This window comes from Schistocerca nitens, chromosome 4, assembly GCF_023898315.1.
Source record: "Schistocerca nitens isolate TAMUIC-IGC-003100 chromosome 4, iqSchNite1.1, whole genome shotgun sequence".
Lineage (NCBI taxonomy): Eukaryota > Metazoa > Arthropoda > Insecta > Orthoptera > Acrididae > Schistocerca > Schistocerca nitens.
Genome location: NC_064617.1, coordinates 982751603 through 983039960, shown reverse-complemented (window position 1 = coordinate 983039960; position 288358 = coordinate 982751603). Strand labels below are relative to the sequence as shown.

The 288358-nt window shown below is 42.8% G+C and overlaps 1 pseudogene; it reads right to left on the bottom strand.

The window, feature by feature from the left end:
* Positions 1 to 62111: 62111 nt before the first annotated feature.
* Positions 62112 to 62229, bottom strand: LOC126254052 (5S ribosomal RNA; annotated as a pseudogene).
* Between the last annotated feature and the right edge of the window lie 226129 nt (positions 62230 to 288358).

Sequence of the window (288358 nt, the reverse complement as noted above, 5' to 3'; positions counted from 1 at the left end):
AGCGCTGTTGGCAAGCGGGTAGCACTCAGCCCTTGTGAGGCAAACTGACGAGCTACTTGACTGAGAAGTAGCGGCTCCGGGAGAGCGGTGTGCTGACATGACCGTCCATATTCTCATCCAGTGACGCCTGTAGGCTGAGGGTGATGCGGCGGCCGGTCGGTACCGTTGGGGCTTCACGGCCTGTTCGGGTGGCGTTTAGTTTAGTTTAGATTCAGCTGATGTAAAACTTCCATAGAAAGAGAGGCGTAAGGTCTCTACATATTCGAGTTCGTAGTTCACTCGTGGAAAAAATAATAAACTACCACGAGTATCTCTCCTTTACGAGGGTATGTGTTTTATAATTTGGGAAATATGGTTTCAGTTGCATCGGAAGCTCATGGAAAACTTCGTTGACTGAGAGACTGTATCAAAATAGTAATGGGAAACACAGCAATGTCGGTACGAGATAAGCACTAGAAAACTGATACTAGCCGTCATTTCAGTCACCAACGGAGCTTTTAACACGGCAGTTATTTGGTTAGGAACGAAATCACTTTGCAAATCTGCATTCATTATGGCTCTCTAACAACATAGCCACTCTCTGTGTCACCAAATTGGATTTAAAATTGTCACATTTTGTGGAATAAATTGTCATTCTCTGTGACACATCAAAGCTCTTCTTTGCCATGACTATGAGCAAAACACTCGAGGCCATGCTCATCACGTGCAGAGAGCTATTGTGAGAAGTCACCAAGGCTGACGGCAGTCACAGGGGAGATGTCCATCACGTTGCAGAAGAAGCAAACATTCCACTGTCCCACGGCCCCTTTTCCGACAATCTAAGAGACGAATGAAGCAGCAGTTTCTGTGGTGGTGGGTAGCAGTTCATTCACAAAGCTGAATTATGTTTTGCAAAATTCCGTGAAACATTTCATTTCTAAAACGCAGTGATAATCCATAATTCATCTGCTTAATGATATTCTTATCGTTGTCGCCCGGAAGTTAGTTCCCAGAGTCTAAATAAATCATTTTGCAGAGCCTTAACTTGTTGTAGAAAATGTTGCATTTAGTATTCGTTCCTTGATTTTCTGCAGGATTACCCTAAAATCAGTAAAAGATCTGTGTATACTCCCGGATGAGCTTCTAAACTGGTAAGAACAAACTGTTATACGATTCGTGATCCAAAGCTTCCCCCCCCCTCCCCCCAACAGCTGCGTCTGTATCTGAGATGGCTGTCAGTGCCGTGTTTGCAGCTGTGTGGTCCCGCCTAAAATGTGAATTAAATTAGCCCTGCCACTGATAACCTGCAATCGGGAATAACATGCGGATTCGTTTCCCAAGATGTGACAATGCTCCACTTTAACTTAATTAGGATAGGTACTTGGAATCTAATCGCACGAAAAGTAAAACAGCTGGGTGCTAATATTTCTTATAAAAACAACTCTCAAAGGAACATACGCAAATTGAACAGGTGCAGACATAGAACGCTAACTTCTGCTCGTTAATCTAATATGAGACTGGCAAAAACATGTACGACTTGACTCAAAGTTTATACGATGGAACCACAAAGTGGTTGATACCGATTAGCACTGAAGTTAAGAATGTGTCCACCGTGACTATCGCCGACAGTAAAGAGCTGTGAGATCAAACAAGTGGAACTTGACACGTTTATTGTTACAGATTCAGTATCTACCGAGCCATGATGCGTATATCACCGAATTCACTACTGACAAGAGGAATTCTGCAGCGTTGGTCTGCTCGATGCTGCCTGAAATGTGCAAAGGAAGTGTATTGCTCAGCTAAAATTCCGAACTACAGAGATACGCTAAACAGCGACCGAAAACTCCCAGAGTCGAAGCTAGATCCATACAATGCCGGACATAAATCAAGAATTCTACTTGCTTGTAAGCCAGAAATTGAGATTTGACTCAACTGTGCTGTCATAAAGAAGCATGTCTCCACAGAGAGACAGAGGTTAGTTTCTCTGCTCACAGATGATGTCATTTCTAGTTGCGAAATCAGCACTTTCGAACCTATTGGTGGGACTGTGTCAGCAATGTCTCGAAACGCTTTCCAGCGAGGTGTGTCCTACCGACAGCTACCAGGGAGTCCCCTCTCTGCGAAGAGCCCAATTTAGAGCAAACCTCACCTCTTTAGCGTGAACTCTCCTCACGGCCAATCACCGCCTCCGTCACAAACGGAATAGCTCCCACACTACGAGCCATGAAGCTGTCAGCCAACCGTCTTCTGCTCACACCCAGTTCACACTTCTAGAACAAACTGCGACTCCTCCTCCGTCTACAGTTCAGCCAACCAGATTACGCTCCTGTGACTTTTGGGAGGAATACGCCTTGGCCTCTGGCTTGAGAAATTCTGCGTCCTTGATCTCGTATATGCTGCAGGCATTTCTCGTACATTCCTCCGCGCTAAAAAAAAAAAAAAAAAACCTGGTGGCGGCGCTTCCAAGATTCTATCTCTACGATCTTATTCCTTCAGCATTGTCTCGCCCTCGCCTCCTTAGCAAACGCACGGTCACCACCAGAAGTCCCTTTCCACGTGCTTTTCGACAGGTGATAGACCGACGGCTGTAAACACCCGGCATTCAGAACCGTTAATGGCCCTACCTGCAGTTCTTGTTCCCTATTGCTTTTGGAGACCGCGAAGGCCCACGTTTGCCCTGCTGTCAGAGCCAGTGTGAAATTAAGCTCGAAGCATGCACCCCTACAGAAATGTCAGTACGAGGCTACCCAGTATCAACCAATAAATGATTAATAATTCGATAACCCCACCTAAAATGCGATCCCATTCTAAGTAAATGAAATAGGAATCATAAAAATTATTCATGTATGGTGACAAAATCTTGCTGCCTTATAGGGATCTCTCTCACCTTGTTACGTGCAGTCCAAATAATTGGAAACATACTTGCACCTCAAATGAAACAAAAATTTGTTAAGTTTTCTGTCCCACCAAATGTTTACCACTGTGCTGTCTTCCAGTACAACACAAGTAGTGACAACTCAACACAGTTTGAAGTAGCTGTGTAACATTCGGTTGTTTGATGACTGAGCTAACTTATGGTGGATGCGACTTGATAGCTGGCGTGATTTATGTTCTCAGTACCTCAACGAACATGTTAAACAACTAGCACCATTCCATAAATGATGGTATGTGTCGAATATATCTGCTGTAATTCTGATTTTTCCTATCTCCCTCTCAATATCAACTGTACGACTCTGGACCATACTACCCTGCAATCTGGGTGCACTTTGTATAGGAGATCAGATATTTATCAGCTGTCATCAGCATACCATACGTCTTGGCATGTCCTAGCTGTTTTTTGTCCGTCTAATAGTGAACAAGTACCTCCTTCACATTGTAAACTATTCATGCATTTCCCATCCTCATCTATTTCTTTTTTCTTCTTTTTGTCTCTTATGTAATCTTATTCTATTACTTCTCACTTTCCTCTGATCAGTCAACTTAGTATTTGATTCCGTCTGTACTGCTGACATAGACATACTTAGATGTCATTACGTTCCACAGGAAAATAATGAGGAAATTGCTTACCACAATGTTTATAATACATTTTTTTTGTCATCAGTCTACTGACTGGTTTGATGCGGCCCGCCACGAAGTCCTCTCCTTTGCTAACCACTTCATCTCAGAGTAGTACTTGCAACCTACATCCTCAATTATTTGCTGCATGTATTCCAGTCTCTGCCTTCCTCTACAGTTTTTGCCCTCTACAGCTCCCTCTAGTACCATGGTAGTCATTCCCTCATGTCTTAACAGATGTCCTATCATCCTGTCCCTTCTCCTTATCAGTGTTTTCCACATATTCCTTTCCTCTCCGATTCTGCGTAGAACCTCCTCATTCCTTACCTTATCAGTCCACCTAATTTTCAACATTCGTCTATAGCACCACATCTCAAATGCTTCGATTCTCTTCTGTTCCGGTTTTCCCACAGTCCATGTTTCACTCCCACACAATTCTCTACTCCAGACGTAAATTCTCAGAAATTTTTTCCTCAAATTAAGGCCGATATTTGATATTAGTAGACTTCTCTTGGCCAGGAATGTCTTTTTTGTCATAGCTAGTCTTCTTTTGATGTCCTCCTTGTTCCGTCCGTCACTCGTTATTTTGCTGTCTGGTTATCAGAATTCCTTAACTTCATCTACTGCGTGACTATCAATCCTGATGTTACGTTTCTCGCTGTTCTCATTTCTACTACTTCTCATTAAATTCGTCTTCCTTCTATTTACTCTCAGACTATACTGTGTACTCATTAGACTGTTCATTCCGTTCAGCAGATCATTTAATTCTTCTTCACTTTCACTCAGGATAGCAATGTCATCAGCGTATCATTGATATCCTTTCACCTTGTATTTTAATTCCACTCCTGAACCTATCTTTTATTTCCATCATTGTTTCCTCGATGTACAGATTGAACAGTAGGGGTGAAAGGCTACATCCTTGTCTTACACCATTTTTATACGAGCACTTCGTCCTTGGTCGTCCACTCTTATTATTCCCTCTTGGCTGTAGTACATATTCTATATGACCCGTCTCTCCCTATAGCTTACCCCTACTTTTTTCAGAATTTAGAACAGCTTGCACCATTTTATATTGTCGAACGCTTTTTCCAGGTCGACAAATCCTATGAACGTGTCTTGATTTTTCTTTAGTGTTACTCCCATTATTAGCCGCAACGTCAGAATTGCCTCACTCGTGCCTTTACGTTTCAGAAAGCCAAACTGATCGTCATCTACCGCGTCCTCAATTTTCTTTTCCATTCTTCTGTATATCATTCTTCTAAGCAACTTGGATGCATGTACTGTTAAGCTGATTCTGCGGTAATTCTCGCACTTGTCAGCTCTTGCCGTCTTCGGAATTGTGTCGATGATGTTTTTCCGAAAGTCAGATGGTATGTCGCCAGACTCATACATTCTACACACCAACGTGAGTAGTCGTTTTGTTGCCACTTCCCCAAATGATTTCAGAAATTCTGATGGAATGTTATCTATCCCTTCTGCCTTATTTGACCTTAAGCCCTCCAAAGCTCTTTTAACTTCTGATTCTAATACTGGATCCCATATCTCGTCTAAATCGACTCCTGTTTCTTCTTCTGTCACATCAGACAAATCTTCCCCCTCATAGAGGCTTTCAGTGTATTCTTTCCACCTATCCGGCTTCTCCTCTGCATTTAGCAGTGTACTCTTAATATTAATACCCCTGCTTTTAATGTCGCCGAAGGTTTTCTTGACTTGCCCCATGCTGGGTCTCTCTTTCTGACAATCATTTCCTTTTTTGTGTCTTCACATTTTTCCTGCAGCCATTTCGTCTTAGCTTTCCTGCACTTCGTATTTATTTCATTCCTCAGCGACTTGTATTTCTATATTCCTGAGTTTCCCGTAACATGTTTGTACTTCCTCCTTTCATCACTCATCTGAAATATTTCTTCTGTTACCCATGGTTTCTTCGCAGCTACCTTCTTTGTACCTATGTTTTACCTCCCAACTTCTGTGATAGCCCTTTTTAGAGATGTCAATTCCTCTTCAACTGTACTGCCTACTGCGCTGTTCCTTATTGCTGTATCTATAGCCTTAGAGAACTTAAACCGTATCTCGTCATTCCTTAATACTTCCGTGTCCCACATTTTTGCTTATTGATCCTTCCTGACTAATGTCTTAAACTTCAGCCTACTCTTCATCACTACTATATTGTAATCGTAGTCTATGTCTGCTCCTGCATACGCCTTACAATCCAGTATATGATTTCGTAATCTCTGTCTGACCATGATGTAATCAAAGTAAAATCTTCGCGTATCACCCTGCCTTTTCCAAGTATACCTCCTCCTCTTGTGATTTTTGAACAGGGTATCTGCTATTACTACCTGTAACTTGTTACATAACTCAATTAGTATTTCTCCTCTCTCATTCCTTGTCCCAAGCCCATATTCTAGTGTAACCTTTTCTTCTACTCCTTCCCCTAAAACTGCATTCCAGTCCCCCATGACTATTAGATTTTCATATCCCTTTACATACTGTATTACCCTTTCAATATCCTCATACACTTTCTCTATCTCTTCGGCTTGCTACGTCGGCATGTGTACCTGAATTATCGATGTCGGTATTTGTTTGCTGTCGATTCTGATAAGAACGACCCTGTCACTGAACTGTTCACAGAGACACACTCCCTGTCCTATGTTATTCATAAAGAATCCTACTCCTGTTAGACCATTGTCTGCTGCTGTTGATATTACCCTATACTCATCTGACCAGAAATCCTTGTCTTCTTTCCACTTCACTTCACTTCACTGACCCCTACTATATCTAGATTGAGCCTTTGCATTTCTCTTTTCATATTTTCTAGTTTTCCTACCACGTTCAAGCTTCTGACATTCGACGCCGCGACTTGCAGAACGTTATCCTTCCGTTGATTGTTCCCCCTTGGCAGTCCCCTCCCGGAATATTTTTGCCATTGGAGAGTTCTTCATGACTCTTCTCCAATTACAGGCCGCATGTCCTGTGGATACACGTTACGTGTCTTTAATGCAGTGGTTTCCATTGCCTTCTGCATCCTCATGCCGTTGATCATTGCTGATTCTTCCGCCTTTAGGGACAGTTTCCCACCCCTAGAACAAGAGAGTGCCCTGATCTGTCAGCTCCTCAGCCCTCTTTGACAAGGCCGTTGGCAGAATGAGGGGTGACTTCTTATGCCGCAAGTCTTCGGCCGCCAATGCTGAATAATCAAAATTTCAGCAGCAGCAGGATTCGAACCAGGGACTGAAGACGTTTTGAGTAGGAATCCCTAGACCACGTGTTCTTCCTTAATGATATATACAGGGTGTTTCAAAAATGACCGGTATATTTGAAACGGCAATAAAAACTAAACGAGCAGCGATAGAAATACACCGTTTGTTGCAGTATGCTTAGGACAACAGTACCTTTTCAGGCAGACAAACTTTCGAAATTACAGTAGTTTCAATTTTCAACAACAGATGGCGCTGCGGTCTGGGAAACTCTATAGTACGATATTTTCCACATATCCACCATGCGTAGCAATAATATGGCGTAGTCTCTGAATGAAATTACCCGAAACCTTTGACAACGTGTCTGGCGGAATGGCTTCACATGCAGATGAGATGTACTGCTTCAGCTGTTCAATTGTTTCTGGATTCTGGCGGTACACCTGGTCTTTCAAGTGTCCCCACAGAAAGAAGTCACAGGGGTTCATGTCTGGCGAATAGGGAGGCCAATCCACGCCGCCTCCTGTATGTTTCGGATAGCCCAAAGCAATCACACGATCATCGAAATATTCATTCAGGAAATTAAAGACGTCGGCCGTGCGATGTGGCCGGGCACCATCTTGCATAAACCACGAGGTGTTCGCAGTGTCGTCTAAGGCAGTTTGTACCGCCACAAATTCACGAAGAATGTCCAGATAGCGTGATGCAGTAATCGTTTCGGATCTGAAAAATGGGCCAATGATTCCTTTGGAAGACATGGCGGCCCAGACCAGTACTTTTTGAGGATGCAGGGACGATGGGACTGCAACATGGGGCTTTTCGGTTCCCCATATGCGCCAGTTCTGTTTATTGACGAAGCCGTCCAGGTAAAAATAAGCTTCGTCAGTAAACCAAATGCTGCCCACATGCATATCGCCGTCATCAATCCTGTGCACTATATCGTTAGCGAATGTCTCTCGTGCAGCAATGGTAGCGGCGCTGAGGGGTTGCCGCGTTTGAATTTTGTACGGATAGAGGTGTAAACTCTGGCGCATGAGACGATACGTGGACGTTGGCGTCATTTGGACCGCAGCTGCAACACGGCGAACGGAAACCCGAGGCCGCTGTTGGATCACCTGCTGCACTAGCTGCGCGTTGCCCTCTGTGGTTGCCGTACGCGGTCGCCCTACCTTTCCAGCACGTTCATCCGTCACGTTCCCAGTCCGTTGAAATTTTTCAAACAGATCCTTTATTATATCGCTGTTCGGTCCTTTGGTTACATTAAACCTCCGTTGAAAACTTCGTCTTGTTGCAACAACACTGTGTTCTAGGCGGTGGAATTCCAACAGCAGAAAAATCCTCTGTTCTAAGGAATAAACCATGTTGTCTACAGCACACTTGCACGTTGTGAACAGCACACGCTTACAGCAGAAAGACGACGTACAGAATGGCGCACCCACAGACTGCGTTGTCATCTATATCTTTCACATCACTTGCAGCGCCATCTGTTGTTGAAAATTGTAACTACTGTAATTTCGAAAGTTTGTCCGCCTGAAAATGTACTGTTGACCCAAGCATGTTGCAACAAACGGTGTATTTCTATCGCTGCTCGTTTAGTTTTTATTGCCGTTTCAAATATACCGGTCATTTTTGAAACACCCTGTACATTGTTCAATTATACATGTTCAGTACTATACTTATTGCTATTATTATTATTGTTGTTGCTGTTACCACTGTTAGTATCATTACGCATTCATCCTGTAATGTTCACCACATACTGTTCTGATTAGATATAAGACGGGGAAGTCAGACACTGAGCTTGCCAGACGAAGTGAATAAGTGAATAACGAAACCTGGGATTCCTGTGGTACACAGTTGAAAATACTGCTTTAAACTCTGCAGGACAGAGGGAAATAGGGACAAAGGAAACATGCATGACTGCCTGGAAACATTTGCCTTCGTGTGTACGCAGTAAATGAAGCTACCCTGTTTATCTACTCATAACTGACTGTCGTGGAGATCATTCACTTAGAGCTAAAGTGTTTTGAGACATTTAACATCGATAAAAATTAAAGTTTGCGAAATGATTTTGGTACCTGACATTATGTGTGCCCGTCTGTTCAAGAAACCTTTATCTGAACACACTCTTCATCCGTGAGCAAACACAAGCATTACTGCATAATATATAAAAAACCAACTCCAGCATAACCATGTGACTGAAAAAGAACATGAAGTTTCGAGTCACGAACATAAACATATTGCCTCCTTGATAACTGCTTCATCTACAGATCTCGTTCAGAAGAACTGCTGTAGCTCCGAAAGTCGTTCCCCAATTTCTTATTGAAATAATGTGTAATACGACGAGGAGACATTAGTGACTTTTGAAAACAAAGTCGTGTCTTCCTACATAGCAGTGACTGCTTTAAATAACGTGATTATATAACTCTACTGTCATTGTGTGAACAAGTGAAACGGCAAACTACAGTTACGACACACTGTAGAAAGTGCTGACGGTAATTAGCTCTCTGGGAGCCAACTCAAACAGCTTCCAGCGACGTGTTATAAGAGCTTGACAAACAGCGCTTCTCGGAAGCAGGTGCTTGAGCCCCGAAGTTCTTCCCTTACGCACGTGTCGAGTAACCTCCGTGGACGAAACGATGGACGCATATTTCACAGACAGACGGGAATCACATACACATCTGGTCACACCGACACAGTTTTTCTGTGGTTCCTCAAATAGAAGTCCTTATTACAAACAAACATCGGTCTCGTAGCACATTGTACAAAAAATTATGTTTCCTTAATTCCCTCTATCCGATTGCAGTGTACAAAAAAGTATATATCGTTACTCCCTCCAAGAACCTCTACAACCATTATCTGCAAACCCCTGTGAAGTGAGTGGCACAGGGTACGTCCCACTCTATCAGTTATTAGGGCTTTTACTGTTCCATTGTTCCATTCACGTATGGGGGTGGGTAGGGGGGGGGAAGGGGAAAATGAATGTTTAAATGCCTCTGTACATGTTGTAGTTAGCCTAATCGTGTCTTCTCGACCCGTATGGCAACGACGTGTAGGGGATGTAGTATATTCCTAAACCCAGCACTTAAAGCTGACTCTTGAAAATTTGTAAGCATGCTTTCTTGGGATACTTTACGTCTATGTCTCCCATTACAGTTTGTTTTGCATCTCTTTGACACTCTCCCGCGGATCAAACAAACCAGTGACTATTTGTCCTGCCCTTCTCTGTATGCGTTCAATATCCCCTGTTAGACCTACTTGGTGCGCGTCCCACACACTTAAGCAACATTCTAGAATGTGTCGCACGAGTGGTTTGCAGACAATCTTCTTTGTAAACTGATTATATTTCCGTAGTATTCTTCCAGTAAACCGAAGTCTGCTACCTGGTTTACCACGATGTGATCGCTCCTGTTCACGTCCCTACAAAGTGTTACACCCAGGAATTTGTAGGAGTTTATCTTTTCCAACAGTGACTCACTGATATTATCGTCATAATGTACTATATCTTTTTTTTAATGCACAATTTTTCATTTCTGAACATCGTACAATATGCGTTAGATGAGTATGTGCAAAGCAAGATCGTAAGAGATGGTAAAGAGCCACCGTGGTACAACAACCGAGTTAGAAAACTGCTGCGGAAGCAAAGGGAACTTCACAGCAAACATAAACATAGCCAAAGCCTTGCAGACAAACAAAAACTACGCAAAGTGAAATTTAATGTGACTTGGAAGAAAATCCTAAGAAATTTTGGTCTTATGTCAAAGCGATAGGTGGATCAAAACAAAATGTCCAGACACTCTGTGACCAAATTGGTACTGAAACAGAGGATGACAGACTAAAGGCCGAAATACTAAATATCTTTTTCCAAAGCTGTTTCACTGACTGCACTGTAGTTCCTTCTCTTGATTGTCGCACAGATGACAAAATGGTAGATATCAAAATATACGACAGGGGGATAGAGAAACAATTAAAATCGCTCAAAAGAGGAGCGGCCGCTGGACCTGATGGGATTCCAGTTCGATTTTACACAGAGTACGCGAAGGAACTTGTCCCCCTTCTTGCAGCGGTGTACCATAGGTCTCTAGAAGAGCGTAGCGTTCCAAAGGATTGGAAAAGGGCATAGGTCATCCCCGTTTTCAACAAGGGACGTCGAACAGATGTGCAGAACTATAGACCTATATCTCTAACGTCTATCAGTTGCAGAACTTTGAAACACGTACTATGTTCGAGTATAATGACTTTTCTGGAGACTAGAAATATACTCTATAGGAATCAGCATGGGTTTCGAAAAAGACGATCGTGTGAAACCCAGCTCGCGCTATTCGTCCACGAGACTCAGAGGGCCATAGACACGGGTTCCCAGACAGATGCCGTGTTTCTTGACTTCCGCAAGGCGTTGGATACAGTTCCCCACAGTCGTTTAATGAACAAAGTAAGAGCATGTGGATTATCAGACCAATTGTGTGATTGGATTGAAGAGTTCCTACATAACACAACGCAGCATGTCATTCTCAATGGAGGGAAGTCTTCCGAAGTAAGAGTGATTTCAGGTGTGCCGCAGGGGAGTGTCGTAGGACCGTTGCTATTCACAATATATATAAATAATCTTGTGGATGAGATCGGAACTTCACTGAGGCTTTTTGCGGATGATGCTGTGGTATATCGACAGGTTGTAACAATGGAAAATTGTACTTAAATGCAGGAGGATCTGCAGCGAATTGACGCATGGTGCAGGGAATGGCAATTGAATCTCAATGTAGACAAGGGTAATGTGCTGCGAATACATAGAAAGAAAGATTCCTTATTATTTAGTTACAATATAGCAAGTCAGCAACTGGAAGCAGTTAATGCCATAAATTATCTGGGAGTACGCATTAGGAGTGATTTAAAGTGGAATGATCGTATAAAGTTGATCGTCGCTAAAGCAAATGCCAGACTGAGATTCATTGGAAGAATCCTAAGGAAATGCAATCCGAAAACAAAGGAAGTAGGTTACAGTATACTTGTTCGCCCACTGCTTGAATACTGCTCAGCAATGTGGGATCCGTACCAGATAGGGTTGATAGAAGAGATAGAGAATATCCAACGGAGAGCAGCGCGCTTCGTTACAGGATCATTTAGTAATCGCGAAAGCGTTACGGAGATGGTAGATAAACTCCAGCGGAAGACTCTGCAAGAGAGACGCTCAGTAGGTCGGTACGGGCTTTTGTTGAAGTTTCGAGAACATACCTTCACCGAGGAGTCAAGCAGTATATTGCTCCCTCCTACATATAATTCGCGAAGAGACCATGAGGATAAAATCAGAGAGATTAGAGCCCACCCAGAGGCATACCGACAATCCTTCTTTCCACGAACAATACGAGACTGGAACAGAAGGGAGAAACGATAGAGGTACTCAGAGTACCCTTCGCCACACACCGTCAGGTGGCTTGCGGAGTATGGATGTAGATGTAGATGTAGATTTAAATTAAGTTTCCAATCTTTGCACCACGTTGAAATCTTATCGACAATTGACCAAGTATTTGTGCAGCTTCTTTCAGACGGTACTTCATTATCGACAACATCCTCTGCCGAAGACTGAGGATACTATTAATATAATGCAAGGTCCTTAATATACAATATTAACTGCAAGGGACCAACACACTACCTTTGGGGTACTCCCGAAGCTACTTCCACATCTGTCGATGAGTCTACTTTCAAGATAACTTGCTGCGTTCTCGCTGCTTAACTGAGTTAAAACTTTCGTTTGATATCCCATACGATAGTACTTTTGATAATAACCGAAGGTACGGTACTGAATCAAATGCTTTTCAAAAGTCGATGAATGTTGCATGTACCCGAGTTCCTTGATCCATGGCTTTCAGTGTCTCGTGTGGAAAAAGTGCAAATAGGGTTTCGCATGATTGGTGTTTTTTACATCCGTGATCGGTGACATGGAGGACGTCTTCATGTTCATATTCAGAGAAACCAGAACAACTTGAACGACTAGAGATAGAACGTTGATATTCACACGACATCTACAGTATTTGAAGTATCCGGACACCTGGCTGAAAATGATTTACAAGTTCGTGGCGCCCACCATCGGTAATGCTGGAATTCAATATCGTGTTGGCCCACCCTTAGCCTTGATGACAGCTTCCATTCTCACAGGCATACGTTCAATAAGGTGCTGGAAGGTTTCTTGGGGATTGGCCCTCACGGCGTGCTGCAGTGAGGAGAGGTATCGATGTCGGTCGGTGAGGCCTGGCACGAAGTCGGCGTTCCAAAACATCCCAAAAGTGTTCTATAGGATTCAGGTCAGAGCTCTGTGCAGGCCAGTCCATTACATGGATGTTATTGTCGTGTAACCAGTCCGCCACAGGCGGTGCCTTATGAACAGGTGCTCGATCGTGTTGAAAGATGTAATCGCCACCCCCAAATTGCTCTTCAACAGTGGGAAGCAAGAAGGTGCTTAAAACATCAATGTTGGCCTGTGCTGTGATAGTGCCACTCAAAACAGTGAGGGCTGCAAGCCCCCTCAATGAAAAACACGACCGAATTTTACTATTGCCATTACACACGCCAGTAGATGATGTGCACCGGGAATTCGCCATACCCACACCCTGCCATCGGATCGCCACACTGTGTACCGTGATTCGTCACTCAACACAACGTTTCTCCACTGTTCAATCGTCCCATGTTTACGCTCCTTACACCAAGCGAGGCGTCGTTTGGCATTTACCGGCGTGATGTGTGGCTTATGAGCAGCAGCTCGACCGTGAAATCCACGTTTTCGCACCTCCTGCCTAACTGGCACAGTACTTGCAGTGGATCCTGATGTTGTTTGGAATTCCGGTCTCGATAGGTGTTACACATTGCGACCCTCTACAACTGTCGGCGGTCGCTGTCAGTCAACAGACGAGGTCGGCCTGTACGCTTTTGTGGTGTACGTGTCCCTTCACGTTTTCACCTGCCTACCATATCGGAAATGGTTGACCTGGGGATGTTTAGAAGTGTGGAAATCTAGCGCATAAACGTATGACACAAGTGACACCCAATCAACTAACCATGTTCGAAGTCCGTGAGTTCCGCGGAGTGCCCCATTCTGCTCTCTGAGTGTATCTGATGACTACTGACAAGGGAACCTCCCCATCGCACCCCCCTGAGATTTAGTTATAAGTTGGCACAGTGGATAGGCCTTGAAAAACTGAACACAGATCTATCGAGAAAACAGGAAGAAGTTGTGTGGAACTATGAAAAAATAAGCAAAATATACCATCTGAGTAGTCCATACATATGATATGCAACAACAAGGCTGACGTGAGCCCAGGAGCGCCGTGGTCCCGTGGCTAGCGTGAGCAGCTGCGGACCGAGAGGTCCTTGGTTCAAACCTACCCTCGGGTGTAAAGTTTAACTTATTATTTTCAGTTTATGTAACAAACGCTTATATTTTCATCAATTTTTGGGAGTGATTATCAAATCCACAAGAAAATCTAAATCGGGCAAGGTAGAAGAATCTTTTTAGCCATTCGCCAAGTGTACAAGTTAGGTGGGTAGACAACATATTCCTGTCATGTGACACACATGCCGTCACCAGTGTCGTATAGAATATATCAGACGTGTTTTCCTGTGGAGGAATCGCTTGACCTATAACCTTGCGATCAAATCTTTTCGGTTCCCATTGGAGAGGCACGTCCTTTCGTCTACTAATCGCACGGTTTTGCGGTACGGTCGCAAAACACAGACACTAAATTTATTACAGTGAACAGAGACATCAATGAACGAACGGACAGATCATAACTTTGCGAAAATAAAGATACTAAAATTTTCAGTTGAGGGAAGACTTGAACCTACGACCTCTCATTTCGCAGCTACTCACGCTAACCACGGGACCACGGCGGTCCTTGAGTCCTATAGTCATTGATGTTGCATATCTTCGCATGGACTACTCAGTTTGTATATTTTACTAATTTTTTCATAGTTCCACACAACTTCTTCCTGTTTTCTCGATTGATCTGTGTTTAGTTTTTCAAGGCCTATCCACTGTGCCAACTTATAACTAAATCTGAGGGGGGTGCGATAGGGAGGTTCCCTTGTGAGGTCACCGGTATGGGGTACTTGGCATTAGGTGGCAGAAGCATGCACCTAATATGAGATACGTATGCTTTTGGAGGTGTCCGGATACTTCTGATCACATAGTTTACGTTAGTATTTTCGGCAAGACTGATTAGCATTTGAGCCACCTCGGTTCAGCACGTGTCCTGTTGCCTAGTAGACACAGGGTCCGACATGGGCCCTGACGACTTGTTCCATGCGTGATGGATCGACGCATATGAGGTGCAAATGGGATCCAGTGGTGCAGCCGTCTATGATGCATTCACCTGGTTCCAAAGTTCATCTGTGGTGGTCGGCACTGTGTCACAACGCTGCACCCGCCGTTTTACCATATCCAACACATTTTCGACTGGTGACAAGTCTGAAGATCAGGCAGGTCAGGGCAGAAGACACATCCTGTGACACCAATAAGGCACGAGTTCGTTCAGCAGCGTGTGGTCGTCCATTGTCTTCCCCAAAAATGCCTTCTGGGGTGTTGTGCAGAATGGGTATGGCTACGGGTCGCTGGATGCGATTTCATTCACGTAGCACCCAATAACACCCCACACGATGGCGCCTCGAGTTGGCGCTGTGTGTCTCGTGCGAACGCAGTCCCTGTGATGCCAGTCCCCCTGTATGCAGCGTACACAGATGCAGCCATCATTTGCAAACAAGCATAACATGGATACGTCCGGAAACACTATCTGATGTCATTTCTGTCTCGAATGACATCGTTCCATACATCATGGCGCCCAGCAAGTTTCTGCGCATTCGTGACACGTAGGCGGAGAATTGCCTGCACCATAATAAACGGCTATGGATTGTCGTGCCTGATAATGTACGATGTGCTACACTGTCCCACTGTTGCGCCAGAGCTGAGGAGGACGCGGATCGGTCTTGCAGTGCCATTCGGATGAGGTGTCAATCTCCTCGGTGGCTGGTCTGGGAGGTGCGACCTGACCCATGTCTACGGCCCGTGAGTCATTCTGCACATACCCGTTGCATTGCAGAAACATTTCGTCCCACATGAGCAGCAGTTTCCCGGATGGATGCATCACATTCTCTCATGCCAATAATGTGCCGTCTTCCAAACTCACTGATTTGACGCTACTGTTCGCTCATAGGTCTGCGAGACATCCTACACGTCTGCACAAATCACACTGATGCATTACCTTCGGTTTATAGCCTTGTGCACATTTTACTAGTACCTAGTATTGCGCCACGACATCGATGTTGAGTCTGAACCCGCGGGCGGACATGATTCAAATATTAATCTTTTATGCGTGTAACCTCCCCTTCACTTATCGACCTTAATGACAGTGAAAAATTAAACCGCGTGTACCTAATGGAAATTTGGGAAATGCAATCGTCACCAAAGTTAATCTGTCGGTAAAGAGGGAGGAAATGGTTACATCTCAATGAAAGGAAAAATGCAAATGAAACTGGTGGAAATTAATTTTGAAAAGGGGTAAAGTTAATAAAGAAAGTAAATGTGCGGCCGTTACGTTAACAATTAACTAGCGGTAATTAGATATTTGAGATTTGGGGGGAATTACGGTCGCCAGTCCTAAGGACAATTACTATAGTAACTGAAAAAGAAAGGTTATTACACATATAATTAGCACTAGAAGCGTGGCAACTGCAGGTTGACACGTGTAGTGTGAAAACTGAAAGTTTGTCAGAAGTAATAAATTTTGCTACACTCTGACTTAATTTAGCGAAAGAATTAATAAAACCGGAAAATCGAAAGTTAATTTAGTGACTGAAGTTAATAGTGAGCTTTCTTTCTGAAGCACATCGAAATTCAGTAAAATACGGTTAGTCTTGGACTACCTCAACAATTATTTCAAAAGCTACTTGAATCTACGCAATTTAGAAATAAGAGATTTAACTTTGAACTTGAATTAAATGATTCTGAACAATTAACAATAGTAAAATTTAGTACGTACCAAGCTGAGCTGTAGTCACAGGTAAGCTAAAATATGCTAACAAAACTCGCACTCTTCATTTCTGCTTGTGTAATCTAAATATTGTAGCCATCTATGAATACTTTAACTGAACTTTGAAATTAAAGTAGTGAAATAGAATAATATTGCTTTAATGCTGGCGTTTGAATTTCAACGACACTCGGGTTCTTTCCGGAAAAGGAAGGGACCCTGCTTGGTAATGCAATTGGGACAATGAGCAACAAAGGTTCATGCTAAGTTGCTGTATTTTTGTGATGCAACAATTTTAAAAGCTGAGGTCTGCCATACAGTTCTAAAACTTTACGTGCTTACAGTAATCCTTGTTGGTTGATTGAAGGTTTGAAGCCGTCGATCGAGGAGGTGGCGACAGTCACTCATTGTCGGCCGTCGCTGTCGCAGAAGCTGGATGTTGGCGCGCCTTCTTCTCAACACGGTCACCAGGCGAAACGGGCTCTTGATGTGCGCCAGCTAACGCTTCCCGTCCGCGGCACCGTGTCAGAAACTATCATAGCAAGTCGAGCCCAACTACATGCTCCCAAACCCCGAAAGCGCGGCAACTCGCGGGAGCGTCACACAACACACCTGCTCCACTGCACTACCCCAGCCAGACCCCCTCTCTGCCCGCGCTCCACGCGACTGACCTACCAAAGATCCTAAACACTCTCGTTCTCCACACGACCTATCGATGTATTCGTTCGATAGCATAGTTTTCCCTAGGCAAGACCCAGCGTAAAATACAAATAATATTTACAAAACAAACCAATTATACATCGACATAAATGCATATATATACAAATAGTAAAACAATTACAATATACAAAGACACAGAAATGTTATATCTTCAGGTAACAAAATAAGGAAAAAAATTGCAGTGCAATAGATGGAAATTGAAGGATATGCATTTCCGGCGTTACATGCGAACATACTAATGTACATGTGCTGTGAATATGAACGTCCTATATCTAGTCGTTCACGGTGTTCTATTTTCTGCGAACATAAGTGTATGTGCCAAAATCATACAACAAATTGATGTTAAGAATACTGGGGATTTGTTCAGTTTTAACGATATCACGGGTTACTCAACTGTCACTAATATACACACATTAAATAAAGTTCTGCCTCATCTCGATTCCGAGGGTTCCGGAACCTGTACAGAAAATTGGAATAGAGATCAACATAAACATCTTTTTCGCCATTTTTATTGCTCATCAAAACCGCACATTGGATGTTGTACCACCATACAGTGAGACCTTCACAAATGGTGGTCCAGATTGCTGTACACACCGGTACCTTTAATACCCAGCAGAACGTTCCTGCATGCTTGTATTCGTCGTGGTATGCTATTCACAACTTCATCAAGGCATTGTTCGTCCGCATTGTACCACTCCCCAACGGCGATTCGGCGTAGATCCCTCAGAGAGGTTGCTGGGTCACGGCGTCCATTAAAAAGGCCTTTACAGTCTTCCAGGCATGTTCGATAAAGTTCATGTCTGCAGAACATACTGGTCACTCTAGTCGAGCGATGTCGTTATCCTGAAGGAAGTCATTTACAAGATTTGCACGATGGGGGCGCGAGCTGTCGTCCATGAAGACGAATGCCTCGCCAATATGCTACCGATTTGGTTGCACTATCAGTCGGCGGATGGCATTCAGGTATCGTACAGCCGTTACGGTGCCTTCCATGACCGCCAGCGGCGTACGTCGGTCCCACATAATGCCACAACAAAACAGCAGGGAAACTCCACCTTGTTGCATTCGCTGGACAGTGTGTCTAAGGCGTTCAGCCTGACTGGTTGCCTCGAAACACGTCTCGGACGATTGTCTGGTTGAAGGCATATGCGATACTCATCGGTGAAGAGAACGTGATGCCAATCCTGAACGGTCCATTCGGAACGTTTTTGGTCCCATCTGTAACGCACCGCGCTGCATCGTGTCGTGGTTGCAAAGATGGACCTCGCCATGGACTTCGGAAGTGAAGTTGCGCTTCATGCAGCCCATTGCGCACAGTTTGAGTCGTAACAGAACGTCCTGTGCCTGCACGAAAAGCATTATTCAACATGGTGGCGTAGCTGTCAGGCTTCCTCCGAGCCATAATCCGTAGGTAGCGGTCATCCACTGCAATAGTAGCCCTTGGGCGGCCTGAGCGAGGCATTTCATCGACAGTTCCTGTCTCTCTGTATCTCCTCCATATCCAAACAACATCGCTTTGGTTCACTCCGAGACGCCTGGAGACTTCCCTTGATGAGAGCCGCTCCTGGCACAAAGTAACAATGTGGACGCGGTCGAACCGTCTAGGCATGGTTGAACTATATACAACACGAGCCGGGTACCTCCTTCCTGGTGGAATGACTGGAACTGATCCGCTGTTGGACTCCCACCGTCTAATAGGCGCTGCTCATCCATTGTTGTCAACATCTTTCGGCACGTTTACTGACATCTCTGAACAGTCAAAGGGACTGTGTCTGTGATACAATATCCACAGTCAATGTCTATCTTCAGTACTTCTGTGAACCGGGCCAGCCGGGGTGGCCGAGCGGTTCTAGACGCTACAGTCTGGAACCGCGCGACCGCTACGGTCGCAGGTTCGAATCCTGCCTCGGGCATGGATGTGTGTGCTGTCCGTAGGTTAGTTAGGTTTAAGTAGTTCTAAGTTCTAGGGGACTGATGACCTTAGAAGTTAAGTCCCATAGTGCTCAGAGCCATTTGAACCATTTTTTTCTGGGAACCGGGGTGACGCAAAACTTTTTTTTTATGTGTGTATATTCGACTCATCTTTTCAGTCACATGATAATTAAATTCAGGCAATACTCCTAGGTTGTCCTTTCTAATGAACGACTGAAAACGGAATTAAGCTTTTGTGCTTTTATTTTGCTGCTCTCAGTTTCAGGTCGCGTCTCATCCTCGTGTGACTGGACACTAAATTTGGTGCCACTAACAGCCTCTACATACGACCACAATTTCTTTGGGTTCTGTGAAAGATGTCTCTTGTATCTCGGGTGGTCACAACAGTAATTCGTAGACCAGGAAACAGCACATAGACCATGGTAACTGCGCACACTACAGAATATCTGTAGACAGTGCTATAATCGGATAATCATTCACATTTACTTATCTTTTGAGAAACAGTCATGTAGAACATAAGACCTTCCAATCTCTGAATAAAGTCTTTCGTCAGGTGAGCATTAAATTACCGTTCTAGCTGCGGTGGTTCTCGCAGACATAACAAAATTACGGTGTCGGCATCCGCTGTCTTCTGGAGGCTATCCAACAGTACGTAAGTGAAACAAAGTTGGTGCTTTTGTGTATGAACAGAAGTGTAACATTTTGAATAACATGCCAGCACCAATTGCAGTTTTATTTTCAAAATAGTCGTGCTGCGTAGCTGGTGCTGGCATTTTATTCAAAACCAATACTAGAGTTGTGGAACCTGTATAAACAGGATCCATAAGCTTGAAAGACAGTATGCAAGTGTTACAACCAATCTGTCAATCAGCTGGTACCAGAAGAAATCGTCTCTGCAAATGGAGGCTCCTTTAGAATCGAAAAAAAATTAGTACATTCCGTACAGCAAGTGTTGTAACATAAGTAATGGTACATGGACAGGAGTACATGACTATGGTAACACGTTTAAAATTATTGGGAGTGTAGAAATATGAATGTTTCGTCTGTCTAAACGTATCATTGATTATTTCGACGTCTTAAAATACGTTTTTAATCCATAAACTAAAAGGAATGTATTTATTCTACTGAAGGGAGCAGAGATAATATGTTGCGATTAGTCGTCTTGTACGTGCCTCTTCACGGGTGACAAACTGTAATCTCAAATCTCAATACCTATATTCAGTAATTAAATTACTAGTAAATAATTCATAATAATTTAAGAATAAACGGAATATCGACATCAGTAACACTACAAGAAGAAACATATTTGGTACTCACAGCTAAAGACGAAAGTTGTTCAGAAAAGTTGTAAAGTGTGTATGTGGACACTAAAATCGGTGATCTGTCACTGAATTCCATGAAATTTCTGACATGAAGCAAATATGAGCAGACATCGTTTCGTGCTTACAACTTCTATTCTTTAGACGAATTATTGATGGAAATGCAGTAGTGTGGCCTGAAATAGAAAAAAAGTTAATATTTTCGTCACTAGAATTACTTATGTTTATGAAGAGTGTGAGTAGTATCAAACACCACTGTGGAGTTGGTAATTTAAAGATGCATGTAAGTATGTACACAAACATGTAATGTTTATGTAGTCATTAAAATGATTCGTTACATTCCATGTCGACAGGAATAGAACGAAAGACGTCTGAGGCAAGGAACTGATAGACTAATTAAATTGTTTAAATGAGCACATACTCCCGTATGAGCGAGTATTCATTGAATATGAAATAGTTCTGCAAGTTGACATGAAAAATCACCGTAAACTGATGACTAGTTATCTACCAGAAGCACCAATTATTAATCAAATTCCCTTTTTACGTTATGGTGTGATATGTTCTTCAGCTGGCGTTTTATAATATTTGAAATTAGTTGCAAGACATAAAGGAATTAAAATGCACGGATTTCGCAAATTTAATACAAATGGTTTCTTTAGTGTGTTATTTAAAGGTAAGAGACACAGTTTTGTTGATGGTATATTGTTGTTGTTGTAACCTACAGTCTGATGATTAATTTGATGACAGTCTCTACGCTAGTCGAACATGTGCAGGTGTGTTCAGCTTTACATAGCTACCTCAACCTACATCTATTTGAATGTGCTCACTGTATTCAAATCTTCCCTCCATCAACTATTCCCTAATGCCTCTAGATGTACTCTATATACCCATCCATTCTGTCACTCAAATAGAGCAAGGAAGCTCTTTTCTCCCCGATTCTATTCAATAGCACTTCTCAAGTTGTCTTATCAATGTTCAGTGCCCGTCTCTAACGCCGTATTTCAAAAGCTTTTCTTTTTTATCTCTACTGTTCACAGTCTATGCTTCACTTAAAGACAAGTACTTTCAGAAAATAATTCCTGTCACTCAAGTGTATTAATATGTTTATCTTTTTATGAAAAACCTTTCCGTGTTGTGACCAGTATGTGCTTTACATCTTCTTCACCTCTGCTGCACTCGGTTATTTCGTTGCCTAAAATGCAAAACTCCTCGGGTTCTTCTAATACGAAATTTCCTAATCCAATTCTCCCGGCATCATCTTACTTAATTTGTCTACACACTATTACACTTGTTTTACTTTAATTGATGTTTGCTGTAGAATTATTTTTCAATACTCAAACGATTCCGCCCAGTAGATGTTCCTGCCCCTCTACCATCAAGGACAAAAGTACTGTGCTGTGGTAAATCTGAAAGTTTTCGTTTCATTTATGTAAACTTCATTTTTTTTTGTTATCATCCTTAGTTTTGCTTACTACAACGTTCATTCAAAAAGTTCCGAGACAGATTTTATTCCTGGCATGAAAGAGACACCATCAGAATAAGTAATGTGACAGCTTGAACTGATTACTGTAAGCAACAGATGGTCATTCGAGCAATAGATTGTGAGCAGGCAGTGAAAAGTTGGAGGACGTACGGCCGTAGTCACTGTAGTTGTGTCACAAATCGTAGAAGAGCTACACCTCTGAATCAAGTGTTCAAGACATTCTTGAGAATGATTCGAAAAAGACAAAACTGTGTGCAAAGTTTGGGCCGCACACCTTGGCTCCCGAACGGAAACAACAGAGTGTGGACGTCTGCCACGACTTAATTTAAATGAAAAAAGCTGACAGTCGTTTTCTGGAAAAAATCGTCGGGTGTGACGAAATGTTGCGTTATCAATGCGAACCTACCAACAAACGACACAGTGCAGAAATTAATATGGAGGGTCAACGCTCTGATGACATCTGTGACATTCAAGCAAATGCGATGCGCGACTAACAGCATCCCAAAGACGGACTTCTCTGACACGTTGACATGGTTGTAAGATCGTTTTGTGCGTTGTACGCAAGTGGACGAGATCATGAAGAACATTTGAATGATTAAAGCCACCACCTTAACGTTCATCTACTCTTTATTAATCCGGTCTCGATATCTTTTGGACTGACAAGATAATTATTGCAATGGCATATTAAAATATAAAAATTACTGAGATCTATTAAGCTGTTTTTAGCATTGCTGGTGATAAGTGTCATTTTTATAATGGCCTTGTTGTGAAGTGTCGCAGGTTGTGAATAGAACGTGTCAGATTGTGAGGTTTTAGCTACAATTCATGCATGCGGGATTTATAAACGTTTCGACCTGTAATATTGCCTGGCTTGGTTTATTTTAAATAGCCACAGGTTGCATTAGGAAGAAAATTCGTTGACAGAGAGTTAACCAGATGGACAGAATTTCTGGAAAGTAGGTACGATGCCTACGGGTCTGGAAAAGATGAATTGGATACGATGATTAAGGAACTCAGATAGTTTAAGGAAAATATAGGAGCGGAGAGGGGATTATAGCCTGTGTGCACAAATGCAGTAGGATGGAGGTACGGAAGTTTGTGTTTATCGTGATGTAGCGTGGGCGATTGGCTACAAATTATGGCATGTGACGGACAGCATTCACAGCAATTCAGAAAGAGCATAAAACGTTACAAAAAGTCGCAGGCTTTTTCAAGAGCGTCACCTCTGCTAACTATACATTTTATTTCAAAACAGCAAAATACCATGCGGATATAGCTTGTGAACATGCGAAGCTTTAAAAATGTAGCGCATGATAGTTCAGGTCATTCGAAAAGGAAGCCTCACACAAAGAAAACACGTTTTGATCCATTATAAATGGTCTTTGAAAGCCCGCGACTGTAGATACAATAGGTTTGTTTATAAATAAATAAATCTTCTGCTACCAGTCACGATATTTTCTTGTATTTTACTATTCGCACGACGTGTTTCGAGAAATAATTCCCATTTTCAAGTGCATTTTTTGGTGTGTATTAAGCCATTTCTTTTGATGTTGTCGGTGTGTGTGAGTCTGCTTCATTTTGTTAACATTTACTGTAATACATAAGAAACACGCGACTCTTACTTGGGTATCAATTCTCTTTGTGAGGTTAGTGGCTAAAATTTAGAAGAATTTGTACTTACAGTTTTCTGATGGTCCATTTGCGTAGAGTCTCACACACACTTAACATCACAGACAACTTGTTGTACACTTTACACATCAAATTTATCTTATATAAACAAAACAGTTACAAAGATCTTCTTACAGGTAGTCCACAGAGATAACATTATAGGTCTTCTACAGATTATGATATGCTTTTGTACAGAGGTTATTTATCTTAACAATTTGGCTCATGAATTACTTATATTGATTTTACAATTGTGCTTATTTCTATGTTTTATTATTTTTATTTAAGTATATTATCGAAAAATCTGAAGAAATTCACTGATTCACTTTCAAGTTTTTCATTTAATATTTTATCTTCATATTTTCTGTAATGTGAATATATCTCTAGTTCTTCAAGTAAATCCATTTTATGTCCTTTATTTAGTCGGTGGAGTACTTTGACATTTTGCTCTAGTTTTACAAATGGGTGTCCTGTATTATGTATGTGTGTTGCTATTGCTGATGTGGTGTGTTTGTTGTGTGTGTATGATCTAATCTGCTCTGTGTACTTGGTGTTGATATTTCGACCTGTTTGTCCTACGTAGAACTTGGAACATTCGTGACATGTTACCTTGTATACATGATTACACATTATATTATGTTTTAGTTTTTGGCGTAGTTTATTAGATATAGAAAACCCAATTTTTACTCTGTGATTTTTGAAAATATTTGCAATCTTCTGTGATACATTGCCTATGTATGGAATGCTAGATATAAATTAGTTTTTCTCTTTTTCTTCTGTGGTGCAGTTTGCACCTGGGTTTTTCTTCACTTTGTCTAAGATTGTGTCAACCATGGAAGCATTGTAACCAATGGCAATTGCATTCTTTTTCACTGTGTTTATTTCTTGTTGCATATTTTCTTGGTTCAATGGTATTTTTGTTGCCCTATGCAGCACTGACCTGTATGCAGACATTCTTAATCATTTCAATAATCTAAATGAGAAAATCAAATTTACAGTGGAACATGAGCAAAATAAAAGTATCAACTTTCTGGACCCAAATATTACAAGACACAACAACACATGCATATTCAAAATTTATAGGAAAAACACAATGACTGACACCACAATCCCTGCAACCTCATGACACCCAAATATCCATAAACAGGCAGCATACAGGTCAATGCTGCATAATACAAGACATGCTTCTGTGCCTTTGGGACGAGTTTGTCTACTGCTTAGATGTTTGCTGTGCACCTAAGGTTCGGCACACTGAACATTCATAACAAGGGTGCAAAAAGAATGAGTTTGAAGCTGCTCCTTTCATTGTTCATGCAGAATTTACACGTCATGAAATATAAATGCATTAAATTGGGTCCATCGGTTTGAACAACCCTGTATAAGACAATGTACAATTCGTGTAACTTTCCTTTCTAGTGATGGACTGCCACAGAATGTCGGCTACAGATTTCCTGATCATAACGGACATAATGAAATTTCCAAAATTTCCACCCAGTCGTGCGGCTTGCCTGGACTTTTCACTGGTAATCGAAAACACTATCATCACTCCTTACTGCTACGTCAGATACCTCCTAGTGGCGTTGTGGAAACGCGGCGCGGTAACAAAAGTGGAGCAGACACGGACAGGATAACGTCCTACCGAAGATATGGGCTGCAAATGGTGAAATCCACAGAGGTAAGCGACCTTGACAAAGGGTAAATTATTAGTCCTAGCGAAGATATGGGCTGCAAGTGGGGAAATCCACAGAGATAAGCGACCTTGACAAAGGGTAGATTATTAGTCCTAGCGAAGATATGGGCTGCAAGTGGGGAAATCCACAGAGATAAGCGACCTTGTCAAAGAGTAGATTATTAGTCCTAGCGAAGATATGGGCTGCAAGTGGGGAAATCCACAGAGATAAGCGACCTTATCAAAGAGTAGATTATTAGTCCTAGCGAAGATATGGGCTGCAAGTGGGGAAATCCACAGAGATAAGCGACCTTGACAAAGGGTAGATTATTAGTCCTAGCGAAGATATGGGATGCAAGTGGGGAAATCCACAGAGATAAGCGACCTTGTCAAAGAGTAGATTATTAGTCCTAGCGAAGATATGGGCTGCAAGTGGGGAAATCCACAGAGATAAGCGACCTTGGCAAAGGGCAGATTATTATTAAATGGAGCCTGTGAACGATTATCTTGGAAACGGCGAAGCTGGTCGAATGTTCCATTGCATCTGTTGTGAGCATGTACAGAAAGACCTAGAAGGACAATGGAGCTACTACTAGGCGCTAAATCGTTGGACGTCCACAAGTCTCCATAGCACGTGGGGTTCGGAGACTTGTCTGCTCGTTAGTGGGATAAATGGTGATGTGTGCCATCTCTGCCAAAAGAGTCAATGTTGGTGCACGCGCAAGTGTTTCGGAGCACACCGTTCGTAATATGTTCTTGAACTTGGAGCTCCGCAGCTGACCACCCCTGTGTGTTCACATGTTGACCCAAGTACATCGTCAGTTATGATTGCAGTGGGTACGGGACCATTGGGATTCGATCGGCGATCAATGAAAACATGTCGGCTCTTCAGGTGAACCACATTTTTGCAACAATATGTCACTGGTAGTCTTCACAAGTGCTATCCTCGAGGTGAACGGCGGATCGAAAGGTGCAATGCAGTGCGCCACGTATGCTGGTTCGTGGAATCAGTATTATGGGAGACGTTCCCCTGCACTTGCACTGGACCTGTGATAGCTGCGAGCCACTTGCATCCCTTCATACTTGATGTCTTCCCCTATGGTGATGTGATCTTTCAGCAATACAGTTGTCCGCAGCTAGGAACCACAACTGTGCTACACTGATTTGAGGAGCATTATAGAGTGAACTCATGCTGATGTCTCGGCGACCAAATTCACCTGACGTTAGTCCTATAGAACCCATCTGGGTCGCTATCGAGCGCCATCACGGCATACCCAAGTCAGCGGACCGTTATTTACACAAATAACATGACATGTGTGTAGACAGGGTGTAATCCCACATACCTCCATAAACCTGCCAAAAAACTGCCGCCTCCCTGGTACGCAGAATCAGTCATGTATTTCGTTCCAAAGACGGAGAGACATTCTATTAGGCAGTTGGTGATAATGTTTTGGTTTATCAGTGTACACACAGTGTTCGTATTAAAAAGAGACTTACTTTCCGTCTGTCGATCCATGTCTTTATCATTTTAAACCGATCGGTTTCGGGGAGTGCTCGCCATCCTCACATATGTTAACCAATACAAAAATCAGTAGCAACTGGGTTTCAATAGTACAGAGGTAAAGGAATTTTCTCTGTACGACAATAAGAACATAGTACTAACGTACTGTTTCCAGTAGTTGCAAAGTAACTGATCATAACGGAAAAGCAGTTTCACTGTCATATACGAAAGCCAAAACTATAATCAGTGGCTTCATTTTAAATCAGAGTTTTAAATCACATCTGACTGGTGTAAAAAGCCTGTAGTGTAAATTAATGCCCTCTACACACATGAATACACTAAGCAGATTCAGAAGGATGTAGGTTGCAGTAAGTACTGGGAGATGAAGAAGCTTGCACAGGACACAGTAGCATGGAGAGCTGCATCAGACCAGTGTGAGGACTGAAGACAACAACAACAACACGTACTGAAGGATTTAAAAATACAATCTTGAAGTAATTTATACATAAAACATAACACATTACAGAGAATTTCATAGATTGACAAAAATGTTTTAGTAAAGGAAAATTGGTAAAAAAGACTTCTGAGCATGTGAACTCTAAAGCTTTGCACAAAAAACTGCACAGTGAACCGCGGCAAGCAGCAGACAAAAAGAGCGCCGTGCTGAGGTTCGTCTCTAGAGACGTCAAACTCGACGTCACGTGGGAAACCACCCCGTCCCCTCACAACACGGTGCACTAATAGTGGTTAAAACACGTCTTTAAAAAATTTGTAATAATTACTATTCGTAAAATCAGTTTGTTCGTTCAACAGTTCTCCTAGTTCTTTTTTTTTTTTAGCCAGTCGGCGTAAACCTCATGTTATAGCGCGTTGACCTTACACATTTGTACTGTAATTCGACAGAAAATTCTTTTATCACTTTGAAAAGATATGACCGCATTAGGTGTAAGTCTCTTATTTATAGCCACAAGCGGTTTCGTAGCATCTTAGCTGCATCATCAGGTGAAATAAAATAAAACCACGTTCCGATTGAGAAAAGAGAACGAGATGACACAGCGTTCATCGTCAGTAATTTTTCAATAAGCGGCGGACGTCAAACATAAACTAACGTAGAACGCTCCCGTGATACCAGCAGTAACAGTATCTGGTGAGCTAGCGCGGCCCCCATGTACCGAAATAGCGATCAAGGCACAAACCATTCATGACCATCTACGGGATAATGTGAAATTTGAGCAGGCAATGGTCCCTCATTTGCCCACAGCAAGGGCCCGCACTGGACTGTTTACTAACAGGCGGCGTATCCAGACCTAACATCCCTTAGGTAGCATACATGGTCTTGTACGCACTGAGCCTTGCTCACATATGTCGATGTGTGGGACTCCGCTATCTCACTAGGTCACTAGGTACTGTTACTCATGCTTATGTTTGACGTCCGCCACTAAGAGAAAAACGCTGCGTCTCCCCGTTCTCTTTTCTCTATCGGAACATAAATTCATTTTATTTCAGCTGATGATGAAGCCAGAATGCCGCAAAACCGGTCGGGCCTATAAATAAAAGACTTACAGCTAAAGCGGTCATATATTTTCAGAGCGATATGTCCAGGCAGTGCCTGCTCTGACTACAATGTCTGCTGCGTAATTTCTTTCATATCTGTAATATTGAAACACTGGATTAGAACCGGATTATCGTTTATTTTTAAATTGTCTGATAGACCTGGAGATGGGCGATGCTTCCAGAAACCGGTCAGTTTGAAACAGCAAAGACTGCGTTCGGCAGACGGAAAAGAAGTCTACTTTCTACAAACAAGGATCCAGTTTTGATAATGATTTGTATGACGTTTTTCATAAGTTGGTTGCATGTGTTTGTAAAGTTGTCTCCAAATGGTTCCTGCCTGGGACATCTGTGGTGTGAATTGTCCACTAATGAGCAAAAGACAACGTTAATTAATGACCATCAAACGAGTAAGAACCATGGAGTGAATTTTTAGCTTGCAGGTAGGTATGAACAGCCCAACCGCCCACTGAAGAATAGGAAATATTCTTTATGAATACCAAGGAAGGGACCTTTCAGAAATGGTAGGAGTGGCTGACGCCGCATCTAGAAACGAAGAAGCGAGAAAGTTTAGGATTTAATGTCGCGTCAACGAGGTGGTCTTTAGAGACGAACTTTAAACTCGGATTAGAGTAGGGGGACATAATAAACGCGTAACTTTCGAGGAAACGATCCTGGTAGTAATTTTCAAGTCATTTAGGGAAACAACGGAAATCCCAAAACTGTAGCGCGTAGCTGATTCGTCGTCCAAAAGGCGGGTACAGTGGCTCGTCCGCTGAGCTGGATCGTGCGATAGTGGATGTTGGAGACACTTTTTATGACGCTGAGATCCCAGCTGGCATTATTAAAGATGACAAATTTTTTCGCAGAGTGTATGCCACATCTAGTCTTCTCTGCGTACATTTAAATGATGCATTATTGGCGTCAGGTTCTCTCCAGTGATGCACTCTACATCTACATCTACATCCACACTCCATAAGCCACCTGACAGTGTGTGGCGGAGGGTACTTTGCGTACCTCTATCGGTTCTCCCTTCTATTCCAGTCTCGTATTGTTCGTGGAAAGAAAAATTGTCGGTGTGCCTCTGTATGGGCTCTAATCTCTCTGATATTATCCCCATGGTCTGTTCGCGAGATATACGTAGGAGGGAGCAAGGGAGCAATATACTGCTTGACTCCTCGGTGAAGGTATGTTCTCGAAACTTCAAGAGAAGCCCATACCGAGCTATTGAGCGTCTCTCTTGCAGAGTCTTCCACTGGAGTTTATCTATCATCTCCGTAACGCTTTCGCGATTACTAAATGATCCTGTAACGAAGGGCGCTGCTCTCCGTTGGATCTTCTCTTTCTCTTCTATCAACCCTATCTGGTACGGATCCCACACTGGTGAGCAATATTCAAGCAGTGGGCGAACAAGTGTACTGTAACCTACTTCCTTTGTTTTCGGATTGAATTTCCTTAGGATTCTTCCAGTGAATCTCAGCCTGGCACCTGCTTTACCGTCGATCAACTTTATATGATCATTCCATTTTAAATCACCCCTAATGCCTATTCCCAGATAATTTATGGAATTAATTGGTTCCAGTTGCTGACCTGCTATATTGTAGCTAAATGAAAAAGGATCTTTCTTTCTATGTACTCCGTGGACTTTCTGGCCGTGGAGTTTCCAGGCCTTTTGTTGATGCCGTAGGTACCGTGACACTTGCGATCGACAAAATTTGAACCATGAAGTTCCCTATCAGAGCCATCTCCACAGTTGCGGCTTCCTTTGCCACGTCAGTAGGGATGTGTACTGTAACTGCTGTTCCTTTACTCACGACAATTCAAGCTGTGCTCTTAGCTTCTTACCTCGCCACACCTTTGGAAATCGCGACATATTCGGAAATAAAGAGCCAGTTACTTGTAACAAGCATGAAAAAACAAACGTCATTGCTCCTCGTTTTGCTCGCAATAATTTTTTTCGTTTTAGGAGATTAAAACTAAAATGAAATAGATACCGGGTAGACGATACAAGGCCAGTCAAATGAAAACGAGACACTTGGAAAAAATTGGCCGCGGGGAAGTAGGACTTGCGCTCTAAGGATTCCTTACAAACATAATTATACACTCCTGGAAATTGAAATAAGAACACCGTGAATTCATTGTCCCAGGAAGGGGAAACTTTATTGACACATTCCTGGGGTCAGATACATCACATGATCACACTGACAGAACCACAGGCACATAGACACAGGCAACAGAGCATGCACAATGTCGGCACTAGTACAGTGTAAATCCACCTTTCGCAGCAATGCAGGCTGCTATTCTCCCATGGAGACGATCGTAGAGATGCTGGATGTAGTCCTGTGGAACGGCTTGCCATGCCATTTCCACCTGGCGCCTCAGTTGGACCAGCGTTCGTGCTGGACATGCAGACCGCGTGAGACGACGCTTCACCCAGTCCCAAACATGGTCAATGGGGGACAGATCCGGAGATCTTGCTGGCCAGGGTAGTTGACTTACACCTTCTAGAGCACGTTGGGTGGCACGGGATACATGCGGACGTGCATTGTCCTGTTGGAACAGCAGGTTCCCTTGCCGGTCTAGGAATGGTAGAACGATGGGTTCGATGACGGTTTGGATGTACCGTGCACTATTCAGTGTCCCCTCGACGATCACCAGTGGTGTACGGCCAGTGTAGGAGATCGCTCCCCACACCATGATGCCGGGTGTTGGCCCTGTGTGCCTCGGTCGTATGCAGTCCTGATTGTGGCGCTCACCTGCACGGCGCCAAACACGCATACGACCATCATTGGCACCAAGGCAGAAGCGACTCTCATCGCTGAACACGACACGTCTCCATTCGTCCCTCCATTCACGCCTGTCGCGACACCACTGGAGGCGGGCTGCACGATGTTGGGGCGTGAGCGGAAGACGGCCTAACGGTGTGCGGGACCGTAGCCCAGCTTCATGGAGACGGTTGCGAATGGTCCTCGCCGATACCCCAGGAGCAACAGTGTCCCTAATTTGCTGGGAAGTGGCGGTGCGGTCCCCTACGGCACTGCGTAGGATCCTACGGTCTTGGCGTGCATCCGTGCGTCGCTGCGGTCCGGTCCCAGGTCGACGGGCACGTGCACCTTCCGCCGACCACTGGTGACAACATCGATGTACTGTGGAGACCTCACGCCCCACGTGTTGAGCAATTCGGCGGTACGTCCACCCGGCCCCTCGCATGCCCACTATACGCCCTCGCTCAAAGTCCGTCAACTGCACATACGGTTCACGTCCACGCTGTCGCGGCATGCTACCAGTGTTAAAGACTGCGATGGAGCTCCGTATGCCACGGCAAACTGGCTGACACTGACGGCGGCGGTGCACAAATGCTGCGCAGCTAGCGCCATTCGACGGCCAACACCGCGGTTCCTGGTGTGTCCGCTGTGCCGTGCGTGTGATCATTGCTTGTACAGCCCTCTCGCAGTGTCCGGAGCAAGTATGGTGGGTCTGACACACCGGTCTGAATGTGTTCTTTTTTCCATTTCCAGGAGTGTATATACAAATGGAGGTATAACGATCCTACGAACCTTCGTCTGGAAATGCATCGTTGCCACGGTAGATGGCACAGACTAATGACAGTTCCTTTTATCACGTGACATGTGTTCCGTGTGTGTTGCAGGCTGTGTGAATGACGTAGCCGAAAGTTTTATGCGCATTGCCGTAAATAAAAGAAATTCATTCTGCACTTCCTGGATCACGGTTACAGTTCGCAACCAAATCGGAACTTCCGACAATTGGACATCTATGTGACAATAGCAGCCTTATGGCCAACTGTAGTGTTTTCCTCTCTGGAGACTTCCGTCAGATCTTACCAGTAATCGCAGCTGGGACGAGAGCAGACGAAGGCAGTGCATCTACGATTTCCAGTTACCATATCATGTGACTATAACTCCAAAATTAATGAAGTAAATGAAAAGCTACAACACTGAATTCGAAATTTCATAAAAAATTTAGACTTAGAGTTTAAAATTAAAACATTCTCGAATGTCATGGAATTCCCATGACTCACATCTTTTCAGTATCGATAACGGATAAAAATCGTTGACATTCTCGATTCGCGGTATCGATGAATTACCTAGGTACATAATAAAGTTTTACAGCACCAACAGACCTCCTCCAGCCTTAATCGTGATTGTCCGCTTTGTTTTGTTTAATGACGCTTTTTCAAAAAAAAAAAAAAAAGGAACGGTTCAAATGGCTCTGAGCACTATGGGACTTAACTTCTAAAGTTAAACTTAGAACTACTTAAACCTAACTAACCTAAAGACATCACACACATCCATGCCCGAGGCAGGATTCGAACCTGCGACCGTTGCGGTCGCGCGGTTCCAGACTGTAGCTCCTAGAACCGCTCGACCACCCCGGTCGGCTCAATGACGCTTTTTCTTTGACTTACAGCTCAACTGGAATTTACTGCTCACGCTAATTAGCAGATTTGCAGGTGGTTCGAAAAATTTTTGAAGAATTCATTCTACCAGCCATTACCCACAAAATAGATCAGTACTGAGAATTCTGCAACACAAGTCAAACTAATATGATGTGAGATAACTTAAAATTATTCAAACGTCCTGATACAGTAATGAAAGAGTATTTAAGTACAGCACACTTATGAATGAGCAAGTTATCTAAGAGCAAACGGCATGGTGTACTACCGCAGGGAATGTAGTTGCTACGGCCAGCCGCGGTGGTCGAGCGGTTCTAGGAGCTACAGTCTGGAACCACGCGACCACTACGGTCGCAGGTTCGAATCCTGCCACGGGCATGGATGTGTGTGATGTCCTTAGGTTAGTTAGGTTTAAGTAGTTCTACGTTCTAGGGCAGTGGTGACCTCAGAAGTTAAGCCCCATAGTGCTCAGAGCCATTTGAACCATTTTTTTTTTGTAGTTGCTATGGAAAAACGGTGGTGTGTTCATTACTGTGATAAATGCTAGAGAACTCTTCATGTAACCACGATCGTATTCCTAGGGTTTGGCGGTTGTACGATGAAGAGAAGAAACTGTATGATCATTATCGTTTGTCGGAATAAGGCGTACTGAAATTTATAAACTCTTGCCGGTTTAAGGTCACCTTAAAATATGTACTAAACACTGACAGTTATCTAATAACTGAGGAACCAATTATGTATTCTGTGTGTAAAGTCTTTTTCGAATTTATATCAGAACAAATGTATTTGTTTTCCTGCATAAAATATATGACTGTGTCACCGTCAATACTTAAAATTTCTATATAAATCCTAGAATCGGAGAATGTAGCATTTGCATCGTTTAGTGTGAGAACGCCTCACCAACTCTGATGATTAGACGTCTGTGACCGGCGGGATAGGAAAGCAGCGAATTCATGCCTTCCTACTGTCACATACTACATTGTCAGTAGATGATTTCGAAGGTGCGCACTCATTAAGAACAAAACTGATTTAATTTTTGCCCTCGTTACGTCGTACCAACATTGTATAGCGAATTAATATTTCATTCTTGACGTAGTACACAGATTAACAGCTATTAACGATGAAGTTTTTCAGGTTATCTTGGGCTGCGCTGTGGCTTATTATACTTCACCTCATGCATCAAAATCCACAATAAGTTGCCACCTGAACACTCCTTTTGTATATAAAGAATGTTGCTTACTGAATATTCCTTTGCCGTTAAGTATTATTAATCAGGATTATTCGGTGTCCCCTCTTCCTCCAGCTCGGCTCAGACCTCGCCTCCTTATAGGCTGCAGATAAAGCTGCTGAAAATTAACTTCTCGTTCTCATTCACTCCACCACATAAATAAGAAATGAGATTGAACGCCCCTGCTTATATTACCTTCAAAATTACAACTCAGTACACGATAAATGAGGACAGCTATCAACTCATATACTGCCTCTCTGTACGATGTACATGACAGATGTGATGTTTTACCTGATAATGAACATTTTACAATACATTTACTATCTTTGACATTTCGCGTTCTTAGATTTCATGGAGCTCTTCCTTCCGCACCCCCTGCTCCGTGGAATTCTTATCTCCACCTCAGCAGGTAGGGTAGACTGATTGCTACCCACTTCCGTACAGTCACTGTATTGTTAGCTCTGGTATCAGCACATACGACTTAACACACGTCCCAATAGTGGGGTGCTCACCTCTTATCGACTGCTCTCAGTCATGAACATATTTATCCTGACCTATGCATTCAAGGAACTGGATGTATCACTACAACCTTTAACGTTCTAAATCCCCCCAAAAAATATAGCACATTACAAGTTGCAGGATGGCGAATCTTTCTTGTAATTTAACGTCAGCAATCAACAGAACTGTTGAGACAAGGAAAGGCGTATTTGCTCCTGTGTCGTGTTACGCCTTTACTGAACTGTGTGGGGCCTCACGCTAAATGTGCTGACCTCTCTTACTGCCCACTGGAAACGGCACCAGCAGGTGGTGCTCGCATTGTTCACCGGATACAGCTGCCTGCGGACAATTGCCTCTGTCGCGTGCCGCTTTATTGCTCTGCAAAGGTTAATCAGCCGGGCGTGACTTGGGTTCGTGGAGGCTTGATACTAGAAGCATAGCGCTCACATTGTCATGACACTAGGCAAATGGAATGTGTCCCGTTGACAGAGCCCAACTGCAGCTGCAAAGAATGGCAGCCTACGTTAGCTATGGCTCTGGCCCACATCCAATGTCCGCATTAGTGCGCGCTGAAATACCTCAGTAGGTCCAACGAACAATTGTAACCACGGAGACAAAGGAGGGCAATCGGCTTAGAAGTGAATATTAAACAGAATAGAATATCAGTTCCTTCTGGAAGTAGGACTTAATTTCCATTCTCAGTTTATTTTCTGTTTTGTAAGAAACACACCTAGGCACGAAACCATTTCATTGATGGCCACTGATGCCTAGGCAATAGGGACAGCAAACTTTAGCGTAAACGATGAAGAGACTATGCTGTGACATCAAGAATGTCACTTGCTAAGCAGTAGCGTCAAATCTAGCTAAAAAATAGCTCCGAATTTGGCAAAGAATATATACGAATTTGGGAAAAAGTAACACCGAATTCGGCAAAAAATGGCAGCTAATTTGGCAAAAAATAGCGACGAAATTGGTAAAGAAACACTAAATTTGGCAAAAAAATAATACCTAAATTGACGAAAAATAGCACAAAATTGGCAAAAATGGTACCGAATCCGATAAAAAAACATATCGCCGAATTCAGCCAATAATAACGCGAAATCGGCAAACATAACATCGAATTCGGTTAAAAATATCAGTAACTGAGGCAAAAATAAAGTCGAACTTGACATAAAATAGCACCGGAATTGGATCAAAATTGGGGAAGGAAAACATAACAATGAAATTGTAAAAAAAAAAAAAAAGTTAACTGGCTAAAAACGGCACAAAATTTGTCAAAAAATTGCACTCAATTTCGAAATCAAATAGAAACGAATTGGACAATAAACAGCAGTGAATTTAGCAACAAAATAGCAAAGTAAATGACAAAAGATCACACAGAAATTGGCAAAGAACGACACAGAAATCAGTTAAAAATAGGGAAAAGGAAAAAGAATACCGAAACCGGCAACAAATAACAGCTAAATCGGCAATAAAAAATGGTAAGAAAGGAGCAGTGCATTTGGCAACAAAAGAGCACTGAATTTGGCAAAACATTGTGCCGAATTTGTCAACAAATAACATCGAATTTGAGAGTAAAATAAAAACATTTTTTCCTGTCCTTAATAATCAGAGATCAACGTTGCTTTCACTGCTAGAAATGTGAAATTTCCTCTAATGTGTTGGTACAGTCGTGAATGCTAATTATTAACTATTGAATGGGAAATTGTAAGTGATTTTACATACTAGCGCACACTTTCAAAACTATACTAACTCTATCATCATCTTTGAGTCTGTGTGGAAGAATGATCAGATATTCAGCGTACCTTGGGTATCCGAGCAAAACTGAAACTTGGTTGGTAAATATTAGAAAGTAAATGTGTATAGCCGTACACTTTTCACAATTTTCTAATTATTTACTACTTGCTGCAGTTCCTGGCGTTGGCTGGGATGTTTAATATGTGCCACAAAAAATTGATTGGCGGTGTACCTTGTTGACAGTCATAGCGTGTGTAAGTCTCATGGAAAACGGCAGTCGCCTTAAGTAGAAGGGCACATTTGAATCATTGAGTGTCAACAGTATGTGACGAATGAATACGTTTTCACCTGCGACATTCATAAAAATCAGATTCTAGGCTTACGGTTCTGACTTTTGCAAGTAAATACCAATTTCAAACCAAAAGTTTACTAATAACACTTACATCATGTATCATGCTTTGATTACTTTTTAAATTATAAAGTATATGTCTGTAGTGCATTGTGTACCTAAAATCTAACTGTAAAATACATACTATTATCATATCAATACACATCATTGTCTGCAAGAAATACTTTGACTCGAAAAATATGTGCATTTGATTAATGAGCATATATTTCACATATTTGTTGATATTTGTACAATTAAAACACATATTTACATTAAGTAGGTGTGAAAACCTCTAATTAATTAAAAAGTCATACCTATTAAGCAATTTATATATTGCAAGCTGCAAAATTTTCCATTCACGAAAACATAGTGACATTGTATTTACAGTCAGCAGAAGTATAATTTTAACAAGCTGGAATAAAACTGTAAAATGGAAATCCTATCTCAAAGCTTGATGGTACACAATATTCTTCGTTAATCCGTCTGGAGGGTAAACAAATTGTCCGGCTAGCCGACTCTTGACGAAGCCACGTATGACTGCTCATGCGAAAAACATGGCGTGCCCAAGTTTGTGCCTGCCACACAAAGTGATTGGTCCTGTGCCTCGTTGATAGTCATAGCAAAGGCAACTCGGATGGGAAACTGCAACCGCTTGAAATCAAAGAGCAAATTTAAATGACTGGGTACCAACGGAATGCCAAGGAATGAATACGTCATCACCTGCGGCATACCACGTAACGATGGTGGCCTCTACAACGTTCGGCTATAAGTTCTTCATGGCCGGCCTTGTTTCGTTACTCAGCAAAGGTGGGTAGATGTTGCGTAATTATGTGTTTGGGGAGCTCTTTTTTTTTAATTACTTTGTGTGGCGGTAATCCTGGGGCCTCAAGAGCAATTAAAAATTCTGTCGGGTAATGCACGGTTTGCTGTGTATCCATTACAAAATCAGTGGTCATAAAGGAGACAGGGTGCTGGGAAGCATTTACACATGAGCTGTTAATATTCTCTTCTGTTGTTTCAGATCAATTTGCACTGTTTCAAGTAGGGCTGTGTTTGAGGACGTCTCGAACCGTTCGAACAGTTTATGTCACAGTTTGGGAAATCTCGGGTTCTGTTCGATATTTTAATTGGCCCGCGAGCTAGTGATGTCTGAGGGCACTATCTCCAAAACGAATTTTATTCTGACGATAGCAATTACTGTCAGTTTACCACGATATATTTCATTTGATAGACATTTAACTTTTCATTAAATGTTTTTCATGAATTCGTCTGAATGTAGAAATTTGATTTAAATTGTCCAAGAACATCGAAGTCAACCGCTCAAGTACTTTTCAAGATGATTTTTTAACAATGTTGCCCGTCCAAATGTTGATTACAGGATCGTGTAGAAATTTGAAGTAATTCAGGCAAAAGCTTTTAGAGATTTTTGGTCATAACCTTTTCACTTTATGTGTTAGATACATGCATGTTTCAAGTCAGATTATGAAATCTTATGTAGACAGTGATCCACCTCATGTCCTGAAGGCACAATGTGCAAAATTTCATCGAGATCGAACTGAAACTGTAGTTGTTTATGACTTACAAACAAACAAACGGACTCTGTCTCTCTCTTTCTCTTTCTCTCTCTCTCTCTCTCTCTCTCTCTCTCTCTCTCTCTCTCGCTCTCTCTCTCCCATATACATGTATAATAAGACTTATGAACAGTACTGAACATACTAAAACATGGACCGATAGATGAACAGATGTACGAAACAACACTAACAAACTGTCAGTGGGTACGTTTACGTTTTGTGGTAGTTTTTCATAACCGTGTTATATTAATGACTGTATGGTACGTTATGAAAGGGGTTGAAAACAACACGAAGACTTACGAAAATGTTGTACTGAAATTTAGCACATGGCAATGTAATTCGCGGGTAGGCAATGGTAGTGCAAATGGTTCAAATGGCTCTGAGCACTATGGGACTTAACAACTGAGATCATCAGTCCCCTAGAACTTATAACTACTTAAACATAACTAACCTAAGGACATCACACACGTCCATGCTCGAGGCAGGATTCGAACCTGCGACCATAGCAGTCGTGCGGTTCCGGATTGAAGCGCCTAGAACCGCTCGGCCACCGTGGCCGGCTGTGGTAGTACAGCTAAATTGCCTGTCACTTGAAGTAATCATGTTTCAGTAGGATGTATTTAGAACCGATTATTGCCACTTGTATGATTTAAATGGCTCAACTGGGTTATGAACAGTACATTCGCGACTAAGAGGTAGTTCTACAGTGTCGAAGCTGAAGGACACAGCACAATTGGTCGGCTCCAATAAATAATATTTAAAGGATATCCCTCCATTATTTTCAAATGGCTTCATCAGAATCCACATATCAAGTGGTAGCTTAACCTAAAAACGTGTATTACCGCTATTGTTGGCATCTTGTACAAGAGAACACAAGAAGGAAACTAAGTGGTACTTATATAACAACCGCTAGACCGATGCCAGCATAGGATTCACCCAACGGTGTGGCGCCGCCTCAGAAATTCTACTGTGTCGTCACTGCAGACTGGGGGTAACGTTGCGGAGCATACTATTGACCAACAATGAAAGTGGCTAGCAAATTACAAGTACAGCGCATCTAAGCACACACATTTCATTCTGTGATTCGTGAAATCGTGTTAATCTTGAACGAGAGAACTATACCAGACTTTTTTAAAAATAAAATGTATCATCTCACTTCTCACGATGTATATGCCTTGAAATGCATCTCAAATTTGTTTGTGTGTACAACAGGTTTTTTTCTTTTTTGTGTTTTTGTTTTGTCCGTAGTAAATAAACTGCTGCCTTGAGATGCGTCATGACGGCTCATGGCACGTAAATGTAGGTTCATGTGTGTTGATTTACGATACACACTTTGAATTTAGTTACAAAATATTTTAATGAACTACAACTCTGTGTGGCTGGTCCTGGCGGAGGTTCGAGTCGTCCCTCGGGCATGAGTGTGTGTGTTTGTCCTTAGGATAATTTAGGTTGTATACATGGAAGAATCCAGGAGATACTAAAAGGTATCAGATAGATTATATAATGGTAAGACAGAGATTTAGGAACCAGGTTTTAAATTGTAAGACATTTCCAGGGGCAGATATGGATTCTGACCACAATCTATTGGTTATGATGTGCAGATTGAAACTGAAGAAACTGCAAAAAGGTGAGAATTTAAGGAGATGGGACCTGGATAAACTGAAAGAACCAGAGGTTGTAGAGAGTTTCAGGGAGAGCATAAGGGAACAATTGACAGGAATGGGGGAAAGAAATACAGTAGAAAAAGAATGGGTAGCTCTGAGGGATGAAGTAGTGAAGGCAGCAGAGGATCAAGTAGGTAAAAAGACGAGGGCTAATAGAAATCCTTGGGTAACAGAAGAAATATTGAATTTAATTGATGAAAGGAGAAAATATAAAAATGCAGTAAATGAAGCAGGCAAAAAGGAATACAAACGTCTCAAAAATGAAATCGACAGGAAGTGCAAAATGGCTAAGCAGGGATGGCTAGAGGACAAATGTAAGGATGTAGAGGCTTGTCTCACTAGGGGTAAGATAGATACTGCCTACAGGAAAATTAAAGGGACCTTTGGAGAGAAGAGAACCACTTGTATGAATATCAAGAGCTCAGATAGCAACCCAGTTCTAAGCAAAGAAGGGAAGGCAGAAAGGTGCAAGGAGTATATAGAGGGTTTATACAAGGGCGAAGTACTTGAGGACAATATTATGGAAATGGAAGAGGATGTCGATGAAGACGAAATGGGAGATAAGATACTGCGTGAAGAGTTTGACAGAGCACTGAAAGACCTGAGTCGAAACAAGGCCCCGGGAGTAGACAACATTCCATTAGAACTACTGATGGCCTTGGGAGAGCCAGTCATGACAAAACTCTACCATCTGGTGAGCAAGATGTATGAGACAGGTGAAATACCCTCAGACTTCAAGAAGAATATAATAATTCCAATCCCAAAGAAAGCAAGTGTTGACAGATGTGAAAATTACCGAACTATCAGTTTAATAAGTCACAGTTGCAAAATACTAACGCGAATTCTTTACAGACGAATGGAAAAACTGGTAGAAGCGGACCTCGGTGAAGATCAGTTTGGATTCCGTAGAAATGTTGGAACACGTGAGGCAATACTAACCTTACGACTTATCTTAGAAGACAGATTAAGAAAAGACAAACCTACATTTCTAGCATTTTGACAATGTTAACTGGAATACTCTCTTTCAAATTCTGAAGGTGGCAGGGGTAAAATACAGGGAGCGAAAGGCTATTTACAATTTGTACAGAAACCAGACGGCAGTTGTAAGAGTCGAGGGGCATGAAAGGGAAGCAGTGGTTGGGAAAGGAGTGACACAGCGTTGTAGGCTCTCCCCGATGTTATTCAATCTGTATATTGAGCAAGCAGTAAAGGAAACAAAAGAAAAATTCGGAGTAGGTATTAAAATCCATGGAGAAGAAATAAAAACTTTGAGGTTCGCCGATGACATAGTAATTCTGTCAGAGACAGCAAAGGACTTGGAAGAGCAGTTGAACGGAATGGATGGTGTCTTGAAGGGAGGATATAAGATGAACATCAACGAAAGCAAAACGAGGATAATGGAATGTAGTCGAATTAAGTCGGGTGATGTTGAGGGTATTAGATTAGGAAATGAGACACTTAAAGTAGTAAAGGAGTTTTGCTATTTGGGGAGCAAAGTAACTGATGATGGTCGAAGTAGAGAGGATATAAAATGTAGACTGGCAATGGCAAGGAAAGCGTTTCTGAAGAAGAGAAATTTGTTAATGTCGAGTATAGATTTAAGTGTCAGGAAGTCGTTTCTGAAAGTATTTGTATGGAGTGTAGCCATGTATGGAAGTGAAACATGGACGGTAAATAGTTTGGACAAGAAGAGAATAGAAGCTTTCGAAATGTGGTGCTACAGATGAATGCTGAAGATTAGATGGGTAGATCACATAACTAATGAGGAGGTACTGAATAGGATTGGGGAGAAGAGGAGTTTGTGGCACAACTTGACCAGAAGAAGGGATCGGTTGGTAGGACACGTTCTGAGGCATCAAGGGATCACCAATTTAGTATTGGAGGGCAGCGTGGAGGGTAAAAATCGTAGAGGGAGACCAAGGGATGAATACACTAAGCAGATTCAGAAGGATGTAGGTTGCAGTAGGTACTGGGAGCTGAAGAAGCTTGCACAGGATAGAGTAGCATGGAGAGCTGCATCAAACCAGTCTCAGGACTGAAGACCACAACAACAACAACAGTCTGCGCTTGACCGCGCGAGAGTTCAGTTGCGAGTTATACTCGGTCTGTAGTAGTAGAAGTCGGCAGCAGTTGTGGCGAGTGGACGGTTGTACTGAGCGGGCGTCGCCATGCGTCGACGGCGTGCTGTTCTTCCGAATCTGGTCGGGATTGTGGTGGACGATGTGTATTGTAGTAGAAGGTAATGAAGCAGCATTGCGCTCAGCTAATAACGTATGTTAACTGTAATTAATTTGTTCAAAAATGCCCTAATAATAATTTTTCTATAAAGTAAATGTTTTAAAGAAAAAGATTCATTTCAATTTAAAGAATATTTCCTATGCTTTCCTCCAAAAATCAAAATTAAATATACGCCAGCATTGCATAGAGCTGTGCCGAAAAATAAGAGCAGATATAGGTGCAGTGTTACTGAGGTAAGAATTTATCAGGTTTAATTATTTGACAGGGCCGAAGGTCAGCGCAGCTGCCCTTATAAAATTTATCAGGTTTAATTATTTGTGTTGAGATGTTACATTCAGTTCATGGTTCATTATTTAATTAATATTATTGTGGGTTTAATGAGTAATCTTCATTAGTTAATGTTTGTGGGGAGTTTACATATGATCATTATTATTCTTTAATTTTGCAAGGAGGTTACGCTTGGCTTCATTTCAATTTAACGATATATGGCCCCATTTTCATTTACATTATTATTGACATATTTTCACGGGGAGGTTACACTTGGCGACATCCGGACCAGGATCGTATTTCTTTGTGAGTCTTCTGATAAGTAATCAGATATCTGCTCTTATTTACTTCAATATAATTAGCACTTGGCACAACGCATTTACTAATTTTGTCACTTTCTTTCACAGATCATCGGCAATTCGTTGCTCTTTGTTGTATTTGTGTTTGTTGCATCTTGTATTGTCTTTGTTTCATTATTGAATAATTGTGATTTGTGTAAAAATGCCGCGAAAAACTGTTAATAGTACATCGCGATGTATAATGAGTGAAGTAACCGACTTAAACAACTCGACCGATAGTACTTCCGACACGCAGTGTAATGATGACAATCATCCATTTTCTGAGAATCAGTGTGTACCGACCACTAATGTTGATTTTGATCCTAGTGATGAACAGATGAATTCAATTGTGTCCTCTGTTAATTTAACGACAATTGATGACGCGGGGCGTTCTGTTGCAATGAACGCTGCCCAGCTTAACACAACCGGTTTGCAAAATTCACGTGACGAACAGATAAATTTTTCTAATGAAAATGAACAGGATACTCAAAGTAGGACAGATTTATTTGATTCCGAGGTAGTGACTAACAGTGCACGTCCGATTAGCAAACATTTTCAAGAATCACAGAATATCCAAATGGATACACGAAACGTGACAATTTTAGATACACCATCACACAGCACAGAGAATAGACTTGCTAATTTTGGGTCGGATCAAATTATGGCATTGTTGCTGCAAATGAATAAACAACTTAGTGAAAAACTAGACAACACTTCCAAACAGTTGAATGAAAAAATAGACAGCAATTCAAAACGGTCGGATGAAAGACAAGACAACAATTTCAAACAACTTAATGAAAATTTCAAACAACTTAATGAAAAACAAGACAACCTTAATGAAAATTTCAAACAACTTAATGAAAAACAAGACAACCTTAATGAAAATTTCAAACAACTTAATGAAAAACAAGACAACCTTAATGAAAATTTCAACTTAAGGAAAAACATGACAACCTTAATGAAAAATTAGAAAACAATTCCAGACAGCTTAGTGAACAGATGTCCGCCCCAGTAGCTGCGTGGTCAGCGTGTCGGATTGCCGACCTCTGGGCCCGGGTTCGATTCCCGGCTGGGTCGGAGATTTTCTCCGCTCAGGGACTGGGTGTTGTGTTGTGTTCATCCTCATTTCATCTCCATCCGGCGTGCAGGTCGCCCAATGTGGCGCCGACTGTAATAAGACCTGCGATATGGCGGCCGGACCTGCCCCGCGAGGGGCCTCCCGGCCAATGACGCCAAACGCTCATCATCATCATCATCAGTGAACAGATTAGAGCCATAGCCGCGCAGTGTCATGATACTAAGGAACAATTACGCGAGGAAATTGAGGCTTGTGCTAGGAAAAGTAGCGAAGAAATTAGATCTGTTACGCAAGAATTAAGAGATATCCAAACAACTACAACAGAATCACTTAGACACGAAATTAGTGCAGTCGGTAAACAATGCTCTGAAAAAGCAACACAGTTACGCGACGAGTTTAAATTGATGACAGCAGAACTTTCGCGCACAATGGATGCAAAGATAGACGCAAAATTTGAACAACAGAATAGTCAAATTGACGAACGTTTTAATCTTCACCTACAAAACAGTGATACGCGTTTCCGTAAATTTATACAGGAACAGAATAAAGTAAAACGCCAAGTCATGGAAACAATCACCACACAGAGACAAGAAGATAAACGTAAATTGTTCGCGAAAGCAAAAACATACGTAGACAACAATATTGCTACAGTGTCCGACGAAATTAATACCATCAAACAGTTGAACACAGAATTACGTAATGAAATTTCCGATCTTAAATCGAAAACAGACACACACACACAACAGACTTTCAGACAGTGACAGACAGACTCGAACAATTAGAACTAACACAGGATTCCGATGTCATTAAAGCAGACGTTAAAAAATTGAGCGAAACCACACGTAAAATACAAAAACAAATTAATGCTTCTGACACTAAAAACGATGATCAGGTAAAAATACTGACTGAAAAATGTGATGAATTGGCCAGCCGTATTGATATTATTGAAAGTAATAATGACAGCAAATCAGACGATACTGCGCCGATTTTGTTTAACCAAACACCTGAATTCCAAAGTTTACAGCAGACAATCAATGAGATCGATTCGTCTAATAACACATTGCGTAGAAAATCGTCAAGTTTACAGCAAGAAGTAACAGAGATAAAAAATATTTCAGTCATTAACACGTCACAGCATACGCCACGTTGCGAGTATTTGTCATACTCACACAGCCAGTGTAACTTAAGTAATTTACAGAGACTACGCAATTTAAAATCCGAAATGACACAGACAAACAAATTCTCACACAAACCTGAACGTGTTCTCAATTTCAGAGACGATAACGTTGATTATAAGCAATTTTTATCCGTAAGGAAATCTAAGGAATTTAATAATGACGGAGCACAGGTACACGCTTTGAACCGTATATGACAATTTGTTTTTGTGTTTTCAATAGCATTGCCTGTAATGCAGAAACTACAAGTAGCATGGATACAGCAATTTATTTTTGAATTTTCACCGGCATTGCCTGTAACGCAAAAGCTAAAATGTATTTGCAGCGCGTAATAAACCTCAGGGGATTCATTACGCTTTAATGAGTATATGCCGTAGCGTGCACAGGGCCCCGAGCTGTAGTAGTGCTGTTTCATCTTTAGTTTTCTGCACTGCTGCCTTCTCTTCTACTATCCTTTATATCTATCAAAACAGCTCTTTAACTATTGCTTTACCTAGGATTAAGAAATGAGTCAAGAAAACCCGATACGACAAGTTATACCGAAAGTGACAATTTTTCATTAGACGCTCCAGAAATGACAAACACGAGAACTTTAATAACAGAAAAAATTTTAATCATCAGTATGTGTTAAATTATCAGCAATAGCGAACGCATTTTGGTAACAATACAGGTTTTTCACCGCAATAGCAACAAAACCAACCGGTTAGCATACCTAACCAACAATGTAATGTACAAGGTCAACCTAGCTTTAATGTTTCGCCGCGTGCACGTATAGTCTCAGCTCCAACAAATAGTAACGCACAGCAACAAGGAAATCAGTACGTACAGAAGCCACACTAGTTCAATTCCTATCGCAATGCGCCGTATAGAAATGACTATCACGACAGACGTAAAAATAATCACAATTTTCAGCGTACATCTAATAACAGTAGGTCTTACCAACAGCAAAATCATCCGCAACAACATATTCTCATGAATGAACCAGATAGTAGATATCATCCAGAACGTAATACGTCTGGAAGAAATAACAGAACAGTTCAAATAGTGGAAATGCCACAGCATCTTGCCGAAAATAATAACACGTCAGATAGGATTTGACTAGATACAGTACAGGTCGCATCTTCCAGAAACACAAGCACTACTTTAGACACGCAGAATGTTCTTCACGAAAATGTTATTACTTTTGACGACATCAGAGACACTCTTTTGCAGGGAAGACCAATTGTTCAAAAAACCATTTCACACCCTGTCATCGAAATTAAAATTGGTTCATCTAAATTTTCAGCAGTAATTGATTCTGGATCACCTATGTCAGTAATAAATGAAGAAACTTTCAACGAGTGTAACAAAGAGAATACCTATCCTACATTACCATTAGGCAAAACGAAAGTGAAAGGAGCAGTATCGAGTAAAGGAGTAGATGTTAAATTACAGACGCATTTATCATTTTGTATTGCAGGTCACACATTTCACTAAAATTTTTGGATTGTTCCTTTATTGACAACAGACGTTATTTTAGGTACTAATTTTCTGGTACAACACGACGCAGTTATTGATTTTCAAAATTCCTATTTAATGTTAAAGGATGAAAATGTACAACTGGCTTTAGAATTTCAGCACTCTTTATCTGCAGAAGAACAAACAATTAATCGCACAGAGGTCATTTCCGTATCACGTAGCATAGACTGTAATTCCACATTGTTCACAGATACGTACGTACACAACTATAATACTCCAGACGAAGCCGACTATGACGTTATACAGATGATTTCTGATAAAGTTAAACAGAGCAGTGCAAATACAGACGACGAACGCACTAAACTACACAAAATTCTTTTACAGCAAGCTCCAGTTTTTGACAATGTTCCTGGTACTATGTCGGGTTTTATGTATGAATTTCAAGTCAGACAGCACGACACATTTAAAGCCAAGCATTATCCTATTCCATATATCCATAGAGAACAAGTTAAGAAGGAATTGCAAGATATGCTTGACCACGGAATTATTGAACCGGCAGTTAGTCCGTACATAAACCCGCTCCATATTGTTAAGAAAAAAGATGGCTCACTTCGCCTCGTGCTTGATTAACGTCACATCAATGACATAATTATTAATGAAACAGATCGACCACAGACACTAGAAGAACTTCTACAGAAATTTCACGGTACTGCTATTTATTCTACATTAGATCTTAAATCGGGATTTTGGGAAATTCAGCTCCATCCGAACTGCAGAAAGTACACAGCATTTCTCTGTTTTGGTGACTGTTATCAATTTTGTAAATTACCATTCGGTTTAACTATTTCTTCAGCAGCTTTTATTCGTGGTTTGAATACAATACTTCCGACAGAACTTAAAGACAGAATCACAACGTACGTAGACGACATTCTTATTGCAGAAGCTAATTGGTCTGAACACAATCTGATTCTAGAACAACTGTTGCAAACTTTTCGTGCATAAGGACTCACAGTTGATCTCAGTAAATCGCACTTTGGTAAAACTTCTATAAAATTTCTTGGACATATAATTTCAGCAGAAGGCATTACGCCTGACCCGGAAAATCTTCAAGCTCTACGTGACATTACTGTTCCTACGACGAAAAAACAACTACGCAGCTTTTTGGGTTTAATTAACCTTTTCCGTAAATTTATTCATTACTCTGCTTTAGATACCCCTAGATTATGTCAATTGACAGGTAAAAACACTATTTGGTCCTGGGATAAGCAAGCACATTCTGAATTAATGAACCTGAAACATGCTTTGTTGAATGCACCACTTTTATCACATCCGGATCTTACTAGAAATTTTTCCATTGGCACCGACAGTTCTAACACCGCTTTAGGCGTACACATTTTTCAGGAAATTGAAGAAGATGGCTCTACAGTAATTAAAAACATCGCATTTGCAAGTCGCATTCTGTCACCCGCTGAACGAAATTATTCTGTTACAGAACTGGAAACATTATGTGTTGTTTGGGCTTTTACGAGATTTAGGAATTTCCTTTATGTAAGATATACCACCGTTTACACAGACCATAGAGCTATACAGTTTTTACTTTCGGCTAAATTCACACACGACAGATTAAGCAGATGGAAACTTTACTTGCAGGAATTTAATTTTACAATTGTTCACATTCCCGGCATACAAAATGTTGTAGCAGACGCACTATCTCGTTCTCTCGGCAACAATCAGCAAGACATCGCAACCAACTTCTGCAAAGCAAATTTCAGCATCATGTACATTCAACAAGTTGCATTTGAAAATTTCATTTCGTCGTCATTACAGGACATAGCACAAGAGCAAAGTAAAGACAATGTGTGGAAAGAGATTAAACACCTCTGGCAAGATAGGAAAAATGTTACGATTAGAAATCCTTACACTGTACGCAATAATATTCTGTTTCGCCGCTCTCATCCTAACAGCAACAATTGGTTATTATGCATTCCTGACGAACTTGTTAACAAATTAATCTGGTATACTCATTTAAGTTACGCACATTACGGAGCCAGAAAATGTTTTCTTATACTGAGACAGAACTGTTATTTTGCCAACATGGAGAAACGTATACGACGAGTTTTAGCGTCATGTAAAATCTGTCAGAAAGATAAATCAGACACAACTTCACATATTCCTCCATTATATCCCATTGTACCTGTTACATTGAGACATATGGCCGCTGTAGACATTTTTGGTCCGATTCCCAGAACTAATACAGGTTTTTGCTACATCTTTGTCGCTGTTGAACTCACTTCAAAATTTGTTACCTTCACTCCGTTACGCAAAGCTACTGCTAAAACTGTTTCGAAAGCATTTGTAAAACATTTTCTATTTCATGTAGGGCATGTGTTGAAAGTAATTTCCGACAATGGATCACAGTTTCGATCTGCTATATGGACACGTATGTTACGAGCTAGAAACATTTCTCCGATATATATATCCAGGTACCATGCTTCTTCGAACCCTTGTGAACGAATAATGAAAGAAATTGGTAAACTGTGTAGAATATACTGCCATAAAAGACATATTGATTGGGACACACACATACTCTCATTCCAGGATGTAATTAATTCCATACCGAATGAATCTACTATGCTATCTCCGTCTGTTATACTGAAAAATGTTGAACCACCTACCAAAATTAAAGAATTTGTAACATTTTCTACATCTCGTCGACTACGACACCATGAAATAATTGACATTGCGCTGAACAACATCAAACGTGTCGCAGAGCGCCGGAGAAGACAGCAAAAACAGGTCTGTATACGCCGTGACTTTCATGTTGGACAGGAGATATTAGTACGTACGCACTATTTATCCAACAAAATAAAGGTAGGTGCAGATAATTTGAACTTCTATACGCAGGTCCATATCGGATTCGCAGTATTCCTCACCCCAATGTTTACACGTCGAAACTTTGAGAACCAGAAAATCGAAAGGAAACCACCACGTCTCCAACATCAAACCCTTTATTGAATGAACATACTTTATGATTTATCACACTGTAATGCCATTTCCTAATTTTTTTTATGACCACTTATGCAATTACCTGTATATTCACATGTACACTTACTGATGATTATTGCATTTTTTTTCTTGGCGAGTGCCTGGCAAGGTAAGGTTAACAGGTCGCTTTTCTTGTCGTTACACATCAGACCGTGCACATTTTCCATTTTTTATGGATGTATGATTGTTTTCCTGTTTGTTTGTATGCATTATGAAATAGTTAAGATATAGCAAACACCAAATGACTTTGACATTTTTGCCTTATGATATCTCAACATCGTGACTACTTTACACTTTTTTTTTGCTGCTACATTGTGATACTCTGTGTACATTTTTTGCACCTACACACTATGTTTTTGACATATTACGTTTTCTGTCATGCTATGCTGTATGCTTAATTATATCACTATAAACCAGTTTTTATCTAATGGGTATATGAATTAAATGCATGACATTAATCTTTGTTCGTCATTTTCAGAAAGAAATAACGTCTAAAGGAAATAAATTAAACAGAAATGGGAATTTCACCTACGGAATAAACGAAAGAAGATGCAAAAACCTTGTGAGGAAGAGTAAATGGATCAGAATTAACAAGCATTAACAAGAATATACTATACACATCGTAGAATAGCAGTCTTAACTAATTTTTTTCTTTCAGAATACGAAGCGATTGATGCAGGCTGTCAGACAGAACTTCACATCTTAGTTTTAGTGAGGAAATATGCTAGAAATAAGGAATAGTTGTCTAATGAATAATGAAGTGATTTTTTTTGCAGATGATAATGAATGGTGATGAATAATGATGAAGAATATGCAGCTATGAATAATGAAGTTTTTCTTTACAGGTGATGATAATAATGGAGTTATGATAATATGGATAATGAAGTGATGGATAATGAAGTTTTTTTCTTTACAGATGAGGATGATGTTGAAGTTTATGTATTTATGCTATGTAGTTATTTAAGGATTTGTTGCAGTTCGTTTTGACAGTATGTGTTGTATTGCATAGTATGATGACTGAAGGTTTTGGAAAGGACAGCTAGGGAACATTTTATACACATTTCACAATCTGTTAATTCGAAGTTCACTATTTTTCAGCATAAAATGCGTTTCTTCTTTCAGTCTAATAATCCATTTTTGGATATTTTGCAGGAGAAATTATTCGTGAAATTAATGTACTATAAGCAGTTGTTCATTAAACCCATGTCATTTATGAATGTGATTACATATACTCTACTTGTTTCATAATCTTGATACAGCTGACTCATGACGAATGACGTTACACATCTTCATTTGCAGCAATAACTCAAAAGCAAATATTGTTATTAATTATCGAACCCAACGCAATGCATTGCTAGCACAAAAAATGCTTTGTAACTGGAAAATGAATGCCACTGATTAATGTAATAAGATGAACTATGAGGACAATGTTTACTATAATTAGATTAATTATGCCATGTATTAACTCATTTTCAGTGATGACTTCTGATGGTTTGTAATTAGGCAATGAATGCCTGTAAATGACTTCTGATGGTTTGTAACTAGGCAATGAGTGACAATGTTCTCTGTAAATGACTTCTGATGTTTTGTAATTAGGCAATGAATGACAATGTTCTCTGTAAATGATTTCTGATGGTAATTAGGCAATGAGTGCCAATGTTCTCTGTAAATGATTTCTGATGGTTTGTAATTAGGCAATGAATGCCAATGTTCTCTGTAAATGACTTCTGATGGTTTTTAATTAGTCAATGAGTGCCAATGTTCTCTATAAATGACTTCTGAGGGTTTGTAATTAGTCAATGAATGCCAATGTTCTCTGTAAATGATTTCTGATGGTAATTAGGCAATGAGTGCCAATGTTCTCTGTAAATGACTTCTGATGGTTTGTAATTAGGCAATGAGTGCCAATGTTCTCTGTAAAGTTACTCATGAACATTATTCTGTAATACTACATACATGGTAGAGAAATGTTCAATGACTGGGCAATGAGTGCCACCCATTACTAGTGTAATTCTCAATGAAGACTAGTATGTGACTTAATGTCCTTCACCTTCTAACCTAATTACCTGGAATTACTGCAATATCCGTTTGTCCTGTATATCCTCATGATAAGGAGCACTATATTTGGTTTTTGCACTAATTCTACGTTGCTGTAACAGACAAGAACGTGGTGTTGACACGACATGCTGTCCACCACAATGAGCGATGAGATGCTATTATGGTCCCACTGTTTGGTGTACCTAATGTACTACCAAAAGGATAACATGGAACATTACTACGGCATTTCAGTGTCTTGGCTACGCTGATTAATACTTCTGGGAAAAGAACTTTAGATTGCCTCACTTGGTGTTGTGCTTCTGTAGAAAGATATGGACTTTCAGTGCAGCTGCGTGCAACCTAAAGTGCTACAACCATGACGCAATCCTTCCCTTTCCTATCCTAATTCTTGTAACATATTAAAAATCATTTTGTTATCATTATTTGTATTCATGGCCTATACATTTTGTGATTTGCTGATATGTTCTGAACTACAGCGCATGTGCACTTTTGTCATTTTGTTAACATGTTTTTTACTCATTGCATATACATTTTTTTGGTGATTTGCTGATATGTTCTGTACTACTGTGCGTGTGCACTTTTGCCATTTGTGAATATGTTTTGTACTCACTGTATATATTTTGTCTTTGCCTGATATGTTCTGTACTCAGTGCATGTGCACTATATTTACTTCATGTTCTACACCTATATACACTCCTGGAAATTGAAATAAGAACACCGTGAATTCATTGTCCCAGGAAGGGGAAACTTTATTGACACATTCCTGGGGTCAGATACATCACATGATCACACTGACAGAACCACAGGCACATAGACACAGGCAACAGAGCATGCACAATGTCGGCACTAGTACAGTGTATATCCACCTTTCGCAGCAATGCAGGCTGCTATTCTCCCATGGAGACGATCGTAGAGATGCTGGATGTAGTCCTGTGGAACGGCTTGCCATGCCATTTCCACCTGGCGCCTCAGTTGGACCAGCGTTCGTGCTGGACGTGCAGACCGCGTGAGACGACGCTTCATCCAGTCCCAAACATGCTCAATGGGGGACAGATCCGGAGATCTTGCTGGCCAGGGTAGTTGACTTACACCTTCTAGAGCACGTTGGGTGGCACGGGATACATGCGGACGTGCATTGTCCTGTTGGAACAGCAAGTTCCCTTGCCGGTCTAGGAATGGTAGAACGATGGGTTCGATGACGGTTTGGATGTACCGTGCACTATTCAGTGTCCCCTCGACGATCACCAGTGGTGTACGGCCAGTGTAGGAGATCGCTCCCCACACCATGATGCCTGGTGTAGGCCCTGTGTGCCTCGGTCGTATGCAGTCCTGATTGTGGCGCTCACCTGCACGGCGCCAAACACGCATACCACCATCATTGGCACCAAGGCAGAAGCGACTCTCATCGCTGAAGACGACACGTCTCCATTCGTCCCTCCATTCACGCCTGTCGCGACACCACTGGAGGCGGGCTGCACGATGTTGGGGCGTGAGCGGAAGACGGCCTAACGGTGTGCGGGACCGTAGCCCAGCTTCATGGAGACGGTTGCGAATGGTCCTCGCCGATACCCCAGGAGCAACAGTGTCCCTAATTTGCTGGGAAGTGGCGGTGCGGTCCCCTACGGCACTGCGTAGGATCCTACGGTCTTGGCGTGCATCCGTGCGTCGCTGCGGTCCGGTCCCAGGTCGACGGGCACGTGCACCTTCCGCCGACCACTGGCGACAACATCGATGTACTGTGGAGACCTCACGCCCCACGTGTTGAGCAATTCTGCGGTACGTCCACCCGGCCTCCCGCATGCCCACTATACGCCCTCGCTCAAAGTCCGTCAACTGCACATACGGTTCACGTCCACGCTGTCGCGGCATGCTACCAGTGTTAAAGACTGCGATGGAGCTCCGTATGCCACGGCAAACTGGCTGACACTGACGGCGGCGGTGCACAAATGCTGCGCAGCTAGCGCCATTCGACGGCCAACACCGCGGTTCCTGGTGTGTCCGCTGTGCCGTGCGTGTGATCATTGCTTGTACAGCCCTCTCGCAGTGTCCGGAGCAAGTATGGTGGGTCTGACACACCGGTGTCAATGTGTTCTTTTTTCCATTTCCAGGAGTGTATATCTGTATATATTCTGTAATTGTAAAGTTAATTAGTTAAGATAAAATTTGTTGCTCATGGCAAGTCCAAATGACTCACCATCGCTGCCAAAGTTTTGCCCCCCCCCCCCCCCCCCCAGTGGAGGGTTATGAAACGCGTACGTTTCATATGTATTCATTACCAGCGATGGCCTGGCATGACAGAATCTCTGACCAGAGAGTTATTTATCGTTGCTAGTCTGCGCTTGACCGCGCGAGTGTTCAGTTGCGAGTTGTACTCGGTCTGCAGGTATTCTTTAATTTTGCAAGGAGGTTACGCTTGGCTTCATTTCAATTTAACGATATATGGCTCCATTTTCATTTACATTATTATTGACATATTTTCACGGGGAGGTTACAATGTGTTTGTAAAGTTGTCTCCAAATGGTTCCTGCCTGGGAGATCTGTGGTGTAAATTGTCCACTAATGAGCAAAAGACAACGTTAATTAATGACCATCAAACGAGTAAGTATCATGGAGTGAATTGTTAGCTTGCAGGTAGGTATGAACAGCCCAACCGCCCACTGAAGAATAGAAAATATTCTTTATGAATACCAAGGAAGGGACCTTTCAGAAATGGTAGGAGTGGCTGACGCCGCATCTAGAAACGAAGAAGCGAGAAAGTTTAGGATTTAATGTCGCGTCAACGAGGTGGTCTTTAGAGACGAACTTTAAACTCGGATTAGAGTAGGGGGACATAATAAACTCGTAACTTTCGAGGAAACGATCCTGGTAGTAATTTTCAAGTCATTTAGGGAAACAACGGAAAACCCAAAACTGTAGCGCGTAGCTGATTCGTCGTCCAAAAGGCGGGTACGGTGGCTCGTCCGCTGAGCTGGATCGTGCGATAGTGGATGTTGGAGACACTTTTTATGACGCTGAGATCCCAGCTGGCATTATTGAAGATGACAAATTTTTTCGCAGAGTGTATGCCACATCTAGTCTTCTCTGCGTACATTTAAATGATGCATTATTGGCGTCAGGTTCTCTCCAGTGATGCACTCTACATCTACACCCACACTCCATAAGCCACCTGACAGTGTGTGGCGGAGGGTACTTTGAGTACCTCTATCGGTTCTCCCTTCTATTCCAGTCTCGTATTGTTCGTGGAAAGAAAAATTCTCGCTGTGCCTCTGTATGGGCTCTAATCTCTCTGATATTATCCCCATGGTCTGTTCGCGAGATATACGTAGGAGGGAGCAAGGAAGCAATATACTGCTTGACTCCTCGGTGAAGGTATGTTCTCGAAACTTCAAGAGAAGCCCATACCGAGCTACTGAGCGTCTCTCTTGCAGAGTCTTCCACTGGAGTTTATGTATCATCTCCGTAACGCTTTCGCGATTACTAAATGATCCTGTAACGAAGGGCGCTGCTCTCCGTTGGAACTTCTCTTCTATCAACCCTATCTGGTACGGATCCCACACTGGTGAGCAATATTCAAGCAGTGGGCGAACAAGTGTACTGTAACCTACTTCCTTTGTTTTCGGATTGAATTTCCTTAGGATTCTTCCAGTGAATCTCAGCCTGGTACCTGCTTTACCGACGATCAACTTTATATGATCATTCCATTTTAAATCACCCCTAATGCCTATTCCCAGATAATTTATGGAATTAATTGGTTCCAGTTGCTGACCTGCTATATTGTAGCTAAATGAAAACGGATCTCTCTTTCTATGTACTCCGTGGACTTTCGGGCCGTGGAGTTTCCAGACCTTTTGTTGATGCCGCAGGTACCGTGACACTTGCGATCGACCAATTTTGAACCATGAAGTTCCCTATCAGAGCCTTCTCTACAGTTGCGGCTTCCTTTGACACGTCAGTAGGGATGTGTACTGTAACTGCTGTTCCTTTACTCACGACAATTCAAGCTGTGCTCTTAGCTTCTTACCTCGCCACACCATTGAAAATCGCGACATATTCGGAAATAAAGAGCCAGTTATTTGTGACAAGCATGAAAAAACAAACGTCATTGCTCCTCGTTTTACTCGCAATAATTTTTTTTCGTTTTAGGAGACTAAAACTAAAATGAAATAGATACCGGGTAGACGATACAAGGCCAGTCAAATGAAAACGAGACACTTGGAAAAAATTGGCCGCGGGGAAGTAGGACTTGCGCTCTAAGGATTCCTTACAAACATAATTATATATTCAAATGGAGGTATAAAGATCCTACGAACCTTCGTTTGGAAATGCATCGTTGCCACTGTAGATGGCGCTGACAAATGACAGTTCCTTTTATCACGTGACATGTGTTCCGTGTGTGTATCAGGCTGTGTGAATGACGTAGCCGAAAGTTTTATGCGCATTGCCGTAAATAAAAGAAATTCATTCTGCACTTCCTGGATCACGGTTACAGTTCGCAACCACATCGGAACTTCCGACAATTGGACATCTATGTGACAATAGCAGCCTTATGGCCAACTGTAGCGTTTTCCTCTCTGGAGACTTCCGTCAGATCTTACCAGTAATCGCAGCAGGGACGAGAGCAGACGAAGGCAGTGCATCTACAGTTTCCAGTTACCATATCAAGTGACTATAACTCCAAAATTAATGAAGTAAATGAAAACCTACAACACTGAACGCGAAATTTCATAAAAAATTTAGACTTAGAGTTTAAAATTAAAACAACCTCGAATGTCATGGAATTCCCATGACTCACATCTTTTCAGTATCGATAACGGACAAAAATCGTTGAGATTCTCGATTCGCGGTATCGATAAATTACCTAGGTACATAATAAAGTTTTACAGCACCAACAGAGCTCCAGTCTTAATCGTGCTTGTCCGTTTTGTTTTGTTTAATGACGCTTTTAAAAAAAAAACCGGTTCAAATGGCTCTGAGCACTATGGGACTTAACTTCTAAGGTCATCAGTCCCCTAAAACTTAGAACTACTTAAACCTAACTAACCTAGAGACATCACACACATGCATGCCCGAGGCAGGATTCGAACCTGCGACCGTTGCGGTCGCGCGGTTCCAGACTGTAGCTCCTAGAACCGCTCGACCACCCCGGTCGCCTCAATGACGCTTTTTCTTTGACTTACAGCTCAACTTGAATTTTCTGCTCACGCTAATTAGCAGATTTGCAGGTGGTTCGAAAAATTTTTGAAGAATTCATTCAGTACCAGCCATTACCCACAAAACAGATCAGTACTGAGAATTCTGCAACACAGGTCCAACTAATCGTATGTGAGATAGCTTAAAATTATTCGAACGTCCTGATACAGTAATGAAAGAGTATTTAAGTACAGCACACTTATGAAGGGGCAAGTTAGCTAAGAGCAAACGGCATGGTGCACTACCGCAGGGAATGTAGTTGCTACGGCCGGCCGCGGTGGTCGAGCGGTTCTAGGAGGTACAGTCTGGAACCACGCGACCACTACGGTCGCAGGTTCGAATCCTGCCACGGGCATGGATGTGTGTGATGTCCTTAGGTTAGTTAGGTTTAAGTAGTTCTAAGTTCTAGGGCAGTGATGACCTCAGAAGTTAAGCCCCATAGTGCTCAGAGCCATTTGAACCATTTTTTTTTGTAGTTGCTATGGAAAAACGGTGGTGTGTTCATTGCTATGATAAATGCTAGAGAACTCTTCATGTAACCACGATCGTATTCCTAGGGTTTGGCGGTTGTACGATGAAGAGAAGAAACTGTATGATCATTATCGTATGTCGGAATAAGGCGTACTGAAATTTATAAACTGTTGCCGGTTTAAGGTCACCTTAAAATTTGTACTAAACACTGACAGTTATCTAATAACTGAGGAACCAATTATGTATTCTGTGTGTAAAGTCTTTTTCGAATTTATATCAGAACAAATGTATTTGCTTTCCTGCATAAAATATATGACTGTGTCACCGTCAATACTTAAAATTTCTGTATAAATCCTAGAATCGGAGAATGTAGCATTTCCATCGTTTAGTGTGAGAACGCCTCACCAACTCTGATGATTAGACGTCTGTGACCGGCGGGATAGGAAAGCAGCGAATTCATGCCTTCCTACTGTCACATACTAAATTGTCAGTAGATGATTTCGAAGGTGCGCACTCATTAAGAACAAAACTAGTTTAATTTTTGCCCTCGTTACGTCGTACCAATATTATATAGCGAATTAATATTTCATTCTTGACGTAGTACACAGATTAACAGCTATTAACGTTGAAGTTTCTCAGGTTATCTTGGGCTGCGCTGTGGCTTATTATACTTCACCTCATGCATCAAAATCTACAATAAGTTGTCACCTGAACACTCCTTTTGTATATAAAGAATGTTGCTTACTGAATATTCCTTTGCCGTTAAGTATTATTAATCAGGATTATTCGGTGTCCCCTCTTCCTCCAGCTCGGCTCAGACCTCGCCTCCTTATAGGCTGCAGATAAAGCTGCTGAAAATTAACTTCTCGTTCTCATTCACTCCACCACATAAATAAGAAATGAGATTCAACCCCCCAGATTATATTACCTTCAAAATTACAACTCAGTACACGATAAATGAGGACAGCTATCAACTCGTATACTGCCTCTCTGTACGACGTACATGACAGATGTGATGTTTTACCTGATAATGAACATTTTACAATACATTTACTATCTTTGACATTTCGCGTTCTTAGATTTCATGGAGCTCTTCCTTCCGCACCCCCTGCTCCGTGGAATTCTTATCTCCACCTCAGCAGGTAGGGTAGACTGATTGCTACCCACTTCCGTACAGTCACTGTATTGTTAGCTCTGGTATCAGCACATACGACTTAAAACACGTCCCAATAGTGGGGTGCTCACCTCTTATCGACTGCTCTCAGTCATGAACATATTTATCCTGACCTATGCATTCAAGGAACTGGATGTATCACTACAACCTTTAACGTTCTAAATCCCCCCAAAAAATATAGCACATTACAAGTTGCAGGATGGCGAATCTTTCTTGTAATTTAACGTCAGCAATCAACAGAACTGTTGAGACAAGGAAAGGCGTATTTGGTCCTGTGTCGTGTTACGCCTTTACTGAACTGTGTGGGGCCTCACACTAAATGTGCTGGCCTCTCTTACTGCCCACTGGAAACGGCGCCAGCAGGTGGTGCTCGCATTGTTCACCGGATACAGCGGCCTGCGGACAATTGCCTCTGTCACGTGCCGCTTTATTCCTCTGCAAAGGTTAATCAGCCGAGCGTGACTTGGGTTCGTGGAGGCTTGATACTAGAAGCATAGCGCTCACATTGTCATGACACTAGGCAAATGGAATGTGTCCCGTTGACAGAGCCCAACTGCAGCTGCAAAGAATGGCAGCCTACGTTAGCTATGGCTCTGGCCCACATCCAATGTCCGCATTAGTGCGCGCTGAAATACCTCAGTAGGTCCAACGAACAATTGTAACCACGGAGACAAAGGAGGGCAATCGGCTTAGAAGTGAATATTAAACAGAATAGAATATCAGTTCCTTCTGGAAGTAGGACTTAATTTCCATTCTCAGTTTATTTTCTGTTTTGTAAGAAACACACCTAGGCACGAAACCATTTCATTGAGGGCCGCTGATGCCTAGGCAACAGGGACAGGAAACTTTCGCGTAAACGATCCAGAGACTATGGTGTGGCATCAAAAGTAGCACTTGCTAAGCAGTAGCGTCAAATCCAGGTAAAAAATAGCTCCGAATTTGGCAAAAAATAACACCGAATTCGGCAAAAAAGCAGCTAATTTGGCAAAAAATAGCAAAGAAATTTCGAAATAAAATAGTAACGAATTGGACAATAAACAGCACTGAATTTAACAACAAAATAGCAAAGAAAGTGGCAAAAGATCGCACACAAATTGGCAAAAAACGACGGAAAAAGCGGTTAAAAATACGGAAAACGAAAAAAAATATCGAAACCGGCAACAAATGACAGCTAAATAGGCAATAAGAAGTGGTAAGAAAAGAGCACTGAATTTGGCAACAAAAGAGCAATGAATTTGGCAAAACATTCTGCCGAATTTGTCAAAAAATAACACCGAATTTGTCAACAAATAACATCGAATTTGACAATAAAATAAAACCATTTTTCCTGTCCTTAATAATCAGAGATTGACGTTGCTTTCGCTGCTAGAAATGTGAAATTTCCTCTAACGTGTTGGTACAGTCGTGAATGCTAATTATTAATTATTGAATGGGAAATTGTAGATGATTTTAGTTACTAGATCGCACTTTCAAAACTTATACTAACTCTGTCATCATCTTTGAGTCTGTGTGGAAGAATGATCAGATATTCAGCGTACCTTGGGTATCTCAGCAAAACTGAAACTTGCTTAGTAAATATTAGAAAATAAAAGTGTACAGCCGTAGACTTTTCATAATTTTCTAATTATTTACGACTAGCTGCAGTTCCCGCCGTTGGCTGGGATGTTTAATATCTGCCATAGAAATTGACTGGCCATGTACCTTGTTCATAGTCATAGCCTATGTAAGTCTAATGGGAAATTGCAGTCGCCTTAAGTAGAAGGGCGCATTTGAATAATTGAGTGTCCACAGAATGTGACGAATGAATACGTCTTCCCTTGCGACGTACATAAAAATCAGATTGTAGGCTTACGGTTCTGACTTTTGCAAGTAAACACCAATTTCAAACCAAAAGCTTACTAATAACAGTTACATCATGTATCATGCTTTGATTACTTTTTAAATTAGAAATTAAACCATATATCTGTAGTGCATAATGTACCTAAAATCTAACTGTAATATATATACTATTATTATATCAATACACATCATTGTCTGCAAGATATGTGAAAGTAGGCTATTTAGGTTTTTATGTTGGTAACGCCACGTAGCGCTCTGTATGAAAATCACTGACTGTGCTGTGTGCAGTCTGTGGCTGGTTGGCATTGTTGGAATATTTGATATTGTAGTTTTGGGCAGTTGGATGTGAACAGCGCGTATCGTTGCGCAGTTGGAGGTGAGCCGCCAGCAGTGGTGGATGTGGGGAGAGAGATGGCGGAGTTTTGAGAGGTTACTACAGTATAAGCGGACGATCTGGACGTGTCTCTTCCAGAAAAGGGAATGAACATAATAAAGGTAAATACATTGTTTGTTCTCTATCAAAATCTTTCATGTGATATCTATGCCTATCAGTAGTTAGTGCCTTCAGTAGTTAGAATCTTTTACTTAGCTGGCAGTATTGGCGCTCGCTGTATTGCAGTAGTTCGAGTAACGAAGATTTTTGTGAGGTAAGTGATTCATGAAAGTTGTAGGTTATTGTTAGTCAAGGCCATTCTTTTGTAGGGATTATTGAAAGTCAGATTGCGTTGCACTAAAAATATTGTGTGTCAGTTTGATGATGATCAGAATAAGCAAAGAGAGAAATGTCTGCGTAAGCTGAGTTGTGCTAAGCTCTATGAAAATCAAATATCTTAAGAGGTTTCCCGGCACAGTCATTTTTAATTTTTTCTAAAGGGGACGTTTCAAATGTTTTGACTCGAAAAATATGTGCATTTGCTTAATGAGCAAATATTTCACACATTTGTTAATATTTGTACAATTTAAATACATATTTACAGTAAGTAGATGTGAAGAAATTAATTACTTAAAAAGACATACACATTTAGCAATTTCTGTATTGGACGCTGCAAAATTTTCCATTAATGAAAACATAGTGAGATTGTATTTACACTCAGCAGAAGTGTAAAACTGTAAAATGGAAATCCTATCTCAAAGCTTGATGGTATACAGTATTCTTCATTTCTCCGTGTGGAGTGTAAACAAACTGTCCGGCGTGCCGACTCTTGACCAAGCCACGTATGATTGGCCATGTGAAAAATATGCCGTGTCCAAGTTTGTGCCTGCCACACAAAGTGACTGGTCCTGTACCTCGTTGATAGTCATAGCAAATGCAACTCGGATGGGAAACTGCAACCACTTGAAATCAAAGAGCAAATTTAAATGAGTGGGTATCAAGGAATGCCTAGGAATGAATACGTCGTCACCTGCGGCGTACCGTGTAATGGTGGTGGCCTCTACTACGTTCGGCTATAGGTTCTTCATGGCCGGCCTTGTTCCGTTACTCAGTGGAGGTGGGTCGATGTTGCGTAATTATATGATAGCACTCTGTCTTCAGGCCACAAGTGGCCCACTGGGACCATCCGACCGCCGTGTCATCCTCAGAGGAGAATGTGGATAGGAGGGGCGTCTCTCCCGGTCGTTATGATGGTATTCTCGACCGAAGACGCTACTGTGCGGTCGAGTAGCTCCTCAACTGGCATCACGAGGCTGAGTGCACCCCGAAAAATGGCAACAGCGCATGGCGGCCTGGGTGGTCACCCATCCAAGTGCCAGCCACGCCCGACAGCGCTTAACTTCGGTGATCTGACGGGAACCGGTGTATCCACTGCGGCAAGGACGTTACCAATTATATGATAGGGCATCCCCTTCTTTAAAAAATGAGCTTCTGTGGCGGTAATCCTGGGGCCTCAAGAGCAATTAAACATTCTGTCGGGTAATGCACGTTTTGCTGTGTACCCATTATTGAATCAGTCGTCATAAAGGTGACAGAGTCCTGGGAACAATTTACATATGAGCTGTTAATATTGTCTTCTGTTATTTCAGATCAATTTGCACTGTTCCAAGTAGGGCTGTGTTTGAGGAGTGCCCGAAGCGTTCGAACAGTTTACGTCACAGTTCGGGAAATCTTGGGTTCTGTTCGCTATTTTAATTAGTCCGCGAGCTAGTGGTGTCTGGGGGTACTATCTTCAAAACTAATTTTATTCTCGCTATAGCAATTACAGTCAGTTCACCACGATGTATTTCATTTTTTAGGCATTTAATTTTTTCATGATTTCATCTGAATGTAGAAATGTGAAATAAATTGTCCAAGAACATGGAAGTAAATCGGTCAAGTACTTTTCGAGATGTTTTTGTAACAATGTTTCTCCTTTGTATATGCCCGTCCAAATGTCGATTAGAGGATCGTGTAGAAATTTAAAGTAATTCAGGCAAAAGCTTTTAGAGATTTTGGTCATAACCTTTCCAGTTTGTGTGTTACATACATGCATGTTTCAAGTCTGATTACGAAATCTTATGTAGACAGTGATCCGCCTCTTCTCCTGAAGGCACAATGTGCAAAATTTAATCAAGATCTAACTAAAATTAAAGTTGTTTATGACTTACAAACAAACAAACGGACTCTCTCTCCCATATACATGTATAATAAGACTTATGAACAGTACTAAACATACTAAAACACGCACATATAGATGAACAGATATACGAAACAACACTAACAAATTGTCAGTGGGTACGTTTACGTTTTGTGGTAGTTTTTCATAACCGTTTTATATTAATGACTGTGTGGTACGTTATGAAAGGGGTTGAAAACAACACGAAGACTTACGAAAATGATGTATTGAAATTTAACACATCGCAAAGTAATTCGCGGGTAGGGTATGCTAGTGCAAATGGTTCAAATGGCTCTGAGCACTATGGGACTTAACATCTGAGGTCATCAGTCCCCTAGAACTTAGAACTAGTTAAACCTAACTAACCTAAGGACATCACACACATCCATGCCCGAGGCAGAATTCGAACCTGCGACCGTAGCAGACGTGCGGTTCCGGACTGAAGAGCCTAGAACCGCTCGGTCACAACGGCCGGTTGTGGTAGTGCAGCTAACATTGCCTGTCACTTGTAGTAATCATGTTTCAGTAGGATGTATTTAGAACCGATTATTGCCACTTGTTGGGTGATGGAAATGGCTCAACTGGATTATGAACAGTATATTCGCGACTGAGAGGTAGTTCTACAGTGTCGAAGCTGAAGGACACAGCACAATTGGTTGGCTCCAATAAATAATATTTAAACGAGATCCCACCATTATCTTCAAAGGGCTTCATCAGAACCCACATGCCAAATGGTATCTTAATGTAAAAACGTGTATTACCGCCATTGTTGGTCTCTTGTCCAAGAGAATACAAGAAGGAAACTAAGTGGTACTTACGTAACAACCGCTAGACCGATGCCAGTATAGGATTAACCCAAAGTACCTGCTTTGTCCACACAGCACCTGGAACGCTATGCAGAAATTCTACGGTGTCGTCACTACAGCCTGGGGGTAACGTTGCGGAGCATACTATTGACCAACAATGAAAGTGGTTAGCATATTACAAGTGCAGCGCATCTAAGCACCAACATTTAATTCGGTAATTCCTGAAATCGTGCTAATCTTGAACGATGCAGTATCCACATTAGATGAGAGAACTATCCCAAACTATAAAAAATATGTATCATCTCACTTCTCACGATGCATATGCCTTGAAATGCATCTCAAATTTGTTTCTGTGTACAACATTTTTGTTTTGTTTTCTCCGTAGTAAATAAACTGCTGCCTTGAGATGCGTGATGACGACTCATGGCACGTAAATACAGGTTCATGTGTGCTAATTTACGATACACACTTTGAATTTAGTTACAATATATTTTAATGAACTACAACATCCAGGAAACCAATCTAGTTCCTTAACAAAACAATTACTAGGGTCGAGACAGTTTGTGCGTTCTAGGATTGAATCCAATATGGTCGCCAGCGTGGCCATATCAAGAAATTATCGCCAACGTGCGTTCAAAAATATGTTATGTCCCGCAGCCATTGATCGAAACACATTGATGAAGACCTTAGCCAGTTTGGAAGGAAGAGGACGAGATTAGTGTTTAACATCCCGTCGACGGAGCATAAACGCGGATTACGGAAGGATGAGGAAGGAAATCGACCGTGCCCTTTCAAAGGAACCGACCCAGCATTTACCTTAAGCTAGTTAGGAAAATCACGAAAAACCTAACTCACGATGGCCGGACGCAGGTTTGAACCGTCGTATTCCCGAATGCGAGTCCATTGTGGTAGTCTCTGCGCCACTACGAGTGTGGGAAACATGGATCTACCCGTACAACACGTTCCTGTTTCATGGGAAATCAGACTTTCCCGCCGAATTGAGTCCTTGGAGTCTCCTCGGCTTATCAGCCGAGTGTAGGCGTCGGTCTGCGGCAACTTTTCAGTAAGTTTCCCACTCGTCCTGTCCAGGCATGTTTGCTCAAAATTTTGGCTGTCGATTAAAAATTATGTTTGCTTGAACATATGTAAAGGCTACCATGTAGCTTACTTCCTATGAACTGAACTGAATGCAACAAGAAACTCGTGTGAAGCGGGGGACTACGTGGGAAATGAGTATTATATCAATTCATTTGAGACTCGTGTTCCTTACTCGAATTATGAAGCCATCCAAATTAGGATATGGTGTCTACATTGTCTACCAAGGATATGAAAAGAGGTGCCAAATGTGTCTCTAGGTAGTATCTAAGGGCTCCAGTACTGTTAGCAGAGCCAAATGGAATCCTATTTCTACGTCTATTTGGTATTCCATAAGGCCTCAGTGGTGCTTGTACTGTTAGCATCACTATTAAAAGGTCAGGAAACTGGTTGAACTTCATGGCGAATGCCTTCATACATACATACATACATTAGTCCTTGTTCCATACACCACGAATACGACGTTTCGTAATGATAGGGAACGTGTCACTTTAACGTAAGTTTTCTTTACACACAATAATTTTTCTTCCTTTTTTCTTTTTTTTTTTATTACAGTTACTACTTCATATCTAAGAATTCATCTATTGAGTAGAAGGAGTTGTCATTCAGAAATTCTTTTAATTTGCTTTTAAATGTTGGTTGGCTATCTGACAGACTTAATACTATTTGGCAAATTTTTGTGGTAGCATAATTCACCCCTTCCTGTGCCAAAGTGATATTTCATCCAGAATAGTGAATGTCATCCTTTCTTCTAGTGTTGCAGCTATGCTCTTCGCTGTTATTTTTGATTTGGGATGGGTTATTAATGACAAATTTCATAAGTGAATATATGTACTGTCAATATCCCAAGTTGCTTAAATAAATGTCTGCAAAGTGATCTTGGGTGGGCTCCAGCTATTATTCTGTCTACATGCTTTTGTGCAATGAATACTTTCTCTCTTAATGACAAATTGCCCCAAAATATGATGCCATATGAAAGCAGTGAATGAAAATAGGCATAGTAGGCTAATTTACTGATATGTTTGTCACCAAAATTTATAATGACAGTTTCAGCAGATCATCGATCTGTTTCTTCCAATCCAATTTCTCATTAATGCACACACCCAGAAATTTTGAGTATTCTAGTACCTTAGCAACAAAATTCCGTTCATAGTCTATATTTATCAGTTGTGTTATGTCATTTACTGTACAGAATTCTTTAAACTGTGTTTTCTCAAAATTTTGTGAGAGTCCTTTTGCAGAGAACCACTTAATAATTTTATGAAAGACATTATTTGCAATTTCCTCAGCTGATTCTTGCTTCTTGAATGTCATTACTATACTTGTATCATCAGCTAAAAGAACTAGCTTTGCGTCTTCATGATTATAGTGGCAAGTCGTTAATATGTATTAAGAACAATAAGGGACCCTGGACTGAACTCTGTGCGACATCATTCTTGATACCTCCCCTATGCTGGTTTTTGCAGACTATGTGTACTGCTAATTTCAACCTTCTGCATTCTTCTGGTCGAATATGAATTAAACCATTTGTGCACTGTCCCACTCATACCACAATAATTAAACTTATCTAGAAGAAGTTCATCATTCACTCAGTCAAAAGCCTATGATGGATCACAAAATATCCTAATGGGTGATGTTCGGTTAGTCAATGCATTTAATATTTGATCAGTAAAAGCATATATAGCCTTTCTGAAAACCAAACTGAAATTTTGTTAGTACTTCATTTTTACAGATCTGTGATGCTACTCTTGAATACATTCATTTTTAAGAATTTTGGGTAAAGCTGACAGAAGTGAGATTGGGTGGTAGTTGTTAGCATCAGATGTATCCCCCTTTTTATGCAATGGTTCAACAATTGCGTATTTCAGTCTATCTGGAAAAAATGCCCTGTTTCAGTGACCTACTACATGTGTGGCTGAGTATCTCACTTATTTGTTGGGAACAAGCTGTTAGTATTTTGTTGAAAATGACATCAATTCCATGTCAGCTTTTAATTTTGAGTGAATTTATTATTTTGCTAATATCAGTAGGAGAGGTGGATTGAGTTTCAGTTTTATCAAATTGCACAGGTACTGCCTCTTCCATATACTGACTTGCACTTTCTAATGAATAGTCGGATCTTATTTTCTCTACAACACTTAAAAAATGATTATTAAAAATTTTTCCTACTTCTGACTTCTTGTTAATAAACTTTTCATTGAGTTTGATAGAAATACAGTATTACTGCTGTACTGAATCCGTAGGATCCTTGTGGAGACGACGACACGTCTACTTAGTAGAACATGTAATGTTACATCTGATGATTGTTTAAACAATTATTACGCCATTAAACCCCGAAAAAGTGAACACTAAATGTTGTAAATATTGTTAGAATTATTGTTATTGGTGTTTCCTCTACAAACTTATCAATTCATTTTTCTTTGTCACTTTCTCTTAATGCTTGTAACAGTTCTTATTTGTAGGGTTTGAACGACACCTTCCACACCGTAATGCTAAGCATATACAATTCTAAGCTGGCATGTCTCATTGATTTACTGGGACTATGAATGTAAGACTGCCGAACTTGTTGAATTGCTCCGTCAGAGACTGCTGGCCGACCCTGACATGGCCTTTTTTGGTGATATACACCCAATTCCCCTGAAACGATTATAACAATTAATAACAGTTTGTATTTGAGATGGTGGCTTTCAATATTTAGTCCAGAATCGTCTCCGAACTGTAGTAACGGATTTGGATTCATAAAACCATAAACAACACTGCACACGCTCTACACCGTTATACAACTCCATCATGGCTATTTTAATAGCTTATTCGTCTCATACAACCCAGTGGGAACGTCGGGAACTAACAGTGTTAGGCTGAAATAAAACTTGAAAGTATATAGCATTCAGTGTTGCATGAAACATTTCTGTAAATTATTTCCTCTTTCCAAACTAATTTCTACCAGTTTTGGCACGGTCAAAAGTCCGGTTCTGAAATGACTAAGATGTTAACAGTGCGCTCATCTGAACTGTGCCCCGGGACAACTTACTGTATATTGTAGAGCTTACACCTCGTGTCCTGAGGTTTGTGAGGTTTGCAGCTATTCACTTTTGGGAATGTTGTTAAAATGTACTGGCACTCGTGAAATACCTAAATCTGTGACACATACCCAGCCAGTAGTGACATTTTACAACACAGTACTTGATGTGATCGCACAAGGCAACTCTTCACACAATTGCTCAAAAGTCGAACCGATAAAGTCGTTAGGAGTTAACTGTACTCACGCGACTAGTACCATACAGTAAATGTGTGGATTGTGCGAGCAGCTGTTTTTATCCAAGGAGATCGATATGCTGTCTGGCTATCAATAAATTATGACCGTCAAAGAAGAAACTTTCGACATTATTATCCTATAATCACTATGCATTATTCGTGTTTAACTCAGCATCATAGATAGCGTGTTACGTTCTGCTTTGCTGACAATGTCACTGTTAGTATTGTCTATAACGTATTCCTTGTAGCGTGTTTTTTCCTTTTATTGTGGCCTTCGGACAATCTCCATTCAGCCAGCTTCCAGTACATGATTTGTTACAAATTAAAAGGTATATCCAATTACATTCATCACACATACACAAACATTCACCCAAGATTCACATAGAATATTTACGAGGGCAGTTCAATAAGTAATGCAACACATTTTTTTTCTGAAACAGGGGTTGTTTTATTCAGCATTGAAATACACCAGGTTATTCCCCAATCTTTTAGCTACACAACACTATTTTTCAACGTAATCTCCATTCAATGCTACGGCCTTACGCCACCTTGAAATGAGGGCCTGTATGCCTGCACGGTACCATTCCACTGGTCGATGTCGGAGCCAACGTCGTACTGCATCAATAACTTCTTCATCATCCGCGTAGTGCCTCCCACGGATTGCGTCCTTCATTGGGCCAAACATATGGAAATCCGACGGTGCGAGATCGGGGCTGTAGGGTGCATGAGGAAGAACAGTCCACTGAAGTTTTGTGAGCTCCTCTCGGGTGCGAAGACTTGTGTGAGGTCTTGCGTTGTCATGAAGAAGGAGAAGTTCGTTCAGATTTTTGTGCCTACGAACACGCTGAAGTCGTTTCTTCAATTTCTGAAGAGTAGCACAATACACTTCAGAGTTGATCGTTTGACCATGGGGAAGGACATCGAACAGAATAACCCCTTCAGCGTCCCAGAAGACTGTAACCGTGACTTTACCGGCTGAGGGTATGGCTTTAAACTTTTTCTTGGTAGGGGAGTGGGTGTGGCGCCACTCCATTGATTGCCGTTTTGTTTCAGGTTCGAAGTGATGAACCCATGTTTCATCACCTGTAACAATCTTTGACAAGAAATTGTCACTGTCAGCCACATGACGAGCAAGCAATTCCGCACAGATGGTTCTCCTTTGCTCTTTATGGTGTTCGGTTAGACAACGAGGGACCCAGCGGGAACAAACCTTTGAATATCCCAACTGGTGAACAATTGTGACAGCACTACCAACAGAGATGTCAAGTTGAGCACAGAGTTGTTTGATGGTGATCCGTCGATCATCTCGAACGAGTGTGTTCGCACGCTCCGCCATTGCAGGAGTCACAGCTGTGCACGGCCGGCCCGCACGCGGGAGATCAGACAGTCTTACTTGACCTTGCGGCGATGATGACACACGCTTTGCCCAACGACTCACCGTGCTTTTGTCCACTGCCAGATCACCGTAGACATTCTGCAAGCGCTTATGAATATCTGAGATGCCCCGGTTTTCCGCCAAAAGAAACTCGATCACTGCCCGTTGTTTGCAACGCACATCCGTTACAGACGCCATTTTAACAGCTCCGTACAGCGCTGCCACCTGTCGGAAGTCAATGAAACTATACGAGACGAAGCGGGAATGTTTGAAAATATTCCACAAGAAATTTCCGGTTTTTTCAACCAAAATTGGCCGAGGAAAAAAATGTGTTGCATTACTTATTGAACTGCCCTCGTACATTGGTTTATACAGAACAATTAAATCATGATGAATTCAGCTGCCAAAAAGCAACGTATGTTTCTATACAGTGACACAGGATACGCTGCGAGTAGTGTCTTCGCACTGGTAGGATTGTAGTTCATTTCCCATATTTTACTTGTTTTATTTCTCTTTCGCTTAGGTCCACCATTCCATCGACAGCGCAGTCATTAGTGACGGGCATTAACTCATTTCTATAGAAACGGTCGTAACTGTGTATCGTGAAAATCTGTTTGCTGGTCTACTTTGATGAAGACATATACAGCTGATTACACCATCACTAACATACGTTCATTACACTGGTCTGATATGCACTGTAAATTACTTTTAAACTACAAGTCGCTCTGAATTTTGTTATGAAGCTAGCCTGAATCGTGTTAGCTTATAACTTCCCTAATTTACTGTCATTAGCAATCATTTTATCTGTTGTAATTAACGCTTGTACAGGGTCAACGTAATGGGCACCTCGCTCTGATCACACAGTAGATTAAAACCCATGAATTGTTACCTAATTACGCTTTTTGTAAGGCTGCGGCACAAGCCGAAAATAACATTCCAGATCTTTATTAGGGATTGAACCTGGTAAATCGTCTAGAACACCTCTGAGATCGTAATTTTCTTTGATATTAGAAGCCGAATTACTACTCGGGCCACGCCCATAGGCCTGACAAACGTTTCTGCAAGCCGTGCGCCAGTTGAGTAACTTGTTAATGAAGTTTATCACTAATTCTTATTTATTCTTATATGCCATGGGTCACTTTCGTCACGAAAGTGTGGCATAAGGCACGCTCTTCAGCGCATATTTCAAATTTCCTCTGCCAGTATCATTACTCAACGTTTATCACAGACTTTTCCCCTATTTGGCTGCCAGCATTTCCCACATGATTTATTGCAACACACAGCAATTACTGGTCCTGGGTAAAGAAACCTCTTAAGCTCTCTTTTCTAAGTTTTAATGATATTGAATAAGTACCCAAAGTAACCGCAAATGTTTTGTGTTAGAACTGTACGAAATTATCTTGTACATCTCTGTATTTAACAGTCTTCCCTGCAGAAATTTAGCGACATTCGTTAATAATCTATACACAAACGGGGGGCATACGATCCTACTTACAGAGCATTTTGATACAGTTTACGAATATTTTCTCTTTTTATCGAGTGTGGATCTGCAAATTTAGTTGAATTTAGACGGAATAAAATTCAACCACTTAGTATTTTAGTTAGTATTTACAATAACTTCACTTAGAAACGTTGATTCTTCTCTGACGCACGTAGAGAATCTCCAAAATTTCATTTCCCTACAACTAAATGTCTGTTTGGCTAGTGGTGTATTTAGTTACAGAACGAAATCTTCACTCAGGAATAAAATGTCTGCTAAAATTAACCTTCGCGATGAAATGAGACTGCAGTCCAGTCTATGATACATGTCTTCATCATCATTAGCCAATTAGATCACTTGGTAATGTAACCTCTTTGCGTCGGCGAGCAACATAGGAACCCAGCAGGTTCTTCCATTTCTGTCGATCTTGAGTTTCCCATTCCCAGTTGAAACAAGCTGTCTTCCTTCAATCCATGTCCTATCTGACCTGTGGTCTTCCCCTTCGTCATTTTTGGTACATTGGGCTGCAGTCTAGTATCTGTTTTGACAATCTCCATCTTTTCTGCTAGCGATATGACCAGTTCATTGCCATTTCAAGGTACCCACTCTTTCCATTATGTTACTACTGATCTTTGTTGTACGTCTGATATCTCTTCCTTTCGCTCTGTCTTTCTTTGTGTAGCCCAGCAATGGTCTTTCCATTCCTCATTGCATTACTATTAGTTTTCTGGTAAGGAATTCATTTAATCTCCATGTCTCACAGCCATAAGTTATTACTGGGAGCATAGGTTGGGAAAAACTGTTATCTTCATTGCAACTGACATCTTAGATTTAGAAAGTGAGGAGTATCTTTCGCAAGCTTCCCACGCCTATTTAATGCGCCGAAATGTTTCTGATTTTGGGTTTCCTTTCATTTTTGCAAGCTGACCCATACAGACGTATTCTGTGACCGTTTGCAATTACACACTTCCAAGAGATATATTTCACTCCGGTGTCCATTCATTCATCATGATCTTGGTTTTATCATGGTTTATTTTTAGACCACATTCAGAACAGATTAAATTCCGCTAAGGAACATGTGAAGTTCATCCATAGTTTTTTTGTAAATACCATCATATCATTTTCAAACCTCTGGTTATTTACCGAGCGAGGTGGCGCAGTGGCTAGCACACTGAACCCGCTTTCGGGAGGACGACGGTTCAATCTCGCGTCCGGTGATCCTGATTTAGATTTTCCGTGATTTCCCTAAAATTGCTCCAGGAAAATGCCGGGATGGTTCCTTCGAAAGGGCACGGCCGACTTCCTTCCCCGTCCTTCCCTAATCCTATGAGACCGATGACCTTGCTGTTCGTTCTCTTCCCGTAAACAATCCAATCCAATCCTCTGGTTATTTAATCTCTTTCCCGGAACTTGGGTTCCTTTTGTTTCCCATTTGATCTTAGACATTGCTTTTTCTAGGACTGCGAAAATAGTTTTGGAGGTACAGAATCACGTTTTCACACCATTTCCAGTGGGAAATCCATTAGTATCCTCAATGGCACACATGAAGACTTTGTAGATTCTGTGTATTTTATATAAGGCATTAATGTAGCCCTGTTCGTTCCTTGTTCTGTTACAGCCCAAACACAGCTGGTGACTGATCGAATCAAATGCTTTTGCAAAATCTATAAAAGCAAGGAAAAGAAGTAGTAAATGCTAGTAATATGTGCTACTACCTGTTTCGTGTAGAGTGACCATGTGGTCAATTGTAGTAAATCCTGCGTGCAACCCTGCGTTTTCAGTGGACTGAGACAGGCAAGTCCAGTGCTCAATCTCGCAGCCAAAATGTTGTGGGGAAGGCTACCCAAAGACTGCGTTTAATCGGCAGGGCACTTAGAAAATGTAACAGACCTACTAAGGAGACTGCCTACACTACGCTTGTCCGTCCCCTTTTAGAATACTGCTGCGCGGTGTGGGATCCTTAGCAGATAGGACTGACGGAGCACATCGAAAAAGTTCAAAGAAAGGTAGCACGTTTTGTATTATCGCGAAATGTGGGAGAGAGTGTCACAGTAATGATACAGGATTTGGGGTGGACATCATTAAAATAAAGGCGTTTTTCGTTACGGCGGAATCTTCTCACGCAATTCCAATCACTACCTTTCTCCTCCGAATGCTAATATATTTTGTTGACACTGACCTACATAGGGAGGAACGATCAACACGATAAAATAATGGAAATCAGAACTCGTACGGAAAGATATAGGTGTTCATTCTGTCCGTGCTATAGGAGATTGGAATAATAGAGAATTATGAAGGTGGTCCGATGAACCCTCTGCCAGGCACTTAAATATTATTTTCAGAGTATCCGTGTAAATGTAGATGCAGACGCAGAGAACGTTCATAGGGCGATATTTCTTTACGTGTTCAGTACTGCATGTATTATGTAAGGGGTTATTTTTGTTTTATTCCAGTCTCTTGCTAGTGATCCACAATGCAAACAAGTTGAAAATATTTTAGCTAAATGCTTTACGGCTATCCCACCTGATCCATGCAAACTGTCCAAAAATTGATTTGACGTCGGATTGATATCTGCGAAATTCAAGAGGGAATTATATAAGAAGCTTTATGGAACTAAAAAATTAATAAACTGTGGTCTAAATATTGGAAATACAAAAATAAAGGCAGTTGTCCGAATATGGGACATTTATGAAATCAAAATTCGTTGATGTGTAACATTCACTGCTGTTGATCTGATGGAATAACATTTTCCTGCCTGCGCACATACTGAGTCTCAACTGTATCTTCGATAAGAATAGAAGCTGAAGTAATTAATTAAAATTTCTACCAAGGCTGGGTTTGGGAGGGCTCTGGACGAGGGTAATCCGAGCAGCAGTGTTAGCCGCAATGCCAGGCTGGTGCAGTGGATACCACGTTTACCCGGTAAGCAGCTTCTGTCCTTATCGAATTCAGTGCAGTGTTCATTGTAACATACGAGGCGTGGCTAGAAAAAAACCGGACTAGTACTGGTGAAACAATAAAACGAATGCAATAAGGCTGAAAGTCGCGTGGCCTGTCACGTGACTCTCGCTCCGCCTACTGCTCGAGTTTCATCTGCCTCCTGCACTCAGTCTGCCCGTGACGTCTGTTTTAAGTAGTTGACGTTTTGTCTGTGCGTCGGAAAATGTTGAGTGTACAGAAAGAACAGCGTGTTAACATCAAATTTTGTTTCAAACTAGGAAAATCTGCAAGTGAAACGTTTGTAATGTTACAGCAAGTGTACGGCGATGATTGTTTATCGCGAACACAAGTGTTTGAGTGGTTTAAACGATTTAAAGATGGCCGCGAAGACACCAGTGATGACACTCGCACCGGCAGACCATTGTCAGCAAAAACTGATGCAAACATTGAAAAAATCGGTAAACTTGTTCGACAAGATCGCCGTTTAACAATCAGAGCAGTGTCTGAGTTAACAGGAGTTGACAAGGAAAGTGTTAGGCAGATTCTTCACGAGAGTTTCAACATGAACAAAGTGTGTTCAAAAATGGTTCCAAAGTGTCTCACAATTGAACAGAAGGAACGCCGAAGAATGATTTGTTCTGACATCCTGGAAAACATTGAAAGTGATCCCACCTTCTTACAAAATGTTATTACTTGCGATGAATCGTGGTTTTTTACTTACGATCCCGAAACTAAACGCCAATCGATGCATTGGAAAACTCCTGGTTCTCCACGACAAAAAAAAGCACGAATGTCAAAATCGAAATTCAAGGCAATGATGATTGTTTTTTTGACATCAAAGGGATTGTGCACATTGATTGGGTACCAGAGGGACAAACAGTGAATCAGCATTACTACACTAGCGTCCTGGCTACCCTACGTGAGCGAGTGCGGAGAAAACGGAACGATTTGTGGAGAAAAAAGCCATGGATCCTTCACCAAGACAATGCCCCAGCTCACAGTGCGTTGTCAGTGAAGACGTTTTTGGCAAAACACAACATTCCCATCTTAGATCATCCACCCTACTCACCTGATTTGGCCCCCTGTGACTTTTTTCTTTTCCCTAAAGTCAAGTCAGCTTTGAAAGGAACTAGATTTGAGACTGTTGAAGCAGTAAAAGAAAAAGCGACGGAAGTAATGTATGGACTTACCGAAAATGATCTGCAGCATTGCTATGAACAGTGGAAAATTCGTATGGAGCGGTGTAGAGACCGAGGAGGAGAGTACATTGAAGGAGATAACATGAAATTGTAAATAAATGTTTTTTCGAGCATCAGTCCTGTTTTTTTCTAGCCGCACCTCGTATTTCGATATTCTCGGGCTTTTCATCACACAAGGTGGACAAGACGTTGCTGCTGGAGCCTAGACCACTATTTGACTGCGGCCACCCTGAGGTCTTTCTATATTCGTGTCAGAGGTACACTAAAATGAACACATATACAATACATACAAAGAAAACTACACAGTATTCACCAAGAATTGGGCAACTTTGATAGCACTGGGTGCTGCAGACGTTACGTCCTTCATGCTACAGCTGGTTGGGCACGAGTTACATTTGAAGAGATGCCAGGGTGTCTGCAATTCACTGTGTTCGCACAGTGTTGTGTTGGCATTTGGCAGTTGGAAGTTCCATTTTAGGAGATTGTCCCTCGATCTTGTAGTCTGTTCAAGGACTTCCAGATGACCCACTTCTCTGTGTGTCTAGGTGGCAGGGATTCTTGTGGTTTCATCCAGTTTGACAGGTGTTGGCACCTTTCCTTCCACTTGGTGAGTCAGGTAGCCACAGCTGATCCTTCTAACGCCTGTGAAGTTGTTAGGAAACTCTTCCTGGACTTCAGTCTTGGCTTGGCAGGTTGATGTTCAAAGAGTGGATGTGAGGTCACTGTATTTGATTTATGCCTCTCGATGTTAGCGGCGACCTCTCTTCTGACGTCACATGGAGCAATCCCAGCGGAATATTGAACTTTGTTCATGGGGGTTGGCCTTAGGCAGCCTGTAACAATACTACAGCTGTCACGTACTGAATTGTACCTCACTGGGCTAGCGCACTCTCCTGCAGAATAGCATAAGGCAAGAGCTGTTGTTCTTAATGTTTCTGGATGTGTACCCCAGTTCAATCCCGCCAGTTTCCGAAGAAGGTAGTTTCTGGAGGATACTTTCTGCTTCAGCTTCAGGCAGTGTTCCTTGTATGTCAGTGTACGGACGAAAGTGACACCCAAATACCTCCGGTTGGAGCAACATTCTAGTGCAACTCCATTCCAGACTATTTCAAGTTGGACTGGGTGCGAGTTGATGCTTTTCATAGTAAGTACCAAGCTGTTGTAGACCGTGTGTAAGCATTATCTGTACATCATCAAACCGATTGCCCTGGGCAGCAAGAGCGAGGTCATCAGCATATATGAAACTTTTGCATCCTTGAGGCTGTGGTTGACCTTGAGGTCACACAGTGTGAGACAAGTGTTACTGTAGTCACGTACTGCCACTGGCCCCAAGCGTGTTCAGCTGGATTGGTGCCGTCAGGTGCCACAGTCGAGTCCAGTCGGTTGAGGAAGGGAGGTTGCGAGGCGAGGGCTGTGTGACCACCCATCACTGCAATCACAGACTGTAGGATTGGACTGTAAGTTGATGATCCCGTCCCAACAACCCACAGCGTCGAGAGGCGTCCGACGAAGTGCGCCCCATAAGTACGTTCCACTGGTGGAAGTTGTAAGGGTACAAAATCGATGCTATACTTGAAGCACCGAACCTACCCTTAAGCTCTTTTGCTACAGCGTAGCGGCATCGCTGACAGGTTTGCCTATAGTTCTAGAAGGGACAGATTGGCACCTGGAGATCTTTTGACTCGAAGGAGTGAGTTAGTCGAATCTGAGCAAGCCTGCAGGGCAGGTCCCGGGAGCTCGTACGCCGCGCATCGCGAGTGAAAAGTGAATTAGTTTTGTGATGTTGTGGAATGTAGTTAATCGAGCCGGAGCATGCTTTCGGAGCGGATACCGGGTGTATGCGCTTCTCGCGATGACTCATAAAAGAAGGATTTTACTGATAGTCGCACCAGAGTCAAAACGCGAGTAGAACGCGCATTTGTGTGAGAGAAGTTAGAGCTTTGTAGCTCACAGCTGTATTTCGCATCCGAGAGAATTGTTACATAATGAAAAGGCGATCGTACAGTACTGTAACGAACCGGCAGTGGTGCTCATACAGGTTGGTTACACTTTGAAACGTCCCCTTTTATCAATTTTACTAGACTGTGCTTAAGCTGACACACAATATTTTTAGCGCAACGCAATCTGACTTTAAATAATCTCTACAAGAGAATGGCCCTGACTAACATTAACCTATACCTTTCACAAATCACTTACCTCACAAAAATCTTCGCTGCTCAAGCTACTGCAATACAGCGAGCGCCACTACTGCCAGTTAAATAAAAGATTCAAACTATGGAAGGCACTAACTACTGATAGGGATAGTTAGCAAATGAAAGATATTAATAGAGAACAAACAATGTATTTACCTTGATATCATCATATATATAGCAGTTCATGACAAATTACAAAACTCCGCCATCTCTCTCCCCACATCCACCACTGCTGGCGGCTCACCTCCAACTGCCTAACGCTATGCGCTGTTCACAGCCAGCTGCCTAACACTACAATGGCGAGTATTACAACAATGCAAAGCAGCCACAGACTGCACACCGCACAGCCAGTGATTTTCATACAGAGGTGGCGTTACCAATAAAAAAACCTAAACAGCCTACTTACAACTTGAGTGAACGCAGTTGTAGTTTGAACGCAATCTGAACCAATAGGGACATGTTACTCAATTTTAAAATAGCGTAAAATAACTATTGTAAAAAAGAGCTCACGTATTAAAACCTCTTCATTACTAATACACTCATGATCATAAATTAAAGATAATTGCAGAATGTTGTAGAATTTTAGAACATGTTTTTATGCTCGAGTATCATGTCGTTTTTGGAAACCCAGAATCTACTATGTAGGAATCAACATGGATTCCGGAAACAGCGATCGTGTGAGACCCAACTCGCTTTATTTGTTCATGAGACCCAGAAAATATTAGATACAGGCTCCCAAGTAGATGCTATTTTTCTTGACTTCCGGAAGGCGTTCGATACAGTTCCACACTGTCGCCTGATAAACAAAGTAAGAGCCTACGGAATATCAGACCAGCTGTGTGGCTGGATTGAAGAGTTTTTAGCAAACAGAAGACAGCATGTTGTTCTCAATGGAGAGACGTCTACAGACGTTAAAGAAACCTCTGGCGTGCTACAGGGGAGTGTTATGGGACCATTCCTTTTCACAATATATATAAATGACCTAGTAGATAGTGTCGGAAGTTCCATGCGGCTTTTCGCGGATGATGCTGTAGTATACAGAGAAGTTGCAGCATTAGAAAATTGTAGCGAAATGCAGGCAGATCTGCAGCGGATAGGCAATTGGTGCAGGGAGTGGCAACTGACCCTTAACATAGACAAATGTAATGTATTGCGAATACATAGAAGGATCCTTTATTGTACGATTATATGATAGCGGAACAAACACTGGTAGCAGTTACTTCTGTAAAATATCTGGGAGTATGCGTGCGGAACGATTTGAAGTGGAATGATCATATAAAATTAATTGTTCAAAATGGTTCAAATGGCTCTGAGCACTATGGGACTCAACTGCTGAGGTCATTAGTCCCCTAGAACTTAGAGCTAGTTAAACCTAACTAACCTAAGGACATCACAAACATCCATGCCCGAGGCAGGATTCGAACCTGCGAACGTAGCGGTCTTGCGGTTCCAGACTGCAGCGCCTTTAACCGCACGGCCACTTCGGCCGGCAAAATTAATTGTTGATAAGGCGGGTACCAGGTGGAGATTCATTGGGAGAGTCCTTAGAAAATGTAGTCCATCAACAAAGGAGGTGACTTACAAAACACTCGTTCGACCTATACTTGAGTATTGCTCATCAGTGTGGGATCCGTACCAGATCGGGTTGACGGAGGAGATAGAGAAGATTCAAAGAAGAGCGGCGCGTTTCGTCACAGGGTTATTTGGTAACCGTGATAGCGTTACGGAGATGTTTAGCAAACTCGAGTGGCAGACTCTGCAAGAGAAGCGCTCTGCATCGCGGTGTAGCTTGCTGTCCAGGTTTCGAGAGGGTGCGTTTCTGGATGAGGTATCGAATATATTGCTTCCCCCTACTTATACCTCCCGAGGAGATCACGAATGTAAAATTAGGGAGATTAGAGCGCGCACGGAGGCTTTCAGACAGTCGTTCTTCCCGCGAACCATACGCGACTGGAACAGGAAAGGGAGGTAATGACAGTGGCACATAAAGTGCCCTCCGCCACACACCGTTGGGTGGCTTGCGGAGTATAAATGTAGATGTAGATGTAGATGTGGTGCCAGACAACGTGGCACCACACAAAACTGGCACTAATAGCATAGGCACATAGGGAACACACACAACACAGATCTGTAAGTCCACGGTATTGGCGATAAGGTGAGAAAACCGTCCCGAAACACATGTGCTACAAAATGCCACTGTTTCCTGCGCATTTACCCCGACATCAGTATGGGATATGACCACCATGCACACGTACACAGGCCGCACAACGGGTTGGCATACTCTGGATCAGGCGGTCGAGCAGCTGCTGGGGTATAGCCTCCCATTCTTGCACCAGTGCCTGTCGGAGCTCCTGAAGTGTCGTAGGGGTTTGAAGACGTGCAGCGATACGTCGACAGAGAGCATCTCAGACGTGCTCGATGGACTTTAAGTCTGGAGAACAGGCAGGCTATTCCATTCGCCTCGTATCTTCTGTTGCAGTACTCCCCCAAGACGGCAGCTCGGTGGGGCAGTGTGTTATCATCCATCTGGAGGAACGTGGGACCCACTGCACCCTTGCAAAGGCGGACATACTGGTGCAAAATGATGTCCCGATACACCTGACCTGTTACAGTTCCTCTGTCAAAGAAATGGAGGGGTGTACGTGCACCAATCATAATCCCACCCCACACCATCAAACCACGACCTCCATACAGGTCCCTTTCGAGGACATTAAGGGATTGGTATCTGGTTCCTGGTTCACGCCAGATGAAAACCTGGCGAGAATCACTGTTCAGACTATACCTGGACTCGTCCGTGAACATCACCTGGGACCACTGTTCCAATGACCATGTACTGTGTTCCTGACACCAGGTTTTACGGGCTCTCCTGTGGCCAGAGGTCAGTGGAATGCACGTTGCAGGTCTCCGGGCGAATAAACTGTTCAGTCGTCTGTAGACTGTGTGTCTGGAGACAACTGTTCCAGTGGCTGCGGTAAGGTCCCGAGCAAGGCTACCTGCAGTACTCCGTGGCCGTCTGCGGTCACTGATGGTGAGATATCGGTCTTCTTGTGGTGTTGTACACTGTGGACGTCCCGTACTGTAACGCCTGGACACGTTTCCTGTCTGCTGGAATCGTCGCCATAATCTTCAGATCACACTTTGTGGCACACGGAGGGCCCGTGCTACGACCTGCTGTGTTTGACCAACCTCAAGTCGCCCTAGTATTCTGCCCCTCATAACATCTTCAATATGTGTTCATTGAGCCATTTGCAATACACAGTCACCATTAGCACGTCTGAAAACGTCTGGACACTTACTCGCTGCACCGTACACTGCCATGCACCAACACACTTCTGCGTATGTGGACTGCTGCCAGCGCCACCGTGCGACGACCGCAGGTCAAATGCACCGCATGGTCACACCCCGAGCTGATTTAAACCCGCAAACCGCCCTCCAGAGCGTTGTTTCACTATGTACCAGCATTATCCTTATTTTATGAGCATGAGTGTAGAATATTTTGGAAAGAACAGAATAATACGACAGTATGCGTCGTAACCTCACGGTCGGAACTTCGGTTATTGGCGCCTGTACCTTGGGAATGAGGTAACGCTCCTGTAACTGACTTATTACCAATTCGTGATGCCTGATTTTTCCGACCACTCGGACTACAGGTAGTATGAACTAACTATATTCACTAACAAAAGCAATAAAGTAGTAGGTTCGGCTTTCAAAGTGAAGCTCTTAGATTGCTGTGGTGCATTCGTCCTCCATCGTGGACTTCATTCCAGCCTGATTATCCAACAATATATGCAACAGAATAGCTGAGGTGTTTGGAAGAATAGGGAAGAGGCACTGGGTTACTAAAACTTTAATTTTAGGCGAGATACGTGCTTGGGTGGTTTACCTGACGAAGCATTACCGGCGAAAGGAGAAAATTTTATTCAGGTCTCAGTGTGTGACATAAAATTAGCTATCGAGAATATTCCATATATTTAGTCACCATTACTGTTCATATGTGTCGTTACCATGATAAAGACGACAGTGTCATTGTAATTCTATCAGAGGCTCAAGGGTCTTCGAAGAGCAGTTGAACGGAACCGATAGAGTAGTGAAAAGATTAGCCTGAACAGGAGTAAAACAGGGGTACCGGAACGTAGTAGAATTAAATCAGTCACTGGAAATGAGACACTGGAAGTAGTAAATGAGCCTTGTTGTCTGGGTAACAAAATAACTGAGGAGGGCCGAAATACAGAGGATATAAAATGTAGACTGGCAATAGCAAGAAAAACAAAATAAATTTGGTTGTACAAAAGTCTTTTCTGACGATATTTCTCTCGAGTACAGCCATTTACGGAAGTGAAACATGGACGGAAGTCAGTTTACACAAGAAGGGACTAGAACCTTTCGAAATATGGTGCTACAGAAGATTGCTGGGTATTAGATTGGTAGACCGAATAACTAATGAGGAGGCATTAAAACGAGTAGCTGACAAAAGAAATTTATCTGACCCGAAAGAAGGGTTATAGGACATATACTGAGGCACCAAGGAGTCGTCGGTTTGATAACGGAGGGGAAAATTGCAGAGAGAGACGAAGGCATAAACACAGTAAGCAGGTTCAGAGGGTTGTAGGTTGCGGTAGATATTCAGACATGAAGAGGCTTGTGCAAAGACACAGTAGCTTGGAGAACTGCATCAAACCAGTCTTCAGACTGAAGACCGCTTTCTGTTAACGGTGTCCATTTAGATACGGATGGCTGACGCTTCTCTACGGTACTTAACGTATTGAAAAAGGAGCCCTCATTAATTTTAGGATAGTTGGCGGAAATTTGAAAGTGGAAATATGGCATCCTGACGTTTTACAATGAGAACGAAGGCGTCGGTACGGAACAGTGCCGTCAACTGAGAAAGGCTCTCACACCTTCATGTGCACAAAGTGAGATCTGGGACAGATCGTTATAAAAGATTCATACTTCGATCAAATGGTTCAAATGGCTCTGAGCACTATGCGACTTAACCTCTGAGGTCATCAGTCGCCTAGAACTTAGAACTAGTTAAACCTAACTGACCTAAGGACATCACACACATCCATGCCCGAGGCAGGATTCGAACCTGCGACCGTAGCGGTCGCTCGGTTCCAGACTGTAGCGCCTAGAACCGCACGGCCACTCCGGCCGGCTACTTCGATCACTGTTTGGTTTTGAGTCTATGTCATGACGACCCTTGTTAAAAAATATAATTCTCCACGTGAATAAAGATGCGTTTATAGTTTTATCACGTCTACTATGTTACTACTCTAGCAGGCAAACGGAATCTCAACTGCGTAACGCATTGCAAATATATCATCTGTTTACTATACAAACATAAGGTAACAACTATCAGGTATGTAGTGTGACAGACTGTCTGGTTTCTATGAGAACAGATTCAGTTTCTGCCGTGGCATTTCGACAGAAATCACCGTGACATACATACTACGGCCAGTGCCGTTCATCTCATTCGAGTAAGAGTTGACCCTAATAGATAGAGCAGCAGACGACAGAACTCAATCAGATAGTCAAATCACTAGCGTTGGACAATAGTCGACTAGCTGAACTTTGGCGGCTCAGCGACAGCTGAAAACGCGTGATACAATCAAATAACTTCGTGTTCATTGTTTATGTCACGAATAACGTATGAAACCTGTTCCCTGCGATTAATAAACTAGATGCGTTTACCACCGGGCAACACTGTGTATGCCCCAGACTATTTCTTCGAATCAGAAGTTCTTTAGGTTGCACTGTACAGTACTGCAGTCGAATATTGCAGCAGTAACTACGGTAGCCAGCTTAAACAATAGCTCCCAGATATGTTGTGGGACTTAATGCAAAGCTACCCAGAGATAAACCTGAGAGTATTTCTAACAGCCCCGTCGGGAAAATCTGATAACTCCCAGTGATACATTTGCTGTCTGCCTGAGGTTTAATTTCACGAACGCTCGTTCAGATAATCTTGACGATGCTTGGCATAAATTAAATACTCTGGCAGAAAGGTATCTGGCTGTTGCCTTCACTGTTGCTGAAAAGCAATATGTAGTGTGTTTCAGAATGCACACTGCGACGTGATGCAGTAGATAATTAAAGTAATGATGTCATTATACAAATATGTTCCACTCTTAAGATTCGGATTGATTGTAGGCTCGGTGCAAAGCAATGTGGACGTAAGTTCTCGTTACATGGAATCGCATATGCCATAGTGTATGAAGTACAACCCTCGACAGACGGCTAGTGGTGTTTCAGACGAGTATAGCGCAAGTAAAATAAAATTATGGTTGGGTGGCATGGAGCATTTTCGCTGCCTGGTAGGTAGAATGCTCCCTAGCTGTTCGACAGACATCAAAGTTTTCATCGAAGATGTTATAACACGTTTAACGACGAATAGCGACCATACGGCAAACGTACATTACACGCAGTAAATATCGCGAAGCAACAAATTACCTAACAGAACATAAAGGATAAACCGTGAAAACTACCGTATCACAAATGGATGCGCGCCACATATATCTCACTGTGAATCACTTTAACTGTCGCCACTCTGGTTATTAAAAGTATAAACAGAATTTAATGAAATAAGGTATTGCTCAGTGTCATTTTATCCCCACTCATTCACCCTCACACTATTTTATTACTTCTTCCTTTGTGGGTTTTGCGATATTATTTTTTACTCTAATACAGTTTGTTTCAAGCTCTCCATGTCAATCGAACCATTTCTCCAGCATAATTGTTCTTCCTCACATAGCCTTTAATTTAAGCCAATACAAGCGCTATACTGTTAAACTGACAGTGACATTATTGCAGTCGGAGAGCGTCATTGTCATAATTTTATCCAGATGAACTACAACAAGTGGTGTAACTACAGTTTAATTCCAAATTCGGAAGTTTTGTTTTCATTTCAGCTATAGTTTATTTTTTCTTTATTAGAAGCAACTAATGAAAAACTTTCTACGATCATCGAATGATATAAGTGCCTATTAGGATTACAGAAAGAGAAGGATGTAGAATTTGGGTTAAACATGAAGGTAAGATTTTCTTACGCGTTTCATCAAGGAGTCTTCAAACCTTCGCTGAAGAGAATTTATGATTCTTTACGATAATCTGCGATCGTCTTCGATTTGTACATTATAATACTTTCTATGGTTTTTGCCGACGATCCCGCATGGAGAAGAATCAATGTATTACATGCGAAGAGTTTTCCAGTAAAGATTGTCTTATGCTTCACCAATGTACTCTGATATTTAAAAACTTTCGCATGTCGTCAGGAAATGTATATGATTTAACTGAAGTAAGAAATTTTTGTTGTTACTATATTTTATTTAATTAAAGAAAATAATCTTTCGCATGGTTATCTTACGGCAATATACTTTCCGCTTGGTGGATTATAATCTGCCACGCACATCATTTCGATATTTCTAACTGATTATGAAATATTATATTCATTAGGAATAAAGTGACGTTCGCTATAGATAAATGTGCCAAGTAATTTTCGGTAGTACGTCCTTAACTTACTTCTACATCAACTGGAATCAACTATAATTGTGACAAAAATTGCCACTGATTTGATAAATCATTTACGAAAGGGGAAACATGAATCTGGACAAGTGTTTCAATATAGAGCACGAGGAAGCTTCGAGCATAACGTTACGAATTAACTGTGACATGTTACTCAATATCATTCATTACAGCCAATAAGAACAGGCTATCAATTCGTTATTGAGCTGTTTCGAGAGCCTATGAAATGGTACTGAATTTTAAGAGAACTGACCTGTACAATCAACGTGAAAAGAACTGGATTATTGAAGTCCTGAGGAATGATGCGTTAGGAGTACTTTAAGGTTGTAGATACTCCGATAACTAACACCACAGCAGACAGTTCAGCTGAAGAGAAATGGACAACACCTGTAACGCCGGAAATGCATATCCTCCTATTTCCATATCAAATTTCTGTGCCTTTATATATTGTAATTGTTTTACTATATATATATATATATATATATATATATATATATATATATATATATATATATATATAGGGTGAGTCACCTAACATTACCACTGGATATATTTCGTAAACCACATCAAATACTGACGAATCGATTCCACAGACCGAACGAGAGGAGAGGAGCTAGGGTAATTGGTTAATACAAACCATAAAAAAATGCACGGAAGTATGTTTTTTAACACAAACCTACGTTTTTTTAAATGTAACCCCGTTAGTTTTGTTAGCACATCTGAACATATAGACAAATACGTAATCAGTGCCGTTCGTTGCATTGTAAAATGTTAATTACATCCGGAGATATTGTAACCTAAAGTTGACGCTTGAGTACCACTCCTCCGCTGTTCGATCGTGTGTATCGCAGAGCACCGAATTACGCAGGGATCCAAAGGGAACGGTAATGGACCTAAGGTACAGAACAGACTGGAACAGCACATTACGTCCACATGCTAACACCTTTTTATTGGTCTTTTTCACTGACGCACATGTACATTACCATGAGGGGGGAGGTACACGTACACACGTGGTTTCCGTTTTCAATTACGGAGTGGAATAGAGTGTGTCCCGACATGTCAGGCCAATAGATGTTCAATGTGGTGGCCATCATTTGCTGCACACAATTGCAATCTCTGGCGTAATGAATGTCGTACACGCCGCAGTACATCTGGTGTAATGTCGCCGCAGGCTGCCACAATACGTTGTTTCATATCCTCTGGGGTTGTAGGCACATCACGGTACACATTATCCTTTAACGTAACCTTCAGAAAGAAGTCCAGAGGTGTAAGATCAGGAGAACGGGCTGGCCAATTTATGCGTCCTCCACGTCCTATGAAACGCCCGTCGAACATCCTGTCAAGGGTCAGCCTAGTGTTAATTGCGGAATGTGCAGGTGCACCATCATGCTGATACCACATACGTCGACGCGTTTCCAGTGGGACATTTTCGAGCAACGTTGGCAGATCATTCTGTAGAGACGCGATGTATATTGCAGCTGTTTGGGCCCCTGCAATGAAGTGAGGACCAATGAGATGGTCGCCAATGATTCCGCACCGTACATTTACAGTCCACGGTCGCTGTAGCTCTACCTGTCTGAGCCAGCGCGGATTGTCCACGGACCAGTAATGCATGTTCCGTAGATTCACTGCCCCGTGGTTTGTGAAACCCGATTCATCGGTAAACAGGTAGAGCTGCAACGCATTCTCTGTTAATGCCCATTGACAGAATTGCACTCGATGATTAAAGTCATCACCATGTAATTGCTGATGTAGCGACACATGAAACGGGTGAAAGCGGTGACGATGCAGTATGCGCATGACACTACTTTGGCTCAGTCCACCGGCTCCCGCAATGTCCCGTGTACTCATGTGTGGGTTCATGGCAACAGCAGCTAACACACCAACAGCACCCGCTTCTCCTGTGACGGGCCTGTTACGGACCCGTTTGCGTGCTACGACCATACCTGTTGCATACAGTTGGCGGTAGATGTTTTGCAATGTGCTCTCTGTCCAGGTACCGTTCTGCATACACCCTGCAGGCTTCAGCTGCATTTCGTCGACACTCGCCATAGATGAGTATCATCTCCGCCTTTACAGAGTTCGAATACACCATGGTCACAGTTCCTATAACACTACACTATCACAGACGTCTGGTAACACGGTGTACTACAGTTGGTCTGCGTGCGGAGACGAATGCAGAATAACAATAGCAGCAAGCGCTACATGCGGACACTGCGACAGCTAGACCAAACCACAACAGTGCACTACAGCCACACTCGTAAACACGGTCGTCATCGTAAACATGTCCCTGCAGATGCTGCTCGCCGACCGTGGCCCGTGTTTGTTACAACACGCAACTGAACGTCGGAGGTTTCAAGCGTCAACTTTAGGTTACAATATCTCCGGATGTAATTAACATTTTACAATGCAACAAACGGCACTGATTACGTATTTGTTTATATGTTAAGATGTGATAACGAAACTAACGTGCTTCCATTTAAAAAACGTAGGTTTGTGTTAAAAATATACTTCCGTGCATTTTTGTATGGTTTGTATTAAACAATTACACTAGCCCCTCTCCTCACGTTCGGTCTGTGGAATCGGTTCGTCAGTATTTGATGTGGTTTACGAAATATATCCAGCGGTAACGTTAGGTGACTCACCCTGTATATATATGTCGATGTATAATTGGTTTGTTTTGTAAATATTATTTGTATTCTTACGCTGGGTCTTGCCTAGGGAAAACTATGCTATTGAACGATTACATCGATACATCGTGTAGAGAACCAAAGTGTTTAGGATCTCTTGGAGTGTTAACTCTGCCGCGTGGAGCGCGGGCAGAGGAGAGTCTGGCTGGAGTAGGGCGGTGGAGCAGAGCTAACCACGAATGCCTGTGTGCGTTACACCTGCAACATTCGCCGATATGATCATGTTAGTGCTTCATACTCCGAGCTAGGGTGGCTGCGGCCGGACAAATTGCGTGACTACCACACTCTGTGTCTACTTCACCGACTCCTCGTCGCGCAAGCACCCCAGTACCTTGCTTCAGAGATTAAAAACCTGTCATGCCATCATAATCGAAACACGAGGTCACTCTTATTTGGTATACCAACTGTGCCCTCTCACAAAACAAAAACTTTTGCAAACTCCTTCTCAGTTGCCGCTGTCCGCCTCTGGAACAAACTGCCTCTTACCTTGCGCAAAATTGAATCTCCTGCTGCTTTTAAGAAGAAGTTGAAGCATTTCCTACTATCATCCTCATAAAGTTCTCCACAAAATTAATGTACCAGGCCAATCCTCTCATCTGTCAAATAGCAAAGCCAGCGTCTCCTATCTTGCTCCTGAGATGCCTTCCCCTTCATCTATCTCTATTAGCCACGCAATCTTCTTTTCCTTTATATTTCCTTAATTATATTTCATCATGTCTCTCTATTGTTCTCCTCCCTTCACCATGAGTCTCCCTCATACTCCCTGCTGCCAGCACTCCTATCTAAAACTTGTCTCTTCAATAATGTCTAATTATAACAGTACTTATCATCTACGAATATAAACTCTATATGTATGTATTTTTCCAGGTGTACCTTTCTAATTGTTTATTTCACTTTTTGTACTAGATGTAGTTTAACATGCCTACTAAAACATATGAATGTAAAATAAGTAGAATGCCTGGTTAGATGTAAGAGACGGTCCGATGGCCCTAATCTTGCCAGGTTAAATAAATAAATAAATAATCCATAACAGCTTCTGTAGTTGTAAGAACCCGGAGATAGAGACAGGTTAACCAATCCAGAAATGACAGATGGCCCCAGCACCTGAACCCGGAGTGTGGGAAAGCTATGACAGTAGGACAGTTTGTTCTTTAGCGAGGGCAGAGCGAAGAAACTCGCGTGTGAGAATTGTCACCAAAAATGATAATGTGCGGAAATAGTAATAAATGAAAAGCACCAGTTTGCTTTTGTTCTACAATAGCAAACTGGTGCTTTTCATTTGTTATTATAATGTTGTTCTACCAAGAACCGACGGAAGATTCTGTTAATATGCAGAAATAGTATTCAGTTTTGACTTATTAAAAAAAAAAACTAACCTCAGAAAGCTGATTTCTTAATCCGTACTGAAGCCTTGTAACTGCAATTTCATTTACTAAACATTAATCGGCAAAAGGGAACAAATGAATTTGATTACTACCACAAAAACCGGCGGGGATGGTCGAGCTGCGCGAGCAGGTGGTAACAAGTTGCCGCCTGGTGGTAGTTTGGAACGAGTCGTCAGTCAGCCTCGATGATGAGAACACGTATCAGCCACGATCAAATGGTCTAGTTACTTTCATGTAAGTCAAATAGATAGCCTGCAAATAATAATCTTGCCTTAAGAAACGTTAATTTCGACAGAGTCGAACGTAAACACTGTGAAGTTACGTCTAATGGCTCTGAGCACTATAATAATTTCTGGTGCTCGAGATAGTGTCTCCTGATTTCGCTATAGTTATACTGACTTACGAAATTCAGCTGACTCTCAGATACGATTGATAGTTGATGGTGTTGAGATAGCAACAAGCCACAAATTTATTTGAAGTCCCTTTATTCAAAAGGTATCGTCACCGGTTTCTAATCATTACAATTCATCGTCAGAAGGCTTTCATGCTTTCATTAGAACATGTGTTCCGTTTTTTATTGATTACTTGTCGTGAAATATCACTTTGGAGTATTTGTTATTATAGTTTTCGTTCAACAGATGATGTTCGTAATTTCCGCCACATTCTTATCGTTGCACATAAAATTTGTATAACTGAGCACTTTAGATTTTCCAAAGAATAGATTTCTAACATACGCCGCATGTTTTCATAGATACAAAATGGCTTACAAACATGTGAGTGTCGAATTGATTGTGTAGTATTAGCATATAAAAATGTTTCCCTATTTCACTTGTGCCCGTAAATGATGATGACATCCGTTTTTCTTACAGGAAAGGCGTGGAACCTTACTGAAGTGTCCATCGTAGCAGTCGCAATAGCTGTACTGAATTTGATGACTGCAGCAATCCCAAAAACGACACGTCAGTGTTGGGAACAGTATTACTTGTTGCCGCGACTCACGGAGAAGACTTACAACAGGGAGAATGAGACAGTTTCGGAAGTTCAGTACACCACCGAGTACACACTGATACGAATTACCTTGCAGGTCATCCAATGCATGCATCTTCACGTAAGAAACAACTTACGATGTTGGCGTTTTCAGATGCAGTGGATTATCGCACACGCCAGCGTGGCCGATGTTGCTAATGCGCTTCTGTGGTGTGGCGCTCTAATCAGAAGTAAGCCGCTTCGAATTCTGGTGGTTGATCACCTGACTTAGCGCTACTGTCTTGGATTAAATTCATAGTCTCTCCACAGTGTCTCACGAACTGAGAGCACATGATAGTTTTGATGGTGATCCACCCACTGGATGACCTTTGCACCCCCGATGATACTCTCCGATACTGATAACCTACGTGCAGTATCGGGTTTCACCCTCTACCTTCCCTTCATCCATAAGAACACAAACCCAACGCTACACTGTGCGCACACTCGTCACAGTCACAACACAACACAGATATACACTTGACACTTCATAACAGGTTGCGGAAGGGCAATAGTAAATCAACTCCACTGGCTGGTCCTTTTGCGCCGTTTCCTCAGGTGCTGTGGGTCTGTATACGGGCGCCGATTGGTTTTCCTACGTACTTAAGGTCTTTTTTATTGTTGTTTTTTATTTTACACGTCTTTCTCCGCAGGGCCAAATTGAGCAAACCTCCAAGGTCATGGAACGTGGCCGGCCGGTGTGGCCGAGCGGTTGTAGGCGCTTCAATCTGGAACCGCGCGACCGCTACGGTCGCAGGTTGGAATTCTGCCTCGGGCATGGATGTGTGTCATGTCCTTAGGTTAGTTAGGTTTAAGTAGTTCTAAGTTCTAGGGGACTGATGACCACAGATGTTAAGTCCCATAGTGCTCAGAGCCATTTGAACCATAGAACGCATCAGTAAATGTAATTACAACATAAAAGTAATAACAAATGAAATAAAATGTTGATGAACCCAAAAAAGGGCAATCCATAAATTTATGTAAACGCAATCAATAATATAAAACAGGAACCAGTTTAATTTTTCAAGGAACTCCTAGGCAGAATTGGAGGACTGACGCATGGGGAGACGCTTCAGTTTAGACTTGAAAGCGCGTGGATTGCTGCTCAGATTTTTGAATTCTTGTGGTAGCTTACTGAAAATGTATGCAGCAGTAGAGAGCACGCCCTTTTCCACAAGAGTCAAGGAACTGCGATCCAAATGCGGATTGGATTTCTGCCTAGAAGTACCTGAATGAAAGCTGCTAATTCTTGGAAATAAGCTGATACTGTTAACAAGAAACGACTGTAATCAATATATATATATATATATATATATATATATATATATATATATATATATATATATATATATATAGCCCAATGTCTGAATACCCAGACTAATGAACAGGGATCGACAAGAGGTTCGCGAACTTACATCACTTACTGCCCAAAGCCCCCGTTTCTGAGCCAAAAATATCCTTTGGGAATGGGAAGAGTTACCCCAAAATATAATACCATACGTCACAAGCGAATGAAAAGAAGCGAAGTCGATTACTTTTCCTGTCGAACTATCACTTGCTTCTGATACAGTTCGAATAGTAAAAGTGGCACCTTTAAGTCTTTGAACAAAATCCTGAACGTGGGCTTTCCACGACACCTTACTATTTCTCTGAACATCTAGAAATTTCAACTGTTCAGTTTCACTAACCACACGACTATTCTGTGAACTTAAATCATCGGGTTTTGTTGAATTGTAAAAACTAAGTCGTACTGTTATTTAGCGTTAGTTTATTTTCTACAAACATGAACTCATGTCTTGAACTGTACTATTAGAAACAGTGCCAACGTTACAAACAACATCCTTTGCTTCCAAGCTAGTGTCATCAGCAAACAGAAATATTTTAGAATCATCTGTAATATTAGAGGGCATATCATTTATATCGACGTACGCCCCTGGTAGCTGAGTGGTCAGCGCGACGGAGTGCCACGCCTAACGGCCCGCGTTCAATGCCCGGCTGGGTCGGAGATTTTCTCCGTGCAGGGACTGGGTGTTGTGTTGCCCTTATCATCGTCATTTCATCGACACGCAAGTCGCCGAAGTGGCGTCAACTCGAAATACTTGCACCAGGTGAATGGTCTACCCGACGGGAGGCCCAAGCCACACGGCATTTCCATTTATTTATATTTTATTTTATTTATTTTTATTATATATTTATTTCTTAGAAGAAAGAATAAGGAAAGGCAAACCTACGTTTATAGCATTTGCAGACTTAGAGAAAGCTTTTGACAATGCTGACTGGCTCTCTTTCAAATTCTAAAGGTGCCATGGGTAAAATACAGGGATCGAAAGGCTATTTACAATTTGTACAGAAAGCAGATGGCAGTTATAAGAGTCGAGGGACATGAAAGGGAAGCAGTGGTTGGGAAGGGAGTAAGACAGGGTTCTAGCCCCTCCCCGATGTTATTCAATCTGTATATTGAGCAAGTAGTAAAGGAAACAAAAGAAAAATTCGGAGTGGGTATTAAAATCCATGGAGAAGAAATAAAAACTTTGAGGTTCGCCGATGAGATTGTAATTCTGACAGAGACAGCAAAGGACTTGGAAGAGCAGTTGAACGGAATGGACAGTGTCTTGAAAGGAGGATGTAAGATGAACATCAACAAAAGCAAAACGAGGATAATGGAATGTAGTCGGATTAAGTCGGGTGATGCTGAGGGAATTAGATTAAGAAATGAGACACTTAAAGTAGTAAAGGTGTTTTGCTATTTGGGGAGCAAAATAACTGATGATGGTCGAAGTAGAGAGGATATAAAATGTAGACTGGCAATGGCATGGAAAGCGTTTCTGAAGAAGAGAAATTTGTTAACATCGAGTATAGATTTAAGTGTCAGGAAGTCGTTCCTGAAAATATTTGTATGGAGTGTAGCCATGTATGGGAGTGAAACATGGACGATAAATAGTTCGGACAAGAAGAGAATTGAAGCTTTCGAAATGTGCTACAGAAGAAAGCTGAAGATTAGATAGATAGACCACATAACCATTGAGGAGGTATTGAATAGGATTGGGGAGAAGAGGAGTTTGTGGGACAACTTGACTATAAGAAGGGACCGGTTGGTAGGACATGTTCTGAGGCATCAAGGGATCACCAATTTAGTATTGGAGGGCAGCGTGGAGGGTAAAAATCGTAGAGGGAGACCAAGAGATGAATACACTAAGCAGATTCAGAAGGTTGGGATGCAGTAGGTACTGGGAGATGAAGAAGCTTGCACAGGATAGAGTAGCATGGAGAGCTGCATCAAACCAGTCTCAGGACTGAAGACCACAACAACGAAAACATATGAAGGGCTTATTTCAATAGTGGTACATGTCCACTGGTCTTCATTCTGAAATAAAAGTCCTAAAGTTAAATAAGCACTGAAAAATCTGCAGTTGAGATACCAGAAATATTCAAGCATATGGCTTCTTCCTAGAGATGAACCATTCTTTCTGTTTGTTTGCCACATTAATTTCAGAAGCATTATAGACAGAGAAGTGGAGGTGTTGGGCTTGTATCACTATTGAAGTAAGCCCTTCATATAAACAAGGAACAGCACTGATCCTATTTAACAGTGCCCCATTCAGACCTCACATCATAGCCGCTCGCAGCATTGTGGAGCATGACCTTTTGCCATCTGTTATTAAAGTAAGAGGTGAAGCAATTGTGAGCTACTACCCGTATTACATAATGGTCCAACATTTGGAGCAATATCTTGTGATCAACATAATCAAACGCCTTAGTTAAATCAAAAAAGATGGCTAGAGTTCGAAACCTTTTGTTTAATCCATCCATTGTCTCACAGAGAAAAGAGAATAAAGCATTCTGAGTTGTTTAACCACTTCTAAAACCGAATTGTACATTTTATAGCAAATTATGTGAAATGAAGTGATCAATTATCCTTATATATACTGCCTATTCAATAACTTTAGCAAACACTGATGGCATAGAAACAGGTGTGAAATAGTCTACATTATCCCTTTTACCCTTTTTCTAAAGCGGTTTCAGGAAACTGACCATTCTGAAAGCAAAAATCACAAATATGGCTAAGTTCAAGGCTGAGACGTGCAGCAAAGTACTTTGATATTCCCCTAGCCACTCCATCACATCCATGAGAGTTTTTTTTTTTTTTTTTTTTTTCGTCAGTCTACTGACTGGTTTGATGCGGCCCGCCACGAATTTCTTTCCTGTGCTAACCTCTTCATCTCAGAGTAGCACTTGCAACCTACGTCCTCAATTATTTGCTTGACGTATTCCAATCTCTGTCTTCCTCTACAGTTTTTGCCCTCTACAGCTCCCTTTAGTACCATGGAAGTCACTCCCTCATGTCTTAGCAGATGTCCTATCATCCTGTCCCTTCTCCTTCTCAGTGTTTTCCACATATTCCTTTCCTCTCCGATTCTGCGTAGAACCTCCTCATTCTTTACCTTATCAGTCCACCTAATTTTCAACATTCGTCTATAGCACCACATCTCAAATGCTTCGATTCTCTTCTGTTCCGGTTTTCCCACAGTCCATGTTTCACTACCATACAATGCTGTACTCCAGACGTACATCCTCAGAAATTTCTTCCTCAAATTAAGGCCGGTATTTGATATTAGTAGACTTCTCTTGGCCAGAAATGCCTTTTTTGCCATAGCGAGTCTGCTTTTGATGTCCTCCTTGCTCCGTCCGTCATTGGCTATTTTACTACCTTGGTAGCAGAATTCCTTAACTTCATTGACTTCGTGACCATCAATCCTGATGTTAAGTTTCTCGCTGTTCTCATTTCTACTACTTCTCATTACCTTCGTCTTTCTCCGATTTACTCTCAAACCATACTGTGTACTCATTAGACTGTTCATTCCGTTCAGCAGATCATTTAATTCTTCTTCACTTTCACTCAGGATAGCAATGTCATCAGCGAATCGTATCATTGATATCCTTTCAGCTTGTATTTTAATTCCACTCCTGAACCTTTCTTTTATTTCCATCATTGCTTCCTCGATGTACAGATTGAGGAGTAGGGGCGAAAGGCTACAGCCTTGTCTTACACCCTTCTTAATACGAGCACTTCGTTCTTGATCGTCCACTCTTATTATTCCCTCTTGATTGTTGTACATATTGTATATGACTCGTCTCTCCCTATAGCTTACCCCTACTTTTTCCAGAATCTCGATCAGCTTGCACCATTTGATATTGTCGAACGCTTTTTCCAGGTCGACAAATCCTATGAAAGTGTCTTGATTTTTATTTGGCCTTACTTCCATTATTAGCCGTAACGTCAGAATTGCCTCTCTCGTCCCTTCACTTTTCCTAAAGCCAAACTGATCGTCACTTTCTTCTGTGTATTATTCTTGTAAGCAGCTTCGATGCATGAGCTGTTAAGCTGATTGTGCGATAATTCTCGCACTTGTCAGCTCTTGCCGTCTTCGGAATTGTGTGGATGATGCTTTTCCGAAAGTCAGATGGTATATCGCCAGACTCATATATTCTACACACCAACGTGAATAGTCGTTTTGTTGCCACTTCCCCAACGATTTTAGAAATTCTGATGGAGTGTTATCTATCCCTTCTGCCTTATTTGACCGTAAGTCCTCCAAAGCTCTTTTAAATTCCAATTCTAATACTGGATCTCATATCTCTTCTAAATCGACACCTGTTTCTTCTTCTATCACATCAGACAAATCTTCACCCTCATAGAGGCTTTCAATGTATTCTTTCCACCTACCTGCTCTCTCCTCTGCATTTAACAGTGGAATTCCCTGTTGCACTCTTTATGTTACCACCGCTGCTTTTAATGTCACCAAAGGTTGTTTTGACTTTCCTGTATGCTGAGTCTCTCCTTCCGACAATCATATCTTTTTCGATGTCTTCACATTTTTCCTGCATCCATTTCGTCTTAGCTTCCCTGCACTTCCTATTTATTTCATTCCTCAGCGACTCGTATTTCTGTATTCCTGATTTTCCCGGAACATGTTTGTACTTCCTCCTTTCATCAGTCAACTGAAGTATTTCTTCTGTTACCCATGGTTTCTTCGCAGCTACCTTCTTTGTACCTATGTTTTCCTTCCCAACTTCTGTGATAGCCCTTTTTAGAGATGTCAATTCCTCTTCAACTGTACTGCCTACTGAACTATTCCTTATTGCAGTATCTATAGCGTTAGAGAACTTCAAACGTATCTCGTCATTCCTTAGTACTTCCGTATCCCCCTTCTTTGCGTGTTGATTCTTCCTGACTAATGTCTTGAACTTCAGCCTACTCTTCATCACTACTATATTGTGATCTGAGTCTATATCTGCTCCTGGGTACGCCTTACAATCCAGTATCTGATTTCGGAATCTCTGTCTGACCATGATGTAATCTAATTGAAATCTTCCCGTATCTCCCGGCCTTTTCCAAGTATACCTCCTCCTCTTGTGATTCTTGAACAGGGTATTCGCTATTACTAGCTGAAACTTGGTACAGAACTCAATTAGTCTTTCTCCTCCTCCATTCCTTGTCCCAAGCCCATATTCTCCTGTAACCTTTTCTTCTACTCCTTCCCCTATAACTGCATTCCAGTCGCCCATGACTGTTAGATTTTCGTCCCCCTTTACATACTGCATTACCCTTTCAATATCCTCATACACTTTCTCTGTCTGTTCATCTTCAGCTTGCGACGTCGGCATGTATACCTGAACTATCGTTGTCGGTGTTGGTCTGCTGTCGATTCTGATTAGAACAACCCGGTCACTGAATTGTTCACAGTAACACACCCTCTGCCCTACCTTCCTATTCATAACGAATGCTACACCTGTTATACCATTTTCTGCTGCTGTTGATATTACCCGATACTCATCTGACCAGAAATCCTTGTCTTCCTTCCGCTTCACTTCACTGACCCCTATTATATCTAGATTGAGCCTTTGCATTTCCCTTTTCAGATTTTGTAGTTTCCCTACCACGTTCAAGCTTCTGACATTCCACGCCCCGACTTGTAGAACGTTATCCTTTCGTTGATTATTCAATGTTTTTCTCATGGTAGCCTCCCCCTTGGCAGTCCCCTCCCGGAGATCCGAATGGGGGACTATTCCGGAATCTTTTGCCAATGGAGAGATCATCATGGCACTTCTTCAATTACAGGCCACATGTCCTGTGGATACACGTTACGTGTCTTTAATGCAGTGGTTTCCATTGCCTTCTGCATCCTCATGTCGTTGATCATTGCTGATTCTTCCGCCTTTAGGGGCAATTTCCCACCCCTAGGACAAGAGAGTGCCCTGAACCTCTATCCGCGCCTCCGCCCTCTTTGACAACGCCGTTGGCAGAATGAGGCTGACTTCTTATGCCGGAAGTCTTCGGCCGCCAATGCTGATTATTTATCAAAATTTAGACAGTGGCGCGGAGCGAACCCGGGACCGAAGACGTTTTGATTATGAATCAAAGACGCTACCCCTAGACCACGGGTATATAGTTATTAGTCATCAGTAATTTAAATATTGACTCAATCTCCCCCTTGTCAGTATCACAGAGGAGTGTTTCAGACGTCAGTCTCGGGAATGCATTTTCCAAGAGAGTTATATGATTGACTGTGGAAACTATGTTTCTATTTAATTCATCAGCAATTCTGTCCGTCCCCGGCAGCTGAGTGGTCAGCACGACAAGTTGTCAACCCTGCGGGCCCAGGTTCGATTCCCGGCTGGGTCGGAGATTTTCTCCGCTCAGGGACTGGGTGTTGTGTTGTCATAAACGTCATCAATTCATCTCCATCGACGAGCAAGTCACCGAAGTGGCGTCAAACCTAAAAACTTGCACCCGGCGAATGGTGTACCCGACGGGAGGCCCTAGTCAGCCGACATTTTGTCCGCCCCCGGTAGCTGAGTGGCCAGCGCGACAGACTGTCAATACTAAGGCCCCGGTTCGATACCCGGCTGGGTCGGAGATTTTCTCCGCTCAGGGACTGGGTGTTGTGTTGTCTCAATCATCATTATTTCATCCCCAACGACGCGAAGTCGCCGAAGTGGCATCAAATCGAAAGACTTGCGCCCGGCGATCGGTCTACCAGACGGGAGGCCCTAGTTAAACGACATTATTATATATTATCAGCAATTCGCAGAAAGTGATTGTTAAATACTGTACATGTATCTGACTTAACCAGTAACATTTTTACTACGAACTTACTTAATATCATCGACCTTGTGCTGCTGGCCAGACATTTCCTTCATCTGTATGCATCCTGAGCCGCCGGTGAGGACGACTTACTTCCATGTCTCGGCAAACAAAAAAAGTTTCTAGTATTAATCATACAAAGCTCGTTTCGATGTGTTTAATTGTTTATGAGGACGACTTTTTTTACGACCACATGATTCGCGATGTGAGTGGGCGTCGGATATGAAAACTAATAACTTGAGAAGAAAACGAGATGTTGATCTGCTCACAGTTTAAACAAAAAATCGGCATCGTTTGCAGATATTTTCACCACAGTGTATAAGCAACAATCAGCCTTACCCAAAGTTTATGCAGTGCGTTTTGATCTCTGCAAATTCTTTACATTTTCGCGCATTGTTTTACTAAATTTGATGCAGCACAGCTACTATGGAATATAACAAATATGTGTGTGAAATCTTATGGGACTTAACTGCTAAAGTCATCAGTCCGTAAGTTTACACTACTTAACCTAAATTATCCTAAGGACAAACATACACACCCATGCTGAGGGAGGACTCGAACCTCCGCCGGGACCAGCCGCACATTCCATGACTGCAGCGCCCAAGACCGCACAGCTAATCCCGCGCGGATCCAGTGATCTATCGAGTGAAGATATGAGACTATAAGTCGTGCAAAAATCAAATCTTTTCGCCCAATAGTTCTCTTAATGTCGGATGATAAGTATTTCATAGCAGGTAGCAAGTCCGCATGGGCAGAAGCACGCATTTATTGCGTCCTTCCGTCGGCTATGAAACCCAAGAACTCGAGAACTGAAAGAGGTATTGTCGTACTCTTAAATATATATTTTCGTATATTGTCGTCAATGCGGTTCGTACGCGGGACCGTTGGCACGACGATCTAACGCTCTACCTTCTCACCCACGCGAGATCTACGATACAACTACTCACAGATACGCATTTCCCGTGCTCCCTATCTCTGGGGATACTTTTAATTACCGTTTTCTCATGTTGTACTGGACTACAGCGCACGGCACGAACTAAATCGTTGTTTTGGTTGAAGCCCTACGGACAGACAACGTTTGGTACCGGTCTGAGTGTCTGACATCTGCAGGTTTGGATGTCAGCACAGGCACCAAATGTTTGAAATGGCTCTGAGCACTGTGGGACGTAACGTCTATGCTCATCAGTCCCCTAGAACTTAGAACTACTTAAACCTAACTAACCTAAGGACATCACACACATCCATGCCCGAGGCAGGATTCGAACCTGCGACCGTAGCGGTCGCGCCGTTCCATACTGAAGCGCCTAGAACCGCTCGGCCACACCGACCGGCCACAGGCACCAGCATTTGAGCATTTGGCGAACAGTACAGGTATAACAAAATCCGCCCTGAGCACAGGATGCAAAGAGCACGTCTCTTGGTGCGAAAAGGCAAGGATCTTGCCGTCAACCGAGCGAGGTGGGGCAGTGGTTAGCACACTGGACTCGCATTCGGGAGGACGACGGTTCAATCCCGCGTCCGGCCATCCTGATCTGGTTTTCCGTGATTTCCCTAAATCGCGCCAGGTAAATGCCGGGATGGTTCCTTTGAAAGGGCACGGCCGACCTCCTTCCCCGTCCATCCCTAAACCGATGAGACCGATGACCTCGCAGTTTGGTCTCTTCCCCCAAAACAACCCAACCCCTCTTGCCGTAAGCGGTGATGGAAGGACTCTGCTGCAGGCATTCCCCGAGTGTGGGACTACTTTGACTCGAATGTACCGCGGCAATCTTTTTCAATAAACGACTCAAAGGCACCAAGAATGACATCAGAATTGGAACAAAAAAAGAAAAAATAGAAGTGGACTGTTTAGCTTTTGCAGACGATCTGGCAATAATTACAGAAAACGAAGAAATAGCTCAGAATTACTTGGAGAAACTACAAGAAGTTTCGGCCAGAGCTGGACTGCAGATTTCATTTGAAAAAACCGTGTATATCTCTAATCATAGAAATAACAAGAAAAATCTTATTACTAAATACGGCAATATTAAGAGAGTAGAAAAATTTAAGTATTTAGGTGAAATAATTCAAGTGAATGGTTTAGACAAGAGTGCAAACCAGGCGAGAGCAAGGAAAATGGAATTTGCTTTTCAAAAAACCAAAGACATATATAACAAAAAAAACATTTCGATTCAAGCTAAATTAAGACATTATAAAACTGTCATTAGACCAGAATGCCTGTATGCATCGGAGTGCCTAACTCTTAACAAAAAGGGGGAAATAGAAAACATGGAAAGGAAAGAAAGGAAAATTTTGAGAAAAATATTAGGACCGAGAAAGATTGGAGAAGAGTACAAGCTAAAGAGTAATAAGGAAATATACAAAACTATTGAGAAAGTGAGTGATGCAATGCGTAAACGCAGACTAACGTTTTATGGTCACCTGTCGAGGATGGATGGAAACAGACTAACAAGAAAAGTGTTTGAACATAGTAACAGGAACGAAAAAACCAACAATAAATGGATACAGATGGTGAAAAAGGATTCGGCCTATTTTAATGTCACCCGTGAGTCAATCAGGGACAGGAAAAAGTTTAGACAAATAGTGAACGAAATTAAGTGTTTTCCAGAAGAAACGAAACTAAAGAATAATAACAGGAAGTGGTCGGAAGAGCGGAGGAGGAACCATTCGAAAATGATGAGGAAATATTGGGAAGAGAGAAAAAAGATCAAAAAGCCGGCCAAGTGAATTGTTGAACGTGGTCCAAAGATGGCCGAAATCGAAAGAAGAAGAAACGAGACAGCGACGGGGAACCGCTGCAATACCTGCAAAAAGAAACAAAAAGTTGTGTAATTAACTTTATTCCTTCTAAGTGATACGAAAAACTTTACGACCACCTCGAGTTAATGCGCTAGACCCATCGGCGGACAGACCGGCAACGTATTAAGCCGTGAAATAGAATGGTGCGCTACGAGCGGACAGATTAACAGCGCGTTCGGAAGCCGTAAATGGCGCGTTGCCGACAGCGGCTGCTTTCACCGGTGATGGAGTGGAGGGCGCCAGCCTCGCGTGTCCAGAGGCACTCCAGGGCGACAGGCGTGGCGGCGCGGCGCGTGCCGGGTCAGCTGCTCCGAGCTAGATGGCTGGCTGGCCTCTCTGCTGCCCGGAAGAGGGGCTGCACCACTGCCAGGCGTTACGTCAACAGCCGTGTCTGATGCCGTCGTCCGATCCTGCCCACCCAGCCTAGCTACATACTGTCGTACGTCGCTGGAGCAGCCAAGTGTCCCAGATAATTACTGGACCAGCGGAAAAATGTTCCTATAGGAGCACAATGTTCCTATAGGAGCACAAAACTTGAGGACAATATTATGGAAAGGGAAGAGGATGTAGATGAAGACGAAATGGGAGATAAGATACTGCGTGAAGAGTTTGACAGAGCACTGAAAGACCTGAGTCGAAACAAGGCCCCGGGAGTAGACAACATTCCATTAGAACTAGTGATGGCCTTGGGAGAGCCAGTCATGACAAAACTCTACCATCTGGTGAGCAAGATGTATGAGACAGGCGAAATACCCTCAGACTTCAAGAAGAATATAATAATTCCAATCACAAAGAAAGCAGGTGTTGACAGATGTGAAAATTACCGAACCATCAGTTTAATAAGTCATGGCTGCAAAATACTAACGCGAATTCTTTACAGACGAATGGAAAAACTGGTAGAAGCGGACCTCGGGGAAGATCAGTTTGGATTCCGTAGAAATGTTGGAACACGTGAGGCAATACTAACCTTACGACTTATCTTAGAAGAAAGATTAAGAAAAGGCAAACCTACGTTTCTAGCATTTGTAGACTTAGAGAAAGCTTTTGACAATGTTAACTGGAATACTCTCTTTCAAATTCTGAAGATGGCAGGGGTAAAATACAGGGAGCGAAAGGCTATTTACAATTTGTACAGAAACCAGGTGGCAGTTATAAGAGTCGAGGGGCATGAAAGGGAAGCAGTGTTTGGGAAAGGAGTAAGACAGGGTTGTAGCCTCTCCCCGATGTTATTCAATCTGTATATTGAGCTAGCAGTAAAGGAAACAAAAGTAAAATTTGGAGTAGGTATTAAAATTCATGTAGAAGAAGTAAAAACTTTGAGGTTCGCCGACGACATTGTAATTCTGTCAGAGACAGCAAAGGACTTGGAAGAGCAGTTGAACGGAATGGACAGTGTCTTGAAAGGAGGATATAAGATGAACATCAACAAAAGCAAAACGAGGATAATGGAATGTAGTCAAATTAAATCGGGTGATGCTGAGGGAATTAAATTAGGAAATGAGACACTTAAAGTAGTAAAGGAGTTTTGCTATTTGGGGAGCAAAATAACTGATGATGGTCGAAGTAGAGAGGATATAAAATGTAGACTGGCAATGGCAAGGAAATCGTTTCTGAAGAAGAGAAATTTGTTAACGTCGAGTATAGATTTAAGTGTCAGGAAGTCGTTTCTGAAAGTATTTGTATGGAGTGTAGCCATGTATGGAAGTGAAACATGGACGATAACTAGTTTGGACAAGAAGAGAATAGAAGCTTTCGAAATGTGGTGCTACAGAAGAATGCTGAAGATAAGGTGGGTAGATCACGTAACTAATGAGGAGGTATTGAATAGGATTGGGGAGAAGAGAAGTTTGTGGCACAACTTGACTAGAAGAAGGGATCGGTTGGTAGGACATGTTTTGAGGCATCAAGGGATCACAAATTTAGCATTGGAGGGCAGCGTGGAGGGTAAAAATCGTAGAGGGAGACCAAGAGATGAATACACTAAGCAGATTCAGATGGATGTAGGTTGCAGTAGGTACTGGGAGATGAAGAAGCTTGCACAGGATAGAGTGGCATGGAGAGCTGCATCAAACCAGTCTCAGGACTGAACACCACAACAGCAGGAGCACAAAAACATACGAATATGTTACTATTTATTCAAAAGGCTCTGACTGAAAAGTGGGGTACCACCTGCCTCATTCACCTTGTAAGACGTGTATATTTGTATTCTCTATTGTCAAACCACAATTTATGAAAGATGTTTATATTGTATTAATAGGACTAAGCAGGAATAATTAATATTTGTCATGAAACATCCTCGCAGATTAAAATTGTGTGCCGGACAGAGACTCGAACTCGAGACCTTTGCCTTTCGCGGGCAAGTGCTCTACCATCTGAGCTACCGAAGCACGACTCACGCCCGGTCCTCACAGCTTTACTTCTGCCAGTATCTCGTCTCCTACCTTCCAAACTTTACAGAAGCTCTCCTGCGAACCTTGCAGAACTAGCACTCCTGAAAGAAAGGATACTGCGGAGACATGGCTTAGCCACAGCCTGGGGGATGTTTCCAGAATGAGAGCTTCTGTAAAGTTTGGAAGGTAGGAGACGAGGTACTGGCAGAAGTGAAGCTGTGAAGACGGGGCGTGAGTCGAGCTTCGGTAGCTCAGATTGTAGCCGACACGGTAGCTCAGCGTGTTCGGTGAGAGGATTAAATACCCTCTGTAATAAAAAAAGTGAGTTAATCGATCAACAACGAACTTAAAACGGAAGTCTTACGACGTCCGCCCCGACCAGATACAACGAACGAAAGCGAACAAAATGAGATTAAAAAAATAATAATAAATAAAATTAAAAAAAAAGTTGGTAGAGCACTTGCCCGCGAAAGGCGAAGGTGCCGAGTTAGAGTCTCGGTCCGGCACACTGTTTTAATCTGCCAGGAAGTTTCATATCAGCGCACACTCCACTGCAGAGTGAAAATCTCATTCTGGAATATTTGTTGTGTTGGAAATAATTGTGGTAGCAGGGAATGTCTGCACCAAAGTATTGTTGGCAAGAGAGACAGCACATTGATATAATATTAAAAAGGGCGGGGGAGACCGCGTATGGATACATTTTAAGAAAAGAGCGGGAAAGACCGCGCATTGATACATTTTGTAATGGTAGCAGGGATTGTCTGCAGCAGAAAGCATTGTTGGCAGGAGAGACCGCACTTTAGCTTTCGTAGGAAGTCAGTAGTATGCGAGATGTGAAGCGAGTCGTAGCAGGTCTGAAGCGAGAGGTTGAGAGGAGCTGTTCTATGTAGGCTGTTTAGGTTTTTATGTTGATAACGCCATGTAGCGCTCTATATGAAAATCACTGACTGTGCTGTGTGCAGTCTGTGGCTGGTTTGCATTGTTGGAAGCTGCTATTGTAGTGTTGGGCAGCTGGATGTGAACAACGCGTAGCGCTGCGCAGTTGGAGGTGAGCCGCCAGCAGTGGTGGATGTGGGGAGAGAGATGGCGGAGTTTTGAGAGCGGAGGATCTGGGCGTGTGTCCATCAGAGACAGTAAATTTGTAAGAATGGATGTCATGAACTGATATATATATTATGACTTTTGAACACTATTAAGGTAAATACATTGTTTGTTCTCCATCAAAATCTCTCATTTGCTAACTATGCCTATCAGTAGTTAGTGCCTTCAGTAGTTTGAATCTTTTATTTAGCTGGCAGTAGTGCGCTCGCTGTATTGCAGTAGTTTGAGTAACGAAGATTTTTGTGAGGTAAGTGATTCATGAAAGGTATAGGTTATTGTTAGTCAGGGCCATTCTTTTGTAGGGATTATTGAAAGTCAGATTGCGTTGGGCTAAAAGTACTGTGTGTCAGTTTAGGCACAGTCATGTATAATTTTTCTAAGGGACGTGCCTGCCAGCCACCAGCTATGATTTGCAAGAGATTATAAACGCATGTACAGAGACATCAGCTAACTATTATCATAAGAGGAACTAATATTATTGAATTTTTTTTGAGAAACTCAAGACTACTGAAGGTATCTTTGCGCAATGCTAGTTGTAACATTATTGTAAAAATTAAGTCCCATCGAACGTTTGTAAAATCATTTCATTCAGAATATAATTAATTTTTCCCAGCAGTATTGCATTTCTGATTACAATCCATTCCAAAAAACATCAACGTAAAACTTTGCTAAATTTTATTGTTGTCAAGAAAAAGTTTAACTATGAATTACGTAACATCAGTCAAATTACTTAAAGAATAACGTCAGCTTTGCTATTAACGAATAACGTCAGCTTGGCTATTAAAGAATAACGTCAGCTTTGGTAATAAATAGAGCCACTTATTATGACAGCCCAGCAGCAGGTAATAGCGTATAGTAAACCAGAGTAAGTATATTCATGTCGCAGTTCGATATAGCAGTCAGATGGCGATCCAGTAACAGTAAAAAAGGTAAGGAACAGTTTTGGGTTATTGCAGATAACGACTGAGGACCACGACGACGACACATTCTATGTTTCGTCGAAATAATCAGAAAATCACTTTTAATAAGCAGCAATTAAATTTGTATTGGAAGACTGAGAAAGAGAATAAATTTCAAAGGGAAGATGTCAATTGTTACTATTAAGCAAGAGGTAGATATCCTAAGGGAAGGTTTCAAAGGTTATTGTAAAAGGGAAGGTTGCGTAACAAAAGAGAGATATAGAGGAGACGGGAAGGTTTCCACCTTCCTCAACATCCTTACAAATTAAAGTTTTTGGCACCCAAACATACTAGCGTTCTTTTGAACGTGCAATTGACCTTATACTCCCGCAATCTCCCCTGACAATAACGCAATCACACCCCTAGTCGATCGTCATAAGTCGCTCATACCCATACACTCCCAGTTGTTCTTTCTCACTCATTTATTCCGCTCGACACATTTTCATCATATCACTGTGTCTCTCTGTCACAGCCATAGACCCCTTCGTTTTGTCCTACTACCACACTCTCCTGTCACTATGTCCCACTTGCTCTCCGTCATTGTTAATATCTCATCCCTTCTTTCCTACTGCTGCTGCCTCATCTCACTCTCACTATCTCTCTCCTCCTCAGTGTCATTGTCATACACTCTGTCCCTCGTTATCACTGACTCTTACCGCTTCCACTTCCTCTTTATTCGTTCGTCCCCGCCTCCTAACCCTTCGCACTGTCTCCTTCACCCGTTTCTTAGCACTGTTCTGTCACTGTCAACTTTGTTCCACTGCCATCGTGTTCCCTCTTTCTCACTCACACGGTCATTGTCTCCTTCACTCCTTCTGTCCTTCCGTGACACAGCCACTATCTACTACCTTCCAGTATGTGTTACACTACTGGCCATTAAAATTCCCACACCACGAAGATGACGTGCTACAGACACGAAATTTAGCAAACGGGAAGAAGATGCTGTGATATGCAAATGATTAGCTTTTCAGAGCATTCTGACAAGGTTGGCGCCGGTGGCGACACCTACAGCGTGCTGACATGAGGAAAGTTTCCAACCGATTTCTCATACACAAACAGCAGTTGACCGGCGTTGCCTGGTGAAACGTTGTTGTGACGCCTCGTGTAAGGAGGAGAAATGCGTACCATCACGTTTCCGACTTTGATAAATGTCGGATTGTAGCCTATCGCGATTGCGGTTTATCGTATCGCGACATTGCTGTTCGCGTTGGTCGAGATGCAATGACTGTTAACAGAATATGGAATCGGTGGGTTCAGGAGGGTAATACGGAACGCCGTGCTGGAGATGACATCCATCTTATCCGTATGGCTGTAACGGATCGTGCAGCCACGTCTCGATCCCTGAGTCAGCAGATTGCGACGTTTGCAAGACAACAACCATCCGCACGAACAGTTCGACCACGTTTGCAGCAGCATGGACTATCAGCTCGGAGACCACGGCTGCGGTTACCGTCGACGCTGAATCACAGACAGGAGCGGCTGCGATAGCTTACTGAACGACGAACTAGGATGCACGAATGGCGAAACGCCGTTTTTTCGGATGAATATAGGTTCTGTTTACAGCATCGTGATGATCGCATCCGTGTTTGGCGACATCACGGTGAACTCACATTGGAAGCGTGTATTCGTCATCCCCATACTGGCGTATCACCCGGCGTGATGGTATGGTTACACGTCTCGGTCACCTCTTATTCTCATTGACGGCACTTTGAACAGTAGACGTTACATTTCAGATGTGTAGCGACCCGTGGCTCTACCCTTCATTCGATCCCTGCGAAACCATACATTTCAGCAGGATAATGCACGACCGCATGTTGCAGATCCTGTACGGGCCTTTCTGGATACAGAAAATGTTCGACTGCTGCCCTGGCCAGCACATTCTCCAGATCTATCACCAATTGAAAACGTCTGGTCAGTGGTGGCCCAGCAACTGGCTCGTCACAATACGCGTTACTACTCTTGATGAACTGTGGTATCGTGTTGAAGCTGCATGGGCAGCTGTACCTGTACACGCCATCCAAGCTGTATTTGACTCAATGCCCAGGCGTATCAAGGCCGTTATTACGGCCAGAGGTGGTTGTTCTGGGTACTGATTTCTCAGGATCTATGCACCCAAATTGCGTGAAAATGTAATCACATGTCAGTTATAGTATAATATATTTGTCCAATGAATACCTTTTTATCATCCGCATTTCTTCTTGGTGTAGCAATTTTAATGGCCAGTAGTGTACTTCGCCGTACCGTTGCCACGGCCACTGTCTTCTCGTCTCTCAGAAAAAAAGCTCGACTATGCTCTCACGCCAAAACTTTTGGGAACATTTTTAAAGGTGCTGCGTAATGTGGAATGAGGCAGCTGTTACCCCCGTTTTCAATCAGAATCTTTTAAATAAACAGTATCATATTCGCATTTTTGTTCTACGACAGCAGCATTTTTCTGCTGCTTCCTTTGTTTTCCGTGCTGCAGGAGAGCATCTGATTTATACAAAAAGAGCTTTAGAGGTTAGCATAACTCTCATAGTTATCTGAAATCTGGTAGGACATGTTCTGAGGCATCAAGGGATCACCAATTTAGTATTGGAGGGCAGCGTGGAGGGTAAAAATCGTAGAGGGAGACCAAGAGATGAATACACCAAGCAAGGTCAGAAGGATGTAGATTGCAGCAGGTACTGGGAGATGAAGAAGCTTGCACGGGATAGACTAGCATGGAGAGCTGCATCAAACCAGTCTCAGGACTGAAGACCATACAACACAACATCTGAAATTTAAATAACGCGAAACTAATTATACACCCGAGTCCGGATTTACGTGCACAAAAATGTTGCTTGTGCTTCAGTACCACAATATAGGGTTCCCAGAACGCTCCCAATGATAATGGAGACACTTTACACAATATTTCTCCGTGCTAGTTTATAAACATTGTTTTCGCCTCATATCGGATTTTACTTGGGTATTGTATGCAAGTGGGTCGACTTTGAACCCCTCTATTTCGGAAAAGATAAACAGAACAAGAAAAGTTTCAAGATTTTTCGACATTGCGATCTTAGGAATATATCGTAAGCATTTCAGCCGTCTTCTGTATTTATCCGTCTTTGAATCTTCGACTGGTTCTTGGTCCGCTATTGACGACGGAAATGTAGTAAAAAGGTCATTTTAGTGAGGTTTGGCGTGGAATTGTCCATGAATAATGGTACCTCCGTAAGTGTCATCAAGCCAAACATAGACCACATCAATTGCAAAAAGAGCCAACAGATATGCTCCATTTGCCTAAGCAGGAGGAAGTGTGTGATTTTCATACTTTGATGCTGTACTGTATAATAGAGGCAAAAGGGAATACAAACGTCTCAAAAATGAGATCGACAGAAAGTGCAAAATGGCTAAGCAGGGATGGCTAGAGGACAAATGTAAGGATGTAGAGGCTTATCTCACTAGGGGTAAGATAGATACTGCCTACAGGAAAATTAAAGAGACCTTTGGAGAGAAGAGAACCACTTGTATGAATATCAAGAGCTCAGATGGCTACCCAGTTCTAAGCAAAGAAAGGTGGAAGGAGTATATAGAGGGTTTATACAAGGGCGATGTACTTGAGGATAATATTATGGAAATGGAAGAGGATGTAGATGAAGATGAAATGGGAGATAAGATACTGCGTGAAGAGTTTGACAGAGCACTGAAAGACCTGAGTCGAAACAAGGCCCCGGGAGTAGACAACATTCCATTAGAACTACTGATGGCCTTGGGAGAGCCAGTCATGACAAAACTCTACCATCTGGTGAGCAAGATGTATGAGACAGGCGAAATACTCTCAGACTTCAAGAAGAATATAATAATTCCAATACCAAAGAAAGCGGGTGTTGACAGATGTGAAAATTACCGAGCTATCACTTTAATAAGTCACATCTGCAAAATACTAACGCGAATTCTTTACAGACGAATGGAAAAACTGGTAGAAGCGGACCTCGGGGAAGATCAGTTTGGACTCCGTAGAAATGTTGGAACACGTGAGGCAATACTAACCTTACGACTTATCTTAGAAGAAAGATTAAGAAAAGGAAAACCTACGTTTCTAGCATTTGTAGACTTAGAGAAAGCTTTTGACAACGTTAACTGGAATACTCTCTTTCACATTCTGAAGGTGGCAGGGGTAAAATACAGGGAGCGAAAGGCTATTTACAATTTGTACAGAAACCAGATGGCAGTTATAAGAGTCGAGGGGCATGAAAGGGAAGCAGTGGTCGGGAAAGGAGTGAGACAGGGTTGTAGCTTCTCCCCGATGTTATTCAATCTGTATATTGAGCAAGCAGTAAAGGAAACAAAAGAAATATTCGGAGTAGGTATTAAAATTCATGGAGAAGAAGTAAAAACTTTGAGGTTCGCCGATGACATTGTAATTCTGTCAGAGACAGCAAAGGACTTGGAAGAGCAGTTGAACGGAATGGACAGTGTCTTGAAAGGAGGATATAAGGTGAACATCAACAAAAGCAAAACGAGGATAATGGAATGTAGTCAAATTAAATCGGGTGATGCTGAGGGGATTAGATTAGGAAATGAGACACTTAAAGTAGTAAAGGAGTTTTGCTATTTAGGGAGTAAAATAACTGATGATGGTCGAAGTAGAGAGGATATAAAATGTAGACTGGCAATGGCAAGGAAATCGTTTCTGAAGAAGAGAACTTTGTTAACATCGAGTATAGATTTAAGTGTCAGGAAGTCGTTTCTGAAAGTATTTGTATGGAGTGTAGCCATGTATGGAAGTGAAACATGGACGATAACCAGTTTGGACAAGAAGAGAGTAGAAGCTTTCGAAATGTGGTGCTACAGAAGAATGCTGAAGGTAAGGTGGGTAGATCACGTAACTAATGAGGAGGTATTGAATAGGATTGGGGAGAAGAGAAGTTTGTGGCACAACTTGACTAGAAGAAGGGATCGGTTGGTAGGACATGTTTTGAGGCATCAAGCGATCACAAATTTAGCATTGGAGGGCAGCGTGGAGGGTAAAAATCGTAGAGGGAGACCAAGAGATGAATACACTAAGCAGATTCAGAAGGATGTAGGTTGCAGTAGGTACTGGGAGATGAAGAAGCTTGCACAGGATTGAGTAGCATGGAGGGCTGCATCAAACCAGTCTCAGGACTGAAGACCACAACAACAACAAGACGATCCTTCTATTGCGTATAGTAATGATCCCTATCCCAAGGAATATCCAAAACAATTGACCCTACCGTTTTATCACCAATAGAACCTGAGGTATGAGCACAGGCAAATCCCGTTTTCATGCGTGGTTTTTTGGAACACATTACGTACGCATGCTGTCGCATGCATACCTATGAACGTGTACTCCGGTTACGTTTTTAAGAAGAGCCGTCAAACAGGACGGATATCTTCAGGACTACATCGCAGGCGTCAGTCTGCGGTAGAATAAGGGATTGTCATTTGTGATCGCATATTGAGCACGCAGGACAAATCCCTTAGGAGACATGACACTAATACCGCAGTGTAATACATACACACACGACACTCCAGTTCAGCTTGTGTTATACTCTGCGACAGCAGTATTCGAAGCGCCCAGCAAGCTACACTTCTGAATACAATATCGGACGAGTGTGAGTAATATCGTTTCTACCTATTTGTAACCTACGAGGCGTATTCCAAAACTATTGTCATAAACAATAATCTCATGGGAAAAGATTTTTATTGACTGTAATATTTTACTGTCTATCTACTTTAGTTTCCTACATAATTGCCGTTCACATCTATACACTTTCGGTAACGCTGCAAACAGCTTCTTTAAACCTTCTGCATTAGAAGTCTCCCGCCTGGGAACTGAACCAGTTGGTAACGCCAGTTGATCGTCGTGCTGAAATCCTTGTCCACCCAACCGCTTTTTCAATTGCAATAAGGAGGAAATAGTCGCTCTGTGCAAGGTCAGGACTGTACGGCTAGTGGTCAAAAACTGCCTAACCAAAATCTTGTATCTTCTCCTTGGCTTTGGCTGCGACTTGAAGGCGTGCGTTCCCGTGAAGCAGGATTACGCCAGACGACAATTTCCCACGGCGTCGATTTTGTATCACACGTGTCAGTTCGGTTACCGTATCACAGTATACGTCACCTGTAATTGTGAACTCAAAATTCATGAAATCAATCAAAAGGACGCTCTTTTCACCCCAAAAAACCGCAGTTACCGCTTTCCTATTCGAGGACGGGGACTGTGTGACGCCGGAAATGCATATCCTCCTATTTCCATCTATTGTACTATAATTTGTTTTCCTTATTTTTGTTACCTGAATATATGACATTTCTGTGTCTTTACATATTGTAATTGTTTTACTATTTGTATATATATATTTATGCATTTATGTCGATGTGTAATTGGTTTGTTTCGTAAATATTATTTGTATTTTTACGCTGGGTCTTGCCTAGGGAAAACTACTATCGAACGATTACATCGATAGGTCGTGTGAAGAATCAAAGTGTGTAGGATCTTTGGTAGTGTTAACTCTGCCGCGTGGAGCGCGGGCAGAGCATGAAAGAGTCTGGCGGGAGTAACAAGTGGAGCAGGTGTGTGGTGTGAAGCTCCCGCAAGTTGCCGCGCTTTCAGGGTTTGGCAGCAAGTAATTGCGCTCGACTTGCGATGATAGTTTCTGACATGGTGTCGCGGACGGGAAGCATTAGCTGGCGCACATCAAGAGCCCGTTTCGTCTGGTGACCGTGTCGAGAAGAAGGCGCGCCAACATCGAGCTTCTGCAACAGCGACGGCCGACAATGAGTGACTGTCGCCACATCCTCGATCGACGGCTTCAAACCTTCAATCAACCAACAAGGAAGACTGGAAGCACGTTAAGTTTTAGAACTGTATGGCAGACCTCAGCTTTTCAAACTTTTAAAATTGTTGCATCACAAAATTACAGCTACTTAGCATGAACCTTTGTTGCTCATTGTCCCAATTGCATTACCAAGCAGGGTCCCTTCCTTTTCGGAAATGAACCCGAGTGTCGTTGAAATTCAAACGCCAGCATAATTCCATTTCACTGCTTTAATTTCAAAGTTCAGTTAAAGTATTCATAGCTGGCTACAATAGTTAGATTACACAAACGCAAATTAAGAGTGCGAGTTTTGTTACGATATTTTAGCTTACCTGTGACTGCAGCTCATCTTGGTACGTACTAAATTTTACTATTGTTAATTGTTCAGAATCATTTAATTCAAGTTCAAAGTTAAATCTCTTATTTCTAAATTGTGTAGATTCAAGTAGCTTTTGAAATGATTGTTGAGGTAGTCCAAGACTAACCGTATTTTACTGAATTTCGATGTGCTTCAGAAAGAAAGCTCACTATTAACTTTAGTCACTAAATTAACTTTCGATTTTCCGGTTTTATTAATTCTTTTGCTAAATTAAGTGTAGCGAAATTTATTACTTCTGACAAACTTTCAGTTTTCACACTACACTTGTCAACCTTCAGTTGCCACGCTTCTAGTGCTAATTATATGTGTAATAATCTTTCTTTTTCAGTTACTATAGTAATTGTCCTTAGGACTGGCGACCGTAATTTCCCCCAAATCTCAAATATCTAATTACCGCTAGTTAATTGTTAACGTAACGGCCGCACATTTACTTTCTTTATTAACTTTACCCCTTTTCAGAATTAATTTCCACCAGTTTTATTTGCATGTTTCCTTTTATTAAGATGTAACCCTTTCCTCCCTCTTTACCGACGGATTAACTTCGGTGACGATTGCTTTTTCCCAAATTTCCATTAGGTACACGCGGTTTAATTTTTCACTGTCATTAAGGTCGATAAGTGAGGGGGAGGTTACAACTGATTAAACTTTTTTTCGTTTGGTTGACCTTGAGTGGCGCCACTGCATTCCCTGATGTTCCGATTCTGCGCTGCAGTACAATATTCTTGTCTCATGGCCAGTAACAACACGGAAAAACATATGATCTCCATCCTGTATATAGCACTCGATAAACTGTCGTGCAGTTCGCATTCTTTGCTCTCTGTGCTCATCACTGAGCGTTTCTGGAAACCATCTCGCACACAGTTTGTGATATTCAAGCTATGCAGTGAGAATCCTGTGAACTGAGGTTCGAGCAACGTTTTAGAATTCATTAGCCAGACGAATAATCGTAAGCAGCCGATCATTTCGAAGTTTTTCGTTCACTTGATCAACGCTGTTGCCGATTTGAATACCGGGCCTGCCACTCCGCTGTCCATCGTGAACATTTGTACGGCCGTGCTGAGATTCTTGAGACAATTTTCCAACTTGGCCCTCATTATTTCAGGTCCATACACTAGACGTAACTCAGGATGGATTCCAGCAGCTGAAGATCCTTTTGCCGGCAAAAATCTGATCAGAAGGCGCACTTCACAAATGGCGGGATCTACGATATTCTCGGGCATTGCGATCTGCTCTCGCCTTCTGCCATATTATTGAATCAAACCATCAACACAATACTTTCCCAAAGCGCTGATGCATGAAACTTAATTCAGGCATACTTTTAGTGTTTGGAATATTTCTCCTAGTTTTTTGAAGGGGGAGGGTATGTTCATTTACATCTACATCGACGTGATTACTCTGCTATTCACAATAAACTTCCTGGCAGAGGGTTCAATGAACCACCTTCAAGCTGTCTCTCTATCGTTCCACTCTCGAACGGCGAACGGGGAAAACGAGCACTTAAATGTTTATCTGCGAGCCCTGATTTCTCTTATTTTCTCGCGATGATAATTTCTCCCTATGTAGGTGGGTGCCAACAGAATGTTTTCGCAATCGGAGGAGAAAACTGGTGATTGAAATTTCATGAGAAAGTCCCATCGCAACGAAAAATGCCTTTGTTTCACTGATTGCCACTCCAATTCACGGATCATGTCTGTGGCACTATCTCCCATAATTCGCGATAATACAAAACGAGCTTCCCTTCTTTGTACTTTTTCGATCTCATCCGTCAGTCCCACCTGATGCGGATCCCACACCGCACAACAATACTCCAGAATAGGGCGGACAAGCGTGGTGTAAACAGTCTCTTTAGTAGACCTGTTGCACTTTCTAAGTGTTCTACGAATGAATCACAGTCTTTAGTTGGCTCTACCCACAACATTATCTATGTAATCGTTCCAATTTGGGGTATTTGTAATTGTAAACCCTAAATATTTGGTTGAATTTGTAGCCTTCAGATTTGTGACACTTATCACGTAATCGAAATTTAGCTGATTTCTTTTGTGTCGAGGTCCGATGAACCAGCCAGTCTGTGGATGGTATTTTGGCGATTTTCCATCTGCCTCGGCGAATGCAGGCTGGTTCCCCTTATTGCGCCCGAGTTACACTATGTCGGCGATCGCTGCGCAAACAAGTTCAAATGGTTCAAATGGTTCTGAGTACTATGGGACTTAACTTCTGAGGTCATCAATCCCCTAGAACTTAGAACTACTTAAACCTAACTAACCTAAGGACATCACACACATCCATGCCCGAGGCAGGATTCGAACCTGCGACCGTAGCGGTCGCGCGGTTCCAGACTGTAGCGCCTAGAACCGCTCGGCCACCACGGCCGGCCAAATAAGTTCTCCACGTACGCGTACATCACCATTACTTTACCACACAAACATAGGGGTTACACTCGTCTGGTGTGAGATGTTCCCTGGGAACTCCACCGGGGGCCGCACCGCATAATAACCGTGGGTTCGGTGTGGGGCGGCGGAGGGGTGGACTGCGGTAGTCGTCGTGGGGTTGTGGACCACCGCGGCTGCGGCGGGGACGGAGCCTCTCCGTCGTTTCTAGGTCCCTAGTTAACATACAATACAATACAATACAATACAAGCAACAGGAGAACTGACCTTTTGCAGAAACACGACGTATATCTACTGAGAAACGTTTTGTTCACTACATTTCCAGTCAAATCAGTGATCCTGGAACGTTGCATTCCTGTATGGATCGCTGTACGTATTTAACGTACCAAATGAGCCACCACAACAGTAGCTGAAGGGCAACCACGCAGATCTGATAATAAAACTTCAAAACCAATAAAGCTGTTTCTAAGAAGAAACCAATCCCACTATTGTTGCTACATCTGAGGCACAAACGGCAAGAATCTTGAACATATTCGTTTTTGAAGCAGAAGTAGTTACATTTACAAAAATATTCGTGCATTGGCAAGTCGAGTGATGTGTAAAATGGTGCTAATCGTTAGACTTCACACAAAACTGCTATGTGTCCATGGATCTGCCTGTCGTAGAGCAGACAGCAACAGAAAAACATGCTTGTCATGGATGACATTGGTCTTTACATTCTTTTGGTGTCATCGGTATAAGCTGTAGTTATACACATATTCGAAAATTTTTCTTTATTCATAAATTGTACGAGGGCAGTTCAATAAGTAATGCAACACATTTTTTTTCTCGGCCAATTTTGGTTGAAAAAACCGGAAAATTCTAGTGGAATATTTTCAAACATTCCCGCTTCGTCTCGTATAGTTTCATTGACTTCCGACTGGTAGCAGCACTGTACGGAGCTGTTAAAATGGCGTCTGTAACGGATGTGCGTTGCAAACAACGGGCAGTGATCGAGTTTCTTTTGGCGGAAAACCAGGGCATTTCAGATATTCATAGGCGCTTGCAGAATGTCTACGGTGATCTGGCAGTGGACAAAAGCACGGTGAGTCGTTGGGCAAAACGTGTGTCATCATCGCCGCAACGTCAAGCAAGACTGTCTGATCTCCCGCGTGCGGGCCGGCCGTGCACAGCTGTGACTCCTGCAATGGCGGAGTCACCATCAAACAACTCAGTGCTCAACTTGACATCTCTGTTGGTAGTGCTGTCACAATTGTTCACCAGTTGGGATATTTAAAGGTTTGTTCCCGCTGGGCCCATCGTTGTCTAACCGAACACCATGAAGAGCAAAGGAGAACCATCTGTGCGGAATTGCTTGCTCGTCATGTGGCTGAGGGTGACAATTTCTTGTGAAAGATTGTTACAGGCGATGAAACATGGGTTCATCACTTCGAACCTGAAACAAAACGGCAATCAATGGAGTGGCGCCACACCCACTCCCCTACCAAGAAAAAGTTTAAAGCCATACCCTCAGCCGGTAAAGTCACGGTTACAGTCTTCTGGGACGCTGAAGGGGTTATTCTGTTCGATGTCCTTCCCCATGGTCAAACGATCAACTCTGAAGTGTATTGTGCTACTCTTCAGAAATTGAAGAAACGACTTCAGCGTGTTCGTAGGCACAAAAATCTGAACGAACTTCTCCTTCTTCATGACAGCGCAAGACCTCACACAACTCTTCGCGCCCGAGAGGAGCTCACAAAACTTCAGTGGACTGTTCTTCCTCATGCACCCTACAGCCCCGATCTCGCACCGTCGGATTTCCATATGTTTGGCCCAATGAAGGACGCAATCCGTGGGACGCACTACGCGGATGATGAAGAAGTTATTGATGCAGTACGACGTTGGCTCCGACATCGACCAGTGGAATGGTACCGTGCAGGCATACAGGCCCTCATTTCAAGGTGGCGTAAGGCCGTAGCATTGAATGGAGATTACGTTGAAAAATAGTGTAGCTAAAAGATTGGGGAATAACCTGGTGTATTTCAATGCTGAATAAAACAACCCCTGTTTCAGAAAAAAAATGTGTTGCATTACTTATTGAACTGGACAGGTGAGATTAGGCTGTTTTCACATTTGTTTCGATATCATTCACGTCTCTCGATAACCTACTAACACTTAAAAGGCAAAAATGAAATAACTATTTCGTTAGTTAAGTACAAAAATTATTATACTGAGGTGATAAAAGTAATGGGATAGCAATATGCATGCCGGGATGGTTCCTTTGAAAGGGCACGGCCGACTTGCTTGCCCGTTCTTCCCTTATCCGATGAGACCGATGACCTCGCTGTCTGGCCTATTTCCCCAAAACAACCCAAGCAATATGCTTGCACAACGGTGGTGACAGTATAGTGTACACAAGGTATAAAAGGGCACTGCATTGACGAAGCTTTCATTTGCACTCTGGTGATTCATGCGAAAAGCGTTCCGGCGTGATTGTGGCCGCACGGCGAGAATTAATAGACTTCGAACGCTGAATGGTAATTGGAACTAAGACAATTGGGACATTCTATTTATGAAATCGTTAGGCATTGAATAAGAAGAGATCCACAGTGTGCGGACAGTATCAAGTTTCAGTTGTTACCTCTCACCACGGACAACACCGTGGCCAACGGCCTTCACTTAACGTTCGGAAGCAGCGGCTTTTGCGTAGAGTTGTCGGTGCTAACAGACAAGCAACCCTGCGTGAAATAACCGCGGAAATCAATATTGGAAGTACGATGAACGTATCCGTTAGGACGGTCCGATGAAATCTGACGGTATTGGGCAATGGCAGCAGGCGACGGACGCGAGAGCCTTTGCTAACAGCGTGATATCACCTGCCACACCTCCCCTGGGCTCCTGGCCACGCCATTTGGACCCTAGACGACCGGAAGACTGTTGCGTGGTCGGATGAGTCGCGATTTCAGTTGGTAAGAGCTGGTGGTAGGGTTCGGGTGTGGAACAGACCCCACGAAGCCACGGAGCGAAGTTGTCAACAACGTACTGTGCAAGATGGAGGTGGCTCCATCATGGTATGGGTTGTGTTTGCATGGAATCGACTCGGTCCTCTGGTCCGACTGGACCGATCATAGACTGGAAATGGTTTTTTTCGGTTACTTGAAGACCGTTTGTAGCCACTCATGGGCTCCATGTTCCCAAACGACAATGGAATTTTTATGGAGAAAGAGTGCCGCGTCACCTGACCACAATTGTTTGCGATCGTTCAAAGAAGATTCTGGGAAATTCGACAGAATGATTCGGTCTCCAAGATCTCTGCTTTCTCGCCGCTGGAGAACCTAATGTCGCTCCAATTTCCAGTTGTTGTTGTTGTGGTCTTCAGTCCTGAGACTGGTTTGATGCAGCTCTCCATGCTACTCTATCCTGTGCTAGCTTCTTCATCTCCCAGTACCTACTGCAACCTACATCATTCTGAATCTGCTTAGTGTATTGATCTCTTGGTCTCCCTCTACGATTTTTACCCTCCACGCTGCCCTCCAATGCTAAATTTGTGATCCCTTGATGCCTCAAAACGTGTCCTACCAACCGATCCCATCTTCTTGTCAAGGTGTGCCACAAATTTCTCTTCTCCCCAATCCTATTCAATACCTCCTCATTAGTTACGTGATCTACCCACCTTATCTTCAGCATTCTTCTGTAGCACCACATTTCGAAAGCTTCTATTCTCTTCTTGTCCAAACTGGTTATCGTCCATGTTTCACTTCCATACATGGCTACACTCCATACAAATACTTTCAGAAACGACTTCCTGACACTTAAATCTATACTCGATGTTAACAAATTTCTCTTCTTCAGAAACGATTTCTTTGCCATTGCCAGTCTACATTTTATATCCTCTCTACTTCGACCATCATCAGTTATTTTACTCCCTAAATAGCAAAACTCCTTTACTACTTTAAGTGTCTCATTTCCTAATCTAATCCCCTCAGCATCACCCGATTTAATTTCACTACATTCCATTATCCTCGTTTTGCTTTTGTTGATGTTCATCTTATATCCTCCTTTCAAGACACTGTCCAATCCGTTCAACTGCTCTTCCAAGTCCTTTGCTGTCTCTGACAGAATTATAATGTCATTGGCGAACCTCAAAGTTTTTATTTCTTCTCCATGACTTTTAATACCTACTCCGAATTTTTCTTTTGTTTCCTTTACTGCTTGCTCAATATACAGATTGAATAACATCGGGGAGAGGCTACAACCCTGTCTCACTCTTTTCCCAACCACTGCTTCCCTTTCATGCCCCTCGACTCTTATAACTGCCACCTGGATTCTGTACAAATTGTAAATAGCCTTTCGCTCCCTGTATTTTACCCCTGCCACCTTCAGAATTTGAAAGAGAGTATTCCAGTTAACGTTGTCATAAGCTTTCTCTAAGTCTACAAATGCTAGAAACGTAGGTTTGCCTTTTCTTAATCTTTCTTCTAAGGTAAGTCGTAAGGTTAGTATTGCCTCACGTGTTCCAACATTTCTACGGAATCCAAACTGATCTTCCCCGAGGTCCGCTTCTACCAGTCTAATTTGCAGATAGTTACAATTTTCATGGCCGTTAGTGTCGTCATTGTTTACTTTAGATTGTGCTAATACCGTGTAACATGGTCGTGCGCTTCTAGGCGCTGCAGTCTGGATCGGCGAGGCCGCTACGGTCGCAGGTTCGAATCCTTCCTCGGGCATGGATGTGTGTGATGTCCTTAGGTTAGTTAGGTTTAAGTATTCTAAGTTCTAGGGGACTAATGACCTCAGAAGTTGAGTCCCATAGTGCTCAGAGCCAATACCGTGTAACACAAACTCTAGGCTTGCTAATGGCCTCAATTCCGCCACAAAAAGCGTCCGCAAGTTTATTCAGGTATGCCATTCCAGGCACTTATCGGCCTTCTTATCCCGTGTACTTGGAATGCTGCAGGGATGTTGGATTCGTACGTTTCATCCGCTGTTCTTCATAGTGCCAGATATTTTCTGTGGCATTACGAGTGGGTGATGTAGGGTGTCTGAGTCTTTGAGAAAGCAAAATGGTACTATACAGCCCATTCAAATGTCATCCTGAAATGCGGGAGTGTCCACACGATATTCATCATGAAGATGTGGAAGGCAGGGTATTCTTTTGATACCGAGAATGTCTAAATAAATATCTACAGGATCTAACGTCATACAAAATGGCTCCTCACTTACAGCACTAAGTCCTTTTGTAACGTTAGGAGGATGTTTCTCCCCTCTACATCCGCATATTCGCAGTTGTCATTCGAGGTGCATCAGAATATAGATCCACTTCTGACAGTGGTGCAAAGTGACTTTTCAGCAGTCGATCGTCCCCCAGCACACATGGGACGTAGTATCTCTTGTCCTGGTCTTCAACCAAAGCTGCCGTATGAAATGGGATGTTCTTGTGAGCCGGGATGGCATGTGCAGACGTGAAGGGGTTACGATGTGTAAGCCACCCAACACGGCGATCGTCCCTTGGTCTGGTCGGACTTGGTTCACCAGTACCATCATAGCGCATGTACTATTTCTCACATTTCCATTCAGTCCCACATCGTGGCACTATCCGATCCGAACATTCCACAAGACTAAGATATTGCTCGATTTGGTCAGCGGTCACAAGAAAATCCTCTAATTATTCCTCTTGCCAACTCGGTTAAGTTCTGGTAATTTAACCCGTGACGAAGCAGCCTTTTCGGAGGTTTTTTTTTTTTTTTTTTTTTTTTTTTTTTTTTTTTTTTTTTTTTTGCAATCGTCACCCATTATATATCTTGTAAAGGCTTATAATATGGTCGTGTGGTATCAATACTTCTATACACTGGTGACTGTTATGGACATTACAGATTGTTGCTCCTCTAATCTGTTACGTGTACAAAAGTACATCGAGCCATTCTTTCCAAGTGCTTCATTGTCTTCGTCATGAGTGTAGCTGGTAATTGGAGGAAAGTCATTTAAAAAATGGTTCAAATGGCTCTGAGCACTATGGGACTTAACTTCTGAGGTCATCAGTCCCCTAGAACTTAGAACTACTTAAACCTAACTAACATAAGGACATCACACACATCCATGCCCGAGGCAGGATTCGAACCTGCGACCGTAGTGGTCGCGTGGCTCCAGACTGTACCGCCTAGAACCTTTCGGCCACTCTGGCCGGCGAAAGTCATTATTCATGATTATGACAGACATATCACCCACAAAACAAAATCATTTACGCAATCCGGTATCTCTAATAAAATATGTTGACAGTGAATGTTGCTATATGGAGCAAACAGGCAGATGTTTCTCTACCGTATTCGTAGAGTATACAGATACAAGCGAGAACTCTAAATCTTCATATAGTCTATGAAATTATAATCATAACACCAGCACCATCCAGGAATCGTCAAAGGCACTACGTGCGGTAGGGAAATGTAGAGTAATGGACGCTCTAACAGAAACTGACCTTCGTAACGCCTTCAAAGAACGACCACAACAGACATTCAATTAATTTTCTTGATTATTTTAGACATTTACTCTAATGTATTATAACTGCACATTTTAGGATATGCCAGCCTGTCGTGATATATACAGTACACTCAAAATTGCAGTACATAAAATGCATTATTGACTAGTATCGCTGACTAGTTTGTCTTTGATGTCTGAATTACGTTGTTATTTCTGCCTAACGTAAGTCTATAGGTGAAAATCTTGTAAGTATATGAATGTCCACAAGCCACAAAACTAGTTGTACGCACTGTTAAACCCAGTTTACATTCTTCCCATTAGGTTGTATTATCTTTTGTAGATGCTTGAAAATTGCATAATACCGAAATTGGAGTCGTAAAACAATACACTTAACAGTCAAAGCAAGATGATATCATTTAAAAAACAAAGTAAACTAATTGTGCATAAATACGCGGAAGTGCACCTATTTGTTATTGTTTGACTACGTCACTGGCGATCGAGCACTGTAAACAAAATTTTTAGGAATATGCAACTCAGCCGTTATAAAGTGGAGCGACAACATCAGATTAGTTCTGGTAAAGGCAAATGGCAGACAGATTCACTGGAAAAATCGTAAGGCAAAGGAATTCAAGCACAGAGCAAGTACCTTGCGAAATATCCGTTTGACAAGTCCTTGAGTGCTGTGCATAAGTCAGGGAATGTTACCGGGAAGAATGAATAGAGGTGATTAGTGCCTTCCATCATGGGTTCGTTTAGTAAGCGCGAGAGAGTCAGAAAAACAGTCCACCACCTCCAATGGAAGACGCCCGCTACTCTGCAAGTATTCTGGAGGGTAATTCAGATTAATTTTGCTGTGAACCTATCGACACTGCAATCAGCTGATACATTCTTTACTGTCATTACGTAATTAATACTTTCAAACAGATATTTACGGCGGTGATGAGATCTCACGAGGTACGATGTGTTTGACAGCCATTTCTCGCAAATTTTTTAATATTCATGTGCAGGCCAAGTGCTGGGTTCCTCAGGGAAGCGATTCTGGACTGCACTCTTCTTGTACACAACGCGTAGCGGGTGCACTAATTGGAGGTTTTCAACAAGAATCCGCCAGTTGGCTTGAAGATGCTGAGTAGGAAACAACGTTGCTCCAGTTTGACAGTGTTACTCAGCTGATACCCACAGAAAATTTCGGTAGTTAAAGTTGGGGAAAAGACAGTATCCTCATACATCTATTGACAAATATTAGCACAACTTTCCCGTGGTTCAACGAAGAAGTGTTTCTGTAAAGAAAGAGAGGAGACAGGAAGGGGAAGAGAAAGCAAGAGAGATAGATAAGATAAAGGTAGAGCGTTTATAAGAGGAAACAAGAGACGGCCACAGGTAGACGTTAAGACTGTCAGGGGGAAGGAGGGGAGACTAGAGGGAGAAAGAGAGAGAGAGAGAGAGAGAGAGAGAAAGATTTAGGATGTGGAGGAGAAAAACTATGACCGGCTGTTATTACTGTTACGTCTGGGTAGTTCTTTATATATGTAGGTCTTTCACATTTTCCGCTCATTAACATAGTTACGTTCTACATTGTGTGACATGTTTAGTTTGAGATTTACGTGTCATACAATCTCAGTCAGCAAATATTTATCACTAAGTTCTTGCTATAAAACAGAGGAGTTCTTGTTTCGGAGATCAGTGCATATATTCACACCCCGGATTTTACCTTTCACTTTGTCTCATACGTTATATGCTCAGTAAATGTTGCACTCATAACAGCCGTGATTTCCTTTTAAATGTAACAGCTGTATTACATTGTATGCTACCTGTTTTTTAGATGCAGTTGAACACGGTTCAAAATTAAATGATGATTAGTAATAAAGTAACTACAACTGAAAGAGTGTGGGCTTCAGAATGGATTTCAAATGACACATTAATATTATTATTCTACATCTACATGTACGTGATTTCTCTGCTATTCACAATAAAGTGCCTGGCACAGGATTAAGTGAACCACCTTCAAGCTGCCTCTCTAACGTTCCACTCTCGAGCGGTGAGCGGGAGAAACGAGCACTTAAATTTTTCTGTGCGAGCCCTGATTTCTCGTATTTTATCGTGATGATCATTTCTCCCTATGTAGGTAGGTGCCAACAGAATGTTTTCGCAATCGGAGGAGAAAACTGGTGATTGAAATTTCATGAGAAGATCTCGTCACAACGGAAAACGCCATTTGTTTTAATGATTGCTTCTGCAATTCACGTATCATGTCTGTGACACTATCTCCCCTATTTCACGACAATACAAAACGAGCTGCCCTTCTTTGTACTTTTTCAATGTCATCCGTCAGTCCCACCTCATGCGGATCCCACACCGCACAGCAATACTCTAGAATAGGGCGGACAAGCGTGGTGTAACCAGTCTAGTAGATCGGTTGCACCTTCTAAGTGTTGTGGCAACGAATCGCTGTCTTTGGTTTGATCTACCCACAATATTATCTATGTGGTCGTTCCAATTTAGGTTATATGTAGTTGTAATCCCTGAGTATTTAGTTGAATTTACAGCCTTCAGATGTGTGTGACTTATCGCGTTATCGAAATTTAGCTGATTTCTTTTATTCCTTTGACTTAGTCATCAAGTCGTTCCAAGCGTTTTGATATTTTTGGATGAAATAAGTTTCGTCAACACTCGGTATAAAATCTATCAGTAGGATTTTATCCAGTTTTTCACTGACATTCTCTGACTCTGACATACATCAAAGCGTCTACACGAAAGCTGGTTTCAGGAATGTTGGAAGACCTGGTAGTCGTTCGACACGTGCGAAGGGAAAACATTTTTTTTCCAATTCTTTAATCGTTTCCATACTGCGTGCGGTCGAGTGCATTTTCGGTTGCAAAAATGGTTGGTTCAGATGGCTCTGAGCACTATGGGACTTAACATCTGTGGTAATCAGTCCCCTAGAACTTAGAACTACTTAAACCTAACTAACCTAAAGACATCATACACATCCATGCCCGAGGCAGGATTCGAACCTGCGACCGTAACAGTCGCGCGGTTCCGGACTGAGCGCCTAGAACCGCTAGACCACCGCGGCCGGCTTTTCGGTTGCAGGTTTGCACAGAGCTACCTACAGCTTAAGATATTTAATCACATGTTGTTATTGTGGTCTTTAGTCCAGAGACTGGTTTGATGCAGCTCTCCATGCTACTCTATCCTGTGCAAGCTCCTTCATCTCCCAGTACCTACTGCAACCTACATCCTTCTGAATCTGCTTAGTGTATTCATCTCTTGGTCTCCCTCTACGATTTTTACCCTCCACACTGCCCTCCAATGCTAAATTTGTGATCCCTTGATGCCTCAAAACATGTCCTACCAACCGATCCCTTCTTCTAGTCAAGTTGTGCCACAAACTTCTCTTCTCCCCAATCCTATTCAATACCTCCTCATTAGTTACATGATCTACCCACCTAATCTTCGACATTCTTCTGTAGCACCACATTTCGAAAGCTTCTATTCTCTTCTTGTCCAAACTATTTATCGTCCATGTTTCACTTCCATACATGGCTACACTCCATCCAAATACTTTCAGAAACGACTTCCTGACACTTAAATCTATACTCGGTGTTAACAAATTTCTCTTCTTCAGAAACGCTTTCCCTGCCATCGCCAGTCTACATTTTATATCCTCTCTACTTCGACCATCATCAGTTATTTTGCTCCCCAAATAGGAAAACTCCTTTACTACTTTAAGTGTCTCATTTCCTAATCTAATTCCCTCAGCATCACCCGACTTAATTCGACTACATTCCATTATCCTCGTTTTGCTTTTGCTGATGTACATCTTATACCCTCCTTTCAAGACACTGTCCATTCCGTTCAACTGCTCTTCCAAGTCCTTTGCTGTCTCTGACAGAACTGCAATGTCGTCGGCGAACCTCAAAGTTTTTATTTCTTCTCCCTGGATTTTAATGCCTACTCCGAACTTTTCTTTTATTTCCTTTATTGCTTGCTCAATATACAGATTGAATAACGTCGGGGACAGGCTACAACCCTGTCTCACTCCCTTCCCCACCACTGCTTCCCTTTCATGTCCCTCGACTCTTATAACTGCCTCGACATAAAAATGTCTGGAAATCGTAGAGAAGAGTTCTCAACGAGATTGTAGCTCCGCACACTTGACATGTCACTTCTCAGCGCGAAAATATGATTGGCCTTCTTGAAATTTAGCACAATAATGTCGTATTATACAACTGGCGGTGAACTTCAGCAGCGTTATGAACTTTTGAGTTTAGAAATACACGTAATCGCTTGAATTTTCCGATTGTGTGGTTCTGTTAATACTGAATTCATTTTAACGCAGTCGTGTGAGGATAGGTATTAATGATCTGACGGAAATATGGAGGCTACGACGGGTGTTCTATAAGTAACGCAACAAAATTTTTTTTCTGATAGCAGGTTAGTTTTATTCAGGAACTCAATATACCATATTGTTCCACACTCTTTTGGATACAAAACCCTATGTTTCAACAAAATCTCCGCTCAAGACAACCGTCTTAAGTCGCCTTACTTCCGTGGTTTCGTCTTAAAATATTTATTGAAGTTCAGCGTGTTTTTCTGTTTAAGAGGTTTTTGGTAAGAGTTAGTTCATTCCGTCTGTAGTGCAGTAATTGCTCATTTGTTTCGTTGTGAAAGCAACCGTCTGTTCCGTCCGTTAGTTTAGTAAGCTACCAGCCAGGCTCCAGCCGATATACAACTAAAGCGCAGCTAGTTAAGTGTTTTTATCTTCCTCTGTGCTTTTGTCGTAGTATATTTCTTTCTTTCACAACATAACAGTGAATAACGATGAAATCTTCTCGTGTCATCAACCGAGTCGTGTTGTCGCAACATTTCGACGGGTTTACTACTCCACATCTTCAGGCAAGTGTTGGATTCATGTCAGCCGCCGGACCGAAGGCATTTTTCCGCCGGAGGCACGAGGTTGGCTCAACCAGTAGACCCTAACAAGGGAACCTCCCCATCGCACCCCCCTCAGATTTAGTTATAAATTGGCACGGTGGATAGGCCTTGAAAAGCTGAACACAGATCAATCGAGAAAACAGGAAGAAGTTGTGTGGAACTATGAAAATAATACGCAAAATATACAAAGTGAGTAGTCCATGTGTAAAATAAGCAACAACAAGGATAAGCTGAGTTTAGCAGCGCCGTGGTCCCGTGGTTAGCGTGAGCAGCTGTGGAACGAGAGGTTCTTGGTTCAAATCTTCCTTCGAGAGAAAAATTTTAATTTTTTATTTCCAGACAATTATTATCAGAGACATCAATGAACGAACGGACAGATCATAACTTTGCGAAAATAAAAAAGTAAACTTTTCACTCGAAGGAGGACTTGAACCAAGGACCTCTTGCTCCGCAGCTGCTCACGCTAACCACGGGACCACGGCGCTCCTAACCTCAGATTATACTTGATGTTACATATCTTGCACATGGACTACTCAGTTTGTATATTTTACTTATTTTTTTCATAGTTCCACACAACTTCTTCCTGTTTTCTCGATTGATCTGTGTTCAGTTTTTCAAGGCCTATCCACTGTGCCAACTTATAACTAAATCTGAGTGGGGTGCGATGGGGAGGTTCCCTTGTAAGTAAGACTGTGACCCAGCGGCTATTAAGGAATGAACATGACGTGAACCTGAAGCTTTACTTGATGATCATGAGTAGGAAACTCGTGGAAACGTGCCATCAGCTGATAACGAGATAAGATTTAATCAACGAAATTCTGCGAGGAACCTCGAATTCTCATATAACAGTGAATGTGTTCATGCTATTCATTCGTAGGCAGTGTGATATGATTAGGAAGACAATGGTAATCCACTCACTTCATGTAAAACATGCTGCAGCAAGCACAGACAGCATTATACAAGAATTCAAAGTTGTCCATTGTCATCATTAATATTAAATTAGCATACTGAAGGTAGGCAATATTAAATTCCACTCTCTGGCCTTGCGCGAGCCAGTCGGGTCCAATCTCTGGCAATGATGTCATCCGATGCGGTGTGGATGGGGATGAGGTCATCACACCACTCTTGCGGTTGTTGTCGGGATTCTTGAGTTTGGAACAGCTACTAATCAGACGAGTAGCTGTTTATTTGTCTTCACAAGTCTGGGTGCGCCCCTTACAGTCCTCCAACTAAGGAAAAATTATGACGCTCATTGAAGGGACAGTTAGGAAACTAAAGGACTATATTTTGGAGTTGTTTGTCGTGGACAGAGAATCAACATGGTACGGTTCGTCGAAGACGCAACAGTAGTCGCCGAAGGTGATCTACATCTACACTCCTGGAAATTGAAATAAGAACACCGTGAATTCATTGTCCCAGGAAGGGGAAACTTTATTGACACATTCCTGGGGTCAGATACATCACATGATCATACTGACAGAACCACAGGCACATAGACACAGGCAACAGAGCATGCACAATGTCGGCACTAGTACAGTGTATATCCACCTTTCGCAGCAATGCAGGCTGCTATTCTCCCATGGAGACGATCGTAGAGATGCTGGATGTAGTCCTGTGGAACGGCTTGCCATGCCATTTCCACCTGGCGCCTCAGTTGGACCAGCGTTCGTGCTCGACGTGCAGACCGCGTGAGACGACGCTTCATCCAGTCCCAAACATGCTCAATGGGGGACAGATCCGGAGATCTTGCTGGCCAGGGTAGTTGACTTACACCTTCTAGAGCACGTTTGGTGGCACGGGATACATGCGGACGTGCATTGTCCTGTTGGAACAGCAAGTTCCCTTGCCGGTCTAGGAATGGTAGAACGATGGGTTCGATGACGGTTTGGATGTACCGTGCACTATTCAGTGTCCCCTCGACGATCACCAGTGGTGTACGGCCAGTGTAGGAGATCGCTCCCCACACCATGATGCCGGGTGTTGGCCCTGTGTGCCTCGGTCGTATGCAGTCCTGATTGTGGCGCTCACCTGCACGGCGCCAAACACGCATACGACCATCACTGGCACCAAGGCAGAAGCGACTCTCATCGCTGAAGACGACACGTCTCCATTCGTCCCTCCATTCACGCCTGTCGCGACACCACTGGAGGCGGGCTGCACGATGTTGGGGCGTGAGCGGAAGACGGCCTAACGGTGTGCGGGACCGTAGCCCAGCTTCATGGAGACGGTTGCGAATGGTCCTCGCCGATACCCCAGGAGCAACAGTGTCCCTAATTTGCTGGGAAGTGGCGGTGCGGTCCCCTACGGCACTGCGTAGGATCCTACGGTCTTGGCGTGCATCCGTGCGTCGCTGCGGTCCGGTCCCCGGTCGACGGGCACGTGCACCTTCCGCCGACCACTGGCGACAACATCGATGTACTGTGGAGACCTCACGCCCCACGTGTTGAGCAATTCGGCGGTACGTCCACCCGGCCTCCCGCATGCCCACTATACGCCCTCGCTCAAAGTCCGTCAACTGCACATACGGTTCACGTCCACGCTGTCGCGGCATGCTACCAGTGTTAAAGACTGCGATGGAGCTCCGTATGCCACGGCAAACTGGCTGACACTGACGGCGGCGGTGCACAAATGCTGCGCAGCTAGCGCCATTCGACGGCCAACACCGCGGTTCCTGGTGTGTCCGCTGTGCCGTGCGTGTGATCATTGCTTGTACAGCCCTCTCGCAGTGTCCGGAGCAAGTATGGTGGGTCTGACACACCGGTGTCAATGTGTTCTTTTTTCCATTTCCAGGAGTGTACATCTACATTATTACTCTGGTATTTACAATAAAGCGCCTGGCAGAGGGTTCATTGAACCACCTTCAAGCTGTCTCTCTACCGTTCCACTCTCGAACCGCGCGGGAGAAAAACGAGCACTTAAATTTTTCTGTGTGAGCCCTGATTTGTCTTATTTTATCATGATGATCATTTCTTCCGATGTAGGTGTCTGCCAACACAATGTTTTCGCAATCGGAGGAGAAAACTTGTGATTGAAATTTCATGAGAAGATCCTGTCGACCGGCCGTTGTGGCCGTGCGGTTCTAGGCGCTTCAGTCCGGAACCGCGTGACCGCTACGCTCCAAGGTTCGAATCCTGCCTCGGGCATGGATGTGTGTGATGTCCTTAGGTTAGTTAAGTTTAATTAGTTCTAAGTTCTAGGCGACTGATGACCTCAGAAGTTTAGTCGCATAGTGCTCAGAGCCATTTGAACCAGATCCCGTCGTAACGAAAAACGCCTTTGTTTTAATGATTGCCATTCCAATTCACGTATCATGTCTGTGGCACTATCTCCCCTACTTCCCGATAATAGAAAAGGAGCTGCCCTTCTTTGTACTTTTTCGATGTCATCCGTCAGTCCCATCTGATGTGGATGCCACACCGCACAGCAGTACACCAGAATAGGGCGGACAAGCGTGATGTAAGCAGTCTCTTTAGTAGACCTGTTGCAACTTCTAAGTGTTCTGCCAGTGAATAGCAATCTTTGGTCAGAAACTGATGATGAATCGCGTGCTTATTTTAAATGATCAAATGCCAGTTGACGGTTATAACACACACATAAACGAAATGGAAACTAAGGTAATGGTGTTCACAACAAGTGGAAATGCTAGAGAGCTATCGTTAAACTTGGACAAGAGATTGTTGGAGATGTAGAGGAATTTTGATTTCCTGGAAGCAGAATAGGTAAAGTGGGAAGATGAAAGAGACACTGCAAAAAGAACTGCTCAAGGCGAAAAGGCAATCTTTAAAAAGGAACAGTTGGTAACATCCAAAAGTATGATCATTCACACCAAAAAAAAGTCATGGAAAGCTGTGTTTAGGACAAAGGAGCGTTTGGCTCAAAACACGGACAGTGAGAAAGAGGGTAAAGTAAACGATTAGAAGCTTTTGAAAAGCGATGCTACGGGAAACTGTCGATCAGATGGATTGATCGACTGTCGAATGAAGACGTCGTCCAAGGAGTCAAAGAGAAAATTGTGTAATAGAACTAACGGAAACAGCAGTTAAAGGTCTCTCAGCGGAGAAGGACAGCCATTTGGCTTAGATAGTTCGTAAGATTAATATTCGCCCATGCGGGACGCAGCTTTAATGCTAAAATGAAAAGCTCAGCTGTCATGCGGCAACAATAAATAGTTGAGATCAAGCCAACCCTCTGACCAGTAGCAACTGTGTGTTCGTGTTTGCCATTACTGGCAGAGACTAATAGCAAGCACAGTTCTTTTGATAATGCCATCTATTACAGCCGAAAGCTTCCATTAAACGTTTCAGTGACTACAATGCTTTCGATTAATCGTATGATTTCCATATCTCAAGGGACGATTCTTGATCTACGACAGCGATAAAATATGCTGAGCGTCGTCATACATGTTAGGCTGCAACTAGTAGAAATTGTGGTAAATGGATTTACTTTGCTACCTCGACAAGGCGGCCATCGCTCAGCGTCCTACAGAACATATTCAGCCTCCTTTGTGTTCCATATCTGACGACATAAAAATTCAGTCGTAGAAAGTTTCGCTGTATGCTAACCGCGGAGACAATTGCGCCACACGTCAAGGCCAACACAGGTCAAACCTTTCCACTCCAGCAGAATGTATTCTTAAATCGTAAATAACGCCTATAATTTATGGACTAGAATGTTTCAAGGTCAATATCTAAAAGCCGCAGACGTAAACGTTATTCCAGTGCTATAATCAGATTTACGATGATTTCCAAGTTTTATTGCTGGGTAACAAGCACTTAGACTACAATCAAACTTAAAACACCAAAGTCTTCGACCAAGTGTGCAGGTTTGACATAATCTGTTCCTGTACCGTTACCTGCACTGGAATGTTACTTTCCAACTCGTGACACGGTAATTAAGGCACAGGGAGCGCATTCTGGCCCACTGTGGTTCAAATCCCCGTCCAACCACTCGGCCGTTTGTATCCCGTGGTTCTCCTAAAGACAGTAATAATAACGCCCGGATGATCCCTTTGAAAAAGGTTCGGTCGGATTCCCTTAAGCAACCTTGTCCCGTCGGAGATTCTGTTCTGTGTCCACGAGCTAGGAGACGACTGGGCGTTAAACCCTACTCTTCCTTCATTTTTCTTTCCTACTGTTTGTCCAAAGTTGTTGCCAATTTGTTTCCCAGCCGCTCTATTTGAGAGAGTAATTACCCGAAATTTCTAATAACTCATCGCCGATCAGTGGAAGTCTAAGGCCGATCTCGGTTCTGTAACGCGCATACTGTCCACATAGTAGCTATGATCAGCGACAGATAACTAAGTGTCTACCACTTGCATCATACTTAACAGAGATCTTCTCCAGTTATTGCTATTTTGGGTATTCACCAATCTCTGGTTACTAACTTGTTATGTACTGATCATGAAAGTGTTTTAGAGCCTATATTACAGGGTCTATTTACAATATGTATCTTCTTCAGGGCTTTATGTCGCTCTGTGCTGTGGACGAATCGTGTACTTTCAGGTTGCCACCTGCTCCGTCCTCCCTTCTCGAACAGAGTGAGACGGAATTAAACGTAAACAGGACACTGGAGAAAATCATAACTGTGAAACTTGTGAATCGTGAACATGTCCTTGTAAACACGTTGTACTTTCGTTTATTGTATTTTTTTCTTATTAGTTTCATACGTTTTTGTATACTCTATTGCTATTGACGAGCATCGTACGTAGTAATGTTCAACAAGGGGACCCGTGCGAAACTTCCGCAGTTTTATAGTTTTAAATAATGACAGTATTTGGAACAAGTGTAGTTTTTCGGATAAGGGTTGTTGGTTGTCGGAATGAAGAGACAACATGTAAAAAAAAAAAAAAAAGGGAAAAGAAGGAATAAATAATAATCATAAATTTATGACACACCCCAGTATACATATTTCCATGTACGTATTATTCTTTGTAAATTCTAAGTTTAGGCCGTAATATTTACGTTTACCTGTTCTTGAAGAGAAGGTTAATGAGAAATGCCATTATAAAACACAAAGAAGGAAATAAATGCGAAATGTGTGGGTTAGATTGTACGTTCGTTTCTTATCTGGTGTACAGCTAAGGCTACAGTAACCTCTAACCGTATTTTGAGGTTTTAACTGCAATTCGTACTTTGTGTAAGCACGTTATGCCGTACTAGTAATAGTAGGTAAATCACAGTTCAAGGCCGTTAGGTCGTAGTAGCCATAGGTGAATCACCGTTCAACGCGACAATGACAAATATATTTGTCCTTTCAGAAAATACTATATTTGTTTAGAAAGATCAGCTTTTACGACGGGCAGAGATAATGGTCACGGTTATTACCTATGACAACGCTGTATGCAAATTATCCTGTTAATGAGTATTTCAAAACAAATGAAATGGTATTTGTAATAAGATAATATGAAAAGGTAGTCTCTTAATCGAGATTAATAAATTAGCTTCGTAAAATATAGGTATAAAGATGGTCATCTATAATGCCCTTTTGCCTATGATAGTTAAAAGTCTGTTCTACATTAAAATTTTCCACAAACGTTAGCGCAAAATTGGTATGCAATGTCAGAAGCCGGCTAGAAAAACTTTCTAACAGTGCCTCATTCATTCCTGTGCGATTAGTATATGTTGAGCAAAAGGGACGTTTGCTTGAGTAATAACAAAATGGTTCAAATTGCTCTGAGCACTATAGGACTTAACATCTGAGGTCATCAGTTCCCTTGAACTTAGAACTACTTAAATCTAACTAACCTAAGGACATTACACACATCCGTGCCCGAGGCAGCATTCGAACCTGCGACCGTAGCGGTCGCGCGGTTCCAGACTGAAGCGCCTAGAACCGCTCTGCCACGCCGGCCGGCGAGTAATAACATTGTTGTTGTTGTGGTCTTCAGTCCTGAGACTGGTTTGATGCAGCTCTCCATGCTACTCTATCATGTGCAAGCTTCTTCATCTCCCAGTACCTACTGCAACCTACATCCTTCTGAATCTGCTTAGTGTATTCATCTCTTGGTCTCCCCCTACGATTTTTACCCTCCACGCTGCCCTCCAATGCTAAATTTGTGATCCCTTGATGCCTCAGGACATGTCCTACCAACCGATCCCTTCTTCTAGTCAAGTTGTGCCACAAACTTCTCTTCTCCCCAATCCTATTCAGTACCTCCTCATTAGTTACGTGATCTACCCACCTTATCTTCAGCATTCTTCTGTAGCACCACATTTCGAAACCTTCTATTCTCTTCTTGTCCAAACTGGTTATCGTCCATGTTTCACTTCCAGACATGGCTACACTCCATACAAATACTTTCAGAAACGACTTCCTGACACTTAAATCTATACTCGATGTTAACAAATTTCTCTTCTTCAGAAACGATTTCCTTGCCATTGCCAGTCTACATTTTATATCCTCTCTACTTCGACCATCATCAGTTATTTTACTCCCTAAATAGCAAAACTCCTTTACTACTTTAAGTGTCTCATTTCCTAATCTAATTCCCTCAGCATAACCAGATTTAATTTGACTACATTCCATTATCCTCGTTTTGCTTTTGTTGATGTTCATCTTATATCCTCCTTTCAAGACACTGTCCATTCCGTTCAACTGCTCTTCCAAGTCCATTGCTGTCCCTGATAGAATTACAATGTCATCGGCAAACCTCAAAGTTTTTACTTCTTCTCCATGAATTTTAATACCTACTCCGAATTTTTCTTTTGTTTCCTTTACGGTTTGCTCAATATACAGATTGAATAACATCGGGGAGAGGCTACAACCCTGTCTCACTCCTTTCCCAACCACTGCTTCCCTTTCATGCCCCTCGACTCTTATAACTCCCATCTGGTTTCTGTACAAATTGTAAATAGCCTTCCGCTCCCTGTATTTTACCCCTGCCACCTTCATTGTCAAAAGCTTTCTCTAAGTCTACGAATGCTAGAACCGTAGGTTTGCCTTTTCTTAATCTTTCTTCTAAGATAAGTCGTAAGGTTAGTATTGCCTCACGTGTTCCAACATTTCTACGGAATCCAAACTGATCTTCCCCGAGGTCCGCTTCTACAAGTTTTTCCATTCGTCTGTAAAGAATTCGCGTTAGTATTTTGCAACTGTGACTTATTAAACTGATAGTTCGGTAATTTTCACATCTGTCAACACCTGCTTTCTTTGGGATTGGAATTATTATATTCTTCTTGAAGTCTCATACATCTTGCTCACCAGATGGTAGAGTTTTGTCATGACTGGCTCTCCCAAGGCCATCAGTAGTTCTAATGGAATTTTGTCTACTCCCGGGGCCTTGTTTCGACTCAGGTCTTTCAGTGCTCTGTCAAATTCTTCACGCAGTATCTTATCTCCCATTTCGTCTTCATCTACATCCTCTTCCATTTCCATAATATTGTCCTCAAGTACATCGCCCTTGTATAAACCCTCTATATACTCCTTCCACCTTTCTGCCTTCCCTTCTTTGCTTAGAACTGGGTTGCCATCTGAGCTGAGTAATAACATATAAATAAATAAAATGACCAGGCCACTTTAACGTCGGCTGCCTGAGACGAACTATTTACAAATGAGAGCTGTGACCCGTAGCATTCCGTAAGTGATTCTACTACTGTAGAAATTGAATTTGATAAGAAAAAAATGCTTCGTGTTGCAGATCAACAAAAAGCATGACATGGGATTCAATTTCCACCACACCTTATTTAACAACCGGTAATCTACAGCACTCAGTGGAAAATGTGTTAGCATAGCAATAAGCACTGTTCAACTGAAAAGATATTGTGAATATGAATTAACATTTTTAACATTCGTTAGCATCCATGTAACTTTGTAGGATAACAGCGAAATGTGTCGGACATAAACGTGGCGACAAATTTCATAACATTAAGCTCCCCCAGACCCTATAACGGGAAGGAGATGCTTATAGTTGGAGGAATGACTGACGTTTAGTAGACTAAAGGGCATGTTCCATTTTTTTTTGTCAGTCTGGCAGTAAACCTGCCAACAGGCTTGTAATAGTAACTGTTTTTCTCTCTTGGCAACTTGCCGTAACAGTGTCAACTTTCATGCTGAACTGCGCAGGATATCTTTGGTTCTGTTCTTGCACATACCAGTCCTTGGCCAGAGTTGGTTGTGAAACTGCAGAAGTTTTTTTCTGTGGTGGTTGGCAATAGTGTGGTAACGGCCTCGATGCGAGGCCTGGATTAACTAGAGGGAGAGGGCTACATTGCCCAGGGTCAAAGAACTCTTTTTTTGACAGCGAGCAGGGTGAAAAGTTCAGCTGGTGTGCTCAGGCATACTTTGGACCGACGTGAGGAGCTGGTATGTCTCCTCTATGTAGGTTTCTAAGCGCTATTTAACTTTTTATAACACCGAGCGATTGTTGTTTTCTTTTTTTTTTCTTATTAACAGCAAGCATATGAATTCCAATGTAATTAGGGGAACTGATGAAACTTTCTTTGTGAATGTGGCCGTATGTCAACTTAGTCACGTTGTAATACCAGTAAATGTTTGAAGATTGCTATTATTAACTGTTTATAGTATTGTGCGAGTGTACTGCTTGTTGATTACACCAAATTATGATTTAATTGTGTGGGTGTATGTCACATTTTTTGTACATCGAACCATCTGGCTGTGTTTCCGTTTGGGGTGTCTTAGGACACTAGTAAAGGTTTTGTAACGGTCACCCACTTTGTTCTTGTGCCACGCCAGAAGAACAAAGTGAGTGACCTTTACAAAACATTTTCATGCAAACATCAGTCCAGCTTCCAAAGTGACATAGCCTCTTACTAAGTTTTCTCTTCTTCCACAGGAGAACCACAGCATTTATGAAAAGCCTATGTAACATCAGTATGACCTAATTATAAAATTGTTTCGTAATGTAGCCTTAAGATGAAGTTTACCCCTCGAAACATGTCGCTAAGTAAATAAGTAATACAATAGTTGACAAAGTTTGTGACTGGTAGCGGTAATTTAAAAAACCTTTACGATGTGGTCTCCGCTACAATTTATCGCTAATACCATGTTTCCTTTTCATTAATTAAAGTTATGTTGTTCCTGTGGTCTTCAGACCAAAGACTGGTTTGATGCAGCTCTCCCTCTCCATAATACTCTGCCCTGTGCAAGCCTCTTCATCTCTGAGTAACAACTGCAACCTACATCCTTCTGAATGTGCTTACTTTACTCAGTCTTGATCTCCCTCTACGATTTTAAAATCCACGAGTTTTCGGCCGAATTCTCCTCGGCCATTGTCAAGTGATGACTATAGAATGATTGCTGCTGCGGTGGCTATATAAAGACGGCTGCAGCAACTATTTGACAGTCACCACTTGACGGTGGCCGAGGAGAACTCGGCCGAAAGCTCGTGGATTTTAATCCGCTGAAAGCCCGAGAAAATTTTATCAATCGTCCAAATAATTCACCTACATTTTAAGTATTAATAATGTTATAGCACAAATCCAGATTTGTATAAATCGTTTTATAAAATTAAATAACTCACTAAAACCTTAAAATTTTAAAATAGGATTACAAAAGTATTGTTACATAGATAGTTTAGATGTGACAGAACCAAACACACAATCGTCAGTTCATTAAACTGTTTCAAAAAAGGATATAAATATAAGAAAGAACGACAAATCATGGAAATTGCAAATTTAAATTACTACAGTACATTTCCGTTTATGCTCCGCGAGACACCTTTGAGTGTGTGGCCGAGGGTACTTCGTGTACCAACGTTTCTTCCCCTTCTTCCTGCTTCCAGTAGCGTATCGCTCGCGGGAAAAACGATTGCTGGTAAGGCTGTGGGTGGGCTCGAATGTCTGTAATTTCATCTTGACGCTCTTTTCGCGAGATATACGTAGGAGGAAGTAATGTGTTGAATGATTCTTCTAGGAACTTAATCTGTCCGAATTTTAACTGTAGACCATATTGTGATGCAGAACGCCTCTCTTGCAGCACCTGCCACTCAGGCTGGCTGAGCGTCTCTCCGTGACGCTTTCGGCTTACTAAATGAACCTGTGACGACATGTGTTGCTCTTCTTTGGATCTTTTCTATTTCCTCTATCAGTCCTGCGTGGTACGGATCCCATATTGGCCTCACAATATTAAAGTATTTGTGGAGCGAGTGTTTGCAAGCTACTTCCTTTGTTGATGGACTACATTGCCGAAGGATTCTTCCAGCCACTCTCAGGCCGCCATCTGCCTTACTAGTGATTAATTTTATGTGCTCGTTCCACTTGAGATCTCTCCTTACGGATTTTCGTAGACATGTCATGAAAAGTAACTGCTTCCAGTGATTTTTCTGTAACTGGGTAATAATACAGTAATAGGTCTTTTTGTCTACGTATTCTCAATACATTACACTTGTTTATGTTGAGGGTTAACTGTCTCTTCCTGCACCAACCCGTTGATCCTCTGCAACTCTTCCTGAATTTCGCTACAATTTTCTAGCGTCGCGAGAATAAATGAAGAGATCGATAACCAAGGGAATAAAATTTCACACCTATCAAACAGTGGTTCCCAACCTGGAGGTAATTACCCCTTGACGCGTAAAATGAAGTTTTCCGAAGGACAAACACTAACCGATTTGATTCTGTTTCAGTCACGAAATTAATTATTTTTAAAATAGCATTACAATTATCGCAATTTTGTAAGACTCCAGTATTGTTTATATAACTTACCAATAATTACTTTTTCCCAATTAGTAGCATTAAGCCGGTTGATGTTACAGGCTTCTGACTTAGTCCACCCGTTAGACACACATGTTGCACTTTGTCCCGTACACTGCTGATGATAAAGTTAACAAATTGTAAAGGTAGCAAATCCTAAATATCTCAAGAAAATATCTTCTACAAGTTGTAGATAGTACGTGCAGTAGTTCAGAAATTGTCTGACAAGGGGAAGGCCTCAGACACGGCCAACAGTTACGGCTAAAATTGAGCAGGTCGCTTCTTTACACCCTAAAACGAAGGAATCTAAGATATTTTGGGTCAACATCCCCGGGTTTTTGAGAAAATCACCCCTAAAGCTTATGACGAGCAATCGACTCAAATCATCAGGTATGAGGCCCGAAAACGCATACTTTTCCGGAAGTTGAGGTAAGAAACTTTTACAACTGCCACTTCTGTACCCACATGGTAAACGAAAAGAATAACATCCGCTGGGTTTCTTAGAGATTCGAACACGGGTTTTCCGATTCCCAGCCAGTTTACCTTGGCCGTTGCGCTATTGGCGCTGTCGGCGATAAGCGTTTACGATGTGGATACAGAAGCTCCAGTTGTAGACGTTTCTTTCCTCGATTTCTGGAAAAGTTCGCGTTTGCAGACCGCATACCTCATGATGAAAAATGCTCTATTTACAATGATCTATCGATACCGCCAATTTTGAGTCGATTGCTCGTCATAATTTTTAGGGCTGATTTTCTCAAAATTGCGGGGGTGTTGACCCAAAATATCTTAAGAGTCCTTCGTTTTAGGCTGTACACAAGCGACCTGCCAAATTTGAGCCGAACCGGTTGGCCGTGTCTGAGGCCTTTCCTTGTGAGTACACGGTTAGAAACAGATAAATGAATTAATTGACAGCGCGACACAGATGTAACTACATTAGGCTTTAGGCAGTATTATTATTATTGAACCGGTTAGACACAAAGCATTAACAGCCTGATGTCACCCACTTTCGCCAGTTCAGAACTAAGGAGTCCAACAATAAAGTGATTCGCAAACGTTTAGTGTACAAATCTGAACTTGTTTGATTCTAAATAGGGTTGCAGTGTGCAGGTCAAGCAAGTGCCGGAGTGCAGAGGAATAATGCAGGGGAAGTGTGTTTTGTACGCAGTGTCTGCCCTACTGTGGACAGTTAGCTTTCTCATCTGAGAAGGAGTTCTGGGTAAGACTTGTAATGCACCGAAAATTGCTTCGTCATTCATTTTAACACACACACAAACTATCATTCCTCTGTCACATCTTTCATCAATAAGAGAAGTGTTTCACGAAAAGTCTTTCATTCTAGGTGCTAAATTGGGTGATAGTGAGGAAGTAGGAGCCCAACAAGGGAGTGGAGGCGGTAGGGGTGCGGAGGGGCGGGGGGGGGGGGGTGCGAGCAGGAGACCCAGCTAATGTCAGATTGCACTCAGGAATAATGGTCTAGGAGAGGTTGGGAACATTGATCTAAAATCATTACAGGAGTAAGGTACGAGGTGACCCTGGGGGTCAATCAAGAAGCCACCGACACACCGTGTCCACTCTCTGCTGCTTTGTGACCGCGGAAGAAGGCAGGCAGGTGCCAAGCGGCGTTCGATCTCTAGCGATTGACTTTCCGCGGCCGTAATGTGAAAGTTCAGAGCGGGAGAGGGCAGGCTGGAATGCGGAGCAGAACGATATTTCGCCGCGTCGGGCTGCGCCACGGTTGCGTGTCGCATGTCACGCGTGTCAGGGAGCGGGCGCGTATATCTGCTGCAGCGGCCGTTTCCGGGAGCGACTCGCGGCGGCTCCGTGCAACGTAAAGAGCCGGTTAGCACGCATCTTTAAGATGGTGGCTGCTTCTTAGGCGGGACGCGGAAATGTCGTTCACTACAGGTAGTCTGTAGGCCTATCTCGATCAGCGATTGCTTACTCTGAACTCCTGGCGTTAGCCTTCTAAGTTAGGCCTTGCAGAGATGGGCCTTCTACTGAATATACCGGGTGATCAAAGTCAGTATAAATTTGAAAACTTAATAATCCACGGAATAATGTAGATAGAAAGGTAAAAATTGACACACATTCTTGGAATGACATGGGGTTTTATTAGAACCAAAAAAGAAAACAAAGTTCACCAAATGTCTGACATCTCTTGCGCGCGTCGTTTGGTGATGATCGTGTGCTCAGCCGCCACTTTCGTCATGCTTGGCCTCCCAGGTCCCCAGATCTCAGTCCGTGCGATTATTGGCTTTGGGGTTACCTGAAGTCTCACGTGTATCATGATCGACCGACATCTCTAGGGATGCTGAAAGACAACATCCGACGCCATAACTCCGGACATGCTTTACAGTGCTGTTCACAACATTATTCCTCGACTACAGCTATTGTTGAGGAATGATGGTGGACATATTGAACATTTCCTGTAAAGAACATCATCTTTGCTTTGTATTACTTTGTTATGCTAATTATTGCTATTCTGATCAGATGAAGCGCCATCTGTCGGACATTTTTTGAACTTTTGTATTTTTTTGGTTCTAATAAAACCCCATGTCATTCCAAGCATGTGTGTCAATTTGTACCTCTCTATCTACATTATTCCGTGATTTATTCAGTTTTCAAATTTATACTGACTTTTTTATCACCCGGTACAGTACAGATTCCGTAATTTGTTTGACGTTATCTATAACACAGTAGAGAGAGCACGTGGGTATTCAGATGTACAAATTGGAAATTTGTGGTAAGGTCTTATGGGACCAAACTGCTGAGGTCATCGGTCCCTAAGCTTACTCACTATTTAAGCTAACTTACGCTAGGGACAACACACACACCCATGCCTGAGGGAGGACTCGAACCTCCGACGGGGGCAGCCGCACGGCCCGTGACAAGACGCCTCAAACCCTGCGGCTAACCGGCGCGGCTTGTACAGTTTAATTTCAAAGTACGAGGGTGAGTCAAATGAAAACCTTAAATATTTTTTTAAATGTTTATTGTGCAGAAGCGGCACAAAGCTGTATCACTTTTCAACATAATCTCCCCCACGTTCAATGCAAGTCCTCCACCGCTTACAAAGTGCATAAATTCCTCTAGAAAAAAAATCTTTTGGTAGTTCGCGCAACCACTCATGCACCGCGTGTCGTACCTCTTCGTCAGAACGGAACTTGTTTCCTCGCATTGCGTCTTTGAGTGGTCCAGACATATGGAAATCACTTGGGGCTAGGTCTGGTGAGGATGGTGGGTGAGGAAGACACTCAAAATGCAGGTATGTGACTGTTGCGACTGTTGTACGGGCAGTGTGGGGCCTTGCATTGTCATGTTGCGAAAGGACACCTGTTGACAGCAATCCACGTCGCTTTGATTTGATTGCAGGCCGCAGATGATTTTTTAGGAGATCTGTGTGTGATGCACCGGTGACAGTGGTGCCTCTAGGCATGTAATGCTCCCAAATTACGCCTTTTTCGTCCCAAAAGAGAGTCAGCATTTGCGCCGTGTACGGGGATAAAGCCGTTGTACAGAACACGGCAAGAAAATGGTTTTCTCGTTTTAAGGAGTATCGTTTTGACGTTCGTGACTGTCCACGTCAAGCAAGACTTTCGAGGTTCGATGAAAATCGTTTAAACATATCAATTCACAGTGATCCACGGCGCTGTACTCGACAAATGGTTCAAATGGCTCTGAGCACTATGGGACTTAACATCTGAGGTCATCAGTCCCCTCGAACTCAGAACTACTTAAACCTAACTAACCTAAGGACATCACACACATCCATGCCCGAGGCAGGATTCGAACCTGCGACCGTAGCAGCAGCACGGTTCCGGACTGAAGAGCCTAGAACTGCTCGGCCACAGCGGCCGGCCGATGGGTTATCATCACCTATGAGAGATCGAAAGGAGCTTCATTGTGGCTCTCGATTTGACCGTCTGATCGGATCCTATAATTTCCAGATTTGTGGAGGCATTCGGATGTGGCAGTGGCTCTATGTTGGGCGGTGTGGGAACGTAAGGGCAGGCATACTAGGTCAACCACGAGCGACCATCCTTGTACTGTGCACGAAGCACATCGTACTACCTTCACACTCCACCTGCAGAACAAGAACTGCTGACTGATTCGTTGGAACAGTCTTTATCATCCCACACACCTGATCAGAGACTATCAGCTGTCGGAATGGGAAATTACCGTCCCATATTTAGGCTGTCAATACTACAAAACACAAATGGCTGAGGTGACTGGGCCCATGGAATGTGGATAAATGGTGTCTCATTATGTATATCGATGAATCGCGGTTCTGCACTAACCCGGATTACCATCTTCAGCGACTATGGCGGCGATTTCAGGAGGAGGTCCCGTTCTTCCATGTTTCATAGTGCCATTCTTCAAGAGGACAATGCATTACACACACAGCATGGGTCTCTATGAGCTGCCTGCGTGATATCCAGATCTGCCCCAATACAACATATGTGACATCAGCTCGGATGGTAAACTCATTCCAGTGTCAGTATCAAGGATCAAGTACAACCAATTTAGGTGATCCGTCATGAAAGCGGATGTGGACTGTGACTGGTCATAAACTGCTGGAAATAAGGAATACCAACAGCTGTAGTTTTTATAAAATATATTAACTAACCGACCAATTTCGGTACAACATTAGTGTTATCATCAGGCCCATACGCAAACTGAATGGTACCACCCGACCGATGTATTAGGACAAGTATCACCTATATTCACTGGTCCCTTGAATTTTTATTTACAGAAAATGTATGAACTCCAGCCATCTAACAGCTGTCAACGTTGTTGTTAGATGGTCGGAGTGCTCACACAGTGTAAACAGAAATCCGTGAGACCAGTGAAAATTCTGGGTGCCAGTTCCAGCGTGCCAACGATTGGACATCACCACTCAGTTTGCATAGTGGCCTGAAGATGACACTAATGCAGTGTCGAAACTGTTCGCGTAGTTAATATATTTTACGAAGAGTATTGCTGTTGGTATTCCTTATTTCTGCAGGTACAAATGTTGTCGGCCAACCTACTGAGGAGAGGATACAACGCCTTTATGACACCCTTACCAATCGAATCAGTGCATGCATCCATGTCAGAGGGTTTGCAACATGGTACCGATAAAGAAGCTCATACTGTAAGTTCTTTGTAACTGTGACTCATGACATTTATGTAATCACTAAGATCACATATCCTCTCAATTCGTGAGGTTTTATTTCGCTTCCTCCTTCCCTTGCAGGTGTATCACTTTTTTTCATACCCATTGTATTATAGTGCACGAATCACATCAGTAAATGGACGGCACTAACTACGCATAGCTGTAAAGTCCTACATCTACATCTGCTTCTAAGCTCCGCAAACTAGTGTTAAGTGCGTGCCAGAGATAATTTCTCGTTTCACTAGCTACTAGAACTACTGACCACATACGGAGCACGGTTAGTTAGTTGCGTGTTTCCATTAATCAATCTCACAGTGACCTTTATGACGTGGAAGGCGTCTAGTACTTAAGAAACGCACACATGAATCAAGGCGTTTTTTTCTTTTTTTTAGCTTAAAATTTTTATTACCTACCCCATTGCCTTAAAAGGCACAAAATGCATATATTATATGTGTAGGTTTATTTCTTCCTATTCAATACTTCATCGGTTGTATTGCAGCAGTTGTCAAGGAGATATGATTTCAGTTTATTTTTGAAACTGTTACTGCAATCTGTCAGACATTTTATTTCATCTCGTAATTTATCTACAAGCTTTACGGCAGCATATTTTTCCCCTCTCTGTGCCAAAGTTATTGTAGTAGAGGACAGTGTAAGTCTTTCTTTCTTCTGGTATTATAATCATGAATGTCACTGTTGTTTTTAAACTGGTACATGTTGTTGAGAACTAATTTCATTACTGCGTAAATGTACTGTGAGTCTGTTGTAAGAATTCCTAACCTTTTAAACAGATGCCTACAGGATGTGCGACTATGAATGTCACACATTGTTCTAACCACTTTCAATTGAGCAGTCAATACTTTTTGCCTAAGTGTTGAGTTACCCCAAAATATTATTCCGTATGACATCAGAGAGTGAAAGTATGCAAAGTATGTCAGCTTACTAATCTCTGTATTCTCAATATTGGCAATTATTATGATTGCAAAAGTTGCTGAACCTAGTCGCTTCAGGAGATCCAATATATGAATTTTCCAATTAAGACTCAACTATAGGTACACGCAAAAACTCTGCCCTGGCTACTGTCTTCTGTTGATGTGTTATATTTATTGAAGGAATTGTACTCCTTGCAGCAGAAATTGGCTGTTCTTTGTTTTTTCAAAGTTCGCAGAATACCAATCAATAACTTTTCCAAAGACATATGTATAATTTTCTATTGGAGTTTATTTCACTGGATTGATAACGATGCTTGTATCATCAGGAAACAGTGTCAGTTTAGTTTCCTGTTTCAGATAAGAAAGGAGGTCGTTCACATATATCAAGAACAGAAGAGGACCCATGACTGAACCCTGTGGAACACAATGTAATTTCACGCCAGTTAGATAAAGTGGGAAACTTCGTTAAATCACTTACGCTGTATAAAGAAACCTTTTGCTTCCTGTTCTGTAGGTATGTCTTAAACCATTCATATGCTGTTCCATTTACACTGTAGATTTATAATTTCTGTAACACAATGCTGGAATGATTTCTTAAATTTCTCTGTGGGCGCTATAAATAATCTTCGCGGTCCTTATGCGAGCGACATAGAACGGATAGTAATATATTCCAAGATTTATGGACCAAAATTGGTTCTGGAAAGTTTATAAGTAGACTTTCACAGGATAGTACGCTTTTATCTTCAAATGTCTGCCAGTTTAGTTTTTTTGGCATCCACATGACACCGTCACATGCCTGAGACAAACCTGTTCTCATTTCTCCTGCTCTTTTTTTTATATGTCCAACATCTCCTGTTCCACAGTCTTGAGCAATATTGCAGGATGGGTGGTGACACTAGTGTTTTGTATGCAATCTCCTCTCTAGACTGATCGCAGTTGCTCAGTAGCCTAACAGTAAACCACAGTGTCTTATCTGCTTTAACTATGACTGAGCCCATGTGATCGTTCCTTTTAATATCCCTACAAATTGTGTCACCTGGGTATTTGTACGAGCAAACCGATTCCAGCCGTGACTCGTTGATATTATAATCATAACATAATCCGTTTTTTCATATTGTGTAGTGCAGAGTTTTACGTTTCTGAACATTTAAAGCAAGTAGCCAATCTTTGGATCAATTTGAAATCTTATTAATATCTGACTAAATGGTTATGTACCTTCTTTCAGACACTACTTCATTATAGATAACTGCATAGTCTGCAAAAAAATCTGAGATTTCTGTCAATATTGTCCGCAAGGTCGTTAATATACAAGACGAACAATAAGGGTCCCATTACACTTCCACGGGGCACATCCAAACTTTCACACATGTCGATGAGGCTCCTTCCAAGATAACAAGCTATCTCTCCCCCACCAAGTAAATCTCAATATAGTCTCGAGTCTCCTTGATACCCAATATGATGCTAAATTCTATAATAAACGTGTTTGTGGTACTGAGTCAAATGCCTTGTTCAAGTCAAGAGGCACTGTATCTACCTTACTGCGTCGACCCATGACTTCCAGCACCTCTACATCTACATATACATGGTCACTCTGCAATTCACACTTAAGTGCCCGGCAGAGGGTTCATCGAACCATTTTCATACTACTTCTCTACCATTCCACTCTCGAATGGCGCTTGGGAAAAAGGAATACCTGAATCTTTCCGTTCGAGCTCTGATTTCTCTTATTTTATTATGGTGATCATTTCTCCCTACGTAGGTGGGTCATGTGAGGAATACGTGAGTTGGGTTTAACAAGCTCGATCATTTCGTAATCCAATCTGGTTGGCAAGAAGGAGGTGATTCTGTTCGACACTCCACATTACGTTTGGATGCCGAATATTTTCTGAGATTCGACAGCAAATGGATGCCAAGGATAATGGAGGGTAGTTTTGTGGATCGTGTCTGCTACCTTTCTTGTGCCTGTGCTTCTTTCTTCCAGCCACTGGGTACAGTTTTTTATCGAGGGATCTGCGGTATGTTATGGTTAAGAGAGGCGTTAACTTATCCGCAAATTCGATATAGAACCTGATAAGGATTCCATTAGAGGATGCAGCTGTTTCTCAACACCATTGACACTAATTTCTGTTTCACTCACCCATGCAGTGGTACGAGAGTTAATTTCGCCCGTACTCTTGTATTGCCTTTGTGAAGCAACTTTTTAAAACGCAGTGCAGCATTTCGGCTTTTACTTTGCTCTTTGCTGCTGTCAGTTTCAGTTCCTATCTCGTCGTCCGCAGCTCGTGGTCGTGCGGTAGCGTTCTCGCTTCCCACGCCCGAGTTCCCGGGTTCGATTCCCGGCGGGGTCAGGGATTTTCTCTGCCTCGTGATGACTGGGTGTTGTGTGCTGTCCTTAGGTTAGTTAGGTTTAAGTAGTTCTAAGTTCTAGGGGACTGATGACCACAGATGTTAAGTCCCATAGTGCTCAGAGCCATTTGAACCATCTCGTCCATGAGTGTCTAGGAAGTAACTTGTGAGACTAGCAGCCTTTACATACGAGCAGCATTTCTTTAGGTTTTGTGAGAGATCTTTCGATAAAATTATTTAAATATTCTCTGGCTTCTGCAAATAAAGGACAATTACAAAACAGCAATAAGTGGAGAATACTTAAAGCAGGTTTATAGCTGCAGTTACGTGGCACATATTTTTAAAAAAATAGCGCTGCCTACAATTTGAAAGAGCTAAAAAATATCGCAGGAATGTCTGACAGTCCGTAACCCGTCAGATGGTACCGTTTTTGATCAATATTGGTAGGATCCCAGGTTCGATCCCAGACACTATTTAATCTCTGAATAAAAATCATGATGTTTTTATCACTATTTGATGACAAAGAAACAGAGCACATACGTGATAAGAGAGAAATTGTTAAAGTACGTGAAAGGAGCTGAGAATTGTGTAATCTTGGAAGATTGGAACGCTATTATACAGAAGGAAATGGAAGATAGCCATATTGGACAATATGAGATAGGGAAAGGGAATGGGGAAGGAAGCTTCGATAGTTCTTCCATAGGTTTCAAACGTTTATAGCGCATACCGCTTTCCAAAACCACAAGCGAAAAGTGTATACTTGGAAAAGACGACAAGATACAATGGATTATCCAGTGGACTTCATCTTTGTTAGATAAAAATCTAGAAATCAAACCCTGGACTGCAATGCTTACTCAGGTGCAGACACGTAGTCAAATCGTGAATTTGCAGTGATTATCAGAAACTTAGAAGTAAACAAAGAAATGAAAAGTTTTATTTAATGAAATGGAATGCTGAAAATTTAAGATATAACAAGCGAAGACTGTGGAGCATTAACCAATGATCCAAAAGAAGCGACGAGAATAGATCACTAGAAAATGCGTGGAGTATAATAAAGATGGAGATAAATAAGGCGGGACAGGACAGTAGGTATAGCGACAGAGACAGTTGAGTACTCAAGCTTATGTTGGAAAGAAGAAAATGCAGTAACGTTACGAGTGAGGTAAGAGTGCAGAAGTAGAGGTTGTTTGGAATGAAACTCACAGAAATGTGTACAGGCTAAATGGAATTGTAGGAAGAAATCGTGTAAACATATAGATAGATTGAACGCAAATTTATAGAAGTAGTATGTGAAGGATTTTACCTAGAAAATGCAGATGGAAAGATGTTCCATTATCCGATAAAAGGATAAAGTTGATGTCAAAAAGATAAGTAATACAATAATATGGTGAGACAGAACAGTGAGTGACCTGAGCTGAAATAAGTGAGAATGAGTCTGTTAAATACTGTACTTTCGGATGTACGGATCGCTGGACTCGGTGTAGGAACTAGGCTATTTGATTTGCTGCCAAGCTTCCATGAATCGGATGGTTTACCATTAGATTTCTTGAAAAGGCCTATCATCACATCGCTAAAGAAGATACATTCGGATTGATGTGAAAATTATCGTACGAGTAGTTGGACAGATCATTGAAGTATGCTTACTGCTGACCGGAATTAATACCCAGAAGAACGGAGAGAAAAAATAACATGTTTTTGTTTGGTTTGATTTAAGGAAGGGGAAAGGTACCAGAGAAACAGGTCTGACCATTGCGCATGTTAATGGAAGGCAAGGCCGTGGCCGAGCGTTTCTAGGCGCTTCAGTCTGGAAATGCGCAACCGCTGAGGTCGCAGGTTCGAATCCTGCCTCATGCATGGATGTGTGTGATGTCCATCGGTTACTTAGGTTTAAGTAGTTGTAAGTTCTAGGGGACTGATGACCTCAGATGTTAAGTCCCATAGTGCTCAGAGCCATTTGAACCATTTAGCCAATGGAAGGGAAACTGATGAAAAGTCTGGAAACGAAGGGAAATCCTATAAATATACGAGGGCCGTTCAGAAAGTAACCTCCGGTTGATTTAAAAAAAATACACCAAGTTAAATAAAAATATTTTAATATATACATCTTACAACTACATCTTTGCACTATTTTTCTACATAGTCTCCATAGCGATTGAGGCACTTGTCGTATCTCTTCACAAGCTTTGAAATTCCTTCTGCATAAAAATCACCCGCTTGTGCCTGGAGCCAGCCTGTGACCGCATCTTTGAGCTCTTCGTCGTCATCAAACCGCTGTGACCCGAGCCATTTCTTCAAATGCATGAAGAGGTGATAATCACTTGGCGCCAGGTCTGGGCTGGCAGGTGGATGGTTGATAACGTCCCACTTGAAGGACTCAAGAAGGGCCGTTGTTCTGCGAGCAGAGTGAGGACGGGCGTTATCGTGCAAAAAAACGATACCGGAAGTCAGCATACCACGGCGTTTGTTCTGTATAGCCCGTCGTAACTTTTTTATTGTTTCACAGTACACGTCTTGATTAATGGTCGTACCACGTTCCATGAATTCAACCAACAACACCCCTTTGGCATCCCAAAACACCGTTGCCATCAGTTTTCTGGCAGAAAAATCTTGCGAGGCTTTTCTTGGTTTGGTAGGCGAATTTGAATGTGCCCACATCTTTGATTGTTCTTTTGTCTCAGGGTTCACGTACTTAATCCAGGTTTCGTCACCGGTCACGATTCTGTTTAACAATGGTTCTCCTTCGTCCTCATAACGTGACAGAAAGTCTAATGCAGAGGTCGGTAAGAATTTTGGGCACCCATCGTGCACAGAACTTACGGTAACCCAATCTTGCTGTCACTATCTCGTACAAGAGAGTCTTAGAAATCTGTGGAAAACCAGTAGACAACTCCGACATTGGGAAACGTCGATTTTCACGAACTTTTGCATCAACTGTCTGAACGAGTTCGTCAGTCACCAATGATGGTCTACCACTCCTCTCTTCATCATGAACGTTTTCTCGTCCACTTTTAAATAAACGTACCCATTCACGGACAACTCCTTCACTCATAACTCTCGGTCCGTACACGGCACAAAGCTCACGATGAATAGCTGCTGCAGAATATCCTTTGGCTGTAAAAAACCTTATGACAGCACGCACTTCACATTTGGCGGGGTTTTCTATTGCAGCACACATTTCAAACTACCACAAAAACTAAACTAGCGCAGGTACGACGTTCACTCGACCACGGCTTGATGCCGACTGACCTGTTGAGTGCGTGAACGCACAGATGGCGTCGCTACTCCCCCCACAACCCGCACTGTGACCAATCGGAGGTTACTTTCTGAACCGCCCTCGTATAAGGTGTGAGAAGATGTTCGCAATTCTTACAAGACTGAGCTGAAGGACAGAGATGAACGATTTGTCCAAAACACCTGCAAAACACTAATTGGGGAAATAAAACAGCAAGGTCAAAAACCGGAGGTTCGTGTTTAGAAGAGAGAAAGACACGGTCGCAGCTTATTACCATTGCTGCTCGACTGGTCTGTCGAAGAAGCAACAAAAAAGGTGAGAGACGTGGCAGACAGGCAGTCTCGACGAGCGCTGGTTTGACAGGTGACTGACGGGACGCGGCGAGAACGAGTTGCGGCACACTGGAGCAAACGCCGCGAGGAGGTGGCGGCTGGAGATCCATTCTGTCCCGGCAGACGACACTCCAGCCTCTGCTGTCGGTGGAATGAGAGTCCAGGAAGTTAGCAGGCTGACAGGAGGGCAGCAGGTAGCCTGTAGAGTTACTGTGAGTGTGTTTCCCCCTGGCATTTGGTTGTCGGCTGGCCACTTACGGTGCGACTTGCCAGCACGGTGTCGAGTCAGAGACCGGAAAATAATTTCACGGCCGTAGAAAATAAGTACAATCCAAACTAATAAAGCTACAAAGTAGACAATGAAATCAAGTGAGACATAAAAATGCGTTTAAACGTTAGTCATTAGTGAATATTGCCTCAGCTGGATTGTTACACATTTCTTATGCTACGATTGCTTTCCTTAATAGAACATCTTCAGATTGCCGAGCTGTGCTACAAGCACATCATTTCTGAAGCGAATGCCATGGAGTGTTTCCTTCAGTTTAGAAATCGAGTTAAACTTACGAGGGCTTAAGTCAGGGGAGTGCAGTAGGTGGTATAGCACTTAGCAGCCCCATCAGTAACAGCTTGCACTGTACGTGCTTGAGCATTGATCTGCAAAATGATGGTCAGGTCCTGCAGAAAGTGTCATCGCTTCTGTCTCTAAGCTGGTCGTAGGTTGTGTTCCAAAAAGGAACAGCGTAGAGACAGAAGTGATGACACTTTCTGCAGGACCTGGCTATCATTTTGCCTGACAATGCTCGAGCACGTACAGTGCAAGCTTTTGCTGATTTGTTTGACTGATGGGGCAGCTAAGTGCTATACCACCTACTGCACTCCCACCTAAGCCCTCGTGAGTTCAACTCTATTTCTAAACTAAAGGAAACACTTCACAGCATTCGCTTCGTCGGGCAACAGACCGCGCCGCTCGAACTGTCAACACTACTGCCACTGCTAATCGTACGTCTTCCACATCACTGCCAACGGGCTATACACAAAGCTGGTGACTACTTTGACGGTCAGTAAAACTTTGAAACACGTATCTGTTTTGTACGTGCTGTAAATAAAAAGTTGCCACTATTAAAGTTCCAACCCTTGTATATATATCCTTAACTCAATATAGCGTCCCAGCTGTTTATGCCAGTAAGTGAAGTGATAAACTATTCAACCCTATGTTTACTAGTATACTGTGTAATCTCTATTGATTTGATTTATACGTTTTAGACTTATGCTTGATAATGGTCATTTGACCAAAACTAATAGCAAAGCGAATTGTGCAAAATAAAAGACAGTTCAAGGTCACCTTGAATTTTAACGGTTATCTGGCAGCTGAATATCAGCACCTGCAAACATACATAAATTAATGTTAGTGTCAGCTGTGTTGTGAAAATGATCAAGATCATTTGCATCTAAGCGCCCAGTCCGTAGAAAGAATAGTGTTGGGTACTTGAACCAAATCTCGCTGTTCGCTGGTCAGAAAATATACGTTTATTTTAAGATGACAATGTAAGTTAATTTACTGAAGGTAGTGTCCTTTACATCCCATGGACGTCGGTGAGACATACCATATACGTCCCTTCAACGTTTTCTTCACTTAGTGAGCAACGTTGCGCCACGCATCGGCATGCAGTAGAATGACTTTGTCGTGTCTCTGAGCATACTGCAGGCGCTTATCTTTAAGCGCGCGATTCAGACAGAGGAATTGTGCCTCGCAACGTTCAGCATTCGCTGTTTGATGTGACTGGAATCCGTCGTGGTACACTACACTGAGCAGGACACATTTTGTCGCACATCTCAGAATCATTGTGCCAGAATTATCGAAACCAGTCTCCGCACACTCTTTCATACAGTGTGTTTTCTGCATAAGCTTCCACAAGTAAATGATGGCTTTCCACATCGTCTTTGAATTCTTCACATCTGAGCAATAGATATGGCGTTATCCTTTGGGCATGCCATCTTTCATCATTTATTAAGTGCCTAGTCCTTGCAGAGCCATTGCAGCCATCTCAGCTATGTAGCGAGTCAACAGGACAAGTAATGATAGGTATAACAAGGAATGACAGAGGTTGTTTGCCGCTAGCAATAATAGCTGCGGCGCTATATTTGCTGTGGGTCGTTGAGGACGGTAGGGACAAGTGGCCAGGGCGGCAGGAGTGAAAGAAACAGCTGTAGGCCCTTCTAGGAAAGCACCTGGGCTTCTTTGCTTGTGAGCGCAGGCACTGGTGTGTCGCAATAAACTCGGCCCACGAGGGCACAGCTGGACAATGGCCACCGGCCCGCATTACAGAATGGTATTGTCCAACTTGGGTGTGCGATCGAAAGAATTTTATGATTTGTTCTGGGAAGGATAATATTGTCCACTGCTGGAATCCACGCGCATTTCTCTGGCGCCAAGTTTAGCGGAGGAGAGCATAGATTTTGGCGGCAAGATGTCTCATTGAAGGAATACCGCTATTCCGTATCGAGGCGGGTGTTATGGTGTGGTGTTGTAAGTACACCATTGGCGTGATTTGCACAGACGGCTCGCCCATTGGAGGGGACAATTTTTGGCGACTCCATGACGATTTGTTGTCGAGTAGGGAGGACAGGAGAGATTTTCGAGGCGTTCGGAGGATGTCCATCCTAGAGGACGGTCTGCGCAGTTCGGCCGACGTGGGTTGTACATTCGGCAAATTGGCAGATCACCGCTGACTGTTGTCTCGGTTTCTTTCGGCGCGCCAGCTGTGATCCTCTGTACTTCTTGGCTTGAGAGTACGCCGGCGGCAGCCTTTGCAGCTGTGCACCTACGACCAGTCTGCACCTCACCTGTTGGGCGGTTGAGTGGTGAGCATATTGGCAGCCTGGGCCTACCACCAATCTTTGTCTGCGGACGCAGTTTTCACTGTAGCGAGTCCACCTGAGCTGCAGCCGTGTATTTCATCCAACCTATATCGTATTGACGTTCAGCTAGCGTTCACATTCTGAGTCACTACCTCACATATAATCAGGAAGCGTTTTTGCTATTACTCTGAGGTAGGCATCGTTTTAGCCTGACCCCCCTTCCCCTTCAATAACTTTTCCAGCCACCGACATCATCTGTAACCGCGTGTTTCGTTTAGAGATTTTTTCTTTTTGTAATTTGATCTGTATGCTAATTCTGGGAGCAGATGTGTGGGATTTGCAATAAACTAACTCTGAAAAGAGCAATATTTCATTTCAGAACCCTGTTCATCCTGAACATTTGAACTATAAGCTTTTTTCTTTTTTTTTTTTTTGGGGGGGGGGGGGGGGGGCGGCTGAGGGTACGCATCAAAGGTAGGAAAACCTAAACGCTATTGTGGTGTGTCGTCGGACTTAACGCCTCTGATAATAGTTTTTGTTTCTAAACGAGAACCATTTGGTATGTAGGACACTGTTTACACCAGTGACCATTAAACTGCCAGCAATTAATAATTACTGGGAGTTAACAGAACCCAATTTACAGGGTAACGCGACAGGTGTATGGCCGTCTCTTAGACACAGACATAGCCAACAAACGTTAAATTGGTCACCCACTTAGTAGACCGTTCGACTTGCCAGAGTCGGTGCTGTCATGTAGATCGCGATCGAGTGAGAGAAAATTTCGGATGAGGAATAAAAGATCAAGGGCCAAATACGACAAGCCTAAACGTCGCAAACACAGCCCTTTTGTGTATGTATGTATGTAAGGGAGGGTGAGAAGACCGGCTGAAAGGTATGGACAGCATAAAGAGCACGGAATATGCCTTGAATATAAACAACTCCGACTAGAATCCTGCAACAAATACCGCTGACACTCTAATTTACCATATTCTTAGTGCGTTCAGGTCAGTAGGCATTATTCCATGTAAAATAGTGCATATTTGCACAAAAAATACATTTTCTAAGTATTATTACAATCTATTTATTTGCTGACAATACGAACCGCTAACTATTAATTCATTCTTTGAATAGCGGGCATCAATAGCACTTTCCCTTCCCCCCTATATTTGGTGTACAACTTTTAGGTGATTCACCCTGTATAACTTAATAATAAAGAAGTAATAAGAAGAATAGGTGGGATATGATCCTGAATACAGACGTCTCAAAAATGAGATAGACAGGAAGTACAAAATAGCTAAGCACGGATGGCTAGAGGACACATGTAATGATGTAGAGGCGCATATCATTAGGGGTAAGATAGATATTGCCTACAGAAAAATTAAAGAGACCTTTGGAGATAAGAGAGCCACTTGTATGAATATCAAGAGCTCAGATGGAAGCCCAGTTCTAAGAAAAGAAGGGAAAGCAGAAAGTTGGAAGGAGTATATAGAGGGTCTATACAAGGGCGATGTACTTGAGAACAATATTATAGAAATGGAAGAGAATGTAGACGAAGATGGAATAGGCGATATGATACTGCGTGAACAGTTTGACAGAGCACTGAAAGACCTGAGTCGAAACAAGGCGCCGGGAGTAGACAACATCCCATTAGAACTACTGACAGCCTTGGGAGAGCCAGGCCTAGTGAGAAAGATGTACGAGATAGGCGAAACACCCTCAGAGTTCAAGGAGAATATAATAATACCAATCCCAAAGAAAGCACGTGTTGACAGATGTGACAATTACCGAACTAACAGTTTAATAAGTCACAGGTGCAAAATACTAACGCGAATTCTTTACAGACGAATTGAAAAACTGGTAGAAGGCGACCTCGGGGAAGATCAGTTTGGATTCCGTAGAAATGTTGGAACACGTGAGGCAATACTGACCCTACGACTTATCTTAGAAAACAGATTAAGGAAAGGCAAACCTACGTATCTAGCATTTGTAGACTTAGAGAAAGCTTTTGACAATGTTGACTGGAATACTCTCTTTCAAATTCTAAAGGTAGCAGGGGTAAAATAAAGGGAGCGAAGGCTATTTACAATTTGTACAGAAACCAAATGGCAGTTATAAGGGTCGAGAGGCATGAAAGGGAAGCAGTGATTGAGAAGAGAGTGAGACAGGGTTGTAGCCTATCGCCGATGTTATTCAATCTGTATATTTAGCAAGCAGTGAAGGAAACAAAAGAAAAATTCGGAGTAGGAATTAAAATCCATGGAGAAGAAATATAAACTTTGAGGTTCGCCGATGACATTCTAATTCTCTCAGAGACAGCAAAGGACTTGGAAGAGCAGCTGAACGGAAGGCACAGTGTCTTGAAAGGAGGATATAAGATGAACATCAACAAAAGCAAAACGAGGATAATGGAATGTAGTCGAGTTACATCGGGTGATGCTGCGGAAATTAGATTAGGAAATGAGACGCTTAAAGTAGTGAATGAGTTTTGCTATTTGGGGAGCAAAATAACTGATGATGGTCGAAGTAGAGAGAATATAAAATGTAGACTGGCAATGGCAAGGAAAGATTTTCTGAAGAAGAGAAGTTTGTTAACATCGAGAATAGATTTAAGTGTCAGGAAGTCGTTTCTGAAAGTATTTGTATGGCGTGGGGCCATGTATGGAAGTGAAACGCGGGCGATAAATAGTTTGGACAAGAAGAGAATAGAAGCTTTAGAAATGTGGTGCCACAGAAGAATGCTGAAGATTAGATGGGTGGATCACATAACTAACGAGGAGGTATTGACTAGAATTGGGGAGAAGAGAAATTTGTGGCACAACTTGACTAAAAGGAGGGATAGGTTGGTAGGGCATATTCTGAGGCATCAAGGGATCACCAGTTTAGTATTGGAGGGCAGCGTGGAGGGTAAAAATCGTAGAGGGAGACCAAGAGGTGAATACACTAAACAGATTCAGAAGGATGTAGTTTACAGTAGGTACTGGGAGATGAAGAAGCTTGCACAGCATGGAGAGCTGCATCAAACCAGTCTCTGGACTTAGGACCACAACATGATCCTGACCTGAAAAGGGGCAAATTAGTTTGACATCAACTGTTAAGGCATTCAAGAATAGTAAACTTGACGCTGGAAAATGTAGTAGAGGGAAAATAGAATAGGGGTGAACCCAGCATCGTAGCAATTAATAGTCCGATAACATAGGAGAGACCAATGAAAGAGCGTGCCTGAGAGTAGGGAGGGAACGCAGTTTCTGCTGTGACGAGGGGGTGGGGAGAGTGAGAGAGAGAGAGAGAGAGAGAGGGGGGGGGGAGATAGAGAGAGAGGGAGAGATAGAGAGATACAGAGGTGCCAGCGATAAAGTGAAATTGTTGGCTGGCTGCATATACTATGTCATGTTGTAGTAATTGAGCACCGTAAAAATTCTGAAAGTTGCGGATTAATCCTGCGAAACCGGTAGACTTTAATAAAGATAATTGTAGTATAAGAAATACTCTGTTCGCTGTGATTTTAGTTGAGTGCAAAGGATACTTGAGTCTGCAAGCTTTCATCAGAAACCATGGTCTTCTTAGTAATTTTAAACATTTTCGTTGACAGTTTAGTTCCCAGAATGAAACTCTCTATGCCAGGTATTACCTTGTTGCAACGTAAGTCGTTTTTGTTACCTGTAATACCTGTGCGCTGTAGGTAGTTTTTCAAGAATGTTGAGATTCTTGTCGTCAGCAAGCTCTGGCTGCTCTCTAAGAATACCTTCAAACTAATGTGTCAATTTTCTCCATTTTCTCACAGTTTTATAGTAGCTGTCATTGGGAATGGCGATTGGTGTCCCGTTTCTCGGCAAAGGGCTGTCTCCATTTCCGATGTCGCTGGTCAAGACAGTGCCGCCAGAGTCAGCTCGCCGTCCACCCCTTCTGAATTCTCTTTCTGTGTGCGCCAGTTGTGACGGACGTTTTCTCAGTCAGTCATCTGTTCTTGACACGGTGTATGGTGATCTGTATGGACAGAATCAGAGTCGCAGATAATACACTCCGAGTAGGACTGCCGTTTCCAACGGAAAGAGTGGCCCAGGGTCGCATGTTGACTGTCCCAGCGCCTGAGGTTGCGCCTGAGGTCGATGAAAAAGCACAGTGACCATAGCAAGGCCAAGGGAACACGTCAGAGGTGAGTGGAAACGGAACCGTTGAATGCAAAGCTCGGTAGTGATTACGTCGAGTTGGGCGGATGCGAGAGCAGACTACGTGTTTTCTGCCCAGTCAGCGGTGTCTGACTCACTTCTGAAGGCCTCTGCAATTCCGGGAGGGAGTCTCAACACCTCAGCAGTCACTTACAGGGCTCTGGAATCGCAGCTGCCGCAACCTGAAACTGACGGTACGGGGACTTGTAAACAGGGCCCCATAGATTTTTTTTCCCAAGTTATCGGCTTTCGGTTCACGCCCATTTAGCTGTATCAATAATGGAAAGAAGCTACGACAATGTAATGTAGAGGATTTTCTTGTCAGTTACGACGATGCGAACGTAAGGACAACACAACACCCAGTCCCCGAGCGGAAGAAATCTCTCACCCCGCCGGGAATCAAAGCCGTGCCCCTTCGGTTAGCAATCTGCCGCGCTGACACCGCAGCTGCAAAAGCGGACGTCCGCAAAGTAAAACATAAAGGAAACAAAGCACGACATATTGCCTGCCGAACACGTGGCCCACTTCGACGCACCTAGCTTTTCCCGACTATTGCGCAAATACGGTATCGAAAGCGAAATTATAAACGTGCTAGCTTGATGAAAGCACAGTTCCTCAGCAGTCTTCAGTCGTACATCTTCCATGAAGTGCACCTCTTCCTCTTGCAGGACATATAAGCATCTCCGACCCGTTGGTCGGGGAATAGCCATGAGGTTGTGTGCAAAATTCGACTGTCACGTGTTACAATATGATTTGGTTCATGCGAATAGTACACGATACGGTACAATTATCTAAAGATAGTCGGTAGGTATTTTTAATTGAGAATTAAGCCGATTTTATTTTCATTGCAAACGGAAAGAAGTTGCAGAATGTAGCTCTCGGAGTAAAGTTTCTCTTACTAACACCTTTCTGCAACCGCTATAAGGGTGTAACAGGGACTGTAGAACACCCAGTATACAGTGCAATAGTGATTCGAGGTAAATATACACACGTCAAAACAAGTTTTGCATCAACTCGGTTTCGAGAGTTCCGGAACCTGTACAGAGAAGTGGAATAGAGATCGTCCGCAGCTCGTCGTCGTGCGGTAGCGTTCTCGCTCCCCACGCCCGGGTTCCCGGGTTCGATTCCCGGCGGGGTCAGGGATTTTCTCTGCCTCGTGATGACTGGGTGTTGTGTGATGTCCTTAGATTAGCTACGTTTAAGTAGTTCTAAGTTCTAGGGGACTGATGACCATTGATGGCCGGCCGAAGTGGCCGTGCGGTTAAAGGCGCTGCAGTCTGGAACCGCAAGACCGCTACGCTCACAGGTTCGAATCCTGCCTCGGGCATGGATGTTTGTGATGTCCTTAGGTTAGTTAGGTTTAACTAGTTCTAAGTTCTAGGGGACTAATGACCTCAGCAGTTGAGTCCCATAGTGCTCAGAGCCATTTGAACCATTGATGTTAAGTCCCATAGTGCTCAGAGCCATTTGAATAATTTTTTTTTTAATAGAGATCAGCGTAAACATTTCCGCCCTTTTTATTGCTCATGAAAACAGTGCACTGCCTGTTGTACCACCATACAGTGAGACTTCCAGAGGTGGTGGTCCAGACTGCTGTACATACCGGTACCTCTAATACCCAGTAGCACGTCCTCTTCCATCGATGCGTGTCTGTATTCGTCGTGGCATACTATCCACAAGTTCATCAAGGCACTGTTGGTCCCACTTCTCAACGGCGATTCGGTGTAGACCCCTTACAGTGATTGGTGGGTCATGTCGTTCATAAAAAGTCCTGTTCAATTTATCACAGGCACGTTCGGTAGGGTTCCTGTCAAGAGAACACGCTGGCCACTCTAGTCGAGCGATGTCGTTATCCTGAAGGAAGTCATTCACAAGATGTGCACGATGGGGGCGCGAATTGTCATCCATGAAGACGAATGACTCACCAATACGCTGCCGATATGGTTGCACTATCGGTCGGAGGATGGCATTCGCGGATCGTACAGCCGTTTCGGCGCCTTCCATGACCACCACCGGAATACGTCGGCCCCAGATAACAGCAAGGAACGTCCACCTTGCTGCACTCGCTGGACAGTGTGTCTAAGGTGTTCAGCCTCACCGCGTTGCCTCTAAATACGTCTCCGACGATTGTCTGGTTGAAGGCATATGCGACACTCATCGGCGAAGAGAGCGGGATGCCAATCCTGAGCGGTGTATTCCTCATGATGTTGGGCCCATCTGCACCGCGCTGCATGGTGTCATGATTGCAAAGATGGACCTCGCCAAGGGAGCGAATTTGCGCATCATGCAGCTTATTGCGCACAGTCTGAGTCGTAACACGACGTTCTGTGTCTGCACGAAAAGCATTATTCAGCATGGTGGCGTTACTGTCAGCGTTCGTCCGAGCCATAATCCGTAGGTAGCGGTCATCCACTGCAGTAGTAGCCCCTGGGCAGCCTGAGCGAGGCATGTCGGCGACAGTTGCAGTCTCTCTGTATCTCCTCTATGTCTGAGCAACATCGCTTTGGTTCACTCCGAGACGCCTGGACAGTTCTCTTGTTGAGACCCCTTCCCGTCACAAACTAACAATGTGGATGCGATCGAACCGCGGTATTGACCGTCTAGGCATGCTTGAACTACAGACAATATGAGCCGTGTACCTCCTTCCTGGTGGAATGACTGGAACTGATCGGCAATCGGACCTTCTCCGTCTAATGAGCGCTGCTCATGTATGGTTGTTTACATCTTTGGGCGGGTTTAGTGACATCTCTGAACAGTCAAAGGACTGTGTCTGTGATACAATATCCACAGTCAACGTCTATCTTCATGAGTTCTGGGAACCGGGGTGATGCTAAACTTTTTTTGATGTGTGTTCATTGCGGTAACAAAGGTCATGGGATACACCCCAATATCGCGCCAGACCTCCTTTTGCCCTGCGTGGTATGGTCTCAACAAGTCGTTGGAAGTCCCCTGCAGAAATATTGAGCCATGCTGCCTCTAAAGTCATCCATAATTGTCAAAGTGTTGCCGGTGCAGAATACTGTAGACAAACCGACCTCTAGATTACGTCCCCTAAATATTCGCTGGGATGCACATCGGGTGATCTGGACGGCCAAATCATTCGCTCGAATTGTCGAGAATCTTCTTCAAACCAATGGCGAGCAACTGTGGCCTGGTGACACGCCGCATTGTCATCCATAAAAAATTCCATCGTTGTTTGCGAACGTGAAGTCCATCACTGGCTGTAAATGGTTTCCAAGTGGCCAAACGTAAGCATTACCAGTCAATGATCGGTTCAGTTGGACTAGAGGACCCAGTCAATTCCTTGTAAACACAACCCACACTATTCTGGAGCCACATTCAGCTTGCAGATGGCCTTGTTGAAAACTTCGGTCCACGGCTTCATGGTGACTGCGAGCCGCCATCAGCTCGCACAGTGCCGGATTGACAGCTTGGTTCTATGGTCTCGTGGAGTCTGCGTCCGACTCGAACCCTACAGTCAGCTCTTACTAACTGAAATCGGAAGGCATCTGACTGTGCCCCAGTTTTCCAGTCGTCAAGGCTCCAACCGATACTGTCACCAGCCCAGGAGAGGCGCTGCAGGCGGTGTCGTGCTGTTACCAAAGGTACACGCGTCGGTCATCTGCTGCCATAGTCCATTCAAGCCAAAATTCACCGCACTGTCCTAACGAATACGTCTGTTGTACGTAGCACTTTGGTTTCAGCGTTTTATTTCAAGCAGTGTTGCTTGTCTGTCAGCACTTACAACTCTGCACAAACGTTGCTGTTCTCGGTCGTTAGGTGGTTGGTCACTGAGATATCCACGATGAGAGGTCATGACTGAATTTTTTTGCTCTCGGCACAGTCTTGACACTGTGGGTCTTGCAATAGTGAATTCCTTAACGATTTCCAAGATGGATTGTCCCATGCGTATAATTCCAATTACCATTCCTCATTCGAAGTCTGTCAGTTTCCGTCGTGCAGCTATAAGCAAGTCGAGAATCATTTCAGATGAATCACCTGAGTACAAATTACAGCTTCACGAATGCACTGCCCTATTATACCTTGTGTAAGCAATACCACAGCCATCAATATGCGTGCTTATCGCTAACACATTACTTTTGTCTCCGTAGTGTGAAGGAGTTGTCATGGATAAACACGTTTTCATTTCAAAACGATTCCGTTGGAAGTCATTTTGTTTCGATAGACACGTTGCCAAACAGTTCTATACGAGCGTTGGAACTTAAATAGTGGCAACTATTTATTCACAACCGACGTAAAACAGTTACATGTTTGCACCTGTTACTGTCCTTCAAAGTAGTCACCAGCGTTGTGTAGAACCCATTGCCAGCGATGAAGAAGACGTAGTATACCTTTAGCAAAGCCTGTTCTGTTGATGGTGCGAGTGGAGCGATCTATTGCTTGTCGAATCTCTGGAACAGTTCTGAATCGAATGCCACGAAGTGGTTCCTTCATCTTCTGAATCAAATCAGAGTCACAAGGATTTAAGTCTGGGGAGTATGGTGGATGGTACAGTACTTCCCAGTCCCATCGACCGAACAGAGCAGCCACAGCTTGCGCTGTATGCGCCCGCGCATTGTCGTGCAAAATAATTGGTGGGTTGCGCTGAAAGTGTCGCCGCTTCTTTCGCAAAGCTGGTCGCAGGTGATGCTCCAAAAACGAACAGTAATGCTGTGCATTGACAGTTCCAGAGATTCGACAGGCATTAGACCGCTCCATTCTCACCATCAACAGAACACGGTCTGCTAACGGTATACTACGCCTTCCACATCGCTGGCAACGGTTTCTACACAACGCTGGTGACTACTTTGAAGGACAGTAACAGGTGCAAACACGTAACTCTTTTGTATCGGTTGTGAATAAATAGTTACCACTATTTAAGTTTCAACCCTCGTAAGTGTCCATTTCACTTCTTTCTGTCCGGAAGTTGCATTCGTTATGGTGTAATGCAAATAATATTTCCTTCTAGTGTTGTGACAGAGAATATCTCTGTTACTCTGAAACTCGAATGGCTTGTTGACAGCCTGTTTCATGTCTGAATAATTTACAACTGACGGAAGTGCGAAGAGGAATATGTACGTTTTCGTTCCTTGGGTAGTATTTCCTCCGCTCCTCCTGAATAATTTATAAAATGAAAGGCCATCATGAGATTATTTTAGAAAATTACTTAAGTGTCATCTTCTGCACCTTTACGCTATTTGGTGTTCCTGATTATTATTTCTCAAGAGTTGGAGCAAGAACAACAGAACGGTTGTAATATCCCCACGGAAAATTACCCTCTACCAAGCAATAATTAATAATTATTAATCAAATCATCCACATTTATTCACTTTTGGAAAGTATCTGATCGGATTTTCTAGTAATATATGCGCCGACAGATCGTCGACGCCAAGGTATTTTTCTAGTACGTTTATTCTTTGGAAGAACAGAGATACAGATATGTATTCTCCATGGTTGTTAGGGGGGAATAACGAGAACAGCTTCGGAAGTAGCTGTTGGAAGATTGTCGGGCTGCTAAAAAGAGACATATTTGCTCTTCTTCTCGCTAAAGCGAGCTATTAACGTTTGTGCCACTAGCGGGTTATTTGGAGAGAGAGAAAAACTGTAAACGCAAATTAACTAAGACTTGGAATCAACAGAAAACGGAACATGTACTGGAGATGGATTGAATATACAATTTTTCCTCAGAAATAAGGTTTGTGACCCTTTTATTCTAGAGTGAATGACGAATGAGTTCTCTGTCTGAATCATTGATGATTGTCTTGGCCCTGTAATTAGTGGGGAAGTTTCAGTTGTGACGAAGAGAGCCTGCAATCACCGCTATTTTATAAAATCGTCCAAAAAGGCTTCGGACACATCTGAAATTCTAAATCTGTCGTAAAATGAACGAATTGTTCAAACGATCGATTTTCCCAACTGAATGCAGCGCTTAACAATAATAATAGATATAAAGATCTTTTACAGCAAGCCAGCCGCTGAATATTAGGACGAAGGGCTCCACCAGAGATTCTATTGGGCTGAGTTCACGTAATTAAATAATATATTTAAAACTGTATATAGATAAAGAACAGAGAGAGAGAGAGCGAATGAAATTAGAGAAAATACGCAGAATCCTCCATTAGTATAATTGTTTGTCTGTCTTATCACGCATCAGCCCAAAGATAAAACAGGAGGCCCTTACTTTACTGTACAGGTTTATGTGTGTGAGACATTACACCAAGTTAGCGGCAAGCTGCATTCACATACTTTCATCATTTACACTATAATCCAATTATACGGTCTGAAATTAATCAGTCCATCAGAGGACCATGGTGAGCCCATTAATCAGATTTTCAGTTGCCATTCAGCTGAACTCATGTGGTGATCGAGTGTAGGTTTCCTGTATATACTAATAACAATGGGAAACAATTCTTCACCATATACAGGAAACCTACAACCACTGACGTTATTATTAATGCCACATCATGTCATCCTGACAAGTATAAAAAAGCATTTTTTAAGTCTATGATACACCGAATACTAAAATTACCGCTAGAAGCTAATGAGATCAAAAAGGAAATGACCATCTTAAAACAAATTGCAAAAACCAACTCTTTCGACACACGACAGGTAGATATCATTTTCAATAAAGTGCAACAATCACAAAGTACTCCACTAATAGGTAATCCTAAATATATGAAGATGACATACACTCCTGGAAATGGAAAAAAGAACACATTGACACCGGTGTGTCAGACCCACCATACTTGCTCCGGACACTGCGAGAGGGCTGTACAAGCAATGATCACACGCACGGCACAGCGGACACACCAGGAACCGCGGTGTTGGCCGTCGAATGGCGCTAGCTGCGCAGCATTTGTGCACCGCCGCCGTCAGTGTCAGCCAGTTTGCCGTGGCATACGGAGCTCCATCGCAGTCTTTAACACTGGTAGCATGCCGCGACAGCGTGGACGTGAACCGTATGTGCAGTTGACGGACTTTGAGCGAGGGCGTATAGTGGGCATGCGGGAGGCCGGGTGGACGTACCGCCGAATTGCTCAACACGTGGGGCGTGAGGTCTCCACAGTACATCGATGTTGTCGCCAGTGGTCGGCGGAAGGTGCACGTGCCCGTCGACATGGGACCGGACCGCAGCGACGCACGGATGCACGCCAAGACCGTAGGATCCTACGCAGTGCCGTAGGGGACCGCACCGCCACTTCCCAGCAAATTAGGGACACTGTTGCTCCTGGGGTATCGGCGAGGACCATTCGCAACCGTCTCCATGAAGCTGGGCTACGGTCCCGCACACCGTTAGGCCGTCTTCCGCTCACGCCCCAACATCGTGCAGCCCGCCTCCAGTGGTGTCGCGACAGGCGCGAATGGAGGCACGAATGGAGACGTGTCGTCTTCAGCGATGAGAGTCGCTTCTGCCTTGGTGCCAATGATGGTCGTATGCGTGTTTGGCGCCGTGCAGGTGAGCGCCACAATCAGGACTGCATACGACCGAGGCACACAGGGCCAACACCCGGCATCATGGTGTGGGGAGCGATCTCCTACACTGGCCGTACACCACTGGTGATCGTCGAGGGGACACCGAATAGTGCACGGTGCATCCAAACCGTCATCGAACCCATCGTTCTACCATTCCTAGACCGGCAAGGGAACTTGCTGTTCCAACAGGACAATGCACGTCCGCATGTATCCCGTGCCACCCAACGTGCTCTAGAAGGTGTAAGTCAACTACCCTGGCCAGCAAGATCTCCGGATCTGTCCCCCATTGAGCATGTTTGGGACTGGATGAAGCGTCGTCTCACGCGGTCTGCACGTCCAGCACGAACGCTGGTCCAACTGAGGCGCCAGGTGGAAATGGCATGGCAAGCCGTTCCACAGGACTACATCCAGCATCTGTACGATCGTCTCCATGGGAGAATAGCAGCCTGCATTGCTGCGAAAGGTGGATATACACTGTACTAGTGCCGACATTGTGCATGCTCTGTTGCCTGTGTCTATGTGCCTGTGGTTCTGTCAGTGTGATCATGTGATGTATCTGACCCCAGGAATGTGTCAATAAAGTTTCCCCTTCCTGGGACAATGAATTCACGGTGTTCTTATTTCAATTTCCAGGAGTGTATATGGGAAACATATAAGATAGAATTACTAATTTATTCAAAAATTCTGGAATAACAATAGCATTTACAACTGACAATACTTTACAAGAAAAATTAAGACATACCGTAAGTAAAGATAATGGAAAATCTACCAGATCAGGAGTGTACAAGATCCAATGTAGAGACTGTGAGAAAATATATATCGGCCAAACAGGTCGAAATTTTACAGTAAGGTACAAATAACAAACGTCGGGTACCTCACGAACAAAGTCTGTATTCGGCTATCATATAGCATTCAATAATCATGCTGAGGGCACAGTAGAGCAGAATTTACAGGTTCTTCATTATGGAAATAAAGGCTTAGTTATGAATATCCTAGAAGAAATCGAGATATATGCTCATTTGAAAACCAAATCATCAATGCTGCTCAATGAACAATTAGATTTTCGCGAAAAATATTATTACGACCTTTTTGACGAGATTTTATAATAAAAGTATCTACTCTTTTGTTTTTTAAAATATAAGACTAGTTATACCCATGGCAAAAGCTATGTATGTAAAATATGCTGTACAACATATAAAAATTTATTAAATTGACATTGATTATTATAAAACTATTAGATCGATGAGTTTTAAAAAATTTAATCAGCGGTCTCATCAGTTATTCAGACATACATAATGAGGAACGTACTCTTGGTTGCTACCCTAATACTATAATGAATGTTGCTATGAAAACTACAGTTAAAGTAAGACGATTCTGCAGCATCCAACAAAGATGCAATTGTGATGTACGCGAGTCGGTATAATCGATATATACCACAACTCCAAGGACTTTCACATCTTTGATGTAACTGACACTGTAATAGTATTCAGGTTGCCCATAGAGGGCACAACTATTACACATCGTAGTTTACTGTTTTTATCCAAAATATAAATAAACTGTACCCATACTAACTATCTGTTAATCAGACATTTAAATGAATCAATTTTATGTTATTAGTGTATTTCCTACTTTTATACTTTGCCGATGGCGTCATATTATGAACGCTGATTGGCAGTTATGAAATAGTGTGACAGGAAGTAGGCGGAGCCTCTGCATATTTAAGCTCGTGCTCAGCACTCATAACCATCAGTTGACTGCGTAGCAGCGAGGAGAGCTCCGCCTACTATCCTAAGGGAGCCGTGGGTATAATTAATTTTATTTTATCTTGTTAAATTTTGACACATTAGACACTTTCATTTTATTTAAAGATTGGTTTCTAGTATTTCCTAAAATTTATCCACAGGTCTGATGATGGTTTTGTAAAAAGAACCGAAACCGGTTACCTATATCATTAAAACATAAATGGTGTGATCAAGACTGAACTTTAGTCAAAATATATTAATTGAAATACTTGGATCGAAAGTACGTTGTGCCACTTGAAAACATATGAACAGCTTGTTTGCTATTTTGGCTGTCACTGATAAAAGCAGCATCAGTTATGTAGCTGTGAGTAGAGCTATGTACAGACTGCAGCACACTACTTGTAGTTTTCTCTCCTTTCTGCGACAGTGTTGATGATGAAGACTTTTGTAAACCGTCTTCGCCAATTTTGTAAAGGGCTCGCCGCTGCTGGTATGGAGGCCAAGTTGCCACTGTGGTTACGGTAGACCGACTTTATGAGGTCGTGAAACGGCGTCTGGTGCAGTACACGGCTAAGACAATTCCTCTCTGCCACTATTGCACAGCTAAGCCCTGGGGTCAGGTAACAGGATATGATAACGAACGTTCTACAAGACTAACAAATTAGTAATAAAGTCAGACAAATGAGTAGAAAAGGTTTACATATCTTTGTGACTTGTTGAATGAGTAAATCTGCAACAGTGCACGTAATATAACACAGAAAAGGCTCTCAATACCTAAGTGCAAATAATCGTAGGTAAACTTAATAATACATATCAATGTAATTTACGACAACTGTCTGTTCACTTCTAAAAGGTTACTAGATGACTTTTCCTGTGTAAGTCAGCCTTGGACGATGATCTGTAACCAAGTGGGTGAGAGTTGTTCTTCCGTCTTCCGAGTACTCTTCTGTCCGTTGTCGTCCGGTCACTGGCGGACTGTACTCGGCTGGCAGTTGGCCGAGGCGAAGTCGATGCCTTCATCCTCAGCGCCGCCCGTGGCGCTGGTGGAACGCGCGCAAGTGGCGAGTCTCTATGACACTGGCACCAGCTCGCATCTTTGCGCCTGTGGTGCTTTAGCCTTGGCTGTGTCTTGTTCGGACGACACATACAAGACATTTCATACTGGAATTGACTCTGATCCCTATTTCGAACATTTCCTTTCTACACACTCTGCTCTGTCATAAACATGTTCGCTCCCTCCACAAACTGTTGAGCCTTGTACGTATACTATTATAGTCTTCCATGTCTTTGCGTGTGACAAATATAGTAATATATCTGGATGAAATGAAACATTCAGCCTTAAGTTTGTAGTTGAAAGAAATCGAGGTTCTGAAATTGTCCAAGACAACCATTTTTATCGCTTTCCGTGCTCATATTTGCAGATACCAATAGTGAACTGTAGATCCATACGACATTTCTCTGTCACATTGCGATATGACACACTCTTTTATAGTTTGTAATTGCGACAGTTTGTTTTGTTTGAAAAGAGCTCCTGCTCTCCTTTTGCTAGGGATGTAATTTAGAATTAATCTGTAATTTTATTTACCTGTAATGCACTTGTAGCCTATCATCAGTTTGCTATAGGAAATAAAGCCACTATTGCAATAGTCTTCATAAAGGTTCTCTTGAACACTGTCATCAGTGCCTTCTAATACACTGAGGCTCGACTTTTGGGGTGGAAATAGTCTGCACTCGCTTTGACTGGACTGTTCTTTTCGCTCAGGAGATGGACGTCGTGTGCTGCTTGAACAACCATCTCAGGTGTTTCCTGTCCTTCAAAACCAGTATATCTATCTAGCGTAATCTGATGTATTTGTCACCGCCATCCCTCAATTATTATGTTACACTCCTGGAAATTGAAATAAGAACACCGTGAATTCATTGTCCCAGGAAGGGGAAACTTTATTGACACATTCCTAGGGTCAGATACATCACATGATCACACTGACAGAACCACAGGCACATAGACACAGGCAACAGAGCATGCACAATGTCGCCACTAGTACAGTGTATATCCACCTTTCGCAGCAATGCAGGCTGCTATTCTCCCATGGAGACGATCGTAGAGATGCTGGATGTAGTCCTGTGGAACGGCTTGCCATGCCATTTCCACCTGGCGCCTCAGTTGGACCAGCGTTCGTGCTGGACGTGCAGACGGCGTGAGACGACGCTTCATCCAGTCCCAAACATGCTCAATGGGGGACAGATCCGGAGATCTTGCTGGCCAGGGTAGTTGACTTACACCTTCTAGAGCACGTTGGGTGGCACGGGATACATGCGGACGTGCATTGTCCTGTTGGAACAGCAAGTTCCCTTGCCGGTCTAGGAATGGTAGAACGATGGGTTCGATGACGGTTTGGATGTACCGTGCACTATTCAGTGTCCCCTCGACGATCACCAGTGGTGTACGGCCAGTGTAGGAGATCGCTCCCCACACCATGATGCCGGGTGTTGGCCCTGTGTGCCTCGGTCGTATGCAGTCCTGATTGTGGCGCTCACCTGCACGGCGCCAAACACGCATACGACCATCATTGGCACCAAGGCAGAAGCGACTCTCATCGCTGAAGACGACACGTCTCCATTCGTCCCTCCATTCACGCCTGTCGCGACACCACCGGAGGCGGGCTGCACGATGTTGGGGCGTGAGCGGAAGACGGCCTAACGGTGTGCGGGACCGTAGCCCAGCTTCATGGAGACGGTTGCGAATGGTCCTCGCCGATACCCCAGGAGCAACAGTGTCCCTAATTTGCTGGGAAGTGGCGGTGCGGTCCCCTACGGCACTGCGTAGGATCCTACGGTCTTGGCGTGCATCCGTGCGTCGCTGCGGTCCGGTCCCAGGTCGACGGGCACGTGCACCTTCCGCCGACCACTGGCGACAACATCGATGTACTGTGGAGACCTCACGCCCCACGTGTTGAGCAATTCGGCGGTACGTCCACCCGGCCTCCCGCATGCCCACTATACGCCCTCGCTCAAAGTCCGTCAACTGCACATACGGTTCACGTCCACGCTGTCGCGGCATGCTACCAGTGTTAAAGACTGCGATGGAGCTCCGTATGCCACGGCAAACTGGCTGACACTGACGGCGGCGGTGCACAAATGCTGCGCAGCTAGCGCCATTCGACGGCCAACACCGCGGTTCCTGGTGTGTCCGCTGTGCCGTGCGTGTGATCATTGCTTGTACAGCCCTCTCGCAGTGTCCGGAGCAAGTATCGTGGGTCTGACACACCGGTGTCAATGTGTTCTTTTTTCCATTTCCAGGAGTGTATATACACTACTGGCCACTAAAATTGCTACACCACGAAGATGACGTGCTACAGACGCGACATTTAACCGACAGGAAGAAGATGCTGCGATATGCAAATTAGCTTTTCAGAGCATTCACACAAGGTTGGCGCCGGTGGCGACACCTACAACGTGCTCACATGAGGAAAGTTTCCAACCGATTCTTCATACACAAACAGCAGGTGATCGGCGTTGCCTGCTGAAACGTTGTTGTGATGCCTCGTGCAAGGAGGGGAAATGCATACCATCACCTTTCCGCCTTTGGTAAAGGTCGGATTGTAGCTTATCGCGATTGCGGTTTATACATCGCGACATTGCTGCTCGCGTTGGTCGAGATCCAATGACTGTTAGCAGAATATGGAATCGGTGGCTTCAGGAGGGTAATACGGAACGCCGTGCTAGATCCCAACGGCCTCGTATCGCTAGCAGTCGAGATGACAGGCATGTTATCCGCATGGCTGTAACGGATCGTGAAGCCACGTCTCGATCCCTGAGTCAACAGACGGGGACGTTTGCTAGACGACAACTACCTGCACGAACAGTTAGACGACGTTTGTAGCAGCATGGACTATCAGCTCGGAGACCATGGCTGCGATTATCCTTGACGTTGCATCACAGACAGGAGCGCAAGCGATGGTGTACTCCTCGACGAACCTGGCTACACGAATGGCAATACGTCATTTTTTCGGATGAATCCAGGTTCTGTTTACAGCATCATGATGGTCGTATACGTGTCTGGCCACATCGCGGTGAACCCACAATGGAAGCGTGTATTCGTCATCGCCATACTGGCGTATCACCCGGCGTGATGGTATGGGGTGCCATTGGTTACACGTCTCGGTCACCTCTTGTTCGCATTGACGGCACTTTGAACAGTGTACATTACATTTCAGATGTGTTACGACCCGTGGCTCTACCCTTCATTCGATCCTTGCGAAACCCTACATTTCAGCAGGATAATGCACGACCGCATGTTGCAGGTCCTGTACGGGCCTTTCTGGATACAGAAAATGTGCGACTGCTGCCCTGGCCAGCTCATTCTCCAGATCTCTCAGCAATTGAAAACGTCTGGTCAATGGTGGGCGAGCAACTGGCTCGTCACAATACGCCAGTCACTACTCTTGATGAACTGTGGTATGGTGTTGAAGCTGCATGGGCAACTGTACCTGTATACGTCATCCAAGCTCTGACTCAATGCCCACGCGTATCACGGCCGTTATTACGGCCAGAGGTGGTTGTTCTGGGTACCGATTTCTCAGGATCTATGCACCCAAATGGCGTGAAAATGTAATCACATGTCAGTTGTAGTATAATATGTCCAATGAATACCCGTTTACCATCTGGATTTCTTCTTGGTGTAGCAATTTTCATGGCCAGTAGTGTAATATATCCGCGAACACTCTATCCTCGACCCCGACTTCATTTCCATATTCAGCACGTCGCAACTTTGTCCTTCATACTTTGTATTTTATGTTATCAACCCAAGATACATATTCGTACTGCAGCTATACCATTCACATAGCTGGAGCCCTTGTTAGTGCAACTACAGCATGCCACCTTTGATGGCGCTAGCAGACAAGTGCGGAGTTTGTCATGGAAATGACACAGGCCACTGTCGTTTTTATGATCGAGTGTTAGTCCAAGCTCGCGTTCGTGCGATTCCGAGCGTCGGAGGTTAAATGTGTCCTGTGCAAGTGCTGTCGCAGCGGGCAGTGGCAGCAGTGCTGTGTGGCCACCCACAGTGCAGCGGCGCCCAGAGCGGCGTGTGCAGTTTAGCGTCGCGCGTCACGCCCTCCCGTTAGAAGCGACCGCTCTTACAGCTAGTTAGTGTCAAAACCGACGAATAAAATTAAGGCGGGGGAACGTTATGCTAATGCGTACGCGGCTACTGCTCGTTGAAGCGTGAGCCGAAGCAGATGTGTTGCCGTCGGGAGGACGTAAACATCTCTGGCACCTGCCCGACCGGGCGCGCGAAAACGAGCGGTTGTGTTGAGAACAAGCTGCGTGCGTCAGGAGGCGCGAAACCGTCACGTCTCGCGAGGCGGCGCCGCCCTTAACAAGTGGTCCTCGCTTGCCACCCTGCAGGGGGCTGAAGCCGTCTCCAGCTGCGACATAAAAGTTAATCTTCCGGCGAGGCTGCACTTGCCGAATAGTAAGCACACACGCACTTCGGAAATTTTACGAAGACTCTTAATGTAAGTTTAGCACTACACAACAAGTTTCCCACACGTGTTCCCACATCGTTCTGGACTGCCTTGTGCGTGCATTCAGCTTGTAACAATTTGCTAAGCAATAGGCGGGATAGGTGTATAAAATACTTTGTGAATCCACGAACAGCAACTAAACTTCATCATCAACTTTTTAACCTTCAACTTTAGATATCTCCTAATAAACTGTTTGGGCTGGCAGGAACAGCAAGATGTATATTTGAGGAAAGCTTTTCTTTCGTCTTATGCTGTCAGGAAAACACTATTTATATTCTGAAGGTTGTTGTTTTCGTCAGTCCGAAGACTGGTTTCGTGCATCTCTCCACGCTACTATGCAAGCCTCTACATCCATCTACTCGATCCACCCATCTAATTTTCGGGATTTTCCTACAGCACCATACTTCAAACACTTCTATTTCGTTTTTGCCTCAACTGTTAATCGTCCACGATTCACGTCCATAATAAGGCTCACTCCGGAAAAATACGTTCACAAAAGACTACCAATCACTTAAATTTATATTCGATGTTAACAAATTCGCTTTCCTTGGTATTGCCAGTCTGCGTTTTATTTCCTCTCTACTTCGGCCATCATCATTTTCACCGACTGCGACATAATCGCGTGTATAAACAGTGATCCAATACTGTAAAATGCTTTTTTCTTCCAGTCTATGATCACAAATGAATTCTTTAGACGATGATTGGTTTCAGTCTCTGATGACCATCCTCAGATGGGGTAAAAAAGATCTGAGGATGGTCATTAGAGACTGAAACCAATCATCGTCTAAAGAATTCATATTGTGATCATAGACTGGAATAAAAAAGCATTTTACATCATAATTTTGCTGCCCAAATTTAAAATTTCATTACTTTTAGTGTCTCATTCCTAATCTGATTTTCTCATCATCATATGACTTGATGCTATTACATTTCATTATTCTTGTTTTGCTTCTATTGATGCTCATCTTATGACCTCTTTCCAACATTCTATCCAGTCCTCTCAACTACTCTTCCACGCCCTTTGCCATCTCTGACAGAATTACAAAGTAATCGGCAAACCTCAATGTTTTTATTTTTCCCTGAACTTCAATTCCTTCTCCACATATTTCTTTAGTGTACTTTACTGGTTGTTCAGTGTATAGATTGAATAACATCCGGAAATGGCGACAAACGTACCTCATTCACCTCTCAATTTCTGCTTCACTTTCATGTCCTTCGGCTCTTAGGACAACGTTCTGGTTTCTGTAGAAACCGTAAATAGCCTTTCAGTCCAGGTATTTTATCCCTGCTGCTTCAGAATTTCTAGTAATACAGTCAACATTGTGAAATACTTTCTCCAAGTATGCAAACGCTATAAAAGTGGGTTTGCCTTTCCTTATCCTATCCTCTAAAATGCGTCGTAGGGCGAGCAGTGCGTCGCGGGTTCCTACATTTCTCCAGAACGCAAACTGATCTTCCTCGAGGTCAACTTCTACCAGTTTTCCCATTCTTCTGTAAACAATTTTTAGTAATTTGTAACCATGAAGTATTAAACAGATACCTTGGTAATATTCACAGCTGTCAGCACCTGCTTTCTTTGGAATTGGAAGTATTACATTCTTCTTGAAGTCTGAGGGTATTTCCCCTGCCTCATATGTCTTGCACTCCAGATGGAACTGCCTAGCCAAGGCTGGCTCTCCCAAGGGTATCAGCAGTTTTCAGGTTCAAAAATGGTTCAAATGGCTCTGAGCACTATGGGACTCAACTGCCGAGGTCATTAGTCCCCTAGAACTTAGAACTAGTTAAACCTAACTAACCTAAGGACATCACAAACATCCATGCCCGAGGCAGGATTCGAACCTGCGACCGTAGCGGTCTTGCGGTTCCAGACTGCAGCGCCTTTAACCGCACGGCCACTTCGGCCGGCAGCAGTTTTCAGGGAATGTCGTCTACTGCAGGGGCCTTATTTCGGCTTAGGCCTTTCAGAGCTCTGTCAAGTTCTTCTCGAAGTAGCGTATTTCCTATCTTCTTCTACTTCGTCTTCCATGTGAACAATAATGTCTTGCAGTTCGTTTCCGTAGCGTAGTCGCGTTACATATTCTTTCCATTTTGAGTTCTCCCTTATTTGCTTCTGAAGATGTCAGCTATAAAATACACGGAACGGAAAGTCACTTACAGCTCTAACAATTACCAGGTCGCAGTTATAAAAGCGGAAGGTTGTGGGAAGAAAGCTGTAGCAGAGAATTGCGTGACACTGTGCTGTAGCCTGTCCCATGCATGATTCAGTCTGTACATTCAGCAAGCAGTAAATGGAAGCAAGTTGGAATTTGGAAACAGAATGAAAGTTCAGAGGTAATAGATTAAAACATGATGCTTGCTCATGACGTCGTAATTATGTTAGCCACGGCAAAGGACTTGGAAAAAGTGGAAATTTGTGGTAAGTACTGTGGGACCAAACTGCTGAGGTCATCGGTCCCTAGGCTTACGCACTACTCATTCTAAGGACAACACACACACCCATCCCCGAGGGAGGACTCGAACTTCCGACGAGGGAGCCGCGCGAACCGTGACAAGACGCCTCTGACCGCACGGCTACCCCGAGCGGCAAAGTACTTGGAGGAGAAGCTATCCAGAATGTATAATGTATTGAAAATAGATTATGAGATGAACATCAACAATGTTAAGCAATAGTAAAGGAATATAGTGGCATCAAATAAGGTGATGTTGGGAGGATTAATGAGCCATCAGAAATAGGAGATAAGTTTGTTATTTGAGGTGTAAAATGACTGTAGAGATAAGGTATAATATTAGCAAGGAAGTCTTTATGAAAGCATTTATTGAAGGAGTAGTCTTATACGGAAGTGAATCGTGAACTATAAACACTACAGACAAAAAAAAGAGGCTTTCGAAGTTAGCTGCTACAAAAAATTCCGAAGATTGGATGGGTGGATCGGAAGTGAATCTAATCGAGGAGAAAAGAAATTTAGTGCACCAGTTAACTGAAAGAAGGAATCGGTTGATAGGAAACATACACTCCTGGAAATGGAGAAAAGAACACATTGACACCGGTGTGTCAGACCCACCATACTTGCTCCGGACACTGCGAGAGGGCTGTACAAGCAATGATCACACGCACGGCACAGCGGACACACCAGGAACCGCGGTGTTGGCCGTCGAATGGCGCTAGCTGCGCAGCATTTGTGCACCGCCGCCGTCAGTGTCAGCCAGTTTGCCGTGGCATACGGAGCTCCATCGCAGTCTTTAACACTGGTAGCATGCCGCGACAGCGTGGACGTGAACCGTATGTGCAGTTGACGGACTTTGAGCGAGGGCGTATAGTGGGCATGCGGGAGGCCGGGTGGACGTACCGCCGAATTGCTCAACACGTGGGGCGTGAGGTCTCCACAGTACATCGATGTTGTCGCCAGTGGTCGGCGGAAGGTGCACGTGCCCGTCGACCTGGGACCGGACCGCAGCGACGCACGGATGCACGCCAAGACCGTAGGATCCTACGCAATGCCGTAGGCGACCGCACCGCCACTTCCCAGCAAATTATGGACACTGTTGCTCCTGGGGTATCGGCGAGGACCATTCGCAACCGTCTCCATGAAGCTGGGCTACGGTCCCGCACACCGTTAGGCCGTCTTCCGCTCACGCCCCAACATCGTGCAGCCCGCCTCCGGTGGTGTCGCGACAGGCGTGAACGGAGGGACCAATGGAGACGTGTCGTCTTCAGCGATGAGAGTCGCTTCTGCCTTGGTGCCAATGATGGTCGTATGCGTGTTTGGCGCCGTGCAGGTGAGCGCCACAATCAGGACTGCATACGACCGAGGCACACAGGGCCAACACCCGGCATCATGGTGTGGGGAGCGATCTCCTACACTGGCCGTACACCACTGGTGATCGTCGAGGGGACACTGAATAGTGCACGGTACATCCAAACCGTCATCGAACCCATCGTTCTACCATTCCTAGACCGGCAAGGGAACTTGTTGTTCCAACAGGACAATGCACGTCCGCATGTATCCCGTGCCACCCAACGTGCTCTAGAAGCTGTAAGTCAACTACCCTGGCCAGCAAGATCTCCGGATCTGTCCCCCATTGAGCATGTTTGGGACTGGATGAAGCGTCGTCTCACGCGGTCTGCACGTCCAGCACGAACGCTGGTCCAACTGAGGCGCCAGGTGGAAATGGCATGGCAAGCCGTTCCACAGGACTACATCCAGCATCTCTACGATCGTCTCCATGGGAGAATAGCAGCCTGCATTGCTGCGAAAGGTGGATATACACTGTACTAGTGCCGACATTGTGCATGCTCTGTTGCCTGTGTCTATGTGCCTGTGGTTCTGTCAGTGTGATCATGTGATGTATCTGACCCCAGGAATGTGTCAATAAAGTTTCCCCTTCCTGGGACAATGAATTCACGGTGTTCTTATTTCAATTTCCAGGAGTGTAGTATCAAATACTTAATTTCGCAATGTAGTAAAATGTATGTGTTTGGGTGGTGAAGGGGGGAGAAGAAGGGGGTGGAAGTAAGGATTGACTAAAGTAAGCAGTCTCTAGTGGATTTAGGCTGCGGTAGTCACACAGAGATGAAGAGGCTTGCACAGGCAGAACCAGCGCGGATATTTGTATCAAACCAGTTTTCGGACTGAAGTCATCAAGAACAACAAGAATTTTACATTATTTTTTTTACACCACATAGTTCTAAAAGTAGATGAAAACATTTAGTGAAAAAGAATTTCCTGAAGTGGTGTTAGTTTCATAAATTCAGCTAAACTATGTGACGCTGTGAAGATTGAAAGTTCCACAAGACAAGAAGAGTGCAGTGTAATCGAATGAAAGATCTATACCGACAAATACTGATAGTGATACCTCATTCAGTAGCAGAGTATCATATTCGTGGTACTGAGTGAGGTTATACTTAATAGTTGTCTACAAATATAAATTTCATATCCGAATGGGATTATTCTCTTCGTCGTTACCGAACAATGATACTCTAAATATAGCCTGTTTATCAAGATTAACTTAAATATCCTACTGCTCTTATTCCTTGAGTCGCATTTAGCCTCACGAAGCAAAACGATACACGGTAATTGACATCACTTCATCTGTATTAATACTACAGCAAAAGACTGTGGTCCGTCTTCATACGACACAGTAAGGGAATTCTAAATATCTATTTACTAAATATACGTAGCACTAACATATCTTGATTCAAATCAATCATTTCGAATAAAAAATGTCTTCCGAAACTGCTAGTAACTCTTGTTTCATTCTCCCTTTTTCTTCAACAAACATCGTCCATCTGTAGCTTTACAGTCTACTTGTGATTACGTATGAGACTAATATTGTGAGGTAGAGTTTTAACTCATTAACCTTAGGTACTTAAACATCAGACAGGAAGAAAGTAAAGTCACCCGTAACTTTACTGTTTTTGTCCTGCCTTTTGACATAGACCTACAAGAGATAAGGATTTTTCGGAGCAAATATTTACACTACTGGCCATTAAAATTGCTACACCAAGAAGAAATGCAGATGATAAACGTGTATTCATTGGACAAATTAATTATACTAGAACTGACATGTGTTTACATTTTCACGCAATTTGGGTGCGGAGATCCTGAGAAATCAGTACGCAGAACAACCACCTCTGGCCGTAATAACGGCCTTGATACGCCTGGGCATTGATTCAAACAGAGCTTGGATAGCGTGTACAGGTACAGCTGCCCATGCAGTTTCAACACGATACCACAGTTCATCAAGAGTAGTGACTGGCGTATTGCGACGAGCCAGTTGCTCGGCCACCATTGACCAGACGTTTTCAATTGGTGAGAGATATGGAGAATGTGCTGGCCAGGGCAGTAGTGGAACATTTTCTGTATCCAGAAAGGCCCGTACAGGACCTGCAACATGCGGTCGTGCATTATCCTGCTGAAATGTATGGTTTCGCAGGGATCGAATGAAGGGTAGAGCCACGGGTCGTAACAGATCTGAAATGTAACGTCCACTGTTCAAAGTGCCGTCAATGCGAACAAGAGGTGACCGAGACGTGTAACCAATGGCGTCCCATACCAGCACTTTCCTCATGTCAGCACGTTGTAGGTGTCGCCACCGACGCCAACCTTGTGTGAATGTTCTGAAAAGCTAATCATTTGCATATCACATCATCTTCTTCCTGTCGGTTAAATTCCGCGTCTGTAGCACGTCATCTTCGTGGTGTAGAAATTTTAATAGCCGGTAGTGTAATATCAAATGAAGCAAGATAAAACAATAATGTGAACTAGGTTTTTGATATGAAACATAAAAATGACACTTGAACCAAAGACGTAAGAAGTTTCACAACTCCTATATTGCACGGGAAGCTGTTTACAGAGCATAGTTGTGCAACTCCTTCGCCATGGTTTGTTGATGACTACTGGTGAGTCTTACTACAGCGGTCCTGTTTTCATTTCCCACTGACATTTTGATAAACATCCAAGGCGCCGCACTCTGGTATCTGCGTTTTTCCTCATAGGTGTTTTCCTCTTTAAATCATTGCGAACATACGTAAACCGAAGTATAGCGAAAGCAAAATACTGCCTCTCAAATGTATCTCGCGTCTCCCACTTACTCACTCATTACTATCGGTACCTGTCTTCCTACCAAATTACGTCAGCACACTTTTCACTTTTTCAGCTTGTTTCAGTCCGGGCGGTGAAATTCGGGGCAAGCACTTTCCCTCGCACACATCAATCTGTTACTCAATCGGTGGCAGCGATTTGGCCCCGGAGAGTTTTCCCGAACGTCGCGCCCAATTAGCGACAGTCTTCGAGCCACTTGCTTCGCAGTTCGCCTACTGCCGCGCGTGAATCGACAAATACGAGATGTGGTCGCATGTCACAAAACCCGTTTCCATCCGCAAGCAGCGAGTCCAGGATGCATTCTTAGCCTTCTGGAACCAGTCTCAAAAGTTTCCCGCTGTCTCTAATGATCACATTCCTGTCTCTCCCAGATACACATCGCATACGTAACTACTTGTGGATGCAAGTCTGGCATGTTGTTCTAGCAACTTGTCCCGTTTCTCTCGTACTTTTGTGGCCTGTGCCGTTTTTCCGTGTTCCAAATAAGTACGCTGGCGGTCGTGGGACGTGTTACGCTGTGAAGAGCTTGACCGAACCCTACAAAAATGATACTCTATCATTTCCATGCCTGTAGTATTTGTCGATACAAGATTTCGATTTTATGCGAGCTTATTTTCAATACTAAAAAGCTTTTCGTACAGAGGAAGAATGGTGTGAGTACGTGATGGGTACTGGGCGTGTCAAACGTTGCTAGATCTCTTCTGGTGAAGATCGTAAAAAAGTATGCCCAGTGGACATGTACATCCAGCTGTCGCCATCTTCCTGACTGAGATACGTCGAATAACTGGCAGAAGGGAGATGGGAGCATCATAACGACAGATAGGAACGACACTTGGCTCCAGTGCAGTGACAATAGTATGCGTCGTGGCGAGGCAGTCCCACCAGGCAACAGGAGTTGGCAAACGTCACTCTACAAACATCACATAACATCTACATCCACATCCATACTCCACAAACCACCTGACGGTGTGTGGCGGAGGGTACTTTGAGTAATTCTATCGGTTCTCCCTTCTATTCCCGTCTTGTATTGTTCGAGGAAAGAAAGATTGTCGGTATGCCTCTGTGTGGGCTCTAATCTCTCTGATTTTATCCTCATGGTCTCTTCGCGAGATATACGTAGGAGGGAGAAATATACTGCTTGACTCCTCGGTGAAGGTATGCTCTCGAAACTTTAACAAAAGCCCGTACCGAGCTACTGAGCGTCTCTCCTGCACAGTCTTCCACTGGAGTTAATCTCTCATCTCCGTAACGCTTTCGCGATTGCTAAATGCTCCTGTAACGAAGCGCGCTGCTCTCCGTTGGATCTTCTCTATCTCTTCTATCAACCCTATCTGGTACGGATCCCACACTGCTGAGCAGTATTCAAGCAGTGGGCGAACAAGAGTACTGTAACCTACTTCCTTTGTTTTCGGACTGCATTTCCTTAGGATTCTTCCAATGAATCTCAGTCTGGCATGTGCTTTACCGACGATTAATTTTATATGGTCATTCCATTTTAAATCACTCGTAATGCGTACTCCCAGATAATTTATGGAATTAACTGCTTCTAGTTGCTGACCTGCTATATTGCAGCTAAACGATAAAGGATCTTTCTTCCTATGTATTCGCAGCTCATTACACTTGTCTACCCTGAGATTCAATTGCCATTCCCTGCACCATGCGTCAATTCGTTGCAGATCCTCCCGCATTTAAGCACAATTTTCCAATGTTACTACCTCTCGATACACCACAGCATCATCCGCAAAAAGCCTCAGTGAACTTCCGATGATATCCACGAGGTCATTTATGTATATTGTATATAGCAACGGTCCTACGACACTCCCTTGCGGCACACCTGAAATCACTCTTACTTCGGAAGACTTCTCTCCATTGAGAATGACGTGTATCTCGCGAAGAGACCATGAGGATAAAATCAGAGCCCACGCAGAGGCATACCGACAATCTTTCTGTTATCTAGGAACTCTTCAATCCAGTCACACAATTGGTCTGATAGACCATATGCTCTTACTTTCTTCATTAAACGACTGTGGGGAAATGTATCGAACGCCTTGCGGAAGTCAAGAAACACGGCATCTACCTGGGAACCCGTGTCTATGGCCCTCTGAGTCTCGTGGACGAATAGCGCGAGCTGGGTTTCACACGATCGTCTTTTTCGAAACCCATGCTGATTCCTAACGAGAACATTGTTAGACTGTTCGACTAGCTCTGGTGAATAGGTAGATGACAATAGTTTAAACACATTGTTGTTAGACACATTTTATGCAAAATTATTCGTGTGCACGTCGATAGGCACTATTCGCTCTACAAGGATCTGTAATCACCTAGCCGTTTCCTGGGTTAGCACATCTGAGACGTGGAATAGGTCTCACTGGCCACGCTCTTTTCTGATCCTTGTTACATAATCAAGACAATAGGTTAAGATAAGGCTGAATGGTCGTTATCGTGTTTAAGACCGACTGGTGCAAACCGCACCGTAACCAGTCCACTGAATCTGTAGATATTTAAGTTTTAATTGGGCACTAGCAACAGAATTGGCTGGGACAGGCGATGGCCAGATGTGACCATTGTCGCACCGTGTGCAGCTGAAGGCACGGCAACATCCAAGTGGGAGAAGCAATGTTATTCCGTTTTTATTACAGGCGTCGCTATATTGTTAAAGGTACGAGCGTTGGCTGAAAGATAATGATGCATACATGCTTGCAGAACGCTACCTAAATGACCTTGAGATACGCGACAGGTGGCATGTGGAAGATTCCTTCTCCCTCCACACGCATGCGCACTTCGAATGTGTTGCGTTCATCCACCGTATTTTGAGTAGCGTTAAGTATGGAGACGTGTTCCAGTGCGAAGTCAACGCGAGTTAAACAGCGTGCTGTTATCGAATTTTGAACTGTCTAAAAAGTGATCTTTAGTGAGATTCATCGTCGTTTAAAGGCTGTTTATGGTGGCGATAGGTGTACTGTACACCGATGGGTAGTAAAATTTCTGGGCTGCGAGCCTGGAGAAAACATAACTGGTGAAACACGCAGTCGAATTCCGCTCACTGTCAGAGACGATAAATATCGTCGATGATTTGATTTAAAAGTACCGATGAATCAGCGAAAACCGTATCGCAAATCATATTGTAACGTCCAAGGCACGTGTCGGCTTCATGATTGAACGATTAGGATACGCCGAAAATCTCTGCATGGACGCAACACTGTCTCACAGACGAGAACAAACATTGTGGGTTGCAATTCAGCGAACAACTTTCGTGACGAAGAAAATGACTTTCTTTTAAATATTGTGATGGGAGATGAGTTAAGTGTCCATAATTACGACCCAGAAGAGGAACGACATAGCGCTGAATATCAACATCCATCTTCTCCTCAAGCGAAGATTAGATTAGATTAATACTAGTTCCATGGATCATGAATGATGTGGAACGAGTCAAATTTTCCAATACATGACATAATTAAGTTAATTTAGCAACATAATTAAGTTAATGTAACAACTTTTTAATTTTTTATAATTTTTTTGTTTGGTTTTTTTTAATATTTTTTTTTCTTAATTTATATCTAAAAATTCCTCTATGGAGTAGAAGGAGTTGTCATTCAGAAATTCTTTTAATTTCTTCTTAAATACTTGTTGGTTATCTGTCAGACTTTTGATACTATTTGGTAAGTGACCAAAGACTTTAGTGGCAGTATAATTCACCCCTTTCTGTGCCAAAGTTAGATTTAATCTTGAATAGTGAAGATCATCCTTTGTCCTAGTATTGTAGTTATGCACACCGCTATTACTTTTGAATTGGGTTTGGTTGTTAATAACAAATTTCATAAGAGAGTATATATACTGAGAAGCTACTGTGAATATACCTAGATCCTTAAATAAATGTCTGCAGGATGATCTTGGATGGACTCCAGCTATTATTCTGATTACACGCTTTTGTGCGATAAATACTGTATTCCTCAGTGATGAATTACCCCAAAATATGATGCCATATGCAAGCAATGAGTGAAAATAAGTGTAGTAAGCTAATTTACTAAGATGTTTATCACCAAAATTTGCAATGACCCTTATTGCATAAGTAGCTGAACTCAAACGTTTCAGCAGATCATCAATGTGTTTCTTCCAATTTAATCTCTCATCAATGGACAAACCTAAAAATTTTGAATATTCTACCTTAGTTATATGCTTCTGATTAAGGTCTATATTTATTAATGGCGTCATACCATTTACTGTACGGAACTGTACGTACTGTGTCTTATCAAAATTCAGTGAGAGTCCGTTTACAAGGAACCACTTAGTAATTTTCTGAAAGACAGTATTGACAATTTCATCAGTTAATTCTTGTTTGCCAGGTGTGATTATAATCATCAGCAAAGAAAACTAACTTTGCCTCTTCGCGAGTATAGAATGTTCAAAACACAACCATCCGCAAAACAAATTCGTTTGACTGTGTTTCGCAATGTTTATAGGGTTTATGTGACTGCTTTGTGGTACGAGGGGCAACGGTAAATTCTTCTTAGAACACAGGGAGACTAGAAAACATATTCGACGTCGAGTTTGTCCTGTTGCAGGCAGCCATAAGCCGACAATCCTGAAAGATGGCAGCGCCCATCCACATACCTCGTGCGCAGTTGAGGAGGCTCTGGGGAATCGTAAGCTTAAACCGATTCCACGCCGATCTTGAGTGTTACAGTTTTTGTTTTTTGCATCTGCTCAAGAGAGACCAGAAGCGTAATCATGATATCTGAGGTGGAAGCAGCTGTCAAGTCTTGGATTCGAGAAGTCAGAAGAATTTTTCATTATCAAACGTTGGAACGAATGCGTTGATGATAACGGTGACATTGTTCAAAAATCTGAAGCTTAATAATTGCACTTTAATGTTTATTTTGCCCGACCTTTCCAATTGCTTTCGTTCGTGTTTCGCAAGCGTATGAGCATTTATCTTCAGCCTACCCGGGTAGATGTTAATCTTGCCAGTCAGAATTAGCTTCTGCCGTAGAGGCTCAGTGAATTCTGGTGCACACCTGTTATTGCTCAGCTCATTGTGTCAGGACGTTACACGGCTGGTTTTGTGCATCCTTCTCTCTGTGTAAACCAATGCACGAATTTTCATGGTCAAATAGGCTCTGAAGTTTCTGAGTGTTGTTAGTACAGGCTCTACTTTATCCACTAAAAATATAAATAACTTCAATGTAGAGCCGCGTGGGTTTAGCCGAGCGGTCTAGGGGCGCTGCAGTCATGGACTGTGCGGCTGATCCCGGCGGAGGTTCGAGTCCTCCCTCGGGCATGGGTGTGTGTGTTTGTCCTTAGGATAATTTAGGTTAAGTAGTGTGTAAGCTTAGGGACTGATGACCTTAGCAGTTAAGTCCCATAAGATTTCACACACATTTGAACACATTTTTTTTCAATGTAGATGGGAAAGAATATACTCATTTCTCGGTGGAGACCGTGAGTTACGTCTCGGAAAGTCGTCCGATACTTGGCGACTGATCTTGTCGGGAAGCTTGTGCAAGAGAGTCGGTTAGCGAGGCATACTGACCGGCAGAGATACTGTGTTCGCTGTACTCTGCACGCTACCCTTTTGCCTTCCGCTTGCTGCTTTGATGTTGATGTGCCGACTCGGCTTCGTAGTGTACATCGCGTTTCTCAACCTTTATTTTTCTTTAGGGCACACCGACATACGTTTCAAGCTTTTTCAATACCTGTGGATGTGTTTTTTTTTCTCTAGATGTAAACAAGAAAACACATAAAGTATGTACATCTTTCTTATTATGGGACGACTATGGGATACAAATTTATTACGTAAGTCTTATGAACATATACATAAGGTATGCAATAAAAGAAACTTATTATTCTTAGATATGAACGTAAATTTTTTATGTTATACATATTTCATATGTGGAAGACTATAAGACGTTAATACTCTTGCGACACAACTCACATGTATTCTCAACACACCAATGTGTCATAATACAGCGTTTGAGAAACGCTGGTACAGGCGTTTTATCTTGTTCTATTGAACTGAGCATATTCACCCGACTTCGTACAGGATTATGATTATGGTTTCTGCCTCTTATGCTCGGAATGCATTTACGTGATAACACATTATGTTATTTTTAAGTTACACTGCAACAGATTCCTTTCCGCGATACATTTGTTTAGTCGACTCCAACGTGCGAAATGTAAGGTCTTCATATGTCCACACAGCTTCTCAGAACACGTGAGACCAATAGCCAATTTTATTTCAGTAATTGAAGGTTGCTAAATTTATCGCTTTTCCACACATGTCTCGGGCGTTAGTGCTAATATGTGGTAATCTTCGTCTGTGTGTTGTACATGGATGGTAACATAAAAGACATGCGATCCGTGGAATTGTATTAGTATACGAAATGTGTTATCACGTATTCATTCATTGAACACTGTATTAACTGTGAACGTAATTTGAGATCTTGAACACCCGAGAACTAGCAAGATTTTCCCAAACCGGGAAAAACTAAAATCTCACGTAATTTGGTATCCTTGAACGATTTGCAGGTTAACCTTGCACATATTCCATACCTCCACATCTGTCGGTTTAAAACTACATTCCACAAGTACTTCATTCTCTTTAAATGAAGGCAATAAGATGACCTAAGCAGTGACGAGAGATTTATTAAATAATACTTTCACCTACACAGATAAGTTTGAGACGCTGCTGAACTTCGAGACAGGAGCCAGCAAGGAGAGAGAAATCGATATAGTTTCTGTAATCACACAAGCTCAGGGCTTTACAGTTCACTGTGTGTTGTCGGATAAAGAGAGGGGCGTCCGCTGTGCAAGGTTCGCAGGAGAGCTTCTGTAAAGTTTGGAAGGTAGGAGACGAGGTATTGGCAGAAGTAAAGCTGTGAGTACCGGCCGTGAGTCGTGCTTCGGTAGCTCAGTTGGTAGAGCACTTGCCCGCGAAAGGCAAAGGTCCCGAGTTCGAGTCTCGGTCGGGCACACAGTTTTAATCTGCCATGAAGTTTCAGATATATTACTGTTAGAAGCCTTGAGAAACAGATGAAATCGTTAAAACTGAACAAAGCCCCAGGACGCGATGGAATTCATATCAGATTCTCTACGTAATTTGCGGCTGCGTTAGCCCCTCTGTTAATTATAATCTGTCGCACATCCCTCAAACAAGAAAAAGCCGTGCTCAGAAGCTGAAGCAAAGCGCTGCTCACACGTATCTACCGGAAGGGTAGCAAAACTGATCCACAAAACTACAATCCAGCATTCTTGACATCCATTTTTCTAGAATTTTAGAACATATTCTTCTGAGCTCAAACATAATGAGATATCTCGAACAGGACGACCTCTTCCATGACAACCAGCACTGATTTCGAAAACACACACCACGTGAAACCTAAGTCGAGTTTCTCTTACATGACTCCCTAAAAGCCACGGATGAAGGCAATATGGTAATGAAGTATTTCTCGATATCTGAAAAGCATTTGACAGTACCGCACCTCCGCTTATTATCAAAAGCACGATCATATAGAGTATCAGGTAAGCATTTTGAGGATATTTTGGTTGGACAACGAGGCATGTTATCTTCGATGGAGAGTCGTCGACATATGTAGGTGTAACTTTGGGTGTGTCCCAGGGAAGTGCGTTGGGCCCATTGCTGCGGTTAATTTTGTATATTAATGATGTTGCGGATAATATTCATAGCAACCTCAACCTTTTTACAGACGATGCACTTTTCTACAGTGAAGTACAGTCTGAACTATGCTGTACAAATGAAGGGCTTATTTCAATAGTGGTACAAGTCCATTTTTGTTCATTGTGAGACACAGAGTCCTAAAGTTAAATGAGCGCTGAAAAATCTGCAGTTGAGATACCAGAACTATTAAAGCATATGGCTTTTTACTAGATATGAACCTTTCTTTCTGTTTGTTTGGATCATTAATTTCAGAAGCACTATAGGCAGAAAAGTGGAGGTAATGGACATGTACCACTATTGAAATGTGCCCTTCAGATATTCAGTTACATCCTGATAAGACTTCAAAGTGGTGCGAATACAAGCAGCTTTCGTTAAAAGTTCAAAAATGTCAAATTGTCCACATGGAACACTCATAAATTCAGTCGTGGGTAAAACAGAAAGCAGACTTGGGTTTATTGCCAGAATACTAGGAAAATGCAGTTTGTCTAAAAAGGAGATTGCTTACAAGTCACTCGTGCAAACCGTCCTAGCATATTCCTGAAGTGTGTGGGACCCTTCGCAAAGAAGACTAGCATGGAACAGTGAAAGTACACCGAAAACGGCACCACCAACAGTTACAGGTTTGTTTGAGTGTCACGGAGAGGTTCAAAAAAGTGAACTCGCAGACTTTTGGAGATGAGCGGAAACTATACCGAAGAGCTCTACTTGCAAATTTTCAGGAATCGGCTCTAAAAATGGTTACTTTAGGAATATACTACAACCGAATATCTATCGTTCCCATTTGGATAGCAAGCACAAGTTTAGATTTCTTACAGCATGCACAAAGGCATTTAAACGATCACTGTGCCCTTGTGTATGGAAGGGGAAAGCCTTACTAACTGGCGCAGTCGGACGTACCCTCTGCCATTTACATCTACATGGATACTCTGCAAATAACATTTAAGTGCCTGGCAGAGGGTTCATCGAACCACCTTCACAATTCTCTATTATTCCAATCTCGTATAGCGCGCGGGAAGAACGAACACCTATATCTTTCCGTACGAGCTCTGAGTTCCCTTATTTTATCGTGGTGATCGTTTCTCCCTATGTAGGTCGGTGTCAGCAAAATGTTTTCACATTCGGAGGAGAAAACTGGTGATTGGCAATTCGTGAGAAGATTCCGTCACAGCGAAAAACATGTTTCTTTTAATGATGTCCAGTTCAAATCCTGTATCATTTCAGTGACACTCTCTCCAATATTTCGCGATAATTCAAAACGTGCTCCCCTTATTTGACCTTTTTCGATGTACTCCATTAGTACTATCTGGTAAGGATCCCACACCACGCAGCTATATTCTAAAAGAGGACGGCAAACTGTAGTGTAGGCATTCACCTCAGGGATCTGTTACATTTTCTAAGTGTCCTGCCAATAAAACGCAGTCTTTCGTTAGCCTTCCCCCCAACATATTCTATGTGTTCCCTCCAATTTACGTTGTTCATAAATGTAATTTCTAGGTATTTAGTTGAATTTACAGCCTTTAGATATGACTGATTTATCGTGTAACCGAAGATTAACGAATTCCTTTTACCACTCATATGGATGATCTCACACTTTTCGTTATTTAGAGTCAACTGCCAGTTTTCGCACCATTCAGATATCTTTTCTAAATCGTTTTCCAACTCGTTTCGATCGTCTGATGACTTCATTAATCGATAAAAGATAGCGTCATCTGCAAACAACCCAAGACGGCTGCTCAGATTGTCTCTCAAATCGTTTTTATAAACAAGGAACGACGACGTTCCGTCAGTTACTACAAGCTGTGACCTCTCTGACAGGAAATCACAAATCCAGTCACATAACTGAGACGATATTCCATAAGCACGCATTTTCACTACAACCCGCTTGTGTGGTACAGTGTAAAAAGCTTTCCGGAAATGGAGAAAACGGAATCGATCTGAAATCGCTCGTATCTGGTGGTTTTATATTGTGAATAAGCTTCCTACTTAGATTGTTGTTGGTGCTGAAGCTGATTTTTACGTCTGTGTTTTTGAATAGTCTTGCTAGTTTGTCAGATACTATTCCAAGATATGGCATTTTTACATATTTGACTGTTGACTGTTGGGGCACTGACAGTTGTGAGTGTAGTTTGATGTTGTTTGTTCAGTTCATTTTTTATCTGTTGTGACATGGTATTAATGAGAGAAGGATCATATCCATTGTTTATTGCAGTATATGTTATATGTCCACAATATAAAACCACCAGATTCAAGTCTTGATGCGTCTGGCATTTACAAAATTACCTGCAACCAATGTAATAAATATTGTGTCGGCCAAACAGACAGAAATTTCAGAACCCAATTCAAAGAACATATAGACTGCTACAGACTTGATAAATGTAACAAATCAGCAGTAGCAATTCACATTAAAGACACAGGCCACCCTTTGAAAATCGAAGACACCCTCGAAATTTTACATCAAACGGGAGAAAGTAAAATAATGGATGTCATGGAAGTAATGGGAATTTTCATACGTAATTCAAAGCATGGAGATAACATTCTTAAAAAAATAACCGAATTCAAAAACTCAGAGTTCTTCAACAGTCTTAAGCCAGTTCTAACTCAATAGATTCAAGATATGTCATTGTAAATAATTGACTACAAATCTGTCAGTACCTAGATAATCGATACAAAACCTCGATAATCGATACAGACTCACATGCTACAGTCCGCCATCTTGTGTTGTGTGGATAACGTCGAAGCAATTTATGCAGTGAATTACTCTGGCAATCAGTGACAAAAGACAATGTGAAGTAGTGTAATGTCAATCAACAGCTCCGCCATTACACCAGTGATGCAAGTGAAGCAGCAAGATGATGAAATCGTAAGTGATCAACTATCATATAAAAGTGTTTCACACTATTTTCGTAACACATAACTAATGAAAATCTATCTGCATCGTATACAGGCTGTGATATCATACATAATCAACCACGAGGAAGAAAACCAGCAGAAGACATCACTGATTTCGGTTTCTAGCCATACACTGCCTCCCTCCCCCCCACCCCCCAAAAAAAAAAAAAAATTCCACACCAGCCGCTACAGTAACAAACAATGGACAAAGAGCTCTAGATTAATCTAGATTAAGACTGTTTATTTTTAAGTGACATTTCTTTGTATGTATGTATGTATGTATGTATGTATAAACGCCTGAAGATGAACAGAACATGTTCGAAACGCGTTGTATTGTTAGATTAACCATAAAATAAAAAGTGAGTGGTAGCAGAAACTAGAAATAAATAATAACAGCAATTGTATCATCTGAATTTGGAGTTCGGTGAAAGGATTATTATTTTATTCCGAATGTCAACAATGACCTCTGCTCATACTAAGTCACAGGAACTATCTACTTCAATTTCGCGACAGGATAATCTACTTCTAACAGCAACAAACACGACGCCGCCAACCGTGTTTAGCCTATGCTTTCGGAACACCGTTAGGTTCTTCGGAAAAAATTTCGACTGAGCTTATATCCGGCTTTAGCCAGCTTTCAGTGCCTATAACGATTTGAGCATTAGCGCTTTCTAATAGAGTTTGGAGCTCTGGTACTTTCCCAACACAGCTACGACAATTTACAACTGTTATGCTGATGGTCCCTGTATCTACGATCTTCTTGTGCTGAGCCTGCACTCTTCGTGACTGAAGACCTTCTCCTGTTTTCCCGAGGCCCTCTAACCTAAAAAACCACCCAGTCCAGGCCGCGCAGCCCCTGCTACCCGTGTAGCCGCCTCCTTCGAACGGTCGACACCTGACATATTCAGCGAAACGCGAAACCCAGCCACCCTTTGGCGCAAGTCGAGGAATCTTGCCACCTACACGGTCGCAGAACCGTCTGAGCCTTTGATTCAGACCCTCCACTCGGCTCTGTACCAGAGCTTCGCAAACGGTCCTGTCGACTTTGCTGCAAATGGCCAGCTCTGCTTTCATCTTGCTAGCAAGACTGGCAGGCTTTACCACTTCTGTTAGCCTTTCGAAACCAGAGATTCTCTTCTGATCCAGGTGTGGTTGCAGACGTAGATATGAAACTTAAGCCCAAAATTAATCAGACTTCGTATATTCACACATATTTCAAATTGTTATATAGAGGGGAAATGTTTCAAGGAATGAAAACCTGGTTCGTAGCCTCTCGTGAAGTCAGAGGTTAAAGTAGTAGCGGACGGCTTTCAATCTGAAATCTGGACAATTCATACAGGCAAGGTGTAACCACTGACGGCTGGGAACAGATTACTCGAAGCCGGGTTGAGATCCCGAGTTTCCATGCGTTGTTTACCGTTGTAACCGTCAGATCGACGCCATAATTTCCGTAAATGACATGCTGACAGAGCACATGAAACAGAAATTGTTTACAGCCATACCTCTGTAACTGCCCGAATGACGGTCTGAGGAAATGTTGGATGTGACAATATTACTAATTTTGTAATTGTTGAATGAAGGCAGAATGATCACGAACAAGTGACAAGAATGATAAACAGGCGTCTCGTCACGGTTCGCGCGGCTCCCCCTGTCGGAGGTTCGAGTCCTCCCTCGGGCATGGGTGTGTGTGTGTCGTCCTTAGCGTAAGTCAGTTTAAGTTAGATTAAGTGGTGGGTAAGCCAAGGGACCGATGACCTCAGCAGTTTGGTCCCATAAGACCTTAACACAAATTTCCGTGACCAGTGCACTAAATGATATGTCCCAGCGGGAGACTGCTGGACGCTACAGTGCAGTTCACGGCGCAAACGGCCTGAATAGTTTTAATATCCTTTAGATGATGAACATCTCCACGAAGTTAGTTACGTATCAGATTGCTGCTTTATTGTGTGGCGTTCTCCAATTCCATCAGTGTACTTACGATTTTTTTGTACACTCTGACATTACTTGTTTTTGGTCTCACTAACAATGTTCACTATGATCGTTTGTCTGTTCCTATAATATTGAGGTATTTTTCAAACTCTTACACAATGTTCAGAGAGTAAAACCTGGTTCCACCTGACACTTGAATCAGAAACAGTCATTTATTAGTACTTCCGTCTGGATGATAATCATTCTTCTTCAGACTAAGAATAAAAACAATCTTATGTCCTTATTCATTTAACAGATTCTCGAGTACATCTACAACTATTGATGTAATGCTGTATTAATACAAGATCAGCCATTGTGTATTGTTTACATTTGTTGAATTACTTTCCGCGATAAAGTATACATGTATCCGATGACATAATATTGTAGCATCTACTCACTATTACGTGTACGTTTCTTCTGTACAAGTTTACTGTCGCCTTCGTACTATCATTATTAAAAACTCCGAACAGACCTCAGGAGGCCCAACGGTACTGACCGACCACCGTGTCATCCTCAGCCTACAGGCTCCACTGGTTGAGGATATGGAGGGGCATATGGTCAGCACACCGCCCTCCCGGCCGTTGACAGTTTTTGAGGCGGGAGCCGCTACTTCTCAGTAAAGTAGCTCCTCAATTTCCGCAGAAGGGATGAGTGCACCCCGCTTACCAACCTCACTCAGTAGACTGGGCGGTCACCCACCCAAGTCCTCGCCCAGCCCGACAGCGCTTAACTTCGGTGATCTGACGGGAACCGGTGTTACTAATGCGGTAAGACCGTTGGATACACTGACCTTACCGGCAGTTCTAAATAAGGATCATCACTGAATCGTGGGTGTGGTAAACATCAACACACAGTACTCATCTTACTCCTATAACAAGGCAATATGAGTCTGTTTACAGGGCTGCATGTTTGCCGAAGGCTTCACCCGAAATATGGTGAAGCTGGCCTTGCTCGCGGGGTGCAAGACGGCCTTACGGTCAACAGTACCACACCCAAAACTGATCCTTTGGTTTAGAGCAATGTAGAGGAATCCTGTAAAGGCTTTTTCGAATCTGAGATGTGACTGGCTGTAGATTTCTGGACTCGGGTTTTCGGATGAAGAATTGTAGGATTCCCCATGATATTTCACTGGAAACGGCCTTGCCGCAGTGGATACACCGGTTCCCGTGCCATCACCGAAGATAAGCGCTGTCGGGCGTGGTCGCCACTTGGATGGGTGATCATCCGGGCCGCCATGCGCTGTTGCCATTTTTCGGGGTGCCCTCAGCCTCGTGCTGCCAATTGAGGAGCTACTCGACTGAATAGTAGCGGTTTCGGTCAAGAATACCATCTTAGTCCGCAGCTCGTGGTCGTGCGGTTGCGTTCTCGCTTCCCACGCCCGGGTTCCCGGATTCGATTCCCGGTGGGGTCAGGGATTTTCTCTGCCTCGTGATGACTGGGTGTTGTGTGCTGTCCTTAGGTTAGTTACCTTTAAGTAGTTATAAGTTCTAGGGGACTGACGACCATAGATGTTAGGTCCCATAGTGCTCAGAGCCATTTGAACCATTTGAATACCATCTTAACGACCGGGAGAGCGGTGTGCTGACCCAACGCCCCTCCTATCCGCATCCTCCACTGAAGATGACACGGCGGTCGGATGGTCCCAGTAAGCCACTCGTGGCCTGAAGACGGAGTGCCATGATATTTCACTAGTTGAATAACAGAATTAGGTAAATGTTGAGGAAACAAAGACTGTTTCACTCTCGGTTTAAAAAAGAATGTAGAAACGTAGTATAGCAGAAATTTTTGCGTCTATAAAAAGATCGACGGACGAAGCGTAAAAGAACTTCTACTCACATACGCTAGCGAAAGATTTTCCCGAGACCCCGAGAAAATTCTGCTGCTACGTAAAATAAGTAAGTTGGTCGAAGAGTTCTATTTAGTTTCTCATCAACCAGTCTACTGAGCAATAGAAGATAGAAAATGTAAAGCTGAAGTATTGAATTTCGCGTTTAAAAACTCATTCACCCAGGAGGCTCATACAGACATACTACCGTGTGGACATCCGCACAAAGTCCAGCATGAGGTGCATAGAACTACGCATCCCTGGCGTTGGAAGGCAACTGAAAGAGTTGAAAACGAATAAGCCGCCAGCTCATGATGGAATCACAATTCGGTTTTACCGGGAAGGCCCTTCGACACTGGCCACTCAGTTCTTTCGCATTTATCGTAAATCGCTGTCCATCGCAAAGTCCCAAGCGATTGGATTGACATGTGTCCCGTGTACAGGGAGGTAGGGAAGAAATATATCTGCAAAATTACAAATATCGTTAACGTCGATTTGCAACAAAATTCTTGAGCGTATTATAAGTTCGAATACGGATGTGAGGTAGGACCTTTCTTGTTCTCTCTGTACACAACATGTAACGCCGGAAATGCATATCCTCCTATTTCCATCTATTGTACTGTAAATTTTTTCCTTATTTTGTTACCTGAATATATGACATTTCTGTGCCTTTATATGTTGTAATTGTTTTACTATTTGTATATATATATATATATATATATATATATATATATATATATATATATATTTATGAATTTATGTCGATGTATAATTGATTTGTTGTGTAAAGATTATTTGTATTTATACGCTGGGTCTGGCCTAGGGAAAACTATACTATCGAACGAATACATCGATAGGTCGTGTAGAGAACGAAAGCGTTTAGGATCTTTGGTAGTGAACTCTGTCGGGTGGAGCGCGGGCAGAGCAGGGGAGTCTGGCGGGAGTAGCGAGTGGAGCAGGTGTGTGGTGTGAAGCTCCCGCGAGTTGCCGCGCTTTCGGGGTTTGGCAGCATGTAATTGCGCTCGACTTGCGATGATAGTTTCTGACATGGTGTTGCGGACGGGAAGCATTATCTGGCGCACATCAAGAGCCCGTTTCGTCTGGTGACCGTGTCGAGAAGAAGGCGCGCCAACATCCAGCTTATGCAACAGTGACGGCCGACAATGAGTGACTGTCGCCACATCTTCGATCGACGGCTTCAAACCTTCAATCAACCAACAAGGAAGACTGGAAGCACGTAAAGTTTTAGAACTGTATGGCAGACCTCAGCTTTTCAAACTTTTAAAATTGTTGCATCACAAAATTACAGCTACTTAGCATGAACCTTTGTTGCTCATTGTCCCAATTGCATTACCAAGCAGGGTCCCTTCCTTTTCCGGAATGAACCCGAGTGTCGTTCAAATTTAGACGCCAGCATAAAAATACAATCATTCCATTTCACTACTTTAATTTCAAAGTTCAGTTAAAGTATTCATAGCTGGCTACAATACTTAGATTACACGAGCACAAATTAAGAGTGCGAGTTTTGTTAGCATATTTTAGCTTACCTGTGACTGCAGCTCAGCTTGGTACGTGCTAAATTTTACTATTGTTAATTGTTCAGAATCGTTTAATTCAAGTTCAAAGTTAAATCTCTTATTTCTAAATTGCGTAGATTCAAGTAGCTTTTGAAATGATTGTTGAGGTAGTCCAAGACTAACCGTATTTTACTGAATTTCGATGTGCTTCAGAAAGAAAGCTCACTATTAACTTCAGTCACTAAATTAACTTTCGATTTTCCGGTTTTATTAATTCTTTTGCTAAATTAAGTGTAGCGAAATTTATTACTTCTGACAAACTTTCAGTTTTCACACTATACTTGTCAACCTTCGGTTGCCACGCTTCTAGTGCTAATTATATGTGTAATAATATTTCTTTTTCAGTTACTATAGTAATTGTCCTTAGGACTGGCGACCGTAATTTCCCCCAAATCTCAAATATCTAATTACCGCTAGTTGATTGTTAACGTAACGGCCGCAAATTTACTTTCTTTATTAACTTTACCCCTATTTCAAAATTAATTTCCACCAGTTTCATTAGCATTTTTCCTTTCATTTAGATGTAACCCTTTCCTCCCTCTTTACCGACAAATTAACCTCGGTGACGATTGCTTTTCCCAAATTTCCATTAGGTACACGCGGTTTAATTTTTCACTGTCATTAAGGTCGATAAGTGAGGGGGAGGTTACAAACAGACAGGACAAACAGGGTGAACGGCCTTCAGGGGCTCTTTGCTAATGACGCTGCAGTGTACGGGTGTATGTTTGTAGGCGGATATTGATGACGCAGACAGAATTTGTATTGGTGTGATGAATAGCCGTGTGGTCTAATTTAAAAAAAAAATTATCATTTATTCTCCAGCCTTAGTTGCACATTTTTAATAAATGATATGTTTCGATCTCTCTGGATCATCTTCAGATGTATGTAGTTGCATCAGCAACCAATCGTTTCTGTGTTAGCACCTGGCATAAGAGTACTCTGCAACTGAGATTGAAGAATTAATGAGAAATGTCTACAATGTCAATGTAGATGTTGGTCTCTCGCGACGAATGTGTCGGCTATAGGGAAAATTTTAACTTAATGGAGATGTCGAAAAAACAGTCGTCTGGCGCTCGAATACAGTATTCGTAGTGCGATGCTCGACACAATTACAACTATTAAATACCGCAACATTGCGAATGGAATGAAACAAAGTCGATTGCAGTGGAGGCGAACTGCGAAAATTCTAGTAAAGTGTGTTTGATCTATAAAGCAACTCACGAGCAGTACTCTTGTACGAACCATTCTTTCGTACTGCTCTAGTGTTTGGGATTGCCACCAGATCAGATTAAAGGAAGACATCGCAGCAATTCAGAGGCGTAATGCTAGATTTCGTATCGACAGATTCAATCAACATGCGAATAATCGTATTACCGAAATGCTACGTGAACCCAAACGGGAATTCCTGCGGATGGGGGCGAAGAAGACGTGCTTTTCGCGAAATTTTATTGATGAAATTGAGATAACCGGTATTTGTGACAGACTCTGTATCGAATGTACGCCAAACGAAATACCTCTCCAAGACAAGAGAAATTATGGCTTGTACAGAAACATATTGACAGTCGTTTTTCCCTCGCTTCATTTGCGAGTGATGGAGGAGAGAGAACCACTAGCAGTGGCGCAAAGTACCCTCCAACATGCATCGTATGGCGGCTTCTGGAGGATGTATGTAGTTATAGATGTGGTTAACGTGGCCCTGAGGAGAATAATACTTGATTGACGCGAAGACTATAATATGCAAAATAGTGAATTGTGCGTAAAAGTTATGGAAGGATGAAACGATTAGCAGAAGTTAGAAAAAGACGAAGTTCAGGATAAAACTAGTCGACAGACCGAAGACTAAAATTAAAAAAAAATTGCTGAAATGTCCTTCGCCACACACTATAGGGACACTTGCGGAGTATAGACGTAGAGGTATAACACCCAAAATATAACATGAAGAAAATGAGTGTTCATTCTCTAGTGCAGTGAAAATGAAAAGACAGATGTACAGCTATAAAAGAGGAACAAGAACACGTGTAGAAATACGAAATATGTCACTGAAGATCCCTTTTCGATAATAAGGGCGGAACGAATATGGCGCCACATATTCGTTTCACTCATCTGTAACTAGACAGATCCGAAGTGTTAATTATGGACTTAACAGTAGAGATATATATCTACATTGTCATTTACTTGCTTTTAAGGACAGTTATCTTAATGTCATTACAAGTAATTGCAGTTTTAATTAAACATGACGCTCTAATTGCTCCTTACGATGCAAATTTCTGATAGTTGCCGCACGTACAATCTTGTCTGTATCTGATGTGAGGTCGCAAAAACGTTCCACCTTATAACATCTGTAAGTAGTCAGAGTTGCAATTGGAGCCGCCCGTTTGCTGCCTCGTAAATCTACGCAAAGGAAAGTGATCGTCAGGCGGAGTCACGGTCAAGACGTGAGGTCATGACCACTGTTTCGTGACCTACTGTATAATCCCACTAAAGCAACTCACTACATTGGTAACTGTTCGCGAAATTGATTCCGGCAATATAGACAAATGGGAGTACAGGAAGCGATTCCATTACCTACAGATTAAACTGGGCGTTGCTGACGATCAAATGGCACAGAACGCTCAGTGCCTGCTCGATTCCGAACGAAAGCAAGATGTTGCGTCACTCAATGGAGCTGCTGAGATATATTATCTGATTACGAGCTCATTATCAGTAACTGTAATGCCCCCATTGTTCCACCATTCCATGAAACGCTACCTCCTGACTTGTCGCCATGTTTTTTGTATAAATAAATTATACATTTTTACAGTGTTTGAAAAGTCAATTATCTGAAGTCATCTTTCTTTCAGATAACTCTGGTCGCCCCAGATTCTGAGCCATAGTCTTCGTGTGTGTAGTATGTCTGGCTTTAGTAACCCATTCCCAAATGTACCAGACATCTGCAAATTAAATTACATCGATAAAGGTATGATTTAGCGTCTGAGTGACAAGTCATTCACAGTTAACGGAATAAAATTAAATACAAGAAACAATGTTCCAAATGTGAATGAACGACCTAAAGGGGTGCCAGCAGGTACTTTCCGAATCAATACAAAGACGTCAGTAACACCAACACACTACACATGCAGTTAAATGAGTGAGTGAGAATTTTAACCGGAAACCTGAAATTAACACCCTGAACCACATTGTGTTCCCGCTAAAACATTACTCCATGACAGCAGCGATGATATTCCCCCGTTGGGGAATGCAATACGGATGTTAGACGGACATACTGAAGAACTGCCGCTAATTCTCACAATAATTGTAAGTATACAACATACCAACCAGGAAATGTGACTATGTCCTCAGGAGGAAGGACGTAAAGATAAACTTTACAAAGACTCAATAGTATCAGTTTCCGTATCTGTGACCCCAGGATTATTCATCTACATAAATTCGAACAATCTACTTTTCATATGCCACATGCTACTTTACATACTATAATTACTCATTCCCTATCATATTCCAATCGCAAATGAAGCGAGAGAAAAGGAATATCTATTGTATATACCTCTGTGCAGTCCTTATGACAGAGGAAGGAGCCACTATCCCACTTGTTTTAACGCCACCCCTCATGCTAATAATACATTTTTCTGACATCTTTTTATTAAAGCCATATGTATGATAATTACACAAAATTGGTAAGTCCTTATTCAGGCATTATTTCATTAAAGGTAATTACTCACAGCAGAATTTGATGACTGCCAGTGATAATGGTCTACTAGGTTCTTATAGAACTAGTTTATTTAAATAAATAATCATAATTTATTATGCTAATTGACCAACTTCATGTCAAATTAAAATTTTGTAAAAGTTATTTGTTTCCAGATTGACCTAGTTTATTTAATTACCCCCATTCTCCACTTTTCTACAAACACTTCACTTTTTACAACAACTTAGTGCGTACATCATGAGGCAATTATATACTAGCTCCACTGCCATAGTTTTGTAGACTCAACTTTCCTGTTTCCAAAAAATGAGTACTTTCTTTAAAATAAAATGTTAGTTTCTTAATTATTCAAATTAGGAAATTGCACTTTCTAGAAACTTTTTGGCAAACTTTGACAATTAAAGCGCCATCGCATACTTTAGTACTGATGATTCTATAATTTTCCAAGTATAACAGCTGTTAGTTAAGCAACGTTACTCCACCGCCTGATCTATCTCTGTCCCTTTTAATTTTCTTGTCTTTATGTTAACAGTAGCTGTATCCCGCGGTTGCGTTCACACACTAGCAGCTTTGTTACTATGAGTGATGGTGAATAAGTAAGCAAGCACGGGCAGTAAGGTCAGCCGTCCTCGAGTGTCTGCGCGTAATTCGTGATATGCGTCGCGCTGCCCTCCCCCACCAAGCCCTCAAATGCAGGCGTGTGCGAATGGGGGCGGGCTGCGGCGCACATCTATAATTCGCGCTGTTGACATGGCTATACATCGCACGACTTGTTAGCTGATGTAAAACAAGACCTCCCATTCCCATCTTCAGCCTCATAGGGGTCGATTTTTATTTTTTACTTTTTATCCCATGTTCTTCCCGAGTGTTCAAGCTGTATCCATACCAAATTTCACCGAAATCGGTTCAGCTGCTCAGTCGTGAAAACGACACAAACGGAGTTATTTTCACATTTAATAATATTAGTATGAAACTATGGATTAAAAACGTTGATGACTGAACAAACATCGTATTCATCACGTTGAAATGTAGTGTGTAGGGCATATTAAACAATAAAATTTCAAAAGTCAAAAAGTAAACGGCCTTTTAAAGAGTGGATATTTTCTCTAATTCACGTTATATTCTTCAGATCATTAAGTATCTTGCTCTACACACTTTCTAAAGGAGCCTGTGTCCCTCTTCAGAGTTACAGCTAACTCCATATTAAATTTCACCAAAATCGGTGCATCCGTGCAGTCATGAGACAGTAACCAGCACACTTTGGCACCTCTGGTATTACCATGGACTTAAAAAGTGGAACAGCGTAGTATTTTACCAGTTCGTAATATTCAGTAGTGCACGCTTCTTTAAATAGGCATCACGCACAGAAACCTAGTTAGTGAAGGCCTAGCAGTGAACTAACGAACAATCTGTGTTTAATCATGTAATTTTTAGCTTGTGGTGGGCTAACATTCACTCATTACATTATGAGTTCGTGTCTGTTATTCAGGCGGTACAGTCACTACGTTATTATTCCATCAGCGCCAGTCAGTTAAAATCTGAAGTTACCAAGTCAGTCCTATTCAAACAGTTAAAAAGTGAACACCTATATGACTACGTTGTTCATTGTTCATAATTTATATCGCAAAGTTAGTCTATTCGTTATATACGAAAATTTTATATGGAGACCAGAAGTATTCAGAATCCGACATTACATGTACTGTGCAAAACATTTTGTAATATTTTAAGGAAAGTCATGAAAATGTCCAGAAATATGCATATTCTGACATAAATTATTACTACAGATAATAAGATTAAAACTGCATGGGATATTGTAAAACAAGAGACAGGACAACCAGTCAGTGTACAAGATACCACAACAGTAAAACTAAATGGCTGTTTCGTGACGTAATTCACAGGCTGTAAATATTTTTAACAATCATTTCATAAATGCAGCATTTTAAGGAAAGTCATGAAAAGTCCAGAAATATGCATATCCTAACAGAAATTATTACTACAGATAATAAGATTAAAAGTATGTGGGATATTGTAAAACAAAAGACAGGACAACCAGTCAGTGTACAACATACCACAACAATTAAACTAAATGGCTGTTTCGTGACGTAATTCACAGGCTGTAAATATTTTTAACAATCATTTCATAAATGTAGCAGTAACAATAAGATTACATTGTTCTGCTGAAGAAGGAAGAAATTGTATTAAAGAGTCGTTCTATATAAATTTTAAGCTACTAGAAGTAGCACCAACAAGTTGTTCTAACTTAATAAATAATGTCCATAGTTGTACATACAATGTCTCACAGGCACAGCTAATTTTTCCAGACAGGTTATGCAATTGCTAAATACCTTTACAAGGAGGGTGAGAAGAAAGACTTAAATACTTATCATCCAGTTTACTTACTGACGTCTTTTTCCACAATATTCGGAAAAGCTGCATACCCATAGTCATGGCCTTTGTCAGACCAACTGTAGCAGTATGGAGTATTTGCGAATTTCCAGAGCATTTTGACTCACAAACTATCATTAGGCTAGATATTCATTTACCACGTAGACAAAATGTTTACTTCAAAATAGGTGAAGAACGAGACGCAGCTGAAAACGTGAAGAAAAGGATTATAATCGTTCTTTGCATTAAATGAAAGCGATCGATGGGTAAATTTTTACCGTTGTACTGACATGCCTTTCCACTATGTTTCAGTAGGTGCTGAAAAAAAATGACAGAAGGGAGTGTGCGGTGGTGATAAAACTATTACCCGCATGTATATAGTGTGGCCAAGCGACGTAGAACTTTTTCATTTACGTTTGCTATTAGTCAACGTTTGCTATCATAAATCATTTGAAGCTGTTAGAACTTATAATGGAATTGTTTGCAGTCCATTAACTGACGGGTGCCACCCTCGTGGTATTGTTTATAAATTAAATTCTCTGAATCTTCGTTACATTGTATAAGCCTTTATTGGCACAGCTTCTACTCTTCTAATGGGATGTGGAAACTTGCACAATGTCTTCAAATTTCCCATTCCAGTTTTGCAAAATTAGTACTCAGTATAACATCAAGCAGTAACTATGCACAATACATTAACTCATCTTAATTGATTCTTACTGGTGAAGATTCCGTGTGTCCACGTGATGTATTGAATTTTGTTGACGTTGATTCTCTCACGCCTCCTCTTCGGCCTTTTTTACCCCTTCCTTCATAACGCTCAGGTAGGACCTAAAAACTTGCGTAGTGTTTGGGTGAGGACTAAGACTCCGAATACAAGTAAGTTCCAATTGCTTATTTTAAAAATTTGAGTTCCGTTACTTTATAAACACAAATGATTGGATTTCAACCACAGGCGATAGTAGACTGTGTAAAATGTTGTCCAGAATGAGGCGATTTTATTATTGAAACAAGAGAATGTGAGACGCCCATGAATATCGCAGGCGCAATACGTGGAAATTCTAATATGATAGTGAGACATTTCGGTAACTGACTGGAACTTGAATTGTGAGTAGTTTCGGAAGGGGTTCCGCAGAGATCCTTTTCGGTGCACTTAGCTAAGTGAAGACAGCGTGGAAGCTGTGGAAAAGCAAATTTGTATTCCGCATTATTATGCAAATGGAGACTGCTGCTGTGTTAAACAAGAAGATCACTGAAACATTAAGTTCGTGATTTTGAACTGTCTGGAAGGTAAAAGTTTGGCAAAAGCGAATTTCTGACACGTGCTGTGAACTGTGTTAATCAGGTGCTCAAGCGTACCGAATTGTGTTTGTTCTTCAGAGCTGTATTAACGAGAACCAACGATTTTAAACAATGGTATGAAGATTAAGAAGACAGAAGCTAACAGAATGTATGAGCTATTCACTCATTTTACGGGTGTGTAGGTGGAACAAAATAAATGTACGCTATCTTATAAAATGATCCTAGATCGGATGTGACTGCTGTCTGTATTAACCGTGATTTTGGGTAATTGGACATCAAGTGACCATCATAGCACCTTTCGGTAATTGTTGAGACTTTCAGCATGTCACGGACTGTCAAGCAGTGGATATCCATCGCAAAAACATCATGGTGAATTTTAATCTGCTGATTACGAATATTAAACATTAGAGATAGCACATTACCAAAGATTCTCTATTTTGTCTTGGTGTAGCTGCGTTGACCGAGTTTCTTCTAGTTACCAGCGAAGCTGATCATCCTAAGGTAAGTATTGTTTGATATCTCTCTCGTCTTTGCAAAAGTCGTCTCTGACAGCAAAAAACAGTGCAACGATTGAGAACTTTGTACGTAAACGTTTGTTTATGCGAAGTGTTTGATTGAGAAATTGGGAAAAGCATTCGACAAACCGCTCAAACTGAATTTCATTACAATATCATTTTGTATTTCATACAGATGACGAAAACAGAACATAAAACAGTTGTGTCACTCGGAATTACTTCTCGCAGTCGTGTGTTAACACGTTACAGAAGCAAGCGTCATGTTAATCCTCCAGTGAAGCTTAAAACTACACTATCGTTTTTCTCTGTCAAAGTTGATATGTCAAGTTTAACTTTGAGACTCTTCACCTTTCGTAAAAGAAATGTCATCTAAAAGTCGTTCGTCTTCTGCTCACTGCAATGTGAAATACAACCGTTTGGAGCGCTGGCATCGCTACAGCTACGCCGGCCGCGGTGGTCTAGCGGTTCTAGACGCTCAGTCCGGAACCGCGCGACTGCTACGGTCGCAGGTTCGAATCCTGCCTCGGGCATGGATGTGTGTGATGTCCTTAGGTTAGTTAGGTTAAGTAGTTCTAAGTTCTAGGGGACTGATGACCACAGATGTTAAGTCCCATAGTGCTCAGAAGCATTTGAACCATTCGCTACAGCTACTTAACGCCTGTAGTGTGCAAACAGGGCTGCAGAGTTTGAGTGGTGTGTTCCTTCGACTCCTTTTGCTTCGATAGGTGGGAGAGAGAGCAAGGGAGCACACTGCATGCTATTAATCGTGTGCTGACAGCCAGGTGGGATAAGCAGTGGGCGACTTGAGATCCACAACTACAGCTACAGACATCCACCTCCAAATCTGGAAACATGTAGGCAACTTTTCAGCAAGACGGAATACAGGACGACACACTCTAAAATATTTTTCTAGCTCTCCATTCTACTTTGTGTATTTTTGAACTCTGGATGCCACAAATTAAAAGTGATTCGTCTGTTTCGTTCTTTTCATTAATTTGTACTTGTTGGAACACTAATTCAGTTAATTAAATTATTCGAAAATGAAAATGGTTCTTGATGCCTATACATTGCACTAAACATTTATTTATCTTTGGCTATTCCTCCTTCAGTGCTTCATAAATCGCTTCTCACATTTCAGGAATTATTTGGTTAACGTGCTCTGTGGTATTCGAGCGCTATGTACTAAGCTAGAGTAGCTATCGCCTGTGGCAAGAAATCGCAGTGTCTTGTCTTGTCTTCCGCAAATATAGCATTACTCAAGTGAATATTCTGCTTTGTAATATACTAAGCAAATACTGAAACACGTTCTCTTCCATTTGTAAGTTATTTATGGCTTGACGTCCTCCACTTGCAGCCCTAAAAAAGATTTGCTGAATGCTATTACTGTCTCAATGTAAAACTCACGGCTTCACAAAGTATATTTCCTTTTTTACCGCCGCTTCTCTTCCAAATGCACACACAATGCAATTGGGGTATAAGCGGTTGCAGCGTATAATAAGTTGTTGTTGTCCAACATCTTGAGCTCTGACGAAAAATATGATGATAGTGTAATAACCCTTTCTTGTGCCACGTTGAAGACCTTTGTGAAAGAAACTTGACGAATATTTGATCATATTTCCTTGTCAAAAAATATATGATAGTCTGATACTGGCCTAACCAAGATACGAGGCGTATTCGGAAATTGAGGTCCGATTAGACGTGAAATGGAAACCACTATGAAAATCCGATGGAGCTTTGCACAAATGTGTTGGGAAGTGACTTTCGTGTGACTGTCGATCGCTTAGCGTCGCAGTTTTCATTTCAGAGCGCGAAGTGATCACGTAGAAATGCCTAAAACAACAGTGTCTCCCGCCACGTGTGTGGATCTAGTGAGAGATTCCGCATGAAGCTATGCAGCCTACATAACATAAGTATCACGCGTTTCTTTCTTCAAGACAGTTTTCAACCGCATTCTGCATGGGAAATGCTCCTGCAGCGTTTTCGATGGGAAGTGTTTGATCACCCACTATACAGCCCTTCATTAGCTCCCTCCGTTGTTCATGTCAGCTCACATGAATCGCTGGCTATGAAGAAAACATTTTGGCACAAACAGTGAAAGGCAGGCCAGAGTAGAGAACTGGAGGAAAACACAGGCTGTCGCTTCCTGTGACAAGGGTACTGGAAAGTTTGTACAACGCCACGGCAAATGTCTATGTAGGAGAGGTGACCATTTAGAGAGGTAGCTGGGAGGTGTGGCTAACTGTTGCAAATAAAAAATTTTTGATTTTCACTGAAGTTTTCATTTCGTGACAGATCTGACCTTACTTTCCGAACAGTCCTCACATTTAGATTTCTGTTAATTTTCTTATTTGAAATAGTAGTTTGTTGTTTGAGTGTCGGCAGTGGAGTACACTGCAGTACACATATAATGGTTAAGGAAATGTGCAAGTTTTCGAAGCCAGTGGCTGTTTCTTCCATTAGAAAAGTTGAAAGCGAAAGAAAGAGATTGGCAACACTTACGAAAAGGGGAGAGTCCGTAAAAATTGCCCAGGACCCCGGATCTGGGGAGATTTGCCGGACGGGGTGAGAAGGAAAGACTGTTCGGTCTTGTTAACAAAGTAATATTAACGAAATGTGAGTACACGTACATGAACTAATTGATAAATACAATGACGTTTGTTAGAGGCCAGATAGCTTGAGTGAGGAAAACGCGATTTTTGGACGAGACGAGGACGTTGTATCCACATCTGTTGCTGTTGACGTACTTGAAAACTGCCCATGATATTTAAAATGCAACAGTTGGAATGATGTCTCCTTCCACTGTCAGCTTCCACGCCGGCCGCGGTGGCCGTGCGGTTCTGGCGCTGCAGTCCGGAACCGTGGGACTGCTACGGTCGCAGGTTCGAATCCTGCCTCGGGCATGGGTGTGTGTGATGTCCTTAGGTTAGTTAGGTTTAAGTAGTTCTAAGTTCTAGGGGACTTCTAAGATGTTGAGTCCCATAGTGCTGAGAGCCATTTGAACCATTTGAATCAGCTTTCATGTTTAATCAGCATAATTCATACATTTTCGCACTCGTTTAATCTGTAATAGATATAGATACAAATACAAGATTAGTACTTGATCAGTCCGTTTCCAAAAAATGGCTCTGAGCACTATGGGACTTAACTTCTGAGGTCATCAGTCCCCTATAACGTAGAACTACTTAAACCTAAGTAACCTAAGGACATCACACACACCCATGCCCGAGGCAGGATTCGAACCTGCGACCGTAGCGGTCGCGCGGTTCCAGACTGCAGCGCCTAGAAGCACTCGGCCACCCCCCGGCCGGCAGTCCGTTTCCACCTGATGGAAGAATCTAATGAGTGTATCGTGTCTCTCACGTCCCCAGTTGGACCCTTTGACAACTTCGACGATTTTCTATCACTCAAGTCTCTTTTTGTTAGACTCAGAATCTGTGGGGTCTCGCAAGCTTTTATGACTTCCATATCTGGCTACGGAAAACATTACTTTCTCTTCGGACCACTCTATCGCTTACGCAACTCAACAAAGTTCACTTTCAAAACGCCAGACAGGTGCTCTCTGTGCAAGTAGCGTCAAAGTGGGGAAGATGAGAACTTCGTTTGATGGTTCGCTGCTGGACCGACAACCAGAGGAGCACGAGTGAACATCCGCAAACTCGAACCGAAAAGCACAGCGTCGAATCCGCTAGAGTTCGTTTACCATTCACGACAGAGCTGGCTAGCTGATGCTCATTTGCTTCCGTTCGCTCCGGTGTGAGGCAGGCATTACGAAGCGTAGTGTAGGCGCTACTCCTGAGGCGGGGGCCCTGAACGCCGCCGGGGGGCAGCGCGGGGTTCCCTTCCTGCCCCCAGAGGCCGGGCGGCGGCCAAAGTTCAGGTTCCCAGCAGGCCGCTCCCACGCCTTCGCAGAGCACGCGTTCTGCTGCTTGCGTCACGCCGCGGCCTTCAGAATGCCACTCTCCCACACCGGGGCTGTCACACTTTTTGCGTCTGCTCTGGTTGTTAACACAATGCTGTGCGTGTCTCGTGCTGCAACGCCCTCGGGAAAGTTGGGCTACCACCGGACCCGTACCATTGCGTCTCAACAGTTCTCGCCAGATCGAGAGATAAACCTAATGAACGTTACAAATTATAAAGCTGTGAAGCCGTACGTATGGAGCTAAGGTTTGTGTTGAAGCGGAACATGTTAATCTGTTTGTCAGTAGAGGTCTTCAATCCGAAGTTTCGATGCAGCCCTCCACGCGAGTCTATCTTGTGTAAGACTCTTCAACTCTGCATAACTATTGCAAACTTATATACACTCGAACCCGTTTACTGCAGTCAGGCCTTCGTCAAACCCCAACAAATCACTCAGTCAATATCTAAAGATGCAGTGAAATAAAAAATAAATAAATAAATAAACCGGAAAAAACTTTAGTACCTCAAGGGTTAATTCTTGGTCCGATTCTCTTTATTTCTTATCTAAATGACTCAAAAGAAAAAATGTAGGACACCGTAAAATTAAAAAATATCTGTACATTTAAAAACTTGGTGTGACTTTTACAACAAATGAAGGAAGCACAGAAGACATTACAAAACTGTGCAAGGAAAAGTGATTGGCCAACTTAACTCCTTATTTCAAAATGGTTCAAATGGCTCTGAGCACTATGGGGCTCAACTTCTGAGGTCATCAGTCCCCTAGAACTTAGAACTACTTAATGAGTGAAAACCTGTCTCAATCACGTTAAATAGCGAAGAGGGCTATTTTTCTTACTAACATTCTGCACGTGTAGATTCAGTGTAGAATTTCACATTCCCACTGGCGGCGATAGTGTTTCGCACATTTAGACAGCTCAGTTGGATGAGTCGAAGCCACATTAAACTAAGGAGCTACTGTTTCATTTAATAAATGGAAATTAAAATTCTGTATACTAATATAACAAAAAACTCTAAACCTACTTACTAACCTAAGGACATCACACACATCCATGCCCGAGGCAGGATTCGAACCTGCGACCGTAGCGGTCTCGCGGTTCCAGACTGTAGCGCCTAGAACCGCACGGCCACTCCGGCCGGCCACTCCTTAGTGTGGAGTGACAAAATTACAAAGGAAATGTGGGTCTTGCTGCACAAGTCAATCGTTGAGCACATCCCCACATATATGGGACCAAACTAAACAGGTGTAAAATAAACTGATGTCCCTTGAGATGTATTTTTGGTGATGATGTTGTCCCATCTCTAGACTGGAACATATCAGAAATGAAAGACCACAAGAAGACACATTGCGGTACCATAGGTAGGAAAATACGAACTTGGTGTAGGCACCTCCAACGAATGGATGATAAATGGAGGCAAAAAAAAAAAAAAAAAATCTGTAAACTGACACCACCTGAGCGAAAATAACGTGGAAGTATAAGTAGAAGATGGGTGCAAGATGTGACAGATGCGAAGGATTGAAGCGGCCTTCAGGAAGAACACTGGACAGATAGAATGCTTTGGTAGCTGAGAAGCGGAAGACGACGACCGTCGTAAAAAGAAGCACATCAGTATATAGAAAAAATTACAAACGAGACCACAGTAATTATTGCACACAACAAGAAACATCCCGCAACACCGATTTTTAGTGTTGACGGGAAAACTGTCTCATCGGGAATCGAGACAAAATATTTTGCTACATATATTTACGAAAACCTGTTATGAACAATGCACTGAATAATGTAAACAAAAGGGTGAGAACATTGACGTACTTGGTAAGAATCCTCACGCAAAATACAAGCTGCGCGCTAGTGGTCACAGTGTATTATTTCAATAGCCAATCCTTACTGATGAAGGAATTATCTTTTGCAGGAACTCTATAATTAACAGAAGAAATTTGGAGTTAGACAGCAGCAAAAGAAAGTAGGGGTAATAAAACAAACTCTACTACACCATTATTTAAAAGACACAATATACAGTCACTGTCCTGTTTATATTTACGAATCACTAATCTTCAAAAAAGGAAGCATCTTAAAAGAAGATAATTCGTTCAAACATAACAATGATTTTTTCACTTTTGTGATACTGGGCAGAATCCTAACCTAAGGAGCATATCTTACTGGTATTATGCTGTATAGCCTCGTGACATCCACTTTCAAACAGATATCCACACTAGACATTGCATTTACATTCTGCAGCCTTTATTGTTCTATATCGTAAGTACGGAAGAAGCTGAAGGCAGGGAACAGTGGAATCAGAAATTCTCTGTACGAATACATGGACCTGCCACTAGACAGAATACTACATAATAATAATAATAATAATCATATTTACAAACGATTTAGAGGACCAATAATGAAACATATACAAATTTATTAATAAATTCCTTTATGGCTCGGAATGTACCCTGTCAACTAAATCAGCCTTTTAATGAAATTATGACTAGATTTATTATACCATTACTCGATTCAGCATCTGTTCATTAGTTTATCCGCCCTACCCATCTAATCATCATCGATCTTCTGTAGTATTATATTCCCAACGTTTGTTGACATCTTAAATGTTAATCGTTCACTTTTCACTTCCGTTCAACGCTCGAGACACGGCAAATACTTTGAAGGAAAGCTTCCCAACATTTGAACTACGAGTGAATTAAATTTCCTTGGGATTATTCCAGTGTAGTTCAACGCTGTTTGTTATTGCTACAACAAATTTTGTGTAGTTGTTCCGAACGTTTACTCCTAGATTTTTGTTACTGTTTCCAGCGATTCATAGCCTATTAGATAATTGAACAGTAATGGGTCTTCCAGCCTACGTCTTCCGAATAACTTGCATTTGTTTGTAGTGACTGAAAACGGCTAGATGTCCCAGCAAATATTCTGTACAGATCTTCGTACCATTTCGCAAGAAAATATTTGAGCCCTCTCTACGACATCCCCTGTCACGATGCTAGTATGATTACTAAGTAAGTAGGTTTAGAGTTTTTTGTTATATTAGTATACAGAATTTTAATTTCCATTTATTAAATGAAACAGTAGCTCCTTAGTTTAATGTGGCTTCGACTCATACAACTGAGCTGTCTAAATGTGCGAAACACTATCGCCGCCAGTGGGAATGTGAAATTCTACACTGAATCTACACGTGCAGAATGTTAGTAAGAAAAATAGCCCTCTTCGCTATTTAACGTGATTGAGACAGGTTTTCACTCATTTATGGAAGGAACGATGCAATACGTTTTGGTTGTATGAATATGTGGTGTCTGTTCTTTTCGACATGTGGGAATGTGAGTCCGCTCAATATCGTGCCGAGATAGTTCGCGCTTTTACGATTGAACACTGTGCCCGGGTGGCGCAATAGTTAACGGGTCTGGCTAGTAAGTAGGAGATTGCGGGTTCGAGTCCCGATCTAGCAAACATTTTCACTCATTGCCGCTGATTCCACATAAAGTCCAGATGCATCTCATGTCATTAGTTCCTTCCCTTTCCTTTTCTTTCCCCTTCCTCCAGCATCAGTTTACGTAAATACTTTGTTGTTGTGCCGTTTTTCCCTTAACTTTAATATAATATTGCAGAGAACCTTGTTGATCAGACAATCACACCTATTAGTAATTCTTGGGTATTAATAAACTATATTAGTTGTATTCAGTCCTTAATTTTTCATCACTACCTGTTTCATGGCAATAAGAGCCACACATTCAGGTATAATTCAAATATTACAGCTAGAAAGCACGGAACTATGCACGCAACATTCGTCGGCCGTCGGAATAAAACACTGGTAAAATGTGGTTTTATTGAATGACAGACCGCCTTTTAGAGGTGTTTTGTTCTGACAGACGACGAATGTTGGGCATATATTTCCGAGCTTTTTAACTCTCAATATGTTCACCTGCAGATGTGGTTCTTAGTGCCATGAAACAGGTAGTGTCCAAAAAATAAAATGCCAAATACAGCTGAAGCGATTTATTAATACCCAAGTTGTTTAATATAATACTTGCCCTGTTCTGTGCTCCTAATCTATCGTTATCTTTAAGGGCAGTCAGAACTACACGGTGACATTTAACTGAATGATGTCATGAACGCATCGGATGCAAGTTTCCATTTCTCATTCACATTATGTTCTTGCAACATAATTACAGATGAATTAATTGTGAAAAAATTGACATTGTAGTAGTAGGTGGTAGTGAATACTTCAATTTTGTCACTTAAAGGAGAAACTGAGAGAGCCAGAATAGCAATATTCCACTCCTTCAGAAGGTTAGTTGATACATGTGTGACTCACATATTATCCTGAGAGAGGTGAGAGGTTCGAATGCATTATTACGCAGACAGAAAGTGTTTACTGCCGGAACTAATTCAGTGGACACTTCCCTATTCGCTGTCTGAAGTTGTTATTTAGTTGATATACACTGGGGCGATTGAGATTAGAGGCCTTACTCCAACAAATAGCGCGCTGTTCACTGCACCATTCTCCAACAACTTTCACTCGCCTAAGTAATACGTAACAGTGACTGCAGCTCTAAAAATAATTAGGACACGTCGACTTCACAAAATAAAATTCTATGTAATGAACTTAACTTGTTCCTACGAGGCACACGTTCCGGCAGTAAACCAGGAAACGAGGCGGCGAAGTTTACGGCCAAGGCTTGAACGACCTCTGCATTACACACGGCGCAGGCCGCTGTGAGCGCAGGAGGCGGCTCCTGCACAGATAAACTCGTCAGCTGGCCAGACGGATGATTTGCTGTCGCAGCGGTTGCAGGTGGGTCCGTATTAGGCGCGGGGGTATCTCTCCGGCAGAGAGACTCGTTCATGCCGCCGATCACGATTCGAGAAACACTTGTCTGCAGTCGGCACGCCGCTGACAGCTTAGACTTATGGGGGGGGGGGGGCAGTTTGTAGTGCTCCAAGATGGCGACTGCCACTGTATAACAGTCCTATGTCGTGGAAGTGGGGCAAAAAGTTTCACTTCCGTAGCTCCTTAGGTTCCAGATCATGGTGTCGGACGAATCTGAGAACCATCTGATCACGTCACTTTTCCATACATTTAACGACAGCTTCCGAACAGTAGCCGCTGTATATAGGATTGCTAGGCTATCGGCTTTAGCCGGACATTACTCGGTCTTTCGTGGTCGTGTCCGTCCAGATATATACAGACCGGCTTTTGTTAGACTTTTTAGCGATCGGGATGAGAATGCACAACTAACGCTCGTTGCTCGTTCCAAGATAATGACGTAGGAGGGGGGATAAGGGTGAATAAGCAGATATACAATAAGGATAGCCGGACGGAGTGGCCGAGCGGTTCTAGACGCTTCAGTCTGGAAGCGCGCGACCGCTACGGTCGCAGGTTCGAATCCTGCCTCGGGCATGGATGTGTGTGATGTCCTTAGATTAGTTAGGTTTAAGTAGTTCTAAGTTCTAGGGGACTGATGACCTCCGCTGTTAAGTCCCATAATGCTCAGATCCATTTGAACCATTTGAACCAATAAGGATACCTACGAGACCAACAAAGATCTTATATATGTGCGCTCTGTTTTTCTTCATAGGTCAAATGAAGAACTTTTACTTTATTTTGACATAAGATTATCTGAGGAACAAGGTTGAGAATTTAGTTTCTGCCATAATTTCCAAATTAAAAGGCTGTTTATTCATTTTTTACTTTTAAAACGTTTAAGGTGGATCTAGAAAATAACTAATTGTAATTTATTATTAACAAACGACTGAAAATATTCAGCTGACTGCATTTCTGTTTAAAATGGGCAGTCCGACCTTTACGGCAAATTGTCTTCCTCAGTATAAAAACGATTCCTACTGTAATATATCATTTCTATACCGTGTGTAAAAGCTGTGTAGCGAGAGTGGGAAGCAATGACATCACTCACTGACTACACTCACATTAGCCGACAATGGTCAAATACGTAAAAGACAGTGTCCTGACTGGCTGACTGACTAACCCATCATTGCCCAGCACAAACCGCTAAGGACAGACGCTTGAAATTTGGTTAAGGTGTGCATCTTATACTGTAGGCGTCGTTAAACAACACGTTTTTCGAAACTCCAGTCCTAAGGGGGTGAAATGGGGGGATGAATATTTTTTGTTTTGAAAAGTGTCGCTGTGAAGGCAATTTTGAAGCTACACCTACGAATATTAGTATTTGGTTTCTCGGTTAGAAATAAAGAAGTAGATGTTTCAGCATTTTTGGAAATTTAAGACTGTGTTGGTGAAATAGCGGGCGTAAGTTTTATAAATATACCATTATTAGAGAACTACTAAACTATTTTTAAACCTACAACTGTGAAAACTGGTATTTGAGTTCTCGGTTACTAGTGAAAAATAGTGTTTCAGTATTTCTGGAAACTGAACCCTTAAGAGGGGTGAAGTATAAAACTATGAAAATTTGTATTTGATTTCTCTCTTATACATTAAACACACTCCTGTCTCTCTTTTTGGAAAATCAACCCATAAGGGTATCAAACAGGGGGTGAAATGTTTCATTGCAAAAGCCTTTTTAAAGCTAAACCTTTGAAAGTCGGAGATTGGCTTCTCGGTTAGAGATGAAAAAATATGTGTTTCATTTTTTTGGAAATTCAACCCCTAATGGGGTGAAACACTGTCAGAGTGATTCATTGGCTCATCATCGTCAGCCCCAAATCGCTAAGGATAGAAGCTTGAAGAGGATGTGGATCCTATAATGTAGGCATCGTTTAAGATGGGATTGTCCGTAAGAGGGTGCAAAGGGCATTTTCAAAGACATGAAAGCCTTTTTGAAAATATGTCGCTACTAAGCGAATTTTGAAGCTAGATCTACGAAAATTGATAATTGGTTACTCAGAAAAAAAAAAAACGTGTTTCAGCATTTTTGGAGATTCTGCCACTGAGGAAGTAAAATCGTGGGTGAAAGTTTTTTTGAAAATAAATAACTACTAAGGAGCTACTAAAGGATTTTTAAGGCTACATTTATGACAACTGGTGTTTGACTTATTCGTTAGAAATTAAAAAAAAAATGTGTTACTAGTGTTTCTAAAAATTCAGTCTCTAAGGGAGTGCAACAAGGGATGAACATATTAAAGAAAATGTTTCGCTGCATTAAAAAAAATTAAGCTAAGTTTATGAAAATTGGTATTTCACTTCTCCGTTAGATATAAGGAAATATAGGGGATGAAAGTTGCTATTATATATCTCAACAAAAACTTTGGACTCCAGCTACCAGAATCGCTTTTTAGTCGGAAGTACATTCGAAAAAAGCATGCTTATATGCCCTTAGCTAGTCAGAAAAGCTGGTGCACCAGACCGAAGATGGAACACCCAGAAGTGGGACTGGTGGGCGCGGATCGCAGAGGGAACATCCACAGCCGCAGCGGACGAAAAACGGAGCGGCAACGCTCCAACAGGTCGTGGTGAGCGGGCGCGGACCGCAGGGGGAACGCTTGGTACCCCAGACCGTAGATGAAACCCCCAGGAGCGGGTTTAGTGGGCGCGGACCGCAGAGGGAACACCTAGAACCGCAGCGGACGGAAAACGGAGCAGCAACGCTCCGGCAGGTCGCAGGGAATGGGCGCGGACCACAGAGGAAGCACCTGCAGCCGTTGGTGGAGGGGGAAGGCCATAGACATAAACACTGTACCAGGTCCACTCGAGGAGCAGTCTCAGGTCGCACCTGATGAAGGTTACGAGCTACGTGACCGAAATATCGTGCAAGTACGACGCTGATATCCGGCAGAACACCCGACAACCCAAGATGTCAAACCAAATGTTCATCATTACTGCATTAGTACGAAACTATTATTCTCATCAAAGAAAACATTTATTAGGTAGACTTAAATAAAAATCTTATTTCTATTTATTATTAATACACACAAAAGTTTTGCATCACCCTGGTTCCCAGAACTCCTGAAGATAGACGTTGCCTTTGAATACTGAATCACAAGCACAGTCCCTTTGACTGTTCAGTGATGTCACTAAACCCGCCCAAAGATGTAAACAACGATGCATGAGCAGCGCCTATTACACGGAGGGGGTCCGACAGCCGATCAGTTCCAGTCATTCCACCAGGAAGGAGGTACACGGCTCGTGTTGTCTGTAGTCCAGCCATACCTAGACGGTCAGTACGGCACTTCCATCGCGTCCGCATTGTTACTTTGTGGCAGGAAGGGCTCTCAACAAGGGGAGTGTCCAGGCGTGTCGGAGTGAACCAAAGCGATGTGTTTGGGACATGGAGGAGGTACAGAGAGACAGGAACTGCCGATGACATGCCTCGCTCAGGCCGCCCAAGGGCTACTATAGCAGTGGATGACCGATACATACGGATTATGGCTGGGAGGAACCCTGACAGTAACGCCACCATGCTTTTTCGTGCAGCCACAGGACGTCGTGTTACGACTCAAATGTGCACAATAGGCTGCATGATGTGCAGCTTCACTCCCGATGTCCATGGCGAGGTTCACCTTTACAACCACGACTCCATGCAGCGCGATATAGATGGACCCGACAACATGAACGAATGGACCACTCAGGATTGGCATCACGTTCTCTTCACCGATGAGCGTCGCATATGCCTTTAACCAGATAATCGTCGGAGACGTGTTTGGAGGCAACCCGGTCAGGCTGAACGCCTTAGACACACTGTCCAACGAGTGCAGCAAAATGGAGGTTCCCTGCTGTTTTGGGGTCGCATTATGTGGAGTCGACGTACGCCGCTGGTGGTCATGGAAGGCGCCGTAACGGCTGTACGATACCTGAATGTCATCCTCTGACCGATAGTGCAGCCATATCGGCAGCATATTGGCGAGGCATTCATCTTCGTGGACGACAATTCGCGCCCCCATCGTGCACATCTTGTGAATGACTTACTTCAGGATAACGACATCGCTCGACTCGAGTGGCCAGCATGTTCTCCAGACACGAACCCAATCGAATATGTCTCCCCCTACGATTTTTACCCTCCACGCTGCCCTCCAATACTAAATTGGTGATCCCTTGATGCCTCAGAACATGTCCTACCAACCGATCCCTTCTTCTGGTCAAGTTGTGCCACAAACTCCTCTTCTCCCCAATCCTATTCAGTACCTCCTCATTAGTTATGTGATCTATCCATCTAATCTTCAGCATTCTTCTGTTGCACCACATTTCGAAAGCATCTATTCTCTTCTTGTTCAAACTATTTATCGTCCATGTTTCACTTCCAAACATGGTTAAACTCCATATAAATACTTTCAGAAACGACTTACTGACGCTTAAATCTATACTCGATGTTAACAAATTTCTCTTCTTCAGAAACGCTTTTCTTGCCAATGCCAATCTACATTTTATATCCTCTCTACTTCGACCATCATCAGTTATTTTGCTCCCCAAATAGCAAAACTCCTTCACTACTTTAAGTGTCTCATTTCCTAATCTAATTCCCTCAGCATCACCCGACTTAATGATCACAACTTGAAACCAGATTCGATTCTTCTATGCAGTAGTATGTCACAGTGACTTTTCGCCTTTCTAGGGGAGACAGAATTTTATTTAATGATCCCTGAATATTTCTACTCTTAAAGTAGGACACGTGGGGAATATTGAATTGTATCAATGTATTCCACTTCCTTAGTTTTTATCTTATCGTGTCTTTAAGAATAAAACATGAATGTGTAGTGCGTCCATGATGCGCCTCTGATTTCATGCAGCCCCATAAACAGAAATCTGAAGGTGTAAGCTCAGGTGCCGGCCTGGTCGGCCGAGCGGTTCAGGCGCTACAGTCTGGAACCGCGAGACCGCTACGGTCGCAGGTCCGAATCCTGCCTCGGGCATGGATGTGTGTGATGTCCTTAGGTTTAAGTAGTTCTAAGTTCTAGGGGACTGATGACCTCAGAAGTTAAGTCCCATAGTGCTCAGAGCCATTTGAGCCATTTGTAAGGTCAGGTGATTTTGGAGGCTAGTTAATAGCGCCGCCACAGCAAATCCAGCGATTAGGGTAGGTGAGGTTGAGATGGTTCCTCACACGTAAGGTAACATGCGGAGGGGCACTGCCATGTTGAAAGTACATTCCAGTTCTCTTGGACAAAGGAACGTCTTCCAATAGTTCAACAAATGAATTTTCCAATAAATGCAAGTACCTCTCTCCCGTCAATCGCTGATTGATGATAAATGGACCCATCAAAAGGTTACCAATCATGCTGCACCAAACATTTATGGCAAAACGAACTCGGGAATTGCTATCCACTGAAGCGTGTGTGTTTTCCCGTGACCATGGATGATTATTGCGTGTGTTGTTTATTCCCTGTCGTGAAAACTGGGCTTCGTCAGTGAATACTAAGTATGGAAGAAAATGACTATTTTCAATTACCCAGTGGCAGAATTGAAGTCGTTGGGCATTGTCGCCAACGTGGAGATTTTGGACACGCTGTATGTGAAATGGATACAGGTTTCCCGCTTGTAATGCTTCCCATACACGTGTCTGTGGGACATTTATTCGTAGGGATATTCTTCGTATCCTCGTATGGGACTTCGCTCAACCCTTGCGACAATTTCTTCCTGTTTTTGCAAAGTTTGTTGACGCGCACGCTCGGACGAAAAATGTCTTCTTGCAAGAGAGCCTGTTGCAAGCAAAGTGATAAAAACTTTGGTAAACACCCTGCGATCAGGTAATCATCAAGTCGGAAAGCGCCTGTGGTATTCTTCTCTTGCAGCAGTAGCACTACCGTCGCAGAAACCATAAACATACCCAACATCTGCATATTCCTCGTTACTGTAGACGCGTGACATTGTCAGCAGCTCTTGTACGAACACAGTTACCACCATACACTACACAGCTAACCGATCCGTTGCCGACACACTACACAATGCGGCTTACACGGCGCAAACTACGGGTAATTGTACTACGTACTTCGTACGTCACATGACCATAATACGTTGTAGGTTGCATAGCGTAAACATGGCATGTACCCGTGCATTGTTTACAAGAAAATCACGTTACGGTACAGTTGTATTGCGTATGTGTTCACGTTGTGCACATCAGTTTTGTAGAGTTAAAGTTCCTTTCAATACGCATACCTCACTAATGAAGCATTTGTGGCCCTATGTTCATTTAACATTTTTTGTTAAGAATTACCTAATCTATCACTGTTTAAAATATTGACCTTTCCTCCCCAAACACCCTGTTTTTTGCCCTTAAAGAGCGCATTTGGACTAAACTACATGGCCAGTTCCTTTTGCTGCCTTCCTTGCTGCCCAAACCTCCCTCATTCGCTCGCTGTGTTTCTGTTTCCGATCCTCTGTCCATGCTTCTTGTCGGCTTTGTGTCCTCGGCTTCATCTTGATTGCCTTTTTGGTTGCCCGTATTTCTTTCATCTTCCGGCTGTGATCTTGCTTGCGTTCTTCGGTCCATTTTACGCCTGTTCGTTTGTCACATTGTATCTCATGTAGTTTACTTTTCTTAATGATATTTCTGAATTTTATTCTGTCGTTTATTGTGTCTGCTGTTATGTTGAGTTGGTTCAGGTCGTTGTTTACCTCTGCCATCTGTTTGTTGTTTCTAGTGGTTACCCAGTCAAAGATCTGTTTGGTCAGTCTGTGTGATGGCATTCTGTACAGGTGTCCATAGAATTGTAGTCTGCGTTTTCTAATCTTTTCTGTGATTGTCTCCGTATGTTTGTATAGTTCGTCTGTTGGTTTCTTGATCCATATTCCATTGTTGTTAGTTGCGCCAAAATGCTGCAGAATCCATGTATTTCAACCTGCTCACTGTAGTCACTCCTTGGTCCCTCTCTACACTTTTTATCCCCTACACGTTCCTTCATCTCCAAACTGACGATTCCTAGATCACCCAGCATATGTCCTATTCATCGATCATTTCTTTTAATCATGTTGAGCTACGAATTTCATTTCTCCCCAGTTCGATGTAACGCTCTTGACTATTTATCCGATCTACCTATCGCGACTTCAGAATTCCTCTGTTGCACCACGCTGCAAAGGCATTGTTCTCTTTTTGTCTAAAGAATTTATCGTCCTCGTTTCTCTTTCACTTTCGTACAAGGCTACATTCCCCAAAAACACCTTCACAAAACACTTCCTAACACTTAAATTTACACTATCCAGTCACATTAATCTGACCACCTATCAAAAGCCGCCTTTACAACGCGGACATCTGTGGGACGTGCAGGAAGAGAATCCGACAGGGATACGCAGCCGTGGCCAAGTGCGCTGGGTTTCTCTGTTGAGAATCGACGGTGCGGACAGCCCGATCGAAGTCATCCCACGTATTCTCGATTGAGCTTAAATCCGGGACGTTTGCTGGCCAAGGGAGTACGGTAAACTGATTGTGGCGGTTTTCGAAACACTTACTTACACTGATATCTGTGTGACACGTTACATTGTCCTGCTGGTAAATGCTATATACAATCCACTGCTAGTGCTGGCCTCTGCCGTTTGTGAGTGGTTATTACATATTGCCGTCGAACATAGGCGGTTGTCACACTAATGTAACAGAACTGTCTACACTCTATTTCAGCAAGTTTGTCTTTTAGAGGAACAATTCCTTGTAATCGCCAATCCGCCATTTTATATTGTCTCTACATCGTCCGTCGTTATTGTCTTACTGCCCAAATAACAAACCTCATTTCTTACTTTTAATGACTCATTTCCTAATCTAATTCCCTCAGCAGCGCCTGATTTAATTCGGCTATACATCATTACCACTGTGTTAATTGTGCTGATACTCATCTTATAACCTATTTGCAAGACAATATCCATTTCCTTCACCCACTCATCTATCTCTTTGCCATTTCCGAGAGAATTACAGTGTCATCGGAAACCTCACTGTTTTTAGCTGTTCTCCCTGACCTTTAATTTCCTTTCCAAATATCTCATTGGTTTCGCTCGCAGCTTGCTCAATTTACAGACTGAATAACATCGGGTAGAGAACATAACCCTGCCTCACTCCTTTGTCGACTACTGCTTCCCCTTCACATCCCTCGTTTCTTATAAATGCAGAGAGGTTTCTATACAAAGTGTCGATAACCTTTCGCTCCCTGTATTTTATTCCTGCTGCCTTCATAATTTCAAAAGGCCTATTCAAGGCAACATCACGAGAAGTTTTCTCTACGTCTTCTGAGATTATTCACAGTGTCAGTGTTCTTTGTACTGTTGCTACATTTCTCCAGCACTCACATTCTTCCTACGCGAGTTCGGTTTTTATCAGTTTTTCCGTTCTTTTGTAAATAATTCGTGTCAGTATTTTGCATCCATAACTTACTAAACTGATGTCTGTATAATATTCACGCCTATCAGAACCTGCCTTACAGAGAATTAGAATTATTATATTCTTACTATATGAACTTATTACGATATTCTTCTTTAAGCCTGCCTCACGTATCTTGCACATTTAATGGTATGGTTCTATCACGGCTGGTTCTCTCCGTGATCTTAGTAATTCTGAGGGTTTTGTTTCGACGTAGGTGTGTCGGTGCGGCGACCGGTGTGGCCGTGCGGTTCTAGGCGCTTCAGTCTGTAACCGCGTGACCGCTACGGTCGCAGGTTCGAATCCTGCCTCGGGCATGGATGTGTGTGATATCCTTAGGTTAGTTAGGTTTAAGTAGTTCTAAGTTCGAGGGGACTGATGACCACAGCTGTTAAGTCCCATAGTGCTCAGAGCCATTTGAACCATTTGAATTTGTCTCGGTGCACATTGCCAGAGGCGTGTGTTCTGTGAACACGACCACTTGCTCATCAAGTGTTCCGTGGGTATACACAGCAGACTGATACTAATTCTATCACACTACATCGAGTGTAGTGATAGATTGCCCCCCTGAGGCTGCTTGAAAAATCAACTGTTGTGCACAACGTAAACGTTATTTGATAACATGCTGAACCCGTCAGGGACCTTAGCTATTGCTTCTGTCTGGATGACCTAGGTATTTAAACTAAATAATTTACTTCAATGGTTACTGACTGACTGAGTTTGATCTAATAAACACAAGATTTTTTGAAACAACATGCTATTCACTTAAAACACATTTATGTTGAAATTACGGACGACTCAAGAATGAATTTTGCATAAATAAAATAAAACAATGACAAGGAAACTGAATTGTAATTAAGGTCGGCACCAGCATACATTTCGAACCATGGTTGTAAACATTTACAATTATCCAAAAAAGGATTATGAATCCGAACAAAGCACACCACAGATCAACAGATGAAGAAATGAACAGAAAGAATCATAACTAGACGGGTAAACACCAATGAATTAACACGAAGTGAAACTTTAGTAGTTATGTTAAAGATGCCCTTTGCAACAAGAATTAGATTTGTAATTTTATAGACATTCACGGCTATTCGGCCTCATCTCGTGGGGTCGGGTGTGCGGACGGTGGTCTGCGTCTTCCCAACACAATATTTCGACGTCGTGACTCGGCGTCTTCAGCAGTTGTTTTCTGCGACCGCTCGACAAGCTGACCGTGTCCCACATTTATGCCTTCAAATGGTTGAAATGGCTGTAAGCACTATGGGACTTAACATCTGTGATCATCAGTCCCCTAGAACTTAGAACTACTTAAACCTAACTAACCTAAGGACATCACACACACCCATGCCCGAGGCAGGATTCGAACCTGCGACCGGAGGAGCAGCGCGTTTCCGGACTGAAGCGCCTAGAACCACTCGGCCACACCGGCCGGCCATTTATGCATGCGCTGTGTCACACAGCCCTGGTATCAGCTTGCCGACTAGTTGCAGGAAACATCTGATAAAGATGCCGAGTTACGACGTCGAAATATTGCCTTGGGAAGACGTAGACCACCGGCACTACACCCGATTGCACGAGATGACAAGAATTAGATTGCAGAAAACATGCCTATTAATGCGTGAGGCCTGTACTTCCAATTACGAGAGAACTGAAATAAGAAGACGTTAATGAATTCCTCTCTCTTAGTTGCATCGCCATCACCGAAGTCTGGAGTGTGCATTGTAGACGCGGTCTCTTAGGGACTGCTGTTGAAATGCCTCTAGACGAGTCACGTGCGCCGTGCTGCAGTAGCTGTTGACTGTTGCTCGCCTGGGATGTGGTGTGGTCATGAGTGGTGGATCTCATCATCTTCCTGAGTACCGAAAACTTTACATGCATTGTGCTGTACAGGTGCCGAATGTCAGTCTGTGGCATGAAGTTCCATGCCTGTTTCACTTGGTCAGTCAATAAAGGGACGGTTAATGCTGGTTTTGGCTGACGCTGGAGTTGTCATCCGATAATGTCCCGTACATGAGCGACTTGAGACAGATCTGGTGATGGAGCAGGCGAGGGAAACATGTCGATTTTGTGTAAAGCATGTTGGATTACTAGAACGGAATGTGGAATGGTTTTCATGAATGGCAGCACAACAGGTCGAATCACGAGACTGACATGCTAATTTGCAGTCGGGGTGCGTGGGATTACTGCGAATGTCACACAAAATGTCACCTTAGGCCATAGCTTCAGGTATACGTCCAGTGTCTCTAGCCTGTAGAGAGGTTGGTTGCAGCCCTCAACTGGCTTCCTTCTAACCAACAGATGGCTAGTACTAGCACACAACAGACCACCACTCTGCGCTCCAATGAGCTCTCGCTTGACACCACTGGAGTCGCAAATGGTGGTGGCTTGTGGTCAGTAGAATGCACGTTACAGGACGTCTGGTTCGGAAGCGTCCTTACGATTTCTAACAGTTGGTTGTGTCACTGTGGTACTGCTCAGATTACTGCTGCAGATGCAGTAAGATGCACCCGAGTCATACGCCGAACAATCTCTGTTGGTCCGTCATGGACAGAGGACATCGGCTGGTTAAGAAATTGTCAGTGTCAATGAAATTCACCAACAGACGTGTAACGTAAGATGTTATTTGATTGCATTATGAAGGGTACCAAATTCACCGTTTCGCTATGTCATCTTCAGGACTGGTAGCATTCAAAATAAAATAAAATAATATCTTATGTTACACGGCTGTTGGTGAATTTCATTGACACTGACGAATACAACGAACAGGACGGTCTTCAGTCTCGATAGTGCCAAGTGACCGTCTGGAGCCCCGTCTTCTTGCGATCGTACGTTACCGTGACCACCGCTAACAGCAATCATGTACAGTGACTACATTCCTACCAGGTTCTCCTGCAACGTCGCAGATTGGACATGCAGCTTCTTGTTGCCCAATTACACGACGTCGTTCAACCTTGGTGACGTGTTCATATTGTCGTATTTGTCGCCTTACAGCCCGTATCGACTAACATCAACTGACCAAGTCCATTCTCTAACGTAACTAACGCTCACGACCGTTACAGTGTCTATTTAAGTCAGATCTGATTTGCATCCTCATAGTGGTGCCACTAGCGACACTCATAGTGGTGCCACTAGCGACACTCGTATGCGACTGGTGCGAAATTCCTATAGGAATCATCTTTCAGGTGTAGAAACACACCTACCGACTTTCGTTTATGTCGCACGTTTCCTTCATGGTGCCAGTGTATTTCATAGTATACTATTGAATTAGATGATAGAAACGCCTGTCGTTTCACATATTCCTGGTGAGAACACCCTCAGTGATGAACACAAAACGAAAAGACATACATAATACAGAGCTATTCACAAGTGCCTGCTACACTGCAGAAAATTGCAAGACACACAATCCTCACATGAATGAATGCAGAATCCCTCCAAGCTTTTAACACATATAAAAGGTATCCAATTTGTACACCGTTTGTGACATGGCGAATGTCATTACGTGTGTACAGTCCAATACAGTACTCCACACACGAATTATCCGGGAAGGTGCAGCAGCAGTTCGCTTTGCAACTCTGTTCATTGTATTGCCTATCTGCAGGCTCGAACTAATTCGGTGAGACAATAAAGATCGGATGATATGTATATATGTTCTCGAGATGCCTGTCCCCTAGTCCGACTACGTCACGGTTCATATTACGAATCGAATCCTGGAGAAATGCTCTAAGCACTGGTGTCTTTTTCTGTATGTCTTCTGGTCTTCACGCGGACACCTTCCTAGATCCCAGAGGTACTGATGAACACTACTGGTCATTAAAATTGCTACACAACTAAGATGACGTGCTACAGACGCGAAATTTAACCGACAGGAAGAAGATGCTGTGATATGCTATTCGGAGCATTCACACGAGGTTGACGCCGGTGGCGACACCTATAACCTGCTGACATAAGGAAAGTTCCCAACCGATTTCTCATACACAAACAGCAGTTGACCGGTGTGGCCTCATTAAATGTAGTTGTGATGCCTCGTGTAAGGAGGAGAAATGCGTACCATAACGTTTCCGACTTTGATAAAGGTCGGATTGTAGCCTATCGCGATTGCGGTTTATCGTATCGCGACATTGCTGCTCGCGTTGGTCTAGACCCAATGATTGTCAGCAGAATATGGAATCGGTGGGTTCAGGAGGGTAATACGCGACGCAGTGCTGGATCCCAACGGACTCTTATCACTAGCTGTCCAGATGACAGGCATCTTATCCGCATTTCTGTAACGGATCGTGCAGTCACGTCTCGATCCCTGAGTCAACAGATGGGGACGTTTGCAAGACAACAACCATCTGAACGAACAGCTCGACGACGTTTGCAACAGCATGGACTATCAGTTCGGAGACCATGGCTGCGGATACCCTTGACGCTGCATCACAGACAGGAGCGCCTGCGATGGTGTACTCAACCACGAACCTGTGTGCACGAATGGCAAAACTTCATTATTTCGGATGAATCCAGGTGCTGTTTACAGCATCATGATGGTCGCATCTGTGTTAGGTGACATCGCGGTGAACGCACATTGGAAGCGTGTATTCGTCATCGCCATACTGGCGTATCACTCGCCGTGATGGTATGGGGTGTCATTGGTTACACGTCTCGGTCACCTGTAGTTCGCATTGACGGCACTTTGAACAGTGGACGTTGCATTTCAGATGTGTTACGACCCGTGGCTCTACCCTTCACTCGGTCCCTGCGAAACCGTACATTTCAGCAGGATAATGCACGAACGCATGTTGCAGGTCCTGTACGGGCACATTCTCCAGATCTCTCACCAAATGAAAACGTCTGGTCAATGGTGGCCGTGCAATTGGCTCGTCACAATACGCCAGTCACTACTCTTGATGAACTGCGGTATCGTGTTGAAGTTGCATGGGCAGCTGTACAAATACACGCCATCCAAGCTCTGTTTGACTCAATGCCCAGGCGTATCGAGGCCATTATTATGGCCAGAGGTAGTTGTTCTGGGTACTGATTTCTCAGGATCTATGCACTCAAATTGCGTGAAAATGTAATCACATGTCTGTTTTAGTATAGTATATTTGTCCAATGAATACCCGTGTATCATCTGCATTTCTTCTTGGTGTAGCAGTTTTAATGGCTGGTACTGTATAAAAGTAGAACAATGCTTATGTTCGTTTTTTAAGTAAAATGAGAATGCAGAAAGTGGAATGAGTCAAAATTTTAAACATATTTTCATTTATAAGTTAATACCCTACCACTGCAATATATGAATGTGTATAGTCTGAAGTGTGTAAGATAATTTTACGACACACACTTCCACAGACCTCATTACTCCATTAAAAATCTCCAGACGTCAGATTTATTTAACACTAGCTTTATTTGATATTATTATTGATATGTATAGCTATTGGTTCCACAGAGAAATTCGAAAGAGACTTATTAGTTCAAACTTAAGTGTTGTCATTATGACAGAAAAAGTAAGGAACTAGGAATTTCAGTTGCGCGGAATGTGCAATGTCTTGAAAGGATGATATAAGATGAACATAAAAAAAAGCCAAACAAGGGTAACGAAATGTAGCTAAATTAAATCTAGCAATTCTGAGGGAATTAATTCAGGAAATGAGATATCAAAAGTAGTTTATGAGTTTTCTTATTTGGGTAGTAAAATAAATTACGAGGCCTGAAGTAGTGTGCTAATAGCAAGGAAAGTGTTTTCGAAGAAGAGAAATTTGTTAACATCGAATATAGATGTAGGAAGTCTTTTCTGAAGGCGTTCTTTGTCTAGAATTGGATGGAAGTGAAACGAGGAGAACGAGCACTTCATACAAGAAGAAAATAGAAGCTTTTGGAATGTGGTGCTACAGAAGAATGGTGAAGATTACACTGGTAGAACACGTGACTGGTGATGAGGTTCTGAATAGCGCTCAGGAGAAAAGAAATACGTGACATAACTTGAATAAACGAATGATTGATAGAATACATTCAGAGACCTCAAAGAATCGTTAATTTAGTATCGGAGTGAAGTGTGGGAGGGGGCTGTGAAATCGTAGAGGGAGACCAAGAGATAAGTACAATAAGGGTGTTCAGATGGATGTGGGTTGCAGTTGGTATTCGGAAATAAAGAGGCTCACGAAAATTTGACGTGATCGTGAAGGTTAAGCGTGGAGGAGGAGAACGAGCATCACATTTGAACAGATATGGAAAACTTAGAAACGTGGACGGCCCTTAGTGGAACGAAAGACCGCTTGGTTCACGACAGATCTCACTGCCTACGAAGTCAGTGTTATTGGGCGTTTCCCAGGACCGTGACAGCAGTAAAACCTGCATATTGATGTGGATTCCGGAAGTCCGCCGCCGCTTGCTAACAACAAGACACACATCTATTATCTCGCTGCACGAACTGTTTGCGTGATTAACTTGCATGTCCCGTGAGATATATCAACAGGAGTTCCCTCTCGCTGAGACTGCTTAGCGCTACTCTGCGTGAAAAATGGGCGTTTTCAGCAGATTGTTATACTTCTCGCGTGCTGCACACCACTTAAGAGAAATCACAATAATCAAGAAAACTTGTTGAAGAAGTAATTACTCTGTCCGGGAAGAGAGAAAGGAAATGAGGTAGGTGTGCTAAGGAGCATGGAAATGCTCTTTTAGCAGACTGGTCTCTGCTGCTTTTGGAATATATTCATCAATTCTGTTTATTAAAGTTTTATTTATCACGGAAACTTATTTTATAGGAATTCGGCCTTAAAGTATGTGTTAGATTATGTTTGTTACTGACAGGAAGTAAAGCGCGCACTACAATAACATTAAAACTAAAAGAAAACAGGTGTGCCTCAAGACGCGTAATATCTGAATACCTATCTCATAAACTAAATATATTGTTGCTGCGGCTGTATTTGAAACTACAGTAAAATACTACACTCACTTATTTACACTTTCATTGAAAGTTGAAGTAGCATCAACGTTACCATACAAGTTCCAAGTTTGATACGCCTAACAAAAGTGCATTACAGACGTTCTCAGTAGGTCACACTGAACGTAGGAAAGTTGTGAACTTTGTAAATCAGCCAGAAACGTAATGAGTCCCTTGTTATAGGATACCACACCATTAGGAGGCACTTTGTCTAGGATGTTTATAAACCAATGAGTGAAAAACTACCGTTGACAATAAGCACCATTTTGTGTCCTTATGTCACACATTCATTCATCTTACTGAAAACAGGAAACAAGATATTAATTTTAATACAAACACCTTTCTGATGAGGGCAACCACACCTCATAGACATTGTGAATAACAACACTCAATAACGATTCAGATTATCATATAAACTATAACAAGTAAGAAGTCAAGGAGGATTAACTGTTTCCAAAAGCCGTGTAGCTGTATGAAAGTGCTTTATTTGTAACTACCGGTTTCACGTCGGTATAGAAGTATTTTCAGGTTTTTAATGGTTATTTTCCCATAGCGTAGATAGACGATTACGGGATCCCAGCTGTCGGGAAGTTATCCACGTTAAGAGTCAAATCACATTGGTGAGTCGTCATAATAAAATTGAGTTCACCTAAAAGATGCTTCTCAAAATTTACAAAGCGTGACTGCTGAATGAGCCAGCCTGGATAACACCCCGGTAAACACCAGCTGTGTAAAACCAATTTAAGTAAAACGAAAATCCCGTGTGATGTGGATACTTTTGCTGTACTGCTAACAAGCCGATGTGTTGAAAGCAGCCCGAGGATGCTCTTAGTTTTACTTACATTCGCTTTTATGCAGCTGGTGTTTCCCGAATCTTAAAATATAGCCTATAGGGCGTTATCCGTCATCGCCCATTCAGGAGTCATGCTTTGTACATTTTTATAACCATATTTTGCGTGTACTCAATCTTATTTTGATAACCCACCAGTGTGGTTTGACTCTTAACGTGAACAACTTCCCGAATGCTGGAACTTCGTAATTGTCGCTCTATATTATGGAAATACACTAGAGGCCATAAAAATTGCTACACCACGAAGATGACGTGCTACAGACGCGAAATTTAACCGACAGGAAGAAGATGCTGTGATATGCAAATGATTAGCTTTTCATAGCATTCACACAAGGTTGGCGCCGGTGGCAACACCTACAACGTGCTGACATTAGGAAAGTTTCCAACCGATTTCTCATTCACAAACAGCAGCTGACCGGCGTTGCTTGGTGAAACGTTGTTGTGATGCCTCGTGTAAGGAGGAGAAATGCGTTCCATCACGTTTCCGACTTTGATAAAGGCCGGATTGTAGCCTATCGCGATTGCGGTTTATCGTTTCGTGACATTGCTGCTCGCGTTGCTCGAGATCCAATGACTGTTAGCAGAATATGGAATCGGTGGGTTCAGGAGGGTAATACGGAACGCCGTGCTGGATCGCAACGGCCTCGTGTCACTAGCAGTCGAGATGACAGGCATCTTATCCGCATGGCTGTAACGGATCGTGCAGCCATGTCTCGATCCCTGAGTCAACAGATGGGGACGTTTGCAAGACAACAACCATCTGTACAAACAGTTCGACGACGTTTGCAGCAGCATGGACTATCAGCTCGGAGACCATGGCTACGGTTACCCTTGACGTTGCATCACAGACAGGAGCGCCTGCGACGGTGTACTCAACGACGAACCTGGGTGCATGAATGGCAAAACGTCATTTTTTTTGGATGAGTCCAGGTTCTGTGCACAGCATCATGATGCTCGCATCTGTGTTTGGCGACATCGCGGTGAACGCACATTGGAAGCGTGTATTCGTCATCGCCATACTGGCGTATCACCTGGCGAGATGGTATGGGGTGCCATTGGATACACGTCTCGGTCACCTCTTGTTCGCATTGACGGCACTTTGAACAGTGGACGTCCCATTTCAGATGTGTTACGGCCCGTGACTCTACCCTTCATTCGATCCCTGCGTAACCCTACATTTCAGCAGGATAATGCACGAACGCATGTTGCAGGTCCTGTACGGGCCTTTCTGGATACAGAAAATGTGCGTCTGCTGCCCTGGCCAGCACATTCTCCAGATCTCTCACCAACTGAAAACGTCTGGTCAATGGTGGCCAAGCAACTGTCTCGTCAGAATACGCCAGTCACTACTCTTGATGAACTGTGGTATCGTGTTGAAGCTACATGGGCAGCTGTACCTGTACACGCCATCCAAGCTCTGAGTCAATGCCAAGGCGTATCAATGCCGTTGTTACGGCCAGAGGTGGTTATTCTGGGTACTGATTTCTCAGGATCTATGCACCCAAATTGCGTGAAAATGTTATCACATGTCAGTTCTAGTATAATATGTCCAATGAATACCGGTTTATCATCTGCTTCTTGGTGTAGCAATTTTAATGGCGAGTAGTGTATAACCTTTACAAAGTTGAAGATTCATCTATAGTGATGTGAAACCGGTAGTGGCAAATAAAGCAATTATATACAGCTGTGTGGCTTTTGGAAACACCTCATCATTCTTAACTTTTAATTGTAATAATTTTTGCTAATTTGAATGGTTATTGATTGTTGAGTGTTCTTGTTGCTATTGTTAATTTTAGACATTTTCGGTGTCCATTATTGTCCTTTCTTCTACTTCTTCATGAAGATTTTTTTGATAACGTCATTGGAATATTTAACTAACATAAAAACTAATTCACGTCATGAGAGTGACATACTTAATGATGCCGGGTCGCTGCTGGTTACTTTCGTGTCATAAAAGGCGCTAGAGCGGGAAGTAAGTTATATCAGCTGCAATTTAGCTTGCACACGGCAGCTGCATACTATCTGAACTACAAGCATAACTCTTAAGTAATGGTATTATGGTATTAATGATGGTAACTAATTCCGTCGAGCTCAACTGTCGTAAGTTTTTAGCGTCTGACAGTGAGGTCACACCGGCTGTGGTGAGAGTCGGTCGAGGCACGTGAAAGGAGTCGGCTGTGGTCGCGGTTGAGTTGACTAACTACTGAGGTCATGCTCAACCTAGCTCAGGCTACCTGCCGCAGAATATTAGACCTGTTCCGTGGAATACGAGCTTAATTACAGCATATAAAAACACCCGTTCATGAGTGGTTTAGGTGTTTTTTCCACGGGTTTCTTTGTCTGACGGATATTTGCTCAAGGTTCTCGAAGTATACTGGTCGTTAACCTCTGTGCTGTCTTAGAAGTTATTGGCCATTTGTTATAAAGCTTATATTCTTCTGCGTCGAAACCGAACAATTCCTGTAATTTGTGCTCTGGTGGTAGTAGATAAGGAACATTAAATTCTTAATAGAATGACCACCATACACTTAGGAAGTCACTGACAAGGTTCCCTGTGTCACTCGACGTCCACTCGCTGCTATTCTATGCCTCACTTCAGTTTCATTGCAGTGACCATATTTTATAAGACTTGAGGAACATCTAAAAATAAAATCCGAAAAATACGTAATAGTAACAGGTATTCAGATCTGAAGTATTTCCTCTTCGGTTTTATGGAAATGAATGGAAATCGCAACAAACAACAAGCCATTTGTCCTTCACTTGCAGAATAGCAAATAAAATTTATTGGTATCTTTCTCATATAGGCACACTTCATGGGAAAAATTTTGCTTTCGTTAACATTTAAAATTAATAAAAACCATCTAAACATCAACGTAAGGACCTCTACTTCCACACGTTAATGGCGTGAGTCTGTATGCTCTTTGTATTAGTTACATTCTCACATTCCCTTTGGGAGAACCGAAGTGTAAACGTTTATAACCTTTCATTAATAAAGGTACATATTAAACTTTCGTATTGAGAAACTACCACTGCTACGTATTTAATTATTCAGTAAGTCCAGCTGTGTTCTGCTAATATGGTAGTAATTCACCCCATCGAACTTATAACAGAAAAGTTGTACCATATGAACTGCAGATCTGTAAGATTCCCGGAATAATCTGCTCATTGTTTATGGAGTTTCAGAGCACAAAAATGTAGCATAATGGCAGATCTGTATCAGAACCCGAGCTACTGTTAGGATTTCACGTAGCTAGTACTACTATAATGATGAAAAATTTATCATAATCCATTTGTGAAAGAGTATTTCTGTAACAGGATGTTGGAAAGGTTACTTATGAATCACATTACTGTAGTCAGCTACTGGACACCCACTCTTTGATATAGTATTACTCTGGACTTTTCCAAGTACTATCGTCGTCAGTTTGAAAGCTGTCCACTAGAAAACGCCTTACGCGAAATATCGGTCGCTGGCTAAATGCAAAGATACTCTGTCTACGGGTTTCGTTTGTTACGAATGCCACCAGCTTTTGGCTGCAGAGCAAAGGTATCTACACTCTATACTTTTGAGAAATACATATCTGACCACTCTGGTTTTTAACACGGGAGAACTTCTGCAGCATGCCCGAAGAGACGGTCAGCAAAGGACGTTGTGTTTTGGAAGTCATTGAGGCTAGTTGCATTCCAAGGATGCTACCTACACTATTTCGATGACTTTGCCTGATGTTTCATTACTTCTCAACGAAGGCAGCAAATTAAATGTGAGTAGAGTAATTCTGCTACCGTTCACAACTGAAGTACGTAATAATTTTTGCATACGTAGCCTCTATGTAAAGTTAATGTTCATTGTACCTGCTGCTCCTAGTAAACCTCCTTGTAGTGTTCAGGAGCTATATTTGTTGTTAATAGCATTTCATGTACAGATCTTATAATTAAATTTTCCTGGAGAGATGGACATTTAAGCTGCTTGTACAGTGACTTATTCATGCTTTGTTACACCAAAGTTATTTTCCTTATATGTATTTACAAATTACACCACATGGGGAAATTGCTGCTTAGTAAGTAATGTAATATTGTAACGTTCTTTATAAAAGTTTTGTGTTTTTGTTTGCCAATGAATATGAAATGCGTAATGTTTGTGTCATGCAAATTTACTGTGTGATGTGTTGTGGAGCAAATGACTTAATCCGCAAAACCAATACGCAATTTTCGTAATGAAATCAATCCCTCTGAAATTTACTCAGTCTCGTGAGCACCGTGTTCTATGGCCCTGTGCAATAAATTCATAAAATTCCCTATGCAAATAAACAATGAAATAAATTTTCCCTAGCTCTAGAGTCGCAGCGGATGTAATCTTGGTATTCTGTTCTCTTCACAGAAGACGCAGAAAACATTCAATCTTGGCACTGCAAAGTGCAATGCCTGCCATAAAATAGCTTCGTACAAATAATATCAGTAGATTGGTTGATAAATGAATAACCTTACAAATTTGTAGTGAAAATATTGGATATTGGCTCAGCGCTGTGCAGAGCTGTCCGCATTGAAGCTGTTACAAACATTAACACTTTTCTGATTCTGGAACATTAATATTTTTCTGACACTAATTAAAAATGATTTCTTTGATAAATATTCATTGGGTTCAAGTAAACAAGACTGGAAGAGGATGAGGTAATGGTAAGGGGATATCCTAAGACCAAATGCTTTAGTTTGAAAACCGTATTCAAAATACAGTTTCTCCTTCACAAAATCATATATGAAACATTTTACGTTGACTTCAAAGTCAGTGAACTTCTCAACTCTTCTACAGTTCTCACTTACTGTCGTAATTAAGAACACTTGGATTGTACATGACAAAAAGTCTGAGATCGTTTGACAAAATACATTCCAAAATTTAACTTCTCTGTATGAGGATTACGAAACACACGAAATATTACAAATCGGGTACACCTAATCAACTTATACATTAAATCTGCTTCCTACACTCAAGGATCAGCACTGTAGAAATTAGCAGAAGCCACTTGCTTTGCTGCATACTGTAAGTACACTGCTTCTGTGTTGGCAGCGCTGTGTAACGCTTTGCATTGGATCTCTGACTGCACTTTCTTTGTAAGAGACTCTGTGGCTGGTTGGACTCGTTGTTGGAAGTTAGTCGCCAGCAGTGAGGGAAGTACTGTTGCGCAGTAGCAGGTGAACAGAAAGTAGTGATGGATGTTAAATGTGAGAAGTTAGCATTGATAGAGGGTAGAGGTCTGAAGTATTAGCGTAGGCTAACGATTTGGAAGTATCCGACTTGGAGGTTGAAAATTATTCATGATTGTATATCTTTGTATTGGATGTCAATGACGACTTATATTTGTGTTTGAACAGGATGTCACATTATTAAGGTAAAAAATACATTATTTGGTTTGCAACAAAATCTTTCCGTTTACAATCACCTGCCTATTAGTAGTTAATGGCTTTAGTAGTTAGAATCTTTTATTTAGCTGGCAGTATTGACGCTCGCTGTACTGCAGTAGTTCGCGTAATGAAGATTTTTGTGAGGTAAGTGCTTAATGAAATGTATAGGATATTGTCAAGATTTATTTTTAGTCAGGGCCATTCTTCTGTATTAATTATTTGAAGTCAGCTTGTAATATTTTTTTAGCAGTCAAATTGCGTTGCGCTAGAATATTGTGGGTCAGTGTTGACATGACAAGAAAAAGTAAAGAGAAAACAGGCTCAGAACGTTCAGATTTACTCAAGTGTAATGTAGAAGTTTCATCTTCTCAGTCATTCAGCAATTTAAGTACAGACACACACTTTTAATTAAAGAAGTTTCACTACTTAAAACTAATATACTATATTACATTACCGCGTAAATTTGTTCCAGTTACTTTACTTTTGAGTTACAGTGTAAATTCACTACTCTTCTATAATTGCCATGGGCAATGCTCCGTATTTGTTAACGATCAGTATAACTTCAATTCCTGATAATCTTACAGCCTCACAAATTAGTAACGCACTTTACACTGTTATAGAAATAACTACGACCTAACATTTACTGGTTCTGTGTGAGTATAAACAATATTATTCGTCCATAGGTCAACAACTAAATTCTCCCAGTTAGCCAGTAGCTTTAAGTCTTACGTCCTACCTATGACAGAGTGCAACTGCAATAGCTACTGCACTCCACACGGCCCTACTTACAATCGATTCTGCCACTCAGGCAACATCTTTGGTTCAGTGGTGTCAAAAATACAATCTCTTCTACATATGACAATCGTTTCAGATCATTTTTCATGAATTATATTACAAAATCGGGCTCCATGTACAAGTGGACCCTTCTCAATATTACATTTCAATAAGCATATTATCTTTGCTATATATTTTCCTACTTGTGTATTATATTTCGTACGGATGCATGGATGCTGCAGTGATGACGTAGACCCACATTTCTCCACCGCCTTTGCCCCCCATCTCTCCCACACTGCTACCCCTCCCTTTTCTATCCTTCCTATTTTTTCACCTGCCCCATTTCTCTATCTTCATCCAGATTTTTTCCTCTCTCCTTCTACACTTCATAATACACATTTGCCAATGTGCCTCTTCTCTCGTCCCCCCCCCCCCCCTCCAATTGCTCTCAAGCACCTCTCCTCGCCATCATTCCTATGTTAATCCAACCCAGTGGATTTCTCTCCTTTCCCTGCCTCCCATTTCTTCAACTATATGTATATCACTGTGTCCATCTTAGTTCCTCCTGCTCCCTCCCAAGCTTTGAACTCCTTATTCATCGCTCTGTCCCTCGCAATGTCTTTACTCCCCACTCTTTCAAGTTCTCTCCCACCCCTTCACCTCCCCTCACTCCCATTCTCATCCACCCAATTTGACAGTCAAATATTCATTCGTTTCTTTTGCTTTTACCCTGCTCCAAGTCCCCCTTCCCTCAATACCTAAGCCACACTTCTATCCCCTCCCCTCCCCCCCCCCCCCCCCCCGCACCCTCCCACATATACCTACTTCTAACATTACATTTCCTACTCATCCATTCCACTAAGTGACCACTAGAGTTTTGCTGTGATCGCCCTTCCCATTCCCTCCCACCGTGCCGTCCTTTCAATCACATTGTTCACTTTCTTCTTTTTCCTAATCTTATACAATCTTCAAATAATAATATCCTCTTCTGTTTCTTCTCCCCCCTTCTCCCCACCTATCCTTCCTCCCTCCTCCTCCTGTCCCATACGTTTTCACTCATATGGTTATATTTAGTACTTTTTATAGAATTACTGGCACTTACTATATTGTTAAGAGTGATAAATTGGCTTTCACACTTTATCTCGTCTGCTCCTTAGAGACTTCGGCTTCTTCAAGCTACACGAGGTATGTTCACATCATATTATTAGTGATTTTATGTTTACATGTAAATCGAAAGATGTTGATTCACAGTGTCTCTCCAAAGGAAATCATTTACCGTCAGATGACGCCTAACACAAGCAGCTTATATCTGATTTCTACATTTTACTATGTAAGATCTTGAGGGTGACATTCTTTGACATGGATTTCGTAGCTATATATTAAAGGCATGTGTTATGTGCTGGCGTAAGCTGTCGCCAGAGCACCGGTCGGCAAAGATGGAGGTCGAAGATGGATAGTAGGCGTTGGACGAAGTGCGCCTGTCACGAGAGATCCCAAAGACACACCGACAAGCAACATTCTGCCAACGCCCTCGTGACAGTATGTATTTAGACCGCCGCTGCCTACCGGAGGGCTCACTGACTCACTATTCCAATTTGGCATCTGCCAGTTCACGTCACAGGACTTGCACTTACCAGCAGTGAGACTATGTAATAGCAAGATTACCCATATTGTGTGAAAGAGGACTATTACGGAAGAGCTTGTAGCACAACACATGGAATCTATTCCAGTTAAGTAAACGTTCATGTAAATAAAGAATGTGCATTTGTGTTGCAGAAAGAGGGTACCGGCCACCCATAACAACATCCTCTCCCTTGCATCCCAGCAGTACAAGACTCTACATGTTAGTCTTGTGTTTACCTGGTTTGGGCTGACTTTACCAGATACGATGTGCTTGTACGACAATGTGCTTCATTCCTGTAGCGCCGGCCGAAGTGGCCGTGCGGTTAAAGGCGCTGCAGTCTGGAACCGCAAGACCGCTACGGTCGCAGGTTCGAATCCTGCCTCGGGCATGGATGTTTGTGATGTCCTTAGGTTAGTTAGGTTTAACTAGTTCGAAGTTCTAGGGGACTAATCACCTCCGCAGTTAAGTCCCATAGTGCTCAGAGCCATATGAACCATTCCTGTAAGACGTTAATTTCAGATCATTTATATCATCTTAACCACATGTGTAGAACTGTGTATTTGTTATCTTGCACACTACAAAGCGAAATGATGGTAATCATCTAAGAAATAAGTGCTTATCTCATAATTTTGTATCAGATTGCATAAATTTTTTTTTCAATTTTTTACTATGTGTCTTACTATTTGCGTATTCCTGCTTTTAGCATTGGCATCGATAACAGTGAGAAAGCTAAAGTCTATAAAGTACATAAGAAATGAGCAGAAATGTATAGCCAAATGGCGGTGTATTCTTTCAAAAATAAATAAATAAAAGATAAAAGTCTGTTTATTCCTGTATGTCTATTGGTATTTGTACATTTTCTGTGTATCTTGCAGTTTAAGCACACTCGTCTTCTGAAACCCCATCGTACTTATCAATAACCTTGTATGATGAAGTACAGCATGCGAATGCTTCCCAATAGGAGAAAAGGGCGAAAGGAGGAACGGGTACCCCAAGCTAGCACATAGGCGTATCAGCCGTGCAGCATGGTCTCTAGAGAGGCTTCAAGAACTCTACTGCCTTTCGATGCCTTTTATGACCAAGATGTGTGTAGTGGTCTGAAAAATTCCTTTGTGCTGAGAGTAGCAACTCTTCTGCCTCGCATTCCTCACATTCTCCACATAACTTAAACTCCATTATGTCACTTGCTAGTCCATGCGGTGGATAACTTTTCCTGGAAGGGTTTCATTCAGCAGAGCAGCTTGAGGCGGCGGGGCATTATCGTCCACAAATAGGAAGTCAGCACCAAGTGTGGATATGAAAATTCATACGTGGGTTTTCAGTACCTTATGGGCGTCCTCTTTCCAGTGAAACATGCAGCGAACCTCCACTTAACCACCAGTCTTGAATACGGACGGTATGCACTTGTAAATTAAAGTTCAGTTGTAGGCTTCGTCCATTTCATCCTGATGCAGACATCGTTCCTTCCGCCCTCAATCTGAAGCCAGATGTTGATTATTTTGAGCAGTCTTTGTTCTTAAGAGTATGCACTGACGTACGGCTAACGTTTGCTGTGTCTCTGAATTGTTGATAGAGTCTTGAAAGGACCCTTTGTGACACACGTAATGGTGACGAGGCTGCTATCTGCATTTGACCACCTGCAAAGGAACAATAATTCTACATGGCAAGATATGACGTATGAGGGTCTATAAAAACAAAGGATCTCTTAACGACAAAGTATTTCAACTTTTTTTGCAAAACAAACATATTCTTCAATACACTATTCACTGCATATAATACACTCCTGGAAATGGAAAAAAGAACACATTGACACCGGTGTGTCAGACCCACCATACTTGCTCCGGACACTGCGAGAGGGCTGTACAAGCAATGATCACACGCACGGCACAGCGGACACACCAGGAACCGCGGTGTTGGCCGTCGAATGGCGCTACCTGCGCAGCATTTGTGCACCGCCGCCGTCAGTGTCAGCCAGTTTGCCGTGGCATACGGAGCTCCATCGCAGTCTTTAACACTGGTAGCATGCCGCGACAGCGTGGACGTGAACCGTATGTGCAGTTGACGGACTTTCAGCGAGGGCGTATAGTGGGCATGCGGGAGGCCGGGTGGATGTACCGCCGAATTGCTCAACACGTGGGGCGTGAGGTCTCCACAGTACATCGATGTTGTCGCCAGTGGTCGGCGGAAGGTGCACGTGCCCGTCGACCTGGGACCGGACCGCAGCGACGCACGGATGCACGCCAAGACCGTAGGATCCTACGCAGTGCCGTAGGGGACCGCACCGCCACTTCCCAGCAAATTAGGGACACTGTTGCTCCTGGGGTATCGGCGAGGACCATTCGCAACCGTCTCCATGAAGCTGGGCTACGGTCCCGCACACCGTTAGGCCGTCTTCCGCTCACGCCCCAACATCGTGCAGCCCGCCTCCAGTGGTGTCGCGACAGGCGTGAATGGAGGGACGAATGGAGACGTGTCGTCTTCAGCGATGAGAGTCGCTTCTGCCTCGGTGCCAATGATGGTCGTATGCGTGTTTGGTGCCGTGCAGGTGAGGGCCACAATCAGGACCGAGGCACACAGGGCCAACACCCGGCATCGTGGTGTGGGGAGCGATCTCCTACACTGGCCGTACACCACTGGTGATCGTCGAGGGGACACTGAATAGTGCACGGTACATCCAAACCGTCATCGAACCCATCGTTCTACCATTCCTAGACCGGCAAGGGAACTTGCTGTTCCAACAGGACAATGCACGTCCGCATGTATCCCGTGCCACCCAACGTGCTCTAGAAGGTGTAAGTCAACTACCCTGGCCAGCAAGATCTCCGGATCTGTCCCCCATTGAGCATGTTTGGGACTGGATGAAGCGTCGTCTCACGCGGTCTGCACGTCCAGCACGAACGCTAGTCCAACTGAGGCGCCAGGTGGAAATGGCATGGCAAGCCGTTCCACAGGACTACATCCAGCATCTCTACGATCGTCTCCATGGGAGAATAGCAGCCTGCGTTGCTGCGAAAGGTGGATATACACTGTACTAGTGCCGACATTGTGCATGCTCTGTTGCCTGTGTCTATGTGCCTGTGGTTCTGTCAGTGTGATCATGTGATGTATCTGACCCCAGGAATGTGTCAATAAAGTTTCCCCTTCCTGGGACAATGAATTCACGGTGTTCTTATTTCAATTTCCAGGAGTGTACATGTATCCAGTCGCTGAACTTACTGTTAGGAAAATTTTTGTACTTATCTAATGTGATGGCTAACAGCACCTGCCTTATCACACAGATTGGACAGTGCCCCGTCTGATTCTACATACGAAAGAAACATGGATGAATATTTGACGGAGTGTCGAAGTTGTGGAGATGAGAATTAGAGTGAGGGGAGGTGAAGCGGTGGGAGAAAAGTTGAGAGTGTGGGGAGTCAAGAAATTGCGAAGGACAGAGCGATAAACAAGGAGTTGAAAGCTTTGGAGTGAGCAGGAACAATTAAGACGGACATGGTGATATACAAACAGTTAAAAAATGGAGGGCTCGGAAAGGAGAATAATCCACTGGGTTGATTTAGTATAGTAATGATTGTGGGGGAGTGGCATGGGAGAAAGGGGGAAAGGAGAGAATAGGCAAACTGGCAGACATGTATAATAAAGTGTAAGGAAAGCGGAAAAAATCTGGAAGAAGATAGAGAAATGGAGCGGGTAAAGAAAAGGGGAAAATAGGATAGAGAGGGACAAAGGTGAGGGGCAGGTGGAGGGAAAAGGGGGAGGGGTCATATGGGACTGCATAGTCACTGCAGCATCCATCTCTGAGTATGAAATATAATAATACAAGAATAGGAAATTGTATACCAAAGGTAATATGCTTATCGAAATTTCATATGATATAATTTGTAAATACACTTAAGGAAAATAACTTAGGTTTAATAAAGCCTGAATACGCTACTGTACATGTACATCAAATGTTATTAGCAACAAATATAGCTCCTAAATGCTACAAGGAGGTTTACTAGGAGCAGCAAGTACAATGAACCTTAATTTTACATACAGGTTAAATGTGCAATAATTATTACATACTGCAGTTGTGTTCAGGACCAGAATTATTCTAGTCACATTTAATTTACTGCCTTCATTGACTAGTAATGAAACATCAACCAAAGTAGTCGAAATAGTGCAGGTAGCATCCTAAGACTGCAACTAGCGTTAATGACCTCCAAAACGCAAGGTCCTTTTGCGTGACCGTCAAATCGGGGCACGCTGCAGAAATTCTGCCTTGTTAAAAATCAGGCTGATTCAGATAGATGTTGCTAAAAAGTATAAAGTATAGGTTTACAAGCTCCGCAAGGCTATGTGCGGTGTATGGCGGCGGAGGGAGGGGAGAGGGGGCGAGGGTTGGCCTGTACTACTACTGGTCATGTCCTTGCCTGTTCCACTCTCAAAAAAGACTACTCCTCACGAGCCCTAAATCCTCTTATCTCCGTGGTCCTTATACGAAACGTACGTCGGCGCCACTAGAATCGTTCTGCAGTTACCCTTAAATCCCGGTTCTCTAATTTTTTTTTCAACTTATTTCCCCGGAAAAACGTCGCCTTTCCTCCAAGAATTGCAATTTTTCTCGAGACTTTGCGGTAATACTTGAATGTTGTTGGGACTTATCGGCAACAAACTTACTAGCCCGCCTTTGAAGTGCTTGAATGTCTTCATTTAATTTGACGATGTGCGCATCCCAAACACTTTAACCACACTCGAAAAGGTGTTGCCCAAGTGTCCTTATTTTTTACACGGGGCTCACACTTTCCTAAAATTCTCCCAATGAACTGAAGTTCACCATTTGCCTTGCCCACTACATTCCTTAGATGCTCGCTCCCTTTCATTCGTTCTGCAACGTTACGCTAAGATATTTGGTTGGTTGGTTGATATGGCAGAGGGGACCAAACAGGAAGGTCACCGGTCCCATCGGGTTGGCGAAGGACCGGAAGGGAGTCGGCAGTGACCTTAAAGGAATCATACCGGCGTTTGCCTGAAGCGATTTAAGGAAATCACGGAAAAGCCTAAATCAGGAAGGCCGGACGCAGGTTTGAACCATCGTCCTCCCGAACCCGAGACCAGTGTGCGAACCACTGCGCCACTTCGATCGGTCCTAGATATTTAGCCGGCGTGACCGTCTGAAGCAGCACAATATTAATGGTGTAATCGAACATTACGGATCTGTTCTAGCTACTCATGTGGAGTTAATTATATGTCTCTAAATTTAAAACCAGCTGCCATCCATCACACCAACCAGAAAATTTAGAACTGGGCTCTAGTGCTCTACACGCTAGACCATTACGGCCACGTATTTGCTATGAGCTATTGATAAATTAATTCTGATTTTTAGCTATGCAATCATTTAGGCAACTTAACATTTTATTTGAAGACGAGTAGCTAGGCCGACCGTGCATTTGATCTTCGATTATACAGCAACTCGGGTCGATATTACCTCGAAAGATCTGATAGGAACAATTTATTGCATATTAAAAGACTACGGTGACCCCTGAAACTGTTTTCCCAGTTCCTCACTCACGGAGAACCCGCATCCGTAGCCGAGGTCGCATGGTCTGGCTTCAGCGACCTTGCGGAGAGGACCGTGTGAGCTCGCGATTGTTTACTTTTGGGATTCAGCCCGCGCGCGGGCTTCGCGAACTAAGACCATGGCAAATAAGTACAGGAAATCGACACTATATTTCAGCTTTTGTCCGGAATACGCACGACCGAAAGCTTTAAATGCGGAACGTTTCCTCACTGTAGTGGCTAAGCTGAAGCCATCGGAACTCCTCGGTATCCATTTCTCGATTCTCAGTGACACCGTTTACGTTAAAATGATCAATGACGCTGCGAGCGAGCGCATTTTACACGCGACCAAACGGGGACTCCGTTCCCGACACAGTGACGGTAACGTCGGCGTGATCAAAGTCGAACATGGGCCGTAGGGTCCACGACTTCTTCCCAAATATCAGGGAGAGACTTAAAATGAAATACGAGGGCCGTTCAGAAAGTAACCTCCGGTTGATTTAAAAAAATACACCAAGTTAAATAAAAATATTTTAATATATACATCTTACAACTACATCTTTGCACTATTTTTCTACATAGTCTCCATAGCGATTGAGGCACTTATCGTATCTCTTCACAAGCTTTGAAATTCCTTCTGCATAAAAATCACCCGCTTGTGCCTGGAGCCAGCCTGTGACCGCATCTTTGAGCTCTTCGTCGTCATCAAACCGCTGTGACCCGAGCCATTTCTTCAAATGCATGAAGAGGTGATAATCACTTGGCGCCAGGTCTGGGCTGTAAGGTGGATGGTTGATAACGCCGCACTTGAAGGACTCAAGAAGGGCCGTTGTTCTGCGAGCAGAGTGAGGACGGGCGTTATCGTGCAAAAAAACGATACCGGAAGTCAGCATACCACGGCGTTTGTTCTGTATAGCCCGTCGTAACGTTTTTATTGTTTCTCAGTACACGTGTTGATTAATGGTCGTACCACGTTCCATGAATTCAACCAACAACACCCCTTTGGCATCCCAAAACACCGTTGCCATCAGTTTTCTGGCAGAAAAAACTTGCGAGGCTTTTCTTGGTTTGATAGGCGAATTTGAATGTAACCACATCTTTGATTGTTCTTTTGTCTCAGGGTTCACGTACTTAATCCAGGTTTCGTCACCGGTCACGATTCTGTTTAACAATGGTTCTCCTTCGTCCTCATAACGTGACAGAAAGTCTAATGCAGAGGCCATTCTTTGAGTTTTGTGGTGGTCGGTAAGAATTTTGGGCACCCATCGTGCACAGAACTTACGGTAACCCAATCTTGCTGTCACTATCTCGTACAAGAGAGTCTTAGAAATCTGTGGAAAACCAGTAGACAACTCCGACATTGAGAAACGTCGATTTTCACGAACTTTTGCATCAACTGTCTGAACGAGTTCGTCAGTCACCAATGATGGTCTACCACTCCTCTCTTCATCATGAACGTTTTCTCGTCCACTTTTAAATAAACGTACCCATTCACGTACAACTCCTTCACTCATAACTCTTGGTCCGTACACGGCACAAAGCTCACGATCAATAGCTGCTGCAGAATATCCTTTGGCTGTAAAAAACCTTATGACAGCACGCACTTCACATTTGGCGGGGTTTTCTATTGCAGCACACATTTCAAACTGCCACAAAAACTAAACTAGCGCAGGTACGACGTTCACTCGACCACGGCTTGATGCCGACTGACCTGTTGAGTGCGTGAACGCACAGATGGCGTCGCTACTCCCCCCACAACCCGCACTGTGACCAATCGGAGGTTACTTTCTGAACCGCCCTCGTATATAGATCCGAGTCGAGGCATGATACATTATTTGACCGGTCATGGGCCTTACCCAGCACATCTAAATCGCACGATGTCAGGGAAAGCGAGGCATGCTCGTGTGGGTACATTGGGACCACAAAACACACGATTCTCTTTTGCGTGCTACATACACATGCACGACAACTAGATGCGAGACCTTTTAATATTTACAACTCTATTAGAGACCCAGCTGCATGAATGGAATTAGATAATACCGCAGACAGAATCTCAATACAATTACAAGAAGATTATAACCCAGAGAGACCGTGGAGACACAGACAGAGAGAACAGAGATAATTGATAACAACAGTCCAGAAGATTTAGATGACGATATTATTGATAATGACGCAGACACAGAATTGGATAATATAACCAATTCACACATAAGAGGGTTGGAACTTAAATAGTGGCAACTATTTATTCACCACCGACACTAAATTAAATGAAACAACAAGTTTACTGTTACCAGTCACCATTTTATTTATTTCCACGACGCGTTTCAAAGGTTTAAACCTCGATCATCGGATGGATTCATATTACTTACTGAGACATTAGTACGTGTGTTCTGTTACGATATTTTGGAGGAACTTGTGGCACTGTCTAGTGGAGAAACAAGACATTATTTCAGAATATGGTTTTGGGTTTCTTCTGACAAAAACTGAACTGATATCTAACGGTTAACATAAAATAAGTAAAATAGAGTACCTCCAGTGGTCACAGGTTCCTTTCGCTGTCGTAATACATCACATGTATTCTGTCATATTTGTAAACAAATATGTCGTCTGGAATCTGCTGGGTGCAAGGTTCGTATAGCAGTAGAGAAGACACAATCGCAAAGTACAAAGAATATACATCGTTACAACATTAGTACAGAATAATTATTTAAAGGATTTGGCGGAGTTTGTTTTGAGGTGTGGAATGCATGTGTGTGTACTTCAGGTTGCATATAAATCCGATTTTGACAAGTTAAAACAGCTTAAACTTCATACTCGTTTATATAGTCAGGTGAAATATTAAAATGGCTTAAACTTCATACTTGTTAACAGCGAAAGGAACCTGTGACCACTGGAGGTACTCTATTTCACTTATTTTATGTTTACCGTTAGATATCTCTTAATTTTTTTGCCAAAAGAAACCCAAAACCATATTCTCAAATAGTGTCTTGTTTCTCCACTAAACAGTGCCACAAGTTGCTCCAAAAAATCGTAACACAAATCACAGACAAATGTCATACTGACTAATGTAAATCCACTAGATGATGGAGGTTTAAACCTTTGAAACGCGTCGTGGAAATAAATAAAACGGTGACTGGTAACAGTAAACTTGTTGTTTCATTTAATGTCAATAAAAGTCACGGTAAAGCGTAACCTAATATGTTCGCATTTAAAGTAAAACACAACCGATACAAAAGAGTTACATGTTTGCACCTGTTACTGTCCTTCAAAGTAGTCACCAGCGTTGTGTAGAACCCGCTGGCAGCGATGTGGAAGGCGCAGCACACCTTTAGCAGGGTCTGTTCAGTTAATGATGCGAAAGGAGCGGTCTACTGCCTGTCGAATCCCTGGAACAGTTCTGAAGCGAATGCCACGAATTGGTTCCCTCATCTTCGGAATCAAATCAAAGTCACAAGGATTTAAGTCCGGGGAGTATGGTGGATGGTACAGTACTTCCCAGTCCCATCGACCGAACAGAGCAGCCACAGCTTGCGCTGTATGCGCCGGCGCATTGTCGTGCAAAATGATGGGTGGGTTGCGCAGAAAGTGTCGCCGCTTCATTCGCAAAGCTGGTCGTAGATTACATGACCTGTGTTGAGTATTTAACGGACCATCCACTGGGCTAACCTACTACTAAATCTGAGTGGGGTGCGACGTGCAGTTTGCTTGGTGAACATATTACTGTTCTTCACGTACTGAAGCCCAGTATTTCTGTTATGCATCATTTCGCAATGCGCTCAGACACAACACACCGTGCTCGGAAGCTGTGAAGTTCCTTTCGCCCACGCCAGCAATGACTGTCGCGAATAGCGTGTTGGCGACACGCCATGACGCATGAATAATGTGACACAATTCAAAGCGATCTGGTGCAGGTGTTTAACGTTGCCCTTGCACTGTCATTAGATATTACAGAACGAATGGTGCGCTTCCAGACGTTACTCGCCGCGACAGACCGTCAATCTGTTACCGTGAAATATGCTTGAAACTGCGTGAATAATTATCTAGTGTTATGTCAAATAGAGATGGTAAACATAAGTTTTCGATTTCAGGGAGATCCTTCTCCATTAGAGGTGACTCTCATTGGCGCATAGCATATTGTGTGGCAAACTAGCTGCACATGGTCTATACGTGTTCATACAGTGTGTTTCCGTAAGAGCACCCGAAAATTTAACAGGACACTGTATAACTTCAGGTAGGGAACCTGGGTTCGGGAAGCCAGCTTAAGGAGATACTAGGAATAAAATCACGTTATTGTGTACTTTATCTACATTGGTTACAGTTAACTGCAAATACCATCATTGACACAATGAACGTAGCATTTGTACTGTACCTTACAAAATGTGCTGAAACTGACAGCCATCAACCTCCGTGCAAGCATGATATGAACAAGATTCTGACTCACCCTGACAAACATCCTTGGTGTGTTTAGAATCACATCACAGGCAGCTACAATTCTGGCAACTAACTCCAACTGTGTATTCACTGCAGTACTAAACACAAGTGACTTTAAATGTCAAATGGTTCAAATGGCTCTGAGCACAATGGGACTTAACATTTGAGGTCATCAGTCCCCTAGCACTTAGAACAACTGAGACCTAACTAACCTAAGGACATCACACACATCCATGCCCGAGGCAGGATTCCAACCTGCGACCGTAGCAGTTGCGCGGTTCCGGACTGAAGCGCCTAGAACCGCTCGGCCACCGCGGCCGGCCGTTAAGTGTCCCCATTGAAAATAACCAAGTGGATTCATAACAGGCCATGGAATAGGACCTCCCGGTCCAATGCGTCGACGAGGAAATACAGCATTGAGATGGTTGCGGGCATCCACACTGAAGTGAGCCGGTGCACCGATAGGTTGTATCCACATCCTCTCACGAACAAAGAAGAGTACGTTTTCCAACAACTCAGGCAGAACTCTTTGCACGCGTCTCAGGTACAGGTGGCCATTCAGACGGCCAGATGTATGATTTGGCACAATGGGATTGTCGCCTACAATGCCGGCCCAGATATTACAGCAACACGTACTTGATGATGATTACTGATTATCACTGCTAGCATTCAACCGCGATTCTTATACATATTTTAACAATTCCCCACTATTGGTGATGATATTTGGTCTTTTTAGTCCGTTTAATTCATGACATAGATTTTACAACCTGATGATGAGAGCATTGTCTCTTGAAACGCGTTGTTAAAATATGTATAAGAATCGCGGTTGAATGCTAGCAGTGATAATCAGTATAACGACAACTGCTACCTCGACTCCATAACGTACTTGATGGTGTGGCCCTTCTACACCGTGAGGGTTTTCCTCATCCCACAGATGACTATTCCTGCAGTTAGAAATACCATCACGATCAAATGAGGCCTCGTCAGTAAACAGCACGATCTGGAAGAAATTGTTGGAGCAACCACTGACACAAAGCAACCCTTAGTGCAAAGTCAGTCAGAAACGTTGCATGGACTCGTTGTGGCTGATATGGGTGTAATTGTTCACACGCTGGTATGTGCAGCGCCCATTTCATGTGCAATTCGACCAGTACTCGTAGTGGGGCCCGCTGCAACACGTTCCAGCACCTCCTCTTCAAAACCGGGTGTGCGAGTAGTCCTCGTGTAGCCAGGTCCCTCGTTTCTCCCTTCCAATGAACCGGTCTCCCGCATTCGTCGATCGAGAAAAATAACACTCGTCGTGACGGATGATGCATCTCATGAAATCGTTTCCTGTATAGCTTTTCTACAGTGAGAGCATTGCAACGTACTTCCCCATACACAAGGTACATGTCGGTGAGTTCTGTGAAACTGTACTGTTAGTGATCCATCGTAATGTACTGAACGTCTTTGAATAGAACTGAGTAATGATTGGGTCTGTCATAGACTCATAGCACGTTCTGTCATGGGACAATGTGAATACAATTCAACAGAGCCACCTTATGGACAAGTAAACAAAACCTGGCATCATGACTTCCTAGTAGTCAGGCTCGTCATGCTTGTTTCCTTGCAGCAAATAAAGAATGTACATGTAAATAACCAGCACAGTAATTGTAAATTTGTACACATCTTACTTGTAAATAAGCTGGAAAACAGTAACGCTAGACAAAGCGGTAGACAAGTTTACTTGCATATCTCCTCAAGCTGCCTTCTCTTACCCCAGGCTCCCTACCTCAAATTGTTCAGTGGAGCATTCTCTATGTCCTCTTACATTTTTGTATGCTCTTACGGAAACACCCAGAATAATAAAATGCAGTGCTTCATGGACAGCAAATTGTTGAAACAAAAGAATGCATCTCTTCCAACGAAAAAAAGATGCGCATGGATTCTAAAAACGAGAAAGTTTGCATATAAAGATTGTACGTTGTTTATTTAGCTACATTGACCACATACAAACTTATATCAATTCAGTTAACATACATTTTATCTATAATTACTACCACCATATTCTGTTAGCTAAACGGATTTTTACCTTAGCGTAACAGGCCTGAAATACTGACAAGCTCAGTTACTTGTAATTTTTGAATTAAAATTTCCTCGTCTGTCTGTTTTCAGAGTAAATAAACATGGTACGGTGCGTTTCATTCACGTCAATGCTGTACTCGGTTTTAACTCTGGTTGTGATTTCCGCGGTCCAATTTTTTTTTTTTTTTTTTTTTGCTGTCAAGTGTACCTGTGAAGTAACGCGTGAAAGATTTCTTTTGGTGGCCCTCTCATTGTCTTTCATATCCTACCGTCTCTGCGCCTTGTGACATTGCGAGTCGTAGGTGGCTATGTGAGGTATAATTTATTTCTTTCATTCGTAGATAACACTAATTAATCATTATTACGGGTAAAGGGCCATTCTTCGGTCTTGTTGTTGTTAATCTGTTGTTCTTTTTGTTCCATTTGAATGTCCCGTGCATTACTGTGGTAATTAAACTGTGTTTCAAAGCTTACGAAATCCCCTTAAATTACGATGTTACACCACATCCTCTCCTGCTCCGGGGCGTTTATGTACTCCTGTTAATGATAACTGTTGAGGAAGTGATATTTGCTGTAAGTAAAGTATGCTAATTCAAAGAAAGTTAAGCACTGAAGCCATGCGCTGCTATCTGTAAAATGGCTCTCCCCGTTTGTGCTTGTGTCCCAGTTTTGTCCCCTGCGCATCCTTGTCACACAAAACAGGCCTAATGTACACACATCAAAAAATGTTTTGCATCACCTCGGTTCCGAGAGTTCCAGAACCTGTGCAGAAAACTGGAATAGAGATCAACATAAACATCATTTCCGACCTTTTTATTGCTCATGAAAACCACACATTGCATGTTGTACCACCATACAGCGAGATCTTCAGAGCTGGTGGTCCAGATTGCTGTACACACAGGTACTTCTAATAACCAGTAACACGTCCTTTTCCATTGATGCATGCCTGTACTCATCGTGGCATACTATCCACAAGTTCATCAAGGCACTGTTGATCCAGAGTGTCCCACTCCTCAACGGCGATTCGGCGTAGATCCTTCAGAATAGTTGGTGGACCACGTCGTCCACAGACGTCGGGAGTGAAGTTGCTCATCATGCAGCCTATTGCGCACAATTTGAGTTGTAACACGACGTCCTGTGGCTGTACGAAAAGCATTATTAAACCAACATGGTGGCGTTGCTGTCAGGGTTCCTCCGAGCCATAATCGGTCGGTAGCGGTCATCCACTGCAGTAGTAGCCCTTGGGCGGCCAGAGCGAGGCATGTCATCGACAGTTCCTGTCTCTTTGTATCTCCATGTTCGAACAACATCGCTTTCGTTCACTCTGAAACGCCAGGACACTTCCCTTGTTGAGAGCCCTTCGTGGCACAAAGTGACAATACGGACGCGATCTTCTAGGCATGGTTGAACTACAGACAACACGGGCTGTATACCTCCTTCATGGTGGAATGACTTGAACTGATCGGCTGTCTTACCTCCTTCGTCTAATAGGCGCTGCTCATGCATGGTTGTTCACATCTTTCGGCGGGTTTAATGACATCTCTGGTCAAAGGGACTGTGTCTGTGATACAATATCCACGAGTTCCCGGAACTGCGGTGATGCAAAACTTCTTGTGATGTGTGTATATTTGTAGGAAAACTAATCATAGCTATGTTTCATTAGAGACGAGAAACGTAGAAGGTTAATGATATGTAAGGCACAAGAATGTTGAACCAAAGTGGCTTTCGTAAGACAAGTAACAGGAAGGTATTAGTAGGTTCCCGTGAAACTGACTCGGTGAACTTGGAGGTCGTCTTGAAAGCGAGTTCTTTCATAAGTGTCACAGGGGTCAGTCTTACATCAGTTACTCTTCTCCCCCATGTGGCAGTGGAATTCGCCAGTGTGTTACGGGTAGGTCGCAGAGGAAGAACGCACAATGTGGCTTTTATATCAAAGTGTTCGACCCCGTTAGTACTCTAGCGTAGCAAACAGGTGGTCTGGAATCAGACGTACGCTGTGCACGAATGGCCTAGCGCTGGGTTACGCCGAGGTGTGAGTTCAGCGTAGCGAGTCAGAGGGAGTGTGGGTTCGCGCGGTGTCTGCCCCAGCAAGGCCACCCTCCCGCCGATCACACTCTTGCGATACGTAGGTCATGAGAACTGCGTGCCCGCCGGTGCGGAAAATCGCCGTTTTCCAACTAACTGCGAGCAGAATTTCAGCCCCAAACTCTGGTTAACAAGGACGTATGTAGGTCGTAGGAGGTTAGATCGGAAGGTAACGATTTCAGCTGCAAAACTCTGCCACAAGCCGACCGTTTCGGCTATATTCACTGCCACTGAAGGTTTTACACCAGTTCCTTGTGTTAATCCAGGGTCTATGTTGGATTTAGTTAAGTTTTCGAGGCTTTACGTCAAACAAGGCGTCATCTTGCTGCCACAGTCGTTCAGTGTCTCCATTGAACTCTTATGGCAGCGAATGTTTATTTTCCATCTTCGTGGCATATGTATATTTCTTCTGCTGGACCCGAGCATTGTTTAATGCAATCGCGAGGAGCGAGTTTTAATGCTCCTCCTGGTCACCCAGATTTTTTATGTTTTGTGCGGTTTTTATAAATCGCTTAAGGCTATGTTCCTTTTAAAACTGACGTGAATACTTCCTTCCCAGTCAAAATCTGCGTTTCCACTCCAATGACGCCATCGTCGGTGGACCGTTCAATCATAATCTTCCTTCCTTCACACAATAAATATTATTTTCTGTCAATGATATGAGGCAAACCACAGTATGTAACGCTTGATGTGATTCCGTGAATAAATACCTATGCTTGTTGTGTAAAGGAACGAAGGAAGGTTACGTTTTAACAACCCGTCGACCACGAGATCATTAGAGGCGGCTAACAAGCTAGGGTTTGGGAAGGATGACCATCACACAGACAAAATGGCGCGAGCTCTCAGTCGGTGGGTGACTGCTTTGTGTTTACGTAATGCTAAACTGCGTTTATGTTGTTAGAGGTGAGTGCGAAATGACAGGTGGAGGGAGAGGGGGGAATGAAACATAATGTTCGTATATAGTCGACCATTCTCGAAGAGTTTCAAATGGCTTAAGGCCCCACCTTACGGTCGGATCACCATTAACGGTACCAGAAGGCCTCACCCCTTGAGTCTTTACAAAGGGGCTTCGAACTGAATTGATGGTGCATGGGCTGATCTTAGGAGACTGTACACTGTCACGTACTCTCCTTTTCCAGGGCAAATTGCTTTGCTCCCACCCTTGGTGTTCAAATGGACCACCACAGTATTAATGTTCATTGGCGACCTCGCCTAAAGAGGCAGTTATAAATACACTCCTGGAAATGGAAAAAAGAACACATTGACACCGGTGTGTCAGACCCACCATACTTGCTCCGGACACTGCGAGAGGGCTGTACAAGCAATGATCACACGCACAGCACAGCGGACACACCAGGAACCGCGGTGTTGGCCGTCGAATGGCGCTAGCTGCGCAGCATTTGTGCACCGCCGCCGTCAGTGTCAGCCAGTTTGCCGTGGCATACGGAGCTCCATCGCAGTCTTTTACACTGGTAGCATGCCGCGACAGCGTGGACGTGAACCGTATGTGCAGTTGACGGACTTTGAGCGAGGGCGTATAGTGGGCATGCGGGAGGCCGGGTGGACGTACCGCCGAATTGCTCAACACGTGGGGCGTGAGGTCTCCACAGTACATCGATGTTGTCGCCAGTGGTCGGCGGAAGGTGCACGTGCCCGTCGACCTGGGACCGGACCGCAGCGACGCACGGATGCACGCCAAGACCGTAGGATCCTACGCAGTGCCGTAGGGGACCGCACCGCCACTTCCCAGCAAATTAGGGACACTGTTGCTCCTGGGGTATCGGCGAGGACCATTCGCAACCGTCTCCATGAAGCTGGGCTACGGTCCCGCACACCGTTAGGCCGTCTTCCGCTCACGCCCCAACATCGTGCAGCCCGCCTCCAGTGGTGTCGCGACAGGCGTGAATGGAGGGACGAATGGAGACGTGTCGTCTTCAGCGATGAGAGTCGCTTCTGCCTTGGTGCCAATGATGGTCGTATGCGTGTTTGGCGCCGTGCAGGTGAGCGCCACAATCAGGACTGCATACGACCGAGGCACACAGGGCCAACACCCGGCATCATGGTGTGGGGAGCGATCTCCTACACTGGCCGTACACCACTGGTGATCGTCGAGGGGACACTGAATAGTGCACGGTACATCCAAACCGTCATCGAACCCATCGTTCTACCATTCCTAGACCGGCAAGGGAACTTGCTGTTCCAACAGGACAATGCACGTCCGCATGTATCCCGTGCCACCCAACGTGCTCTAGAAGGTGTAAGTCAACTACCCTGGCCAGCAAGATCTCCGGATCTGTCCCCCATTGAGCATGTTTGGGACTGGATGAAGCGTCGTCTCACGCGGTCTGCACGTCCAGCACGAACGCTGGTCCAACTGAGGCGCCAGGTGGAAATGGCATGGCAAGCCGTTCCACAGGACTACATCCAGCATCTCTACGATCGTCTCCATGGGAGAATAGCAGCCTGCATTGCTGCGAAAGGTGGATATACACTGTACTAGTGCCGACATTGTGCATGCTCTGTTGCCTGTGTCCATGTGCCTGTGGTTCTGTCAGTGTGATCATGTGATGTATCTGACCCCAGGAATCTGTCAATAAAGTTTCCCCTTCCTGGGACAATGAATTCACGGTGTTCTTATTTCAATTTCCAGGAGTGTATGTTCGGGTTATCACTGTTAAAATTCAACCGCGATTCTTATACATATATTTTAACAACGCGTTTCAAGAGACAATGCTCTCATCATCAGGTTGTAAAATCTGTCATGAAATTAAACGGACTAAAAAGACAAAATACCTTATTGTTTATGGGTGACTCTTTGGCAAAACGCAAAATCGATACGTAGCCTCAGCCACCGTATTCGCCTGACATGCTCCCCCGCGACTTCTTTCCATTCCCGAGGCTGAAGAAAAGCGTGAAAGGGCAAAGTTCTGCCACCATTAGTGAGATAAAGACAGAGTCGCAGAAGGAGAACACCACCACAACGAAAAATGTGTTCCAGAAGTGCTTTCAAGATTGGGAGGAGCAGGTACACGTGTTTGTATTTCTGTTCAAAAAAAAAAATGGTTCAAATGTCTCTAAGCGCTATGGGACTTAACATCTGATGCCATCAGTCACCTAGAATTAGAACTGCTTAAACCTAACTAACCCAAGGATATCACACACATCCATTCTCGAGGCAGGATTCGAACCTGCGACCACAGCAGCGGCGCGGTTCAGGACTGAAGCGCCTAGAACCGCTCGGCCACAGCGGCCGGTGATTACTCTGTATGGGATACAATTGACGGCGGTGAATGAACAAATTCCAGAATGAGATTTTCGCTCTGCAGCGGAGTGTGCGCTGATATGAAACTTCCTGGCAGATTAAAACTGTGTGCCCGACCGAGACTCGAACTCGGAACCTTTGCCTTTCGCGGGCAAGAGCTCTACCAACTGAGCTACCGAAGCACGACTCACGCCCGGCACTCACAGCTCTTGCCCGCGAAAGGCAATGGTTCCGAGTTCGAGTCTCGGTCGGGCACACAGTTTTAATCTGCCAGAAGTTTCAATAAACAAATTATTTAATAAAAACAAAAATTCTCGTTACTTTTTGGTCACACCTCGTATAGGGAACAAATTCAGGCAAGGTTTATTTATGCTATTATCGCTGCTCAGTTACTAACTGTGACCAAGAGCGATGTTCCAATCCGAATACTGCCGCGGAGATGTTGTTTACGCTTTTCGACGCCGCGCTAATACTGGCGCACTGGTCGCTTATCGCGCCTCAAACAACAACGAACCCTCGTGAAGAAGGGATGCAGAGGTGTGGCGCTGCAGCTGAGAGAAACGGCAGCTAAGAGGCGCGCCGCGAAGTGTGGGCAGTAGTGTGGGTGGGTGCGTGCTGGCTGCTGGCTGCTGCATTCCGCCGGCATTCCTCGCGGCCGTCGCATTGTGTGCGTTTCTTCTGCCGCTGCCCACTGGCCGTGGAACATGCGTGCTGCCGCTCGCGCTTTCTGTTACTTGGGGCCGTTACCCTGTTAATGCCCGCACCACTCTCTCTCACGTGAAACACACGACAGCTTTTCCGCAGAAAAACGGGATGGTCGCCGCTTTCTGGCCAAATCGGACAATAAATCAATTTACAAGGTATTTACGACGATATCTGTTGTTTCGTGCGTGAAGGCGTGCGCCACATTGCGGACGAAATATCTGTCACTAATTAAACGACGAATTCGACTCCCTCGTGCCGTTACTTCTTTGGAGACTCTCCTATAGTATTACTTCTTACTCTTCCCGCAAAGAGGACTAACTTCTTAGGCACCTGTAGATAAAGGATGTGTAAACTGTTCTTTTTCTCAGGAAAACGGACTACCAGTTACCTTGCGTACAACAGACCGTTTATAAACGTAATGAATGTCACATTAAGTCTTAGTAGTTCCACTGTTTTCATTATTTTCTACTCAGATCCATAAGAAACGAAACAAACTGCATGTACTCTCAATTCTGTTCACTCGTCGCTATATATGAGCGCCACAGTGCCACAAACTTTTCAAATGAATATACACTGCTGGAAATGGAAAAAAGAACACATTGACACCGGTGTGTCAGACCCACCATACTTGCTCCGGACACTGCGAGAGGGCTGTACAAGCAATGATCACACGCACGGCACAGCGGACACACCAGGAACCGCGGTGTTGGCCGTCGAATGGCGCTAGCTGCGCAGCATTTGTGCACCGCCGCCGTCAGTGTCAGCCAGTTTGCCGTGGCATACGGAGCTCCATCGCAGTCTTTAACACTGGTAGCATGCCGCGACAGCGTGGACGTGAACCGTATGTGCAGTTGACGGACTTTGAGCGAGGGCGTATAGTGGGCATGCGGGAGGCCGGGTGGACGTACCGCCGAATTGCTCAACACGTGGGGCGTGAGGTCTCCACAGTACATCGATGTTGTCGCCAGTGGTCGGCGGAAGGTGCACGTGCCCGTCGACCTGGGACCGGACCGCAGCGACGCACGGATGCACGCCAAGACCGTAGGATCCTACGCAGTGCCGTAGGGGACCGCACCGCCACTTCCCAGCAAATTAGGGACACTGTTGCTCCTGGGGTATTGGCGAGGAGCATTCGCAACCGTCTCCATGAAGCTGGGCTACGGTCCCGCACACCGTTAGGCCGTCTTCCGCTCACGCCCCAACATCGTGCAGCTCGCCTCCAGTGGTGTCGCGACAGGCGTGAATGGAGGGACGAATGGAGACGTGTCGTCTTCAGCGATGAGAGTCGCTTCTGCCTTGGTGCCAATGATGGTCGTATGCGTGTTTGGCGCCGTGCAGGTGAGCGCCACAATCAGGACTGCATACGACCGAGGCACACAGGGCCAACACCCGGCATCATGGTGTGGGGAGCGATCTCCTACACTGGCCGTACACCACTGGTGATCGTCGAGGGGACACTGAATAGTGCACGGTACATCCAAACCGTCATCGAACCCATCGTTCTACCATTCCTAGACCGGCAAGGGAACTTGCTGTTCCAACAGGACAATGCACGTCCGCATGTATCCCGTGCCACCCAACGTGCTCTAGAAGGTGTAAGTCAACTACCCTGGCCAGCAAGATCTCCGGATCTGTCCCCCATTGAGCATGTTTGGGACTGGATGAAGCGTCGTCTCACGCGGTCTGCACCTCCAGCACGAACGCTGGTCCAACTGAGGCGCCAGGTGGAAATGGCATGGCAAGCCGTTCCACAGGACTACATCCAGCATCTCTACGATCGTCTCCATGGGAGAATAGCAGCCTGCATTGCTGCGAAAGGTGGATATACACTGTACTAGTGCCGACATTGTGCATGCTCTGTTGCCTGTGTCTATGTGCCTGTGGTTCTGTCAGTGTGATCATGTGATGTATCTGACCCCAGGAATGTGTCAATAAAGTTTCCCCTTCCTGGGACAATGAATTCACGGTGTTCTTATTTCAATTTCCAGGAGTGTATTATTTGCATACTTACTTTCTTGTTGTTGAACTCAGGAAGGATTGGCATTGCAGGTGAAGGTGCAAGGGAAAGAAAACTAGAGAACTAAGTACTCACCAATACACCAAAGATCAACGACAGGGAAGGACAAAAAGAAATGATAGTCACCAACGGAGCGGATATGAGAAGAAGATCCCGAAAATGCTGGAAGAAGAGCGTTAGAAGAAAAAGGGAAGGATGAAGAGGTTGTGGCAGGAGAAGATGCAAATTCAATCCATGAGGAGGTTACGCATGATGGTACATATACTGTAACAGAAGAAGAAGCAGTGGATGAAGAAGAACCTTCATAATCCCAAATAGGATGTACAAAATGATAGGTTAATTCCCTTTAAAATTTAGAATTTTTTGTTAATATTTATTTCTGTTATGTAGGACAAGATGGGCAAGCACTTGATTTTATTTGTTAGTGTATTAATGAATTGAAGTACTTTAGCTCTAAAGTGTTTAGGGATATGTAGCATCGGTTCCTGCAAATGGTACATCCCATTGCTACACCATCTTCTTGGGTGTGTATATCTTTACTAAATTTAGAGAAATTTTGTTGTAGTACCGGTTTTAGTAGATTTATAACCTGTATTCCTGTCATAGGTAACTTCCTATATTGTAATGAGGTCCCTTATATGATGGTATTGTTTCTCAAATTGGTATGTTTTTATATAAATTAGTTATGTCAAAGAACAGGAATTTACCTTCTGTGCATTTTTTATGTCTTTTATTTTATTGGATGGTGTTCCGGAAATTTTTTTGTCGTGACTTGTTTGTTATATGTGAAATATTTTTTGAGCCAGTTGTTGAGCTTTTTACTAACTGGGTATGTGGGACTATAAACAGTGTTTACTGCAGGATGAGCCAATATTAAATTTTTATGTATCTTTGATTGTCCATATATTTTGAGCGTTTTTCTATTACCAGTGATACATACACGCAGGCAGATGCTGTTGCAATGGGATGTTGTATTGCAGAAACCAAAACACAAATCTTCATAAACACTTTAGTGCTAAAATTCTTCAATCCAACTATCTCATCTATCCCACTAACAAAGAAAATCATATACTATTTACAGTTTCTATTGAGCTGGCCATTTTCTCAGCACATATAATTTGGAGTAGTTCAAAAGAAAAATGCCTTTTGCATGCTACTCATTAAGTTTAGTGCACTCAGATGCGTTTCGCCTTAGTTACAAGGCGTCTTCAGTGGGTGTCAAACAGAAGATGGTAATTAAAGTACTATTGGTTCAAAACAGTGACCAAAAGGAAAACTGCAAACTTTCAAACAGTTTGCCACATGAGAGAAAGATGTTTGACTTGAAAATAATGAATTAGACACTGATGTGACACCCACTGAAAGTACCTCGTAACTAAGGCGAAATGCGTCTGAGTGTGCAAGTTAAATAAAACTTTAATGAGCAGCTAGAAAAAGGCATTTTTCTTCTGAATTGCTGTAGTTTATATACTATATTCCCTAGTTGGATGATACTGCTTCAAGTAGATGTATCCAGCATCGCCTTACAACAGTTACATAAATCGCTGAACGAATTACATTCTAAGATCAAAGTTACAGTGGTACACGAAATACTGAGAATGTAAATTTTTTTGGAACAGAGAATCAAAAATAGTAATAACGAGCACAAATTAGAAATATACAGAAAACACACAACATCAGACAATATTATAAACGACAACTCTTGTCACTGAAAACTATACAAATAAGCCTATTTTAAAACAGTGATGAACAGACTAACGAATCTACCTTCAGAACATCAAGTCATTAGAAATATTTGGCAATTCTTACTTTCGTAGCTGAATAAATGATTTCCATCGAACCACAGTGAGAAGCCTATACCAAAAACGTAACTAAACCCAAATGCCATAACGACATGAAGCTCATAACAAAAGCAGTGAAAAGCTTACGTATAACACCGAAGAGATTTAGAATTAACTTTCTGGAAGAAATCGAAATCTGTATACATTCACGGCCAGACCCTGATAAAATATTAAATGAACAAACGGATCTGAAACATAAAAATTAAATAGATAAAAAGACACACATTCGAAAATATAACAAACATTATACTACAACGCTATAGATCATTACGATACATAGACAAATAAACAAGTTACAACTGTACACCCTGACGGATGTAGAGGGATTATGGATAGAGTTTAAACAGATTGTAAATCACACTCTGGAGAAGTACGTGCAAGTAAGTGGGTTAAGGACGGAAAGTACACACCGTGTTTCAGTAACAAAATTTGAAAATGCTGAGAATGCAGAGTTATTGCCCGTTTAGTTCAAAAAAGGACCTGGAAATGTTAACCGGCAGAAGTTATTAGAAATTTGTGCGTCTAAAAGTTCTATACGCGAAGCATACAATGGATTACACCGTCATGCGTTAGCTAAAGATATTACTGAAAACCCGAGAAAATTATGATCAGTCGTAAAATCAGCAAATAGGTCGAAAGCTGCTATTCAGTCACTCGTCAACCAGTCTGAAGTGGTAATAGAAGATAGCAAAAGAAAAGCTGAAGTTCTGAATTTCACATTTAGGAAATTATTTACGCAGGAGTCAACCGACTGTCGCACATAGGGAGCGTAGTCGAGAACAACTGAAAGAGTTAACAGACAGATACGTCGGCAGATCGGGATGGTACCCTAGTTTCTTTTTATAGAGAGTACTTTACGTCTGTCGCCCCTTATCTGAGTTGCATTTATCACGGATCTCACGCCCAGCGCGAAGTCCCAAGCGGCCGAAATTATGGGCAGGTTAATCCAGTATATGTAAATTATAGAAGGGTATCCCTAACAACGGTTTGCTACAGAATGCTTGAGCGTATTCTAAGTTGGAATATAACAAAATTCTTTGAGACAGAGCAGCTTTTGTCCACAAATAGTCACGGATATACACTCCTGGAAACTGAAATAAGAACACCGTGAATTCATTGTCCCAGGAAGGGGAAACTTTATTGACACATTCCTGGGGTCAGATACATCACATGATCACACTGACAGAACCACAGGCACATAGACACAGGCAACAGAGCATGCACAATGTCGGCACTAGTACAGTGTATATCCACCTTTCGCAGCAATGCAGGCTGCTATTCTCCCATGGAGACGATCGTAGAGATGCTGGATGTAGTCCTGTGGAACGGCTTGCCATGCCATTTCCACCTGGCGCCTCAGTTGGACCAGCGTTCGTGCCGGACGTGCAGACCGCGTGAGACGACGCTTCATCCAGTCCCAAACATGCTCAATGGGGGACAGATCCGGAGATCTTGCTGGCCAGGGTAGTTGACTTACACCTTCTAGAGCACGTTGGGTGGCACGGGATACATGCGGACGTGCATTGTCCTGTTGGAACAGCAAGGTCCCTTGCCGGTCTAGGAATGGTAGAACGATGGGTTCGATGACGGTTTGGATGTACCGTGCACTATTCAGTGTCCCCTCGACGATCACCAGTGGTGTACGGCCAGTGTAGGAGATCGCTCCCCACACCATGATGCCGGGTGTTGGCCCTGTGTGCCTCGGTCGTATGCAGTCCTGATTGTGGCGCTCACCTGCACGGCGCCAAACACGCATACGACCATCATTGGCACCAAGGCAGAAGCGACTCTCATCGCTGAAGACGACACGTCTCCATTCGTCCCTCCATTCACGCCTGTCGCGACACCACTGGAGGCGGGCCGCACGATGTTGGGGCGTGAGCGGAAGACGGCCTAACGGTGTGCGGGACCGTAGCCCAGCTTCATGGAGACGGTTGCGAATGGTCCTCGCCGATACCCCAGGAGCAACAGTGTCCCTAATTTGCTGGGAAGTGGCGGTGCGGTCCCCTACGGCACTGCGTAGGATCCTACGGTCTTGGCGTGCATCCGTGCGTCGCTGCGGTCTGGTCCCAGGTCGACGGGCACGTGCACCTTCCGCCGACCACTGGCGACAACATCGATGTACTGTGGAGACCTCACGCCCCACGTGTTGAGCAATTCGGCGGTACGTCCACCGGGCCTCCCGCATGCCCACTATACGCCCTCGCTCAAAGTCCGTCAACTGCACATACGGTTCACGTCCACGCTGTCGCGGCATGCTACCAGTGTTAAAGACTGCGATGGAGCTCCGTATGCCACGGCAAACTGGCTGACACTGACGGCGGCGGTGCACAAATGCTGCGCAGCTAGCGCCATTCGACGGCCAACACCGCGGTTCCTGGTGTGTCCGCTGTGCCGTGCGTGTGATCATTGCTTGTACAGCCCTCTCGCAGTGTCCGGAGCAAGTATGGTGGGTCTGACACACCGGTGTCAATGTGTTCTTTTTTCCATTTCCAGGAGTGTAGAAAGCATCGCCTGTGCCAAACCCAGCTTGCCCTTCTGACATGAGATACTGCAAGTCATGGACGTAGGGCAACAGGCAAGCGCCATATTTCTGCATTTCCGGAAAGCGTTTGTTATGGTGCACCAGTGCACACTGTTAACAAAGGTCCGAGAATACGGAATAGGTTCTCAGGTATGTGAGCGAATCGAAGACTGTTTAAGTAATAGAACCCCAGGACAGTGTGATTGAACCGTATGACTTAGACAGTATTTCTATTTGATGTGATGAATAGCAGCTTACTCTAAACGCAGGAAAAAATATAAGTTAATGCAGATGAGTGGGCATATCGATCAGCTAATATTCGCATATGGTATTAGCGGTGGTGTGCTTCACTCAGTCATGTCGATTAAATATCTAGGATTAACGTTGCAAAGTGATATGGACTGGAACGTGCACGTAAGTTTGGTAGTAGTGAAGGCGAATAGTCGATTTTGGTTTGTTGGAAGTGGTTTATCTGTGAAGGAGACCACGTATACAACACTAGTGCCAATACTACTTCAGTGTTTGCACCCCTCCCACGAGATCGGATTAAACGAGGACATCGCAGCAATGAAGAGGCTTCCGCTAGATTTCTTATCGGTAGGTTCGATCAACTCTCGAGTATTACGGAGATGCTTTGTAAACTAAAATTGCAAACCCTGAAGTGAAGACGAAGTTGTTTTCTCAAAAGACTAATGAAAAAATTTAAAAAACCGGTATTTGCAGTTGGCTGCAGAGTTATGTTACTGCCGCCAATGTACAGTTCTCGTAAACATCGTGAAGACAAGATCAGGGAAATTACGGGTTCTAAGGAGGCAATTAGACAGTTGTTTTTCCTTTGCTCCATGTTCATGTGAAACAGTAAAGAGAATGACTGGTACTCGTGCAACGCACTCTATCATGCATCATATGTTGGCTTGTATTGTATGAACATCGCTGTGTAAAACGAATGAACGAAATTAATTTTTGCATGATGCCACGTAAAAGATCTCGATGAAACTAGGTCATTATATAGAATGATCAATACGCAGTAAGACGAACAAAAATAACACTTTTATTAAAGGGAAAAACTACACTTTAGTCATAGCGATTTACGACCGTCCCGTGGATGGTACAAAAGACGAGACATGGTTCTTCTACATCTACATCTGCATGGCTATCTGAAGACCACACTTACTTCCCTGCAAGGGGTTCGTCTAACTACCTTCACAATAATTGTCTATTATTCCAATCTCGAAGAACGTGGTAAAAACAAGCACCTATATCTTTTTATGGCAGGTCTGATTTCCCTTTTGTTATTATGATGATCGTTTCTGCCTATATAAGTCTGCGTCAATAGGGTATCTTCGCATTCTGAGGAGAAAGTTAGTGATTGAAGTTTCGTGAGAAGCTTCCGCTGAAACGAGAGACGCCTTCGTTTTAATTATATCCACCCCAAATCCTGCATCATATCCGTAACAAATTCTCCCCTATTTCTCGATAATGCAAAACTTGCTGCAGTATTCTAAAAAAGGACGGACAAACGTAATGTATGAAGTCTCTTTAGCACATTTGTAGCATATTTTCTCTCCCAACAAAACGCGGTCTTAGGTTCGCCTTCACCACAACATTTTCCATGTGTTCTTTCCAGTTTAGGTTGTTCATAATTGTAATTCCGAGGTATTTAGTTGAATTTTAGACCTTTACATTTGACTGATTTATCGTGTAACCGAAGTTTAACGGATTTCTTTTAGCATTCATGTGGAGGACCTCACACTTTTCATCATTTAGGCTCAATTGCCAATTTTCGCACCATACAGAAATCTTTTCTAAATCGTTTTGCAATTTGTTATGGTTTTCTGATGACTTTACTAGATGATAAACGACAGCATCATCTGAAAAAACCTAAGACGGCCGCTCATACTGTCTCCTAAATGGTTTATACAGATAAGGAAGAGCAGAGGGCCTATAACACTACCTTTGGGAACTCCAGATATCACTTCTGTTTTACTCGATGAATTTCCGTCAGCTACTACGAATTGTGACCTCTGACAGGAAATAACAAATCTAGTCACATAACAGACGATATTCCGTAACTACGCAATTTCACTACAAGCCGCTTATGTGGTACAGTGTCAAATGCCTTCTGAAAATCTAGAGATACGGAATCAATTTCAAATGCCTTGTCAATAGCACTATATAATTCGTGTGTTATATCAGCGACATAGGCGAAATCAGTGCCTTGTTTTTCTGAAACTGATACTACATATTTTGGAGAAACAGTAGAAATCTTTCTCAAAATCTATGTGCAACACATTGTAGCGAATGCCAGAGTAGGGAAATGGCATTGGAAACGTTAGATTTTTTTAGTCTGTTAGGCTGAAAGATAGATATATCCAGTTACTTCATGCACAAAATGACACCTATCTTTTACATAACGTGTTAAAGTTAATTTGACATCTAATAACTAATAATGCATAATTCTGTAAAGAAATCAAAGGAAACACAAATTAGCGTCCTTATAAGTGGAGCGTGGTATCGGACAGACATAAAGCTGTAGAGAATTGCTCTTTTGAGGTAATTAAATAATTTAGCAAATCACTATGCTAACTGTTTACTGACAGGGATCATAAACATACAAATTCAATTTAAAGTAAAAAAATATTGAAATTGTTACTGTCTTATCAAGAATGAGTGTCTTATACGAATCACTATGATAAAACACTGTGTCTTCAACACTGGCACATTGTTCATGGGCTCAGAATTACATGTGTTGCATTGAATCCAGTCTTCAAGTGAACACTCCGGGTAGATTATGTAGTTTGTCACCAGTGAAGAACATGTAGGAGCAGTTGAAATGTTTGCTTCTTAAAGAAGATGGAATGCTACAGTTATCAAAGTGTTACAAATGTAACTCAGAATACACATTCAGTGGACAAATCCCAGTACACTCGAATCCAGTTTGTGCCAATTCCAGCCAGTTCCATTCTGAAGACTTTGTAATAAGCAGAGTTCACCAGCCCAGCTATATATTCCAGGGTTATATTCATTTTAGGGCACTTTCTCAGCCAAAAACCACATGCTTCATGATATGAAATTTCAAATGGCTTCGTTACTGTTCAGTCCAATCATTGCATGCTATGAGAAGTGCGATATGGCAGATTTACAGTGTGACAATTATTGAAATATATGAAATAGAACGTAAATTAGTTCTAAACTACGTCGCGCACACACTTTATTAAACGTATAAAAGTCACTAGAGATGTTGGGATTAAGGTTATGACACATTCAATACGGCTGCCATCATCGGCGATGATGCGGCGCTGAAGTGACGGAATATCGGCGCTAGCGATTACCCCCTGAAGAGCTATTTCCAGCTCGGAAATGGTTTTTGGGTTATTTCTGTACACTCTGTCCTTAATACAGGACCACAAAAAGGAGTGGCATGTGTTTGCATCCGGAAAATATGGTGGCCAATCGAGGCCCATCCCAGTGGCCTCTTTACACCCCAGGGGGAAATGCGGTCCCCAAAGTACACACTCTTTCTTTGATGGGGTCGAGATCCGTCTTGCATGAACCACATCTTTTTGAAATTAGGGTCACTTTGGATAATGGGGATGAAATAATTTTCCAAAACCGTCACGTATCATTAGGTAGTCACCGTGCCATCAAGGAATATCGCATAGATTATTCACTGACTGGACACTGCACGCTACACAGTCACAAGTTGAAGCTGAACAGACTTCTCGATCGCGAAATTCGGATTCTCAGTGCCCCAAATTCGCCAACTTTGCTTATTAGCGAACGCATCCAAATGAAACTGAGCTTCGTCGCTAAACCATGCATGCGCATGCGTATTCTTATTCCCATCGTGCAGTGCAGTTGGAACTTCGTAACGGAAAGTGTTCAGAAGTTATGCCTATTTTGTTCCATATACTTCAACAACTGTTACCCTGCCTAGAGTGACAGTCTGATCATCAAGATTGGGATCTCCTCAATGGGGCTTACATGTTGTACAACACCGTTCATCCATTTTAGGAATCCATCTTTGGTGATCCGCCCACTCATCTGCCCATCAAAAGTGCTTCCTGATGGCAGGTGATTTTTTAAATTACCGATTCTTGCACGAAGGCTTACAGACAAAGGAAGGCTGACTTGATCTGCTGCAGCATTTATTGACAGTAGAACAGTCACAGTCCTTCCTCTCTCCCGAGATGTTGATTTTCCATCTTGTTTTTCTTTCACGTTTATATACATTACATTTAATCTGGATTAGTTTACACAAGATAGACCGGTTTCGTCCGTGTTAAATATCCGTGATGACTTAAATTTGTATTTCTCCGTAAGTCCAATAGCTTATCAGAAAATGTGGTCACCTTTTCTTCACTGAAAGCTAAAGAAAGCTAGAGGCTTGTCGACTCCGATATTCTCAACCTTCAGTCCGCATGGCGGTTCATAAGATTATAATAAAAATCTTTTCCAGCGATAATTGTTTACTTATGGAAGCGGAGTTGATTTTTAGTTTTTCAGCAAGTTTGCAAGATAGTTATAAGAATTCAGGTTTCCTTAGTGGCATCACTTAACTATCCAAAGTCCTTACATGATAGTATAGTATTTCCTCTTGGTCAGAATGAAATGGTCTATAAAACATGTCCTCGTTATTCGAGCAGCAAGGCTTAGCTGTTGCCTGTTTTCTTTCCTACAGACTTTTGACTAAAACTAGAAACAAAACTTAACTATACTCCGGCCGAACAGGCTATGAAAGCCCAACCGTATCGACCGGCCGCCGTGTCATCCTCAGCCCACAGGCGTCACTGGATGCGGATATGGAGGGGCATGTGGTCAGCATACCACTCTCCTGATCGTACGTCAGTTTCCGAGACCGGAGCCGCTACTTCTCAGTCAAGTAGCTCCTCAGTTTTGCCTCAGAAGGGACGAGTGCACCCCGCTTGCCGACAGCGCTCAGCAGGGATCGACTACCCCGTTCGAGCATCCAGTTTTACGTATTCCTGAAGAGCTATTTCCAGCTCGGAAATGGTTTTTGGGTTATTTCTGTACACTCTGTCCTTAATACAGGACCACAAAAAGGAGTGGCATGTGTTTGCATCCGGAAAATATGGTGGCCAATCGAGGCCCATCCCAGTGGCCTCTTTACACCCCAGGGGGAAATGCGGTCCCCAAAGTACACACTCTTTCTTTGATGGGGTCGAGATCCGTCTTGCATGAACCACATCTTTTTGAAATTAGGGTCACTTTGGATAATGGGGATGAAATAATTTTCCAAAACCGTCACGTATCATTAGGTAGTCACCGTGCCATCAAGGAATATCGCATAGATTATTCACTGACTGGACACTGCACGCTACACAGTCACAAGTTGAAGCTGAACAGACTTCTCGATCGCGAAATTCGGATTCTCAGTGCCCCAAATTCGCCAACTTTGCTTATTAGCGAACGCATCCAAATGAAACTGAGCTTCGTCGCTAAACCATGCATGCGCATGCGTATTCTTATTCCCATCGTGCAGTGCAGTTGGAACTTCGTAACGGAAAGTGTTCAGAAGTTATGCCTATTTTGTTCCATATACTTCAACAACTGTTACCCTGCCTAGAGTGACAGTCTGATCATCAAGATTGGGATCTCCTCAATGGGGCTTACATGTTGTACAACACCGTTCATCCATTTTAGGAATCCATCTTTGGTGATCCGCCCACTCATCTGCCCATCAAAAGTGCTTCCTGATGGCAGGTGATTTTTTAAATTACCGATTCTTGCACGAAGGCTTACAGACAAAGGAAGGCTGACTTGATCTGCTGCAGCATTTATTGACAGTAGAACAGTCACAGTCCTTCCTCTCTCCCGAGATGTTGATTTTCCATCTTGTTTTTCTTTCACGTTTATATACATTACATTTAATCTGGATTAGTTTACACAAGATAGACCGGTTTCGTCCGTGTTAAATATCCGTGATGACTTAAATTTGTATTTCTCCGTAAGTCCAATAGCTTATCAGAAAATGTGGTCACCTTTTCTTCACTGAAAGCTAAAGAAAGCTAGAGGCTTGTCGACTCCGATATTCTCAACCTTCAGTCCGCATGGCGGTTCATAAGATTATAATAAAAATCTTTTCCAGCGATAATTGTTTACTTATGGAAGCGGAGTTGATTTTTAGTTTTTCAGCAAGTTTGCAAGATAGTTATAAGAATTCAGGTTTCCTTAGTGGCATCACTTAACTATCCAAAGTCCTTACATGATAGTATAGTATTTCCTCTTGGTCAGAATGAAATGGTCTATAAAACATGTCCTCGTTATTCGAGCAGCAAGGCTTAGCTGTTGCCTGTTTTCTTTCCTACAGACTTTTGACTAAAACTAGAAACAAAACTTAACTATACTCCGGCCGAACAGGCTATGAAAGCCCAACCGTATCGACCGGCCGCCGTGTCATCCTCAGCCCACAGGCGTCACTGGATGCGGATATGGAGGGGCATGTGGTCAGCATACCACTCTCCTGATCGTACGTCAGTTTCCGAGACCGGAGCCGCTACTTCTCAGTCAAGTAGCTCCTCAGTTTTGCCTCAGAAGGGACGAGTGCACCCCGCTTGCCGACAGCGCTCAGCAGGGATCGACTACCCCGTTCGAGCATCCAGTTTTACGTATTCCGTGATTTCACTGGAACCCTTGAAACTATTACGCATTACTTACTGGTTTAAGCTGCAAATTCAAAAACTGCTAGAGTTATCCACTCAACGACCGCAATAAAAATCTTTGCCTTTTATTCAACATTCCATTAATAATTTGGTCACTGTGCACAACAGAAACATCGTTATACTGAATCAACACTTTAGCGTATTGCTGGTTATATTTGGAACATAAGGCCTGCCTAGTCACGGGAGAAGTTGTAAGAAAATGGAAGTCAGCGTCACAATTACCAAACGTTTGTTCAGATTCAAAACCAATATCGAATCTTATAGCAATGTGATTCTCGAAGAACTAACATGAAATACTGAAGTCAATTATCTAGAACTTTTTTTGACACCGTTAGGTATACTGAAAGAAGGAAAAAAAACAGTTCTTCATCTGCACAACTTGCTTTTCCAAATTAACAAGAAAACTGAGCGTCCAAGACCTACAAAGAACCAATTAAATGCTTGCTACTCTAAGTATGGACTCCGAAATATGAAGTTAACACCTTATGTTACAAGTGAAAGAGAGACATCTTCGAACTACACTGTCATCAAGGGACGACAGCCAGGAATATGACAGCTATGGATACAAATTTCTCTGTTATTTTGTCGTAAATTGACATTTTAAGACCGTGGCTGCGTAAAACATGTATGTTGATTCTTTCAGACGTACGGAGAGTAATCAGCCACTGTTAATAACGCTGTTTATTTCAGTGAATAGCGCCGTAACCGGTTTCTAACGGCTGTTCACAATATCCACATTTGTTTGAAGTTTTTGCAACTTTTTTGCTCTTTATTCCTCCTTTTGATGAAGTATTCTTGGAACGGTGGCACCGTACGATACGAAACTACATTAGAAACGACCTATTTAAACGTAACTATTCCTTATGACGATAAATTAATTTGTTTAAACAAATATTTGCTTTCATTTTGTTAGATTGTTACGAAGAATAGTATCTTTAAATAGGTCGTTTCTAACATCGTTTTTTACCGTAGGGCACCACCGTCCCAAGAATACTTCACCACGAGGTTGGAAAAGTACTATATAAAGCTGCACCATGCTTTCTGATACACCAATAGTTAGTTTCATTTTCCATGTCCCATTTACAGGATGAATAGTAATAATGTGGAGCGAATAAGTTTTTTGTTAACATCTTTATTTTTGTAAATATTCCTCCGTGCTGATGATTAATCAGTTTGTTTTTTAATTAAAGCCAGACATATGTTGTTGTTGTTGTTGTTGTTGTTGTGGTCTTCAGTCCTGAGACTGGTTTGATGCAGCTCTCCATGCTACTCTATCCTGTGCAAGCTTCTTCATCTCCCAGTACCTACTGCAACCTACATCCTTCTGAATCGGCTTAGTGTATTGATCTCTTGGTCTCCCCCTACGATTTTTACCCTCCACGCTGCCCTCCAATACTAAATTGGTGATCCCTTGATGCCTCAGAACATGTCCTACCAACCGATCCCTTCTTCTAGTCAAGTTGTGCCACAAACTCCTCTTCTCCCCAATCCTATTCAGTACCTCCTCATTAGTTATGTGATCTACCCATCTAATCTTCAGCATTCTTCTGTAGCACCACATTTCGAAAGCTTCTATTCTCTTCTTGTACAAACTATTTATCGTCCATGTTTCACTTCCATACATGGCTACACTCCATACAAATACTTTCAGAAAAGACTTCCTGACACTTAAATCTATACTCGATGTTACAAATTTCTCTTCTTCAGAAACGCTTTCCTTGCCATTGCCAGTCTACATTTTATATCCTCTCTACTTCGACCATCATCAGTTATTTTGCTCCCCAAATAGCAAAACTCCTTTACTACTTTAAGTGTCTCATTTCCTAATCTAATTCCCTCAACATCACCCGACTTAATTCGACTACATTCCATTATCCTCGTTTTGCTTTTGTTGATGTTCATCTTATATCCTCCCTTCAAGACACCATCCATTCCGTTCAACTGCTCTTCCAAGTCCTTTGCTGTCTCTGACAGAATTACAATGTCATCGGCGAACCTCAAAGTTTTTATTTCCTCTCCATGGATTTTAATACCTACTCCGAATTTTTCTTTTGTTTCCTTTACTGCTTGCTCAATATACAGATTGAATAACATCGGGGAGAGGCTACAACCCTGTCTTACTCCCTTCCCAACCACTGCTTCCCTTTCATGTCCCTCGACTCTTATAACTGCCATCTGGTTTCTGTACAAATTGTAAATAGCCTTTCGCTCCCTGTATTTTACCCCTGCCACCTTTAGAATTTGAAAGAGAGTATTCCAGTCAACATTGTCAAAAGCTTTCTCTAAGTCTACAAATGCTAGAAACGTAGGTTTGCCTTTCCTTAATCTTTCTTCTAAGATAAGTCGTAAGGTCAGTATTGCCTCACGTGTTCCAGTATTTCCACGGAATCCAAACTGATCTTCCCCGAGGTCGGCTTCTACTAGTTTTTCCATTCGTCTGTAAAGAATTCATGTTAGTATTTTGCAGCTGTGGCTTAGTAAACTGATTGTTCGGTAATTCTCACATCTGTCAACACCTGCTTTCTTTGGGATTGGAATTATTATATTCTTCTTGAAGTCTGAGGGTATTTCACCTGTTTCATACATCTTCCTCACCAGATGGTAGAGTTTTGTCAGGACTGGCTCTCCCAAGGCCGTCAGTAGTTCCAATGGAATGTTGTCTACTCCAGGGGCCTTGTTTCGACTCAGGTCTTTCAGTGCTCTGTCAAACTCTTCACGCAGTATCGTATCTCCCATTTCATCTTCATCTACATCCTCTTCCATTTCCATAATATTGTCCTCAAGTACATCGCCCTTGTATAGACCCTCTATATACTCCTTCCACCTTTCTGCTTTCCCTTCTTTGCTTAGAACTGGGTTTCCATCTGAGCTCTTGATGTTCATACAAGTGGTTCTCTTATCTCCAAAGGTCTCTTTAATTTTCCTGTAGGCAGTATCTATCTTACCCCTAGTGAGATAAGCCTCTACATCCTTACATTTGTCCTCTAGCCATCCCTGCTTAGCCATTTTGCACTTCCTGTCGATCTCATTTTTGAGACGTTTGTATTCCTTTTTGCCTGCTTCATTTACTGCATTTTTATATTTTCTCCTTTCATCAATTAAATTCAATATTTCTTCTGTTACCCAAGGATTTCTACTAGCCCTCGTCTTTTTACCTACTTGATCCTCTGCTGCCTTGACTACTTCATCCCTCAAAGCTACCCATTCTTCTTCTACTGTATTTCTTTCCCCCATTCCTGTCAATTGTTCCCTTATGCTCTCCCTGAAACTCTGTACAACCTCTGGTTCTTTCAGTTTATCCAGGTCCCATCTCCTTAAATTCCCTTTTTGCAGTTTCTTCAGTTTTAATCTACAGGTCATAACCAATAGATTGTGGTCAGAGTCCACATCTGCCCCTGGAAATGTCTTACAATTTAAAACCTGGTTCCTAAATCTCTGTCTTACCATTATATAATCTATCTGATACCTTTTAGTATCTCCAGGGTTCTTCCATGTATACAACCTTCTATCATGATTCTCAAACCAAGTGTTATCTATGATTAAGTTGTGCTCTGTGCAAAATTCTACCAGGCGGCTTCCTCTTTCATTTCTTAGCCCCAATCCATATTCACCTACTATGTTTCCTTCTCTCCCTTTTCCTACACTCGAATTCCAGTCACCCATGACTATTAAATTTTCGTCTCCCTTCACTATCTGAATAATTTCTTTTATTTCATCATACATTTCTTCAATTTCTTCGTCATCTGCAGAGCTAGTTGGCATATAAACTTGTACTACTGTAGTAGGTGTGGGCTTCGTATCTATCTTGGCCACAATAATGCGTTCACTATGCTGTTTGTAGTAGCTTACCCGCATTCCTATTTTCGTATTCATTATTAAACCTACTCCTGCATTACCCCTATTTGACTTTGTGCTTATAACCCTGTAGTCACCTGACCAGAAGTCTTGTTCCTCCTGCCACCGAACTTCACTAATTCCCACTATATCTAACTTTAACCTATCCATTTCCCTTTTCAAATTTTCTAACCTACCTGCCCGATTAAGGGACCTGACATTCCACGCTCCGATCCGTAGAACGCCAGTTTTCTTTCTCCTGATAACGACATCCTCTTGAGTAGTCCCCGCCCGGAGATCCGAATGGGGGACTATTTTACCTCCGGAATATTTTACCCAAGAGGACGCCATCATCATTTAATCATACAGTAAAGCTGCATGCCCTCGGGAAAAATTACGGCCGTAGTTTCCCCTTGCTTTCAGCCGTTCGCAGTACCAGCACAGCAAAGCCGTTTTGGTTATTGTTACAAGGCCAGATCAGTCAATCATCCAGACTGTTGCCCTTGCAACTACTGAAAAGGCTGCTGCCCCTCTTCAGGAACCACACGTTTGTCTGGCCTCTCAACAGATACCCCTCCATTGTGGTTGCACCTACGGTACGGCCATCTGTATCGCTGAGGCACGCAAGCCTCCCCACCAACGGCAAGGTCCATGGTTCATGGGGGGGGGGGGGGAGCCAGACATATGTTAGTCAGTAATTCCTGCCCATCACTTACGAAAACAAATATTCTTTTGCGGAATCGGAGGAGTTGTCAAAGAGAAGCTTTACAGTTCAGTTTAAAATTAAACTTTGCTCTCTATCAGCTATTTTATATCGCAGGGTAAGTAATCAAAACTTTTGGTTACAGCATTGTGAACCCCTGTTTGCGCTACAGAAAACCTTAATGTGGCGTAATGAATGTCATTTTTTGCTGTGGTATTGTAACTGTTGCAGTACAGTAGATTATTCACAACAAATTTCGTGAGGGAATAACTATACTCTGAATGAGACAGACTGCTACTCACACACCTTGCAGCAGGGAGGCACGACGAAAAGAGTGTTCACGTAAGTTTTCGCCCCAAGCTTTTTTTCAGAAAGGAAGTGCACACACACACACACAAGACTGCTCTCTCCGACTATTCTAGCCATAATCTTTTCTAAAGATGGAGGAAATGTGAAAAATAAATAATTTACGGCATTTAGTGCATGAGATGCGACACCAACAATCAGCCCGGTTACGTAGCCATGCATTGTGCTCGGACAGGACCGTTGACGTCGGAGTGTTTGCGGTTTGGAAGGCAATGAAAAACACAAGAAAGAATAAGAGCCAACAGCGCCACTATACTTTATGAATACAAAAGAAAATATTGCTTGAACGGCTCTGCGTACCAATGAAATGCAATTCCTTTGACCTTTAGTTTACGATCGGATGGATTAGTACCCCCGGAAACGAAGCAAGTCGGCATATTTGATGAAACAACTACTTCTACACACAATCAAAACACCAGATCCTGTTTTGGATACGATCACAAAAGTCGATAGATACCCCCAATGGTCGAAATTGGGCACGGGCAAGTCAGAGTGACGTCACTGGTAAGTAACACCGCGGTGAACCGTGGAGGTATAACTGGGTGAACCTAATGCTTCGGGCTATGTAAGATGGCGGACGCCGGGTTCAAGTTTGTGACGTAATGACAGCTTCCTTCTTTTTTTACCTCCATGGTAGCACTCGCTGGTTTTTATTTTGCAGCTCAATACGGGCATTGTGACGAACAAGAAAGTGTCTCGAAGCACTAAAATAAGGGGTAATTTCACAAAAGGTTCCTTGTGTGTGTACAAATATGCATGAACAGTTCACTTGATTGTTACTGAGTTTGAATGGAGTTGTACTATTGGCTGATGGAGCATACACAGTGTCTAGTAGGGGTGTCAACATACAAGACTGAACGAACAGAAATACCGTTGAGACGCTGCGAAGTTTCTCACATTGCGTGGTAACGGAAACGCATAATTCTACTTGACATGCATGCTGAAAAGACGCTAGCTAGACTCAAGTAGGCATTAGGGGGCTAAGGCAGTCTTGCGGCAGTACCTAAGGGATTGACTCCGAGAAACCATAACTTTAGAATGTGCCGAGCATGTCCTAGGAACCACCACAGCATGCGACCCAGCTAGCTTTTGTGCTGCAACTCCACAATAAACGCGGGATGTCCTGGAATCTGCTTCCTTGTATGAGGAGCATTCAGTCATAGCACAACAGTTAGTACCGCCGACATTGTACGTCAAAATAAAATGTAACTGAACTGTTACAGTGTCGTGACCAGACTAAACTACTTTCATCCGATCATAACTATGGGTTCTTTGATTGATCTGGGAGAAGGCTCATCAACTAAAACTCGTGAAATATTCGTTCATTTTATTACATTAATGAATAAAAGATTTACTTATATTTGACACACTTCTTTGTCACAGGAGTATTGGATAATTTGCAACTGTCGTGGACTAGTAAAATGTGACTTGACGCACTAATTAACAAACTGTTCTCTTGACACCCAATGTTCAACATTACTAATGTACAAGTTCATCAGAAACTTTAACAACTCATTGGTCCTACACTATGATATTGATTCCTTGAGATGAGGTCATGAACTGGGTTGAGCACTCCCATTCTCGACACTGTATTAACCTCAGCGTGAGGGCACTGCTGTGCTGAAAAGAAAAAAATTCCTTATCACAGCCCCCTCAGATTTAGTGGCAAAATGGCCCACTGGATAGCCTGTCAAAAACTGAAAGATCAGGCATGAAACTAGGAAGAAGTTGTACTGAACTGTGAAAAAAAGAAGCAAAGTAGAAACAGTCAACGGTCCAAGCTGAAACTGTGCAACATGGAATGCGTTCGAAGAATCACGGAGTCGTAGTTGTGTGGTCACTGTGTTGGACGCAAAAGGGGAGGTCCGTGTTCAAGTCTCAGTTGTGCCCCATATCTTTTATTTCATTTAATTGTTTTAAAGAATAATGAACTTTCCGTCCGGTCACTGGCGTGTCTGTTCACCTTCTGTAGTCTTGGCAGTTGTCGTACTGTACACTGGTTATAGATCGTGAGTCACGCGGTAAGAATAATTATATTACCGTTGGAAGTTAATGTGATGAAGAGAGGGAACAGGCCACATGACCCTTACACATTTCACAGGTATGAAAACAACAAATGATCGGATATGAGCTATGTTACAACGAAGGAATTCAAGAGTCAAAACTTCCAAAACGGAACGTAAGAGTAGTACTTGTGTAGAACAAGCAGTAGGTACTATCGCGGTGCTTGGGATTGGGAGTTTTGTTAAATTCTTTATATACAGTGATTAATCAAAAAACTAAATACTGAATACTGCAATATTATTTACTCTGTTAAATATTGTCGGCTAGCACGATACTCTGAAATAGCCCGATACCACGATAACATACGTACGGACATCGGCTATTCCAAAGTACGCCCGAAATAATATTTTATGCACAGCGCGCGACTCACCGCCTTCTAACAGATAGTTCGCGTGAGCGCTGCTATTATGGAGAGAAAATATGCGTGCTTTTATGCAAACTGTAATGATTAATTTGGTTCTCAGGGGCTCCTGATCTATTATGTATCAACTTTCACAAAGAAACAGATATTTTTTATGCTTATTAAACGGAATATTTTTCTGTATTTACTATTCGTTATCTGCAAGGCAAAAACTAAGGAGAATCTCATCTGCTGTTAAGCGGCCAATCTTAAACATACTGAACTCATTCAGTACGAAAACATTAATGAATGGAATTTGTCGTTACTTTATTAGCTTGGAAACTATTAAAAGATCATAGTCGTGAACTCTCCCACATTTACATTTAAAATTACAAACTGAAGTTCTAACCAAAAAATATCGTCAGCGTAATGGCCGACCAAATGCTGCTAGGGAAAGAGAGCTCCCCGGAAAACGAAGTTCCGAAATAGAGTTATTAATTACAATTAATGGTGGCTGTTATGGGAGGTGCTCACTACTTCAATAATCAACACTTTCTAATAACAATTGGATATATATTCTGATAACTTAGAGACAGACTTGCGTTAAATATCAGACTGTGATACAATGGCGGCCTTCCGCTAGACGAAACAAACTAGAAAAAAAAAGTCTAACCCAACAAACATTATCTCTGTTCTTCATCTACATTACACAGATGCTATAAACAAAAGTCTATTTGTTAAACGCATCGCTGTTTGCGAGCTTCACAGATAATAAACTACACTTTTTAATATTTGATATTCATCGCGCACACGTATACATTCTTTCAATAATTCATAGTTCACACGTCGCTGTTATTAACACACAAAAAACCCTTTTAATTTTTCTCGAAATGTCAATTTATTTGACGCTCCGTCACAGTACGTACAACTGTAGGCCGCCTGTTTTCATCCCGCTGTTGCAAACGGACGTTACACCACGACACAGTCACAAATTTGAATACAGAGAACAGACACGTCAATGAGCGGACGGAGGGTTCATCATTTTGTGAAAAACAAAGTACTGTGCACGAGAGAGATTTGAAGAAGGACCTCTCGCCCCGTATTCCAACATCGTGACCATATAACCACGCCGCCACCTGTATTCATGTTCGCTCGATGCTGCACATCTTGCGCTTGTACCGTTCACTGTTTCGAGTTTTCTTCTTTTTCACGGCTCAGTATACCTTCTTCCTGTTTGCATGCTTGATCTGTGTACCGTTTTTGAAAGGCTATCCACTAGGATTAGGCCGTCCTGCCACTAAATATGAGGGGGCTGCGATGGGGAGAGGGGGGAGTAAGCTTCAGGAGTGTCTCTCTCATTGGTTGTTGAGGATTGCAACGAGCCCTCGCTAATGTTTGTGGTATCGATTCGCGTTGACGATTTCGGTGTGACATCGCAATCTCTGGGCGATACAACATACAAAATCATGAACGATCCGTAGCAGAAATGTTACAAGCTTAACAGAAATTCTGCGATGTTACTGGGAAAGGATAGTGTCAGTTTCTTTCCTGCTTTTCACAATTCTAGCTCGTCCTTTGTCTCCCTAAAATACAGTCTTCACCAGTTTTCCAATTCTACTGTAAAAATCTGCAACAGTACTTGGCCACCATGACTCATTAAACTGACAGCTCGGTACTATTCACATCTGTCAGCACTTGCGTTCTTTAGACTTAGAATTCTTGAAGTCTGTTTCGCCTGTCTCACGTACGTTAATCATCAGGTCGAATAGATTTCTCATGAGTGATTGCCCTATGGCTCTCAATAACTCTGAGGGAATGTCATCTACTCGAGGGGTCTTTGGATAAAAGTCTTCGAGGTGCGGCTAGAAAAAAACCGGACTGATGCTGGAAAAAACATTTATTTACAATTATTTACAATTTCATGTTATCTCCTTCAATGTACTCTCCTCCTCGGTCTCTACACCGCTCCATACGAATTTTCCAGTGTTCATAGCAATGCTGCAGATCATTTTCGGTAAGTCCATACATTACTTCCGTCGCTTTTTCTTTTACTGCTTCAACAGTCTCAAATCTAGTTCCTTTCAAAGCTGACTTGACTTTAGGGAAAAGAAAAAAGTCACAGGGGGCCAAATCAGGTGAGTAGGGTGGATGATCTAAGATGGGAATGTTGTGTTTTGCCAAAAACGTCTTCACTGACAACGCACTGTGAGCTGGGGCATTGTCTTGGTGAAGGATCAATGACTTTTTTCTCCACAAATCGTTCCGTTTTCTCCGCACTCGCTCACGTAGGGTAGCCAGGACGCTAATGTAGTAATGCTGATTCACTGTTTGTCCCTCTGGTACCCAATCAATGTGCACAATGCCTTTGATGTCAAAAAAACAATCATCATTGCCTTGAATTTCGATTTTGACATTCGTGCTTTTTTTTTTGTCGTGGAGAACCAGGAGTTTTCCAATGCATCGATTGGCGTTTAGTTTCGGGATCGTAAGTAAAAAACCACGATTCATCGCAAGTAATAACATTTTGTAAGAAGGTGGGACCACTTTCAATGTTTTCCAGGATGTCAGAACAAATCATTCTTCGGCGTTCCTTCTGTTCAATTGTGAGACACTTTGGAACCATTTTTGAACACACTTTGTTCATGTTGAAACTTTCATGAAGAATCTGCCTAACACTTTCCTTGTCAACTCCTGTTAACTCAGACACTGCTCTGATTGTTGAACGGCGATCTTGTCGAACAAGTTTACCGATTTTTTCAATGTTTGCATCAGTTTTTGCTGACAATGGTCTGCCAGTGCGTCATCACTGGTGTCTTCGCGGCCATCTTTAAATCGTTTAAACCACTCAAACACTTGTGTTCGCGATAAACAATCATCGCCGTACACTTGTTGTAACATTACAAACGTTTCACTTGCAGATTTTCCTAGTTTGAAACAAAATTTGATGTTAACACGCTGTTCTTTCTGTACACTCAACATTTTCCGACGCACAGACAAAACGTCAACTACTTAAAACAGACGCCACGGGCAGACTGAGTGCAGGAGGCAGATGAAACTCTAGCAGTAGGTGGAGCGAGAGTCACGTGACAGGCCACGCGACTTTCAGCCTTATTGCACTCGTTTTATTGTTTCACCAGTACTAGTCCGGTTTTTTTCTAGCCACACCTCGTATACTGGCAAGTAACAAAATTATTGTGTGATCTACGCGAACTGTTAATATGCAATGAATTTCAGTGTAATTACTGCTTCCCAGTAACCCCATAAAAAACATCCCCTTGAAAATTATGAATGACTGTGCTAGTAAAAAAGACAGCTGAGTAAAAGTGAACGTACTCAGACAGTTCTCCCTTTACTTATTCTGATCATCACTAAAGTGACACACAATATTTTTTTAGCGCAAAGCAATCTGACTTTCAATAATCCCTACAAAAGAATGGCCCTAACTGACAATAACCAATACCTTTCATGAATTATTTACCCCACAAAAATCTCCGTTACTCAAACGGCTGCAAAACAGTGAGTGCCAATACTACCAGCTAAATAAAAGTTCTCAACTACTGAAGGCAATTAACTACTGATAGGCATAGTTAGCAAATGAAAGATGTTGATAGAGAACAAACAAAGTATTTACCTTAATAGTTTTCAAAAGTCATCATATATATCTATCAGTTCACGACATCCAGTCTTATAAATTTCCTTTTTCTGACGGACACACGTCCAGATCGACCGCTCTCAAAACTCTGCCATCCACCACTGCTGGCGGCTCACCTCCACCTGCACAACGCTACGCGCTGTTCACACCCAACTACCCAACACTACACAAGCGAATATTCCAACAATGAGTCCAACCAGCCACAGGCAACACACAGCGCAGTCAGCGATTTTAATACAGAGCGCTACGTGGCGTTACCAACATAAAAACCTAAACAGCCTACTTACACATACCATATTTACAATAATGAAGATGAGCTTCATACTCTGCATTCATGAGCAGATTTTTGTGAGCATCACTATGAACTATCTCGTATTTGCTTATTATTAGGTCTTTCTGTTATCTGGAAATAGAAAAATATACTTCATAGATTTACTACCTGTCCTGGTATAAAATTGCATTTCCATCTGTCTTGTATTCTATGATATTGCATCGTGGACTGAGACTCCCCAGAAGAACGTGTGTTCCGTAAAAACACGCTAAGGCGAACGGCCGTGCCGCACTGGTAACACGCGTTCCCGTCGGATCACCGAAGTTAGGAGTTGTCGGGCTGGGCTAGCACCTGGATGGGTGACCATCCGGTCTGCCCAGCGCTGATGGCAAGCGGAGCAAACTGAGGAGTTACTTGTTTGAGAAGTAGCGGCTCCGGTCTCGTAAGCTGGCATACGGCGGTGTGCTGACTACATGCCCCTCAGTATCCGTATCTAGTGACGCCACTGGGCTGAGGATGACACGGCGGTCGGTCGGTCCCGCTGGGCCTTCAAGGTCTGTTTGGGCGGAGTTTTGTTTAGTTTAAATACACTCTAAGACACGTCTTCGTCTTGGAACCGCAACTGACTATAGTAAAATTGTTTTTAGTGACGATTTCCGCTTCGAACTGAGCCCCGAAACCATCTAGGACGTATCCCACCACACAGTGGAGGGATACCAGCCTGACCGTCGCCCACCATAAGGCCCGAAAACCAGAACTGGTGGTCTGGGGTTCCATTTCTTTTCATGGCAGGGCTCGTTTGGTTACGATCCGCGGCACCCCAACAACACAGCGGTACGTCTACGATATCGTATGCTCAGTTTTGTTGCTCCGCATGTCAAGCCATCCTGGATTTGCATTTCAGCAAGATAATGTCCGCCCCCACATCGCTGCTTGTCTCCGTGCTTGCAAAACCCTACCTTGGACAGCAAGATCGCCAGATCTGTCCCCAATTGAGAATGTTTGGTGCTTCATGGACAGGGCCCTACAAGCAGAACGGGATTTTCAATGATGTAACACGTTTATTGGACAGAATCTGATACTATATCCCTGAGAAGGACATCCAAGGTGTCCGTCAATCACTGCTAAGTCGAATAACTGCTTGAATAAGGGCAAGAGGTGGACCAACGCATTATTGACCTGCTTTGTGTACAACTTCCTCTTGAATAAATCATCCTATTTTTCTGGAATTGTAATCCTTGTTTGTCTATACATTTAAATCACACCTAATGATTTCCGTAGCACTACAATAAGTCTGTGGTGGTGCGCCCTTTCGTTTGTCTTAAAACGTATATACCAGTGTGAATACTTTATTTCGTAATTCTTATAACTGGTCCTCTGGGTGTACGTGGAAAGGCATTCCAGCAGCCTGACAGATAAAGATCTCCAGCAGTTTTCAATGTCGCCACGGGTATAATTTCACTTCACTCAGGGGCGCAATCAGCAGGTATCACTTCACAGTCGATACGACCGCGTATTTCTACTTCTCTGGGGTACTTATTTCCATATGTTTGCAGTCCTAACAGGCGGATAATGGCCGGCCAGCAGGGACACGTATCCGTCACGCGGGGACATGCCCGAGCGCGCGTGCCGACTTTATACACAATCGGTCGTTAACGACCACTCGGCCGGTCGGCCGGTCGGCCGGTCGGCCTCTACTTTGCGACGTATGTGGAGCCGCTGGCCCCAGCAGGCACTGCCCCCGGGGGCGGCAATCACGGCCGGCGAGCTTTCGCCCCACTGCCGGCTACCTGCCTTCACTCACCAGCGAGCCTTTTTTCTGTCTCTGAATACGAAATGTTTGCCGTTTCACCAGCGTCCCACATACTAAAAAGTGCTCCAGCAGGCGTCTCAAAAGTCTCGGAATCCAGTTACGGGTACAATACTGCTTGATGCTTGTGTGTGTACTTTCCAGAGTCACAACAGTATTTCGTACCCTTCTCTCTCTCCACACAGCCGATAATGCAGTAATTCGAGGGGTACTCTAACGGAGAGTGAAAATGGAAAAGGTTCCAAGTACAAAGTCTCATGTTTGTCACAACAATAAAGAAACGATGTATCTCTTTTCGTACATAACATTTACATCCAAAAGTAAAGTAGGCATTATGACATCACAGAACCATTCCGAACATTATATGAGCTGCATTCAATAAGAAATGCAACACTTTTTTTCTGAGAGCAGGTTGGTTTTATTCAGGATTGCAATACGCCGTATTACTGCTCACTCTTTTGGCAACGGACTGATGATTCTGTAGTTTAGTTTCTTTACTCCCCAAATCGAACAACTCTTTTGGGTGATCAAAAAGTCAGTATAAATTTGAAAACTGAATAAATCACGGAATAATGTAGATAGAGAGGTAAAAATTGACACACATGCTTGGAATCACATGGGGTTTTATTAGAACCAAAAAAACACCCCATATTGCTAGACGCGCGAAAGATTTCTCGCGCGTCGTTTGGTGATGATCGTGTGCTCAACCGTCACTTTCGTCATGCTTCGCCACCCAGGTCCCCAGACCTCAGTCTGTGTGTTTATTGGCTTTGGGGTTACCTGAAGTCGCAAGTGTATCGTGATCGACCGACATCTCTAGGGATGGTGAAAGACAACATCCGACGCCAATGCCTCACCATAACCCCGGACATGCTTTACAGTGCTGTTCACAACATTATTCCTCGACTACAGCTATTGTTGAGGAATGATGGTGGACATATTGAGCATTTCCCGAAAAGAACATCATCTTTGCTTTATCTTACTTTGTTATGCTAATTATTGCTATTCTGATCAGATGAAGCGCCATCTGTCGGACATTTTTTTAACTTTTGTCTTTTTTGGTTCTAATAAAAAACCCTGTCATTCTAAGCATGTGTGTCAGTTTGTGCCTCTCTATCTACATTATTCCGTGATTTATTCAGTTTTCAAATTTATACTGACTTTTTGATCAGCCGGTATTATTTCACGACATAATCACCTTTTAATGAGATGGCCATACACCACCTTGCTGGAAGCGCCTGCACACTTGTATGGTACCGCTGTATTGGTCGATGTCGGAGCCAGTATCTGTATTGAGTCAAAGAGATTGCAGTCGGAAGATACGAGATAAGGGCTCTAGGGTGGATGAGACAGAACAGTCCAATTAAGTTTTCTGAACTTCTTTTCGGTGCGCAGACTTCTATGAGGCTTTGCGTCGTCGCCGGCCGAAGTGGCCGTGCGGTTAAAGGCGCTGCAGTCTGGAAACGCAAGACCGCTCCGGTCGCAGGTTCGAATCCTGCCTCGGGCATGGATGTTTGTGATGTCCTTAGGTTAGTTAGGTTTAACTAGTTCTAAGTTCTAGGGGACTAATGACCTCAGCAGTTGAGTCCCATAGTGCTCAGAGCCAATGCTTTGCGTCGTCATAGATTACTAGAAGTTCGTTTGCATTTTCGTGGTTACGAACACACTGAAGAAGTATCTTCAGTTTCCTGATGGAGCACCATGAGGGGGAGACATCAAACAGAACAACATCTTCAGAGACCCAGAAGACTGTCGCCATGGTTTTATCGGCTGAGTATGCGGTTTCGAAGTTTTTCTTCGGGAGAGAGGTTCGACGCCACTCCATGGATTGTCATTTTGTTCCCCATTCGAAGCAATGAATCCATGTTTCATGGCCTGTGCCGATGTTCAACATAACATTGTCACGGTCAGACCCATTACGTGCAAGCAACTCCACTGAAATCGTCCTTCGTTGCTCTTTGTGGTCTTCTATAAGGGGCGAGGGAACATGTGTGTCTACACGTTTGAATACCCCAACTAGTGGACGAGGGCGTCAGCACTACCAACAGAGACGTACAGTTATGCAGCGAGGTGTTTGGTTTTGATCAATCGATCACCTCGAATGAGAGTGTCCGTATGGTCCAACATTGCAGGAGATACAGCTGTGAGCAGCCGACCGTTTTGCGAAGATAACAGAGGCCTCGCCCAATGACTCACCGTGCTTTTGTTCACTGCCAGGTCTCCGTACACAATCTGCAAGGGCCTATTAATATATGTGATACTATGCTTTTCCGACAAAAGAACTCAATGACAGTTTTGGCCGGCCGGGGTCGCCGAGCGCTTCTACGCCTTACAGTCTGGAACCGCGCGACCGCTACGGTCGCAGGTTCGAATCCTGCCTCTGGCATGAATGTGTGTGATGTCCTTAGTTTAGTTAGGTTTAAGTAGTTCTAAGTTCTAGGGGACTGATGACCTTAGAAGTTAAGTCCCATAGTGCCCAGAGCCATTTGAACCATTTTTTTTTGTTTTTTTGTTTTTTTTAATGACAGTTTTCTGCTTGGAACGCCGCTCGTTAAAGACGCCATTCTGAAGGCCGTATAGCGACGCCACCTATCGGAAATTCATGAAACTATAGAGGCTGAAGCGCGAATATTCCACGAAGTCCCAAAGTAAATTCCACATTTTTTCACTCTAAATTGGCCGAGAAAAAATGTATTGCACTACTTATTGAACTCCTCTCGTAATTTATTACGAACGTTTTAATTACCATACCAAGGAACTGACTGTTAATAAGTGCACTAAGAAAGTGTCGCTTTCAAATGATATTAGTATTGAGGCACTACGCTTTATTTGTAAAAATCCAAGTACAGGAACGCAGCAATTACGTTTAAACTAGTAAAACTGCACTTTGATTTTATCCATACTGGATGAGAGGTCGTGGTTGTGAATGTCAATGTTAAAAAATATATCTGTTCAACCACTTGTTTATAGTGTAAAACATTAAGATTGACGCGTTTCGGAAGTCAAGCTTCCATCATCAGAATAATAAAAAGTAAAAGAACCTGTTAAAACTCGCTAAAATGGAACATGCACCAGGCACAATAAAATTTATAATAAAATGTTTTAATTTTATAATCAATTTTATTGTGCCTGGTGCATGTTCCATTTTAGCGAGTTTTAACAGGTTCTTTAACTTACTACTACTTCACAAAAACGATCGAAAGAAATTTTGACAAAAAAGGTAAACATGTGAAAGAGTTAGTGAAATTTGGAATAAATAAACTGGATATGTTACAATTTTAGACTGAAAATTAGGCAAGAACGATCGTCAGCTCATTGTGTGAGCCAAAATAACCGTATCATTATTAACAGACTCTAATTACGAACTAATCAATGAATTGTAATCAGGCGAAAACGAAACCCAAAGCACCAACTCGAACCCAGATGTGAAAACACGGTTAATATCGTGACTTAAAGTAATTCAGAAAACTAGTAAAGTAATTTGTACCGAACAAATGCCAGTAAAAATTGGTTATTTGCGAAACAGTTCGCGTTATTCACTGTGATTCTAACAGTTACTGATTTTGTAAATGGAAATGTTCATAAATACTTCTTTTTGTTGTAGTAAGTTGTTACTGGTGAGTTAGTAATGTTTCATTTAGCGGAGAATAAGTAAATTTGCGCTACGCTGTTGCTTGATTTACAGATGTGAGATGAGTTTGGACTTCACACAAAAAACATGAAATGTACTACTCTGAAGAAATATTTTGATAACATTCATTTAAATTATGCATTTTCTCGTTTAGTGTTAGGCATCATTCAGTAGCTAGTTGTTCTACCAAGCAACAAAATTCAATGTTGTTAAGAGACCGTTTTAGAGAGCTCTCAGTTTTGAAAATTGCACTTCATCTTAGTTACCAAAATTAAAGTAGCTTACTACTCATTCATTGGTGTATTCTGGGAGTCAAAAATGGTGACAGGATAGAACACTGTTAGATAAATGATTGAGGTAAAGTTCATTTACACAGCTGCTGCAATAAACACTCTGTTATTGAGTTGAGAAGAACTACTACGGTGGCTTGCGTTGCACAATCTAATGATAAACTTGTCGGGTTTTGAAACTTCCTGGCAGATTAAAACTGTGTGCCCGACCGAGACTCGAACTCGGGACCTTTGCCTTTCGCGGGCAAGTGCTCTAAAGTTTGGAAGGTAGGAGGCGAGATACTGGCAGAAGTAAAGCTGTGGGTACCGGGCGTGATTCCTGCTTCGGTAGCTCAGTTGGTAGAGCACTTGCCCGCGAAAGGCAAAGGTCCCGAGTTCGAGTCTCGGCCCGGCACACAGTTTTAATCTGCCAGGAAGTTTCATATCAGCGCACACTCCGCTGCAGAGTGAAAATCTCATTCTAGAATTGTCGGGTTTTATTTGATAACTTGCCAGTGCGATGTAAGGCATTATTTGTTGACAATGCATGTCAACAGGCTCTCCTTTACTGTCGCTCCGTATAACAAGTTTGGGCCCACAATACTCTTCTTGAATATTAATTCCTCTTGATGTCAATGCACTGTGCCCATTTACAACCACATAATATGCCCAGCAGTATATTAAAAAACTTGCAGTTTATTCCTCAGATTTCCGCGCACGGTATCTGCACTTCACCAAGTGTCGCTAAAAACTGATCTGCCCGACTTCGCACTTATGCGCCCAGCGACAATACTTATTGCAAACGTGTTCTTTCGCTGTATACAGTAGGAAACTTCCCTGACTAGGACAGCATTTTTACTACATCATAATTACAACATTATTTTTTAAGCTGTTCATTTTATTAATTCTTTGACATTTAATTATATGACAACATTAATAAACCAATAAAAGGTAAGTATAACAAGAACGCGCAGAAGTGCCGCAACACGACGTGGCATAGACTCGGCTAATGTCTGGAGTAGTGCTGGAGGTAACTGACACAATGAATCCTGCAGGGCTGTCCATAAATCCGTAAGAGTACGAGGGTATAGAGAACTCTTCTGAACAACACATTGCAAGGCATCCCAGATATCCTCAATAAAGTTCGTGTCTGGGAAGTTTGGTGGCCAGTGGAAGTGTTTAAACACATAAGAGTGTTCCTGGAGCCATTCTGTACCAATTCTGGACGTGTGGGGTGTCGCATTGTCCTGCTGGAATTGCCCAAGTCTGTCAGAATGCACAATGGAGATGAATCGATGCAGGTGATTACGAAGGATGCTTACGTACGTGTCACCTGTCAGAGTCGTATCTAGGCGTATCAGGGATTCCATATCACTCCAACTGCATACACCCCACACCATTACATAGCCTTCACCAGCTTGAACAGACCTTTGCTGACAGACAGGGCCCATGGATTTATGAGGTGGTCGCAATACCCGTACACGTCCATCCGCTCGATACAATTTGAAACGAGACTCGTCCGGCCAGGTGACATGTTCCCAGTCACCAACAGTCCAATGTCGGTGCTGACGGGCCCTGGCGAGGCGTAAAGCTTTGTGTCGTGCAGTCATCAAGGGTACACGAGTGGGCCGTTGGCTCCGAAAGCCCATATCGATGTTGTTTCGTTGAATGCTTCGCACGCTGACATCTGTTGATGGCCCAGCATCGAAATCGGCAGCAATTTCCGGAAGGGCTGCACTTCCGTGACGTTGAACGATTCTCTTCAGTCGTCGCTGGTCCTGTTCTTGCAGGATCTTTTCCCGACCGCAGTGCTGTCGACGATTTCATATTTTACCGGATTCCTCACTTTCACGGTACACTTGTGAAATGGTCGTACGGGAAAATCCCCACTTCACCGCTACCTCAGAGATGCTGTGTCCCATCGCTCGTTCGCCGACTACAACAGCACGTTCAAACTCACTTAAATCTTTATCACCTGCTATTGTAGCAGCATTAACCGATCTAACAACTGCGCCAGACACTTTGTAACACCATAGCTCTAATGCTCTACTGATTTATTTTGCCTTTTTGTTTTATTTAATATTACATCTTTAAGCTTCTGTAAATGTGTTTGATTGAATAGATAACACAAAATTGTATACTCTTTTCTTTGTCAAAACTTTGATGTCGTGATTTGTTTCTATGCAAAGTAGTATCTGTTATTTAAATTCTTTGTCCCATTTGGAGGGAACAAAACTTACTGTATATAATTGTAATTTCTGTGTGAATAATTTTTTGTAGAAATGTCAATATGTGCAAATGTTCTGTTTTATTTAAAATGTTTGTTTACTGTTATGTAAATTGCTGATCCTCACTTAGGGTTCTTAGTTATTTGTATATAAAAAGTTGTTGTGATTCACCTCGGAACGGAACTGTGTAGCGCGCGCAAATTGTGGTTGGCCTAGGTAGAAAAGGTGGAACAAGAGTCAGTCGAAGGCGAGCTACGAGTCGGAGACGAGCAACCAGTCGGGAACGAGCTACGAGTCCGTGCACTGCCATGTAAAAGATGCATATTGTGCTGATTCCGAGAGAGGCTTTTCCTGCTTCTTTCCAAGGTCTCGGATGGATGGATAAATAGCTGGAACTATTCTGGAATTTGTATCTATCATCGCCACCAAGAAATGACAGAGTCCAGTAATTCTGCCTGCAATTCCACCTACCAACATGCAGTTGCCACCACATTGCGCAATCATTGCAACGTAATACTATAATGATGTACAGTGAAGGATCAGCTTAATGGATGTGCTAATGTGCTGAAATATAAGGTAATTTATATCTGAATTTATGTACCTACCTTGATTTTTCTCATCATAACACCTCTCAGGGTCCTCTCCGTTTGAACTAAAGTGATTACCGAGTGTCCTTACTGAAAGTACATTAAAACCCAGTTTTCTAATTAATGCCTCTTGAACATAGTAAAGAGAAAGTTAAAGTTAATGTGGCAAGAGAGTGAGTTAAAGTTAATGATGCTTGCTGCAATAATTTTCCTAGTAAAACTGCTTATGAATATGTTGTTGCCAACTTCAAATTAAAATTTCTCAAGACTGAGGCTTATAAAGTTTTGCTTAGTAAATGATCACATTACTGCCTGTTAATCGCAGAAAGTGAGTCAGTATCTTACATAAATGTTAATTTTATGTCTCACGGTAGTAAAAGTGGAAAACCGCATAGTAGGATATTATATGTTCATGATTACTAAGTGTTTGTCTCTCTTGTGTATTATAAGTGCATATTAACAGTATAACAGGATCCACAGTTTGTCTAGTGTGCTAATGCTAGGTAACAAATAACAGAAAGATCTCTATTTATGAAAACCACAATATATTTATTAGAAAGACAGTGATAATTAACCTGTCAGTGAATTTCAACTAACTTTCATTTTAAATAGTAAAGTATTTAACTGAGAGAGACGTAACCTAAACCTATGTCCAATTTATGATCCTAGAAGGAATGCTAATGGTAGTGTTATAAAGACCACTCAGTTTGTGTAAGCCCTGAAAGTGATAGTGTTTTTCTGTACCTGTTATAATTTTGCAAATAGTTTGTGCTGCTCTAACTGTTAGTTTCAATCTTACCGTAAACATATGTATGTGTCAGAGTTCACTGCACTCGCGTGTGACAAAGTATAGGGTACGTTTATCCATTAAAGTTACTGATAACTATTTTCTTGAACGAGAATGTTAATCATTCTGTTGCCTAGTTAGGCTGGCGACCGTTTTCGTTATCAGTTAAACAGTGCAGATAGGCAATATTTTGTTTATCACTGTTTAATTATTTACGTAATTCTGACTTTCATTTCCGATAAGCCACCTCCGTTAGGAACAACACGGTCAACATAACAAAATTCCTCTCAGAGGGTAACACTGCTCTGTTGCTTTATACCATAATTGCTATAACAAAATAGTTTTATTTCACAACCTGTTTCCAGCTTTAAGGTTATGGTACAGTAGTAGCAGAGTGGAGTGTTATAACTTGTTGTCTTATATAGCCGTTGCCGACCACAGCGCCGTATTCTAGGTGTGTACATATATATCCATATTTATGCCTATAGTTTCTTTGGCGCTTCAATGTAAATACGGTTGCAATTGCACTCCCTCTCTGACCTGGGTCCACTATCGGCTGTAACACAACGTAGCGGTCATCTGGTGCTGTAGTTGACCTTGGCTGCCCACCTCTTCTCCTCCAGGCAGTAGTGCCTGTTGTTCGGAACACTCCCCATGCATGTTAACCAGTGCTGTGAGCAATATCAAACTCGTGGCCAACACTCGTCACACTTTATCCTTCTTCCAGGTTCCCGATGATTCTTCCCCGTGTGAAGTCATCTAAATATTGTCTCCGTCCCATGTTGTGATGAAGAACACAAACACAGCACACCGTAATTACTCGCAGATAGACACACTTTGGTATCCAGGTTTTTGGATACCACTGGGAGACTGCCAACATCCTCCTGCACTTTCATTCATTGATGCCCAGTTGCTAGTACGTTACGTTTCTTTATCTACAGAGTAAAAATTATTGAACTATACATGAATTCGTTACAGACGAATGGAAAAACTGGTAGAAGCCGACCTCGGGGAAGATCAGTTTGGATTCCGTAGCAATATTGGAACACGTGAGACAATACTGACCTTACGACTTATCTTAGAAGAAAGATTAAGGAAAGGCAAACCTTCGTTTGTAGCATTTGTACACTTAGAGAAAGCTTTTGTCAATGCTGACTGGAATACTCTCTTTCAAATTATCAAGGTGGCAGGGGTAAAATACAGGGAGCGAAAGGCTATTTACAATTTGTACACAAACCAGATGGCAGTTATAAGAGTCGAGGGACATGAAAGGTAAGCAGTGGTTGGGAAGGGAGTAAGACAGGGTTGTAGCCTCTCCCCGATGTTATTCAATCTGTATATTGAGCAAGCAGTAAAAGAAACAAAAGAAAAATACGGAGCAGGTATTAAAATCCATGGAGAAGAAATAAAAACTTTGAGGTTCGCCGATGACATTGTAATTCTATGAGAGACAGCAAAGGACTTGGAAGAACAGTTGAACGGAATGGACAGTGTCATGAAAGGAGGATATAAGATGAACATCAACAAAAGCAAAACGAGGATAATGGAATGTTGTTGAATTAAGTCGGGTGATGCTGAGCGAATTAGATTAGGAAATGAGACACTTAAAGTAGTAAAGGAGTTTTGCTGTTTGGGGACCAAAATAACTGATGATGGTCGAAGTAGAGAAGATATGCAACGCCAAACAAAGTGTGTCTGAAGAAGATGAATTTGTTAACATCGAGTATACATTTGAGTGTCAGGCAGTCGTTTCTGAAAGTATTTGTATGGAGTGTAGCCA